The sequence below is a fragment of the Polyodon spathula genome, chromosome 9 (genome assembly GCF_017654505.1).
Source record: "Polyodon spathula isolate WHYD16114869_AA chromosome 9, ASM1765450v1, whole genome shotgun sequence".
Lineage (NCBI taxonomy): Eukaryota > Metazoa > Chordata > Actinopteri > Acipenseriformes > Polyodontidae > Polyodon > Polyodon spathula.
In genome coordinates, this window is record NC_054542.1 from 35,692,082 (window position 1) to 35,980,439 (window position 288,358).

General features: G+C 36.8%; 8 protein-coding genes across 11 annotated transcripts; 5 read left to right on the forward strand and 3 right to left on the reverse strand.

Moving 5' to 3' along the window:
* Positions 1–14,855: 14,855 nt before the first annotated feature.
* ttf2 (transcription termination factor, RNA polymerase II) lies at positions 14,856–29,676 on the forward strand. The gene is made up of 23 exons (XM_041259319.1): positions 14,856–15,014; positions 15,135–15,246; positions 15,967–16,053; positions 16,170–16,236; positions 16,386–17,468; positions 18,179–18,314; positions 18,677–18,874; positions 19,360–19,517; positions 19,823–19,904; positions 20,228–20,347; positions 20,791–20,941; positions 21,098–21,203; positions 21,294–21,484; positions 21,833–21,986; positions 22,095–22,186; positions 22,713–22,795; positions 23,628–23,761; positions 24,885–25,055; positions 27,024–27,082; positions 27,652–27,805; positions 28,044–28,126; positions 28,446–28,520; positions 28,891–29,676. The coding sequence occupies exons 1-23, from the start codon at positions 14,987–14,989 to the stop codon at positions 29,033–29,035; spliced, it is 3,669 nt and encodes a 1,222-aa protein (XP_041115253.1). The 5' UTR covers positions 14,856–14,986; the 3' UTR covers positions 29,036–29,676.
* A 37-nt stretch (positions 29,677–29,713) lies between these two features.
* vtcn1 (V-set domain containing T cell activation inhibitor 1) lies at positions 29,714–36,288 on the forward strand. Its single transcript, XM_041259698.1, has 5 exons — positions 29,714–31,115; positions 33,289–33,356; positions 34,441–34,806; positions 35,338–35,601; positions 35,983–36,288. The coding sequence occupies exons 1-5, from the start codon at positions 31,084–31,086 to the stop codon at positions 36,096–36,098; spliced, it is 846 nt and encodes a 281-aa protein (XP_041115632.1). The 5' UTR covers positions 29,714–31,083; the 3' UTR covers positions 36,099–36,288.
* Positions 36,289–45,318: 9,030 nt separating this feature from the next.
* Positions 45,319–138,843, forward strand: LOC121320736 (mannosyl-oligosaccharide 1,2-alpha-mannosidase IB). Its single transcript, XM_041259322.1, has 14 exons — positions 45,319–46,071; positions 46,730–47,161; positions 64,572–64,827; positions 78,241–78,337; positions 94,500–94,618; positions 100,280–100,360; positions 106,118–106,212; positions 109,234–109,357; positions 113,584–113,677; positions 125,891–126,006; positions 127,442–127,661; positions 128,404–128,576; positions 133,843–133,958; positions 136,539–138,843. The coding sequence occupies exons 2-14, from the start codon at positions 46,851–46,853 to the stop codon at positions 136,669–136,671; spliced, it is 1,935 nt and encodes a 644-aa protein (XP_041115256.1). The 5' UTR covers positions 45,319–46,071; positions 46,730–46,850; the 3' UTR covers positions 136,672–138,843.
* Positions 138,844–159,138: 20,295 nt separating this feature from the next.
* LOC121320738 (terminal nucleotidyltransferase 5C-like) lies at positions 159,139–163,514 on the forward strand. The gene is made up of 2 exons (XM_041259324.1): positions 159,139–159,231; positions 160,717–163,514. Exon 2 carries the CDS (start codon positions 160,742–160,744, stop codon positions 161,897–161,899), a length of 1,158 nt encoding a protein of 385 aa, XP_041115258.1. The 5' UTR covers positions 159,139–159,231; positions 160,717–160,741; the 3' UTR covers positions 161,900–163,514.
* Positions 163,515–190,879: 27,365 nt separating this feature from the next.
* LOC121320740 (ganglioside-induced differentiation-associated protein 2-like) lies at positions 190,880–209,202 on the reverse strand. Of its 4 annotated transcripts, none has more exons than XM_041259327.1 (15): positions 209,103–209,202; positions 208,796–208,871; positions 206,667–206,903; positions 205,495–205,634; positions 204,921–205,074; positions 204,308–204,396; positions 203,449–203,525; positions 202,574–202,733; positions 201,540–201,687; positions 200,932–201,008; positions 199,418–199,494; positions 198,744–198,883; positions 197,001–197,055; positions 196,698–196,841; positions 190,880–193,466 (listed from the first exon to the last, which is right to left on the reverse strand). In XM_041259327.1, the coding sequence occupies exons 3-15, from the start codon at positions 206,843–206,845 to the stop codon at positions 193,419–193,421; spliced, it is 1,488 nt and encodes a 495-aa protein (XP_041115261.1). In that variant the 5' UTR covers positions 206,846–206,903; positions 208,796–208,871; positions 209,103–209,202; the 3' UTR covers positions 190,880–193,418. The 4 variants fall into 4 exon arrangements, with proteins under 4 accessions (XP_041115261.1, XP_041115260.1, XP_041115263.1 ...); XM_041259326.1 differs by lacking the exon at positions 209,103–209,202 and adding an exon at positions 208,959–209,042; XM_041259329.1 differs by lacking the exons at positions 206,667–206,903; positions 209,103–209,202 and adding an exon at positions 208,959–209,042.
* A 45-nt stretch (positions 209,203–209,247) lies between these two features.
* LOC121321084 (WD repeat-containing protein 3-like) lies at positions 209,248–222,035 on the forward strand. The gene is given in 23 exon segments (XM_041259992.1): positions 209,248–209,532; positions 210,902–211,110; positions 211,513–211,722; positions 211,818–211,915; positions 213,340–213,435; positions 213,611–213,841; positions 214,176–214,269; positions 215,862–215,963; positions 216,616–216,701; positions 216,887–217,028; positions 217,139–217,199; positions 217,317–217,361; positions 217,364–217,412; positions 217,656–217,767; positions 217,966–218,100; positions 218,436–218,486; positions 218,585–218,650; positions 218,853–218,945; positions 219,335–219,385; positions 219,817–219,860; positions 220,121–220,249; positions 220,919–221,012; positions 221,880–222,035. Coding segments are annotated over 22 exon segments (2,319 nt in total). The 5' UTR covers positions 209,248–209,532; positions 210,902–210,936.
* Positions 221,524–227,834, reverse strand: LOC121320739 (kelch-like protein 26). Its single transcript, XM_041259325.1, has 6 exons — positions 226,892–227,834; positions 226,253–226,361; positions 224,891–224,997; positions 224,140–224,335; positions 223,388–223,528; positions 221,524–222,828 (listed from the first exon to the last, which is right to left on the reverse strand). The coding sequence occupies exons 1-6, from the start codon at positions 227,813–227,815 to the stop codon at positions 222,509–222,511; spliced, it is 1,797 nt and encodes a 598-aa protein (XP_041115259.1). The 5' UTR covers positions 227,816–227,834; the 3' UTR covers positions 221,524–222,508.
* A 2,011-nt stretch (positions 227,835–229,845) lies between these two features.
* On the reverse strand, positions 229,846–267,761 carry spag17 (sperm associated antigen 17). Its single transcript, XM_041259993.1, has 48 exons — positions 267,425–267,761; positions 266,540–266,680; positions 265,581–265,640; positions 263,523–263,654; positions 260,400–260,574; positions 259,813–260,010; positions 259,172–259,353; positions 257,504–257,662; positions 257,015–257,096; positions 256,653–256,765; positions 256,253–256,390; positions 255,303–255,416; positions 254,882–255,029; positions 253,672–253,869; positions 252,481–252,527; positions 251,782–251,901; positions 250,485–250,639; positions 250,178–250,362; positions 248,157–248,251; positions 247,733–247,990; positions 246,695–246,806; positions 244,848–244,952; positions 244,299–244,409; positions 243,811–244,055; positions 243,509–243,635; positions 242,968–243,146; positions 242,559–242,721; positions 242,038–242,192; positions 241,432–241,573; positions 241,048–241,202; positions 240,398–240,586; positions 239,804–239,934; positions 239,415–239,545; positions 238,984–239,117; positions 238,510–238,692; positions 238,061–238,174; positions 237,717–237,771; positions 237,473–237,578; positions 237,079–237,132; positions 235,287–235,389; positions 234,671–234,782; positions 234,104–234,199; positions 233,564–233,730; positions 233,148–233,344; positions 231,335–231,395; positions 231,035–231,179; positions 230,389–230,526; positions 229,846–230,088 (listed from the first exon to the last, which is right to left on the reverse strand). The coding sequence occupies exons 1-48, from the start codon at positions 267,524–267,526 to the stop codon at positions 230,054–230,056; spliced, it is 6,447 nt and encodes a 2,148-aa protein (XP_041115927.1). The 5' UTR covers positions 267,527–267,761; the 3' UTR covers positions 229,846–230,053.
* Positions 267,762–288,358: the final 20,597 nt, after the last annotated feature.

Sequence of the window (288,358 nt, forward strand, 5' to 3'; positions counted from 1 at the left end):
CTGCGCTTCCAGTCAGAGAACTGTCTTCTGAATCTTTCTGCCAAAATGTCTCTCTATGGCTCACATTAAGACTGCTGACAGACACAAGATGGAGTCATCAAGCAGTGAGAGGATGCCAGGTGCTTCAAAATAATGCACCAGGAAACACCTGCTTGTTACAGGAAATCGAGAACTCTGGCTGGGTCAGTTTTAAAAAAAAAAAAAATGTATATCTTATATTTTATATTTATATCTCATATATCTTTTTTATTCCCTTCCATTTGTGCAATAAGGCATTTGAAAAAGATCATAGAAGCATGATAGTATATTTCTGACAAAATGTTAAGGTGTTAGGTGTTTTACAGTTTTTATGGCATCTTAGCCACATTCCATATTATCAAGGGCCATGCTGAGCATACCAGTTCAGTAACATTGGTAAAGACATTCAGTGTTGTGAATCATCAGGTCACTTATAAGACCCTTACATTTTAATAGATAAGGGAACCTGTACTTAATTGATCAGGTGATCAGGGTACAGTATCCCAATAAATATAGATTGTTAACGAGGACCATCACTTGATCCTGGCTGTGAGATCCACGATGTGCAGACTGTGGAAATCCTGCTGTTGCTGGCAAACCCATTACAAACTATAAATAGTTATGTAGTGTGATATATTTAAAGCTACATTTTACCTATTTGTGACATCAGTTAGCAACACATGTAAAAAGGCTTGGTTGTCTCTGCTGATTCTGACTGGTAGGGTAAAAGTGTAGTAAAATATATGTGATAAGAGGCATACAATTCAGGGACTGAAATATGATATTCAAGTTAGTTATTTAACAGTCAGAACTCATTTTACTAACATTGGCTGTGACACTTAACCATTCTTAACTTTCATATGCATTAACAGTTGACCAGAGGAAATTGCCTTCTACTTACTACTTTAGGCAGAGGTCAGGAAGGAGTGTGGTTAAGCATGTATAACCCACTGCTACTGTTCAACAGGGCTATTTCACTAAAGAATAACATTTATACTACAAGCTTGGGTATACCTAGTGTGGGATATATTTTTGTTATCTCACTTGAGTGGGATAACATGCTTACCGGTACTCGTTTTGAATGTGTCTTTGTCTACATTCCAATCCAGTGCCGTGCTAAAAATTAGAATGCAGCTGCATATTGGTAGTTCAAACAAAACCGCCAACTATACATGTTTTATAACAACTTTAAAATGTATGAAATAATTTCAAATTTCTGTTGCTGTTTTGATTTGGAGAACGAGTTTAGTCAAGAAATGCCAGTTACCGATCTGACTGCGTCTGACTTATTTGAACAGCCTGCAGCCCCTTCATGAAAACCAGTAAAGGTAGGAAACAACAGAGTGGATGTAAATTGACAGACTGATCTTTTTAAAGTTCTGTGTAAAGACGGTTGCAAAGAAGCTATAAACAGGGTTTGAAATTTAATCTAAAAGTGTCGAAGCAAAGTCTGTTAACAAATAAAGATCCAGCAAGTAAAATAAACTCTGAAATAATTGCTTTAATATAAATAATCTACACATTTTTTTGTGATGTATTTTAAATGCTGTATATATTTGTGGTGTAAACAGAATACTGAATGACCGCTCGTGGTGCATGGTTTTTATTCTCTTTAGGAGCATGTCCTTACATAAACCTTTCGCCCCTTTTGGAGCTTGTGATTTACTGGGACATCATCTTGCATGAATAAAAACTATACCACGAATGATCACTCAGTATCCTGTATTTATGCTACAAGCTTGGGTATACTGGTGTGGGATACACTTCAGTGGGATAACATGAATGGCATAACATAAGTTAATTAACTCATGACTTACTGGGACATCCTCTTTTGTCAAATAAACACTGTAACCTATACCATAAACGATGATTCAGTATGCTCTATATACTCACATTTGCCCTTATATAGACAATGGAGAATGAATGAGAATTGAAATTAATTGCTTTTCCATTACCATCTTTTAATACCCCAAGTCTCTCTTGTCTTAAACATGTAAAAGCTATCTGAACTAATCGTTGCACAAGTCTGTAGATGTAACACAAGGAACAAAGACACTTTAGGGTCTCAGGCAGGGAGTGACCAGGACAGTAGTGAGCCACAATTTCAGGACACCCTGGAGGTACCATAGTGGAATGGCATTATGAGGCAACTTGGAACCAGAACCATGCCATTATATAACTGGTCCCATCATATAAAGCAAAGCATTATAAATGGAGAGGACTGTAAATATCTTTGATCATGGTTCAGGGGGCAGTAGCCCTTCTCCCCTTATGTCCCACCAAAACATCAACTAATCTCCCTATTTAAGCCCTGGGTTATGCCCTTATTCTTTGTCTCGCTTTTTCATTTTCCTCTATCCCTCCTCCTCCACTACGCTGCGTCACCTCTACAACCGTCTCCCTCTTGGGGCAAGTGAAGCTCACTTCCTAACTTCAGAGGTCAAGCCACGCTTGCTTCGTCCTCCACCAGGAAGGTTCTCTACAAGTCAGAGGGGACCCCCGGGCAAATCTGTCCTATCACTTTTGTTTTCCTGTTCTCTATCTCTCAGGAGTGGGTTGCTCGTGAGGTGGTTCAGAGATGGCTTAAAATATGGCGGCTCTGTAACTGTATAGGCAATTCACACAGACCAGAATGCCGCATCTGTGCCGGTTCTGAGCAGCCATAACTTCTCTGTGTGAAAGGGGTATAAGTTATTTAAACTCTTCCAGCCTTCAGCAAAATCTCTGTCATGAAACCAAGGCTATGGAAACAATACCATCAGCTGTAAATGAAGATATTATTATGAAACAACCCTAATTTGTTTATGTCACTGTGTCTTTATTTTTGTCAGGATCAGCAGGCAATATTGTTATTTTAATGCCAGAAGGTCTAGTGGGTGGTTGAATCATTGAGTAAATATGAAAATAAATACCGGTCACCTTGTGAATTAAACTTCCTTTAAACTAGCGTGCTTCTTTGTTAGAACAATTTAATAACTTATTTATCCTTTGTCAATTTAATTAAATTTGTGTATTTCATTAAGACTACTAGTACTACGATAATTTACATATAAAAAGCTAATGTTTTCCCCAGGCCAATTAATTACAAAAATGAACATCCTGTATTTTTAATTAACAAGGTTACTTTGAAAGACTCTGTACTTTTGTAAAAATACAGCATTAAAAATATGAGGAACATTTAACAAGCTAAATAAAATTAATGCTGCACTAGAACAATGGTGTTTGTTCATTACAGCATTCTAAAGTGACATTTACGTACAGACAGAAGTACATTATATGGACTCTCATACTGTTTTATGACATAACCTTGGTACACACGGGCCCTGTTTTTAATATTCAGATCTGCAATAAACCTGATGGCAAATCATTCTGTTTCCTTATCTAACCCACAATGTATTTAAATAACCGTAAACTATTGATGAAATGACACTCCCTCTTCCTGATATGTAATGGAACAAGGCATTGAAGGATACACATTTCACCAACATGCTTGTTGGAGTGCAAAGACAGCTTCCAACTGCATTTGCATATTGGGAGAGTCAGTGATCTAAGAAATTAAGATTAAACACTTGAAGTATTCTTAGGAGATTGGGATACTAAATGGATAAGACAACCATTTCTAACATGGCTGATTTGTCAGGTCTCAAGCGTGCTACTATTTGTTTTTTGACAGTTTTGTAGGTTAAAAAATTTATTTATGAGAAAAATAAATGTAATTATTAGAGGCAGTAATGCCTCACAAACTTGAACTAATAATCACAATTGCAAAGCTACCGTCCATTTTCATATATCTTGAATTTTATGTCACGGCAGAGTATTTTTATATGTCTGTTTCCCTAATAATACAAAAGCAAAAAAAAACAAACAAAAAAACCATTCTTTTCATAATCTTTCATTGCCTTTCACATCAAGGTCTCAACTTTCATATTCCTTTCTTCGTAAACCCCTTATCAATGTCTTCTGTGTCAGAGCACATGACGGACTAATCTGCTCAATCACAAACAGGCAAATTGATTAATACTCTCTGATCTGTTTACTTATCAACCAAGTAAAATTAGAAACGACTAGTAAATAACAACTAAACACCAAAGCTCCTTGCAGAGAGTGCAAGACCATGACCAGGATCTTTAACCACACCAGCCTAGGACAGTGAATTTGACATCCTTGACTATTCTGTAACTACACAAACTGAAAGGATTGGAAAGGCTACTCTTACCTCATGAATTACCAGCCTATTGAACTACCCCATCTCTTATATTTTAAAGTTTTTAATTTTAGAAACAGGACCTGAAGATGATGTAAATGTGGGTCCCTTTGCTGTAAATTAGCAGCAGTGGCTGGATTTGTCCCACAGTGGCCCCATGTAAACCTTGATTCTGGGGCTCCTAGTCCCTACTCTTTCCAGTAATGCTAAGCATCATGACTTTCAAACAGAGCAACAACGACACTTGCACTTTACTACAGCAATCGCAACCCCCCCCCCCCCCCCCCCCCAAAAAAAAAAAAACACACTCAGAGACAGTTAGAAATGAACCTTTTGTGCTTTGTTTGCACTAATAGTTGAATAATCCTGTTTTTGGCAAATGTGGTGCACAATCAATATCTGACCTAGTTCAATCAAACATCCCTGTGACATTGTAAAAAGTAAACATATTTTTTAATGAATGGCATATTTAAGCTAGAAAAGCTTCTCTCCCCTGACGCTACTGTGACAGGCACAGTCAAAAGCAGACACTAGTTAATAATACTGAGGTTAGGATACAGGTCCAGCAAATTTCCCTTGTAGATGTAGTCGAGCATTTCAAGAGGCGAGGACGATACATTGTGTATTTATTTTAATTGGTTTCCAGGTTCATTCAAACACGCAGCCCTGCTCGTGTGAGGCACTATCCAGTTGCAATCTTTTGCAGAGGCCTATCATTTTGAACAACAGCTGCATATCATCCATATGCTTCATTATGAGTGACATCTGTTAATTAGACCCAACTGCTGTTCCTCAGTTTGCTGCACACTAGTGATGTTTGGCTCTTCATACATCTGTTCAGAATGAACATTAAATGAGAATGAGGTTGCCCATCTTCCCCTCCGGTAAAGCCAGATGCTATTCCTGTCTCATCCTCAGTAATATTACACCGGCACTTATTAAACACAACGGTAAGACTTTATTGTGATAAGCATCAATAAGTATTTAATCAATATGCAATAAACCGTTTGCTGAAGTTTAGTTACATGTTAATAAACAGCCAATAGTTATGCCATTGTGACAGACTGGGTTACAAAAGACTACATCTCTCAGACTGCCACAGGAGGGAGCCAGGATGAGCATCACCTGGCCAAATCTCTAATAATTGTGGTATTTAAGCCAGGAGAACTGTGTTTGTTCGGGGCAGTCTCTGGTCTGTGTGAAGTGAGGCTTTCATGAAGAAACCTATGTGAAAAAGGTAGAGTGAACGGCTTTTTTTGTGTGTTAGTGTTGTTTGACTGGTAAACGGCTTAGCCATCCAATCAAGGGTGCTGGAACTAGGTGTGTTGGGGGTGTGGCATGGCTTCCATCATGTACAGGGGTTACAGTTTTGCTCACAATGGCTTTCAGCACCCCCACTTTAATAATTGTTCCAGTACCACTGCATCCAGTGGTTAGAAGGGAAAAGAAGAAAAGAGTTTAGTAAGCGCTCCCAAACAGAGTTAGGTTTTGGTTTTGTGATTATGATTTTATTTTTTGTACAATTTAAAAAGTCCTGCACAGTGCTGAAAAATCATATGTCTGGGTCATCATTAAAAGGACAACATGAACCTGAATGAAGTAACATCTTTCACACCATGCATGCCTGTATCTATCATTGGACTGCCATTTGAGCTCATATTTATACGGTGGCAGACAAAAGTATTGGCACCCTTTGTTTATTATACTATAATTGAATGTTTAAGGACAAGCATTTTGTAAACTTTAACCATTTTTTTTTTTAAATAGCAAAAAGTAAAATATGCAATTTCTAGTAATTTAACAAATAATCTTCATAAGATTAAACATATCCTTTTGCATCTATTATGGCTTTCAGATGTATTCTATAATTCTTAACCAATATCTTACATCTTGTTGATGAAACCTGGGCCCATTCTGTCTTGCATATTTCCTTCAGCTCAGACAGATTGGATACACAATGCTTGCCTACAGCTTACAATTCAGATCCAGGACCAAGGAAGATGATACAAGTCTGTCTCACGGTCCTCAAACCACAAACAATATGAAAATATAGGTTGATTTCTCACCCAGTGAGAAAACTAGGTTGCTCCTTTCTTATGAGCTACCAACAGCACAGTTTTCCTTGACAAGACCCAACCTTGTTCTTGGTGGTGGTGTAACTATTTATATTGAAATATAAGGTAAAATGCTCATCAGCCAGATGGTATTGACCAGCTGAAAAGAATAGATTTCTAAACATCATTTAAAATAACCGTCAGTTCCATGGTCTAGTGCTAAAATGCAATCACTCATGAATAGTACATGAGCACTTGTGAAACAGTTAAAAGAGTCTTTATGGGCTTACTGCCTGCAAAGCAACCAAAACTGCAAGATGTGGAAACACAACAAGATAATGGGTGTTTACTACATCAAAAAAGAGGTACTGCAAATCCTAAACTGTAATGAAGAGCTAGATGCTGTTACTGTCATACTAGTGTAGTCCCTTGTGTTTCAGTGTCACCAGATGTTTGCAATACTTTCCCTCTCAATCGCAATTACTTTTGGCTTTTATAGCAGATACGGCCACTGAAAGCTGTACAATAATGATAAAGAATCAGATTTTATATGAAAGTGATTACTTAGCAGTATTTTTTTTTTTATCTCCTGTGGAGAACTTATCATAAACTAAGCAATAAATAATTGTTAGAACTTTTAATCACAGTAAAAATATGTTGCTCCATTTAAAAAAAAAAAAAAAAGTAAAACAAATAACATCTACTTTAAACAATCGCAGTTGGGTGAAGTAGTTATATTAAGTTGAAGGAAGTGTAAAACAACTTTTGTTTTTTACCTGTTCGGTTTTATGACAGATTTACTCTAAAGTAAAAGTAACTCAGAAGGTTAATGTAATCACTCAAAAGTCTGCCGCAGTTGTTACTAGTTTTACTTTCACAAACATTTTGAGGTGTGTTTGTGCCATGCGACTGGACACATTTTAAAATGAGAAAGCTAGTGCATCTTTCACAACCAATAAAACAGCTTTAATGTTCCATACATACAGTTACTAAAACATATCATATATAGTTACATATTTAAAACATAAGTCTTTCACTAATTATAATATAAAGGTGCTGATAGGATAGGATACGTGAAAAGTGATTTGTGGCTGCAAAATACCCATATTGCGGACAAAATCAGTGTTTTGCACAAGCAAGCCCAGTTCAGCGGATGTAAAGTGGGACTTTAGTGGCCACTAAGAATGCGTCATATGTAAAGAATGGTTTTCACCTGCCGTTCTGCACACGCTATCAAATTAGCACTTTGCCATCGTTAATCCATTTAAATGATATTGAAACACATTCATATAAAAAAAATTGGGCAGGATCTGGAATACTAAGCGGGCGCAAACCTTATATTGACATGTAAGGATTTTGTATTCTACTTTGGCATTTGCTGACCCTCCAAAAACTTTGCACCTGCTTTACAAGGTGCAAACCATCATAGAAGTGAGTAATTAAGAGCTGTACGAAACCTTCAGGAGACCTGTCATTGGCCTCAGGGTGGCTGATGTGGTACACTTCCTGATGCAGCGATGCTTGGCTCTTGTTGAGGACAGGTAGGAAAAACTTTGGAGGAGAAGGGCAAGAAGGAGAAGACCCCATATATTCAAACCCAGGGTCACTTTGTTTGGGATGCTGGAGGATGCAGTGGTAAGGCATTATCGTCTCACTCCGCAGGTCATCCTAGACCTAATAGCTGACTTTCATCACTTGGTTGACGGTCCACCTGGTAACAGACAGCACTGCCTTTCTCCACTATAGAGGACCATATTGTCTCTTTGGTAGCATAACTGATGCTAGCTGAGGCTTTTCCAAATAACTCAATTTCATGCTGATTGACCTCAGCCGTAAGGACTCTCAGCTCCTCCTCAGATGTAAAAGCTAACTTTTTTCTGAAACACAGCTGGTTCAGCCTAGCCCCCAACTAGCAGATTTGCAGCTTAGCATGAATAAGAGGTGCTTTTGATGTAACTCCTGTGTTCTGTATTATTGACACAAAGGTTAACAAGGCTTTGGGCTCATAGTTACTTCACTAAAAGAGTGATCTGTGCTAAATAGACACAAAGGAATAGAATCAAATCCACAGTTACAAACAGTATAAGCTTTTCCATTGGATATTTTGTGAATTCATACAGTAGTCAGTAAACACAAGCTGTGAGTAATTGGATGAGTAATTGAATAGTGTTTGTATGTTTTCATTCCATTACTGTCATCCAGTGATTAAAATATATAACTTACATCCACTGGGGGCAGTGTTGCAGGGAGGCACAGTTACAATTTGGTGTACCAGCTGTACTTAGAGAAGACATGTTTGAGAGCTCTAAAGAGGCCAGGGGTGCTTTTATATTTTGAGCTTTAGAAAGTCACCATGGTATGATGACTCAAAAAGAAACAAGGCCATTCTAAGCAACAAGAAGAATATGTCAATTAAGACACCAGTTTCATACATCTACCAAGTTGCTTCTTACAACATATTTTAGAAATGGAAAATGCAGACAAAAATTAATGTTTAACACTCACTGGTCTCTCTTTGTCTGAAATGAGATTTTGAAAATGTATATTAGAGCTCTACATGTACCCTACACTGGTTCTCCAGTCTGACTCAGAGCTCAGCTTCAATGAACTAAGAAATGTAATGACACTGGACAATGACTGGGGTGATGTGTGAACCTCAATTCACAAATCAAAAGTTAGCTGCTCAGCTAGCAGTATTGGTATTTTAATTTAAAGGTCCAATAAGCACTTTCTGTGGTCTCTTACTATATTGCTAATCAGTGCTTTTTTACCTCTCTTTAGCATAACACTGTTCTCACAAGTCGTGTAGTTGGCTGTTGAAACATTATTTTTTGTTCTGGCTGCAACACATTTCATTTCTTGTACTACAGGAAGCGTTACCTGTGCCTTACACTCATGGGCCCACTGCCTGCCTATTACCATGTCTAGAATGATTCATCATTCATTGGGTTTTCACGCAATGAATGCAAAAGGCAACCACTCTTCACACGACTGCAGCAAGGCAAAGAGCACTTGTGAAGTATTGCAAATCATACAATTGAAATTCATTGAGCGTTGTTACTGTCTCCATTTTCAACCTCCGCTCTTAATTAGTAGCTAATTAACTTGTTTAAAATGTTGGCAGAGAGTTTTTAAGGACTTTGGGTAATCAAGTGTTAATTAGTGTCAGACGATGCTCAGCAGAATCTTAAGTGTTGTTGTCATTTTCTTATAGCTATGGGTAATTTATTTTAGAATGCATGGATGACAGTATCAATATTTTACCACAAACTCCACATTGATTTATACACAGTTCTTTTGTCATTACACAGAAAACCTAATATTATTCATTATGAAGAAATATGTTCAAATAATCTACAGTCTTATGGTCTTGACAAATACTGCCTGAAGTAATTGTATCAGCACCTGTATCAATGTAATTGCATTGTGGGTTGAGAGTGGACACAATGAACATACAGAAATAAGGAACTAGCATTATTTATGCTTTATAGTGATGGCATAGGGCAGCAATTAATTCATAGTGTAGGAAGATCCATTGGGGTAACTTAAAAGCATCCTGAGTTCATGAAAACACACTAGAGACATGTTGAAATTTGGAATTAGATTAATGATTTTCATTATCAAAAGCAGTCCCTTTGATACTGTTGCTCATCCCTATCATGATATCACTGCTTTAAAATAAATATAAAGAAAAAAAAAACAACCTAAATGAGCAGGGGCTATATACTAAGCAGTTACACATTGGTATAGTAATTAGGGCCTCAATTACTGTAATAATGCCTTGTGGGCTAGAATAAAATTGCTTGGGGTATGAATTTGGATACTGGCACAGAACAAGTCACTGGAACCCAGTTTTTAAAAATGCCCATAGGGGGCCCTATCTAGTGGGTAATTAACACCACTAAGAGCTCAGCTTTCTAGTTACTCATGTACTTAATTGACCATGTGATATGCACATATGAATGCATTTTAAAATGGAATGATTAATGATCTATTCAGTGACACCTAGACCAATGAATGCCCACCCCCAGTCATTCTGCCTTTCTAAAACCCCTGCGTTTATGAAAGAGCTTGCTCGTAAAATCCGTTGTTCGGCGATTTGAAGATGAGTGTTTATCCAGGGATACCTGTTGTATGTGGAAGCTGAAGCGAAGCTTTCTCTTATTAAGAATGGAACTGTGTATCTCTGGTTTTGTTTACCTGCCATAGCATGGAAGTAGCAAGATCTCAGGCAAAGAAAGCAATTAAAGAACGCCTGCAGCAACAGTTCAAGTCAGATTGTCCTTTGATCGAATAAGTGATTGGGTTACTGCTTAACTTTTACCCCCAAGATACCTGAAAACCAGATAAAACCCCTTAATATTTTAAAACATATCAAAGCATGCTTTTAAATGTATGCTTTAAAGTGCACTATATTTACGATAAGATCCCCAAGGTTAGTTTAGTATAGCAGTCAGCTTTCAAATTTTATTTATTCATTTTATGTTTAACTTACATTCTATCACAGTTCTCTGGACCAGCATACTGTCCAATATGAAAGTGTTCTATGTTTCTATTGTTCTGAATTGCAAATGTTAATGGATTCTACAGTCTTAATATTGTTGAATGCTTAACTTAATCAACTTTCTTATCTCTGGGCTGAAAAAGAACAGAAGCTCTTTGTTAATGATTAGATACTTCAGATGTCCTCATAACCTAAAGATAGAATGGGGTTTAATCAACTTGCATATATGAAATTTATTTTGACAAAATCCCTTTAGGTGTTCTTTAAAAATATGTAAAAACGTTAGCCATGAGTTACCAGGAATTTTGTCTAATAAACTGATGCTAGAGGGGAGAGTAGTTATTCTTATGTGAAAGATGAAAACACTTTTGTTTGACACTATTTTAACCCCATGAAGAAGGAGAATTGTGCACAGAAAGCACTTAGCCAAATGCTTGCTCCACAGGCAAACCAATTTTCAAGTCTTTCATACTGTTCGGACAATTGTCAGACCATGGAGTTCCAGACAAGGTAGTACCTCACAACCAATTAATTTATACAATGAGTGACCAAAAACCAATGATTGGCATTAAGGACAAATAAAACAGATGGCAAAATCTGAATCAAAACCTGTGGTGACAGTTGCTGCATACAAAACGTTGCCTAATATGTTAAGGAACACAGTAATAAACAGAAATCATTTACTCTAATATCAATAAATAATGTATGTCTTAAGACCAACATGATGTACCAGAACCCCAAGTGCCTATATTGATGGGCCTGTGTACAGATACAAATGGTTATTAAATTAATCAAAAAAAGATCTTTAAAACCATTGTGCAAATAAACTTTATGAAACCACTCCAAACTCCAAGCATGCAATATAACAAAGAAAACCTTCCCCAAATGGTCGATGTGTTTGTGTCTGTCCCTCTCAAATCCACATAAAGGGTTCACGTTATAAACATCAAATTAAACTTCCAAAAGGTAAAGGTAAAATAACATCTTACGTATACGGGAATAAAACAAGATTAAACACACACACACACACACACACACACACACACACACACACACACACACACACAGTCAGTCAGTCAGTCAGTCAGTCCCTCACTGCTGCAGAGTTCTCCCGTTCCCAGACGCTCCAGTTCAATGGAAGTCGGCAAATGCCTGTGCACTCATTCCCAGATTGAGAATGAGTATGTGTTTTTAACATCTTCACAAGGGGCTGACACACAAAGTCTGTTACAATATTAGCTCAACAAGCACTTTCGAGACATCTTCATGCACATCCCATGCTAAAGGATATAATAGAGAAATGTGTAACCAGGCTAAATGAGGAATTATCTACATAATTAAATACCAGAGAGTCCTGCCAGATCGGTCCACAGTTATAGTGATGAATATTGTTACAATTAGAGGAAATGTGTTTTTTATTTTAAAAGCTTTGTTGGGGTTCTCCCAGTTGCTCTGGGTCATTATTATTTTTCCCTGCAGCAGACAAGACCAGGTTGTTGTTTATCCCTGTTTTATTAAAGCTATTTTTATACCTTTACCTCCGCCTCCGCTATTTCCTCTGCTGCCTGGTTTCTCTGAACTCTGTTTCCTGAAAGCAATCACAGAAGCTGAGCAGTGGTAAAACACATCACATTGGATTATGTCTCATTTTTTCCAAACGCTATGTTCATCCAATTTAATACAATGAACGGATTTGTCACACTAATGTTGTTATATTGTTGCTGTAACAGGTTTCAAATGAGGGAGCTTGGCTCTGGAAGAAGCTCATATAACTCCTGTGTTGGCCTCACTACACTGGCTTCCAGTGTGTTTTAGAATTGATTTTAAAATCTTACTATTGGCATAGAAAGCACTAAATGGAGAGGCCCTGGATTACCTTGTAACACGGTTACATAAAGTAGGTTTTTGTGTTGGATAAAGAAACAACCCCAACCAAATTAAAGGCAGAAAATAAATAACGCTTGGCCAAGAAAAATGTCACCCCTTTAAAAACTTGTAGTTCTTCTACTTGTAATCCTCTGTTCTATGCTTTGCTGGTTCCAGGTGATTGGTAGCAATGTTGCTATACCTGTTTTTTTTTCTATTTCTTTCCTGATAAAAAGTCTAAAGCCACCTGAGTAGCGAGCTCTCTTCCTGCCCTAAACTTAAAATACAGAATCCTTTGTAGACATGATTGAAGAAAGCATTGATATTTATAACCACATATAGTTGCAGAGTTTAATCATTTTAACTAAACTTCTGTGTTTTTTTTTTTTTTTAACTAAGGATTGCCTTCTGGGCTTTTTGTTATTATTATTTTAAATGGATATTGCTACCATTTTTCTCTTTTGGAATACTTTTTTTTTTGCGAATTATTCATTGGATTTTTTGGACTTCTGCTTTCGGCACTACATGATTTTTGCTGATTGATCTTAGTAATTTCCAACCATATTCCCTTTAATTATATATTTTTTAACTCACTGCAACTGTACTATATGTTGGTAGTTTTGAAAATACTGTATATTCATTGAGTGTTTAAACAGCTTTAAACTGTTTAGTTTTTGTGCATTTCTACAATAAGGGAGAGGCCAAGCTAGAAATAGTTATTGCATTGTGCTGCATTGTTTCGTGGTGTTGTTTGGGTTTTGGGTTAACTGTATTGCATACATCTGTATAGACCACTGTTAGTATGGCTGTATAATGCACTTGATTTATATTGTTATAGTACGACCTCCTTGAATTATTTATGTATGTTCCCATAAAATGAATGCCAAACAGTTATCTGTACATTACTTGATTCAACTGATGGTTTTGCAGATTTATAATCTGTGATATTTGGTTGGTTAATGGCGGGAAAGAAGGCCCTGAAGAGGTGTGGACGATGTCCCTTTAGGTAAAAAATGACCAAGGAAGTTGAAGCCAAAGCCTGCAAAAAGAGATTTCTTTAACCTAGTCTAGTGCCAGGAATCATGTTTGCAAAAACGTGTGTTCCTTCCTTTTAAAGCTACAGATTTTAAACCTTTACTGTGACTGGATGAGCATCTCTCTCTGTTTTTTTGTTTTTTTTTGTAGAACAGCGCCATCTTGAGTTTTGCACAGTTAACTGTACATTTCTTGTTTTTAATTATAACCTGCCTGACACACACTGTAATCTAGTCCTATGATGAGCTCAGCTAAAGTTAAACAAAAATCAAAACTATGTCATTTCCTTTTCTGAAGTAGTCTTTGAAATACAAAAATATTTTTCAAGATGGTTGCTGATCTTTGTTCTTGTAAAGTAAAATAATTGCCACAGCAGTGCTGTTTGTTATTCCAGGTTTTACATTTTTTCATGTTACACTACATGATTATTGTGGTCTTACGGGTTAAGTTGACATACCCAACTCTCTAGGTTTATCTAGACTTAAAAGGGGAAATAAATCATAATTAAAAAGTAGGTACTCACCCTTCACCCAGAAACATCCCAACTCTAAACTGCTCTGTTAGAGTTTTCTTATAGACTATAAACACTGCATGGTATCTCTGTGTTTGTGTTCCAGAATGCAACCCTGTTGCTGCTATAGCAAGGCTCTCTGTTGTTTATTCTGCTGTTTGCTCAATAAGAACCCATATAACCATTCATCTGAGCATGGACACCTGGTACAGGAGAAAACCATTACAGAGTTTTTGAAAAAAGCACATTGGACTGCACTAGTATCAATCACTAGTTTATAAAGCACTCTGAGATGCGTGCATAGGACGAGAAACAATATATGATATTATTATTATTATTATTATTATTATTATTATTATTATTATTATTATTATTATTATAGTTAAAAGTATGAACACATATCTGTGTGGTGTGGGGTAGTCAAATAATGCAATCTTTTATTACTACATATAATTACACCAGGTCTCTCCAACTCATTTATCGTTTAGAATATAATTAATTTACTGCACTTCATGTCCGTGCTGTAAAAGTAACACATCAGATGCTAACTGACTGTAATATGATTGGTCAACCTGCCCCCAAACGGCCGAATGTTCGTGTCAGAGAGAGATCTCTCATTGGCTGTGCGACGGATGACGAACTTGTGTTTGAATTAGGGCCGCGACTGCGCAATTGCCAGCTAGAACATTGAAACACAAGAGCGAGGAAGTTAAAATAAAGAAACAGTGTAGTGAAATAAACACACGGCTACCGAACACAAGTGAACTAGATTTATCAATAGTATTGCGTTATTCATGGAAGAGGTTGTGTGTGATAAACACGGTAAGTACTCTTGACAATCTGTAGGCCTGTATTTGAAATGTTTCCATTGTTAGCCACACAGAAACATTACAATTTCAGTTGTCTTAAAATATATATATTTTGTATTGTTATGATGTCTAGAAAGCATTTGCCTGCTGAAGACTGGTGTTCGAGATGGACCCAACAAAGGGAAGAGTTTTTATCTGTGTGGAGCGCAACGTGGGGATCCCTGTGACTTTACAAGGCGAACTGAGTATGTGTTTTCACGAAGTATTCGCCAGTGCTGTGGCATGCAGATTTCTACTCCTTGCACAACAGTATGGGTAGCTTTGATAAATAGACAGCGACCTGCAAACACGGTTAACTTGTCTAAAGATCGGACTCTATTCCTATTCGATAGTAGTGTTAACTTTGGGTCTACTGTACAGTTGTCATTTTTCACAATGTTCAAAGAATATGTGCTAGGGATGCAACGGTTATGATTTTCCCAAACCAAAAGAACACTGATCTCTGTCTGTCTGTCTGTTTGTCTGTCTCTCTCTCTCTCTCTCTCTCTCTCTCTTTTTTTTTTTTTTTTCCATCGCGGTGCCCTTGGTTCTTGCTATTTGTATCTGTAACCGATATCGCTTTTTTTTCTGAATAACGATGTAGACAGATAAGTGTCTGTGTGTATGTATATGCCTTCTAGTTAACTAGAGCATCCAGAAGCAAGGCGGGTAGACTCGGATGAGCAAATGAATGACATTGCTAGAAGGGTCTTTTTTTTTGGAAATGTCGATTGTTGAACCACCCTTGGCACGGCATTGACAATACTTGCGTCTTTTAAATTACGCTGTAGACCTAATTTAGAATTAATAAAACATGAAATGCAGATGCTAAACTGAACCGATCGTAACCGACGTGCATCCCTAGTAGGTGGTAGATAAAATAATTGTATTTTTTTATTTTTTTTTTATCTCCTGTTTTCTCCCAGCATCCCTCCATCTCACTGCTTGCTTCACGAGGACTCATTGGTGGAACTACAGGCTCTTATGAAACAGGAGGATAGACAACACTACAGGTTCTCTCTCTTTAAATAAAATAAGATATATAAAATAATATATTTGCAATCAAGTTACAAAACAACAATACTAATATTTAGAGTGACAATGAAGACTTTTAAAATGTTGGTTTCAGGTTATTCTTCCGGTGTGTTGAAGGAAAGACTGAAAGAAGAAAGTGGTGTGGGAATATTCCATGGCAGGTATGCACCCCGGTTATTTTTCACACATATGATAACATGCCTGTAGGTTGGGTTTGGCTTAAAATAAGTTGGACACTTGAATCTCTGCTAAACATGTAATGTGAAAATATTTATCTTTATATTAATAACAAACAAATCCTTATTTGTAGCACCCTGAACTGGAAAAAAAAATCCCCACCTCTGACAGAGAATCTGAGTTCCTCAAACCTCGAAAGGAGAGGAACCCGTTCAAAGCCCAGAATGGGAACGGGGAACCCTCAGACTGGAAAGTTCTTCATGAAAATGGAGGTGGTAAAGATGAAGAAAGGAAGGGAGGGGCAGAGAGTGGATGTGAGACTTTCAGCAAAGATCCTACAGCATATACTGATTGGAGGAACAGACAACTGCCAGCAGGCATGAAGGTAAAGAAGAGGTCATCTGAGGAGGTAGAGAACAGTGGTAAAAATCCTAAGGAGGCAATGGACAAGAGTAAAACAGGGGAGGATAATTCACCTGCAGATACAAGTGAAGATAAATGTGAAACAGATCATTTGGAGATCGAAGAAGCTTCCCACCTTGATAACGGACAGTTAAAGGGCACACCAGTCGAAGGGAAGAAACCTGTGAGAATAAGTAAACATTCAGACCTGAAAAAACATGAGAAACCAAACAAAGGGGAAAAATCCGAGTACTCCACAGACACAAAGGAAAGAGAAAGTATTGGTGAAATGCGCTTGAAAGATTCATCAACAAAGGAAAGGCAATCGGATCAGAAAAAAGACCATGCAAGCGAGACTCACAAAAAGGAACAAAAGCAGAAGGAAGCCAGTCGAGAGAACAGCAGTGAATTTTCAGAGCGAACTGGAGTGACCAGAAAAGAATCGCCAAAGACAAAAGAAACTAGCGTTTATCTGGAGAGGAAGAAAGAGACTTCAAATATAGAGCCATTGAAAGGGCAGCCTTCAGCTGATGCAAGAGGAACACACAAGTCATCTGGTGAACATGTGCTGGAGAAAGGAAAGAGAGTTGAGCAGAAGCATGGGGATGTTATTGTTATTGATGATGAGGATGATGTGATGGGTTTTGCACAGGCTAGACAGAAGCAGCCAGTTGCAGTGGCTCCAGTGAAGCCTGCTGTTAGCATGGTGCAAAAAACTATTACATCTTTCCCTGGATTTAATTCTGCATCTCAGGTACAACCTAATTCTATGGCTCTGCATAACCAACTTTCAACTCAACTCAAACAGAAGAAGGTATGTTTGCCATTGAATGTGTATGCTTTTAAAGATGACGTGATCTGGACCTGTATTGCCAGAAACTGAGAAAATCTACAATCAGCCTAATGATTGATTACAAAAAATAGACGTGGGGTAACTGCCAGGGGCCAGTTTCACAAAGCATTTGCAGAAATATATTGACTATCTGTTTCACAAAACAGTATTTAAACACCACCTTACAGTTTTACAGAAATTAACAAAGCTAGTGAATTAAAGATTCATGTTTTCTGTTCTTTCAATTGCTGTGGTTTGTGAAACTGGACGCAAGAACTTAGTTATAAAATAGCACAAGTCCAAAACTGTACAATTGACAAAATAGCAATTTAAGTGGATTTAAAAAAAAAAAAAAAAGTTTAGTTTGGACAATAAGCTTCATAATTTATTTGGAGACATGTACTGTACAATATGTTGATGAAACCTGAATAATTCAAGCGCTTCTCATTAAAATGACATAGTCCATTGAAATTTGAAAATTCTTCGTTCTTATCTCCAAGAAATAATATGTTTGTGTGTGTTGGTGGTAGCAGATGTAAGTCTGGAGGCAAAGTCCTGGTTTATTATATATTACCCTGGATACATGAACACAAGTATCAAAATAATCATGAATCTCAATATGTAGATCACAGGAGGAAACAAACAAGATGCTCATGATTTTTTTACTGTTATTGTTTTTTTTTTTTACGAAGGCCACTATGACAACTGTGAATCTCTCGGCTCTTCCTGATAAAGGCCAAAGGCTTTTAAACCAAGTTAAGGAACTGGAAGATGCACTAGGCTCACTGAATTTAACTCCTGCTTCAGACTGTGATGGGAATCAAGTTGGTAAGACTGCAGCTAGAGTAACTGCTTATGTTTTTTATGCTCTTATAATAATCTAAACTGTGAAAGTATGGGTTGTGTTTGTGATTCCTTAGAGATGTGGACAGCAACATCTTGTACAATTACTAAATAATAACATGTCTGAGTGCACATGATAAATTGCTGTAATGTTTTGTTCATGGGACTTCATTGTACTGCAGCCTCTTGCAGAACCACACATTTGGTCACAAACAAGATGTATTCTTGGTAAACGTTAAACATTACAAAAATGATTTTATATGTATAATTAAGGGGACCTATGTGGTATGTTCTAAAAAATGTGTGCTTATTATTTAATTTTTATTTATTTATTTATTTTTGTTTAGGCACTGGAAACAGTTTGTCAATGCATCAGGTATCCGTTCCAAGCCAGTTTAATCCATTCTGTCGAACCAGTAGTGATCAGAAGGGAATCATCCTATTGGACAAGCCACTGCCCTATCAGGAAGCTCATTCAGGAACTCTGGGGCTGCAGTTTCATGGAGGTCCTTCCTTTAGCCAGGGCTATAGCCAGACATATGGAGGTATGGAGCATTTTTTTGCCTCAGCAGGAATGCAATAAGTGAAGATGTACTTATAAAATGAATGTTGTAGCTAAAATCCCTTGCCTTTAAATTGTTGGACACTTTGAACTTGACCCCTGACTTTATATGGAGGTCATTTTCTGTTATGTGGCTTTTCCATTTCCATGATCACATGTCACGCATTGCATTCAATTTCAGTTCTCTTCTAACTTTTGATTGTTGGTATTATGATCCAGCAGAGACAGGTCCTTTGGGAATGGGTTTGCAATGCGATTTTGACTATTTTGTATGCAGACCACCAGTGACTAAACAGCTTGGGGGGAAAATAACAATAATAAGATTTCAAATTCCTCAATGAATTTTATGACTAATTTTAATTAATTTATTATTATTAGTAGTTTTTTTTTATCTCTGATTGGTCTCTCTGGACATACGCTAAAACATATGACATTATTTCCCTTGTACCTTGTTGCCTCTCCCTTTAGTAAACTCACAATACAGCGCTTTGTATGGAGGTCGTATGACTGACGACAGGCGCCTGGCTGTCCGTAATGCAACTGCTGATGCTATCGACCATCTACATAAATCTCTGGAGTCCTGTCCTACTGCAGAAACAGAAGCTGAGGACCCAAAGGGGCTCAAAGTATGTACATTTGACTCCAGCAGTAACTATTCTTAGCAAGTCGCTTTGCCCTCTGATTTCTAGTTGATAAGGTCTAATTGGCAACATACAGAGGAAGTGTGTTGGTGGGAAATTGCTGTTTGGTGGAAATTATTCATGCAATAATGGAGTTCATGCAACACACAACCGCAGGCAATTGCGGTTGAAAGGACAACTGTAATATAGGACTGTTGTGGCAGGTATTGCCAGTATTTTGTCCTAAGAGTGTACAATTCAAATGTGAAATGTTCTTGTATTTAAGCCACTGTATACTTCTCTTTCCTAAGGTCACCCTGCTGCCTCACCAGAAGCAGGCTTTGGCATGGTTACTTTGGCGGGAGAATCAAAAACCATGTGGAGGAATTCTGGGTAACATTGATTTCAAAAGCTTGTTATTTACAGTGATAGAGCTGAAATGCATAGCATCTAGCTGCAGCATGTTTCTTTAATTCACAGAATGTCAGTGCTACACAGAGGGAGAAAGCTTGTGTGAAAATGTTTGTAGAGAAAGTAAACTGAAAAACCAACATACATTTTTTAAGAAGTTGCATGCACAGAGGGGTAAAGCAAAGTTTAATTGATACAGGTAGGTATTGATAAGGCAGCTTTTAAGTTAGGGAGTAATTGCCTTTACCCGTTGTTGTGAAATGAAGCAAGCACATGTGTGATCCTCTGTGTCCAACCTCCCACAGCGGATGATATGGGTCTGGGGAAAACGCTGACGATGATTGCACTGATTCTGTCTCAGAAAGCCAAAGAAAAGAAGGAGGAAAAGGAAGACAAAAAGCAGGAGGGATGGATTTCAAAAAATGGTAATAACCCTAAAAAAAAAAGTTAATTCCGAATGGTAAACCCTAAAAAAAAGTTCATCAATGTTCCTACCTTTATAGCTTTATTAAAACATTTTATTGGTTTTATTTATGTGCTACCATTGAATATTTCCAATAAAGCGACTGGGATATGGCGACACCTCATGTGTATTATATTCACCCATTTTGAGAACTGATGTCAGTCCAGGTGCATGTACAGTACATGTTACTCTTACATTTTAATATAAAATCCAGACATCGCTTGTGATGAAATTTGGTAAAGACACACTTGCATACAGGTAAATGAGATTATCAGTATATGGAGGCACCCGTCTGGAATTGGATATAGTCAAGGTGATGTGCTGCTTTTTCATGCCGCTGATGGCTGTAAGTTTGCAATCATATCTCTGTTACTGACATACTTGTTTGATTGTTTATTTCTGCAGATTCGTCATGTGTGAACTCACAGGGGACTTTAATTATCTGCCCTGCCTCTCTTATCCACCACTGGAAGAAAGAGATAGAGAGGCATGTCAAAGGCAGTAAACTGAACGTGTATGTGTACCATGGAGCAAACAGAGAGAGGAATGCAAAGGTGTAAGTTTAACCAGAACTGATAAATCAGTCCCTTTGCTCTAAAAAGCAGCACACTACATGTCCTCAGTTTGCTTAACAATTTGCTTTTTTCCTGAAATTCCAGAAGGTAAAAAGAGCTTGTAAATTACATACTTTTTTTTTTTTTTTTTCCTTTAGCCTTGCAGAATACGATGTGGTAATTACAACTTACAGTCTGGTGTCCAAGGCGATTCCAGTGAAGAAGGAGGACGGCGACAAACCAGCTAAAGATGATGACGACCAAGTGAGAAGAGAATGCTTGATTATTGGAATTGCTCAGCTAAAATTTACCGCAAATACAAACCAGGTATATGTTGGACTTTTTTTTTTTCAGGACGTTTCCTTACCTCGTCAACCTCTAGTACAAGTAACCTGGCGCCGAATCATCCTGGATGAAGGTCACAACATCAAAAACCCTCGTGTGCAGACCTCCATGGCTGTGTGTAAACTACGGGCTGGGAAGCGATGGGTTGTGACTGGGACTCCCATTCAGAACAACCTGCTCGACATGTACTCGCTGCTGAAGTAATGGTGATATTATCTATTAATCAGAATCGGTTTTATATTGCCATGTACACAACACTTAGTTTGATAAGTAGTATGGCACATTGTTTTAATCCAGAAAGGAAAGATCAAATTAATATAAAATATATTGTTAGCTTTCTGAATTACAACCAAACCCCTGACTGCTACAGATAATAATAATAAATAATAATAAAAACGTGGCTTTTAAGCCCCAGCTTCTGAAGGAAAAACCATGAAAGAATGCACTTAGACACCTAGGAATCATATTTTGTTTAATTCTATTTTCCAAATTAATTTATAATGGTGGGACCTTGATGAAATTGAAAGTGTTTTACACTTGTCTTTTAGGTTTCTCAGGTGTTCGCCCTTTGACGAATATAAGCTATGGAAGAATCAGGTAGACAATGGCTCAAAGAGGGGAGGAGAAAGACTGAATATTCTCACAAAAACCCTTCTTCTGCGGAGAACCAAAGACCAGCTTGATTCCTCTGGAAAACCTTTGGTATGAGCTGTTTATGTGTGTGTGTGTGTGTGTGTGTGTGTAGGTGAGTGAGAGGATAGGGTGGTCAACAGTACTTTTATGCTTACAACATGATAAACATTTTTCTAGGTCTCTCTGCCTGAACGTTGCTGCCAAACCCATCGCCTGAAACTTTCTGAGGATGAACAGTTGGTCTACGATGTAGTTTTTGCACAGTCCAGGTACTGCACATGTTAAAAGAATGGATTTTTCCTAAATGTAGATTTATTATTTTGTAAATATATAACATAATTATTTGCCAGGTGTATACAGTCTTAAAGAAAGGAACATATTCTGCTACTAACAATTATAACTGCATTGCAATTAAAATATGTAGTTTCTGACCTCAACTGTCCTGCATAAAATTATTTTTCTTTTTTTTTCTGTGGTATATTATACAGTGTGTTGTGCTTTTGTTAAGTTTAATTCAATAGTTGATTGTACGCTTGCTCTCCCTGTGTTCCTCACAAATGTCACATGTTGTCATAAATAATTGTTTAGATAAATAATTATCATTAAAAAAAAAAAAAAAAAAAAAAATCAAATTTCAGTTTCAGAGAAGGTCTTGCAGTGAGTACTACTGCCTCACGAACCAAAATGACTTGCTGGTTTTTAAAAGGCTGATCACAGTGTGTTATTATATGAGGTGAGGGACAGGGCAGTCAAGGTTTTGGGCAGCATCTGATGAATCGTGGTCGTCTCTTGCAGATCAGCACTACAGTCGTATCTGAAGAGACACGAAGGTGGGGAGTCCAAACACAGTGGGCAGGCTGATAACCCCTTTGACAAAGGTCAGAGTTTGATTGTTTACAACTGTGCGGTTTACAGTGTATGAATATACAGGTTTATGTGTCTTTTGGGTAATGTATAGTTATCGGGGGCAGGGATGCAAATAATGTTTTGTTGTAAATTCAGAAATACAGTCTGATCTCAACAACAAGTTTAATTTTTCTTCTGCTTGAACTGATAAGGCTATTTGCACAGTAAAGGCTGATCAAGAGAGAAGTGCATAGATGAAAATCCATATTTCTAAATTCAAGTAATAATGACAAGTTAATTTTAAAAAATACAAATATTAAAACAAAAGCAATTAACAAGCAAACAGCCCATTAGGTGCCGCTTGAATGTGTTACCTTGGAAACATGTTTTATATTCTCTTGTCTGTTTGTGAAGGATGCAACCTGCTCATGGTAATACATTCTGGCTGCCAGGGGAGCCTTGGGTAAAGTATGAGTGGCTCAGTCTGCATGAACATGCTTGACGAGTGGAAAGCACAGTCACAGCTGAAGCATGTTTTTAAATCATTTAGGTTTTAGAACACACAGGTGATATAGTCACTTTTTCAGATTGTTGACTGAATAATTTCTTTTGTTTGTTTATTTCCTATTTGTATGTAGTGCTAAAATGATATTTTTATGTTCATGCTAGCAAAGGTAAAATACATGTATTTCTACTTACAGACTATTACAATACAACATCTAAAATTGTAGTTCAATAAAATTCCATTCCCCAATGCTGCTATGTCTAATTTTTACTAGAGTAGTGGCAAAAGACTTACTTTTAATATTTCTGTGCAGAACCTTATAACTGAGGAACTATATAACACCTTTATGTTTTCTCTAGTGGCACGAGAGTTTGGTGCAAGTCAGTCTGGTTCCCAGTCAAAGCCTCAGCCCCAAGCCTCCAGCACAGTGCACATTCTATCCCTGCTGCTGCGACTGCGGCAGTGCTGCGGACACCTTTCCCTGCTTAAAAAGGTAATGAAACTGGGATTTACTACCAAATATATACAGTGCACTGCCCAGTTAACTTATTAATAGAATTGTATCTAACTGGATGGTGCAATCACACTGGACATTTCCATCAATGCGTTCCAAGTTTACTAACTAAAGCATCACCATTTTCAGTCGGGTATTTACGATTTAAGATTGCGATTCGCTGTTAGGCAGTGTTTTAGCTGATGGACAGTACTATCATGCAAAGTGAGCAATACACGTCTCGCTGCAAGAAACAGTGGCTGACGGCAAAGCACAATGCTCTGGCAAATTCATTAACACAGTCATTCTGCACTCTCTTTTTATTAAAAAGCATGTAAAAGCCACATAAATGGCTTGCTTGTCTCTGTTCACTTGCTTGTTGTAGTTTCATGTGTCGCTTATTTTTCCAGTATGTTCTTTTATTTTCAGCACGAACATGCACCTCAGTGCAGCAGTATTTGTAGCGCTATGCATCCTCTGCCTCATTTGACCCGCTTCTGCTATTTTAGCTTTTTGTATACTTTGAAACATTTGTTTTCTTTTGTATATTCCTAAACTGATTTACGTTTTCTCCCCGTTCCTCATCCACTAAAAATATTATATTTTCATGTAATTATTTCAAGCTAGTAGTTGCCAAGTTACCACGCCCTCCAACATAATCGGGTGATAATGTGTTATTTGATCCTCTGACAGCTAAATGTACCTGCTGTTTCCTAGGATACAGTGTTAGAATCAAAATAAAACATAATTAATCCAAATATTGTGTATTTCCTAAAAAATAGTACCTGGAAAATATTGAATAGTAGACAAAAATCAGGTATAAATCAGTAAAAACTGGCATATAGCTGAAGACCTGTAATTTTTCAGTAAAATTCTGAATAAACTGGAAACGTGGAACACTAATACTGCAGTAACATAATGTAGGGTTGCAGAATTTAAAGCTCCATTGGCAAATTGTTACTAAGGCAAAATTCATCACTTGCAATCTGACAAACAAACAGTGTATTCCCCTCAGCAATTTACCATAACTATTCATGGTTTTTGGTATGTAAGAAAAAGTTGGCCTTTAAGTTATTAGCACAAATGTAACTAGCACGATTTGTTTCATTGTTTTAACCTCTAGACCCTGGATCATACAGAGCTTCAGAATGAAGGCATCACTCTTTCACTGGATGAGCAGCTCAATGCCCTGTCCCTCTCGGAAGTGTCCAGCCCTGACCTGAAATCTACCGTGTCTCTGAATGGGACCATGTTTAAATCTGACCTTTTTGATGACACCAGGGAGAGTACTAAGGTATGGTTGAAAAAAGCTTGTGCCTGCATGTAACGGGGTGAAGTGTTTTGTGTGTGTGGGTCTTCACTGAATAGTCATGTGACAGATACAGAGCATTGTGTGTTGACACCCTGCACAAGCACAGAGATTTAATAACACAGGCTGACGGTAGGGTACCAACAATATGAAGTCTTGTTGTACCCCTTGACAGCAACCTCTCCTTTGATGCCCACATCTCCTCCGTGGTCAAATCTTCCTTCTACCTTCTTCGAAACATCTCCAGAGTCCGTTCCTACCTTTCCCTCCCAGATGCAGTGATACTTTGTCATGCATTTGTCTCCTCTTGACTTGACTACTGCAACTCTCTTATATGGTGGTCTCCCAGCACACATCATAAACCAACTGCATCTAGTTCAGAATGTTGCTGCCAGGATCCTTACCAGATGTAAAAAAAACCTGATCACATCACCCCCCTGTCTTGCCCAGCTGTACTTGCTACCTGTAAAGTTCAGGATTATTTTCAAAACTCGCCTGCTTGCCTACAATGCCCTTCATCACACAGTTCCCGAATACCTCCTCAACCTGCTGACCTGCTGTATGCCTGCCCACAAGCTGAGGTCCTTCAACTGGCCTGCTTGTTATCCCCAAGCAAAAGTGCACCACACTTGGAGAACACTCGTTTAACTTAATGATTCCGACTCTTTATAACTCTCCCAGCTTTGGTGCGTGATGCTCCCACCGTCGCGCGCTTTAAATCAACTTTCAAGACCCATGTGTTCTCTCTTGCTTTCATGCTGTATAAGCCTGATATCTGCTATTGGCTGCTGTGTTGCTGCTACCATTTCATGTATTATGCACTTTCCACTGTACTTAATGTATTGTGCTTTTTTTTTTTTTTTTTTCACTCTATAGCATATATTATGCATTTCTCTGTATTTTAAATTATTATGGATTTTCTTGTTGTTACTGCATTTTGTAAAGCACTTTGTGATGGTGGTCCACTATGAAAGGCGCTATATAAAATAATGATTGATTGAACAATGGTAAACCTAGTGCCAGATTTAATAAAGAAAGCAAAACAAAATAAAATAAAGCTTAAAAAAAAAAAAAAATTGCCACAGAAGGCAAGCACTAGTCTCACTAAATGAAACATCCGGCATCAAGAATCTGCTTCACTACAGCATCCCTCTCTTACTTCATTGGGATCAACATCTCCTAAACTAACCTATTTCTGTTGCTCCTGAAGTCCTGCCCTCCCAGCGTCTCCGGGTCATTGTGACGATCTTGGCTGAGCAGCCTTCACGTGCACCATCTTGCAGTCGAGGGATTTTGTAGTCCTCCTGGATGTAAACAAAGCAAACTTTGAATTGGCGCCCGTCTGTGTAGCTATGGCCTTGCTGTCGCCTTGAACTGTGGCTGAGATGTTTTTTGATTTCTGCGCAGCATCCCCGAGCACACCCTCCCAGCCAATCCGGACCTCCCAGTCAGCTTGGCGCCAGGCAAGCTCGCTGCTCAACTGGTCGCTGAGCACCGTGTCTCCTGTTGCTTGTCCCAGCTAAAGACAGTCATGTACTCTAAGAACCAGCGTCAGGACTCTCCCTGTCGCACCGTATTTCTCAAGAGTAGATTTTTATTGACCAAGCACATCATTTCTTATAAAAAGACAAATCCATGCAACAACAGTACAACACATGTGTTTGAACAACCTTTTACCTGATACAGCCATACCATCTAAGGGTAAGATCTTGGAAAATTAAAGTAAGATTGGGCCTGGTTCGCGGTTGGTCTGATGGATGACGTCTGCACATTTAAAGATCGCATGGCACTTTTGAAAATGACTTGGTGTTCATCTGTTATGGCTAAGTTCCAGTAAAGCCTTGAAGTCACAGGAATGTTTCATTTTGGCTTTTGAGCTTCTTAGATGAATTTGCATTCCTTCTCTTTATTTGGTTTTAATTGGTATTTATTTATTTATGTATTTATTTTTAGATATCTGCAATACTTGCTGAGCTGAAAGCAATTAAAAGTGGTCCAGTTACTCAAAAAAGGTAATCTTGTGCTTTTTAACAAAGAAAGGATGTTACACCGTATTCACTTTATGTTAAACATTCAGTAGATTCTTTATTTTTATTTTTTTATATATACAGCTATGGCCAAAAGTTTTGCGCACGTTGATTATTTATTTATTTATTTATTAGCAGATGCCCTTACCCAGGGTGATTTAAGATATCATTTAAAAATAAAACAAACAAAAAACAACTGTTGAAACGTAATTTAAATCTTTTATTTAACATGTAATCATGTATTTAACATCATGTAATCCAAGAAACTACACAATGATATCAAAAGTCTACTGGAATTCATAATACAGTATTTCATGTTAGATTTTGAAATGTCACATTTTTCCATTTTTGTCAGTTTTTCTTTAAGTATATGGAAAACTGCAAAGTGGTATGTAATTCAATATGTTAATGTAACATTATTCAGCAGGTATAATTTGACTATGAAGCAAAATGTGTTAATTCTATAGGGTGTGTAATAAAGGAGGTTTTTTTCTTTTTTTGTGACTCGTATCACTTTTTGATTGATTGTTACATTGGGTATTTGTTTCTGTTAGTGTGATTGTATCACAATGGACAAGCATGCTCCGTATTGTTGCTGTGCACCTGGACAGAATTGGTTTACGTTGCGCTACAATCGATGGATCTGTCAATCCCAAAAAGAGAATGGATCTTGTAGAGGAATTCAACACCAACCCCAAAGGACCACAGGTAGACACACTGAAAGCTACATAAAGCTGTCCGTTTTGTTCAGCATCCTGGATGAAGAATGCATACTGCACACCCCCCCTGCTTCTATACTGTGGAGATCACATATTAAATAAAATACTATAAAAACAATCATATGCATGTGTGATGTGTCATGAAAAAGTATATGGATATGTATCTAATTCAGTTAAATTAAAGTTATGCAATATAAAATTGATTTGTTGCTTGACTAATTGTTCAGGTTATGCTGGTGTCTCTCTGTGCTGGAGGAGTTGGCATAAACCTGATTGGAGGAAACCACCTCTTCTTATTGGACATGCACTGGTAAGGTCAAATGTCATTTAAAAGAGCTTCATCTTACTTACTTGCTGTGTGTAATTACGTCTAATAAGAGCAGTGCTGCAGAGCTTTGATCCTCATGCCATATGGAGTGAAAGTGCTCAAGGTTATTATGTATTTTGACGGAACATTAACAGTATTTACTGTGCACATGAAAACATATTTAGTTTCGTATATTAAATGTGCTTAGATTAATTTTGGGTGATCCCCTTAAAAATCTTGCTTTACTTTCTAGGTGTAACACCTGTACTTATTGCATGTTCTGCTTGTTTTGACTGAATGTGACCTTCATTTCGAACCACAGGAACCCAGCTCTGGAGGACCAGGCCTGTGACCGTATTTATAGGGTAGGACAGATCAGAAGTGTAACCATACACAGGTGAGAAGACAGTTCCATTAATTCCATTTCCCTCTACTATGCATGCAATGGCCTTTTTCACCTTCGTAGGTTGGTAGTGATGAAGACCAAAAAAATGCAATAAGGAATATTTTTTTTTTTTATTATTATTAGATATTTTAAACACACATGCAGCTGGGACTGTTGGGCCAAAAATAATATCAAATAGTTTTTTTTTTTGTTGTTTTTTTCCCCAAAGAATGTGTTGAGCTGGTTGTCAGCTGCATTCTTAGCTGCTCAAGAGCAGAAGAGGAAACACATTTTGATGTGCACTTTTCTTTTTAAGTGAAAGTGTTTCATTTTTTTTTTTTTTTTTTTTTTCCCCCTTTGGTCGTCTTTTTGTTTAATCTAGGTTTGTGTGTGAGGGGACTGTAGAAGATAAGATCACAGAACTTCAAGACAAGAAAAAAGAACTGGCAAAGAAAGTGCTGTCGGGAACAGGAGACTCCTTCACCAAACTTACATTGGCCGACCTCAAGATCCTTTTTGGTGTCTAGGCATAAAGGACTAAAATCTAAAGTGTAGCCTGTTTGTCTTTTCCCTTTCCACTGAGAAATAAGGGACAGCAATTTGTTTGAGTTCCTCTGAGTTTGGCATAGCTAGTCAGAAGATTATGATGAATGATTTATGTCTCGAAACTTACTTTGTCACACCTAAGCTTATGACCTCCCATGACATCACGCTGCGATGGACCATTTTGGTGTTCGTTCTTCACAGATTGGTATGATCACAAACCACCAATGTCATAACTTCACACACTTCGTGCACTTAAATGTTTTTGGAACGTGATTTTGTTTTTAAAAACGTATTACTGTTTGTAGAAGTTATTTCCTCTATTGTTGAAATGTGTCTACAGTAATGCTTTTTTTTTTTTCAAATGAATAATTGATTTAAATATGAGATACAAAGATATTAAAAAATAATTTACAGCATTACTGGTTTACATTAAACTTGGCAGAAATAAACATTCAGGATTCAGTTTATTTATTTTCTAATTTGATTTCAAACATAATTTATTATTGCAAGTGCAAACCGTGCTGTTTGCATGTGCAGTACATCTATGGCCACCCTATTGAATTACCTCATTTTGTTTCATAAAGTAGAATGAAATCTGCTGAATAATGTTACATTAACATTGAATTATACACTGCTTTGTAGTTTTCCATATACTTTCCATAACCTGACACAAATTGAAAAATGTGACATTTCAAAATCTAACGAACTGCTGTACCACTATTATGGCTTCTGGTAGTGAAGAGTATTGGGAGGAACAGTTTCACGGAATGGCACAAGAAAGTGCTACAAAATGTTAGAGATGCTATTAGTGATGGATCAATTACAAAATGTCTCTGCAAAAGGTTTTTGGGGAAAATAGAAAGTCTGACAAACAATCTGCACAACGACGCTCCATCTTCCTGGGCACCACAGCCAGTCCTCCAGCTGCCACAGTCATTCTTCTCAATCATTTCCACCCGTTCAGCAGGTGCTGCTGCTGGTTCTTGCAGATGCTGTCTACATAGCAAAACATGCTGAACAAATAAAAAAATGGAGACTTGCAGAGAAATGAGAAAAACATTTTTATCTTAAGCAAGTATGAAAAATGAATTCAGTTTGTTCTGGGTGTTTTTATGTTATTGTCCAGTGTTTTGTTTTTTGGGTTTTTTGTAAGTTTTCGAAATAGATGATCCTCCTTGTCATTTTAAGGTCTTTAATCTGGGAAGAGGTATGTGACAAACCCAATTTAGATGTCTAAATTTGGGTTGTTTGGAAATCGTATGGACACTGTTGATATAAAGACATTAACAATGTATTGATTTTAGATATTGAAGTTTTTTTGTTTTTTTTTTTCCTGGCAAAACTTATCTTTGGACACCTCCCTTTGCAAACTAGAAACCCGCAGTTTACATCAAGCATCTAATTACTAAAAAATCAACTGCACCTTACAAAAATCCTCTGGACCTCATGTTGAGGAAATCTCTGATAATAATACAAAAAAAACCCCACACTTTTACACATTAAACAAACTTGCTTTAACAAAACAGAACATTTCATTTAAATTTCAAAGGCAGATAATGTTTATACTTTTGAAATTGCTAAAAGTGGATATATTTACTTGAATTCTGAAAATTACGCCCATTAACTGTCTATCTGAATCATAATGGCCTAAGGCCTCTATGTAGTGTGTAGGTGGAATGGTATGTTCAGGTTTGTGTGACTTCTTATTTGCTTAATGTAGCTACTTTATTGGCTCAGGCCTTTGTATGAAGCACAGTATTTCAAGACTATAGCACTATTGTTCTCATTAAAAGGGCATGTGTTCTTCTGACAGGAGGAGTCAGAAAGAGATCTGACAGACAGATAGATACCTTCAGTCTCAACTTAGTTTCTGAGAGACAGGTGGATCTGCTTCCTCATGCCTGGGATGATTGTACTGGTAAACCACTCCTTATTGGAAACAAAGCTTGCACTATAAAGATAAGAAGAACCAAAAGACCAACGCAAGGGGGGAAAACCAAAAAACAGGAATTCTAATATTTTGTCAGACATGGCTACCATTGGGCAAATCATCTTTGGGAGGTAATTTTATATTTTCAGTCTTTTGATTTGCAATACAAGGTTATACAAACAGGAAGAAAGAAAACCAGCGTGGGTGCTGTAGCTAACATTGGTTTGCTCAGCAAATTAAATACATGTATTGTTGTCTGCCTATACCCAGTGTTCTATTGTTTTGTACTTTTAATGTTTTGCAATTGAAATTCACTAGTAATTGTATTGATGACAGTTTTGTTAGATATTGAGCAAACAATAAAGACGTGTATGAATTATACTATGGGTAAATTGCAACGAATATTCTGAGTTTGTACACATCAAACATACAAAGTTGTAGACTAGTTAGTAAAGTACTTTGCTGGGATCATCCCCAGATGCGGATTAAGTTAGTTCCAATTGCAAAGAACAAACGAGTTGGTTCAGTACGCAGCAGAAGATCAAGACTATCTCCAAACCTCAAGTGCGGTGTGTGTCACAAACACTTTGATTCCAGTTCGTTATTGTTCAAAGGATGTATGTGATTAAGCATCTGCATTTTATAATGCAAAAAGAGTAAATAAACAAGTAAAAATAACAATGCAAAAAACATACATATGTAAAACATGAAGATTCTACATTTTAATTAGCCTTATAGTTTTGTGTGGTATGTACCAAACATATTTATCCGCATCATTTATAAACAAAGACCATTAATCAGAGCAAGAAGTTATCAAAGCTGTAAATGTAATCAGATATGAAATTGAGTCACCCAAGTATATAAAGGTGTAATATTCATTGTATTCTTACCAAAGAAGTCATGGCTGCTGGTCGTGCACAGAATTACTCGACAGAAACTTTATTTTGTCGAGAAATGCCAACAGCAATTGAGTGGTGCATCCGACCATCCTTTGCTCCATGTTCTACAGACTAATTACATCGTTTATGCCCAATTTGCTTGCCTCAGTAGAAATATTGATAATAATGGTTTTAGGGTTTAATTTAGTACTGTATATCAGGCACACTAGGTGGCAGCAGTCATCATCTGGAGTTCGTTGCAATTGGGAAAATTTTTTGCTCTCCAGTGAGTTTCAGTGTTTGGTTTATAGTGGTTAACGCAGAAGGTGTGCACAGTGGACTTGCTCTCCAGTGAGTTTCGATGTTTGGTTTATAGTGGTTAATGCAGAAGGTGTGCACAGTGGACTTGCTCTCAAGTGAGTTTCAGTGTTTTGTTTATAGTGGTTAACGCAGAAGGTGTGTACAGTGGACTTGCTCTCCAGTGAGTTTCAGTGTTTGGTTTAAATGCAGTAAAACCAGAGGCAGTATTATTACAATGGAACAGTTCCAGGGGCCTGTCATACCAGTATCCCCACTTAAACAAATAAACCATCAAACACTGTCATCCACATCCTGGGCTGGTAAGACCAGTTCTGTGTCACATTTACAAGATTGATTGTGCAAAAACACCTTTATTAAACCGTACCATAGTAAAAGCATAGCAAAGTGTAATGCATCATTTTACCATAGGAAAAGCATAGCAAAGTGTAATGCATCATGGTAAAGAAGAGGGAGATTTTGTAAAGCATATTAATAAACATCCAAATCAGGATAAAATATGGTAAAATACTGTGCAAAAAAAATTTTATAAGACCTTTTTATCAGCCGTTTTAGCACCCTATTTGATCTAATTTAATAGGACAGACTCAGGTTGCCTTGTAATGTCCCTTATGTTTTAGAAGTTACTACTTCAACTAATAGGCTACTCCATGCATTTATGTGTAAAAGAGTGTTTCCTGTCTTCTGTTTTAAACTTTTACTCAGTTTCCTTTTATGCCCTCTTGTTCTCCTCCCTGTGCTAAACTTGAAGTAACAGGTTGTATGCTCTTGAATAAAGAATAAGATACATATATTGGCAGTACTGTTGCATTGCAAGTGTCTTACAGTGCTTTTATCCAGGGTCCCAATATATTTTTTAGAGCTTTGATTGTTATATGATTCCAGCCTTTGTGACAACAAACATGATTCCATGCATCATTGTACAGCCATGAAACCCTGCCTGGGTCAATAATATAAGAATAGTTCCACAAATTTCCCTTTAAACACCTTTTTCAAAAATCAAAAAAAGGTTCTGAACTACAGTTTCATTAAAAATGTATAGAAAAGGGAGTTCATCAGAGAGTTCAGCTGAGGATTCACAATTAATTGTTTTTCTCTTTTTCTGTAGCATGATCGCTATCATGTTAGTTCTTTCTGGAATCATTATCCTCATTCTAGCAGCGTCACTTGGAGGAGGTGAGTTTCTTTAAAATGCCCTGACCTTAGAAAGCAAAAAGGTAGAAAGGGAGGGTGGTGTGTGCTTAATCAACTGTGAAAGTATATACAGTATGCAGTGATAGTACAGTGTAACAATTTTTTGTTCTTGGGTAGTAAGTGTTATTTTAATTGCTTATGCCTCAAAAGTATAGAAAATGGCTATTATTCCCCACAAACTTTGCTTTTGTGACCAGGACAGTGATATTTCAAAATATCACTATTTCCAATGGGAAAACGGGCAAATGTGTGTCTTTTCGTTCACATAAAGTCAGAAAAAAACAACATATGAATCCAAATTAACATGTATTTATACTAAAGTAATACAAAAATGACTACAAAAGATTTAGAACTGAGTAGTTTTTCAAGATTTACGATTATACTGTAAATACAGAATAGTGTTTGTTTTCACTTTTTTTAATGACAGATAAAGGGTAATTAATAGTTAGCAACTAAAAAAAAACTGTAGTGTTCAATATAAGTTCTAGCATTAAGAAAATATATTTGATGCTCAAATTCTCAACACTTGTACAGTATAAACAGGAATTACTGGTATGGCAAGAGCTGAGGTAGTTGTCATGCACATGTGCCCAAGATGCATATTTACAGAATGCAAAACCTTTGTTATTTGTAAAAGGCTGTCACTAGCTTGGTGCTGAGGCTTGAAAACATTGGGCTTGTGCCGACTTTGCTAAGCCGTCCTAGTCAGTAGCTTGAATAGAAAGACCTACTCCAGAGGTCACTGTCAGGCATTGGGCATGTACCATGTAAACTCACTGACAAGATAATCCCTGGGTGTTCTATTGAGAAGCACAATGGTTAACAAAAGGCTAGGTTATAAACAGCATCTAGTAGAACCCTAAGTAGGTGGTTCAAATTAAGAACCCATAATGTTTCAAGAAAAAAAAAATCTTAGAGAATTGGGGAAGATCAGAAAATACAGTGCAGTTATGACATTTTCTCCCCTGATTTATGGCATTATTTGATCAACATTAGGACACCCAGGACCCACGTCATTACTATGGCAGCACCATGAGCTACAATTTGTTTCTTTTTTTTATTTCAGGAAACACAAGCTCAATAGTAGAAAGCAGATTCAAGTTTCCAGTAGGAAACTTAGACGGCGATGTTATGCTGGATTGCAAATTCATTGCAGTTGACTCAGGTGGCAAACCAGTTACCACAATAATCGTTACTTGGGAGAAGGAGGGTTCGACAGGAGTTGTTCATAAGTATGCAAGCAACGTCAACCAGCTCCAGGACCAGAATCCAAGCTACAAGGACAGGACCTTTGTCTTCCCTGATCAAATCAACAATGGCAATGCATCATTGCTGCTGAGAAACGTTCAGTGGGGTGACGGGGGGTCTTACACATGCTCTGTTAGTAACTCCAATGGGCAAGGAAAGGTCAATGTGAACCTCAGAGTTGCAGGTGGGGGTCTCACATATCAACTTCCCAATTTAGTTTTCAAATGAGATTTTAAATGAAGTCACAATTAAAGGGTTAATGACTTATAATCATTTTCAGAACCCCTCTTCATCATCTTATACTTTGGCTGTTTTCTTCATGCTAGTTGCACTTGCTGCTGGTAGTGAAGAGAAACTCATTTTTACTGCCACCGCGCTTTCTGTGCAAGGAACTCTTCACACAAGATAATAGAAGAATTCTCAGGAGGGAGTTATGCTGAAAGTAGTTGTACTATATTGAATTGGTTGAGAGCGTTACAAGGATACTTTGACTACCAAGTTTGCCCTGATTGTATAAAATCAAACAAAACATAGCAGCACTTGATTTGAGAATCCTCTGTTACAGGCAGTACAAAAGATCAAATTCTAAATACATTGTAAAATATATAGACATGCTGTATTTGTAATTAGAAGCAGTGTGTTTTGTTTTTGTTACTGTATTTTCATTTTTTAATAATCTTTTTTTTTTTTTTTTTTTTTTTTTTTTTTTTTTAAGCTTATTCAGCTCCACAGTTTACCATAGGGGCTACAGGTCAGGCAGCGACACTAAAGGCTGTGGCCCAGAGGTGGTATCCAAAACCTACTGTTTCTTGGACAGACTTTAAGGGAGCTAATCTCACCGGGGAAACAGAATTCTCTAACAATTCTGCCGGAATATTCAAAGTGACATCTGTTCTGAAGACAGTGAAAGTTGATGACAGCTACGAGTGCATAATTGAGAATGCCTTAGTCAAATCGGTTTCCAAAGCATTAATAACAGGTATTGTACAAGTATCTCTTTCTCCCGCACTTCAATGCACAATTACATGATTCAGACTTGTCTTGTAGGAAACAGAATGGATTTTTGTTTTAGCAAACCATGGTCAATATGCTGACAAGAAGTATTCAGTAAAGTATGTGTTTAGTTTGCACATACAGTAGAGCTTGCAAGCATTTTGAACAATTGTGTACTAAATAGTCACACTATTTTTAATGCAATGCATGCTCAAAAAAATACTGTATTTGGACCAAAATTAAAACTATGCCAGTAATTTCTAGTCATACCTCTATCTAACATACCTACTGGTGATTGCCCCATTATACAGTACTGTGACTGATGATTTTAATCCAGACCTGTCTTTTCTCTTTCATTGTTTTTCAGATTCTGGAGTAACTGAGAAGAATTACTTTAAGATGAACAGCGCAGCCGTGCCCTTGCCTCACTGGCTGATCTTCTCCTTTCACTTTCCTCTTTGGACGTACTGGATACTTTCTTAAAATGAGTTCTTAAAAAGACTGCTGCTTGTACAGAAGACCAGTAAAAACATAAAAGACATGATGATCTGATCAAGCTCTGTTTGATTATTTAATTGAAGTGATAGTTCCAGTGCTCCACAACATTCATGAAATGTGATTCTTATAAAGACCCACAAGGCTACCTGTTGGAAACAAGTGGGAAGAAAAATGAAATGCCTTTAATTTTTTATATATATATATATATATATATATATATATATATATATATATATATATATATATATATATATACACTGAGTGTACAAAACATTAGAGACACCTGCTCTTTCCATGAAATAGACTGATGAGGTGAATCCAGGTGAAAGCTATGATCCCTTATTGATGTAACCTGTTAAATCCACTTCAATCAGTGTAGATGAAGGGGAGACAGGTTAAAGATGAATTTTTAAGCCTTGACATAATTGAGGCATGGATTGTGTATGTGTGCCATTCAGAGGGTAAATGGGCAAGACAAAAGATTTAAGTGCCTTTGAACGGGGTATGGTAGTAGGTGCCAGGCACGCCGGTTTGAGTGTATCAAGAACTGCAAAACTGCTGAGTTTTTCACACTCAACAGTTTCCCGTGTGTATCAAGGATGGTCCACCACCCAAGGACATCCAGCCAATGGCAGGCCAGTAGTCGAAAACAGCTTATTGATGTAAGAGGTCAAAGGAGGCTGACTCGAATTGTGCAGAGCAACAGACAGGCTACAGTTAGTCAACTGACAGTCCAGCACAACATTGGTGCCGAAAGACCCATAAAAGAATGAACTCATCGTACCTCTACACAGATGGGGTATGGCAGCCGACGACCTAACAGAGTTCCACATCTTTCAGCAAAACGCAAGAAACTGCGGTTGCAGTGGGCTAAGGAACGAAAACACTGGACACTGGAGGATTGGAAAAACATTGCCTGGTCTGATGAATCCCGGATCCTGCTGTTTCACTCTGATGGGAGGATTAGGGTAAGGGGAAAACCACAGGAGTAGATGCATCCATCATGCTGCGTGTCAACATTGCAAGCTGGTGGTGGTGGTGTAATGGTGTGGGATGTGTTTTCATGGTACATATTGGGCCCCTTGATAAAAGTGGAGCAACGTTTGAATGCCACAGGATGTCTGAAAATCATTGCCAATCAGGTGCATCCCTTCATGGCAGCAGTGTATCCATCTGCTAATGGATTTTTTCAGTAGGATAATGCCCCATGCCACAAGGCTAGGATTGTCCAGGAATGGTTCCACGAACATGACAGTGAATTCAGCTTAATGCATTTGCCTGCCCAGTCACCAGATCTCAATCCAATTGAGCATCTGTGGGATGAGATGGAACGAGCTATTGGGAGTAAAGATCCACCACCAACCAGCTTGACACAACTATGGGAAGCATTGCAGTCAACATGGGCCAGCATCCCTGTGGAATGCTTTTGACACCTTGTAGAGTCCATGCGCCAATGAATTGAGGCTGTTCTGAGGGCAAAAGGGGGTGCAACTCAATATTAGGAAGATGTTCCTAATGTTTTGTACACTCTCTCTCTCTCTCTCTCTATATATATATATATATATATATTGAATTTAGCATGATATATAAAATACGGAGTAAAGGGTTTGAAGCAAGTGAAAAACGTTGCCCTTTTTTTCTGAATGGAGCAAGTATCAAGAAGTAACTAAATAGCAGTTAGAAAAAGTTGTAAATTCTTAGCTTTATAACTTAACAATACAGTCAATTTTCTAATAGTCCCGGTCCAAATTTAGCAGTCGTTTATTGTAAATGACTTCTTATGATACGAATTCCCTTAGCACGAATTTACTGTTAGTGCAAATTATTGCGATGTCCACCTCGCTAGCCCCATCCCCCAAGAGAAGAACGTTTTGAATAAAACGAATAATTTTATTGTGTGTTGAGATTGTATATTTGTCATAATTGAAATATAATTCACAGTTTTTTTTTCCTGCTTATTATTAGTAGTATTAGTAGTATCGCGGTAGTATAACGCCGATGCTGCGTAGTCCTATTTTAAGGCCCATTTTAATGGGACTACACCAGCTGTCCAAAGACAGCTGGAAAGAAATTCAAATTAGCACCCTTAGGGGTGCTAAAAAGGATGGGCCTTAAACTAATTAAACGAAAACCGGTGTAAAAGAGGACTGTAAATTAAATATTTAGCACAAAAGGGGAGGTGGTACAGAGCACGCCCCCTAGAGTCCACTGGTCGACAAACGATGCCATGTCGCCAGCAGACTCCGCCTGGGCGTGCTCTAAATTAATCCTGGAACGGAGGAGGGCCCTGAACATGGCTCAGCAGTCAAAGAAGATTCCCGCATTTGGAGAATTCGCTGGGGTCAGCAGAGCCGGAGTGTCCTGGAAACCACCTTCCTGATCATGGTATCTCCCCTGTCAGTAGTACTGTTATGTAATGTAAACACTTGTTAAATAAACATTAAATTGATTTAAAATTGAATGTTACTTTTTTCTTATCTTCACTGATTTAGAAAATATATTAATGAATGAATTAAAATTACAAATGGACAATATAGCCTGTTCTCAAAAGTGCTTATCCCTGCTAAAAATTCCAGCAACCGAAATTTGCACAAGCCCGTTTGAGAAGTAATAAGTTCGTCTCTCCCTCCAGTTGATGAGGACACACCAACATTCCTACAGGATTACTTAAGTACGCACATAATGCAAGCAAACTCTTTCTCAACTTTGTGTTAAGTTTCAGCTACGCCCTGCACCTGAAACGCACATAGTGATTGGGCATCAAGTTTCTGTCCAGCAAACTGAAGAGTTCCAAAAAGTTTGTTTTGAAACTAAAGTTACGAAGAAGTGACTATTTTTTCTGTTTTTATTTATCAGTTAAACACAGTTTTGTTATGTAAGTAACCTGGCTGTAGTTAAACAAATCAAGTCATAGTGTGTGTGTGTGTATAAACTACAACTACTAAGGATTGCTAGCTTTTACAAACTGAACGGAGCAAAAGCTTTTCAACATTAATTAACAGTAACTAATTTGATGTGATAAATAAAATAAATATCAATAACTTAAAAAAAAAAAAAAAATGTCACGAAATAAAAATAAGAGGTTATACGACTCCGATGCTCCGATCCTCATTCTCGTGCGAGTGGGAGCGGGGTTAAACCTGGGCGAAATGTTCCGCTTGCAGACATTTTTTACCGCGACGCCAAATTCCTGCCCTGCCTCCACACTTTCTGCGCAGAATGCATTCAACAGCTGGAGCAGTTTTCAATCCAGGGGAAGACAGCGGAAACTCTACCCGAGCAACCGTACGTTCGCGAGCAGACCTCGGTCACTATCCTTTGCCCGGTCTGTGATTCGGAAGTGGATTTGCAAGGGTTAAACACCGACCACCTCGCCGTGAACGAAGTGTTTTTGGAGAGTTTGTTGAGTGATTGTGAGCTAGTGTGTGGTCTGTGCAGCGAGGGGGCTGCCGAGAAACGGTGCGATATCTGCTGTGACAGTCTGTGTGAGTTCTGCTGTCAGGCACACAGGTACCCCGCAGGTACAGACACTTCTTTTAAGACATATAGATTACTTCAGCTTATCAACTTTATGGAAAGTAACTCATTTTTCTGAAGAGGATATTTTATTTTAATGTGATAAATCTTTGAAGATGTTTTTAAATCCTTAGTTTGTGCCCCTTTGCTACTTTGCAGTACTGAATCAATATACATTGTAGTCATATAAAAAAATGCTGTTTATATACAGTATGTCAAATGTCATCAGATATAAATGTTAAACAGCAGTTCCTTACAAAGATTACTAGCATCACCCCTGTGAAATGATTTTGGAGTCTGATAATCTTTACTAATGTTGATATCATTTAATATGCAGAACATTCTTGAAATGCATTCCACATAAGGTTCCCCGATTTGAAGCTTAATAGGATCAATGGGACAACAGGAAAATCCCACTGAAACATCTCCTATCAGGAGCAACTACACTCAATGATGCTGCCTTGCGGTAGGAGTCTGGATTTATAGACAGTATGCCTTGTGCGTATAATTAATTGTGTAGGTGCTCCAGCATTAGCAGCCACTTGATGTCGCTGTTGTGCTATTGAAATGACAGATTACAAACTGGTGGCTGAGCCATTAAAATAAATTGCCTATTGTAGAGAAACTGGAATTGCCATAGGTGCCTTACCTACTTCAGCCCTTAAACACTTCCCTGCAGAGTTTTAATATTACTAATCACACATTCTGTTTTGGTAAGATGCCAGGGGACCATTACTCTGTTCCTGTATTTTTCTGACCTTTTACACCATAGCGGAAGTTAATGAGGATCAAAATAAAGATCTTCAATAATAAAAATAAATAAATAAAAATGACGAGTAAGAGTATTCTGTTGCTTACTAATTCTCACAAAATAGCTGCATTCTGAGACAGTGTTACTGCTTATTAAATGAATACACAAATAAGGATGTTGCTTTTGCAGGTATTGCATGTATTAGAAAACTTGTATTTATTTATATGTCTGTGACATGTGACCAATTAGACCTATTTAAGCTGTGTGACAGTGTGCAACTATTCAGCAATCATTTTGGGGATACAAGGGGCATGACAGTGGTGGCCAGTGCAACCCTCTTGTCCCTTAACAAATCTGCTCTTGCAGAAAGCATGGAAAGCACAAGACATGACAGGCCGTTACCACTGGACAAGACACATGTCATGTGTAGTGCAAATTATTGGCAGACCGCCAATGGTGAAAACTTAATATTAGTCAAATTATCTCATTTGCCTGATCTACAATTTAGTTGCATCACGCTTCAAAGATTTTCAGAAAGCGCCCATCTAATTGCCTGCTCCAAATAGGGGAAGATCATTTCCCAGTTTGTTTTTTAAAGCTTTTAAATCCGTGCTAGTTGATAATAGCCTATATTAGAATGATAAGTGATCCCGCCCTGCTATACGGTTAAGGCACTTCAACAGATGCTCCTTCCTGTAGATGCAACTCATTCCACTCAGCTTTTTGCTGTAGCCCAGGGATATAATTGCAGGTATAACATAATATGCTGCATTTAGTTGAAAATAAATTACATTTTTAAGTAGGTCTGGTTGTAACATATATCAAGCGAAAAGACATTGAAACAGTGTCTATTAAAAACAAGGTACATTTTTCTTGGACTCCCAGATCACAGTGGGCGAGAAAATTGAATTATTTTCCAGTCTCTGGTGTCCTGCCCTACCTTAATAACTTTGGAGATTATTCGGACAGACAAATCTTGGAGGTCAGCTTTATTGAATTCGCTCTGTGCTGAGGCATAGATTGCTGTTTTATTTCACTTTATTTGACTGCACCTTTAAAGGTCATGTCCGTTGTCTGTCTTTGTTGGTTGCCTTTTGATTGCTTGCCCATGTTTTCCCAGCATCATCTTGACTTTTCCCCCCTGCCATGCCACCGTTCTGTATGTCCATGCAGATATGAGTTTCACTGACATCGGCAGGAATTCAGATGGAAACCGCTTCTGTTAAAGGATTATCCGTATATGCTCAAAATGATTTAAGAACCGTTTGTGTGATGTAGTATAGATAACAGCCATGGAATATATAAAAACAGGCTCATCGTTCACAGTAGGTAGTACAGAAGGTGAAATATATGTATTGCTGTTTGTGAAAGTCCATCTATCATCTCTTCTACATGGTATACAAGGAAGGGGGGGGGGTGCTCTTTGAAGCTCCATCCTTCAGTTGAGAAGAAATATGAGGTCCCTGTACCTTACTTTTACGCTGAGGGAACAAGACTTGGAACTTGATTTCAGGAGTCTAGGTTTCATGCCACTGCATGGCACACCAGGAAAGACTAGTTGTTTGATACACCAAAGGCCTCAAACTATTCTCCCAGTCTCTAGAAGCAGATTTAAAATCACTGTTTCTGAAACGGTGTTCCCTCAGCTTTAGGGATCTCATACCAAAAACTCCCCATCACAGAAAAAAATAATCATTTTGTTACAGTAAAATCTTGATTATTCCATCTTAAATGTAATGTCCTGTATTATCGGCTTAGCCATGACCTCTTTAAAAGGAAAAATGTACCTTGTTATTTATCCTTTCTTACTACTCTTAAAGACTTTCTTTAATTGCAGATACTGTATTTATTGCTACATGTGTGCTTGTACAGCATTAGGGTTGTCTTCAAGTTAACTTACATCTCAGCTGGTTTTCTACTATCAATAGTTATAAATCCGTCCAAATCCTATGTTTGCTTTTCAAACATAACTTCTGAAGCAGTACAATAGGGCAATGTTGTACAAACCTTTACTTTATATAATGAAATTATTTTACCAGAGAACCCCATGCATCTGTTGCTTAAACCACAAGCGTTTTTTTCAGTTGGTAAAGCACTTTATTTCCCTTCCTTTGCCTGCTGATCCATGACCAGCTACACTTCAAGGGCCATGAATTCTGCTGAAACAATGTTCACTGTCTGCATCCTTCATACACTCACCCATGTTCTGTCAAGATCCCCTTACATCGAGACAGCTGTGACAGATCAAGAAATTACACTCAACGTGATGCTGTGTATATTGTCAAATGGGGACATATAAAAGTCCCATCAAAAACATAACTAAATAAATCTATGTTATTAAAATTCAATATCCACGAGTTTGAAGGCTGTTCCACACAGAGAAATAAATACGTAGCACTATGATAACGTACATATCACCACCAAGGATATAACCTATATGAAAAAATAAAATATTGCAGTTATGTCAAAGCAATACAAATACATTTAAAATATATAGTAATATATTGTCATCTCTTTCCTAAATATATGCAGTATAGTGCAATATATTTTTAAAATATATTATTATATATTTTATAAAATGTTCAAAATATATTGAAGTGCATGCTTACAAGAATACAAGATATATTTTATAGATGGCAGAATTCTAAAATATATTTTGGATTTCATCAAAATATATTGCAATACATTCTTTAAAAAAGAAAAGGCTGCTTTAGATGCCATGGGGTGCCCACACTGTTTCTGTAACATACAGCTGAGTATGTGAAATGTCCTGACCTGTGTTATACTCTGCAGCTGTATGGGTTGGATGAATTAAACTTGGTTGATTTTACTCTGTTGAATCTGTCATCACCTCTGGGTAGAATGCATGTGTAGCAGTAATGTTACAATATGTTAGAAAATATTATGATATAAATCAAAATATTGTAAATATATATTTTTCAAGTATATGGAAGCATACTTTGAAATAGGTTATGCTACATTTCATACAATATGTTGGGATATATGTATTTTGTGCCCATTTTTTATATTTCAATATATGTTTTCAAATATATATATTTGAAATATATTTTTGAAATATATTTATTGCATTTTTTTTCATATGAGAAGAACCAGTTAGAATAAAGGGAAGAAAAAAAACAACACTTTAGTACCTGTTAAAGTGGACAGCAGTGGGGGAAATATTGTTGTAGTGCATATCTTTATTGCCCTTGTTCTTTGTTAAAAAAAAAACAAAACAAACAAACAAAACAAAACAAAAACGCAGTAAATAAGTTTGTTTTCTTTAGTAAGTTACTTTAGTTTATTCACTTTATGTTCATGAAAAATAGGAATTGCAACCCTTAACTGCAGTACTTCTTACTTTTTTTTGTTTTGTTATTATTTAAAAAAAAAAAAAGGTGTTTATTTCTCAGGTCCTTAAGTTAAAGCAGCCTTTAGGCATTGAGCTTTGTTGAACTACAGGTAAGCATTAACTAAGCTGCAGTGAGTGGAATAACTCCACACCAAGGGGGTGATGTAAGCACAGGCGCAGTGCAGATAATTAAGAGAAATGCAGATTACTCAACACGCACAAATAATGATCCGCAGTTATGATAATGAGGGTCTCCATGAGGGCATCTCCCTATTTATGTTCTGTACTTGTAGAGTAAAGGTATCCGCACACCTGACGCGATGCAACAAGCAAATGTGTCATACGACACACCGCACCAAGACAAAAAATACAAATAAAAAAATGAACACCTGTGGAGCACGGAAATACAATGCAAAACAAATGTCAGAGAAATAGCATCAAAGTCCTCTTGGCGCACGGGGGGGAGGGCGTTTTCTGAGAAGGAGTTGAGAGTCCTTGCGGTTGAGATCACTCAGCGTGAAACAGTTGTTTGGAAAAGCCTCAGCCAACACCAGTTATGCTCGTATCCTTAGAAAATTATATGTATTGGCGTTCCCTTTTCAGCATGACACCCAGAAATTTGCCTACCACTCTGGAAAAGGTGGAGTGGACTATCCCTCCAGACATTCCAACTGTGTTCAGCGGCTAAGCAGTGCAGAGAACACAGCACTTTCACATGTGCAGGGATAGCGGTCCCTAGACTGACCCTGGGGTCTAGCGCATCTCTCAATTCAGCTATGAGGTCAACGATGACCTGCAGAGTGAGACGATAACGATTTAGCACAGCGTCCTCTGGCATCCCAAACGAAGAGACACTGGGATTGAATATGTGGGGTCTTCTTCACCTTGTCCCTTCTCCTACGAACGTGTTACTGTCTCTCCTCGACAACAAGAGCCAAATATCGTAGCATCAGGAAGTGTACCGCAGCAGCCACCCTCAAGGCAATGACAGGTCTCTGCAGGTGTGTGCTTTTATACAGCTCTTAGTTACTAGCTTCTACAATGGTTTGCACCTTGTAGAAAAGCTGTAAAGTTTGTGGAGAGTCAGCAATTGCCTAAGTGCAAGGCAAAATCCTTACATCACATTATGTTTGCGCCTGCGCAGTATCCAGATCTAATCAAATTATTATTTTTTTTTTTTTTTTTTTTTTTGGCAAAGTAAAAAATTGATAGCGGGCGCAAAGCAGGCAATGTGCGTATCAATGTCCAGGCAGAAGCAGCTTGTTACTGGTGCTTCTAGTTTATCTGGATTGAACTGTCGGCTCAAATGTTGATTTGAGCAAATGTTTCTACATCCCTGCTGCAATCTGGCTCACGTTGTGTCTCAATCAACAAAAATATGGCAGAATAAACATAAATGTTGCTTGCGGTATGACCCAGGTACGTGAATTGTGACCCGGGTCCGAGTGCCAGTGTGAAATGGGCTCAAGAGCTACATCACAGTGCACTTTGTAGATTATCCCTTAAACTCTGTGCATCTGTCATTTTGACATACGTGTTGAATTTCGAGATGTTCCCTAACTTTGCTTTCCCGGTTACTGCTGGGATTCCGGAGGACTGAGAAGAGGACTCTGCTGCAGTAGCAACATCTCAGATGGAGAGAGATCGTTTAAATGAAATAAGACTAGACAAAAACACGATCCCTGCATACAACAAACAGAATGTAATACAGGAACCTGTTTGGGCCATCTGTGCAAAACCTAGTAAAAGCCCCTCGAAAATAGCGTTTGAAAAGCAGGCGATGCAGCAGCTCTGAGAACGAAATGGGAGGGGGACTCATTTAATTTACTGTACGTTACACTAGTGGTGAGAATAGATAGAAAAACGCAACAACAACAAGAAGACACGGAAAGATTATTGTTTGTATACAGATATCAGTTTCGTGGCTTAATTATGCACGTTATGCTAATCTGGTCTGTTGCATAATTGATTTAAAATTTAAGTGCAGCGTTAGCCCTGCTGCAACCGTGTCCGAGACTCACACAGGCCGGACGAGGGTACTATATCAGACAGTTATTTTTCGAAGTGCAACGGATTGTTCATTTTATTCTCTTAAATACAGTAAATAATTGTACAACTCTCTCACGAATATTCGTAATGGCAGCAGTGTGAAGAGGATGTGAGCTCTACATGGATTTTATAATATGTTTTTTTTTCCCCCTTTTTTTTTTTTTAAACTAAATGATATTTCTTGGTTTTAACGACGAAGAATAATCTATCTATTTCACCGGAGGGCTGGATGACAACTCGTGCTGTGTGGATGACACATGGTTCGGGATGACAAAAATATGTTTTCCTTGGTATGTAAATTTGTTGTTTTTTCTCCTTTATCGAATGGATTCAGATGTCGAACAGTTACCGATGTTAAACTGTATGCAGAAAGCATACTTAAAAGTGCGGATACAAACATTTCACTTATATGTATACATTTTTTAAAAATAAATATTATTAACGGCATACGCAGTGTTAAAAACATTGTTTTTAAATTAGTTCGTCTTGGATTTGCTAGACTTGAAATGCCATAGCAATTGTTTTGCTATTGTGCTGTATAACAGGCGTACTCCAGTGCTGGATGCTGACATACTGAGGCAACGATCAATCTTTTCTTACACAAAAAAAAAAAAAAAATCATGACTGGACGTTTTTTTTTTTCTTTTAAACCTTGTTGTACCACGGTGACACGCAGCTGAAATATCTAATTTCCATACAATTACATTAGCATCGTTACTCGGTTTTATACAGTAACTGATGTACATTTTAATTAAATCACCTTAACTATGAATGTGTGATGTGCATGGCAATTTGGTACAGACGCCTCCGATTTTCTCGGGTTTAATTTAAAGCTATTTTTTTCGGTTGGCAGATTCTCAAATCATGTTATTAACAGTATTAAGGCGAACTGTATACAAAACATTTTATTACCCTCTTAATTTTTGTGTCTTTTGTTATTTTCTTCAGAAGAGACCGTTGCCCGTCTGCTGAAGAGGACAAGTATTACTAATCATACTCTCTGCAGACAGGAGATAATATATTTTGGAGACATATCACAATAAACCATACAGTTAAAAAAAAAAAAAAAATGACCACTCCTGCTCTGTTGCCAATTTCCGGGAGAAGAATACCGACCCTAAACCCCGGCTTCTCCTCATTCCCTCATCACCGGGCTACCTTGCGACTATCTGAGAAGTTTATATTGCTCCTCATCCTCAGTGCCTTCATCACCCTGTGCTTTGGAGCGTTTTTCTTCCTCCCAGACTCCTCAAAACACAAGCGCTTTGATTTGGGTTTGGAAGATGTCCTAATACCTCACATTGACCCCATCAAGGAGGGAAAACATCCTGGGGGGCATATCATCCATGGGCAAGGAGGACACGACGAACACCGGCACAGGTACGCCTTTATACTGTTATTTTTTTTTTTTTTTTTTGATAACTTGTGTGCATTCATAGAATCATCACTACAAAAATCTGGGTCAATCCATTGTTCTGGTGATTTTCATGGGAATGGCCTTACAGCTAAAATTAGAAGGCTAAGGGTTGGAAGGTAGCCTAGTTTGTAAACCAAAAGGTTGTTGCTAAATTATATAACATACCCCCTATGATATAACCCCTTTGTTGTTGTGACTGACTTTGACTTTCACCAGGGACCTCCTGATTCAAAGACAGGTGCTCTGTCAGGCAGCCAAAAGAGATGGTCTAGTTTTAAGCAGACGCAGTACTGATAATATTCACCACTAGAAGCAGTTTGTCCTTCTAAATGTTGATGGGATGAAATGCAGCACAAACCTTACTCTCCGGCTTAAGAAAGAGCTCAGGTTTTTTTGGCAGATGGAAACCAAGGAGGGGGCTGGTGTAATGCACTGTGCTTCCAGTGGTGTGCATTGGTTTGGTTCCTTCCCACTGACTATTATGACTTGTACACTGTGTGGCTGTGTTCAAACTGCCAATAGAAATTAGTACAGTACAGGCTGAGATAGATAGATATTAGGGCCGTCACTCGATTACAGGTTTTGATTGGTTAATCTACAATTAGTTGATTAATCTGTCTGTATTTTTAGTAAAGGTAACAATCTTATAGCGGCTGTCCTGCATAGTAATGCTTCTAAATCAATAGAATCTTTAAAAAAAAAAAAAAAAAAAAAAAAAAAAAAAAGCCCAATGGGAATTTGGTCTTTTTAAAAGCATTTTTATTATTGTTAATTTTTTTGTTTTGTTTTTTTAGTAAATGTAACATTTTCACAGAGCAACCAGTCACTTGGACCTCTGTCAGTCACATGTAAACATAAGGCTGTGTTTACCATTACAGCTACTTACTTGGCTTCATGTACTTCTCCCTTTTATTGCATCTAGCAAAACCTTTAACTGAAGAGATTAAGTCGTTCTGAATCTTGTTAGCGGTACCTGAAGATACTGTGGCTATTGACAAGGGATTGCTTAAGATGATGTCATAGAAAGTATCAGAGAAAGTTATTCCACATAATTCCCTCTATTTGTGGAACTGGTGCTTCAGTGTGCCTCTGAAAGCCAGTTCTTGCTGCTTGTTGTGATGATGTATTGTATCCCTATGGTTCTGCTTATCCATTTGAAATTTTGTCCAAAAGTTTTGAGTATAACAGTGGCTTGCAGGTGACTTTGGGAACGCTCATGTTTTTGTGCTGACTTCGTTAGATATCCTAGATTGCTGTAGCCAGTGCTGCTCCATATCGCCTTTTCTGTACTGAACAAAAGGCAGTTCCAGCAGTACTGTTTTTTTAATCAACAGCTATCAGTAAGTCTTTTTAGTTTTTTTTTAATTTTGGAAGTGCCGATTGTATCCCATCCCTTCCTGTGGCAGTTGGGGTGTTTGTGCTATACTGTACCTTCTAAGAACATTCTTCTTGAAAATTGATTCTGAACCAAATTGACTACAATGCCTCTGTTGTCTGATTTGTTTATTTTTTTTATTTGTAAAAAAAGTAAATCAAAATATTATTTAGTTCTCAATATAATTCTCAATAGCGTTCTATAATAAGCAGTATCTCGCAAAATTCAGCTGTTGTTACAAAGCTCAGGGCCTAGCATATTTAGTTCCTGCCTCTGCTCACTCATGATTGGACAGCTGCAAAACCATGGTAGATCTTTGACTCTCCCATTGGTTAAACTTACTCAAGCCGCAGCCGTTGCGTCTACTGATGCGCTGGGGAGGCAAAATAAGCTGATCCCTGGAGCTAGCATTACACTTCAGCCAACAACACCAGGCAGAAGGATATCTACATCATCAGATGGAAAAAAACGCAAATGGATGGAGGTGCAAATAGATCACATAAGTTTACTGTAAAGCTGCATCTTAGATGGTGCTTATCTTGGCGAGAGCTGAGTTCAAATCAGCATTAAGTTTTAACATCTACTCTCATGTAATGGAAATTATGACCGTTGGCCAAGGCAGAGAATACCTTCAACTGTTTGTCCCACTTCTGCTCACTTGTGATTGGACTGCTGTGGAGAAATTGCAGATCTTCAATTGGCTGGTTTTATTTTATGTGCAAAAATATAATTCTGCAGGATTAAGTTGTAAAAAAAATTAATCTGCGACCAACCTGTTAATCAGAGCAGCCCTAATTATATTTATTATATATGCATGTGCACTCTAAAATACTCTTGAACACGCATGTAGATGCTTCTACAAAACTCAAGAATCTGTCTCTGTGGTTTTATCTGCTCAATTGTATGAAATTGGTTAAAAGTTTGTAGCTGGTAGTTCAAAGTCCCAAGTCCCATGCAAGGGCTACAGTAGCAATCTTTGGATGAAGCCAAGTATAGGGGCTGTTTTGCATTGGTAGTAATAAGAGATCTTGAATGTGAGCATGAATATCTTTTTCACAGAATGACATACATAGATTTCCTTTAATGTTCCAAAGTTGCAACCAAAATTGCTCCCTTCAAATGGCCTATTAGCAAATTTGACCTCCAAAACAGCCTGAAAGCTTTCCTGGCAGCTCTTAGCCATAGGTGCTGTTCAAAAAATTAAAGGTTAAAGGAGAACCCGCTAGCCAACATCAGTTTCATTCAAGCTCTATTTAAAGATACTTATTCCATATACGTTCCTAGTGTTTAAATTCTTGCCTAATTAAAAAACTATTGTGTATTCTTTATCATTCTCCATTGTTGTTTTGCCCTATGTTTTAGTAACTATATCAGCTGAATATGAAGTGAGGTGGTTGAAAATAAATATTAAGAGGTGTGCAGCTGTGATTTATTTTTCCTTTGAAATCATTTTCATCCGATAACTCATCCATTACACCAGTCGTCAGTTTAAAGGGAAATGCCAAGCTACAGTACACCCTCGCTGTAATGAACATGTTGGGGTCCAAGCCTTTTGCTCGTTATATCGAAGGGTTTGTTATAGCGAAAGGACAATCAAAATGAATGTTAAACTGTTGGAGTAAGTTAATTAGATGAGATTGTGAATAAAAGTAGAATTACATGTACCTGTTGTCTCATGTATGCACTATTTGTATGCACTATTCTGCCTTTGCTTTATTCTATTCGTTAAAGAATTAAAACACAGTACATAAAGCAAAAATTCTGAATGGAAGCTGAACATTTGTTCAAAATCAGTCTGACATGAATCGTTTCAAAGGGCACAAAATCATAATCCAACAAGCAAGAATCCCAAACTGAATTTTTATTCAAAATCAAGTTTGAAAGGTTTGTTGATGTTTTTTCTTCAATCAGTTTTGCTTTGCCGCATGTTGCTGAACAAGCCAATATTCACGACAACCTATAATCACAACACTGTATGCCTGCGTTACTCCTTTTTTTTCAAACAATGAATATAGTTTCCAGCTTTGTTGCAACATAAAATTAATTTTCGTTTGGGAGGCATTGCACAGCACACACTTTTTATTGAGACATCCTGTGCGTACAAACAGCGATGTTGAGTGTGTGCTTATGTTATCTTTTTTTTATTTGGGGTTCATGGGCCAGGTTCGTTATAATGAAGGGCGTTATAGCGAGGGTGTACTGTACTGCTTATTTACCTTCTCTGTTCACTTTGACACCTACACAGTGAGTTTCCCAAGGGAGGTGGGCTTCTCTCCATCCTACAGAGCAATGTTACTTATTGTCCGATGAGAACACTGATCTGTCTGCTGCATGCTTGCTTGCCAAAGATAATTTAGAGATTTTATGCATTTTACCATGAATCGATATATTTAAATGTACTGAGCATGTACTGTAGCCAGCTGAGGTGCTTGTTAGTGTTTTTGCAAAGTTGCCGCTGTCACAGTACCAATCGTAAGTCAGAAACCATTTGATTTTCTGACCATGACATTGACCTCTGACTTAATATGGCTGTCATATTGCAGTTGCAGCTGTGCTGCAGGGATGCAGTACATTTTAAGTAATTCTTAGTGTCTGGTGCACTGCTGCATTCTAGTATTATCTTAATGGTGATCCATTACAGGTGCTTTGTAATAGATCTTAACCATTTCACTGCCACAGCCTCTGGCTGTTTTTCACAATTCAGTTTTACTTCATTTTTACTATGCAATCTGATATGACCTTTCCCTTTAATTATATTCATAAGAACTCAAAGTTCCAGTTTGTCATAGATTTGGTAAAGCATGTATAATCTCATGAACCTCTCCAATGTTATTCCGGTATTTGAATTGTACCTTTGGGATGAGGGGAATTTCTCCTGTATTGTACAATACAGCCACAGTATAGTGTGCCTGAGAGGTGGAGTGTGTGGTTATGTGGTTATTAATAATGGCAGTGTAGCTGGAGGATAGAGTTTGTGGCACACCATTGATGACTGCCATTAGCAAGGATTAAGCTTCATCTTTATGCATAGTACTCTGAAGAGATTGTACAAGTATGTATTATAATGCATTTCTGTAAATTTGGAGAGTAATCTGTTTTCCTGTTAGTCTTCACTGTTTTGTTGGCAGGATTACTGCATAATGTTTCAAGAAAGATGTTCTAGGTTGTTTGTAGGACCTGGGTGAATTGTAGATTGTAAATTAGCAGGGGAACAGAATGGACTTTCAATCTTTTTTGGGAATCACCTCTGATTCCAGAAGATATCAGTCTCATCCCAAGGAAGGCACAGGCATATAGTGGGCTGTATTTGGTTGCTCATTGTCTTGATTAATAAATGCGAAGTGGAACACATTGTATTCCTCTCTCTCGTTTGACAACCTTACAGTCAACATTATAGCCTAGTTCATATTTGTGACAGCTTTGCTTTTATGCATCAATTTAAGACACTGGTAATTCTTAGAGAGAGACCCTTTTTTCTCCAGATTTTATTTTTTCTACAGGGCAGAGGGTAAGAGGGGTTGAAAGGACAGGGATGTTCATTTGCTGCATATATTTTCTGTTAGATTTTAAAATAATGGGATGTAACTGTTTTTCATCTTTATTGGTATCACATTATTGGCTGGAATGAGGTGTGAGCACGACTGAAAAAATGAAACTTGCTTTTCCAAATTAGTAATTCCACAAGTAGATTTTATTTCTTGAACAAAAAAAGGAAAAAAAAAATAAAACAAACACTGTCTACTCAGTCCTGTTAATGATGATGCACCCCCAACTCATGTTTCAACAGTATGATAGTTACTGAAGTCTCTGCCAGATGCACCCTTGGGATACATTCATGAAAAACCTGAATAAAAGAAAAATCTGGTTACTGTCAACAGAAATGATGTTACTTTATGCTGCCCAATTCCCACACAACAGTACTAATAATGCAGTTGCTAAACTTTGATACTGATTAAAGACTGTACAGTGCTTCATTAGTTTCCAGCATTTCTTCTTCAGCCTTGTAATTGTTCCAGTCTGTTTAGCATTGGCGGGGCATACTTCGTAATGAGGTAGTTTTGAATGCTTCATGTTTTCATTGCTGCCCCCGTAATTAATTGTTACAGTATACAGTATCTCTTGGACAAATCCCACTTCTGAATGCTGTCATCATTAAGGAGACATGATGCATTCCTGACTATTATGAGCAGCCCATAAGGGGAGCGTGTATGAGTTTTTCAACCCACTGCCTCTGCACCTTCTACTGCTAATATCTTTTATAAATGCGTCATACCATGCCAACTCAACCAGAAAAGAGACATTTGGTTGCCTGTCCGTCTCAGATTTTCCTAGAAAAATTCACCTGGGTGTTTTCTGACTGAGTTCAGAAATGATAAACATTTTTTTTTTCTAAATCTCCCCTTCGACCTGTGACCTTGCAAAGGTCAACCTAAAGTGAGAAAGGGACCTTGGCCGGAAAAATCACTCGGGGTGCAATTCAGATGCTACCATCATGTGTAGCACCTCGTTCTACTCGTAATGAAGAGGGCTTTTCAGAAAGAAAAAAAAAAACACACTTCTGGCAAATTGCTAGACAAGGGGTAACTGACGAGTTTTATTCTAACTTCAGCCTAACCCTTTACCCTGTATGGGATGTTGGTTCTAAAATGTAAGTATTGCTGTAAGACCCTTAGGTACCAGTCTTCCAAACTCTGTGAAAAACATTTGCTTTCAAGCCCCACCTCTGGCCACATGCATGGGGGACTCCAAAAAACACCCAAAGATATGTTTGGATAGATGCTGATGAGATTTATAAGCGTCAAGCAAAATTATATGGTTTCCGGGGATTTTAGATTTTTGGCAGATTTTTGAAGCTGCATTTGTCACACATTCAAGCAGTGCTTATGGCCACTTTGGTGAGGCTAAAGTGCCACATAGTACTATCCAAACTGGCTATTTCTTCAGCTTTGCATTCTCTGAGGATTTATCTACAGGAAAAAAGTAACAGTCTGTGCTTCCTCTGGCACTAGCTTGGAGCTGAGGGGTGATGAACTTGCATTATGATGACATATTTGAAACTACCAAAACTTTACTTAGCTGGGTTTTAAAAACTAAATTCACATTTTTTCTTAAAACAAACAAAAATATTCCCTGTTTACAACACAGTTTAAATACACCTGTCTCTGTCATCAAAGATCTCCTAAACCAAAGACTTTCAGTTGTGCCTGAAATTGACTGATTGACTAGCATGAGAATGCAGCAAATGGCTTTTTCACAAATGGTTGGTCGGTCAATCAATTATCCCCCATAGGTGTCCACCACAATTTATAAAAATAAAAACAAAAGAAAAAGACAAAAAAAAAAACCTTTACTTTCAGTTTTTGGTTTTTAAAATCCAAAAGTGAAGGGGAATTTTTTTTTTTTTTTAAATAATGTTTATCATTTCTCGGCGTGTCTGAAACCCCCAGGTGAATTTTCCAAGGAAAATCTGAGACAGGCGGGCAACGGCACTGGTTGAGTTGGCGTGGAATGACCCAAACCGTTTTAGCTGGCACGTCACACGTTTAGTGTTGTGGAAACTCGATTCATACTCAGTAACCAAGTGTAATGTGTGGTTCTCTAATTCAAGTTCTATCATGTGGGTGATATAAAAATAAAAAGTTTTTTTTTTTTTTTTTTTTTTTTTTTTTTCTCAATGCGGCTGCTTCAAACTGTATTTAAACCTGTTGCGCTAACAGTGGACCAATATGGCTGCCATATATATTCAGGGTTGTCCCCGGGAATTCTGTATAGCTGGGCGGCAGTACATTGTATTCGGGAGCACTTTTAACAGAAAAACAAAGAATTTGAATAATGTTCTGCATTTTCTTTTTCATTTCTGTTTTTTATTATGGTAAATTACCATGCTTATTTAGGCACTACGATTTGACTGGAAAAATAACGTAGGTTTATCGGTGTTAACAAAAAAAATGATTGAGCGTATTGCTTCATTTAAATAGTTGTCATGTTATTTTCAGGGCATTTTGTTAATGCACGTCTTGTTTTTCGCTATTCTACATATTTTGAATGCAACTGTTCATTTTAACACAACAGTACTCACAAACGTTTGGTCACCATCATAACTGTTGCATGAAACCGCAGTTTAATAATCCAGCACCTCTGCACTTAAGCATTTGGATGTCAGCTGACAACAGCTGATTTCCCATCACGCCTTTCTTCTTAAAGGCGTACAGCCTCTATACATGAACCCCCAATATCTCCCACAAGCACCTGGGTACATAATGTTACAACATCTCAACAAATGATTTTTTTTTTGGTGCATATGTATAGCTATTATGTACTGTAGTCACCTTACTCTACAATAATACCACAAAAAGCGACTGAATGATAATACCTGAAAATAATCTTAATATATATTTTTTTAAATAAAGTAGCTATGCAGTATTAGGCGATGGATTGCGTTTATCGCCGGCTTATTTTGATCCCCTGCATTAATTGTCACTTTTTTTTTTTAACGTTTTAGCCTCCTTGAAGTGCTTAAAACAGAAAACCCGCCCCATCAACTCTGATTGGTTAAATGTTGTGTCAAGACGTGACATAGCTGTTGTGGTTCCAAAATGTATTTTTCACCCAGCAACACGCAACTGATCTAGTCTGCTAGAAGCGCAATCAATTCTTATTGTTAAATGCACAGTAGCATCTACAAGACGGACGGCGGTTGAAAAGGCCTGTGGATAACCCTGATATTGAGGTCATGTGATATTAAGTTACAGATGCTTGGATACAGTGCACTGCGTATTAATCAGCATTAGTCTACATTGCTTTCATGGCGGTGGGATAACGGTACTGGTATGTATATCGACGGGTTAGTTTACAGTACCACCCAAAAAAACTTGCAGTACTGTACACTTCACAATCCCTTTGTAACAGATCTTTAAAATAACACACGTGTTTGTTCCTGGGTAGTAAGTGTTATTTCCTAATTGCTTATGCCTCAAAAGTATAGAAAATGGCTATTGTTCCCCACAAGCTTTGCTTTTGTGACCAGGACAGTGATATTTCAAAATATCACTATTTCCAATGGGAAAACGGGCAAATGTGTGCCTTTTCGTTCGCATAAAGTCAGTAAAAAACAACATATGAATCCAAATTAACAGGTATTTATACTAAAGTAATACAAACATGACTAAAAAGAATTTAGCAGTGAGTAGTTTTTCGAGATTTACGATTATACTGTTTTCTTTGTGTTTGAATTGAAATTAAAAAACAGACTGCTTAAGAAACAGTAAAGTTTTCTTGACTATGAAATGAAAAATGTACTGCAAATTACTGTATTATTAATCAGTCAAAGCAGCTAGTTAACTACAGTATTGGAAGATAAAGGATGCATTGAAAGCCTAACAGAATTAAGACAGGAAGGATCAAATGCATAAATTACAAAATGTAGCTGTCAGTGGCAGAAATAATTGAAATGCAAAACAAATCTGCTAAAAACAGAGTATGCTGTATGTTTCTTTCTAAGAGGGCTGTTGAAATACTGAAATTTTTTTTTTTAATAAAAATTATATTTAAAAAAAGTTGGGAAATGCAGTTTGACACAGCATACCAGACAGTTTATGGAAAGTAGAATAAAGTAAACATGCCTAAAGTAATAATGTTTAAGGAAACTGTGAACAGGGTATGTGTACTGTAATCTTCAAGACAATTTTACTTTTATTGCTTGGTGTTGAACTTCTTTCCCAAAATAGAGCCTGATTTCTTGATTTCTGCTTCCCTATCAGTCGCTCTGTCCTGCTATTCATGCTTGCGTTTCTCTTAAGCCTGATGTATTGTGTGGTCTGTAGTGCTTTTTTAAAATTAATGACTTATGGCCATATTCAGAAATAACATGTGAGTCTGGTTTACTAAATTGCCAGCACAAACCCAGTGCCTTAGGATGAGGATACTGTAGATTTCTGGGGTCATACGATTGTCCTCCAGGTAATGCACACCAAGGTGATGGAGCAGAAACTCTAGTGTGGCAGGAATCCAATGCTAGAAAACTGCCAAAAGCTTGCTTATTAAGCTTGCAGTTATTAAGACACATCAAATGCAAAGTCATGTCATATCCAAAAGCCAAGAACAAGCTATTCAATTCCAACTTAAAAACACAGCCATCCTTCTAATGCTACAGTATTATTCAAAATCTGTTTTGTCTTTGGCATGTGGTAGTTTCTACAAATTAAAAAAAGATTAACAGTATACCACGACTGTATTGATCATAAACTCGAATGCTTGGTTTTGGAATGCCTCTACTGTACAGTATCTCAAAATGAATTTGTGGTATTTGTCAAATTTGAGTACTCCTTATTGCTGCGCATATTGCTTACTCATCAAACAGGACTCGGTGTCCTGCTTTTAGTGTAATAACAGGGCATGCTGACTTCCTGAAATCCTTCATTCAGTTTAAAAACCCTTTCAGGCACCCATGTTTCATTATATGAACTGGGGAAGTATTTGGATTCATTGTGAACATCCCACACAGGGTGGTAGTTGCTATAAATGAAGGAGAGACATTATAAATTCCAGTCAATTGCCTGATTAAAAAATAAACTATTTTTAGTCTAATTTCTGGAGAACCTTTTTACCTGTGAGTTTTAATTGGGTCTTGAGCCATTCATGTTACTTTTTCATGCTACATTCATGAGCTAGTGAGATAACGGTTCTACTCAATGGTTACAGGAGCCGTTTCTTCATTAATTAACACTGTTTGTGAGTCTTTCCCTGTCTTTGCTTTTCATGTTTTCTTTAAAAATTCTGTCTACCACATGCCCCATTGCTAGAAATGAAGACTGAAACCCAAAGTGACGTACATTTTTTTTTTTGACAGTTTGTGCCATTTACTTTTACCCTAGTGTGAGAGTAGTATGCCTAAAATATAGGCTGTTCTGCAGACAATTGCAAGTTGCACATCAATGTCTGTATGTGTTATATGTACTGGCTTTTTTTTTTTTACATGGGGCAGTGCACCAATGTATTGCAATTACTGTATATTGTGTACAGTACACAGGATATAACCCCATGTATTTTGAGCTCTATTTCTATTAGTTTAATTTTGATTGCAGTCTTTATAATGACAATGAAGGCTGTAATGTAGTAATGTCCTGTATGCTGCAGTGTGAGACCTTGTTTCTCTGTATCTCATATTTAGGTCAGAAGTAAGATTAAGACAAGAGGGAAATGTATTTCTTAAAAATAGATGCTGCATTGTTGTATCTTTAAGCCTGTATCTTTTAAAAGTAAATGTAAGGCCTTTTATTTTTAAAGAAAACTTAACTGTAAAATCCCACACACCAGTTAGAAAAGGAAAAGAAACATTATCTCTGTTAAATAACATTGATCTCCGTTTTTGTTTTTCTATTGCATTGCGATTGCATGCTGACTCAATGACATTCCGGTCCATTTTAAACAATTTAGCCCTGTTTCTTAACATGCTTGCTGGGCCAGCACTGGTATATCTCTATGTGTGCAAGAAAGATAAGAATCTCACGCCAGTCCTGCATCTAATCCAGCGTTTCAGATCTACAGTGCCATCAGTTAAGTATATTATTGAAATGATTTGGAGCCAGGTGATTGAGCAATAATTCCTCCCTTAGAGCTGCCTGAATAGCTGCCCATTAGTAAACCCTCAGGCTCATGCTGTTTTAAGTGCAGTCGGTTCACAGCAGATTTACCAGGGGCCTGCTTGCTCAAAAAATATATAAAAAAATATAAAAATAAGGCAAGTTCTTGAACACAGGACTGGATGCAACACAGAAACAATGTGTCTGACATTACTCCAGGGGCATCCTTCCAAATGAACACTCGAGTATTTTTGCTCTCCATATTTTTCTTTTTATTTGAAATAGGAGACTCTGTAGAAGCTGTTTGAGATAGGTAGGTGATGTGCAATAGAGTTGTTGTTTCAGATGATGTGCCCTACTGTACCTCCATGATATGATTTCATAATATAAAGAAACTCTAAAGCAGTGTTAGGTGGAATTCATATCGCCTGATGCCGGGACAACAAGATTTGTGTGAGGGACAACAAGTTTTGATGTAAATAAATAAATACATAAAATATAATATTTTATTTGTATTTATGTATTTATTACTAGATTTGAACAGAAGTGATATTAGTTATTTATTGGACAGGCACAATCCATCAATTTTTGAAACTATTAAAACATGACAAACTTGACAAATATGTTTATGTTGATAGAAATTAAATGTTTATGTATGAGATTACCTGTACAATATTTTATTATATTAAAATAAAACATTGTAAATCCTTATGGCAATGTGTTTATGTATTAATTCATGTATGTATTTATTTTTCAGTGAGAGTAAAGCAGGGAATGAATGTTGACCCCCCCCCCCAAAAAAAAAAAAAAAAAAAAAAAACATCAGTATGAAACCAGGATCACCCTGCTGCAGCAGTGTTCCAGTTAGCTATCATGGGACAAGATGTTAGATTAGAGAAAATAGCTGTAAAAAAGTATATAATATAAATTTGTCTTTGCAGAATTTGATGGAGCCTACTGTAAATATTGTGTGCGTTTTGGTAGAAAAACAGTACAAAATGCAGAGAAACTTGACAGGTTACATAAGTCCTAAAAATCTAGGGTTACAGAACTGAAAGACTATCAAGAAAAATCTGAATTCCACAAAGCAGCAGTAATAGTTGGCACTGATTTTGTATCTGTGATGCAACAAACTAAAACAGAAGTTGAATTCAGCTTATAGAGAAAGTGTGGAAAAAACAGGCACCGACTATTTTTATATTTGAATAACTCCAAGTATTGCTTATTATAGTTGTGCTCTTAGTATGTCACCTACATTTATTAGCAAATGTGTTCCAAACTGCACTGAAAGGAACATTTCCTTAAAGTATATTATACATTTGTTGAGGTGGGGAGGGGTCACAGGGAACCTTTTGTATATCGTGAATTTAGTGAACCAGTCAAGCTACAAGGTTAGATCTGCCCTGCTAATCACCAATTGATTAATTGGTGATTGATAGATTTTTCTAGCATTTTGTCCCTTGGACAGTAAGTTTTTTTTTTTTTTTTTTCCCCCCCACAAATTGCACATCCCTGTGCTAAAATATCACGGTCAAGGGCAACTGACACACGCTTATATTTGATAAATGCACAATGACAGGCCCTGGAGGATAAACAGAGCCTTCTTTTAGTGGCTATTTCTTTTGTTTGCCAGGGGACTGTTAATATGAATACAAATCGGTATACTTTTTTTATTTAGACCTTTCAATTACTGTTCTGTGATTCCTTGACACAGTACCATGCACAGTATCATGATATTCGATACTGTCATGATACCTTGGTCCGTATACCTGTTTTTTTGTTTTTTTGGAAGTACAAAGTGCGTAAGAGGCTAACACACGGTTAACAATGCTACAACATGGGGGAATGCGTGCTGTTTATGTATATATTGTGTTACATTAAGGAATACACACAAACGTTGTGTTCCTTAATTTTAAAAATGCGTTCATTTTACAATTTTATAGTGTTAGATATTTTGAAAATTATCACTTACAAATAATGTAATAAAATCAGTTCAGCGGATACAAAAAACGTATTTCCGATAAAGAACTGCTTCTGATGGTACTAAAAACGCTGCTAACATATGCAAATTAGTTGTGATACTTTTAAATGTAAGCATTATATTTAATGCCACATTTCTAAAATAAACAGGCTACTAATATAGATGCCTTCCTCTTACATGTTATTAGAAAAATAATTCTTTTTAAGCGTATTCAAGCCAAAATAAATTTTATTAGCGAGCAGAAGCCATCGACCCATAATGCTCGTTTTGGTTGTTAAAAATCTTGCATAGAAAGGAAATTGAAAAAATTCTACTGGTAACCACTGGCTACTATAATAAACAGTAAGTGATTTTTATTGCTTTCATGCTGAACCTGTAGCTGTCTACATTGGCGGACTTTTCCAGTGTGGCTCGGAAGCTTTATAGGTCCTGTGCTTTCCTCTGCAGGTTAAGCGTCACATGATCCTGTTTATCAGTAGGGAAACTGATATGCTGGCAATGAAGTCTATTCATTCTGGTCTTTCCACACTCATTCATACAACGAAAAAAACAGGAGTTTCACAGCGAACACATTACGAGGACATAAAGAACGGATTACCACAAAATATAAAAACATTGCTAACATTTTTCACATGATGTAGAGTTTTAATAACACATGTCTGCAAAGTATATTTTTGCAGCTTATAGCAAATGAACTGTAATGACAAAATAAACAAGCATCAGTGAACTCCCTTTTGAGAAGGAACTAGCACATTCCTGTGTTATTTCTTATCTTTGCTGTGCCTTATTTTTGAGTAATACTCCCTGGGGATTCACTTAAACTAAAAGAACTGAAGAAACTACAGTAAAAGAAAAAAAGTAAACTTTGGCAAAGAGATCGGGGTGGTAATCTGAAAGATGTTTCAATAAATGGTGGTGTTTCCTTCCTTGTTTTTCACTGCTTAAAACACTTTCAACGTTTTGGCTGTCTGTTGACATTGAAATTCAAAATAGTTCCACACCAAGCTTCTTTCTCTGGCATTCGCCATGATTGCTGCAGTAATTAAATTTCCCTGGAACTTGCAGGGTAGTTGGTCACTTCAGCTAAGTGGAAATGAGTAAGCTTAGTTCATACTGTTTATAAAACACACAATTACAGAGTTTTTTGTTTTAAAATCAAAAAAAAAAAAAAAAAGAAAAAAAAAAGAACGCTTCCACAGATTCCAGCTTTTAATACAAGGTTGATTAGCCACTGTGTCTATGTAACAAGCTCAGGCCTATCTTGTTAAACTCGTAGTAAAACTAATCTGCCATGTTGTGGAGCATTCTGATAAGTTAATATTTGAGAACAAAGAAAGTAATATTAATCTGAGTCACTGTCGAGCCCTCTTGAGGTACAGTGTGTTAATCGACAAAACACCAAGGATGGAAGGTACCCATTTGAAGACCCGAGAGTTGTACCCTACTCAGCTTAACCCAGACGGTTGTCATGCTTAGGCGCTGGGGAGACCGCACTGTGGTTGATCCCTGGAGCCAGCATCGCAGCCGCTGTGTCCTGATACGCCAGGGAGGCAAAATAAGCTGATCCCTGGAGCCAGCTTTACATTTCAGCCATCAACACCAGGCAGAAGGATATCTACGTCATCAGATGGAAGGAAACGCAAACGGATGGAAACGCAGATGGATCACATTAGTTTACTGTAATGCTACGTCTTAGTTGGTGCCTATCTTGGCTAGAGCCGAGTTTAAATCAGCATGAAGTTTTAACATCTATTCTCATGTAATGGAAATCTTGTGACTTCATTGACATACAATACATGTAATAACAAGACAAATACAGTATTTGTGACCCAAATAGGCATGCTCCTGTTTGAAACCATAGGTAGTGACTGTTATTTGTCAAGCTCTGTTAAAGCTCAAAGTCAGCATGGGAAGGCGCAGTAAAGTAAATGTGGCAAATATTTTGTCTACAAAAAAGGTATCAGACATATAAAGATATGTGACAGAGGATACAAAAAAAAAAGTATTTACTTCCAGACAATGGAAGATATATTACACTCCACAGGCCCTTTTGCTTCTCTGCTTGTGCTGCTCACTTGCTTTACTGTACATGAACTTGATTTTCACGCTTCATGCTAAATTACATACAGCATGCCACTCCTTTCTTTACTCGTTAGACATTAGGCTAATTAGGTTGTATCAATGCTCTAGTACTTCTAGTTTGTCAGTATGCTCATCAATTAGTGAACAATTAGCTATCAAAGACTATGTTGTACCAAACAACTACAGTAGTTACACAGTGTGTGCTGTGCTCTGCTTATTAAGAAATTGATGGTTATAGAGGTGTTAATGATTTTTTTTTTTTTTACCCGCATGTATTTTTTTATAATAGTTTTCTGGTTATACTTCTGTTTCTCTTCTTGAAAACCCTGGCACTCACTTGACGTTTACTGCAAGTTATTATATCCCCTTAGCCAGTCAAACCTTGCTCAGTATACCAGAGGGCTCCATTTCCACTTCATTCATCTTATTGTTTTGTTCTTAAGCAGCTGTGCCACAATACAAAACACAATGCTAGAGAGTTTTTGTCAAAATGCGTACTTTTATTGGTATTTGTGTACAAATCATGACAGTATTGATCAGTTTTAAATGTTTATTTGGTAGTGGAGGCATTGGCACACAATTGTAATCATATGTGATCATCTAAATAAATACTGTACTCCTGCTGCTGACCCAGGTGAGATACATTTTAAATGTATTTGTATAAAATAATACACGAGTCAGACTATATTATCACATCATATTATATGTCTGAGTCTAGTTTGGAGCAGACTGTGCCACTCCAGTTTATTTAAGATAGCTTCAGATCGGAAGCATTATGACAGGAATGCGTACTGTAAAAATATATTTATATTGTATGAACTTGAATACAAGGATATATTGCTTGCGTTCTATTTAAGGGATAATGGCATTGCTGTGGTATTTGACAAGGTAATAATGGACGTCCTGAATCAAAGACTGAGACGAAAAGTTTCATTACTATGGAGGAACACATCACAGCAATATCATTATCCCCATTACTCTGCAACTTTTTAACTGTTACTGAGTTATAACAGAGTGGCGACCTCTACAGAAAACAAGGGTAGAGCAGTTTAGGGCTACTGATTTTCCATTCTGAAGAAAAGCAAATTCTGTTTTTCAGAAATTACCAATTCAGTTTTTTTCCCACTTTTTTTAAAATCAATTTATTGATTATTAAACCTGTCATTTAAACGTAAATATGTTGATATTTAAAATAAGTAAGTTAATAAATATTAACTTAGGTTTTCCCTTTTTTTCTACAAACTTTGCTAATTCTGCTTTGTTTGCAGAATTTAACGAGAGGTGTGTCTCCAGACAGAATGTCTTTATGAAACACACTGTCTGTAGTGTAGTGACTACATTCTTTACACTGTAAAGATAACATAGCATCGCATAGCTAGACAAATTGCTTTGAGCTAGTTTCTTCATCTTCAGATAATATCATTGAATTAAGAAATGGTCATGGTTTAACATGGCTAATTATAGCTTTATTAAATGCAGGTAGAGTGGAAAGAAATAAACTAAACAATAATTAAATGCTCAATTAATTTAGCTTACTTACTTCAGAAAGCCCTGCCTTGAGCAAAGTGCCTTAGGTCAGTATAGAAAAATGCGGTGCTTTGCCATTTTTTGTTGCCGTCTTTATTGCTTTCTTGTTCTCTACATGTTTCAATCGAATGACAGCACCATGTGCAGAATAGTATCCCAGTATCCTCATGTAGATAACAGAACATGTTTTAGGTCTGTCTTTTGCAGAAACATTGAGTTTATTTTCTTTTTGTTGGTGCAGACGCCATGTTGAGTTTCATCAGAGGCACATGAGTGAAATCACATGTTGAATAAACTCAACTTGAATGGATCTAGTGCAAAGAAAACCCCCCCAAAAACGCAGAAAACTAGAGTTGCGAGGAGAAAAAGACAAAACTGCAAAATTCCATTCCCGAAATACCTAATTCCGTTCCCAATGCCTAATTCAGCAATCCTGTCTGTGATTGCTGAAAATCAGTAGCCCTATTTAATATTGTGTGTGTGTGTGTGTGTGTGTGTGTACAAAACTCTCACTTATCCATTTTCTTTGCCCCGTCAATGATCTCTAGAAGAATGCAATGTTAGTGCCTATCACAACTCTCAAGTGGCTTCTACTACTAAAAGAATGTGTACAGGACAGTACGAGGACTTAAACTGGTTTAAATTTGTACTGTATGGTCGTTTGTTTTGTTAGATTTTCAGTGAACTCTGATAATGTCAGCTCGACTTAATGTCATAGTTTATTCTCAACCCCTTTGAAGGGATATTACGTGGTTTGAATGTATGTGTCTGTCTATATGAATATGAGCTAGGATTCTGAGTGACTGCCCCCCTCTCATACTCTACAGGGAGGACGAAGAACATTTGAGGAATAAGATCCGCGCAGATCATGAGCGGGCGCTGGAGGAGGCGAAGGAGAAGCTGAAGAAGTCCCGTGAAGAGCTACGAGTCGAGATCCAGACTGAGAAGAACAAGGTGGCCCAGGACCTTAAGAAAAAAGACAGCAAGCCGCTACCTCCTGTTCCCATGCCCAAGCTGGTGGGCATTCACGATGGGGACCCGGGAGATCCTGACGTCAAGGAGAAACGTGACAAGATCAGAGAGGTAAGACTTGCATACATTCATTATTTACTCCCCTACGCCCGGTACCCATCACATCCCTCTAATTGTGCATTGTATCATACTGTAGGGTCATACAATATTTAGCGATTTTAAATAATTCATGATGGCCCCATCCTAACCTTTTTCAGTCAGCATGGCATCAACCAGCCTTGTTCTCCAAAATATTAATGACATTGTAAAAACAATAATGAAGGTATTAGCTGAAATGTTAGTCTGCTTGACTTCAATTTTTCTATTTTAATGATTTGATATATTACTGTGTTTTTTTTTTCTTATCCATTTATGAACAATGAAAGTATAGTCACAGATTTGGGCAGACTGGGCTGCTTCTTGTTGAGCGCTGAAAGAGATCTTGGGTTTAATTCAGGCTTGCAGTGTGATCAGGTTAACAGTTCAGTAGTGATTTATCAATCCAAATCAATTTTTCTGTGTAACTAAGCAGATGAATGAATAGATTGTAGCTCCTCAGGACAGGAAGCAATGTATGGTTTTGAAGGAAGCACAGTTGTTTTGGGTCAAAATAATGAAAAAATCAGAATTTGAGTTATTTTGATTTCTAGTTTTTTATAATTTTACGACAGACTTTCAACAAATAAAACACATAATTGGAATGGCGTTCTAATCGTTAAAACAAAGCTATGCAAGCTGGCTCTATATTTCAGGAAACAAGTCGCCCCTATTGTGTCCAAAATTGCCATGTTCCCTTAACCTCTGCTTCACTACCTCTTTTTTCATGTCACAAAATAAAATAATTCATTACTCCAATGAAGGTTTCTTTACTTCTGCACTAAGTCTTATATGTATAGTTATTTTCTTATAGGAGTGTTTAAAGTAGGTTTGGTTCAAATCGAATTGTCAGCTTAGCTTTGACTTGTTTAAATGGAAGAGAATAGCTGTAAGGTGCTTATTGTATTGCCTACACAGCCTTCCGTTCTTAATGAGGTTCAGCACTAATAAATGGCTGAACGCTTACTGTTTTACTTTTCTAAAATGTGTTGCATAAACAATAATGAGAAGCAACCATTTATTTTAATACAGTTATTAAACTTAACATTTTAAAACAAAGAAACACTCAACTTGAATATTAATGTGATCTCATGTTAAAAGGTTTAAAAGCCTATTATTAAAATTGGACCATGGGATAAACAAACGGGTAAATTAACCAAGTGGGTAATCAACCAATTCAGCTCAGTCAGGTAAACTAATTGCTTTCAGTACAATTTGTTTGCAGAAGTCTGAGATGCAGGTGGTTGGAACAAAAGACTAGAAACCAGGAGAACCCAAGTTAACAAAAAAAAAAAACATTGACTGACTATTTAGTCCTCCTTTTTACAGAGTAAAGGGAAAGTTAATTTAGTTTCTGTTATGCAGACAAAGTGGACGCTATGCACTATACAACTATAACGTATCTGCTGAATCATCTCTACTTAATAACTAAGAATAAAAAAAGTTCTAAACTCTAAGACTACAGCAAACCTACCATAGCCCTGCATTGTGGCAGGACCCAATTCTGTCAAACAGATTTATTGAAAATTAATTCAAATCAGGTCATTAACTCTGAGAAAGGTGAAAAAAGAAAATGTTGAGGGAAGGACGTACATATGGACTAAGATCATGATTTTGACTCAGGCATGTGGAGGAATGTATGTTAGGGTTAGATGCCTTAAAGGAAGTAGATAGCCATTACTTGTCAGAATTTAGAAGTGTCTGTAAGTGAAACTAATGCCAAGGTGGCCAAAGTTTAAAAATCTCAAATTGAGCTGGTGAACTATTGTGATAAAGCAGAAAGATTATTTCAGTCTCTGAAAATGCAGTACATTGATTCTCTGAAAGAATGCATCCTTCAGCAAAGTAAATGCTGACCCTTCTGCAGTAACTCTGCTTAAGAGTTTGGCACTCTGCTTGAGCCAGCACCCTTTCTCTTGTTCAGAAGTGCATGAAGTGAACGAAGCTTTAGAACATGTTGTGGACAGGTTTGGAGTGCAAAGGGACACATCTCACAAAGCCTTGCGCTACTCTGATAAGTGGTAACCAGCTGACGATAGAGTGGGCAATGGTAAACGGCATGATATGTGAAAGCTACAGAAAAATGGCCAAGTTTCAGTTTTTGCAAAAAAATCATAAGCGTACACATAGACATTGTTCTAAATGTTGCACTCCTCTGTGAACTTGCTCTGTGTATGTGTCTCACAGGTGTAGAGTGTGAAAGAGGGTTTAGTACCCCAAATCTTTGTCAACAGCCACATTGAACAAACTGATGGGGATTGTTTTGCTTTGTTCAGCACTTGAAGTACAACTTCAACAAAGCTGTTGCGCACTGGAACGAAAGAAAACTTAGGAGGGAGCCAGGTTGTTAAAGCCATATAAAAGCAGAACAAATAACAAATAAAATGATGCTTGTCACCCATCTGTGATATTTTAAGTTAAAAGAAGTACAGTAGTTGAACAGAAGTTCAGTTCGTAAGAAATTTAAAATTACAACTGCTGGCAAATTTCTGGGAGTGATTTACTACTGACAGAAAAAAAATATATCTGGAGCACTGCATACAGTTAAGTAAAGAATGCATTAAAAGGCACAAAGACAATATACTCTCTAAAAAAGTGTACTGTATTATACCCAAACCAGAGTCCAAGGTTTAAGAAGTATGCATGTCCAACTCAAATTCATTTTATTTGAATTCATTTAATTTATATATTCATTCATGCATACATTGTCATTATTTGTATAATTTGCATGTATGCTGTAATACTCCATTGTAGATGCTACTAACTCATATTTCAGTAAAGTATTGTACTGCATTCTACAGGATATCCTGTTTAGTGGTATGAACAAAGACCTTTCAGCTGCTGAATTGAGCTCTTTTGTAAATGTAAAATTAATAAATAAATTTAATGGAAAATAGTGTATGCCATAAAATCCAGCTGCACACAATTCGAAGTGGTTCCTTTGCAAGAACTGTAATTTAGGTATTTGAAATACCAGATATTTATTTTTAATTGCAGTTCAAGGAGCAGTTGAAAAAGCCTTGGCAGTTTCGCATTGTACTTCATGCTTCAATTTTGAGGTTTCAAAGACACCACCAGTGTGGTACAGTATGTCAGACTGTGGTGTTGTCGTCGTCGTTATTTCAGCGTCATTGCTTTCAATAAGACAGCTTCTGAGCCATTAGAATAAAAGAGGGCCAATGAAAATGTGACCCAGACTATCTTTGGCAGGAAATCAGCTGATTTAAAATTCCAGCTACTGAAGGGCTGCGGAGTGTGTGTGTTTGAGCCAAGCTGGAGCGCCCAGTCCATCTGCACTGCAGTCAGACACTCCAACCTCTGAGGCTTCTCACGGCCCATTAAAAATTGCAGTGCTATCCAAATATTACTTTTATGACTGCCCTCCTGATGGAGCCGAGTGAGAGGGCCTGCTGTAGCCTTCAGAACAGTTCCAGCATGCTGTGGCATCAGGCCAGAGTGCAGGTACAGCCTGCTCAGCTAGGGATCTGACTGCAATCCTGAAGAATCTGTAGAGAGGTGGCTGGTGAACTGCAGCTCAGATCAGTCCAGACCAATACAGGGTGGGGGTTTAGAGATGACTCTTAATCAAACGGCACTGATATAACCAGTCATGTATAGGTTAACTTATTTGGTAGAGGGTGTTACCAGAGTTTTTTTGTTCCTTCTTTGCTAACTATTCCAGCAAAAATGACTTTTGATACTTCTCAAATGTGCTTGCTTCTGAAGTGAGGTGGGAAAGCATATTGGCATTGCGCTGTTCAGTGAAGCATAAATTTGAAGCATTGTGCTCTGAAGCCTGTGTAACACTGATATGTTCTTTAAGGCTAAATGGAAGTGGGTATAGTTAGATGCTGTCTCCAGAAAAAAAGGCATGGAGGAATTAATATCACAGAAATGTCTCAAATGTCAAATAAACATTGATAATATTGTGAAAAGGAAATAATCCTTCAGTTTTTGTTGTTGAAGACTTAACATGCAAGGTTTCCTTTCTGTAGCTCAATCTGTCCTAATTTTTTATTTTTATTTTGGCAGAACAGATGTAACGTATACAATGCATGATGCATCAGTCTTAAACAGATCCTTCATTTGCACCCTATCACTTTACTGGGCCATTTATTGTTTTCTTTGCTTTCGCAGGACAATAAAACAATGGGAAATGCAGGGTAAAAAATGCACACTGTACCAGTACCTGTAATTTTAGCTTGCATTTTACTTGAGGGTATTATATCATATTCTCTAGGTGACAGCTAAAGGGTGATACTGTTCCTATTGTTGAAATTGCTAGGTTGAAATTGCTCAGGGCAGGAGATGACACATTATTTATATATATTAGTTAAAGAATGTTCCTGACAAGTTTCTAGTTGATGTCAGTAGTAGGCTGTGTATTGTGTAAAACACAACTGTAGTAATCTGTCATCCCTTTATCCTGTGTACAGTATCTGTACAGAAGCCTCATAGAAAATTAGACCAGGATAGATGATGTCAGGCAGAATTTGCAGAGTCTAACTCCTTAGAGGTAGTCTAAGGTTCTTTTAGAAAGACATTGAATGCTCAATCCCTCATTGTTACCTCTCTGCAACAATGTGGAGAGCTCCTCATTTGTGGGCCCTCAGCAGTTAGCTTTTAAAAATGCTTCTAGGTTACTCAGTTGTAGGTGCATCGTTTTTGTATGCAAGGCACCAAAAAGACCATTGATTGAATCACTGTAGCATGGAACTAAAGTGCCCTCCCATCTCACTTGAGGATATAGCAGCTGGTTACACGAAGGGGGAAATATGTGGGATATTCATTGTTCTATTCTCCTGTTCGCTGAACACAGTAACTAATTTCATTCCTCAGAAAAGGGGCTCAACACTTTCACAGGTTTTCAAGTTTCATGGTCTATCGTAATGTTTATGGTAATACGGTAACCCGCAACAATTCACATTTATAAAGCTGCTGCCTATATCATCTACGGAATATGCAACATTAGTGACCAGAGTGGGTTCCATAGAAACATTGTCTGTTTATACTGGTGGCCTTTAAGAAAGCTCTGATTGCATTTTGTCCTGTAGCAGGACATGCTTGTACATTGAATGGATCTTAAACTGAAGTTGAAGCCCTTGCTGATGAGAGGTACAATATAGAAGCATACATTGACTGTGAATGTGTGGTTAAAGACTAGTCACCTCTCTACAGTCACATAAGTACAGTACCTATTTTTATTATTATACATTTTTCTTATTTGGGCAGGCGATATCTACAAACGTAATTGGGTCAGAGTCATGAATATATATATATATATATCTATATATATATATATATATATATCTATATATATATCTAGATATATATATATATATATATATGCACACACACTTTGAAATTTGTAGTTAATACAAAATAAGATGTAACTGATATGCTGTGCATTGTGATTGGTTACATTCCCCAGTATAATAAAGACTTATGGCATGTGAATTAAAAATATCAAACAATTATAAATACTCTATCTTAAAAAGATATTTCAGCACAGTAACAGTTGAAATTAATGGATGGAAAAAAGTCAATGATCAGCTTTACTGAACTGTGCTTTGCCACCTTATGCTTTTGCAGACCTCAGGAAACACATTTAATTGAAGTTCTTACAGCTACTGTACAAATTAGATTATTATTATTTTTTTAACTGTATTTGAACACAAGAGCTTCCTCTGTTTTTTCATTAGCCAGTTATGTTGATTTAACCGAGCTGTTTCATTAAGTTAATTAGCTGGCTGCCCACTTGAGTTTGATGCGTGATCCCCCACTGAAGAGCAGTTTGCTGTGCTGATTCAAGCATTCCTTTCTCAACGCCTTTGCTAAAGTCAGCCGCCGCTGTGTGTTGTTGCTGGTTAAAGAATCCTGAATGGTTTGCCCTTGGGAAATGTGTCCAAGGCAAACAGTCTAGTTTTCTGTGCATAGTAAGGTGTTTTAAGGCAGTCTTGCCATCCTTGCAATGCAACATTTGCAGGAGCCACACTCACTGATGCACTGTATTATGTGGCTGCAGTTTTTTGTATGTAGATGATCATGATTTTTTTGTTGGATAGCAGCCAGGATGGGACACATCCCTTTATATGCTGGAGGCCATTTGGCCACTAGCTTTCAAAACCTGGTGGCCAAGTGAACTTTTATGGTGGCCAACATTTTCAAACGGGGACAAAATGAGGAGACATATGTATATGTTGCACACACGTTGCTTTGCTTGCTTTGTTTTCATGTTTTTTATTATCTTTAAATTGTTGGAGGGGAACGGTATACAATCAGTGTGCCAAAGAACTAAGTTCATATAATTCCAGGGAACTTTATGCATTAAATGCCAGGGAACTATATACATAAAATACCAGGAAATAGAACTATATTAATCAAATGCCAGGGAAGACAACTATATAAAAAATATTCAAGAAAGTAAATGCATTTTTTTATCAGTTACTGGCTAAAATACTAACAGTCTGTTAGCTCCTGATAGCAGCTATTCAATACTGGCACAGGCCCCTTGTTTAGTGTTCTCAATCAGATGTTCATTTTACAGTTTAAAATAAATAAAATATTGTCACACAAGGTTGTGTGCCCCCTTTTTCCGTGGTTGTTAGATTTGGCTTCAAGTTTGGCTTACAGTAATCTCTTCAGAAATGTTTTGAGGAAATGGAAATGGCATTCTAAATCACAGCTATTGGTGGCTGTCTGTTTTAGTTACTGTGCAGAGAGATCCGCTGTACACCCCAGAGATGGCAGAACAACTTTTACCTAATTGCAGTTAATGCAGTTTATGAATCAGTTATAGAGATGTTTGTCTGAGCTGCTAATGCATTGTGACAGTATTACCTGAGGGAAACTTATTTTTGCTGCAGTGATCTAGGAAACAGAATAGATCTTGAAAAAAAAAAAAAAAAAAAAAATTAATCCTCTCCTCCAGAATATGCACAATTTCAGAGAGATTCCAGAGCGGTGAAAATATGTGATGATTTTGCTTTTGTATCCCAAGCAAACTGAAACTGAGACGGTATAGATGATCATGATTCTGTTTAAGCTGGCAAGTACTTTACTGATACCAAGGTTAAGCTTGGTGCTACAGCCCATCTTGAACATTTCCACAAGCTGTGCAGTAGTCCTCACTCCAAGGTGATGGTACAAATAACTAAGTTTACTTTAACAATTTTTTAAGCATAATTAAGAGAATAGCAGCACAGTACCTGTTGAAACGAGGGAGGATAGAAACATAATTAGTGGCACCTGTAGCTTCAGTTATACGAATATGAAGGTTGTAACATCTGCAAATATAATTGTGAAGGATATTATCACTGTTAAATATTTTTTTTCCAAACTTTCAGACCCCTCCGGTGCCGTGTGTGTATATATATATAAAATATATATAATCTCATCTCAAATTGAACTTCTCAGGGTGATTAATTGTCAAATTAACTTGTCCAACAAAAATGAGTTAATGCCCTTGCCAAGTGCAATCTATTTTCTACCGTGACGTGTACACAGAAGCCTGCATTAAGGGTACTGTTATGATGCCAGTGGCCTATGGGACTCTCTCTTTTATTTTTTTTACAGGTTTACTGAAGTATGAGTGTTGTCCTGTGCCTCTCTCCCCATGAAATCCTCACATATCAAGACAGCATCAATGGCATATCTCTTTCAATGAACAAAACTCGTTCAGATAATTTTTTGCCAGCAAATTTTGCTTGCGCGATATGGAAACTGGGGCACATCTGGCCGCATAGACCCCAGTGACGTTGGGCGTGTACCTTTACCTTTTTTAGACCATACAATCACAGTGTAATTTTAAATATATGTATTTAAGTATTTTGCGTGTGATCGCAAGGCTATAAAGTGCAAAGGATGTCACAGTTGGGTATATAAATTAGTCATGTGTGCTTATGGTGTTACTAATGGCGAGTAGAAATATATTTGAAGTTTTGCTTCAAGTGCACCACGTAGATAAAGATGATAGTGTCTATGAGGATGATGGTGAATGTGTAGCTTTACATGATGAGATGGGGAGCTCTGTTGAAAAAGTATCATCAGAAGATTCAGATGGTGCATGAAGCAGCGATGAAACAGCTGAAGAAAGTAATACGAGTAAAGCATTGGAAAAGATGGGACAGTGCGACAAAAGGAGACTCCGCCCACATCACGAGCTGGACAACAGAACGTTATACGGAACTGCCTTGGTGTTGTACGTTCTGCAGGTGCAATCTGCTGGAAAAAGAAAACATTGAGTTTACACTTCAAGCAGCAGCGCAGGATAGCTGTGGTACTGAGAAAATGTCCCATGGGACCAACTGTGAGATACAGTATTGCAGTTTTAAAACAACATCAGGAAAATGTTATGGAAGTACCGATATCACAGTGGCTGTCACAGGCACATACATTAAAAGCCATCTCAAAATATTCCAAGAGGCAATATTCGTTGACACTTTTTCAACTGATTCCTCTTCCAACACGTTCTCGGCAAGCGTCCAGCAAATTATGCAATATCTTAATAATTCTGAAATTGTCATATGAATACTGTTATACAAATAATAAAGTATGCAAACCTAAACAGCCAATATACTGCACCGTATACAGTATATAAAAGTGCAAAATAATAAACTTTTACCTTGAGGCCTTCCTGCCTTCAAAGACTTGGGCTGGTTGAATATAGCATAGTTTGAATCTGCATTTATCAGGGTTGCAATAGTTTGTTTATACATCTCCTGTGACAGTGTTTACTTTTGTTAAACTCCACCCATTGTATCTGATCAATAAGTCATTTTCCAAGTTTTGTAAATCCTTCACAAACCCCTTTAACAGAAATGTTCTGGTAGAGCCTCCTTTCAGATGCTTTTTTAAAATGCAGGTTTAAAAGTCCATTATGGATGCGATCAGATTGTCTGCCTCAGAGAAATGATTCATCTAGATGAGATGGATATGAAACCCAGACTGAACCTGGATTTGATGGATCCCATTTTTTTACGTTAAACTTAATAAACAGGGGTAGTTGATAGCATTAAAAAAACAAATGTAAAAATGTCTTGAAATCATGAAGCTGGTAGGCTGTGTTTTATCTAAACACATACAATTCCCCACATTATTAATCAGTGTTTAGAATTAGCCAGCAGTTAATCTGGTAATAATGTAATTATTCTTTAGATCAATTTGATTTAGTGCTGGGACGAACTAGGTATTTTCATGTTCAGATATGTGTTGAAAAATTAGTATAGGTATTCAAACATTTGTTCATTTGCAAAACGTAATCAAAACCATTATAAACATATCTCAGAAGTAAGAAAAGGTTCTGAAGGCCTTACTTTACCCACTGAAGCAAGTGAAAATTGTCAAATTTACCTTGAATAAACTCTTTAAATACAATAAATGTGGAAAAGTGGAACATTCCACATAACAGTAGTACAATAGTATCACAATATAAAACAAAAACATAAATGTTGATCACTATATATAACATGCTTTAATTTCTAGCAATTATGTAATTTCTGGTGACCGTGGACTGGCATTCTGCCTTTGAATCCATGTCATGCTATGGCCACTCAAATATTTATATAATTTCTCTCCCTGAACTCTTTAAAAGAGTTTGCCACTAATTAAGGGTTGAGTGGAGAATTTCTGCGTACAAAAGTTGCAGGTGAAAACTGTTTTCTTGAGGTTTGTTTTAAATTAAACGCTTGCTATTTAACAGGAAAAACAGGCCATTACATTCATTGCATTAATATACATGCATCACGGCCTCTCACAGTCTCCTGCCAAATTAACACAGGCATGAGACAACAGGGCTATTATTAGTGAGCTGTTGTGTAAGTGCACCTGTCAACAGAGGGAGAACGAAGTGGTACAGGACTTGTTTCTCAGGAGCATTAATAATTGCGAGTTCTGGTGTTTGATTTATGCTCTTTTGTAAATGGTAGTGCAGTCTTTGCATTCTATTTTGGTCTTAAGATGGTGGTGGAGACTTCCTGTCTGTATTTTCCTGAGTACCCCCAAATGATAACTTGCGAAAGACATTCTTTAGTTCAAGCTTTTGAATACATGCATGTCATATTCTTGTTTATACTTGAATCTAGAGAAACACTTGTCCAAGCATTCTTTATCAGCCATTAAGTAGAGTATCTGAATCTTGTTGTGTTTGTGTCAATAAGACGCATTCAACTGGGATAAAACTTCTGGATATACTTTAGCTCCAGCGATTAAAATATCAATCTGATATCTAATGTATGAAGATCTGTCTGTATCTTACAGTGGATTGTTATTGTGATCTAATGTTTCAAGTAAATGAAGTTTCATTTTTAATGTAAGGCCGTGGTGAGATATGAATCTTACCGACATGCTTGTTTTATTTGGCCTAATTTGTGGGAGGATAAAAGCTTATTATGCAAATGTTCTGAAGCCCAGGTTCATATGTAGTTAAATAAAGTTAATAATACCCTGTGGCAAAGTGGTTGGTAAGAGGAACAGGTGTAGCGGTGATGTGGTGCAGGAATGACGAACAGACAGCGGTATTTCAGTGAACAAGGTGCTTTAATTGGTAATCCAGGTCTGGTGACTGTTAAATAATATCCTCGGCTATACACAACAATGTGTAAAGCGCGTGGATAACAAAAACTGGGCACAGTCCCGAACAAAAACACAAGACGCGGACACCAGTCCTGGGTGCGTGCAGACGTGCAGGTGCTCGGTGCAGACGCAGGTTTGTGTGGAGTGCAGTGGTGCTCCGGATAGTGCTGACCCTTTTTCCGACAGCTCCGGAGAAGTGCTTTAACTGTCTACAGTGACAAAACACAGACATTTAACAATACACACACACAACACGCATTTCTCTTTTAATTACTGAGAGTTTCTCTCTCGCTCCTTCTCTCTCCAAACGTTTACCCAAACGAAGGAAGAGATCAGCGTTACCCTGGCCCCTATATGTAATCCCGCATGATATCTAGGTAAATGGTTGCAGCTGCCTTATTACTTGTAGCTGCCCCTCGTTTACCTTTCAAGTCAATACGGTCTTACAACAGAGTCTCGCTTCTTTCCAGGCTGACCCACTTCCCAGTCCCGGAAACGAACTGTCAGGCCAGCCCTTTCAGATACTTCTCCTCTCATTCTTTAGTGCCCTCACAGGTCGGGAGGAAGATTTATCACCAGAACTCACTGTATTTCTGTCACATACCCTCAGTAGCTAAGTCAGGTAGAAGACTTTTAAGTAATGCTCATTTCTTCATATAAAAACAATTCTGATATTGCATACCAGCAATTCAGACTTTTAATTATCTCCAAGAGGTTCCCAATGCCATTGAAACTACAGTACGTTTGAAAAGTCGCCATTTGTAAAATCTGTTCCTGAATCACTTATAAACAACAGCGGTGTTAAAACTAAGGTTTAATTACTGTATTTCCCCCTTCTGACTTAATTTATGGCCAATTATTTACCATTGATTAATTGTGTGCCCAGCAGTTACTTGACATGTAATACAAATGTACAGTATTATACTGTTGCTTGTATTCGCGTTTCCATTTTGTAAATAAGCTGTATTGGACTGTCAGATCAGAAATATTGCACTGCTTTACAACCCCAGTGGGCCAGTGATTTTCTTCTGCTGATTAAATACTTTTATCAACATGTGCCTCGTTTTCTTGCATTATTCAGAGTACTTTCCCTCTGGTTTTGTCTTCATTAATTTCAATACCAGAGAGTGAGTCTTTTTTTTTTTTTTATGATGTCAGAATAAGTAGACCATATTTCATGTGATATGCACTCAAATTACTGTACGTGGCCAATTCTAAACCTTCCACCATTCTTCATACGCTGTACCAAACGATATCATGATTCTCTAGGTTAGGTTTGTTAGTGGGTAGCATATAAAAAAAATGTAGGCCTGCCTTTTTTGTTTTTACAAAGTGAGACTGAGAATGTCTGCACGGACCATGTTTTTGGTATATAGACACCTATTTGTGGTTGCTTATTTCTCTAAATTAAGCATTTATGTGAGCATATTTTTAGAATGCTCACTCTGGATTTCCCAAGTTTTGTCTTTTTTTTTTTTTTTTAACATGTGCGTGAGCCTTTTCTTCTTTATGTAAAAAGTGCATAAAGTGAACAGAGACAGGTTTAGCCCGGAAGTGTTTGAAGGTCAGCTAAACTCAATGGTCAGGTATAAAGACACAGTATGCTGTACATGAATCACAAAACTGTTATGTGCTCTTTGTTAGAGTGAAGATGTGTCACCTTCACTGTGCTGTATGTATGTCTGTTCTATTCTTAGTGCTGGACAGTGAACCTATAGAGATTTCTCTGTGGCTGGGCATACTGAATAAGTAAATGATACCTGGGGGGGGAACCTCCATTCATTTAAAAATAAATGTATTCTGTTTCAAAGGGACCATCATTATTTTTACTTTTACGTAAAAAGTCTGTACCTTGTTAATAATGGTAGACCTGCCCACGCACATGACAATCTGGATTTTACATATCTTTGGGTCAGACAGAACCTTACATAGACCTAAGTGACGTTTTAAAACAACCTTTTGGGATTGTGCTGTTATCTGCACAATCCCTTATCTGACCACCTGCAACAAATTCAATTGTAATTTTTAAATGTCGATCTTGCAGCAGCTAGCCATACAGTACACTACAATGACAATGTCCTGATGCTTACCTGTCAAGCTTCATTGCTCTGGTGCACCTGTGTTGTTCTAAACTCTTGAATAAACTGTTGTGACTTTCTGAACCACACTTTACATAACAGTAAGTCATGCCTGACATGTGAAATAGGCTCTTTGCTCTGATTAACATCTTCACATCCCTGTCTTATCTTTAAAGCCATAATATTGTTTACTTGCCTTTGATCATCCAAGGTTCTGTTATTATTGATGTGCCCTTTAAGCAGTGGAGATTGCAGTTGATCATAATATACTGTGACTGATTTTAAAGGCACTCGCCAGCAGAACTGTCTGCATGTTTATACAGCTACCTAAATTGTGCTTTGTTTGTGGTTGAGGTGTATTGCAGTGAATGAGTGCTACTGCTATTCAAATTAGCAATTTTGTTTCATTAGCCATTTCAACTGGCAGTATTTTCAGTGTGTAGGAACTATTCAGGAAAAAGTTTTAAATACAGATCTAAAATGTTGACATATTGTCCTTTACACTGTACATAACTGTATTCTGTTAAATGGGTTTTATAAATCTTGCATGATAAATGTGTTGGTGACCTCTGACCTAATGTGGCTGCCATATTGTGCTGTATAGAGACAGCACACTTTGAGTCTTAGTTTGAGTCTCTTTTTCACATGTCCATTTTACTTCATGTTTAGAAAACATTCAGTTATGCGTGATAATTTTCTGCACTAGCTATTAGTAGTTACCATTATTTTCATATTGCAGATGATGAAACATGCATGGGACAACTACAGACAGTATGGCTGGGGGCACAATGAGCTGAAACCTCTCGCCAAGAAAGGCCATTCCACCAATATCTTCGGTAGGTTGTTTTGAATACTTTTGTAAAATTGCTATTTTTTGTAGAGGGCAAATCTTAATAGCGGTACATCTTTCTGGAATGTGTCACAGCTGCAGCCTGAGATTATGATTCAGTAATACAAAGGGCATGTACCTTTTGTTTTAATTTTTATATCGGTTGCTATAGTGATGAAGAATGAGAAACATGTTAGCAGTATGCTCAAATGTGACATTATTTTGAGACCATTCTTACAAAGCATTAACATAAGCATATCTGTGGCTGTCTTGCCAAAGTGCATGTCACATTAGTGCAGAGCTTGTTCGGGCACCAGGGATCCCTGGTTTACATACTGTACATGGTAGGCGAAGCAGGCATCTGACGATTCTGCCTCTATAGTCGAGAGTGCTGCTCATGAACTTTACAGTTTTGAACTCGTTGTATAATTCTGGTTCACTGATTTTTAGTATCCAATCTTCCTACATTATTTAGAAGTATAAATACTCTGGTAAACATAAATAAAATAACGTTTTTTGTTTTATTTCCCTTTAAAAAAACAAAAAACAAACAACCATTTCACAAATCATCTCAAGCGATTTGAAACGGGTAAAAATCTTATCAGAACATTAGTTGAAAATACAGCTACATTAGCATGTATGGTAATTGAAGACACACCATGTCCATCATTTATTTTTTTTGCAAGTTTATGTCTCTGCTGAAACTCAACAAGGCGACTGCCAACGAAGAAAAAAACAAAAAAAACAATGTTTCAGTAAGACAGAGCTAAAAGAAATCTGATTATCTATATGAGGATGGTGGGATAGTATTCTTAAAGTTTTTCTGTAATTCGCATGATCATGTATGAGTCAATACGTAAGCAATAAGGCACGACAGCGTGTGGGATATACTCTAATATCCACACGCCCCGAGTGCGTTATAATTCACGAGGCGAAGCCGAGTGGCTTTAACCGCCAGGGCGTGTGGATATTAGATTATATCCTACACCCAAAAGTGACTTATTGCACTTATAAAATGGATCAACCAACATTACAAAAAAATAGCCCCTTCCTTCCATCTCTGCCTACCCTTAGAAAAAATAGTCCCTTAAAACATTAAAAAAAAAAAAAAAATGCATTAATTTAAAAAACAAGAGTCTGATTTGAAAAAAAAAACAAACAAAATAATTGTGGTAATATTTATGACACTTATTTTAACTAGCAACATTATATTTATGTTCAAATGCCATGTTTAATTATTAATATGTTGACAAAAAGTGGGAACAAATGGAATTGGCCATTTTTGAAAAACTGAAATTGGTATTCCCAAGAATGGAACATTAGTATCCCTAAAGATGGTTACAATTGAAGGTAGTGCAGACGCCAGTGTTTAATGCAGTAGTGTAAAGCAATTTTTTGCAGGCCACCAGTTAAGCATGCAGTCTACACTGAGTGAACAAAACATTAAGAACATCTGCTCTTTCTATTAAATAGACTGACGAGGTGAATCCAGGTGAAAGCTATGATCCCTTATTGATGTAACCTGTTAAATCCGCTTCAATCAGTGTAGATGAAGGGGAGACAGGTTAAAGAAGGATTTTTAAGCCTTGACATAATTGAGACAAGGATTGTGTTTGTGTGCCATTCAGAAAGTAAATGGGCAAGACAAAAGATTTAAGTGCCTTTGAACGGGGTATGGTAGTAGGTGCCAGACGCACCGGTTTGAGTGTGTCAAGAACTGCAACGCTGGGTTTTTCACGTTCAAGCAGTTTCCCTTGTGTATCAAGGATGGTCCACCACCCAAAGGACATCCAGCCAATGGCAGGCCAGTAGTCGAAAACGGCTTACTGATGTAAGCGGTCAAAGGAGGCTGACTCGAATTTTGCAGAGCAACATAAGAACATAAGAAAGTTTACAAACGAGAGGAGGCCATTCGGCCCATCTTGCTCGTTTGGTTGTTAGTAGCTTATTGATCCCAAAATCTCATCAAGCAGCTTCTTGAAGGATCCCAGGGTGTCAGCTTCAACAACATTACTGGGGAGTTGATTCCAGACCCTCACAATTCTCTGTGTAAAAAAGTGTCTCCTATTTTCTGTTCTGAATGCCCCTTTTTCTAAACTCCATTTGTGACCCCTGGTCCTTGTTTCTTTTTGCAGGCTGAAAAAGTCCCTTGGGTCGACACTGTCAATACCTTTTAGAATTTTGAATGCTTGAATTAGGTCGCCACGTAGTCTTCTTTGTTCAAGACTGAACAGATTCAATTCTTTTAGCCTGTCTGCATATGACATGCCTTTTAAGCCCGGAATAATTCTGGTCGCTCTTCTTTGCACTCTTTCTAGAGCAGCAATATCTTTTTTTATAGCGAGGTGACCAGAACTGAACACAATATTCAAGATGAGGTCTTACAAGTGCATTGTACAGTTTTAACATTACTTCCCTTGATTTAAATTCAACACTTTTCACAATGTATCCGAGCATCTTGTTAGCCTTTTTTATAGCTTCCCCACATTGCCTAGATGAAGACATTTCTGAGTCAACAAAAACTCCTAGGTCTTTTTCATAGATTCCTTCTCCAATTTCAATATCTCCCATATGATATTTATAATGTACATTTTTATTTCCTGCGTGCAGTACCTTACACTTTTCTCTATTAAATGTCATTTGCCATGTGTCTGCCCAGTTCTGAATCTTGTCTAGATCATTTTGAATGACCTTTGCTGCTGCAACAGTGTTTGCCACTCCTCCTACTTTTGTGTCGTCTGCAAATTTAACAAGTTTGCTTACTATACCAGAATCTAAATCATTAATGTAGATTAGGAATAGCAGAGGACCTAATACTGATCCCTGTGGTACACCGCTGGTTACCACACTCCATTCTGAGGTTTTTCCTCTAATCAGTACTTTCTGTTTTCTACATGTTAACCACTCCCTAATCCATGTACATGTGTTTCCTTGAATCCCAACTGCGTTCAGTTTGAGAATTAATCTTTTGTGCGGGACTTTGTCAAAAGCTTTCTGGAAATCTAAATAAACCATGTCATATGCTTTGCAATTATCCATTATCGATGTTGCATCCTCAAAAAAATCAAGCAAGTTAGTTAGGCACGATCTCCCTTTCCTAAAACCATGTTGACTGTCTCCCAGGACCCTGTTACCATATAGGTAATTTTCCATTTTGGATCTTATTATAGTTTCCATAAGTTTGCATATAATAGAAGTCAGGCTTACTGGTCTGTAGTTACCTGGTTCAGTTTTGTTTCCCTTTTTGTGGATCGGTATTACGTTTGCAATTTTCCAGTCTGTCGGTACCACCCCTGTGTCAAGAGACTGCTGCATGATCTTGGTTAGCGGTTTGTAAATTACTTCTTTCATTTCTTTGAGTACTACTGGGAGGATCTCATCCGGCCCAGGGGATTTGTTTATTTTAAGAGCTCCTAGTCCCTTTAACACTTCTGCCTCAGTTATGCTAAAGTTATTTAAAACTGGACAGGAACTGGATGACATGTGGGGCATGTTGTCAGTATCTTCCTTTGTAAAAACTTGTGAAAAGTAATCATTTAATATATTTGCTATTTTTTTTTCTTCATCTACGATTTTGCCATTTGTATCTCTTAAACATTTAATCTCCTCTTTGAATGTTCTCTTGCTGTTGTAATATTGGAAAAACATTTTGGAATTGGTTTTAGCTCCCTTAGCAATGTTCATTTCTATTTCTCTCTTGGCCTTTCTAACTTCCTTTTTGACTTGCGTTTGCAGTTCTGTGTACTCTTTCTGCGTACTTTCTTTTTGGTCCTTTTTTAATGCTCTGTAAAGTGTCTTTTTTTCGCTGAATATTTTAATTGATCTATTAAACCATTTTGGCAATTTAGTTTTACATTTAGATTTGTCTACTTTAGGGATATAATTGTTTTGTGCCTCTAGTACTACATTTTTGAAGAACAACCATCCTTCTTCTGTGGGTGTTTTCTCTATTTTACTCCAATCTACTTCTGTTAGTCTCTGTTTCATACCTTCATAGTTTGCTTTTCTAAAATTGTAAACCTTAGCTTTAGTCATTTCTTTTGGGGATTTAAAAAACACTTCAAATGAGACCATGTTGTGGTCTGAGTTTGCCAGTGGTTCTCTGACCTCTGTTTTAGTTATTCTATCTTCGTTATTTGAAAAGACTAAATCAAGGCATGCCTCCCCTCTAGTGGGTGCCTTCACAAATTGTGTTAGGAAGCAGTCATTTGTCATTTCCACCATTTCTATTTCATCCTTCGCGCTACCCACCGGGTTTTCCCATTTTATATGGGGGAAGTTGAAATCCCCCATTAGTATGGCTTCTCCTTTGCTACACACATTTCTAATGTCATTGTATAACAGATTATTTTGCTCACCGTCTGAATCTGGCGGTCTATAGCATGCTCCTATTATTATGCCTTTTGAATTTTTGTCCGTTATTCTGACCCATATTGATTCGGTTTTATTTTCTTTGTCCAGGTTTAACACCTGGGCTTCAAGACTGTTTCTTATGTATAGCGCTACCCCTCCTCCTCTTCTGTCCTGCCTGTCTTTCCTATACAGTGTATACCCACAAATATTAAATTCGTCCCCATCACTCTCAGACAACCACGTTTCTGTAACACCTATCACATCATAGTTACCTGTTAGTGCAGTAGCTTCAAGTTCTAGAATTTTGTTTCTGATACTTCTAGCATTTAGATAAATACATTTAATGGTTGTCTTACCTGAGTTGTTGTTCTTGTTTTGATGCGGTCTCCCTTCTGTTTTTTTGTTGATTTCTCCCCCCTTCCTTTCTAGTTTAAATGCTTCCGAACCTGCTCGAGGATCTTTTCTCCGAGTAGACTAGTTCCCTTGTTATTTAAATGCAGTCCATCCCGTCTATACAGATAGTCCTCGTTGTAGAATGTGGTCCAATGATCAAGATAGGTGAAGCCTTCCCGTGTGCACCACGTCTTCAGCCATGCGTTTTGATTAATTATTTCCAGCTGTCCATATGGTCCTTTGCAAGGTGCGGGTAGTATACCAGAAAATACCACAGTTTTGGTTTTCTCTTTTAATTTCCTTCCTAGCTCTCTGAATTTGTTTTGCAGGGATTTTGGTCTGTCTCTTCCAATGTTGTTTGTACCGATGTGGACGACTACTACCGGGTCGTCTCCTGTTCGTTCCAGGAGCCTGTCCACGTTCTCAGTGATGTGCTTGACCGAGGCTCCCGGAAGGCAGCACACTGTTGTAGTAAGGGGGTCCAAACTGCGAATTGAACTTGCTGTGTTTCTCAATATGGAGTCCCCAACAATCATGACCTCCCTTCTTTTTGCTGTCTGGTCACCACTGTCAATAGGGTCCTGGATGTTGTTCCTTTCATTCTCTTGTTGTTGGTTCTGCTCATCAAAATTCTGAAGTGACTCAAATCTGTTGGTTGTTTTGATTTCTGGTGGTTGTGTTTGACGAAGTTTCTTTTTTTCCCTGCTTCTGCCTACCTGAACCCAGCTGTTCTGACCTTCTATCTCCCTGGTGGCTTTCAGTCTGTTAGGGGTGATGCAGACTTCCATGAATTGTGGGTGTGCCAGTTCCTCAAGATCCTGTTGCTGTCTCACTTCTTCCAGCTCCATTTCTAGCATACTTACTAGTTTATGCAAATCCTGGATCGCGCGGCACTTTACGCACACTTGGTTTAGCTCCGCTGGGTTTTCTCGGATTTCCCACATCAAGCAGGTGTCACAGATTACTGGCTTGAAGACCATGTTGAGGTTTTTTTTTTTTTTTTTAAGTTTAGTTTCTTCTGCAGCCGTCAACCTGCTTTCAAACTGCTTCGAAACTGCTCTGTACTTTTCCACGCCTGTACTTCTCCCACTCGCTGTCGCTTCCACTCGCTGTCGCTGGGAAGACTGCCTCGTTTAACTGCGTTGTTCTGCGGTGCTGTTGGCTCCTCCCCTCGCCCGTGTCTCAGAACGGCGCTGAATTTGAATCAGCTGCTCCGAGTTTCAGCTTGTTTGTTATCAGAAAAACACACGCGGCTGTTTGACTTTGAGCTGCTGCTGTGTTTCCCCAATGTCCTCTGTTTTCTGATTAAAGCAATTCAAGATGCAATTTCTCCTTTCTGCTTCGAAACTGCTCTGTACTTCTCCCACTCGCTGTAGCTGGGAAGACTGCCTCGTTTAACTAACTCTGCAGTTAGTCAACTGACAGTCCAGCACAACATTGGTGCTGAAAGACCCATAAAAGAATGCACAACTCATCGTACCTCTACACAAATGAGGTATGGCAGCCGACGACCTAACAGAGTTCCACATCTTTCAGCAAAACGCAAGAAACTACGGTTGCAGTGGGCTAAGGAATGAAAACACTGGACACTGGAGGATTGGAAAAACATTGCCTAGTCTGATGAATCCCGGTTCCTGCTGTTTCACACTGAAGGGAGAACTAGTGTATGGAGAAAACCACAGGAGTACATGCATCCGTCATGCTGAGTGTCAACATTGCAGGCTGGTGGTGGTGGTGTGATGGTGTGGGGTGTGTTTTCATGGCACACATTGGGCCCCTTGATAAAAGTGGAGCAACGTTTGAATGCCACAGCATATCTGAAAATCATTGCCAATCAGGTGCATCCCTTCATGGCAGCAGTGTATCCATCTGCTAATGGATTTTTTCAGCAGGATAATGCCCTATGCCACAAGGCTAGGATTGTCCAGGAATGGTTCCACGAACATGACAGTGAATTCAGCTTACTGTATTTGCCTGCCCAGTCACCAGATCTCAATCCAATTGAGCATCTGTGGGATAAGATGGAACGAGCTATTGAGAGTAGAGATCCACTACCAGCCAACTTGACACAACTGTGGGAAGCATTGCAGTCAACATGGGCCAGTATCCCTGTGGAACACTTTCGACACCTTGTAGAGTCCATGCCCTGACGAATTGAGGCTGTTCTGAGGGAAAAAGGGGGTGCAGCTCAATATTAGGAAGGTGTTCCTAATGTTTTGTTCACTCAATGTATATCTATGATAACAACCGACAGGATCAGATGATGTTTCAAAATCGGAGGCAGAGCCACAATAAATGTCTTGTTTACATTTAAAGTAAATTTAAAAATTGTTGAGATACTTGTGTTGGAATATTGTTTCAAAATAATATAATGCAACAAAAATATATTAAAAAGGGTTAATGCGTGGCTAAAGGCTTCTCAATGATAATTGACCCTTTTTCAGTCAAAATGGCAAGTTTCTAAGTATCTAAAAAGCTTAGAGGGAACGCTGATTGGGACATAACTCTAGACTGCATAAAACAGTAAACAATCATTAGGATTTTTAAAGAGGTTGACAAGGATGGAAAAAATAAAACAGTACCGGGATGTTGAAATAAAGCAGCAAATAAACAAACAGTACTGTAAACAAGAGGTGTGTGTTTCTAGATCTCCCCAGATGAGGATAATCAAAATACATAATAACCTTGCTGTTTTACAGAAAAAAATTACATTACAACAAGGAATGGTCACGTGTCCTCCCCCCAGAACAATTTAAACACCCTTTTCTCATAGAGCCAGTGCTGCCCTGGTCGCTGACAGTGTAACAGCTCTTTCTAATTCCTTTTCCAACACCTTATTTCTCTGCTGAAAACTTGTTAAGATCGCCTTGCTGACTCTATGCTGGTGGATTTATGTTTTAATTTTTACATTTCATAACAGAATGCTTTCACACATTTATTTTAGGATGCAGAACTGTGCTAGTATTGATAAAGACTCTTGTTAGTTGCCAGTCTTCCCGTCCTGTTTTTTCTCAAGGTTAGCAAGACAAAGTCCTAACTTTGAATTAAAGATGATGTACGTGGTTTGTCCGTAATTAAAGAGTGAGGATGTGTTGTCCGTGACATTGTGCTAAAGGCTGTGGTGGTGAGATACTGGTTTGAACCAGCAGATCATGCCATTTTCAAAAGAGCCTACATATGCTTTATTTATTTTTTTGTTGTTGTTGTTGTACTACCCATTTTGTTTTTCTTTTATGTTCTGATGACAGGGAGTAATAACAGTACTCTAAATGTAGACATTATCTGCTCCTAGCACACCGCTGTGACAATGTGACTGTCTCGCTTTACATTTCTGAGGCTATTATCATTAACAGTTCCGAACTGTGAGCCTAAAGATGTTTTCATCTCTACTAACTTTTGAAGCCAATGATTATTATAATTCTTGTTATTATAATACCTACTGAGGAGTAGTTTTCTTCTAAACTTCAGTGTTTTTACAGTCTGATTATACACAGTGGTGTTACAAGACTTGTGTATAACAAGGTTGATGATAAGCCTGCTAATCTGCTTTTTAAAAACAAACTGTACGACCAGTACGATACATGAACACAATAAAACAATCACTACCAAAACAAACTACAAAAGCCTGCAGATTTCAAGTTGTATCTGGAGAAGACCAGAAGAAATTTAATGAACAGCAGAATAATGCAAGAACTTACAAAAACAATAAGTGACATACATTTACAAGAGTTTACCTCAGTCCATGGGAGGTTAGGCAGTTTAGACTGATGGCCCTCAGAAAGCATAGGCTCTTAAGTGCGTGGCCCTAATGCAATAAAGTTTAATAATAATAAAAAAGAAACAGCTTGCAATAAGAACATATTCAGACAACAAACAAGCAAAAACATACAATACTTTGGTGTGAATTGCCCTATCCAACACAAAAATGAAAGCCAAGAGCTTTTAAACATTTTAAGCCAAGGAGACACTAGTCTACATGTTGCTAGAAAACTGCAGAAAGGGAGATTTTTTTTGTAGAAAGTGACCAAAATTTCAAGTTTTGGACAACTTTATCAAAGGAGAGTTGATTTTGTAGAAGCAATGTTACATCATAGGATTAGTCAAGCAATGAAAAGTCATGAGAAAAGTCATGGAAAATGCAACATTATATTGGACTCAGAAGCTAATAATAATAATAATAATAATAATAATAATAATAATAATAATAATAATAATAATGCCCAAATGCCCTACTGCAATCTGGATCATGCTGTGTCTGAAGCAACACAAATATGGCTAAACAGAAACATTCTTTGCGGAACAGAAACTTTCATGCAGGCGTGTCTGTTTGTTGTTGCGTCGGCTCACGAACAGCCGTCAAGCATTTTGTCTCGCTCAACTCAGATCAAAGCGTGTCAGCCCACATCCTGAGATGGGTCACTGGGACCCGGGTAGGCGTGCCAGTGTGAAAAGGGCTGTATGCTGGCTTTGTTTCAGATTTGTCTGTAAATACATACAGCCAACATTCATATATAACAACCTACACACTGTATGATAAATTCACCCCCTTGCAAAGTTTTCAGATTTTGTTTGCACCTAAGCGTACTCCACGATGCTTTCAAATTAGACTTTACACGTAGAATCTACACAAACTGCTCCACATTGATAGTTAAAAACTGCAATATAAATAAGTAAGATTTACAGAGAAAAACAGATTAATAGCAAGGATTGAATGTTAAACATTCAGAAATCTGAGACGGGTCATTCAATAGAAGTCCGGGGTGCTAAAATGCTTCCATTTGTGACCTGTCTGTCTGGCTGTGAGTGCTGCAATATGTTTTCGTGGATTAAGCTGACAGGGCTGCAGGAACATTTGATGAATTTGAAATAGTCTTTTGCAAACAGGGATCTTTTTTGCTTATGACGTATAAAGGCTGCTACCCACCAGACGAAATGCGGCAAGTGAAACTGCAGCAATACGTCAAAATGAATAGAACCTATACTTTTGATAAGTATCCTTCACACAACAGGCGATCCAGGGGCAGCACTGGAGTGGCACTGGAGCGATTTGACGTGCGTTAAGTATGATATTAAGCAATCAGAGAATAGCTTCCATGCACGCGGTCCAGCGGGGTGAAGCAGTATCCGAAATGATGGCGGAAACAATAATTATTGAAAAAATACCCAGAGCTTTATGTCAAAGTAATCACAATTGTAGATACATATTTGAAAGATAATATATGGGAGTGCATTTCGAAGGAACTGGATAAGCTTGGTGTAATTTATTGCCATATGTGTTGAAATGCCGTCCGAGAAGACACTCGTAATTTCCACATCATGTTGACAAATATGTACCAGTCTATATCATAGTTTTGTCAATATGAATTTTGAACAGTATAGATCTTTTCAAACCTGTCGCGTTACCTCTGAGTTGCTTCAGGTGTGTGTGGTCATGTTGCTGCAAAAGTGTCTCTTGCCAATTAAAAGATTGCATCGCGTCTAGTGTGTGGAGACCAACAGTCTTCCCAAACGAAGCAGTCCTGTTCAATATTCATTTGTTTTGTTGAATATTCATTTGTGGTTATAAATGTGCACCCTTTTTTGCAGCACGGGTCCTCAAGTAAATGCAACAAACATGAATTGAACAAACCAGTGAAATCCCTCAAAGATGTACCGCAATATACACATTTTGGTTAAACTGAGTCAGCCAGCTCACTCATTCTTGAACCTGTAGGGGACTTGTTAACGGTGGCTCTGATAGACCAACAAGTATAAATGCTTGTATTCTATTTATTAGTCCTTCAAATGTACTGTAAATATTATAGAATGAAGGATAGGATGCTGAACAAGCTGCTGTTAGCCAGTACTATAGAAAACGTTCTGTGGCAGTGCTCCGAACAGTCCCCTATTCTGTGTCTTCTGCTTTACTTGTTGTTGTTGTTATTAATCAATAAACAGTGGTTCATTGTTGTTTCAAACATTAATTCACTGGGACACTACTTTTGAAATAGTTAACTTGAAATGTAATTATATTAGCAAGTTGACAGCTAGTTCATTTCCTATCGAGCTTACATTAATGAGTCTGCTCTTCTTCACAGTGTATTGAGTTATATTAAATGTCGCCATGAACTAATGAAGGCAAATCCACTGTAGTGATTAGTTTAGATCTATTTATTTCAACTTAAATGCATTCTTTAAGGTTCATCAGGGTATTTCATTAGTTCCATTTTTGCCACACCACCTCTTTTAAAAGTCAAAAATAACAGTGCCTCTGAAGCTGACTGAATTATTTTGTAATCTCTCTCACAGTTCTTATAAGCATTAGGTATATTCAAGTGTTACAGAACAGCCTGGCGGGTTTGCAAGAAGCACATTAGCTGTGTCTGATCGTGGATCACATATCATATATCAGCGTTTACTCTGGACTGACAGGCATCATAGTATATCCAGATCCTGCTCCCTCCTGCAGCAATGCTCGTTTTCTGTAGCCGTACTACGACACTCGCTTCAAATCAGAGCACCGACATTGTTGCAGGAGGGAGCAGGAACTGGACACAGTGCAATGTTTAGAATAAAAATCCTCTTTCTACAATTTGGGAAAGAAAAAAAAAAGAATTCAGATTATTGTACCCATGGTGTGTGAATTAATATATCAGTACAATTGGGATTGTGTTGAAAAAAATATTGTTGTCATTCGGACAATACAAGATAAAGCCTTTCTTGTAAACAGGTTCAGATTAATCTGCATTAATACAGTTTGAGTTAAGAAATGGGCTTATGGGTTTTATGATTTCATAAACGGAATCTTGCATTGTACCACACTAACTGTCCATGTGTGTAGTTCTGCGTCAATACCTCTGAATGTGTTCTGGAACAGTGAGAGATCAGAGGCTCCAGGTGACTTTGATTGGTATCTAAACACCATCCACAGCACAGAATTGTTGTTTGGTGAAAATAGATCCACATCCACTTATTACTGCATACGTTCTTGTCAAGAAGCCATACATTGGATTTTGGTAAAAGTTGCACAGGGGAATATGATAGAAATGTGTCTTTTTACTTTAATGCAGTTGATAGGTCTTTGGGTCAGTGGAGCTTTGTCAACTGTGCATAATGTACGTTGTTTTTTCATAGTGATGGACAGATATGGTTAAGACCCATTTTTTAAAAAAAACCATTTTACGTGGTTCCCCAAACAGCCATCAGATTTATATATATATCTACACTGTAGATTACACAAGTGTGCTTCTGATATGCCATAAATCTGTGTGTTTCAAAGTTTAGAAGAAAGTAATACTGTATAATAAAATAATCTTGTGCATCAGTGTGAACATAAAGCCCATGCTAAATGTGTTCTGCTAAACTGCTTTCCCATTATGGTTGGCTGGATCTCAAAGACCTACAGATTTCTGGATGGATAGCTTATAATAAATCTGTTCAGTTAAGAGCAGACTGAGCAGGAGCCTGATTGCTCACATTTCTGGCACGTCATTGTTTTCATAAAACTAAAATGGCTGACTCATTGGGGCCGGCCTCCTCAAAAGATAGATACAAATACAATTTTTGTAAACTGTATACAATACTGTATAGTTTAACTGATAATAATTTACATAGACACTACAGTTTGTTTTACTATCAGTTTCATTGGTTATTTGCTGTCTTATCTGGGGCAGCAGCTGACAACTGGAACAAAGGCTGGATTTAACAGAAGAACACAGACACGCTTTTAGCATCCTGAGATAGCCAGGTATAAATTCTAGCATAGAAAAGATGCTTCTTTGAGATACAAGTTATGTCTTGAAGCCTCCTGAACTCTGGAACATTGTGGAGATCATGCCTGTTGTGCTTCCATAGGTCAAACTGGCCATTTACTTCACTTCCGTTAAAGCTATCACTATATTATTGTGCATAATGATAATGTTCAGTATACAGGACATGTAGCTTTTTATCAATGGTTCGTGTTTAATTTTTAATTGCTGTTTGGACATCAGTCATTATAAATCATAAAAATAAGTTTCCTTACAGATCTGGACAGACAAAAACATGTGTTATTGCGATCCCACATCACAGAACATTTACTATTTTAACGAAGCACTTTAAATCTGACAACTCTAAAGCATTGCTTGTTCACAGCTCCACGCTTTGGACAGTACTAGCGTAGGAGTCTGTTGTAATGGGCCTCATGTTGTCTCAACCTGGATAGAAACCCCCTGTGACATAGTATTAGCCACAGTATTAGCCACCAAACAGCCGCCACACTCATCTGACAAACTGTGGCACTTTTTGGTGACAGAAAACAAACATTCTGATAAATCCAGATTATTTAGAGATTGTTTATTAAATTACTTGAACCAGTGCATTTGCCAGTGGTTCAAACCATAATCTCACACCCACAGGTCAGTCATTTTAACCCCAGATCAGGTATCCAGACCAGCTAGTTTATATCAGAACGTGAAATGCTGCTTCCCCGTCATCATTTATTCTGTTTCTTTTTTTAAAAAAAATCATAAATAAAATAACCTGACGGAATAGTGCATTCCTCAGTGCTATCTTTTCTGCATGTGTTGCACTGATCGACATGTAGACCCATAGGAACAGCATCTTGTGTCTTTTGAAGGACACAAAGTGACAGTCCAAACTTTTTTTTGTTGCTTGAAAGAAGTACCCATAGGTGAATTACAGAGAAATACTGTATGAATGACCTAAGATCCCTTTATTTGAAATATTTATAATCCTTTTACATCAGTGGGATTTAGTGTTAAGCCGAGACCAAGGGAGCAAATTGAAAAGAAAAGAAAAAAAAAAAACCCTGAAAGTTCTCTGTGTACGTTTATACCCATGCGAAATAGCTTCTTGATTCCATTCCTTATATGATTTAGTTGATTTTTTAAATTAAAAAGCATTCATTTTTGTAAACATTGTATGCACAATAGTTTGAGTTTATGCTGCCATAAAAAAAGACACACAAGCTGTTAAATTATTTAAATGCATGTTCTACATTTCTAGAAAAAAAAAAAATGGCAAAAAGCTGCGAGTGAACTTGGCAGTCTTTCAAGGATTTTTTGGCCATTTGTTTTTTGCTGGCCTTATTTTGGAAGATGCATTTTGTTTTTCAAACTGGAAAGACTGTCGAAATATTTTAATCATTCTTCTCTTTTCAGTTTTGCTTCTATAAAGTTGCAAAAGCAAGCAAAGTGTAACTGGCAGTTTAAATTAAGATCATTTTTTCAGCCTTAGGGAAACGCTAGAATTAATGTTAATAGAGCTAAATAGAACTGGATTTTAGGAAAGGCTATCATATCATTACCATGACCAAAACGAGTCATCTTAAACGATCCCTGTGGGCTCATCATTTGGGTCTGCTTGTAATTTGGTGTATCCCACTATGTTTTCCTCTGGTGACGCTATGTCTGAGTATAGAGAATGCCACGTTTGCATTTGTTTTGTAAACGCATACAGTATATACTATTTGGTAAATATTATTGACCTGTGCTATAAGCAATCGATGTGATTTTGGTGGTAAAGCTTGACTTCTGACTATTCCTGCTGTGATGAGATGATATGGATGTGTACAAGAAGAAAAAGAGGTTGACATGTGTTTTGACATTGTACAGTCAGTAGTGCATGCATTTGCATATCACAGATATCACAGATTTCAAGAATTTCTTTAGTTCCTTTCTTATATTTAATTGTGAGTGTTCTTCAACAGTGTTACCTTATTGTTATGCTTTTACTTGGGGAGCTATGAGTAATGTAGCTGTCGCTTGGGGTTTAGTGAACCTTTCTGCATCACTAACTGCGTGCCTTACTCTACGAATGATGAATGTGTTTATAGAGTAAGGCGTTGGTCTTATATGTTTCAGTGCAGATATGATTTGCAAACGAGCCCTGGACAACGGTGACAAAGCTGGCAATCAAACAGAAATGAAGGCAATGTTATGAACAGGATGTAAATGCAACAAGGTTTTTTTTTTTTTTTCATTCATTTATTTAACCCATTGCCATCCAAGCTATCAATCGTCACCACCTTGAATCAAGCAAAAGTACATTCTGCAAGCACTGTTTTACTGCATACTTCTTAAACCGTGCACTTTAAAGTCATGCCTATAGTAACAGTGTATTTCCACATTGAACTTTCTTTGCAATGCATTTGGTCACAGTCACAAGGTTGCCACAAGCGTTTCTTTAGAATACTTTCAGTTGGCAAATACCTAGAAGCTTAACTTCATGTCTGTTTTTTTCCAGTGCCAGACCTTCAGTTAAATGAATACTCAGGGACTTTCTTGTCCACTGCTGAGAACTCAATAAGTGATATAATACCGTATTTCTTTTACTGTACTGTAATGTATATGTTAGTGACAATTTTTCCTGCGCCCATTCTCTTTAAATGATGGTAGGACATGATTTATGATGATGCTGGTAATTGTTGTAACAATTTATTGCTGAACAATTGTGTGCTGACATGGGTTTGGACAGCAGCCTTTTCAGGCTTCTGCTTCTCAGTGTCAGAAGTAAAGTTCCCTCTGCATGGCGGTTGCTGCCTTGTTTTAAAGTGTTTTCCATCCTTCCTTTGCTCGAGATGAATGATAAAGTTAAATCAAGTGTTGTATGAGAATGAAGTCGCATGACATACTCCCACTCCTCATCAGACAAGAATTTGAAAGATAAACAACACAGCACTTTCCTTTTAGACAAAAGCACATAGGTTTTTGTACGCAGGTCACATCCGCTCTGTGACTGAGCTAAAATGTTAGAAAGTGATTTTGGTTAATGACCTGAAAATCAGGTACAGTACTGTGTTGTTCTTCTGCCACCTCTTGTTCTTCTTCCTTCTCTTGTTCTTCATCATATTCTGCTTGTACTTCCTCTTCTTCCATACTGTGGTTGTTTTTTGTATCTGTAGACACTGGTGGTAAGTATCTACAGTACATTAGAAAACCACTTTCGTTTTAAACTTGGTTCCAACATTTTTACCACAAAATAATAATTCTGAGATTAATGTGCTTGGCAGTCAATGTGTCTGTAATACCTGCTAGATCTACTTTTTCAAGTTACTGATACTGCTCTCTAAAATGGTTGTGCTTGCTAGCCTTAGTTTTCCCATGTGGCACTCTAGATGGAGGCCGACAAGAGAAATGAGATTTTACAAATCGAAAATTGGGTTCCAGTGAGATCAGAGGTTTTGTCAGATTCAGTGTACTATATGTTCTGCCCCATTTGGATAATGAGAGATTGTCAATACTGTACATAATATACAGAGGGTTTATACAGTTGAACCTTCACCACTTCACTTCTACATTGTTAAATCCGCTCTGCACAAAGAGCACATGTTTAACAGAAACCTGGTCTATACTGATTTTACATGCTTGGCTTGCATATGTTCAATATTCTGTAGGTACTGATTTGATTTCTGACTAAGCCTGCCATCCGTGCATACGTTACAGGAAATTCCCAAATGGGAGCAACCATCGTTGATGCTTTGGACAGCCTCTACATAATGGGCCTGCGTGACGAATTCAGAGACGGGCAGGAGTGGATTGAGAAAAACCTTGACTTCAGTGTGGTGAGTATGGGGGGCAAAAAGTGTAGTGGAGACAGACACATGCCTTAAATGGTGCTATTTATACTATTCTAATGTCATCAACAGATCCTCCCTTCTCACTGGAAACATTGCAGGCATACTGTCGGTAGTTAGTTACCTGTTTGTTGTTTTGTGGCAGTCTTTGAAGAACAATGCTTTATAGCAAAACTTATAAAACTGTTACATAGATTTGTATATAACGGATATTTTGGCTTGTGCCATGTAGAGGTCTGTTTAAGTTCTGTCTTATAAATTAATAGTGTTTTTGAAGTTCTAGAACAAGTATAATAAACACTAATTGATTACTTACTTGTTGACATAATTAACAGATCCAGGATTTCCTGCAAAACAGTAATAATTTAGTCTTAGGGGCACAGTGAGTAATGCACACGGAGTGCTTTATATCAACATTTATGCTTTAATACAGAATATTAATGTTTCTGTCACGATAGGATATGTCCTTGGCATGTTAACATTGAAAAGGCTTTTTTTCAAAATGTTAAACAAATAACGTTTTTTTTTTTTAAATTATTTATTTATATTTGTTTTTTAATTTTTAGTTCTGTTGTATCAGCTGTTTAGTATGACAACCATTTCAGAGCGCCTCTGTCTGAATGTATTTTCACAATGTGTTATTGCAATAGCTTCTTCCTATGGGACCCTGTATATTCAGAAAGGGCCAGCTTCCTTAGGACTCCAGGGACTGCTTTTCCCAAGAAAGGCAATTAAAAATGAAACTTGTTTGTCCCAAATATATGCTTCTAGGAACATAGACCTCAGGTAATTGGTCTTCATTGTGTGATTAAGCGGGAGAAGGAAATTATATTTCTAGATTAACAGGCACAATTAAGTGAAATAACTAGGTTTCTGATGAATCCTATAAGCACAGCTAATGAGAAATCTGTATAATGTATGTTACCAGAATGGTGCAGCTTGTGCTGTTGCATAATAATGAATGGTGTCTTCTCTAAGCTGTTTTTACCCTTGTCTAATTGATACTGCTGTTGGTATTTGTATCCGAGTTATCATCAATTGTACACCTCACTTGCACAGCATGCATTTCATTTCCAGCAGGGTACTCTTACCACATGGCTGGAAAGAGAGTGAGTCAGATTATTGCTTTTTTTTTTTTGCCATAATTAAAAGCAGCAGGTATCCAGGCAATGGAAATTCTAACAGGACGTGGTTTTATAAAGTAAAATGTACCTTTAACTAGTATTGGAATAACCAAGTGTAAAACTAAAGATTCTCCAACAGTGTAGAAAATCTGTGTTTTTTCCACAGCAAATTGATTCCTAGGATCGCTGGTCATAATACAGTGCAGTTGTTGTGCAATGTACCACACTTTGGGTGTTTTGAGGCTAGAAGGCACAGTATATATGACACAAACGGCTGTACTGTCTGGAGTGTGTAATTGAGCCTATGGCAGGATTTGGGTATGTGGGTATAGGGTATGTTTCCTGTGAATTACTCAAAGGACAACTCTGTATCAAACTACTGGTTCTGGTCGTCCACAAAAATAAATTTGTCCTGTTTAGCCGTCACCTTTTTGCAGTTGCCATCATCATCAATACACTCAGGAGCATAATAAAACTCCTTGGCACATACTGCTTTCCACTTCGCAAGATTAATAATGTTAAAAGTACATTCAAGGCATTCCCCATAAGGTGAGTTTATATAACTTGTAAACATTTTTCAAAGTGTTAAAAGTTTTTAATTGTTCCTAACAACTCTCCACTGTATCAGTAAACAAACAGTTAGTTTGTTATACTGTATTATTGCTGGCTACTTGCTTTTTCTTTTACATTTACAATGAATAAATTGAAGTTAGGACGCAAAGTAGTATTTCCTTGGGCAAAAGCCATTAAGAGTAATCAATCTTTATCAATCAATCAGTCAGTTTTATTTTTATATAGCGCCTTTTCCTGTAGAACATCTCAGAGCACTGAAGCAGTACAGTAATATAAAGATTGGCTGTTGTGTTTAATCAGTAGGGTGTGTGCAGTCTAGGGTTATTTTATTAAACCTTTTACATGAAGTCTGATCCGCTTTATTGTTGTAGTATTGCAAAAAAAAACCTAACCACACTCTAATGAAGGGCCTCTTATGATGCCTTTTTTATTTTTGTTCGGAGCAACTATGTTAATGGTAAATGAGGTCCTTTTGGAAGCAGTAAAACTGTCTTTAGTCCTATGTTGAAATGTCTTTTGTGCATTTTGTTACAGCGTTTAAGTGTTAATATTCAGCACAGACAACAGGCATCAGTACTTCCCAAATTTGAAATGAAATTTGCTCGTAACGTGAAATGCTGTGAAACATGAAAAATCAGTACCTGTAATGATAACCATAAATTACTCTGCAAGGGAAATCAAGTGTGTCATTTGATAACCTAGAAAGAGAATTGGGAGCTATAGCATAGTATTTCAAAGAATATTTCTTGGCCTAACCAGCAATATTTTAGTATTTCTGTATTATTTTTATTATGCCTTATTTTTTCTGCACAGATAATGCATTTCACGAAGCAGTAATTTGTCCTTAAACTGTGCTAAGTAGACACATCAATCTTTGTGACCTAGTTGAAGTTTATTTCTACATTAACCCTATAGACTACAGGCACTTCTGCAGAAAACATCAACATTGAAGTAAATATAACTTCAAGCAAGAAAAACTAATAATCACATGTTTTAAATAAAGATGATGTTAAGACAGGTCGGTGTGATGGGCTGAGATGTTTTGAAAACAGCATGCATCATGTTTTGAATGGCTGACAAACTCAAAGGCATGATGAAGACCAATGGCACCAAAAGTCTGTAGACCTCGTGGGATAAATATGCTCTATAGCAGGGGTGCCCAGTCATAGTCCTGGAGGGCCATTCCACTACAGTTTTAACAGGTAAAATGATATCATGAAGCACTTGATGGGTTGGGTGGAGGGTTATTTGGTCCAATCAAACAATTTACAACAGGGTTGGAACAAAGACCTTTTGCCTCCCCTCTTCTGCAGTATATTTTTATTGAACCCAAACTGTCCCAAAAAACTTTGTACAGTACATGTAATTGGCATTTATATTTTTTGGAAATCCATTGTGTTTAATATACAGTGCATATTCTTTAGTTAGTTTGTTGTATATTGCTCGCTACTTGATTTTCTCTTTTATATTTACAATAAATAAACAGTTAACAGTTGGGAAGCAAAGAAAGTACGAAGCTGTTAAGAGTAAAGCGATAAAATAGAAATGACTGATGTGCTTAATTCAGATGATTAAACCTCTTGACCATTTGATCAATGAAAAATAAATGATGGGACTTCCAAATTGCTGGAGAATAAATCTGTGCACATTTATTAACTACTACTGTGGGTGAATATTGCTACTTAATTGCATTGTAATTCTATTGTTATCTCCCAAGGGATACATAGCCCTTGGACTGAGGATACAGGAGACCCTTATGTTCTTATTCCAGATCCCAAGCCATGCAACTGTCATCACGTGCAATTAACTTGTCGAATCAAGCAGATGATGCAGTATTAAGAGGCTCTGTATTTCAGTTTTCATTTTTCTTTATTTTATTTTTTCATTTATTAGGGGCTATCCAAAAATGATCATCATTTTGTGAAAGCGTACAAAACTGGGGCGGGAGCCATTGGCTCCTAAGGCAAAAAGTTTGTCTGGATCCCTGAGTATTGTTAGTTAGTGGGGTGAAGGTTAGTAGTAGTATTAATGTTATTTTTAGTATTGAGGACAGTGCTCTTCCAGAGCTCTTAGTTTCTACTTTAATGAGCAGAATTTGCTTTGTCCATCCCCCAGTTGCTGCACCTCAGTTTAAGTATACCCCATTATATAGAGTAACACACAGAGGTCAAACTATAAGAAAACAATACGCTACTCAGCAAACCAGGGGAAGAGTACTTTATTCTGTATAGAGAGAAAAATATTACTTTTAAAATGAATTCACGCCTTCAGCTTAATTTTTACTAGGCAGGGTCCTACACTGAGATATTAAATAATTGGGAACCATTGTGTTATAGTCTAGACTACTGCATGTTTCCAAATAATGTGTTTGTTAATTTAATTTGTGCATTTTATAGTTATTTATTTTGTAGTAAATAAGGCTATAAAAAATAGCCTAAATACACATTGAGAACTATTGAGTTACAATGCGTTGTCCTTCCACAACGCCACACTTACTCAGATCATCGACACAGTTGCCCGGCTTACAACCAAAATAGTGAAGAAACATTGCAACTGTCCATGGTATACCCTTCAACTTTGACTGCTTAAACCTGACTGCAGCAAGTCTGTCAACAAATGGAGGTCGTCTGGACTAACAGTTTACCGAGAGATTTGGACCGATCACCTCAGTAGCTACAGGCGTGCGCTTGCTGCTGCCAGGGTGATATACTTTTCAGAACTCATATCTCTGGGATACAGTTGTCACGGAGTGACCCTGAAACCCGCCTTCCTTTGTACAAGGTGCGAGCACCTTTTTTGAATGAAAGGTATATGCGGCAGAGATAAAAAACCAGTAGAAAAGGTTGACTTGGGCCTGCTTGTTATACCCAAGCAAAAGTGCACCACACTCGGAGAGCGCTCTTTTAGCTTCATGACCCGACTCTGGAACTCTCAGCTTTAGTGTGTGGAGCTTCCACAATCGCTCGCTTCAAACCAACTCTCAAGACCCACTTGTTCTCTCTCGCTTTTATGCTCTCTATGCCTGATATCTGTTATTAGCTGTTGTCTTAATTGCTGTGTCAGGTTTTTCACGCCATCTTATTAGTATAATTCTGCTTGACACACACATCCACAATGTTTAGAATTCACATCCTAATCTTTTATTTAATGTAGTATACCTATATTTAATGTATTTGCATTTTATTGTACAGTTGTATTTAATGTACTATGCCCTGTATTTCACTGTATTTAATGTATTATGCATTGTTCCCCACTATATTGTAAAGTGCTTTGTGTTGGTCCACTATAAAAGGCATTATGTAAAATAAATTGATTGATTGATTGAATTAGACGCTATTGTTTTAAAAATGTACCAATTAATTAGCATCATTACTATCGGGATGTAAACTTTAATATAAATATACATATATCATCACGCTTTGTCATATGGATATGGTTCTTAAAATGAACGGCAACGTAGGATGTACTGGTATGAAGCTGACTAGCACCATTATTAAATCTACATTTAGCTCTTAATGAATCCTGTTTACTCCTTTGATTAACAGCTGCTTTCTTCTTCGCGATAGATCCCCCAAATAGTCGCTACAAGAAAACTTGTATGTGTGTTACATCCTGTCAATCAGACCAGCATCAAAAGAAAGGCAAATCTTAAAAATAGTCATACTGTAGAATTGTAGCACACAGGAAATACGTTATTATATATTTCAGCCACGTTTGCCATTTTGGGTATTAATGTAATAATTAAGTATTTGATAAAAAAAACAAAGGAGAAGTGTGTGCTCAAAATGAAAAAAATGCAAGTTCACAAATAGAAGTTTAACATTAAAATGAAAATGCTGTCACTCTTTTTCCCCTGACAGATTTCTTTCTAAGCCTACAGTAAGCTGAGTTGTAATAACACCAAATAAATGTATTTCTTCAATATGGCTAACAACGGTCTTTCTTTTTACAGAATGTTGAAGTGTCTGTCTTTGAAGTCAATATCCGGTTCATTGGTGGTTTGCTTGCATCGTATTACCTGTCTGGACAGGAGGTAAGAACCGCTGGTTTGATTGTTGTACAGATACGTGAAGATTAAATATGAACGAACCACCTGACAGAAGTGCAGTACTGTATATTGGGATTGTGTGCAATATCTCATCTTTACTACTGTGGAAAGACTAACTCATTCAAGGACTTTGTACGCTGAGATGCAGTCTTGTACAATCTTATTATAATATATTGCATTTTCATGTAGGTATATTTTTGTTTTTAGCACACACATTTCAGTTATTGAGCAGGTAACTTTATGAGATGGCATCTGGCATTACAAGAAGCTCCTTCAGCTATATAAAAAGTGCTTTTGTTTCTCAGTTCCATCATGAAGTAGGGTCTTATTCTTTTTCAACATGGATTATAAACATGGTTTCAGCATATGTGCATACAACAATGAAAATGCTCTGCCTGTATTTTCCTCAGGACCACTGCTGGGTCTATAGAATATACAGTATTTGGGGTTGGTTGGTCATGCACCTGACTAACAATCTGAAATCAGTAACTTCCAAATCCTTGCCATGCCAGTTATTATATTACACATATGAAGAAAGAAAGAGAAGAAATAATCTTTTATAAAAGTAAACTGAGACAAGTCTGGCAGGTTCACAAGAGGCTTGACTCTCTCGAGTGCTGCTGTTTAATGGCAGATTGCCGTACTTGCACAGCTAAGAAGGGATGCATAGCGTGCAATCAAACATGGCCGATGATGGCTACCCAAAGACCCCTAGGGGACTCAAACATCGCTGATGTTGCAGGCTGCAAAGGGGTTAAGGCCTTATTTTCTGTGAACACCAGTCTTCAATCTATTATAAAGAACAGATTATATTTGCTGTTCTTTGTGAAACCATAAGCAAATTTACAACCACCAATTTCTCATCCCAATGTTTGAGTGCTTTACCCTTGCCTTTAGAGACAAGCTTGACACACTTGGCCTCACAGGCTGCCCTTCTTCCTGCTGTAACCTGGGTTGTTTGTCTCTCTCTGTTCCCGTTATTGCACCAACAAAACGGCTTATTATAAAGGTCATTAAATTGTGGCAGTTTTGATCTCTGGTCGAGATTGACAAAGCAGATGGAGTGAAAGATTGAAATGTGGCTTGGCAGATCACCCAGAGGGCTGGAAGTTTCTCCATGAACTCCATGCTAGACAAAAGCATCGGTATGATCTCGCTGAAATGCAGTAACAGGTTTTTGTTCTGTCTATATGAAATTTGTTAAGGATTTTGTTCGAACAAATGCTTTAATCTGTTATATCAGTTATATCAGTTATATCAGTTTAGCTTGACTGGTTTACAGAACATATAGCATAGCACCTAAGTTCAATACATTTGCATATTATGTCCCAGCATGTTACATAATCAGCAAAGAATAATACTGCAAGCTCCTGTCTTCCTAAATGAAATAAATAAAATAAATAAAATAAGTTTCTCTGTGTTGTAATTAAAGAAAATTGTGTTGTGGTGGGTTTCTTACTAGTACAAATTAAATTTAAAAAGTTGCACTGTATAGATTTTCATGATTGCACAGTATAACTGTTTTTGCTTTTTAGATATCAGTTCAATGTATTACACCATTATTCCTGTAGTCATTTAAAATTACGTTTCTGCCTGTTTTAAATGTTTTGTAATTTAAAGCAATGCCATGTCATTTAAAGCTACTCCTTGTCGTCATCAGTTTAATTCGGTCCTGTTAAGCAAACTGCCCTCATAAATACCTTATTCCTTCGAATTTAAGATGCCCTCAGATTTAATATGCAGATTAAATTTCTCACCCTTAATTTGAAGAAAAAATAAAACATCATACAAATATACATTTACACAGAGACAACCTCAATTATGCACATGGAGGCAGTTTGCAGCCGTCTACTATCACGCAGAGCATTACAGTTATGTGCTGCTTCTCATTGCCAGTCGTGATTACTTACACCTGTGTTTCTCCTGTTGTGAACTATGGTATTGTTTGACAAATCAAAAAATATGGGGGTCTGACCAAGCTGGCACTGTTTGTTACAAACGCTGAAATTGTACAAACTTCTCATTGAATTCTTTAGGAAGCTAATGACGCTTCTTTGAAAATGGCTGCCTGTATACCATGGATGATTTGAGATTGGGCAGTAAAGTTTTGGTTCATCTTTTCTCGTCAGTCAGTCACGTTGCTGTTGTGTAGTCGGGTAGTGACATGTTTTGTTGGGAATTTTAATACACACATCACTATACTTTACTCGAATTTAAGACACTGACTATTTGCAATGAAAAAAAAAGATGAATTAAAGTGTCTTAAATTTGAAGGAATGCGGTAAACCTCCAGTAAATTAACCATACAGAACCACACACAGTACTCAACATCTTTAGCCAAAATGCAATTTCAGAATCTCTAGCTGGCTGGGCTCTGCAGGGGGGCACATTGAAGACTTTCCTTTTTAATGTTTAACTAAAATGCAAAGAGGTTTAGAGGAAATTGCGATTCATTCGGGCGTCACAAGTGGCTTGATACAGTTGTATGACATTTCTTTTTTTTAATGAGATAGCCACGCAGACTGCCCTCTTCGTGCACTGCCATGAATTTGAAACAGGAATGTGCTATAGTCCTCCTTTGCAGAGAATTATGGAAATGTAAAAAAGGAAGCAGGGTTATCTTCAGTCCTGACAGAGGAATATTGCATCCACTGCTGATTTTAGTGGAATTGTGCACAAAATGCTTTTTTGTTGCATTTTCCCTGCCAAAGGAAATGTATTAAATATTCACAGAACAAGTAACGGATCGATGTATTGTGTTTACCTTCTATATCTTCGGTTATAAGCAGCTCTTTTGTGTGTTTGTCTCATCTCGTTTTTTATAACTGACATCAACATGAGCCAGGTAATAACAACTTAATTCAAAGGATTGGAATCATTCTAAGATGTGTCACCTTAACTATTGAACAGTGATGTTGACAAACCCCTTGATACCTTCCCCTCTGATCTGCATGTTGGTGCAGGATATAGCCTGAAGCCGCAGGATGCGCTGTCATGCATGATTTATGCAACCATTGAATTCCGGAAAACTAAAGTGAAATAGCTGCATTATAATAAACCATCAAAGGATGATTCTTCTTTTGTTGTGTTTCATTTGTAGTGGAGTGCTATGCAGATTCATTCACAATTCCAGACCAGACCAGGCCATACCACTGCAGCAGCATTGTTTTCACAGACAATACTACTGTAGCAAACCATTTGTTATCACAGGCAGCACTGAAAGAAATGATCCAGCTTTGTATTCCATCTGTAAAGCTGAGCACCCCCTCACCTCTTTTTCCTAGGAGATCTCATTACATTTTCCAAACTCCTACATACAGATATTTCACATTCCCTCCCAAATAAATACCAATCTCGCATATCTGGGACTAATCCTCAAGATGTTTACTTATATTTTACTTTAGTCTTGGAGCAAACCAATAAATTCCTGCGTCCTTGACTTCTGTCACTGTGAACAGCTAGACTGTACAACTAAGCCCTTTTATTGTGGTATTTCTGTCCTGTTATGAGAATTAATAAAAATTAATTACTAATCGTCACGAAAAAAATTGAATGTGAACCCTGTAGTTAATACGGCTGCAAACCTTCAGCACTTGTAATAAAACCCCTTTACCACACACAACAAAGTTGCAGTCATACAGTACATGCTGCCACAACATACAATTGGGATGAGGCTGAGGAAGGCTGGGAGATATTGAGGCTTTATTGCTCAATTTATTGTCACTTTATGCTTATTTACCCCAATATTATTGTTACATTTAACCAGTACGTAGTCAGAGATTTGTGAATCGTGTTGGGTCCCAATTACCCCTACTGACGGGAGAAAACATACTAATGAGGAGAAATGTTGCTTACTGTATTATACTCCTGACTGTAAAACAGAACCCTGAGCTAAAGCTGGATAACATTATATATATATATATATATATATATATATATATATATATATATATATATATATATATATATATATATATATATATATATATATATATATACTGGATAAATGGAATGCTAAAGTTATGTTTAACATTGTTGCAGCAGCTGATTGATTGGGTCTTAATATAAAACCTATTTCTGCAATCTTTCCAGACTGACTAGCCTGCAATAAAGCGAGTGAAGCATGTAGGTTGTGGCCCTGTAATAACAAGTCCCGGGCGATAGAGGAGGATTCTGTTTTTTTTTATTTCCAGTGAAGCACTGTAAACGTATCCTGGCATGCATTTATCAAAGCTAAAATGAATTCAGTGGTCCCCTTGTCTATTTAATGCTTAGATTTATTTTCACCATGGGGCTCTTAGAGATATTAGGCTTACATTCCCATGGTAGTTCTTATTCTTGTCTGGATACTGGGTGGGTGTTAAGGAATATGTGATAACATCATGATGGTAATTTTTTTTTTTTTTACCCTACAGTAGATTAATTTCTGAGAGTGTCAGCTTATACTCTGTTTCTAGCTCAGCAGTCGTGGTCTGTGTGCTAACCTTCTAAATAATGCAACTGCACCTGTGTTCCCACAGCATTAATCTGCTGCTCAGTACATAATCCAGCATATCAACAAACAAAATGTGTTCCTCCTGCGGTGACAACATCACAGTTCAATTATACATTCTGAAGATCATTAATGGTAATTATAGATAATTGAACTACAATGTTCTTCGTCACTGAGAAAGTCCTATACTATATTTTCATATTTGTTGCTTAGACTGTGATATACTTTGATTAATTTATGTTTTTTTTTTTTTTAATTGCTTGTGAGTCTCAATAATCCTATTTCCCACTTATGCATTCAGGTGACCCCATGGATACATTTTGTTATTTCCACATAGTGTATTTAATAATAGGATTTATTTCTGCACTCTGAAATTCGAAATGGAAAATTGTAGCTGGTGCCATTACTGTACTAATTTACATACCTATTTGATTTTTACGTAAGTCTTTGCCTATGGTAACATTTTGATGGGGACATTAGTAAAGGTACATTAGTAGTATCAATTGATTAGAATCGTCACGTTTCTAATCATGCTGTATATTTCACTGTCTCTATTGATTTAACACCATATAAACTGGTTTACACCCAAACTGAGGCCCACTGTTTAATTTCCTCCTGCTTCTTTGAAAAGGGAAACTGTGAAAGGAAACATACTATAGCATTGTGCGGTGAATACAAATGAAACCTGCAAAGCACAGAGCATGTTCTCTTGGTTTGTGATTTGTTCAATATACTTTTTGTTTGCTACTATTTTTTGGTTGTCTCAAATGTGTGTTTCTGTTTTATTAATCAGTATTTTCCTACATTGATAAACTGGGCCTAACTTTCTTGCTCTTGGGAGGTGTGAATAACAGGTCTTCTCATCCAGGTTTCTGGCGCCCCATTGCATTGGTAGCCTCCAGAATGCAATTGTGTTTTGCATGGTCGATTTCATTTTAATCGTAACGCTGCAGTTCTTGTAGCAGCTTTAAAAAAAAAAAACTGGTAAAGATTGTGATTGACTTTAGCATTTTTAGCTAAACAATATGTACAGTTAGCTTACCCAGTTTTAAGTCGGATTTGCCACAGTTCAAATTTTATTCCAGCCACTGTGCTTCCAAATCATTGCTTAAGGCTGAGGATACTTTCTTTTCTTTTTTATCCTGCAGTGAATGACGAGCCATATCAATTTCTAAACTAATAATAAGGTCCCCTTTAGTCTTATTAAACCTGTTTATTCTAAGACTCTGTGTGTGTGTTTTCTCTTTCAGGTTTTCAAGATCAAAGCTGCCCAGCTGGCAGAAAAGCTGTTGCCTGCATTTAACACCCCGACTGGTATACCCTGGGCGATGGTAAATTTAAAAAGGTGAGGATTTCCATCATCGAGTCGATTGTGTGCCCCCGCAGGACTTAATGATATGTGCACTCCAGATACTACATTGTGTGTATGAAACCCATGCAGCTGACAACTTCAAGGGTAAGTTCAGCTGGTGAAACTAATCAATTCTCCATGTTGTGACATAGATAGGAGTCAGCAAGAAAGTTTTTCAACTATATATATATAATTATCATAAGTGCACTTTCTAAGTCTTTTTGTGTTATATACCAACAGACTTGGGATGTGTCTGTGTTTTTTTGGGGGGAGTCTCTTAAAATGTTTTACAGCTGATCAGTGATTTGCTTTTCAGATACCTTCAATTTCTTTTTTTTTTTTTTTTTTTTTTTTTTTTGAGTCTGCTGTCTATATCTGCAAAAATAAATAGATGGGCTTATGTATACTGTGTATGTTTGTTACACTAGCATGCATAAGAAAGCCTTTGCTTTCTGTCTAGTTTTTAAACCATTCAGGTTAGAAGAAAAGCAATATAGCAGAGGGATAAAAGTCAGGCAGGAATATATACAGTAAAGCCCCTTAATACACTTTAGGCCAGATATTAGTGTTTAAAAATCCTTGACCGAATCCCCAGGTACATACTTTCTCCTGCAGTGCAGTATAAAAAATAAGTTATCAATTTAAAATAAACTGCACTTAACCTTTGAAGGTCAGCTTTGTCATTGTCTAAGTTTTCAATGATAAAGGGATTCTTTGGGGTAAGTCTGGCTGATGCAGGTAAGTATGTGAATCAGTGATAGAGGAGGGAGTCCTGGAAGGGGAGGGGTGGGAATAGAGGGTGAAAATCAATATGTAAAATACAGTACTGTACAATAAGCAAACAAACTAAAAAGTAGGCCACCTATATGTAGTGGTTGGGTCATTTGTTGCCTGTTTAATTTCCCACTGATTGACTAGATCTTCGACTCTAAAAATAGCTGCAAACAGTTTAAATTTCAGGTATCATATTCTGTATATGTCAAAAGGTTTTAATGAGCAAAATGTCACCAAGTGCAGTGGTAACCCAAATGTTATCCATTTACTTGTGCGCTGTTTCAGTTGAGTGTGTTTATGCGTCTTGTTCCCAAGGCGGTGGTCGAGTTACACCGACGCGGGGGGCGTTCACAGTAAAGCAAGGAAGATCTAAAGTGGCTCTGAGCCTGGTCTCGAGTAGGCTACATTTATAACAGCTCAGTGTAGGACTGCTCGGTTTACACTACAAGTTGTCCTTAGAGTCTCAACGCTGTTCTAAAAGTGGCAAGTGTAAACGAATTGTGAATGTTGTGAAAGTCACAATTACACAAATCCATTTATTGAGTTAAAATGTAACCAAACATCCCATCCAGTTGTACAGCATTGCTAGAAAACGAATAACATAACGGGTGATACTGCTGTTGCGGGTCTTTTAAATTTATAGAAGGCATATACAGTATTTACTCATTAAATTATGTGAAAGGGGTTTGAATTGAGTAACCAATGACTTAACCCCATTTTAGCATGGCTTTAAAACTGAGGATGTGGCTGAGGAGAGTAGAGGGTTAAAGAATATCGAAGCATCTGTTTCCTTCTGAACTGGTAATAGGTTGTTAATAAAGTATCTTGCCCCCATTAACAGCTCAGGTTTACTGGACCGCCTAATTGTTTTAGAGAAGTTATGTGAGCTGTCTCTGTGGAGGGCAGACTGTAATGTGTTCCAGGCTAGACAAAGAGCGGTGGGCAGGATAATCCACAAGAGGAATAGCTAATTGGTTTTAGTCCCCAAAAAGATTGTTTACTTGATTTAATTGCTCATCCATTATAAAGAAGAAATTTAATGTTTAGGTAAATAAAAAATAAAAAAATCACAAACTGTAACCTTTTATTTAAAGAGTCTATACTGATTTTGAGTGGTTTTGCTACTGACATCCTTGACATATATTCTGAAATGTTTGAAAGCTTGCTGCATGTCAGTTTCACATCTGATTACTTTGATAGAGGGCTGATAATCCAGCCCCTGTATTAACCGGTTTATTATTATTCAAACCAGAATTTTAAGACCAGATTAAATGAAAGCAGACTGGAAGCTCACAGATAAATATTAGATTTGTTATGTTCTGTTCTATGACCTATGATTTATTAGGTAAAGAGACGGGTAAGATAGAAGATGACTGATATTTTACCCAGAGAACATTTCTCGCAACCAAATTAAAGTAAATTGACTACTACTGAAAAGTGTTGGCTTTAATTGCAGTGACCTCAGAGAGCATCTCAGGGACATGTTGTAGGAATCTTGGAGGAAAGGTGATGCTTTTAAATCTGCATTATTAAAGCAAGCCACCTGAATGACTGAGCTAAGCTTTTTGACCCCTCATTCTTAGAGATGAGCCTTCTAACTCCTGTGTTGCATCCTTAAGAGATTGTAAGATATTTCACGAATTAAAAGAAAGAAAAAAAACAACTTTGTCTTTTTCTTTTAATGTCACTTTTGTTAGTGAAGTGTCTGCATGTGATAAAACTGGCAGAATTTGAAAAGAGATGGGGGGGAGATACATGTACTGTACTTTAAAGAAATGAATGGCTTTTAAAAAGTCATGCATAACTATAAAACACTCAACGGTAAAACATGTAGTAATAATAAAGTAATACCAGCTTCAGCAGTATCGCTGTATAACTGTTTTGTAAGACAGTGTTTAAGGTGTTTTGGTAACCATGAAGGTAATTTTCGTTTTGTAGCAATGTCATGCTGCTCTTCAGTAGTGTTTCATTTGTTTTGGCTGTTATATTGTACCTGTTGTGGTGGCTTACATTTCCATGCTCCCAGCACATGTAATGCATTACTTGTATTTTAAAATGAAACGCACTGCTGCAGTAACAGCGAAAGATGAATTTATTCAAGAAATGACCATGGGTCTGCTTGCTACTGCATCCTGCAGATAAAAACATAAATTGGCATTGTATGCAGTACATCTGGAAAGTGTTAAGCTGGTGCTGGTTGCCTGTTTGCAGCTGGAATAACTGTCTCCCTCCTCTTCACAGTGGTGTTGGGCGGAACTGGGGCTGGGCTTCTGCAGGCAGTAGTATCCTGTCTGAGTTTGGCACTCTGCACATGGAGTTTGTTCACATGAGCTATCTAACAGGGAACCCTGCCTACTACAATAAAGTGAGTGAAATATTTACATTTCTAATGCATTTTGCTAAGAAAAAAATGTTTTAATTTCTATTGAAATTATCCAGGACTGTCCCTTTGCTTTTTACTGTTCACTTAACACACATACAAGGCGTAGTATACATCTGTTATTCCAAAGTTTGTACTAAGAAGTTACTCAAAGTCAGTCTAAACCAAAAAAAACCTCCCTTAAAGATTAATACTGTTATTTTCTTAAAAAAAAAAAAAAGAAAAAAACAGCAGTAAGAGTTCTCTGAACTGATTTACACTTGTGCATAACTACTGTCATAGTAACAGATGCTTAAAGGCATAAAATCAATTGCTTCTATCATATTTCTATTTAGCAAAGGTCAAGAAGAAATGAATATCGAAGGCACTCTCTTGAAAATGTTAAAAACATTTATCAACTTCACTAAAAACAATTGTATTTATGTCTTTGATTTACTTAACTTGTTTCTTGCTCCGCGTAGAGTGTAATATGCGCCCTATAGCCTGGAGGTCGTGATTCGTGTCCAGGCTATTCAACTGCCAACTGTCGATGGGAGCTCCCAGGGGACAGCTCACAATTGGCTGAGCACCACCCGGTTTGGGGGGGTTGGTTGGTGGTGGGGGGGTTCGAACTTAGGTGGGCCAGGGTGTCCTTGGCTCACCGCACACCTGCGTCCCCTCTAGTGTAGCCGGGCGCCTGTGCTCTTGCCTGTAAGCAGCCCAGTGCTGCGTTGACCTCCGACGCTATATCTCTGAGGTGGCTGCATGGTGGGCCTGCAGTGTGTAAAAAAAGCGGTCAGCTGATGGCACACACTTCAGGGGACAGTGTGTGTTCGTCTTCGCCCCGCCCGAGTCAGTGAGGGGTGTTAGCGGTGAGCTGATCCTAAAAATAATGTCCAAATTGGGGAGGCAATGATTAAAAAAAAAAAAAAAAAAAAAAAAAAAACAATTGGCGACTACTAAATTTATTAAAGTGTGTGTGTGTGTGTGTAGTGTGTGTGTGTGTGTGTGTGTGTGTGTGTGTGTGTGTGTGTAGTGTGTGTGTGTGTGTGTAGTGGCTCTCAAAAGTATTCATCCCCCTTGGACTTTTCCACATTTTATTGTTACAACATGGAATCAAAATGGATTTAATTAAGAGTCCATAATGTCAAAAGTGAAAAATAAAATCTACAAATTGTTCTACATTAATTACAAATATAAAACAGAAAATAATTGATTGCATAATTATCCACCCCCATTGTTATGACACACCTAAATAAGCTCTGGTGCAACCAGCTGTCTTTAGAAGTCACATAATTAGTTCAGTGGAGTCCACCTGTGTGCAATTAAGGTATTTCACATGATTTCAGGTTAAATACACCTGTCTCTGGGAGGTCCCACAGTTGGTTAGTACATTTCCTAACAAAAACTACATCATGAAGACGAAGGAACGTTCAAAGCAAATCCAGAATAAGGTTTTTCAAAAGCACCAATCAGGTGTAGGATATAAGAACATTTCCAAGGCATTGAATATCCCTGGAACACTGTAAAGTCCATTATTAATGGAGAGAATGTGGCACAACCGTGACTCTGTCTAGAACAGGCTATCCTCAAAAAGTGAATATCCGGGCAAGAAGGGCACTAGTCAGGGAGGCCACCAAGAGGCCTATGGCAACTTTAAAGGAGTTACAGTCTTTCACGGCTGAGCTTGGAGACACTGTGCATACGGCAACAATAGCATACTCTGTATCTTTGACCGGGAAATACCCTCTTACCGTCATCCCTTTCGGTAACAACTTCACAAAAAGTTGAAAAAAAACTTGCATCAAATCTCGGCTAGAGTTTGCCAGAAGGCATGTAGGAGACTCTGAGACCAAGTGGAAGAAGATTATATGGTCTGATGAGACCAAGATGGAGCTTTTTGGCCTCAACGCTAAGTGATATGTTTGGCGCATTGTGTGTGTGTGTGTGTATATATGTATATATATATAAACAAAAATTAATGAAAAAAGAATAATCATATAAGTTATACTCATACTTTTAGAGCTTGTTAATTCATATCAGAAAGTTGCTGTGTGATTAAATATTCTGTGCTTTGTTTCTAATCTCCTCTCATTCCCAGCACACGCCATCACTGTTGGCAAGCAAGGTCAATGAATTCATCTGGCAAATTCAGTGTAAAACTAGGCACTGAAGTCTCAAACCTAAAATTGCCTACTGTCAAATAGGCAAATACATCAGACTGATATGACAGAAGGACTGATTGATAGCAACATAAAAAAAAGAAACGACAGAATAACTTAATACCACTTATTTTACTAAAATGAAAATAATTTATTATTGACGCGGGGAAAAACACATTGACAATATGATGTGCAGCATTAACCTAGAAATCTGTCTTTATTCCATTATGAACCTACACAAAGGGTAAATACATGAATATAATATGTTTTGTGCAAAAGGGAAAAGATAAAAAACACATTGTCTGAAATCTAATGAACTGAAGCACGATCTCGTAAATGCATCACTGTATTACAGACTTAATAAAAGTGCAAATGCAATGAAAGTGAAACAATGTTTCTGTTTATCAAAACAAATAAAAATAATGCAAATTTTATTATTTAAGAACACTGTATATATACAGTTCCAGCAATGTCTAAATCGGATTTGCAGATTTTACCCGAATTGAAGTCAAAGTAGACGGAGGTATATAGTCGGAGGTAATCTAACTTTCATTTCTTATTGGTATAGTGTTATTTCAAGTCTTATATATATATATATATATATATATATATATATATATATATATACTGGTTTGTGCTCCTTATCACATCATTATCACTATCAAAGACCTTTTACGTTGTCCCATTTTTTTGAAAAGCAACAAAGGAGAATAAAAGTATCGTCTGTACAGAAAACACACAGCTTTTTTGGTCACATATTGTAATTTTGTACAAAAGTTGTAAACATGGTAGATGCTACAGAGAAGGTTGCATCAGATTTGAAAGTTGTTTTTAATGCATATGCAGATTTTATTTTTTATTTATTTATTTATTTATTTATTTATTTATTTTTTTTTATGTGGCGCAGGAAGAGGTAGGCAGTGTTGTGTTAAGCTACCCTTATAAAGGTTTACCCCAGTATTTTCGCATGGTATTTTTGCAGTTTCACCATGCTTTTCCCATGGTTATGCATGGCTTTTTTTTGGTTTTCACTATGCTTTTCCCATGGTTATACTATGCTTTTACTGTGGTAAGCTTTTAGAAGTGTAGACAACAAAGTAGTGTTACGGTACAGGAGCACATGGAATATTGCTCCCAGCAGTCACTATTACTGTACAGCTAAGTTCTGAACAGTTGTGAGTTTCCAGCAAACATCTGCCCACTTCACACCATCCTGCCTTTCAAAAAAACAGACAGGGGCTGTGAATTCCAGTGGGGCAACACACATGGTGCGTTTACACTCCGTTTTTAGGGCGGCTTTAGGCTATCTCTGTCATTTTTCTGCAGTGTAAACACACACGGCCAACTTGCAGCTGTCCTAAAAGTGGCCAACTAAAGACGTGGCTCAGCGCCAGCTTAGGTCCGTCCGAGAGGCAGTGTAAACCCGACTAGGACAGTTCATGTACGACATTGTGCTTTGTTCAACACTCCATAACAGTGTAGTAGCTAAACAAAGATGCCTTTTTAGGTTTTTCTCCTGACAAATCATTCATAACTATTAAACAATCAACAGTGCGTAGTTTTTAGAAATACTAAAAGAAACCTTGAACAAATCACATATATTTCGACTAGAACTGTGATCAGGTCATACTGGTGATTTGCCTGTTTATACTAAAAGATACAAATAAATTGTGCCCTACTTTCAGACAACATGCAAAATTTTAAATTGTACAATCAACTTCAGAGGAGTGAACCATATTCCTGTAGGCAATGACTGTGACTAGGAAATGTAATAGGTTAGCTCATTGCCAATCAGTCTCAGAAACAGAGTTTGATTGTGTTTTTTTTTTTTTTTTTTTTTTTTTTTTTTTTTTTTGTGCAATTTAGTGCCGACTGGTCACATACATACAGATCGATCACTGCGGTAACTGGCAGGATTGGAGAAACTGAAATGGAGTCACTACATGATTACTAATGGCTGCTCAATAACAAGAAGAACCTACAGCTGTGTAACATCTTGCACAGCTAATTCTGGTAATACATTGCCAGTTAGCACCCTAATTGATTTTCATTTCTTTTAATACCAATTAGGTCATGCACATTCGAAAACAGCTGCAGAAAATGGACAGGCCAAACGGTCTCTATCCAAATTACCTGAACCCAAGAACAGGGCGCTGGGGGCAACGTAAGTATTTTAATAATCTTTTGAACTGACTCCCTTGTGACAACATGATTGCCAGTTTGAAAAATGAAACAATTCTAGAAGGGCTTTGAAGAATAAGGTTAATGGTCACTAAACTAATATCCAGATATGAAAAATCTCAGCTGATTGTCAGTTTTCCACTTTTACTCAGTCCCCCAGGGCCATTGATGTGACCAGTGCAGATCTGGGGGGGAGGATTTATTTATTTATTTATTTATTTATTTTATTAATCTATTAATGGAATTAGAAATTCGGGATGAAACACTTCTTAACATTAATAGTTGAATGATAATAATAATTATTATATAAAATTATATTATTTTTATTATATTTGTTTTTTTTTACAACAAAAAAACAATAAATGTACTGAAAAAAATATGGTTGTTTCATTTAAGCAGTGGTTTACATTACATGAATTGTTAACCACGGTGCTTGCGGGACGACTGTTCATGGTTATGTAATTGCTATTGGCATTGGTCCGCAAACATATCTGTTAGTACTAAAACAAGTACTGTGCATTAAACAGTTATGGTGCAGTTGTACGGTTCACGCAGAAAATGACAAAAATAATGGAACGAAAGGAAGTTGCTGGTGAAAAATTAAGAATCATATATATTTATTTTCTTGTGCACTTGTGTAATGAGTGACTGGGCGGGGGGGTGTTGGTTGTATAGTTCGATTGCTGACATAGTTGTAGACCCCCCACTCTCCTGGAATAATCCATGCATGTATAGCTCACCTTCAAACCGTGAGCACTTTCTCAGCCTTTATTAGAAATGCTTTTCTGTTAAAAAATATACTGACTGTACACTTGCGTCTTATACAACTGAATAACTGCCAAGGCCACATTCTTTCATTGGTCCGCAAGCGTACCAGTTACGTGAACCCCTGATTATGGTTCGAGGGTACAAGGCACTGGAAATCCATATTCTCTGCAGAAAACATGTAGACAGAATACATACTCGTCGCAGTAACTATAGCCTACTGCCTGCAATTTCTTTGTGACCTGATGTTTGAGACAAACATGGTGATCCAGCGAATTATAAAATACACCCCGTATTTAAACAAGCATCTTTTGACAAACAAGAAACAAACAAGGTTATTTTAAACTTTTTAACAGAACGTTAAGATTTTTTTTTTTTTTTATATATACACTGACCCTTTTTAAGTTGTGTTTTTTTTTTAATTTTTTATTAACTTGCGTGACATAAGCAATTAGCGTTTGTTTTTATTAGCACTATATTTACTTACATTTTTTTTCCGTGGTAACATAAAATTAAGCAGAACATGTCATCTTTGTGCTTAAAATAAACATGGAAATATTAAATGCTTAGTATTGTAAATGAGCCCAAACTAGTGGCTGATTCAAGAGCTCTTGCCTTGTGTGTGCTCGCACTAAAAGTATTGTGTGTGGCTTCAAAAACCCACAAAAAAAGAGTGTGGTGGATTAAATGATTGTTAGATATGGGCTGCTATTGTACCTTACATCAAAACGGAGAAGTCTTCGGTTAGTTTAGTGAGCACTGCAGACACAAAATATTGTTCTATGTTTTACAATTTCAAGCAAATAATAATGCCTTTTTAAAAACTTTGCAAATTACAGTACATTGCTGTAAGATGGTGTGAGCAATCAATGGCAATTATCAGCTACAAAACACTTAACATCACTGACATACTTGTTATTATAGTGTAATGAAGAATTGCATCTTAACTAACATGTACCTGGATACATTCTGTATAAAAGTATAGTCATTCACTCCAACCTGGAAACTGCCTGGAAAAGGTTACTGCCATTCCACAAAAAAAAAGGAAAATAATGATTTTAATGCAGATATTAAATTGTGCTTATAAAATTCAATTAAAAAAAAAAAAAATTATTCTACAAATGCTTTGTGTGTTATTTGGTATGATTGCTATAATGGCTATTACTAGAAATTGACCATTTACCTGTATTAAAAGATATCACTGTGTTAGGTAAACTACTCCATGGTTGGCTGCTGCAGGTTGACCTGGTTTTCCCCGGGGTCTGCAGACGGTTGACCTGGTCCACCCCCCCCCCCCCCCCCCCCCAACCTGTATCACAAGTATGATTACATGGTGTCTCTTCCATTCTCTATTGGTTTAGTTTTCCGTGCTCCCCACATTGTAACAAGCAGGTAGTTGTAGCTGTAGGAGCAAGTGTTTTATCTTGAAACATGCTTGCCATGAGCTGCATTAATTAATAGTTTTAAAGGTTGTAACTTATTTCACAATTATTTTTGGATGGGTTCTATTTGTAATAACTTCCTTTATCTTGCTTAAGCCATTTTTTTGTTTTTCAGCATTGTGCGGACTCATTATATTAACTGTCTAATTCATAACTGCACAAGAATGATGGATCATAAGCATATCACTGCAGTGTACTGGAATGAAAAATCAAACACAAGAGGAATACACATATCCAATTAAGCAACCGCTTCCTAAATCAAAGTGTGTGTGTGTGTGTGTATCTATCTATCTATCTATCTATCTATCTATCTATCTATCTATATATATATATATATATATATATATATATATATATATATATATATATATATATATATATATATATATATATATATATACGTAATATAATTAGACTTGAAATAACACTGTACCGATAAGAAATGAAAGTTAGATTACCTCCGACTATATACCTCCGTCTACTTTGACTTCAATTCGGGTAAAATCTGCAAATCCGATTTAGACATTGCTGGAACTGTATTTATACAGTGTTCTTAAATAATAAAATTAGCATTATTTTTGTTTGTTTTGATAAACAGAAACATTGTTTCACTTTCATTGCATTTGCACTTTTATTAAGTCTGTAATACAGTGATGCATTTACGAGATCGTGCTTCAGTTCATTAGATTTCAGACAATGTGTTTTTTATCTTTTCCCTTTTGCACAAAACATGTTATATTCATGTATTTACCCTTTGTGTAGGTTCATAATGGAATAAAGACAGATTTCTAGGTTAATGCTGCACATCATATTGTCAATGTGTTTTTCCCCGCGTCAATAATAAATTATTTTCATTTTAGTAAAATAAGTGGTATTAAGTTATTCTGTCGTTTCTTTTTTTTGCTATCAATCAGTCCTTCTGTCATATCAGTCTGATGTATTTGCCTATTTGACAGTAGGCCATTTTCGGTTTGAGACTTTAGTGCCTAGTGTTACACTGAATTTGCCAGGTGAATTCATTGACGTTGCTTGCTAACAGTGATGGCGTGTGCTGGGAATGAGAGGAGATTAGAAACAAAGCACAGATTATTTAATCACAAAGTGACTTTCTGACATGAATTAACAAGCTCTAAAAGAGTATAACTTAGATGATTATTCTTTTTTCATTAATTGTTGTTTACAGTAAACTCAATTATGATCATGGCCAATGTTCTGTTGTTTTCAGTATTGTATTCAGGGAGCTCAGCAAAATTAAATTAAGTATTTTTCAGAAATACTGTTTTAGAAATATATTTTTACAATGCTATAATAAACAATACGTTATAAAGTAGTACAGAGAAAGGCTTGTTAAAAGGCAGATCATTACTCCTTGTTTACCATGCTGATGTTATTTATTCCTTATAAAACTTAATGCAAAATTGAAAACAAATCGTGGTCTGAGATGGTTGCAGTTTGTGTGGGGTGGGGGGGTGGACCGGACCGAGCCCAAAGTCACGAGTCCGAGTCACACGAGGTGGAGTCTGAGTCGAGCCGAGTCTTTTGCGGCCGTTATTATAACCTAAATGGGGTAAGAACCAAAGCTTTAAAAAAACACACTTTAACCTTTCATTACAGTAACAGTATCTGAAGTCCCTTTCCTCTAGATGTTTAGTTTTCCATATTGAATTTTAACTTTGACTCTGGTGAAGTCTGTTTAACATACTACTCCCAGATGAAGTTGTGAACTCAATTCACTGCATACAAGGTTTTAGGGATGGAGTAATTCTACATTGTGCTGTCAGGATAAACGGCTGAAAGGGTAGACTGCAGAAGCAAAATGTAAACACAATAGTAATAACAGGACTTGCAAGAAGATTATGCTATTGAGAGATAACAAAATACTGGCTGTTGCCCCTCTTTTAAATTTATTTATTTATTTTTTTTTTGTTGGTATGAATTCTACGATAAACCTAAAGTAGGCCTCTTTACAACATCAGAAGAGCCCTGTGATTCTTATTCTCCCTTATTTTAATTAATCAGCTTATTACTGTTCCAGTCATACATATTGTAATCAGCGGTCCTGGCTGATTAGTTTCTAATCCTGTAGTGTGTGCACTCTTTATTTTATTGGAAGCTGTGGCAAGGTGCAGCCTGTAGACAACTAAGCTCACATCAACGGCTGTTTTGACACTAATGGACTTCATGTTGCTCCTCATTTCTTTTTAATGTGTCTGTCATAGGGATAATGATTAAACAATATTTTAAATGATTAGAGGAAGACAGTCCTTTTTTTAATTGTTCATACTGGAGTGCTGAAAAGGCGCCTATTACCCCTTTCCAAAAAAAATGCAACACCGTTATTTTCTTGTTCTAAGATTCCGTTCAGTGAATAGTTTGTGGAGGTTTGTTTATGTATTTTCAATTGCAGACTGTTAACACAAGCATTTTTGTATTGCATGGGAGTGTTTGTGTGCGACTGAACTATGGAATTTGAAAAAAATAAGTCATAAAATAGTTCTGTAATTTTTTATTGAATTCATCCCTAAAAATTTGTAGTTTAGGAATGTTATTACAGTTTCAAATGTTTGGAGCATGTGGCAAAAATTGGTTGTCACCTATAAATAACCGTCCAGTTTTATCCCACGTAGATCATTTGCAAAGGACAGTGAGCTGTCTTCTTTACTCCATTACACAGCCATAGCTAATGCATTTTTAAGCAGTTGTTGTAATGGTTTGGGACTTTGCCTCTTTTCGTTTTGCAAAATGAAAATGACATAAAAAAGAATGAATTTTAGAGATAGTAATCTCTTATCTGTTGATGCTTTAAAGAAGGAGATTTGACAGGATGAACTGTTTTTCATACGCAAAGTAGCATTATTCCAAAAGGGCCTTTTCAATATGTCTGTAAACAGCAAGGGTTATGGAAATTAAGTTAGATTTATCCCAGCAACAAAACTCAAAAAAAACTTGCCAAGACCTTTCTAATCAGTAATAATTAGCATTACAGACACTCAGTTGAATAGTGTCAGATTCAGAGAGTGCAGTGCTAAAACAAAAAATAGACACTAGCATGGCTTCAAGCATTTTATTGCATAACCCTTTTACCTAATGTATTGTAGCGTGCACAGTGAAGGCAGCAGCCGGACTGGTAGGTGACGTAATCCCACTTCCTAACACCATTGGAGCGATCTCGGTTAACCGAGATTGCTTCAGTATCATTATTATAAGCCTCTAAGTGTAAGGCATCGCAGACTTTGACCCGTTTTCTTTTCATATTGCTTTGAAAGACAAATTGTGTTTTCTTTTTTTCTATAAACTACAAGCTTCTATATACAGCAGTATAATTTTGTCCATGCAGATTAAATAGCCTGAACTTTTTTGGAGCGGTAAACCCTTTTGTTAGCAGCATCAACATCTACGTCAGTTTGTTTGATCATAGGGTGCACTGAAAAACGCGCAATAAAAAACAAGTAACTGTCATTATGGCTTTGTACTGTTGGCTAAACAATGCACAGCAGTGGGGTACTGTATGTTGCCATGCAGTTTATTAAAAAAAATGCAAACTTTTGATAACTATTTATATAAAAATGTGATTTCTGATTACATAGTTATGCCTGCAAATAAACTGTACTATCTATTTTAGGGGCTCATCATTCCATAAATCACTGTAGCATCTCTAGTGCACACAAAAGATTATTATACCACATGGGTTCAGCTACTAGACTAGATGATTTGAAAAGAACTACGAAATGTGAAATTTCCGTTATTATTTTATTTAGTTATTTGTGATGTAGAGTATTTCTTCGAGAGGAAAAAGAATACACACCTGTTTCAAGCAGAATCTGGTCCTTAATGCTTGAGCAAAATGCAGCAAAGCCATTGTAAAATAATAAAAACCAGCATGTGACAGCCTGTGCATACAAGTGTACAACAAGCTTATATAAAGAAGAAAAACAGCAGTGGCTGTGCTCTTTGTGGTCTGTGAAATTGCTTTCATGTTTATGTAAGCCCCTGTTTTTAAGGAGGTGATGCACACTGTGTTTTGCTGTGGTTTGTTTTTTAAATAATAAAGTTGTTTAAAATAATAAAGCTGCAGTATAATAGTTTGCTCCAGGCAGGACAGAAGGGGAGGGAGAGATTCCAAGTCTCGGACTATGGACTTCTGCAAAACATGGTAGATCCATTTTCGTGCTGCTTAAAAAAAAGTGTATGTTAATCTACCTTACTGTGGTTTACTTGCTCTAAATGTACTATACATACGTTTTTATTATAATACCTCCACAACCCAAAATTAGCTGAATCATCCTAGGCTCCTAGCCAAAAGTACTCTGTTAAAGACAGTGTTACATCTGGCTCTGGCTCACCCAAGAAAAAAGGGTTATTGAAATTCAAGATTAGATTTCTGCTGGTGAAAATTGCCAAGGGATATTTAATCAATAGCTATTAGCGCTTACCAAGCACTCCTAGAAAGAAAACCATTTCAATTACAGAGCACATCATTTTCAGATCTATATATACTCTACATCACTTTCACAGCAGTCGCAGCAGCGAAAGTCATAATAATGTCATTACTACTTGGGAGGTCAGCATCTTTCTAGACTGAACAGCCTACATACTGATCAGTCGTAAAATCCCAGGCTAGAGATGGGGCACAGTTCAGTTACTATGAGTGGGAAGCCACAATAACAAGGTCTCAACAGCATGTGAGGAATTCTACTGAAAATTAATTTCAAAAGAAGAATTCTTAACTCTCTGAAAAGCCAGGCGTGGGTGGATAGGTGTGTATGTATGTGAGAGTGATGGTGTGCATTTCAGTGTATACAGTATATTCAAATTGCAGTAAATTGCAATTGATAATCCCAGTGCCTGCTTTACAGATACTAAATATAATATTAAAATTATTCCTGGGTAATCATATGGTATGCACTGTGAACCGGTTCAACTGGACAGTGTTATCATGACCTGAGGCATTCGGAAACAGATATCCCATTGAGTTACAAAAACTAAATGCTATAGATAAGCATGTCTTGGATCTGCACGTGTCATAAAACTAATTGGGGAACTCAATTATTTGAAAATGATGGGAACAAATTAGTTGGTTTTGTGAGAAAGCCAGTTTATGCTTATTACATCCTTTGCTGTCTTGAAAGTGGGCTGACTTGGAAGTACATTAACTTTTCAAAATGCAGTGCTACCCCATTATAACGCGACCTGTTATAGTGTGAAATCGTTTTTAATGCGGTGAGGTCATAGCTGCCAGATCCCCCATAATGCAACGTGTCTTGCAAGTGTTGGGTGAATGTTCCAGATATTCAGTATGAAGCATGGCAGTCAGCAAAAAATGAAACTCTTTAGATATGCAGCCAGGACAAGCTGCTACTACTTCATTCCCCCCCCCCCCCCCCCCCCCCCCCCTTAATCATACAGGGATTTTGCATTGGATTGATCCTGGATCTAGCACCCTTAGACCCTGTGCTGCTCCGTCCACTCAGAATGTGTCCCAGGGAACATTCACCTCCCAGTGGCCTTTGCGAGCTACTGTTTACTATTCCTCACATGACTGCTGTCCCGTAACTCTGCAAGTGATGCATTCCAAGCATTGGACCACCTAAAATCAGTTCCTCACATTAATCTGTTGATTTGTTGTTTTTTTTGTTTATTTTTTTATTTTTTTCATGTTGTGCCATTATAAATAATACTTTTGTGAGGTGATTTTCTTTTATACCCAAGTATGTGAGAATCAAAGCTAGTATCACTGCATTCAATTTTTACTAAATACATGTTTAGTAAGGGTGGGCACTAATATCGATATTTTGATATGATATCATTCGATATCAGTAATACTTTCTATGTCGTGATATCATGGGATTTAAAAAAAAAAAATTAAATCACGCAGAGGCTTGCTTTTTATTGCCAATACTGCTAAAAATACAAATGCAGTATAATCAAGTTTATTTTATATTAATCTCCAACAAACCCTATCCATACCAGCCCTAGTTAGTCGCATAGGCAAACGCCACACACTAAAGTGTTATTTAATACTTTTAGAGGTCGTAAGTCAGCATCTACACGCAGAGCAGCTTTAAGTTCAATTACTTCTGGATTGGCTAGAAAGTCTGTGTGCAGTGAAGTATAGAAATATTTCGGTCTTGAGGTGGTTGATGATGGGATAGTAAAACAGTATAACAAGACCTTGTTTTTCTTCATTGATATTGTGAAGCAAAGCACCACTGAGTTAAAGAAAGTTATTGCTTTTCATATGTAAATATCTGTTAACTGTATATATGTTTGATATTGCAATCCTGTTATTATTTGTCAGTGTTTTAGAAGACTGATATTATCGAAATACCTGCATGATATCGATATACAATTTTTTACTTAAACTGATACAGGTGAGGAAGCAATACCCTAACAACAAATGTATACAATGGTCCATGATTACTGTACAAAGTTCATCCCATCTACAAGCTAGCAGAAAACAACTCAAAGTACTCTTTTGCTTGTTCAAACTTTCACCAACTTATTTTTTTTTTCTGCTTTATAAGTGTATACATTGGTGTGCTCGTAGAAAAAAAAACTAAACTTACATATTGACCTAGGTCTCCTTGTAATCCAGGTTTCTGTGGAACCAAGATGTATTTGTTTGTTGGTTGGCAACAGCTGAGCAGAGCAATAATTGGCTAATGAGTTTTCAGCTAATCCCATTTGTCATTCATATTGTCAACCTAAGTCACAGTACATGCTCCTTAGAGATGGACCTTCAAACCAGAAATTAGATTATACACCGAACTTTAAGAAGCTTGACCTTAATCAATAATTTATTTTGCGTCATATTTAAAAATGTGAGGTAATCACAGCCGCAGGGGTTGCAGTTAAGCAGTCGTCTGCCAATATGGGACGTGCCTTAGCAGCTCTTTCCTTAGCTCAACTGCTAAAGTTAATTTGAATCTTTAATAATAATAAAAAAAAGATCACTCTAGTCCAATGTAGCTGGCTGATGTGGGTGCATCTCGAGGGTACTACAACGTAAAATATTTGAATTGTTCTATAAAGCTGCAGTGCCCCGCAGTCAATTCTGTCTATTTTTTATTGTTTTTGTTTTATATATGTGAAAGACTGTTGTATTGGCTCCAAATCTGTGAAACATTAATCAAATTCCCGGGACAGTGTCTGGAGATTTATCGAGATGTGAATTGTTTTATAATTCCCTTTATTTAGGTGGCAGGTGCCAGATTGACACCATCTGCTCAGACATCATTGCTGAATATTAAAAGTATTATGTAAAAAAAAAAAAAAAAAAAAAAAAAAAAAAAAAAAACCTGTATAAAGAGGAGTTTTATGTATATAACCCAGGAAACACTATTGATATGAATAGAAAGTTTAACTTGAGGTTTTGCATAGAATACAGAATCATTTAAAGCATTTAAAAATACATTTGTTTACAACAGTTATGGACAAAAGTTTTTAGATCTTTTATTTAACATAATGTAATCAAAGGAACTACAAAATAATATTGCAAAAGTCTACCGGAAGCATTAATAGTAGTACAGTATTTCATGCCACATTGTCACATGTTTTATTTTTTGTAAGTTTTTCGTTAAGTACACTGAACAAAAATATAAACGCAACATGCAACAATTTCAAAAATTTTACAGTTACAGTTCATATAAGAACATAAGAAAGTTTACAAACAAGAGGAGGCCATTCGGCCCATCTTGCTCGTTTGGTTGTTAGTAGCTTATTGATCCCAGAATCTCATCAAGCAGCTTCTTGAAGGATCCCAGGGTGTCAGCTTCAACAACATTACTGGGGAGTTGATTCCAGACCCTCACAATTCTCTGTGTAAAAAAGTGCCTCCTATTTTCTGTTCTGAATGCCCCTTTGTCTAATCTCCATTTGTGACCCCTGGTCCTTCAATCAGTCAATTGAAATAAATTCATTAGGCCCTAATCTATGGATTTCACCTGACTGGGAATACAGATATGCATCTGTTGGTCACAGATACCTTTAAAAAAAAAAAAAAAAAAAGGTAGGGGCATGGATCAGGAAACCAGTCAGTATCTGGTGTGACCACCATTTGCCTCATGCAGGACAACACATCTCCTTCGTATAAAGTTGATCAGGCTGTTGATTGTGGTCTGTGGAATGTTGTCCCACTCCTCTTCAATGGCTGTGCGAAGTTGCTGGATATTGGTGGGAACTGGAACACGCTGTCGTACACGTCGATCCAGCGCATCCCAAACATGCTCAATGGATGGCATGTCTGGTGAGTATGTAGGCCATGGAAGAACTGGGACATTTTCATCTTCCAGGAATTGTGACATAGGGCCGTGCATTATCATGCTGAAACATGAGGTGATGGCGGCGAATGAATGGCATGACAATGGGCCTCAGGATCTCGTCACGGTATCTCTGTGCATTCAAATTGCCATCGACAAAATGCAGTTGTATTCGTTGTCCGTAGCGTATGCCTGCCCATACCATAACCCCAACACCACCATGGGGCACTCTGTTCACAATGTTGACATCGGCAAGCTGCTCGCCCAAAAGACGCTATACACGCTTTCTGCCATCTGCCCGGTACAGTTGAAACCAGGATTTATCCGTGAAGAGCACACTTCTCCAGCGTGCCAGTGGCCATCGAAGGTGAGCATTTGCCCACTGAAGTTGGTTACGACGCCGAACTGCAGTCAGGTCAAGACCCTGGTGAGGATGATGAGCACGCAGGTGAGCTTCCCTGAGACGGTTTCCGACAGTTTGTGCAGAAATTCTTCGGTTTTGCAAACCCACAGTTTCATCAGCTGTCCGGGTGGCTGATCTCAGAGGATCCTGCAGGTGAAGAAGCCGGATGTGGAGGTCCTGGGCTGGCGTGGTTACACGTGGTCTGTGGTTGTGAGGCCAGTTGGACGTACTGCGAAATTCTCAAAAACGACTTTGGAGGCAGCTTATGGTAGAGAAATGAACATTCAATTCTCTGGCAACAGCTCTGGTGGACATTGCTGCAGTCAGCATGCCAATTGCATGCTCCCTCAAAACTCGAGACATCTGTGGCATTGTGTTGTGTGACAAAACTGCACATTTTAGAGTGGCCTTTTATTGTCCCCAGCATAAGGTGCACCTGTGTAATGATCATGCTGTTTAATTAGCTTCTTGATATGCCACACCTGTCAGGTGGATGGATTATCTTGGCAAAGGAGAAATGCTCACTAACAGGGATGTAAACAAATACGTGCACAAAATTTGAGAGAAATAAGCTTTTTCTGCATATGGAAAATTTCTGGGATCTTTTATTTCAGCTCATGAAACATGGGACCAACACTACATGTTGTGTTTATATTTTATTTCAGTGTATATGGAAAACTGCAAAGTGGTCTGTAATTCAATATGTTAACGTAACATTATTCAGCAGGTTTCATATGACTTTATGAAGCAAAATGACTTAATTTGGTTAGAATGATGCAAATCTTTTGACCATAGCTGTATATATTGCTAGAGGTCAGTGTCCCCAGTGGCTCTCCCATTAAAGGCACGACCATTTGGACAGCAGTGTGAGTCATGCAAACGTGACTTGAAAAGTGGTTTGAAGGGTCCAAGGTTAATTTAAAGCCACTCCTTTGTTTTTTCTAGCAGGTTAAGCAAGTATTAGCTTGCTAATAACTAGCCCTCTCCCCCAGTGCCTGTATAAATTGAATACTGTGAATAAATCAAAACATTCATAATTAAGTGTGCTGTAATGACACTGCTGTTGTCCAATTCGATTCTCTTGTACAATGAAATTTGTTTTTGGTATTTTATGTTTTTATGGGGTATATATTTATATATATATATATATATATATATATATATATATATGTAATGAACATCGACAGTATTTATGCAGTGAATTTATGTTTATGGGATGATAAAGCTTTTTGAAGCATAAGGCTCCTTGTTATCTTCTGACTGCAGTAAACATTTCAACTGTAGAAATCTACTGCTAGTAATGTGTTTTTAATATGTTACTTTGACAGATCACACATCTGTGGGAGGACTGGGCGACAGCTTCTATGAGTACTTGTTGAAAGCCTGGCTAATGTCTGACAAAACTGATACTGAAGCAAGGCAGATGTACGATGATGCCATTGAGGTAAGCATATATTTCATTCCATTTTAAAATACCTGCAGTAGCTCAAGTGTCCGTTATAATCAATCAAATGCAGTTTTATGTTAATAACTTTTCCTGTGGGGAGGAGGCTATGTTTTTTTTTTTTTTTTTTTTGTTTTTTTTTGTTTTGTTATTTTATATATATATATATATATATATATATATATATATATATATATATATATATATATATATATATATATATATATATATGTGTGTATATATATATATATATATATATATATATATATATATATATATATATATATATATATATATATATATATATATATATATATATATATATATATTATATTATATGTATATATATATATATGTATATACATATATATATATATATATATATATAATATGTGATATACTATATATATACATACATATATACATACATATATATGGAGTATATATATATATATATATATATATATATATGTATATATATATATATATATATATATATATATATATATATATATATATATATATATATATATATATATATATATATATATTATATATATATGTATATATATATATACATATATATATATATATATATATAATATATATATATATCTATATATTAAGCATATATAGCATTATCTAAAATGCTTAACACATTTGTTTCTGTATCATGGAGTTGCCTGTCCCTTAACATTTTACCATGGTATTTTTGCACTGTATAGTTTTACCATAACTTTCCTATGGTTATACTATGCATGGTTTAACCTGGTTTGCCATGTTTAATACGCTTTACCATACCTCATAATTCTTTACAGTGCTTGTGCATTCTTACACTTTGCTATGCTATAGTATAGTAACCTTCTGTAAGGAATAGTAACACATGTTGTACTGTACTGTTAGTTTTGCTCCAACCCAACAAGCTCATTCTCCTTTCTTCAGTGTGTCGGCTCTTAATTAGCCTTGTCCCACGCTGGCGTTTCCATTGTCAAACTGTCAGACATAATCTCAAGATCTTTACCATCTTTTCTGTTGTGACTTTGTCTTTAAGAAAAAGAAACCTATGTTGCATTTAGGATGGCCCTGTGCGGTAAGCCATTATGTAATAATAAAGGTATTCATGTACGTTGTAAAACTAAAAAAAAAATATTTACATTCATGACCAAGAGAAAAGGTATTAAACAGTTGTTTTATATAAAAAACCTATATCTGCTATCACTAGGTAAAATATTTGTTTGTTAAAACAATTACAAAATGGGCACATATCAAGGTGACACGTTTTACATTTCTGGTTGAGCAATTGAGCAGCATCTGACTGATTTTGCAGTGATGGGTCACGTTAAGTAGGCCTTCACTTTGTAAATGTTACATGGCAAGTCAGATTACATTGTTTCAATTGGACATTGAGTTTCAGTTTCTTTAACCCCCCCCCAAGGCGATAGAGAAACACCTGATCAGAAAGTCCAATGGGGGACTGACATTCATTGGGGAGTGGAAGAATGGACACCTGGAGAGGAAGATGGGTCACCTTACGTGTTTCGCTGGTGGGATGTTCGCCCTGGGGGCTGATGGATCAAAGGGGGACAAAGCTGGGCACTACTTGCAGCTGGGGGCGGAGATAGCACACACCTGTCATGAGTCTTACGACAGGACAGGTAACAAATGCTGCTGGAATAGAGATTGTATTGAATAATATAGTATCTGAAAGTAACGAAATAGGAGAGAGAGAGAGAATTATTACTCGAGAAAGCACCTGGTGTGTCAAAAAAGGAGTACAAGTCACACAAAAGTAAATAATAAACAAAATACATTGAAGCATTGGCAACTAGATGAATAAACAGTTGCTTTAGCCATTTGTGTTGCTTCCCACAGCAGTTGTAAAATTCTTGTGTGAAGGATTCTACTATGAGAAGAGAGATGAAACACTGGCCATACTTTCTAATAAAGAAATACAAATTAGGCGATTTTTGCAGTTGGTCTGCTTTCCTTTGCCCAAGGCGTGTGGTTCAGTGGTTAAAGAAAAGGGCTTGTAACCAGGAGGTCCCCGGTTCAAATCCCAGCTCACTCACAGACTCATTGTGTGACCCTAAGCAAGTCACTTAACCTCCTTGTGCTCTGTCTTTTGGGTTGTAAATGACTCTGCAGCTGATGCATAGTTCACACACCCTAGTCTCTGTAAGTCGCCTTGGATGAAGGCAACTGCTAAATTAACAAATTATTATTATTATTATTATTATGTAACAAAGAAATCTAGCATACCTAGAGAATCAAACACAGGTGTCCTGGTCACCCTTCATTATTCCTCCTCCCTACTAACATGCATGTCTTAACTATCAAATTAAGAAGTTCTGTTTTTTACCTAAATAAAAGTGCTGTTTTTCTTTTTTGACATTGTAGTTTTAAAGCTAGGCCCAGAGGCTTTCAAATTTGACAGTGGTTTGGAGGCAGTGGCAGTCCGCCAGAATGAAAAGTATTACATTCTCCGCCCGGAGGTAATCGAGACGTACTGGTACATGTGGAGGTTCACACATGACCCAAAGTACCGCCAGTGGGGCTGGGAAGCAGCACAGGTAAAAACTATTATTCTTTAGTTTTCATTTCTTAACAGTTCAATAACAGTGTCCAGTCAGCCTCAACACTGACCTGTAGCCAATATGTCTGTCTTGAGCCTGAGACCCTCCTGTTTGGGTGACAGACTCAAGTATTGTATTGTGTGCTAATGGATGGCTGTTTTTCTCTTGCATTGAAATAATGTGAATCAGTCATTCATTACTACTGAAGCAATATATACAACAACTGTTTCTGTTCATAAAGTAATTACAGTTACTTATCAGGGACTAAGGGTCATTTTGTATTGTGTTAGTGTGCTGTCTGTTTTAAAACCTCATCCAAGGTAGTACCTTGAGCTGAAGAGTAATTGGTAGAATTAGATTGCAATACTGTCCTATAGAAAGGGTTTTTCTTAAGTCCCCATAGAGGCTTCTCCTTTCTGTTCAGCTCATTAAGTGCTGAATCTCAGTCCGATGCCTAGTAGCTTGACTGTCAAACCCCACGCTTGAAGCATGCTTTCAATTTGTGAGGACATCTCTTTTCCAAACGGCACAAAAAGATAGGAAAAAGCTAGAATGTAAAATACCAAAAACCTTTTCATTTCAACACAAATCCAAAATATTATGAATGCACTGAATAATATCTGCAGCACTTCCATCTAAACTTGCTAAGTAAATATGTATAGTAATTTCCAATTGGTTATACCTACTAGCAACATACTCACTAAAGGCTGTTTTAAATGTCATTTTTACATAAGCATCAGTGTGGTCGCACCAATGCATGGTTTGTGTGCCCTTTCTTCGCCTGTGAAGTGTCTGGGCTGACTAAATGCTGTAATAATAATTATTAAAAACAATAGGGGAATCGACTGAGTTCTTTATCGGCTCAGTGCATTTTTTTCAAGGTATCACACTGACAAATTAATTACGTTACTTATATTTTAGCATTTAAATTCTTAAACTCAGTGAACATATTAAAACTTCAATATAAATCCATACAGATAAGTAAAATAAGGAAATGCATTAATACATTATAAAAACAGTTTGTTCAGTATTATAGGCACTTTTTACAGCGGTTGCCTCTGACAACGGTTCCAGTTAGATTTGTAGATGGACTGAGATTTTTATGATTCAACCTGTGTGGCGTCAAATATTTCTTATTCTTACTGTGATTTGGCTGCAAAGACGACAGGGCTAGCCAGATTAGATAATGTTTGTTGGGTTGTTTTTTCTTGTGTACAGTATCCTAGTAACTGAAGACACTGTATTCTGGGAGATGTAGTTGTTAGTGGAAGCAGACAAGCTCTTCAGCAAAATTACTGTGCATATATTCACACATTTAATTTAAATTAAATTCGTATTTGGGGTTTCTTAATGAGTAAAAACAACAGGTATGCAGCTTATCTGGACCTCTGACCACACCAAATAAGAACTCGAAGCATTCCCAGAACCAAATACAATCTCAAGAGGCATTACGTTCTGTTAATTAAATCAACACATGAATGAGTTTATAATGAAATATGTACATGCATGTAGTGATCGTGTTTAATCACACCCCATGTAGCATTGCACTGATATACCCACAGAAAAAATGGTCGGAAGGCATTATGGATGCAGTCTGTCATTTTCTTACAGGAGAGAGATTAAAGTAGTGTTGACTCCTTTGAGAACCATCCCCTCAGACTCCTGCATGTCGTTGAAATTATTTTTCACATGCAGCCACTGTAAAAGGAAATCCAGCTGAGATTTACTGTCCATAGTTTGTGCACCTAATTGTGTTTGTGTTCATTTTTCTCAACTGCAGATCTAAAAGCATCATAAATGTCTTTTGTGTTTTGATTTATATTTACATAGATCTTACAGCTCAGTGAAAGTAAAATGCGCTGTGCTTTCTTTATCACACACTGTACTGTACTAAGACTCTCTCTAATACCATCTTCCATATTTTTCTAAACATCATAATAAATCTAAATTAGCAATGTGCAACTTTCCTCCATGAATTTGTATGCTTCTGTAAATTTAACACACAACAGTTCAAAGTAATCAAGTTTTGTAGAGTTCAGGTGTCTGCTTTAGAAGATAGTAGGTATTATCCAGTAATATAGTAGTTATTGACAGTTTCAGAATCTGCATACATGAGGAGGAACCTGTTAGTCTGTCTTTATTTAAGTCACACTTATATTAGATGCAACCATAGAATATATGTTAATTCATACCAGGTTTTAAGCCCCAGGTCTTGATAACTTACGTTAACCAACCGCAACACTGCACTTACTGTGTTCACTCAGTTTGTGTCAGTGATCGACATCAATTCATATTTTTGTAGTGGAAATCTCTTGATACAAGCTTAAAATTATACTAAAGATATTTGTACCCGAAATTAAGTGGTCAAAATGGGCGTTTTTGCAAGCACCTCCTCAGATTGGTCCACTTGAGCAGGAATGGCCCTACAGCATGGTTCTCTACATGTCTGACCCAGAGTACTTTCAGATTGATCCAGGTAACACTGTCCACTCCTTTTCCTTCCTTTAAACATCATTCTCAGGATTGCTGGGTTATTGGAGTGCAATACGCCTGCAGTGCTGAAGCAAACTCAAACAGCATCCTAATTAGGTTTTCTCTATGAAGACCTGGCTGACCACCTTGAATTATACACTCAAACAAAGCTGTTATTTTCACCCTATGGTAAGAAAAGTGATTTCATTGCTGAAGCAGTAGTTTATGTGAATTCCCAGGGCTCCCATTCACTGTGATCAGGCCTGGAAGACGGATGATAAAACAGTCATTTCGAAACCATTTAGTGGATATAATAGTGTTTATAGACTGTTAATATTAATAGCACAAAACTCTATAAAGTCTCTTCATGGAGGCTGGCCTGTCAGGCAACACTGGCATTTGACTTTTCTGTTTTTTTGGCTCAACCTTTTTTACCTGTAGTAGACTAGAAGAAAATTGATTTTAAGGAATATCCTGGCTTGCCACTGTTTGTTTTAAATCCAAATAACTTTTTCAGAACCTTTTATTCTAGTATAGCATCTTACAACATTTTTAGAAGTATATACCCAGTTGTACCACAACCTTTTCCAGTATGCAAAACAATTCTTCTGAGCGACTGTGCTGTTTTATAACAGGATAGTCCCTTGATAATAGTGTCTCCATAACAACAGTGTACACTGATGACCTTCTACAACGCTCTTATAAGTTGAAATCTGGTCTTAGAAATACTGTTTGACTTTTTGTAACTGGTATTCAAAATCTGAGTGTTAAATTTTAAATATTACTGACTATGAAATAATTAAATGAAAAAACGAAACTTAACAGGGTTAAAACCTTGCTTATTTAACTAAAAGTAACTTTCCAAAATTAAAACCCTACTGTTAATAATCAAATAGTGTCTTGTAGGAAAAGCTCCCCTTCTCCCAGATAGACTTCAAGAGGACGGAAGTGACACTCTTGCAAAGAGCTGAACAAGGAGCAGGGTTAATGACCATCTACTCCAGCGGTCAAAGTACAGCGGGCAAGCTTTGAACATTGCAGCGCTGTTCGCTGCCCATAGGCAGCTATGCCTTTCTCGTGCCTGAGCCGCCAATAGGGACAAAATAATCTTTGCTTGATGCCCCAGTTACGCCAGGGGACAAGTTCAGATCAGCTGTAGATGCTGCAGCGTTCTCACCAGGCACAGGAATCTTCGAAGGAGCTGGCTCGCCTTCTTCCTAAACAGAGGACCCCAGTTCATTAGCCTGCAGCTGTGGATGTTTCTCGGATGAGCTCGTTGCAACCATCGAGAATGCTAAGGCCGCTTCTACACGTTCTCGGTATGGGTTTATATGGAGAGTTTTGCAGTCTTGGTGTCTCGTGGGCTGGACTCATCACTTGTCCCATGCAGCCATACTGCAATACAGGACCTTTTTAAATAAGGTTATGCTCCGTAATAACCCTGCTTTCCGCCATAAAAGCATATCTGCTTTTCATGTCAACCAGTCAGTGACGTTGGAGGCTTTTCATCCACCAGCTTTCCAATCTAAGGAAGCTCCACACGCTCTGCTCAGTTTGGGCGTTGGCATACTATGTTGACCTGACTCGGGGTTGGCGTCAAACAGAGCAGCTCTTTATCTGACACTCTGGATTTCCTATGATCTAGCCAACCTGCCCCCACCAGTGAAGGTCACTGGTCATTCCGCAAGAGGCCTCCTAACCCCTTGGGCATTATTCCAGGGTGCCTCTGTCTCTCGTATGTGCAATGCTGCAGTATGGACAACCCCCTCTTGATTTTAGGACCAGAATGCTATGGGCAGCCACTCAGTCTACCCTTTATAACACATATACGATAGTGTGGGATTACCCTACACTTTATCTCTAGTTTCCATACACCTAGATGTCATAGAATCCATAAACCCTATTTTTTTTATTCCAAAGTGCCAAGTGCAGATATTCACTGTACCCTTCACAGGACACACACTAAGGTGCGGGTTCTCTCCACACTTTCATGGGTCCACAGAAGAGTCCTACACTTGCAACAGCTTGGGTATAACATTTCTATTTCAGGGAACCAGCTGTTTAGCATTTATTTTCAGGTAGATGAGTAGTACATTTTTATCTCGGCTTGACAAAATGTTACAGTAGATTGCCTAGATTCATTCTTTCCTAAGATTTCAGTACCTGTCAATGCGTGCTTGCAGAAACTAAATTGGATTTCCTTTAGATCTAGACATGCAGAAAATTGGCTTAAGATCTTTAAAATGTGCTAAAGGGAATCATGTTTTGTATTGCTTTTAGGGTGAAATAATCAGCCTCTTCTATGCTGTGGTTTTTAAGGATGAAATCAGTCTGTTGTCTCTCTCTATGAGGTTTTCTTAAATGATGTGTTTTGCAAGCCTGCTAATTTTTTATGGCATGTGTGACTCTGATTTCATTGGGACTTTTAAATTTAAACCAACCTTAATTGGTATACTGCAGATGAAGGAATGAAAAATGCGAGATTGGGTACATATTGGGCTTTTAAGCAGTTAGGTATAGGATTAGCTTGTTATAGAAAAACGACTCGGCTATTATAATGTTAGCAAAAGTCTTTCAGAAGATGGTGCTGTCAAAGTGGATGCTACCAATTATCAGAATACATAGTCACTTCATATTTTTTGTGAAACAGTAATGATGAGGATGTGGGATTGTTATAAAAAAAATGGTTAAAAATTGTTTACAATTCCAATTGGATGAATCCTCTTTGAATACCTACAACTGTAAGTCAGACGCAGTCTACTGACCAGTCTGATGCGTCTTTCTGTCTTAGGCCATTGAAAAGTACTGCAGAGTCAGTGGCGGATTCTCCGGTGTGAAGGATGTGTATTCTTCATCTCCAACTTTTGACGACGTGCAGCAAAGCTTCTTCCTGGCAGAAACACTGAAGTAAGTCTTTCACTTTTAGTCTTTTTATTCATCTTTGTTCACAGATGGTAACCAGGTACAGGGATGGGAATAGGACTCCCATGTAGAACAGTTTGATCCATTCCTGGTTTTACTACGAATTTAATAAGACACTCCTGAGCTGGTTACCTATACACTGTGGCTAATTAAGTTCGTAGTAGAACCTGGAATGGGTGAAACTGCTATGCAATACGAGTCATGTTTCTATTCCTGAGACTGATCAAATCAGTCTCCTAAGGTCACTATATCCCAATGCACTTGCCTACTCAGTCCATATTAAGATTATTACTCACATTTTAATGTTGTTGATGCAAGATGCTTGCGTCAAGACTTACAAAAGTGCTGACTGGTCTGAAATGTAACAGTCTGCCTGTGCAGTACCCCATGAAAGGCCATCTTGGCCAAAGAGGATGAGATGAAGGATGTTTTGGTAGAATTCCCCAACCTGTTTTTTTTGTTTCCTTTTATTCTCCCTTTGTTACTAATAAGGCTGTCAGCAGTCAGACACCATTAGCATACTTGACACTAACTTTGGCTCAGCAGATCTGTCAGCTGCAATCTGCCACAGTTCATTTCAGTATGGCTGACTAATTGTAAATTAGGGTACCAGTTCCAGTGGTTTCAGAATGCAACTCGCATAATAAGAGAGTATAAAAGAGGTTGAAGCTAGTTAAATACATACATAAATAAAACTTACCATTCACACAGCATTTTGCCATGAACTGTCTAGTGCAACATTCCAGTTTAGAAAAAAAGGAGCACTCTGCGAATCCTATATTTTAAACTATATACATGGAATTTGGTTTATTCTCCATACAATTGTCTTGATCTGGAGTGAAAAAAAACCTGAAACGATTTCAAAAGGCCACAGCTCCCGTTTTTCCTTAAACTGTGTTCTTGTTCCCTCAAGAAAGCTGAAAAACACGTTTCTACACCCCTTGCTCTTCTGTGGTGTACACTATCATTGGAGTTTAACTGAGGTGTTTTTGTGTTTGTACTCTCACTAAGAGATTATGTTTTTTTTATATTGGTTTAGTAAGTTTTAGAAATGTTTTTGTCTATGTTGACTAGTATAAAAGCCACCAGCCATTCACTTAAACACTGCAGCACTGTCAGCTGAGGAGGAATGCACTTAGCTATTTCCATTGCATCTTGTTATTAATAATGTACCTAGAGCAATCGGCATTAGGCTACATAAGTAGGTATTATATGAAAATTGTTAAGTCTATTGGCATGTGTTTTTATATGAACAGTATTTCAGTGTATTTAAAAATCCACAAGTGTGGTTGTGGTCAATAAAATAAATATAATCAAATGAAAATAGAATGCCTGCTAGACAAAGCTAAAGGGTCATTAATCGCATACATGAGTGCAAAAATATCCCTATTGATAGTGTACTCTGTAGAAGATAATGGAAAACACAGATTTTGACATGTACTGTGTTCGTCAGAAAGTGCAGAATAAAACTGGTATGTTAGAGCAGTAGAGCCCCCTGCTGGTTTGTTCTAAAAAAAAAAAAAAAAAAATCTGAATTATTTTGAAATGTGTTTCTTAACAAGACCTAAGTTGCCTTCAGAGCTGAGTCCATAATTTAGATGTCTGTCATATTTAGGGCCCTTTTTCCAGAGTTGAGTTTTCAAGAACTAAGAAAATACCTTAATAAATCTGCCCATTATTCCATTAAGTGACAAAGCACACAATCAATAGTTTTCAATGAAGAATCCAAGTCTGCTCAAAACAAAAATGTTACTTTTAAAATAGTAGCTCTCAATCAGAACTTTGTTCCAGTCCTAAATTAGTTGATTGATCCTTAGCCTGTTCAATTGACTAATTTAGGACCTGGTTAGAAAAAACATCTGGGCTGGACTCGATCTCCAGGGTTGGGAGCTCCTATTGTAAAATGAGGGGATCTGTTTGTTTTAAGGTAAGATTGAAAACAAAGGGTTTAATATATTCTCTACACCCCTGGAATTGTAGTTGGTTTTATATCTCCTGTACAGTTATGTTTTATCTGAGATACTGGTATACTGTAACATCAACCTCATTTGTTTCTTGTTTGGCAGAACCAGGGGTTTAAAAGAGAAAATATATATGTGTTTTTTTGTTGTTTTTTTTTTAAAACATAATCCTGGGGACTCCAACCCTGGTCCTGGAGAGCTACAGGGTTTTAATTTCAACCAAGCTCTCAATTGCTTAATTGCATCAATTATTGGTTTAATTATTCAAGATTAACATGTGTTCCAGATCTTTAGCCATTGATGACGTAAAGACACATGGAAAACCTGAAGGATAGGGGCTCTCAAGGAGCAGGGTTGGAGACCCCTGACCTAATCTGTCCTTAATGTTTCAAAATACTGTAGTAATAAATATGTCTGAAATGACTGGGTGGAAATACAGTAGATTTAAATGTATACACTTAACTAATCATATCTTTGTTTAAACTTCTTTTAACCATTTTTGCAGGTTAAACTACCTTAAACTATAAAGGTAACTTCTGCTGCAGGTGTTGACTCTGTGTGTTGGAACTCATTCAGTACTCCTTCTCTTGCATTCTGATTTCAGGTATCTGTATCTGCTGTTCTCCAGTGATGACTTTTTACCTCTGGACAGCTGGGTCTTCAACACAGAAGCTCACCCCCTGCCTGTGTTGCACCTGGCAAACACAACTCTTTCAGGCAACCGTGTGGCTCGATAGGATCTGAAACAGGCTGCCTCTTGTGCTATTGGACCACACCAGGCCTTCAGACTCAAAATTCAATCAAATAAAATAGAAAAACTATGAAATCCTGTAGAGAGATTTGTGCGTGTGGACTGGCTGCTGCAGGGAATTGAGCATTCTCATTTCCTTCTTGCTCTAAAAGTGTTTGCGCTGGAGGTCAAAGCAAGTGAATTTAAAAGATTCCATTTTTGTTTTTTAACCTGACCAAAATGTAAGGATTACAGTATGTTGTGGACATTGAGAAAGAAGATAGACTCATTCCCTCTTCAAATGTGAGCAAGGATACGTCATTCGTTGCAATGTTTAGGATGCTAACCAGCAAACACATTTTCTGAGTGGCCTGGCATGGAAATTCGTTGACTAAAACCTTTTTTAGAGACACTTTGGAGAGAGCCAGGATTTTTGTCTTCTGTAGTAAATGAAAAACATCATAACTCAAGATCCCGAATTATCATAGTAGCAGCTTAATGTTTGTGTACATTGCCCTTTTTCACTTGGTATTTTTTACTGAAAGACAAGAAGTCCAGCTCTGTTTAAACAAGCTTGTCAGCAGTCATGTCGCTTCTCGTTCAGTACATAATGATGCTCCTGTAAACCTTGTAATGTATGCATTTGTTATCTTTCTTTATCCCTGGAAACAAAATGGAAAATGAAAAAGAAAAACAAAGCCCCTTTCAGCCTTTGTTTGAGCCTTTGTTAGGTGATTTTGAGGGTGAAACCTGTGTTTGGATGCAAATGGTAAATTAATGTACTACTCTGTTTTGCACTCCCTCCTTTGAGTGATGAAGTATGTAGAATTCTGATTTTCAGCACCTTCATGTGCATATTGTAGCACCTAATGATGCCCATGTTGGCGATGTAAACTGTACCGCAGTGCATCTTGAACAAACACAATAGCTAATAGTCTCCCTTTATTATGAAGGATTTTAACAGAACTAAAGTGTCATTTGTTAAAAATTTAGCTCAGCATAGCTCTGTTCTTAATGTGAAAATTGCACTATTTAAAGTGGAATTTTATTCTAGGTGTGCCCAAGCATGGCATACTGGGTTGCACAACCGGTACGTTTTTATTAGAGGGGGTGATCTTTTATTTGTCCGTTGTAATTTTAAATGTGTATGTAATGAAAAAATAAAGAGCCGTATAAGAGATGCTGTGCTTTTTTCCAGTGTGAAAGCATTTTTTTTAACCATAAAATTTGAAATCTAGAATAACAGAAAAAAACAGTCCTTCTCCAGAGTTCATTTACTATTCTTATTTCATGTTAATTGTATAGGAATGAACAACCCAGAAAGTTGCGGTTAATAGTGAAGTTAAATGGAGAATGCAGAAGGGGTTCTCGTCTCCCACTAGTGCATACTGTAGATTCCCAGCGTGAAAAATGCACAAAGAGATTTGATGTGCAAAAAAAAGTTCCTGTGATGATTCAGTATACACCCTTATCATAACAATAATGAAAGAAACTTTGCATGCTCATAACTCTCCATTTAACTAGGAAATAATGGATTTAGTTTCACATGTTTCCAACCATCATTAATAGAATAAGAATTGTGCAAATAAAGTCACTACAATGGCCAAAAAAAAACAGCTTTCAGAAAACAAGTTCAATAATTTATACTGTATACATTTGCTAAGAAAATATGCAGAAACACAAGCCTTTCAAAAAGCTCCTTAAATGGTATAAAAGCAGAGATTTGGCACTCTTAGCCATATTGTATGCATGTGTTTATTATTTTAAATAGGACTTCATATACAATGTTCCTGTGTGTATCTCCTTTGAGCTACTGCACACTTTTTTGTTTTGCAAATTTTAATGTTTTTGTTTGTTTGTTTTACCATTATACCTTGTATTATTTGTTTGAATGTGTTTCTGTTTGTAAACTTTGCAGTAATTAGAATCAAATGCACAATGTACTAAGTTGCATGATTACCTGTATGTCAGTCGATACAGTACAAAGATGCTTACCATTTATAGACTATTTTAGCAAGCTTGCAGGAAATAATTATTAAAAGACTTTGACTTGAATATAAAGCCTTGGTATCTAGCTTGATGTATAAATAACTGCAGTCAGCACTCGGGCATCCGTTACCCAGATACACGTCAGTTACATTTTACCACCCTTGTATAAAGAATACAATCAATCCCTATATATATATATATATATATATATATATATATATATATATATATATATATATATATATATATTAAATGCACTTTACCCGTCACACGTGATTTCCGACACTGTCACCAATTCTCTGATACAAAGCCCATCTTTTCAATGCTACAATGTACTTCTCAGCCCACTTTTTTTATCGCATGCTAAATCAGTTTCTTTATTATGCATTTACACAGCGCTTCCTCCAATTACCATGACAAAAATGCAACAAAAACAAAGCGAACGAGGCAAGCTATGATAATGTAAAAAAGTTGGTCATTAAACAGTTTGATACTGTCATGCATTTTTTGCTTTAGTAGCTTTTGTGCATTTTCATTTGCAAGTGAACTGTGACATTAGGGCCTCGTCGAGCACCATATTCTGCAATTTTGAATACTGACTTTGGATACTGTTTTAATTCTGGAAACTGGTGTTTTTATTTTTTTATCTTTTGCTAAATTGCATTGCATTTTACGTTTTGTGCAGTTCTGTGCATGGGTAACATTTTTATTTCAATTTGCTGTTGGGTCATTAATGGGGAATTTGAAATACTGCTACAATACGTACCAGATTTTAAAGTATTGTAGCTCTGAGTTTCAGGATATAATGAGACAGACAGCAGTTGCAGTTCAAAGCAGTAGGAAACAGCTGTATTTATTTATTTATTTTTAGCTTTTAGTGAACAATAACTCGTTCCTCTTCTCAACTCTCTCAATTCTCCTGTCATCAGGTCCCGCTTCTCTCTTTCAGACTGTCATCTTAACACACACCACCAAGTCTATCCTCGTTCCTCACTCATTGGTCCAACACTGTCTATCTCTGTCTGTCCCTATCTCTGACTGATCGTGTCAGACCTGCTCCCGCCCCCTTCAGTGATGCACTCACACACAGGCAGTCTCTCAGCTGTCGGTCACAAAAGCACCAAAACACAGGGAACGCTAACAGATCTGAACAAGAATGACAAAGTTTACAAACACACATTATTTACAGAATACTCATCCCCTTCCCCAGTCCATAATCAAGTCCATTTCGACATTGTCTTGCAAATCATCTGCCCCCTGCTACAGTATGTACTGCATTACAGTCCATGTGTCGTTTCTTTTGGCAAGTGATATTTATGAATCATCGTTCTGAATTAAAATACTACTTCTGTTGAAAATATAGTACTGTACCAACAAAACCAACTACAGTACATCTAAGTGGAAGCCTACTTATTTTAAAACACAGTCCTTTCAGCTATGTATTTAACATTTTTCCCTGAAAAAATGGACAAGGTTTGGAAAGGACCGAAATGATATAATCAGATATGGGTCACACTTGTTTAACCATCTCTGAAGTCAACATTTTGCAGGGGCGGGTATGTGAGTGCTGACTATAAAGACACAGGCTGGCAGTAATAGTTGGAGTTACATGAACACAGACACTGGAACTGGGAGCCTTCTACCTTTCACAGTTCAATTAGTGTGCTCACTTGACAGATGATATGCATCATTTTTGATGGCATGATGAATTCAAAGTCTGGGTTGTTTTCTATGAGAAATCACAGCTTCTGCTTTGAGCCTGACGGCTCAGTGCTCCTGCTGCTGGTTGCACTGTCTTTGTAATTATAAAATAATTGTACAGATGTTACAAAAATAAAAATATATATATATATAATAATAAAAAGTTAAGCTGGACCCTTACAAGGCTGTGGTGACTTTGTGGACCAATTACACTAATTCTGTGTTTCATTGAGATTTTAAACCAATAAAAGATTTTTTTCCAGAATAGCCAAGGTTGCTTGCCTTTTCTTGCATACAAACCCTTTGTTTCTGCTGGTGAAAAAAAAAAATTAATAATTTGTTTGTTGGGAATGGTAAATGTATTTAAAGTATAGGTTTTTCAGCAGTAAGTTTCCTTGAGGTGCTACTCATTAATTCATTTTCCTGCCTGATGGATTAAAGGTATGAGGTTTCTCACATCAGTTTTCATATATCATGATTTTCTGCTCGTGAGTATGATTACAGGCAAGATATATTAATTGGGATGTTTGCAATATAAAACGCTTGAATCTCCTTGCTTGCAGTTAGTCACTTTATTAATCAGTTCTGATTGTGAAGTTATGATCGCTCCAATGTTTTTCATTGCTAGAGTGCTCTGAACAATGAAACTAACAAGATCAGTACCTGCCACCAAACAAGAGAAAACATACTGTACTGTCTCTGCTGGAATTCCAATGTGTGTGTTCTTTAAAAAATATAGCATAAAAAATAACAAACTAAAACAGCCAATCATGTATATGCAAAGTATATAGACAGATGGCACTAGCAGCTGCTTTCTGAGACTCACGTCAATGTACTGTCCTGTTTGAGGCTGCTGCTTCTTCACTGCTCTTTGGACTCAGTTTCCAACTCTGTAACTTTACAAAGGTCTTTTCCCACCAGCCTTTGACCTTCATTATGTTTGGATAAATTATGGCTAGTTTTAAGTCGGTTCAGCATTTTGATGATTTCAACATTTCCAGTAAAAGAACCAAATACGTTTCCAACTCTTGTAGTTAGAGACAGAAGAGGGCAGCATTGTGTGAAACCACAGCCATGGAAAAGCATGCTTGTAACTACAACACAGCAGTGACTTTTAAGGAGTTTAAGGTTGAAATTTAAGGTGTTTCAAATTGCTTTTTTTTTTTTGTCGTTTTATGACGTTTGCTGTTACTTTGAGTGTTTGTGTGTATTTAAAATAAGTCTTTAATAAATGTGCTCAACTATAGTTGCTGTGGTGTTTGCCCATATTTCCATTAAGTATGCTTCACTGTACAGTTGCTGTGCTGTTTACACCTGTTTCCAACCTATCTGTATCTCTTCAGAATGAACTATTGGAAGCTTAGACTGTTTTTCGGGGGAGGGATTATTGAATGATTGCTAACTCGCTCTCTCTCTCTCTCTCTCATTATTGAATAATTGCCCATTAGATCATTCCTATGGAATCCTCAGGTAAACTCATCCCAGTTGTATTTCTACCCTCCACCAGTTCCCCAGCTTCCACCTTAATGCAGGCAGTCCCCTTCACATGGGGGGTTGACGTAGCTTCTGATCCTGGCATTGTCAGATCAGCTCCTCTTTGAAGCGGGTGGCTTATTATTCTCCCCTTAACAGGTGAGACCACTGGCGAAATAATCCCTAATCATCTCTCAACATACCCATACAAGCAGTCATGATCACTACTCTCACCATACCCATACAAGCAGTCATGATCACCACTCTCACCATACCAATACGAGCAGTCATGATCACCACTCTCACCATACCCATACAAGCAGTCATGATCGCCACTCTCACCACACCCATACAAGCAGTCATGATCGCCACTCTCACCACACCCATACAAGCAGTCATGATCACCACTCTCACCACACCCATACAAGCAGTCATGATCACCCTCACCATACCCATACAAGCAGTCATGATCACTCTCACCACACCCATACAAGCAGTCATGATCACTCTCACCATACCCATACAAGCAGTCATGATCACTCTCACCATACCCATACAAGCAGTCATGATCACTCTCACCATACCCATACAAGCAGTCATGATCACCACTCTCACCACACCCATACAAGCAGTCATGATCACCACTCTCACCATACCCATACAAGCAGTCATGATCACCACTCTCACCATACCCATACAAGCAGTCATGATCACCACTCTCACCATACCCATACAAGCAGTCATGATCACCACTCTCACCATACCCATACAAGCAGTCATGATCACCACTCTCACCACACCCATACAAGCAGTCATGATCACTCTCACCATACCCATACAAGCAGTCATGATCACTCTCACCATACCCATACAAGCAGTCATGATCACCACTCTCACCATACCCATACAAGCAGTCATGATCACCACTCTCACCATACCCATACAAGCAGTCATGATCACCACTCTCACCACACCCATACAAGCAGTCATGATCGCCACTCTCACCACACCCATACAAGCAGTCATGATCGCCACTCTCACCACACCCATACAAGCAGTCATGATCACTCTCACCATACCCATACAAGCAGTCATGATCACCACTCTCACCATACCCATACAAGCAGTCATGATCACCACTCTCACCATACCCATACAAGCAGTCATGATCACCACTCTCACCACACCCATACAAGCAGTCATGATCACCACTCTCACCATACCCATACAAGCAGTCATGATCACCACTCACCATACCCATACAAGCAGTCATGATCACCACTCTCACCATACCCATACAAGCAGTCATGATCACCACTCTCACCATACCCATACAAGCAGTCATGATCACCACTCTCACCACACCCATACAAGCAGTCATGATCACCACTCTCACCACACCCATACAAGCAGTCATGATCGCCACTCTCACCACACCCATACAAGCAGTCATGATCGCCACTCTCACCACACCCATACAAGCAGTCATGATCACCACTCTCACCACACCCATACAAGCAGTCATGATCACCACTCTCACCACACCCATACAAGCAGTCATGATCACCACTCTCACCACACCCATACAAGCAGTCATGATCACCACTCTCACCATACCCATACAAGCAGTCATGATCACCACTCTCACCATACCCATACAAGCAGTCATGATCACCACTCTCACCATACCCATACAAGCAGTCATGATCACCACTCTCACCATACCCATACAAGCAGTCATGATCACCACTCTCACCATACCCATACAAGCAGTCATGATCACCACTCTCAGCACACCCATACAAGCAGTCATGATCGCCACTCTCACCACACCCATACAAGCAGTCATGATCACCACTCTCACCATACCCATACAAGCAGTCATGATCACCACTCTCACCATACCCATACAAGCAGTCATGATCACTCTCACCATACCCATACAAGCAGTCATGATCACTCTCACCATACCCATACAAGCAGTCATGATCACTCTCACCACACCCATACAAGCAGTCATGATCACCACTCTCACCATACCCATACAAGCAGTCATGATCACTCTCACCATACCCATACAAGCAGTCATGATCACTCTCACCATACCCATACAAGCAGTCATGATCACTCTCACCACACCCATACAAGTAGCTTTGAAGCAATTTTATTTTCACAGCTGGATAAAAAAAAAAAGATAGTATGCATTCTATATAAGTTTATTCCAAAATACATTTTAACAACGGTACTTTGTTTAAAATGAAAATGTTGTGCAGCCAGTACCAGCGTAGTAGTGGTTGTAATATCACTGTGACATGCAGTAGCTCTGGTGCTGTGTGAAGTGTACCAGATTAATATCTTTAATGTTCACCTCGCTATATGGAGTGATCAATTTTTTGCACGTTCCAAACAGCTGTGCACCATATTCAGGAAGATGTAGGATAAGTACATGGACTAACCAAACAATGAGTTCTCAAAGTGTGAGATATCACGGGAGCACTGTACTGTACGTGCAGTTCAGAGGAGCCTGTCAGGCATAGCTTTCACTGAGGTGTTCTTCAGCCTGATGGGAGACACCAAGAGCTTACCTTGCTTGTACAGGTCAAACTGGTACAGCATTCTGGTATACAATCATAGTATGGCTAATGGCTCATGTTTTTTCTCCAAATAAAAAACACTCTACAAATCAGTCCTGTATTAAATTCTAACCCTTGAACAGAGAAAAATTTAACTAAATATATTGCGTTTTTTTTTTTTTTTTTTTTTTTTTTTAAGCTGGCTTTGTTGTACATCACTGGCTCCACCTTCACTTCAGCCAACCGGGAATGGCATGTCATTAATTATTTGTCCTTAGTAATTAGGAACTGTGAGAATAATGAAATGCGCAATTAAAGATAAACTGAGCAGCATTATTTAATTGAGACAATGTAAAACCTTGGAGAACCAATTATTTCACCACTTTTCCTTGCAGCTTCCTGGGGTGACAACACACACCAATAGTTTGTGTTCATTTTTGTCTTCATGCTATGGAGCCTGCATAAGATGCTTACACTTTACCAACAGTGTTGCCTACTTTACAAATACACTGTGTGAGGTGGGGTTCAATGTACCTCATTGCAGCTGCTCTCTAGTATTGATCCGTATCGTTAATAGGTGAGGGAGTGAATTGAATTTAGGATTTAGTAAGTGGAAACCAAACCACCTTTCCCAAATATCCCTTCTTTTTTAATGTCCATGTCATAAAAACTTAATTACTGGATGTTCACAGGTCACCTTTATGTGTGTTTGAAGTTTACTTAGGAAATAAAAATAAAAAAGCTGCATTGCTCTATCGCTAAACACATCTTCCTCTTTGACGTGCTCCTCATTGATAAACAACTCAATCAGCTGACAGAAGTCCGGAGACAGACACAACCTATTTTTCAAAGAAGTGAGAGTGAAGTTGTTCTGGAATGCAATTTAAATGCTTAAAGTAAATTCTACCGACAGGTTCACATTCACTGTAGACATTTACCGTATCCACTTCTTCCAGCAGTGGTTTGTTCTCCAGCTAATAAATCTCACCAACACTTCCACTGTAATGCATTTAAACGTTTGTAATCAAAGCCATTAGCAATTGAATTGAAGTGGATACAGGGACTAGAATATTTAAATACACCTTGTACCAACAGTCAATTTCACTTCTAAATCATACATGCTCTGCATCAGCTGTAAACACACATTTCTCAGTCTAGTTCATGCTATTGTAACAGTTGGAACTGAGTTGGGGAACTTTGTTTGGGCATGATTCCCAAACTTAAAAATGCCTATTTATAGAAGTCCATAAGTAGATGATCTCCTAATGTTTAAATTGTATTTACAAAATGAAGTAGCAATGCATAACCATGTAAAGCATAACCATGATCAGAATTTTAAATGTATAAAAACAATGTGTGACAGGTGTCATTTTCTATGTCCTCCTAATTCAGTCAATTTTTCTGTTGCCTGTTTTGCGAATCAATGCATGTTTGCATTCAAATATGTTTCTAAACACATTGCTGTTCTCAGTACACGACCTACAGGCACTGTATGTACATGTCATGTAGATGTGGCATATAAACAGATGGACAGTTTTCCCCTTAAATCCCCAGATTCTGCTACCCTTAATAGCTTCTGCTGAGAATGTCTTAACCAAGTCCCATTATAATTGAATACATTTCTGTAGAAAACTTTGCACATTCACATGTAATGTATGGGCATCTCTTTCTGATTTGACCAAATGGGCAGTGAGTGTGAAACCTTGATTCCCTGCCTCTGTGAATGTCCCGAAGCTCTGCCAACAGGGGAAAAGAATACGAAGGTGGAACTGAACTGTGAGCAGAAGGGCTGTACTTCTAAGAGGAATGTACAGTAGAAAATAGCTATAAAATGAATGTGGAAGCATTGTAGTTTGCATTGAGTTCAGTAGTATCACAGGAGCTATGTTGAACAGAGAAGAAAAAACTGATTGGTTAACAATTAACAAGCTGATAGCCAGTTCATTTCAACTATAGAAGCATTTTTGTTTCTAATTCAGCTAATTTTCTAATTTATTTAATGAAAGGATTTTTCCAATTCAATTTAACTGCTGGAAATGGTACATTGTTGTAAGAGAATTACAATGTGTCTTACTGGTCATTTACCTATTAATTCAACAAAGGAAAATTTGAAGATTATGTAGAAAGGACTTCCACAACTCAAAAAACAAGAGAATGGAAATTAAATTAAATACAAGACAGACAAATGAAATATTTTCAGTACAGTACTACCCACAAAAGTTTGCCATGGTATTTTTGATTTTTCCCATGATTATACTGAGCAGGCTTCTTTAAATAGCCCACAGCCCACCAACGAGATTACAACATTGGAACACAATTTCCCACCCCTGGTCCCCCATCCCTTCTTTTAGTCAAGGTAAATCCCTTGAATCCCTTGACATGAGGTCATCGCCAGTGCAGAGCTGCACCAATGTTGGTCTGTGGTGGCCTGTCAGTGGCAACCATTGCAGACTTCCACGCGCAATTGCAAACAGCCACCCTGCATCGCCCTCGTGCACGTAGGAGCTTAATGCCCTGCAGGGTGCTTGTTGCTGTTTGCAAGACAGAACCACAAGGGCGCTTCCCCAGCATCTTGGATGTGTAATCCCAATTTCTTGACAGCAATTACAGCCACTTAAATGTTGCTTATTTTAATAACCTTGATTTATATTAAATAAAATAAAACAGTACCACACATACACAATTTAGAGCCCTGCTGCATTTAATGCTAGGGGAATGCTAGGAATCAAATAATCCCAACAATTCAAATAGTTGTCACAAAACCCTATATTAAAATTCAATTCTATATATTGATTTCCTCTGATTTATATTTCTATGCTGATTTTATTTCCCAATCTTTTAAGTTCCTCTAGGTCAGTGTGTATCTACAGCAGCTTAACTACAACAAAGTGTTTTTTTTTTTTTTTTACTGTACTTCAGAGGATCAACTCTTCAGGTTTACAGCCAGTTTCCCTTAATAATTCATATGTAAGATGGCAGCTATTCCAGACTTCAGAAACTGCAGGTTTGTAGAGTGACCAGATGTCAGTTATTGATTTGTTTATTGGAAACCTTGATATTATGTGCTTTGCTCAATGGAAAATGTTACGTTGTCGTGGGAAGTTCAATTACATTTAACAGGAGTGCATGCACTGATATCAGCCTGTAAATGCTACGCTGACTTCATACACAACTAAGCATGGGTATTAGACATAATGTCAACAGGTGTGTCTTTCCAAATGGGGGAAGACTTTACATAAGTGTATCCAGATCATGATACTTCTGCAACAAGTCTTGTTACTGAATGAAATCAACGGCTATTGGAGGAACAGAAAACCAGCAGCACTGTTGCTGGAGGGAACATGATCTGGATACACTATAAAACTCTAAGTCAAATCCACTGTCTTGCTGAAAGCTGATGGATGTATTTGGTTTTAACAGTCAGGTGACAGACTAGGAATATATGTTGCTTATAGTTAACAAGGTAGCCATTAAGGGGAATTATTCTTTCAGTCCTCCGAGCATCTTAAGACTTTTTTCACTTTATTGAATTGCAGTATAGTGTGTCCAACTCCCACGAGAGGCTTTATGGCACTGATGGTTTTCAAGGCAGGTCAATAACATCTACACTGCTGTGTTAAATCACCTTGATAAACTGTCAGGCAGGTTTCATAATAAGACTTTTCTTGTCAAGATCTCACACAGCCAGAGGATATAAAATCAACCAATCAGATTCTTCATTAATGTTTGACATCATTTACATCAATCTGCAACAAATGGCTCGATGTCATTATACTTGTTTCTGCTTATTTATTTTAGTGTCTTTCATCCATATCTTCAATAATAATGACCGAAAACTCCAGAAATGACATGAGAGTTGTTTTCTTCCAGATGTGGTTATTATAATGTTAATATCATGTACACAAAACTTGAACTCCTGCTTTATTCATGTTTAAAGATGTTCTCAGTTATTTCTTAATAACTTTATTTTTTATGTTTCAAGAAGTGTTAACCAGTCATCTTATTAGCTCTAATTAGTTTGAGCAACATTATCACTGTCCTGCTTTCTTTAAACGGTGAAGGTTCTACAGTACATAGTGCTGGTGTTTAAATCATTAATGGAAGAGGACTCTGACTAAATATCTCTTGTTGTTTATCTTTATCAATAATGATGACAAGATATTTTAATATTTAAACTACGACAGTCCCCACTTTTTTAAATCGATTGAAAATAAAAATAAAAAACCCTGTGTTTAAATTCTTTTGTTGCTTTGATGTTTTTTTATACCATAATTTGGGATATGCGGGTATTTAAAAATACTCCTGCATTGTGGTTTCAAATGACTTCATGTTATGTAGTTTTAAACTCACTTTAATGGTGCTGCAGACTTTCAGACTCTCAACCCCTCTTAAATGTTAATTGTCATCTGATCAATCATATCATCAAATCAGTGAAATGTTCTAGATCCAAGATAAAAGGACACATAGTAAGAAGAAAACACAGTTTAGGATTCCAGATTCTTCATGTTAATTTTCATGTTACCAAATTTAAAATCCCCTGTAACAAACAGTTTGATCATAATATCATCAGTTTACATGTTCATACTGTAGTAAAGAACAGTAGACATTTTAGGGAGATCGTGCCTAACTAACTTGCTTGATTTTTTTGAGGATGCAACATCGATAATGGATAATTGCAAAGCATATGACATGGTTTATTTAGATTTCCAGAAAGCTTTTGACAAAGTCCCGCACAAAAGATTAATTCTCAAACTGAACGCAGTTGGGATTCAAGGAAACACATGTACATGGATTAGGGAGTGGTTAACATGTAGAAAACAGAAAGTACTGATTAGAGGAAAAACCTCAGAATGGAGTGTGGTAACCAGCGGTGTACCACAGGGATCAGTATTAGGTCCTCTGCTATTCCTAATCTACATTAATGATTTAGATTCTGGTATAGTAAGCAAACTTGTTAAATTTGCAGACGACACAAAAGTAGGAGGAGTGGCAAACACTGTTGCAGCAGCAAAGGTCATTCAAAATGATCTAGACAAGATTCAGAACTGGGCAGATACATGGCAAATGACATTTAATAGAGAAAAGTGTAAGGTACTGCACGCAGGAAATAAAAATGTACATTATAAATATCATATGGGAGATATTGAAATTGGAGAAGGAATCTATGAAAAAGACCTAGGAGTTTTTGTTGACTCAGAAATGTCTTCATCTAGGCAATGTGGGGAAGCTATAAAAAAGGCTAACAAGATACTCGGATACATTGTGAAAAGTGTTGAATTTAAATCAAGGGAAGTAATGTTAAAACTGTACAATGCACTTGTAAGACCTCATCTTGAATATTGTGTTCAGTTCTGGTCACCTCGCTATAAAAAAGATATTGCTGCTCTAGAAAGAGTGCAAAGAAGAGCGAACAGAATTATTCCGGGCTTAAAAGTCATGTCATATGCAGACAGGCTAAAAGAATTGAATCTGTTCAGTCTTGAACAAAGAAGACTACGTGGCGACCTAATTCAAGCATTCAAAATTCTAAAAGGTATTGACAGTGTCGACCCAAGGGACTTTTTCAGCCTGAAAAAAGAAACAAGGACCAGGGGTCACAAATGGAGTTTAGAAAAAGGGGCATTCAGAACAGAAAATAGGAGACACTTTTTTACACAGAGAATTGTGAGGGTCTGGAATCAACTCCCCAGTAATGTTGTTGAAGCTGACACCCTGGGATCCTTCAAGAAGCTGCTTGATGAGATTTTGGGATCAATAAGCTACTAACAACCAAACTAGCAAGATGGGCCGAATGGCCTCCTCTCGTTTGTAAACTTTCTTATGTTCTTATGTTCTTATGTTCTTATTTGCCAAATGGGAGCAGCAGGTTTTAAATCCTGTACCTACAGCAAATGTTTAGATAGGACGCTGCCAGCTAAATGTAATTAGCCCTAGTGTATCTAGATTACCATTTTAACTTCAGGCAAGAATCTTGTCTGAGAAGTTTCTTGTTGCTTCCTTCTGTTAGGGTAATTCAGGATTTGAAAATATTTGAAACACAACACTAGCGATAAACCGCTTCATCCTGGCAGGTGAAAAAATCTTACTGCTACAAAATCATTGGAGTGAGTAAAAGCTACCTGAAAATGTCAGATACCAGCTATGTGCAACTTTTCTTTAATAGTGTCTTTTAAATATCAGAATAAGGGCACCCGAGTGGCGCATCTGATAAAGGAAATCCGAGTGGAGTGCAGGATGCGCCCTATAGCCTGGAGGTCACCTGTCCGAGTCCAGGCTATTCCACTGCCGACCATAGACGGGAGCTCCCAGGGGGCGCTGCACAATTGGCCTAGCACCACCCCGGGATGGGGGGTGCTTATGTCGGCCAGGGTGTCCTCGGATCACCACGCACCAGAGACCCTGTAGTCTGGTCAGGTGCCTGCGGGCTTGCCTGTAAGCTGTCCAGAGATGTGTTGTCCTCTGATGGTGTAGCTCTGAGGTGACTCCACAGTGAGACTGCAGTATGAAAAAAAGTAGTTGGCTGACGGCAAACGTGTCGGAGTACAACGTGTGTTTGTCTTCGCCCTTCCCAAGTCAGTGCGGGGGTGGTAGCTATGAGTTGAGCCTAAAAATAACTGGATATGCCAATTTTTTTAATTACTTAAAAAAAAAAAAGAAAAATAGCTGAATATTTTCAACAGAGGGAAAGCAGGACAAATGATAATATTGACAGTGCTAATAAGAGGTCATGAAATTGATTTTTTTACAGTATCTGTTTATTGTTAATAGACAACTGACCACAAAAGAAAAAAAGAGACATTTGTATAATTAGATGACAAAGATCTAGCCTGCAAACACAAGGTCAGTAACCTGTCTGACCTGTGATGCCTTGACTTAAATCTACCACAAACAGATTAGACCTTTGCTGTCATTTCCTTAAAAGCTGCTTTTAAGCTGCAAAATAAAAGACAGTGTGACCGTGCATCAGATATGGAGTGTTCTGCAGCACTGTAAACTGTAACTACAAACATATTCTGGTTTCTTACTGGTTTAAATAACCCAGCACTATACTATTCATGCCCCATGCATAATTATACAGCTATTTCATTCCTATTTAGTAAGCAGTTCAATTATACAGCCCTGTTAGGGTGAGGTAAATTACTTCAGAAAAAAGGAGTTCCCAGAAGGTCATGACTCAGCAGGAATACCCACAAATAGGCCAATAAAGGATCAAGTCCTTTGTGACAGAAATACAATGATTTTTGGTTGTAAATCTCCCTCCTGACCTGTGAGGGCGCTAAGCAGCGAGAACTGAGTTCTGTGGGGAGGGCTTGCCTGACAGTTCTTTCCCAGGGTTGGAAAGTTGTCCAGTATGGAAGAAGGCGTTGACCCGGATGGGAAACCACATGGCAGCTGCAGATTGGAGAGGCGGCTGCACTCGTTTACCAAGGGGTCATGCGTGACAGCATAAAAGGGAACAAAAGAATTATAATCTGTTCCTTCGCATTGGTTTAAAGAGAGAATCGAGCAGGACTGAGAGCTAACAAGTGAAAAACAAAAACAAAGCAAAATAACAAGTATCGTGAGTGTTGTGTGTTTATTTGTCTGTGTAACAATCGTCTTATTATGTACACTAGATGCTAACATGTTTCCAGAGCTGTCGCCAAGGGCCAGCACTAAAGTGGGAACATCACTGCACCATTGTCACTTAAAACTAAACTGTATCACTCAACAAGAGCACTACTGCACTCACCCAGGACCGGTGACAGTGTACGTATTGTTGTGATGCAGATACGTCTGGTTTTCATTATTGTTTGGGTATGTAAAACCTAATATTGTTTTTGTTACAATTGTGCACTGGTCACCAGATCTGTGCTTACAAAAGTAAAATAACCTTTTCCAAACCGGATTACACCCTCTGTTTGTTTAATTCCTGCACTGCAACACCTCTGCACCTGTATCTACTCAGCTACCTTGTCACATCCTTATATAAAGTATTAGTACATATGCTACCTGCGTGACCAAGATCTGGAAACTCAGCACATTCATCATGTACTGGAGACTCCTCATAGGATTTGAAATCATGGACTTTAGATTACGCTGAGTGCGCTCATTCGAACCCCTTAACCCCCCCCACATTACCCCCCCCCCCCCCCCCCCCCCCCCCCAACAAATACTCATCTGTATGGAAAGAATTGTTGCATTTGTGGGAAACTGTCAACTGTAGACAATATGTAGAATAAAACATACTGTATTCATTTTCATAACGGGGAAAAACTAACTCTGGATGTTTTTAGTCATTTATTTTAGTCATGACTTTTGACCAAACTGAAAGCAGAAGTTTTCAAAACACATTTCTGAAAGGGTTCAGCTAAATGAGAAGTGACTTTATGGTACCATGCCTTAAATTTGTTGAAGTGCCCCCTGTTTAAATAGCTGGATGATGAAAAAAGTCAAAGCCACTTTAAATGCTTTTGTAAAGGTGAATATTCCAGGGATAAGACTATTGAAGTGTGCGTGGAACAGCCAATCTAGATTGATGTAAGGAAATTATATAGAAATGCATTATGGTAGGGGGCTGATAAAAGTGGTAAAAGTGTGCTTTGGGGCTTAATCAAAGCTGTATTTAAAAAAAAAAAAACAACATAAAAATAGACCTACTTGACTGATAGAAAAATGTAAAGCATTCATTATGCTGCAGGAAATACAGTGAGAAAGTTATACAAAAGTTTTTTTTTTTTTGTTCACACTTCTGAATGACTGCTGTACAAGGAGCTTATATATAAAAATGTACAGTATACTGCATTTCCATCTACCTCTCTTTCTCAGAGTGGATGGATAACTATATTCACATTTTGTTTTTATCATCAGGACACAGAAAATAATGTAGAGCAAACAATAGCGTTGTTGAAATCCTGGTTAAAAGCAATAAATAAATATAATTCTGCGTAATGGTCTGCGTTGTAATGAAACTCAGTATTACTATTATTAAGTTATTGAGTATATTCTATTCTGGGGTGTCTGTCTGTCTGTTCATTTATCTGTATGCTAGACTAATATTTTTTCATATATCTGGAGAATCGCTTATCAAATTATATATGTCATGGCCATCATTTTTTTCACCGTACTGATGGCTCTAATTTAGACTTTAGAGCCCTAGTCGGGGATTGTTTTCTGTGCTGCACTTTCCTGTTTAAATGTTTATCAGGGAGAAACGTACAAGCAAGCTTATTTTGTTTCATCATTTGTAATCAATATAGTAAAGAAAGAAAGAAGTCTACAGTGGTTAAAGTCTTGTGTAAATATCAGCTCTTTTAAACACATGTTAGCATGAATGCTTATCTAGTCAGTCAAACTGATATGAAGCTGCCAAATCTGTTCTTCAGGGTTCTTTTGGGGTGCTTTTTATGCTACTTGCATTTGAATTTTGCCGTACGCTGCTCAAATCAAAATATGGAGTCTCATGCAGAGGGACATCATATAAGAGCAAGCATAATAAAACAATTGGTTTTGACTGGTCTGTAAAAAAATTAATTTCAAAGGGATTCATTTGGCATATCCCTTGTAAAATTAAATAATGAAGGAATAGCTTTCCATGGCATTCAGCAATTGAACAATGTTGTTGTTAGTCAGTCATGGGACAATAATGTTTATATATATATATATATATATATATATATAGATAGAGAGAGAGATATAGAGAGAGAGAGAGAGAGAGAGAGAGAGAGAGAGAGAGAGAGAGAGAGAGAGAGAGAGAGAGAGAGAGAGAGAGAGTAAGAACTGAGAGAGGATGACTAAACACACAAACATCTGCTGTCTCATTTGTTTCAACCAGCGTCTGTTTCCTATCAGCTTTTCCTTTGGTTGGATGTGTGTTCTTAAGCCATATTCAATAAAAACTACCCTTTGTTTGTCTGCTACCAATGCGGTTGTTGCTTGTTTTAGTTTCAGTGGTTGTTTTTGATAAAGCAGGGTTCACCTGGATGACAGATGCAAGTACACAATACGCATATCAATGCCCCGGAAGCAGCATTGCTTACATAAACGAAAAAGAAGGTAACCACAAAGAAACTTCCAGGTCCTCGATTGAAGATTCCTAGGGTTATTGGTTTCCCAATCCGGACCTGCCCACATTCCTTCTATTCATAAAACACGTGCAACTACTTAATAACTGAATTCTCTACTTTCAGGAATGTTTTGATTTCCCCTGATCAGCGAAAATTTTCTAGACCTGCCCGGGACTGCCCCGGGTTCTGGCTATCAATTCCATGCAGCAACCCACCTCAGGATGTAGTTCAACATGCTTTTACCTGGGTCGAGCGAGACAAAAGCATGATTATGCACTTGTAAGCATAGGAAGTAACAAACAGCCATGGCTGCATGAAGGTTTCACTTCCGCAAGGAGCTTGTGCGCCATTTTGTTCACGGGGTGCTGATTGAGACACACCATGAGCCACATTGCTGCATGGATGTTGTGGAGTGATTAAGAAACATTTGGGCCGACGATTCAATCCAGAGAAGCTTGGATGGAAGCATCCATAACAAGCACGTTTTCCAAACAATTTGGGAGAGGTTGGCTGAAGCTGAATTTCACAGGATGTCAATCTAGTGCAGAGAGATTAAAAACAGATGTAAGCGTGGTCATGTGAACACTGCTGCTGCTGGGGCATTGCTTACGAGCATTGTGTGCTTGCATCTGTCACCCTAGGTCGACCCTGCTACTTCAAAAAGCAGTGTGAAATCACTTAGCTGACCCACATACCACTGGATCGAGACACAAGTAGAGCATGCCAGTGTGAACGGGGCTTAAGAACATTTTTCTTTTTATTCAAGTGATTTCTTTTAAACAATATCAGAAAATTAATATTGAAAAAGGTGTTTGTCTGAAAAACTGTCTGGCTTAATGATTTAACCCTAATGTAAACTGTGTTAGGATCATATGCTTTGCTTGTGCTGCATCCATATAACTTCTCTAAGACTCCCCAGTGATCACAACACTTTAAATATATTTTTGACTATCCTGATGGTATTTAGTTTGTTATAACTAATCGGGGCAGCTTTAAACAGTCATTTGAGGTTTTTCATGTGACGTTATCCCAGCATGACGCAGCCATACTGGCGGTGTAAAGGGGAGCATTTATGGGTGATGATCACCTCCTTCATCAGAGGTGGTCAAAACAACAATGGTGGCTGATACAAAACCGCTATCTTTTGCACCAAAATGTATCGTATTTGCAACCACAGAGCACAATTCTCACCTTCAGTCACAGGAACTAGAAAGATATAATGTTAAGTGCCAGATACGTGGAATTTGTGACCCCTATTGTTCACCTCAGGTGAGCAAGTACACTTTTGACGTGCTTTGCTGTGTAAACAACATTCTAGTTTATTTTTTTAAGTTTAAGAAAACACTTGCCTGTTAACAATTAAGAAAATATACATTTTCAATAGTTTGTCTAAAAAATGCAGTACTAATATAAATTATATAGTATGTTGTTTGTATGTAAATATTTAAGATCTTTCACAATTAAAATAATGTATATGATATTTTAGGTATCATACCTTGTATGGGGATTTAAAAAAAAAAAAAAAAAAGTTCTGTGAAGTGTCAGTAACTTGAATCTGTAGAATTTTTGTTCCTGTAAAATCAACTTCAGCTAATGGTTAAACTAAGAGACTATGCGGTGCAAAAATGAGCACAGAATTAACAGTATGGTTGATAATGATTTCTGTTATGTTTTCAAGTAGCCTAAAATCACATGTAGATAAATACAGTTGTCATTATTGTGCATTTAAATGTGTTATACACTGATGGTTCCATGATTTATTGTAAATATTTCTGTAAAAAATTAAACGTGTTACACTTGCTAATGGGTTCATATGACTGCAACCCCTCAATAATTAATTTTGAGGTAATCTATTTTATCCGATATTACAGCTTTCATAGGAAGGTTGATAAGAATGCCTTCAAACTGTTTTTTTTTTTTTTTTTTTTTTTTCATTTTGTTTCAAAATATAACACAGTATAATTTAATTTTGGGTTGACAGAAAATACTGTTCCATTAACTGGGAAGTTCTCCTCTCCCACTGATAGAAACTATGTGTTCCCTACAGGCTATGAGGTGTAACTGGAATAAACCAAAAAAAAAAAAAAGCAGCACCAGTTTCAACGAAAAAAGAATAAACTGCTTTATCCCTTGAGAGTTCACCATATATAGTCTTTAGCTTCTGCAGTGCTGGGTTCCCTAACATAGCATGCTGGTTATGTGTCATCTTTGAGGGTAGGAGATTTCATAATGACTCACTAGCTTCTAGAGTGGTTTCTGCAAAGGCAAGGTTCTTAGTTCGCTCTGAATTGATCACAGATACCGACAAAAAAAAAAAAGAGAACCCAGCAGTACAGGAAAACTGCAGCCAGCAAAACAATAATTAAATGTCTGAAGAATCGAAGCACTTCCTTTTCTCTAAATGATAGAAGCATGCAGCATTGAAATTTGTTCAGAAAAATCAGCAAGTCAAAAGGTAAGTGAAGTGTTTGACCCTGATATTGGAAATGCAAGCACATGGTTGGGTATGTTCATTTTGAGAATAAAACCCATTTTATTGCAAGAGCCTATCGAGATTAAAGTTTTTAATTATTAAATAAAAGGTGAAGAGTAGAACTGTAGTTTGCTGTGACCAGTTTAAACCTACAGTATGCATTCAAAGATGTAATTCACAGTGAGTCAGGAGGGTTCTTATTTATAATTCCCTCCTTCTCACTCACTAGGGAATTGTTCACCTCACTTTTGTCTATTATCCACTTCATGGATTAATTGTGCTGTATTTTAGAAACTATGATTCCACATTTCTTGGGAATTTGAGTATATTAGTTATACAGCTCATTTACTATTTAATTCATGAGCACCAGTATCTGTTAAAACATACTAAGAAACAATACAACACATTAAAGCTTAAATACATACTGTATAAACGGTGTGCTTTAATCAGTATCTTATTATTATTATTGTTATTGTTGTTGTTATTATTATTATTATTATTATTATTAATAATAATAATATAATAATAATAATAATAATAATAATAATAATAATAATAATAATAATAAGTTTATTTCTTTCTTAGCAGACACCCTTACCCAGGGTGACTTACAGTTGTATACAAAAAATGCATATCAAGAATTATAATACCATTACGAGCAAGATACAAAATACAATGACTTCACTCCTAATAGTAATGCTGCAGCACATGGTAAATGCTAATGTTGAGGACAATAATATGTTTAGGACATGTATGTAACATAGTTTATTTTTAAGTTTTATCTGAATTGCACCAGCTCTCTGCACACCTTGGCTGTGAGAGCTATACAATATTGTGGAGACTGATGGCAGTGAAATGACTTTGAGAGCAATCCTCCTTTCTATTAATGGCTCAGGATGTGAGGATGCAAATATCAAAACAAACACTACATCTAAGACAGGAGGCAGCAGTAGTAACAGAGGAGATTTTAATAGAATAAAAGTCAACACCACAGAATGTTTTATGGAATTCCAGACATATTAGTGGTACATAACAATAATAATTCAGTGTGTACTGCAATGTATTCTATATATTTGTTTTCTCTCTGTTGTAGACTATAATGGTTGGATTTTTTTCCCACAGCTTATTAGTTGAAACAGTAATGGTTGCAAATTTATATAAGAATCATCATAATTTGCTAAGTAAATGCCAGCAAATGACACATTAAGTGGATGTACCCTTGACAATGCATATACCTATTGCTTTGCTCAAATGTACTGTAATTTGACCAAATTGTATGCAGTTGTTTTGTGTTTGGCCCACACTTTTGTGTGTATGGGATGTCACTTATTTGACTAATTATTGATTTACTATTCCTGGTATGTTCCTGGTACGTCTCCATGTTGTATGCCAGTTTCAGTCACAATGGACAAGACATCAGATCTGTTCTTGTACTTTGTATTGATAGATAGGTGCTTGGTTGGCAGACCTAGAGCTTCAAATTACTATTTCACTGTTTCAATAGAAGCTTGCAAATCTTATAACTTGTAAATCACTTGTAGGAATGATTTGAAAATTCGTAAACTTTCAAATGTGGGGGATGATACAATGAGCAATTGAAGAGTGTTATGACAAAGCACAAAAGACACCAGCTAGGAGCTCTATATTGACACAATAAAGGTGCAAAATAATTTATAAAAGATAATTTGCAAATGTCCCGTTTATTTTTCCTTACCAGTACGATTTTCAACCATTAAAAAAAATAATAATAATAATAATAATAATAATAATAATATAGCCAAACGCTGATAAATATATCTGAAAAATCGCTCCCTCTACTCTCTGATATATGTCTCGTGGCATTGTATTTGAACTTTGCGATAGCTTCCTGCTACCTGGCAACTCAGGAACCTCTACTACCAATCAGGGGCTTGAATGATGACTAAGCAGCGGAGCGATATCCAATACTAGTCTAGATATCCAATACTTGTCCAGTAGTTCTATTTATCCTAATATTACTGCAGTAAGTCTCCTTTTCTGCTGTCATATAACGCCTGGTATAAAGAAGAACCACATATATTGAATAAATAGAAATATATCTTTTTTTTCTTTTTCAGAGAAGTAAGGGAAAAAAAAAATAGTTCCTATCGGTGGAAGGCATCTGCTATGGCATTCCTCAGTGAGTCATTAGGTGTATAAATAGTTTCTCACCGGCTCAGAACACATCAGTTGCATTTCTTGCTGGGAAATGTGGATGCAAACGTGTGCATAATCCGTTTTTGTTTTATCTTTGACAGTTGAATGCATTAAGAAGAAAAGTCTCTGTATTACCAGTAGGTATATTTATGTTTATATTTATATTTTATATATAAGGTTTCATGCGCTTGCTGGTTTCTTATTCTTGTAAACACTGTGTGTTTTTGTTATTTATTTATTTTTTTGTTAATACTGTAAGTGTTTTTAACAAAGTTAGGACAAAAGTAAACAAGCGCGTGCTTCTAATTGTTACGTGCTTCCCCATTCCGCGTGCTTTACTAAGTTGAAGTTTAAACTGTGAAACTACTTAATACTTCAGCTTAAATTCTCATAATCTGTAAGAATAAAAATGCATCGAGGTCTTTTTAAAGTTTTTTTTTGTCTTAATTATTTATATGGATGTGTACCTCTACTGTATGCTTTACAGACTTTATTAAAATTAGACCACTTTATATGAGTTTTTAATGGTCTTAAGTTAATTTCTTAAAAACGTCATGATGCAAGTGGTGCTTCAGCACACGTTTTGTTACGTATGCTTAAACTAGTTTTCTGAATATCTTGGAATTGTTTTGCCGATATGCAGCGGCATGCATAAGGGACGGGGGACAAGCAGGGGCACTGGCACCTGCAATAATCCTCTCCAAAATATAGCTTTCTGCTTCTCAATGTATTGCGTTTGCACTTTCTGTCACTGACACACACAAACTGAACGTATTTCCTCATGACATGCAGTTACGGACGCGGGTGTATTCGGTTTGCACAATTTCCCCCATAACTTGCTGTTAAGGACTCGAGCGCGTGTCCACTTAATGTTTGAGTCCAGCTGCAGTAGTACAATTAGTGTGAAAACCCGCACGTTTCACTTGCTAAACTAAAACCTGAAAACTGTTATTATAGCCTACTAAAGGGGGAGCACTTGTGAAGCTGAATCAATAATTTCAGCACAGAGTTCTTGAAATGCAGTACGATTTAATTTTACACCACATTGAGCCTATTTTTAACGCTTGGGAATCGGACAATGCAATGTCTTTGCCAGAACTCGTGAAGGTCTGTAAAGAACACGACCCGGGACTTTGTATCCTAATGTATTTGATCTATTGGTGCTTTTGGCCATGCTACCTGTTACAGCTGCAACTGCAGAAAGGTGTGTGTGTGTGTTTTGTGTTATTTTATTTGAACACTAATACATGTTATAATGTATCAGCTGTCTAAACGTTTGTGTATATGATAGTACCAATTATTTATTCTTAAACTTTCGCTGTGAAATTCACGATCCAGTAATTTTAATGTGCATATTAAACTGAATCTTAAATGGTCATGTTTTACTTGGAAGAACTTGAATTACTATGAAACAGAGGACCTTATTGCCCTACTTGCACTTTGAAATGCTTGGCTCCAGGTATTCACCTCCTGTACACTGTCAATTTGTGTTGTCATAGTTCACTCTCCACATGGCCCTTGCCCTTTCAGATCATCGTAACCTTATTTGTACTACATGTTTATGTTGTTTGTAACTTTTCTTTTTCTACCCAATATCCTAACTATTTTTATTTTCCCCATAGATTTGAAAACCTACAAGACACTAAAATGGCAGAAATTGCAGCCCTCGAATGCAGGTCCCGGAGTGTGCTGAGCTGGGAACAAGTAAACCGCTTAAATGAGGTCCTGACCGAGGCTGTCCCTGTTCATGGACGTGGCAACTTCCCTACTCTAGAGATAAGACTAAAGGACATTGTCCAGATAGTCAGAAACCGCTTGGGCGAGAAAGGAATTGAAGTCAGAGATATCTGTTTAAATGGGTCCACTGCCAGTCATGTTTTGGTGGAAGACAATGGCTGGTGTTACAAGGACCTAGATCTAATCTTTAGGGTGGATCTCCCAAGTGAGACTGAATTCAAGATTATCAAAGATGTCGTTTTGAGTGCACTATTAGATTTCCTGCCAGAAGGGGTGAACAAGAACAAAATTACGTCCATGACTCTCAAAGAGGCGTATGTTCAAAAACTAGTGAAAGTTTCCACAGAACTGGACCGCTGGAGCTTAATTTCCCTGTCGAACAACAATGGCAGAAACGTGGAGTTGAAATTTGTCGACTCAATCAGACGGCAGTTTGAATTTAGTGTTGACTCCTTTCAAATAATCCTGGACTCCTTGCTCTTTTATTATGACTGCTCCGAGAACCCCATGTCAAAGCATTTCCATCCAACTGTAATTGGGGAGAGTGTGTACGGAGATTTTGAGGTGGCGTTGGACCATCTGAAGAACAAACTTATAGCCACCAAGAACCCAGAGGAGATCCGTGGTGGTGGGCTGCTGAAATACTGCAATCTTCTGGTCAGGGACTTCAAGCCGACAGATGAGGAGGAATTCAAAAGCCTGGAGCGCTACATGTGTTCCCGGTTTTTCATAGACTTTCCTGACATTGTGGAGCAACAGAGGAAGCTGGAATCCTACCTGCAGAGCCATTTTATTGGTGAGGAAAAAAGCAAGTACGATTACCTCCTGATCCTGCGCCGGGTTGTCAATGAGAGCACAGTGTGCCTTATGGGACATGAGAGGAGGCAGACTCTAAACTTGATCTCTCTCATTGCCTTCCGGGTTCTAGCTGAGCAGAACGCCATACCCGATGCATCCAGTGTCACCTGTTACTACCAGCCAGCCCCCTATGTCAGAGACTTGAATTTCAGTAATTATTACATAGCCTCCTGCAACCAGTCTTATCCAACTTGGCTGCCATGCAGTTGAGCATGAGAAAAGGCACTTCATGGGGGGGGGGATAAAAGGGTCCAAGAATTGAAGGTATTGGTATCTCTCCACTCTGATGAAAGTAATAAATCATAAAGTGGATAATAATTTCAACATTTAGAAATTGATGGCTTGTTTTTTGTTTTGGTTTCTTTTGAGTTGCTGTTTCATTTTTCTTGGGCCCCTACAGACATTTAAGTACATTTTGAACTCTTTACTCTGTGGGGGATTACCTGTATAAAATGAGCTTTACCTAGTTTGTGTTGCAGATGTACTCTACAAATTCAGAATACTTGTTTGAGGGGCTTTATAGTTTATAGCCATAAATCCTGTTTTTGAATTGGAAAAATATAAATGATAAAGATTAATTGGAGAGGGGGGATCCAAAAAAAGTTTAAAAGTTGTTGAATATTAAGGCCTGCGTTTTTATTAATTGCTAGCCAAACAACACCAAAAAAATTATAAAAGTGGGGTTTTAAAAAAAAAAAAAAAAAGTTGGTGAATGTTGCACACACAGCTTTTGCACTAACTTTTGAACAAATGCATTGTATGTGTGGGTGAAATTATGTAATTAAAATTAAGTACAGTGGGTAACAGGTGAAGTGTTGGGCCTAGAAGACCCTTTAGACATTGGTGCTTTGTTTAAATTGTATAATCATTTTCTTTTGTATACATGGATAGTGCTGCAGACAAGTTTAATGATTCATAAATTCTACTTGCCCTTGTAAAACTGGGTTATTCTCTGCTATTTCCTTTTACTGGCAATCAACCCATGCCTCCACCTTACTCTGCTCCCTCTTGAAGGGTTGTTATAAAAGTAACTACTGTGCAGATGTGCAAATTCATATTTGGAACAATGTAGTTTGTAATACCACCTCCCAGATTTATTAGAATAATACCATCTAGTACTTGTTTAGCTTCCTTTTCTAATTCTGTTTAAAGTTTGTACATTACTATTGATAGTTAAGGAATGATAACATTTTACTGAACAAAAAAAAATATAAAAATATCACAAGTACGCTTGATGCATCCTTTTAGTTCTAGATGGCATTGTGGGCTTTACTTTAAGTTCCTGGATTTTTATTAAGCCAGTTAGCCTGTGTGAAAAATTCTGTTTGTCAGATTCGTAGAAGCGGCAGTCAGTGAGTATGAACCTTTGTTTTGTTTTTATATAAACTACCATGCCCTGTTGCAGGATAACAGGATTTGGAATCCCATTGAAAGTGAAAGGCAGAGGAGTATAACTTTACAGTATATCCATCAGATTTGTTCAGTACTCTTCTGAACAGGGCAATTCGGGTATAGTATGCCAGACCATATGCTTTTTTGAAGTTTTGGTTAGGCCTGGGAATCTACTCCAGAAATGTGCCTGACTGTGAATCATTCTTTCAGAAGGTCCTGGGACCCCCTTGTGTCAGTTGGTTTTCATTCCAACTGAGCTCTCCATTACTTAACTAGACTCTTAACTGAACTGATAATTAAATCTTTTGTAATTGTTGCCAACTCTTAAACGGTTGCCGAGTTCAAATTACTTAATGTTGTAGCTAACTTGAACTCTGCAACTGTTTAAGAGCTGAAAACAATTAAAAAGGGCTAATTAGACAATTTATCAGTTCAGTTAAGGGTCTAGTTTAAGTAATGGAGAGCTCAGTTAGAATGAAAACCAGCAGACACGTGGTCCCGGGGACCAGGGTTGGGAACCACTGCTTTTAAAGGACTTTTTTTTTTTTTTGGACCTTGCTGTGAGCCTTTACACTAGCTGCAGCAGTCATTTAAAGTAACAGCAAGCTATAATTGGCACTGGAAGGTTAAATGTGTGGTCACTTCGCATATCACTTATGTACATACAGAGCTCTTTGTCGTGGGTAAGGCTGTCCTGATTCATTCAGTGTTTTATACTTAAATGAAAGCCCAGGTTTAAAATTAAATACATTAATAAAAATAATTAACCAGTCCATTTTTAGACCTGGAAATAAATTAGTGTCTCCTTGTGATGTTTTTAGCAGCTAAATATTTCAACTATAAGAGCGTTTTGCCTTGCTGAAATTTGATTCAAGAGTTTATAACGACAATAAGCGAAGTTGCCAAGTACTTTCCCAAAATAACCTGGCCTTAGTGGATCAAACTGGCCTGACCTTCGACTCTTGCCGCAGTCCAAGAATCCCAGCGACTATTACTTTCACACCAACGTGTACCAAAACAAAAAAGATCTATTCAGAAAACTGCCGTTTTATTTGTGGCATCTTGTAATTCTTTAGCAGTTTCAATTGTGGTTCAAGCATGCAGAAACAGTGTAGTGTGAGTGGTGTGTTATCAGGTTAAACATGGGGGTGTTGACCTCCCCTCCTGGAGAGCTATAGTATACTTCGTGACCGGGTCACTGTAGACTTCTGTGAAAGAAAACTGGCATGTACCTGGGTCAGAGCATAATGGACTTTACCCAGGTAGCTGTAGATTAGGAACCTGTAATATATGCAAGGTTGGTCTTTCGTATTGTTACATTTTCAATGAAGTTGTAATATTCTGAATCCAAAAATAATTCAAGTGCCTAAATGTTTACTTAAGTCATAGATTAAAAAAAAAAAAATAGTAATAATAACCCGATGTATCAATGAAAATATGTTTAGGTTTTGATATGTGTTAATATATTTTTGTTAAATTGTGAATCCTCTGTAATAGACTAGCGTAATACTAGGTTCACTTTTGATATTTAAAGTGTTGCTCAATTCTTGTTTATTCACTTTGCTACTATGAGCTCCCAACAAGTGTATTTAATTTTTTTCAAAATTGTTTTTGTACAGAGGGATCACATTTAAATGCTATTCAGGGTTATCTGAAATCTGTAGGTGTTTTGGTTGCAGTGCAATTCATATTGGCTGGAGAATCCACTGTTTCACCTTATCCATGTGCTAACAGCCTATCACAGCGTATATATATATATAATATATATATATATATATATATATATATATATATATATATATATATATATATATATATATATATATATATATATATATATATATATATATATATATTATATGTGTACATTTTAAATCAAGTTTTAATGAACAGCTGACTTGTAAAATAGAAATGCTCCATCCTGGAAATATTTAGACAACTGCTTGCCAGTTAGCACATTTTGGATTCTGTGTTGTGGACTTGCATTCTCCTCAAAAGTGTCTTTAGTTTGCTGGTAATGTAAAACCATCAAATAAGCATATCCTGGGTGTCGCAGGTAGTAGTTTTGCATTTCTAGGTGCATCTGTTCCCAGAGTAATCATGTCCCTTGTAAATGCTACACATGTACCACAAAACAGTCCTACAGTTCAGGTCTAATTGGTTACAAAATAAAGCTGTTTGACTTTATAAACGGTAACTGGGATGGAGCGCCTTTTGGTTTCAGCACTTTATATTTCTTTATGATTTATAATCGTATGCCCTATTTGTATGTTTTGTTATTGTGTGTGAAGTTCTTGCTCCCTAAACTTAGGATATTTAAAGGACAAAACCTATTGCATTTTGTAAATTTGTACCTTGAAATATAGTGCTCGTCACATTCATGATTAAAAACTCACACTCCATGGGGAAACCTGTATTTGATTGATTATTAAAAGTACTTGTTAAGTTACTGTTTAGTTAATATATTCAGCCTGTCATTCTGGTTTCAAGAGTCCTGGCAGAGTAATGTGACTTTTACAGTAAACACAATGGTTGTCTTTTTTTCCCAGAATGGCCTATCGCTAAACTACTTCAGCTTTTTATAACCAAGAATGAGACAAGCCCAATGACTACCACTGTACTGTATACTAAATGTAATAGCTTTGTTTTTTTTCTCTGGTGGGGGCAAGGAGGAATAAAAAAAAACTACATCTGAACTTAACATGACAGTTTGCTTAGGTCTTTTAGGTTTACTCTTTCACCATTTTTTTGTGTTTTGTTTGTTTTTTTTTTCTTAAATGGCATGCATGCTGATTTATTGTTCTATCGGACTGTTTATAAAAAAAAAAAAGTAAATAAATAAATAAACCCCTTAACTTCTGATGCACTGTCATCTTTCATGATCTACCACAGTTTATGTATTGGTACACTACAGAAGATGTTGATTTGAAAATTGAAACATTTCGGTAAGATTGCCCTATGGTCCCTTGATTTGTCTTCTGTCTCCAAAAGAAAAAAAGTGAATCATGATTCAAGTTCTGTGGAGCTTGGTACTGTTTATTGTGGTTTAAAATATTGAAATATTGGGAAGCAGATGATAAAGGGCATAGATTTGAGCCCCATGAATGGAGAAAAACAGAGTAGATATTCCTACGACATGCACTAAAAAGGTTTGATACAGTAGTTTTTGACCGAAGGTGACAGTCAAATACTGTATCAAGCCTTTTGCCCAAAATGGTATGTAGCTAAAGTAAAGCAAAATCCAAATTGGCTTCTATCCCCCAAATATAAAAACATCCCTACAATGAGATGTGAAAGGTCAAGCTGCAAACCTGACCCTACTAAATAATTTACAAACTATGAAGGGAAATTCTACCAGTACCTGAGAAGATGGATTCTGAATCATAGCTCCTATTGGCTGGAAAGAAGCCACCAATGAAAACCAGTAAATCTGAAACTCCCAAAGTATGTGTAGATTGTAGTACAGTATAGGCTGCCTTTAATTACATTTTGGCTTCACTGCCTGTGGATTTGGGTTCTTGATTCACTTTTTTTTTTTTTTTTTTTTTTTTTGTTGTTGTTGAAAGATGAAGAGCTTGTATAGGTTTTCTGACACATTAACAGCTATATCGATGTCGCCCTTCTCTAAATATGAATGGGGGTTGGATATTAGGTGAAATGTGTGACAAATCCTTGTGGTTTATGTTTAACATCCTCTTTCCCTTCAACCCCAGCACTGGTGTTGGATTATATCAGTGATACAGCAGGGGAGTTTCCCCAGCTGCGAGGGTGGGACGGAAAAGATAGTAAGTAGTTTTGTTTTTTTGTTAAATAAGTGCGTGTTTTTCCACAAGCCTACAACACATTACATATGTAGTCACATTTTTACTGTGAAGGGGAAAACAATTCATAAGTTTCCCCAGAAAACAAATGCACCATATTCAAACTCTTGAGTAAGGGAGATGATTTATCTGAAACACTCTCAAGATGACCGGTATTCACTTCGAATGTAACAGAAGCTGATAAGATTACAGTTTCACTTGTAGAGTGACAAACCTTTTCCCACTGAAAAAAATCCTACAAAAAAATGCATTGCATTTAAATAGAGCAGACTTAGATGCATTAATTTGCCATGTATAATCAGTATGTATGTTATTCAACAAACAGGCTAAAAGAGAAGTAATTTGCAGATATGGATAACTTACAATCTCACTGAAGGGTTTATAAACTAGATCCTACATAGTCTTAACATTGTGACAAAAAATAATTTCATATGTATGAAAACTGACAGGTTAGAATGAAAAGGACCAGCCACACAAATATATGATACCTACAAAAAGGGCCAAATTATCTGCAAAAAAAAAAAAAAAAATGTGATGTAAAATTGAGGTGGGTGATATGGCATGTTTTAAAACCTGTGCAGACTTGTGGTGCCCCCTGGACCCATGCCAATCTGCCACTGGTTATTTTCAGTCTCCATACTAATTAACTGTAGGTTGGGGCAGATTGGGCACAGATGCTTCCAGGGCTAAATGTGTTTATATATTGCAATACATGTTGTACACATTAACACGTAAGCTCCCTTAAAGGCACTGCCATTACCCTAACAGCTGTAGTCTTTTTTTTTCTATTCAGAGAATGTATTCACTGTGCAACTGACAAGCTCTTTTTATATTTGTTCAGTACAACTATACAGGGCCAATCCCTAGTCTGACGGCAGTGCCTGAATGCTGGATAGAGCTCAAACAATGATGCAATGGAAGAAAACAAAATGTAGGAGTCAATAGAAAGCAGTGTGTGTATCTATCTATCATAATTCAAAAACAATATAGTCATGTGCAGCTGAAAGCAGACCATGGTGTAAATAAATCCCACACTCATGACCTGTATGTGAACTATAGGGTGACAGTGAAAGATTTCTGGAATGCTGGTGTGAATGAATGACAGATGCAGACCTTAATAAAAAGGGAAACGCAGCACAAAAAAAAAACAATCCCTTACAAAGGGGTAGGCTAATTTCATGTATTTAACCTCACCTCTGCTAGGAATTTCATGACATTATAACTTGGTCTAAATTCGGAGCAAAAGCTTTTTAAAAATGGTAAAATTAAAAAAAAAATAGATCAATCTACTCACAAAAAAGCCTTAAATGTAAAAGCAACAATGGGTTGTAGGAAGATATGCAAATAAAGCATTACAAGAGCCAATCAAATCGCGTGAAAGTTGCCTAACTGCTTCTACAGTCACAGCGTTTTAAAAGTCAAAATACAGTAGCTGCATACACGGTTCGCCATATATATATATATATATATATATATATATATATATATATATATATATATATATATATACACACACACACACACACAAACCAACATCAACCATATTTGACTTTATATAGCCTTCTCTTTATATTGAACAAAATCTAATTGATGCAATTTAGATTAGAAAATGGAAACACTGTAGAACACATGCTAATTTGTTTATTTTGTGAGGATTATAAATGTTCTTTTTCTCCTTATTTGCATATATATAAATTTTTTTAATAATAAAAACCTATTGTAGGGTGCTTGGTTTCTATGTATTCTTCTTTCAGTTGATCCTGCAGTATAGAGGAAGCTAACCTTTCAGGAACTAAGCTGTTAAAGATTGAGGTTTAGAGGTATTGATGAAGGAGACAGAAGTCGGGTGAGGGGAGTGTTTTTCTAATAACAGTGTTAGGGATCTTAATGCATATGAAAAGTCTATGTGCAGAGAGGATTGCATTTGACAGACGCACACCTTACCAACAGTAGAACAGTTTTTATGTATATGATACATCCAACCCAAAGCAAAGGCAGGTATCGCACACAATGTTAACGTTATTATACTTTATAAAATAGTCCAGCTCTGCTTGCAATACCAGACAAAAATAGAAATGTTATGACATGCTCAGCTTCTTCCAAACTGTTTACAGGCTGAGTAGTTTATAGAGTAATGTTTCTACTTGTATATGTATGTTATGACACTGTCTTTTACATATCCATTTCAAATGTTTTGAGAAAGACAGTATGTCTTTCTATCTGTTTTGGCATCCTTGACAGTCTCATTACTTACCGGGGCTTAATACATATAGAAGCAAAGGATCAATGCCTGCAAGATACTGTATTTTTGGAGCACAGTTTGTGTGGAAAAAATCTAAAAGATCAATATACCAGGTAACGAGCTTAAACTGTAAGCTGAAGCTCCATGTGTCAAAGTATTTATATAGTGCTGAATAAGAGCAAAAACCTGTTTCTATTAAAACCAGTGTCAGATATTTCATTTTGACTAGTCTTATTACTTTAATAATAATATAAAGTCATATAATGCTTGTCTAAAGCTCAGCCCTTTCCTGTGTTGCTGTTCTTTCAAAGTAAAGTTGACTGTGTGGCTTACAGTAAATACTGGCCCTATTGAAAAAAGGCATATATTTATAATGTGCAGAAGCAAGTTCATACTTTGACAGGTTGTACCTGGAGACAGTTACGCACAAAAACTACCACAGAATCTCTCTCTCTCTCTCTCTCTCTCTCTCTCTCTCTCTCTCTCTCTCTCTCTCTCTCTCTCTCTCTCTCTCTCTCTCTATCTATATATATATATATATATATATATATATATATATATATATATATATACACACACACACACACACACGGTATATATATATCCATATATATATATATATATATATATATATATAATCTCGCAAAACTAAAAGTAGGTCATGGAGGTCACTCTCATACAGGTAAACTGTAGATTGTGGGAAACTTATGACCTTTGATCCCCAGATCAAGGCGACAGCTTACCAGGTCAACCTTTATTTTCTACCATGCTGAAGATAGTGGTAGAAGTGGTAGACCATTTGTCCAGTGAGTGAGTTAGGAGCACACCCACAGAGACTAAAGGTTATGTATTCTATAAAACAGCTTTGTTCTGTAGAGTTGGAGGAAAGTACAACTGAGTTATGAGAAGTTCAACAGCTTAAACAAATTGTCTGTTCTGACCAGGAAATGGGCTAATTCAAGCTGTGCAAACAAACAAGCGCTAGAAACTAAAGTGGTTATAATTATCTTGAAAAATTGCTATTTATAAGAACTCAAAGTCCCGAGAAACAGGTGAAGACAGAAAAGTTGCAGATGTTTTGGAGGCTTGTAGTGTTGTCTGAAATTCAAATGTTCTGAGAAGCAGAGCTCTCCGCAGCATTGAGACATGTGATTCTTTATTCTGTTTAATATGCTCTGCTGATTTTCAGAAACAAAGGCAAACTAGGGGGAACTAGGGGCATATTTTTATTTGTTTGATGGTCTGTTCCCTTTCTTTCTTTTTCTTTCTTTGCTGCATTTCCACCAGATACTACTAGCACCCCTGTTCAAATTAATTATTTGTTTAGAGTGCTGAAAGTAATTTGAATAGTAAAAATTCCTTGTATAGTATTTGTTTTATTATTTTCATACTTGTATTTCATCAAAAATACATAATAAGCATTTGAGTAAAACATTTGACCGATTATATCGGGTAAACTGTCTGAATGAGCTTTGAATATTTACCTTGTAAAGACCCGTACTCAAAACAATAGTGGAAACGCTTGTGTTCTGATATAAGACATGATTTAGAGTAGGGTCCTTGCAAAAATACTGCATGCCAGTTGGCCACACTGTTTGGTGGTATTGTGCGATAAGTTCTTATTTGCAACTTTTGAACAATACCTTTTAGTATTAACTCATTAAAGTACCTTTTCTGATTTTGGTGAGATCACAATATTTGCTTCCCAAACTAGGGTAAAGTATTCAAGCCTGCGGAAATGAACAGTGCTGTATTTATTAATTTTTGCAGCAATTACAAAGGTATTCTAATAGAGACTGTGTTTTCCAACAGGGTTTCCTTGAGAATTGAACTCTTTCAGCACTAGGCAATAATACAGAAAGATAACTAAAATAGTAATTACATGGATTTCATTTAGTATTAGCAAGTAACATTTTTTGGCTAGCTCTAGCATTAACCAATTCCTCACAGTAATAATCTGCATATGTGGGTATACTCAAGAGTTCTTTCTCTACAGGTGCATTTAGAAAGTCTGATTGACAGGCACCGCAGAGCAGGGAAATACAATGCAGGTGCTTTTTAAATTAATTAATTTTTAGTCTGTGTTCAGTAGGGGATTACCTTCAGACTTCACTGATTTTACTATCAGGACTATTCCTAAAATAAGAACTCAATACAATAAATGATTTAGCTATATCAGTCCATGCTTTCTAGATTGTTGTTAACAATCTTTTTAAACCTTCATATTGTTAAACTGTTACATCTTTGAATACCCAGTACTGTAAGCCTGTACTGCATATGTGTCATGCATCTCACAGTATTTTAATCTATATGGGTAGGTCTGTAATCTGTCTGTGTAAATTGTTTTGTAACCTTCCCCATTTGTCCCTGGATGGCACTGAACATGTACTGAATGTTCCCTCCTGTCCAGTGCTTAAATCATTGAGCTGCTTGGGCCCCTTGTGGAAGTTCCCTATTCACATTCATTCAGAAACCTGTGCTGTTTTCACTCTTCATGAAGACAGCTGCAATTCTGACTCAGTCTAATACACCCCAATCCCCCTTTTGAAACTAATTTGGCAGTTTCACTGCAAAATGACTAGTCTGTAGAGAAAAATGAATTAACTGTATAATTGAAAACCCCCTTTCTCATGTTGGAACAGACACCCACTAGATGAATATAGGATATTTTATTTGTTATTAATTTATTTATTTATTGAATTTGCATAGCACTTTTTACACAAAAGCATCGCAAAGCACTGTACAGTACATAGCAGAAAAAAAATGAACAAACCACAATAACTTATTTAAATAACTGTATACACAATACAAAAGCAGCAATTTTGAAGTTACATTAAAACCAACTAATATAAGAAAGCCATTTTATAGAGTTTTTAGTCTTGACTTTAAAACTGTAACGGTCTCAACTTCCCTGACAAATGAAGGCAGAGCATACAAGAAAAAGCCCTATCTCCTGCGTTGCTTTTTGTTGACCCTAGGAATAATCAGCAGCCCCGCAGCTTGTGATCTCCGAGTGCACTTTGGAAGATATGGGCAGTAACAAAACAGGGGTAATATATTCACTTTTTCTGGTTTAGTCAGAATCCTAGTGCCGGTATTCTGAACCAGCTGCAAGCAGGATACCACACGTTTTCGGACACCAGGAAAAAGTGCATTACAATAATCAATTCTAGATGAAACAAAGGCATGCATTAGTCTCTTGGCATCACATACAGAAATAATTTGTCTATGTTTGGCTGTATTTCTCAAATGGTAAAAATATACTTTAGTCTCAAATGAGAGATCAGGATCAAAGAAAAAAACACAAAAGTTTAAGTTTTGATGAGATACTGCAAGGGTCAAGCTCATATAATCCCACATTTCCTTTTAGTTGGTTCTGTGAGCCCACTAGCATACCCTCTGTTTTATCTGAATTAAACATGAGAAAATCCAATGTTTGATACCTGTAAGGCGAGTAGCTAATAACACCCAGGCAGAAGAAATTCCTGGCTTTATGGACAAATACAGCTGGGTATCATCAGCATAGCCATGGAAGTTCACTTCGTGTCTGCTGATAATGTCACCTAACGGTAGCATCTATAATGAAAACAGCAAGGGACCCAGAATGGAGCCCGGTGGAACATTACAGACAACTTCCTATTAATGCCAATTTTACCTCCTCAATAGAGACAAACTGAAACTTACCAGAAAGATAAGATTTAATGGGTATTTAGTCTCTGTAACTAAAAAAAAAAGTAAATAAAAACAAATCTTGTATGTGGCTTTACTGATTTCCTGTTGTCTAAATTATAATGTGAATCAAGAAAACAATCGCCATAGCCAAGGAGAGGCAGTACAGCAACAGCTAATGATATTGCAAACATCTACCAGAAACCATAACACAAGTACAGTATTTCATGTTAGATTTAAAAATGTCACACGTTTCAATTTGTCAGTTTTTTGTTAAGTATATGGAAAGCTACAAATGTAATTCAATATGTCAATATTATTATTCAGCAGGTTTCATTCGACTTTAAGAAGCAAAATGTATTCATTCTATTGGGTGATGTGAAAATGAACGTAGAAGTTGGGCACAATGAGGGCAGTCTCTGCCGAAACATGGTCATTGGCATCTCTGTGAAATGAGTCTGACATTTCAAAAGAGCCTTCAAATAAATGATTTCAATCTGTTCCCAACTCCAACCAAGCTGTGGATGGTGGGGCAATTATGATTCTCACTGCCACATTGCAGGACTATTACTTTCTGTGCTTGAAAAAATAAATAAAAATCACTGGAACTTGATGAAGGTTTTGTGAATAAGACCCTTATTAATTCTGTAATAATCTAATATAAACACATGTTGTGTTTTTTAAAGAACCTGGATACTGCTCTACATTGGAAGCAACTGTGACATTTCTGCATGAATCAATTGTAAAAATACAGCGGTTAAATACTGAAGATATTATTACGACAATAAACGTACATAAAATACACCCTGGCCTATAAAAATCCTCCTTGGATTCCCAAAATATTTTGTTGGCAAAATGCCATGATTTATCCATCACTACAAACATTCGAATCAGGAGACAAAAACATCTGTCTAATAATTGAATGTTTCTTTTTAGCTCTTTAATTGTTTTTATTTTGAGCCCACACAAATACATTTGGAATCATACACATGAACAAAACTATTTACAGAGAAAACAGAGCTTGCACAAAATTCATAAATAAATAAATAATAAAAGAGGAAATGATATAAACCAGTCAGCCAGGGCAGCAGAGACTGAACTCCAAGCATCTGACCTCGCTGGACCAACCTCAATCATCCTGGCTGTGGTCCACTTAAAATGAACAATCTCTCTAAATATACAGAGCCAAGAGTGGGCCAGAATTCTATCTGGTGTTATTCAGAGCTGCAAAATTGACTTTTGACATTTGTTAAGCCAGTGAGTAGAGTTCTACACAGTCAAAGAAAGATTAACCAGGGAGGGGCCACACATATTTTTTATTATTTTGCTCTACAGCCCCTAGTGGCTGTAATGGTAACTAAATAGGTCATTTCTATCAAATAAAATGAGAGAGAAAAAAAAGAATCCACACTTTCTGTGTTTAATATCGAATATGAGGCTTGCTTGCTAGTTACATTATTTTTTTGCTTTTTTAGACACCAATTAAAGCATAATTATACAAAATGTGTCACCCTGTATATAATTGAATTCAAGGTCGCTTTAGCACTTATTTTTCTTTTGCAATGTCATTTTTTATACCAGGTTTGTCCAGATAAATGTAGAAATCTGTGAAGTGTGACATACCGCCTAGATTTCATCCCCAGCTAGGGACGTATCACTTTGTTATTTCCATAGGAATAAACAATAAGTTGTCGAGTTTATTAGATTTTTTTTTTTTTAATTTGCAATTATCAGTCATACCATTATTCAGCAGTTGTTCATTAGGTGTGATGAAAAATTAATGTTCTCCCATTCTTTTGTTTACTGTCTGAATATCATTTCTTCTCGTTGCCAGGCTACAGGTTACACCTTTTATTTTTAAGAACATAAGAACATAAGAAAGTTTACAAACGAGAGGAGGCCATTCAGCCCATCTTGCTCGTTTGGTTGTTAGTAGCTTATTGATCCCAGAATCTCATCAAGCAGCTTCTTGAAGGATCCCAGGGTGTCAGCTTCAACAACATTACTGGGAAGTTGATTCCAGACCCTCACAATTCTCTGTGTAAAAAAGTGCCTCCTATTTTCTGTTCTGAATGCCCCTTTGTCTAATCTCCATTTGTGACCCCCTGGTCCTTGTTTCTTTTTTCAGGCTGAAAAAGTCCCTTGGGTCGACACTGTCAATACCTTTTAGAATTTTGAATGCTTGAATTAGGTCACCACGTAGTCTTCTTTGTTCAAGACTGAACAGATTCAATTCTTTTAGCCTGTCTTTTAAGCCCGGAATAATTCTGGTCGCTCTTCTTTGCACTCTTTCTAGAGCAGCAATATCTTTTTTATAGCGAGGTGACCAGAACTGCACACAATATTCAAGATGAGGTCTTACTAGTGCATTGTACAGTTTTAACATTACTTCCCTTGATTTAAATTCAACACTTTTCACAATGTATCCAAGCATCTTGTTAACCTTTATAGCTTCCCCACATTGTCTAGATGAAGACATTTCTGAGTCAACAAAAACTCCTAGGTCTTTTTCATAGATTCCTTCTCCAATTTCAGTATCTCCCATATGATATTTATAATGTACATTTTTATTTCCTGCATGCAGTACCTTACACTTTTCTCTATTAAATGTCATTTGCCATGTGTCTGCCCAGTTCTGAATCTTGTCTAGATCATTTTGAATGACCTTTGCTGCTACAACAGTGTTTGGCACTCCTCCTACTTTTGTGTTGTCTGCAAATTTAACAAGTTTGCTTACTATACCAGAATCTAAATCATTAATGTAGATTAGGAATAGCAGAGGACCTAATACTGATCCCTGTGGTACACCGCTGGTTACCACACTCCATTCTGAGGTTTCTCCTCTAATCAGTACTTTCTATTTTCTACATGTTAACCACTCTTTGGCTTCGAGTTGTTGTTTTATTTTAATATTTCATTACGTCGTCTTGGTCCTGCCTATATAACATTGTTATAAATTGCAGATCTTCTAATTCCAGTCACATACTGTGGTCTCTGGATTGTGTTTTTCTGGTGGTGAGACTCTCTACCCTGGGAGTATGTGCTTTTTAAAACTATATGCCAAAACTCTGAAACGCCAAAACATATTGGCTACTCACAATTAGCTGAAGATGTATTTCTACAGTTTATTTTATTTAGTTTTATTTATTTTTGTTGTCATTTGGGCTTTGCAATAGTTTGGGCTGGTGTTTTTATAACAACAGTCTTGTATTTTATATGAATGTGCAGTATTTTGAGATTTCTCGACACAAAAAGCACAGCATTCTGTGTTGGAGGTTTTGAAGGCTGTTCATAGATGGAGGACTTGATGTGTGTGACACAGACAGAAGAACGGTCAATACCTCAATAAGGACTAAATTGTGAAAGATCTAGTGCTGACTGCTCTCATCATGAAGCTCTCTGCCTCGGTGCCCATAGCTGATATGGCAGAGTCCTCCTTCACAGCAACCATTATATATATATATATAGTACTGTGCAAAAGTTTTAGGCAGGTGTGAAAAAATGCTGTAAAATAAGAATGCTTTCAAAAATAGACATGTTAATAGTTTTTATTTATCAATTAACAAAATGCAAAGTGAGTGAACAGAAGAAAAATCTACATCAAATCAATATTTGGTGTGACCACCCTTTGCCTTCAAAACAGCATCAATTCTTCTAGGTACACTTGCATACAGTTTTTGAAGGAACTCACAGGTAGGCTGGCCCAAACATCTTGGAGAACCAACCACAGTTCTTCTGTGGATTTAGGCAGACTCAATTGCTTCTGTCTCTTCATGTAATCCCAGACAGACTCGATGATGTTGAGATCAGGGCTCTGTGGGGGCCATACTTCTCAGCATTGAGGAGACCATTAATTCTGACCAAACCCCCAACTCCATTTGCAGAAATGCAGCCCCAAACTTGCAAGGAACCTCCACCATGCTTCACTGTTGCCTGCAGACACTCATTCGTTTATCGCTCTCCAGCCCTTCGGTGAAAAAACTGCCTTCTGCTACAGCCAAATATTTCAAATTTTTACTAATCAGTCCATAGCACCTGCTGCCATTTTTCTGCACCCCAGTTCCTATGTTTTCGTGCATAGTTGAGTCGCTTGGCCTTGTTTCCACATTGGAGGTATGGCTTTTTGGCCACAAGTCTTCCATGAAGGCCACTTCTGAACAGACTTCTCCAGACAGTAGATGGGTCTACCAGGGTCCCACTATTTTCTGCCAATTCTGAGCTGATGGCATTGCTGGACATCTTCCGATTGCAAAGAGATGTAAGCATGATGTGTCTTTCATCTGCTGCAATAAGTTTCCTTAGCCGACCACTGTGTCTACGGTCCTCAACGTTGCCCGTTTTTTTGTGCTTCTTCAAAAGAGATTGGAAAGCACATCTGGAAACCCATCTGCCTTGAAATTTCTGCCTGGGAGAGACCTTGCTGATGCAGTATAACTACCTTGTGTCTTGTTGCTGTACTCAGTCTTGCCATGGTGTATGACTTTTGACAGTAAACTATCTTCAGCAACCTCACCTTGTTAGCTGAGTTTGGCTGTTCCTCACCCAGTTTTATTCCTCCTACACAGCTGTTTCTGTTTCAGTTAATGATTGTGTTTCAACCTAAATATTGAATTGATGATCATTAGCACCTGTTTGGTATAATTGTTTAATCATACACCTGACTATATGCCTACAAAATCCCTGACTTTGTGCAAGTGTACCTAGAAGAATTGATGCTGTTTTGAAGGCAAAGGGTGGTCACACCAAATATGGATTTGATTTAGATTTTGTTAATTGATAAATATTAACTATTAACATGTCTATTTTTGTTCTTACTTTTTTTGCACAGTAGAGTAGAGAGAGAGAGAGAGAGAGAGAGAGAGAGAGAGAGAGAGAGAGAGAGAGAGAGGCAGGCACAGACAGTCCTTAGTTCTGACCCATTACATACTCTCTTGCAAAACATGCAGATAGAGACTGATTTACTCCACACTGACTCAGGGTTTAACTTCTCAATAAGAAAGAAATGCAGTTTCCTAATTACTGAGATCACACTGTGAATGCACGTTGCAGGAATCATTTTAGCAGATGTATTTGAGCTTATCTAGACACTTGGCAGAAAAAAAAAAAAAAAAACCTAAAAGGGAAGTTAGCGTCTTCACATCTACTAGAGTTCACTAGGAATTTGACAGGGTAATTTGCAGTTTCTACACAGAAGGCCTACTCTTCAGACTTCAATTATTCCCTGTTGGCAAAGCACATGCATGAGTGGAGAGAGACATGCGTCACACTTCGGAGGTTACTGAGAGAGCCTCTATGTCAGAGAGAGAGAACGAGAGAGAGCAAAAGATTCTTTTTATGAAAGTATCACAAACTTGGAGTATATGAAAGACATTTGTATGCCACATTTGCATAGTGTTACTGCAGTTTGAATTTAAAGCTGTGGTGTGAATGTACTTGTGTTATAATATTAGGTATAATAATTAATCTTATTTTTTTTAAAACCTGAAAAAAAAGCCTATATAACAAAATAAATACTATATTGTAAAATAGAAAGCATACTAGAATACAGTATATATAGCGAATAGAGGACATATAGTGGTCTTTCATTTGATATCACTGTTAACTCCATCAGTTATGAAAGGCCTATGTTAAATTGAGAATTGCTTATCAAATTGTCATTAAACTTGGTCATTCCTATTTCTATGCTATTTTGTACCACTGATATAGGTCAAAGTCATCAGCTTTTAAATCATACTGTTGGCTCCAATTTAGCATTACTAAATGTGTATCAATTCAAGTGAATTCAAAATTTCAGACCCTGAGCAAAACATCAGAATTTGAGAAGGCAGGGTTGGTTTGTTTTTATCCCACTAATCTACATTCAACACAACACATGGAGCTTTGGGGGAAAAGTTTGAAATCAATCATTAATGAACAGGATCCACTTCCTTAGAAAAGGTAATAGTGTGCAAACAAATCTGTTTGGGGTCCAGAATAAAGAGGGGATTATGGTAAAAGTAAAATGTATGTTTTGTTTTGGCTGTTTCTGAACTTTATGTGAGGCTTCATTGGATTCAGCTGTAAATAGTGAGTCATACAGGCATTACTCCACTGTGAACAATGCAAGACTGATTGCAGGCCAAGCATAATACCCTGCAGAACTGAGAACTGTGTTAGGGCTGATAACAATTTCCACAACATGTTGTGAGCAAGAAGGTGGTCATGCACAGATCCTGCCTTGGCGTATTATATTATTCCTCAAATCTATTTGCAATGTAGATCTCACTTTGCAGTATGCCATGTATTAAATGATCTGTTTGCTAAAGCAGATCATTCCTCCAACCTGCACATAGTGAATGGAAGTACACTACATGTATGGCATTATTTAAATTTGCTATAATAACCCCTTTGAGGATTCATTATACATTATTCATAAAGTCTCTACATATGCTATAACAAATGTTGTAAACAATCATACCATTTTCTAACACTTGAGACAGCCCATACATACTGCATTACCTGCTGCAAGATCTCTGTACTATCAATCTTTATTTTATATAGAGCATTTCATAGTGGACCACCATCACAAAACACTTTACAAGACACAGTAAAAAAAAAAAATGCATAATGCATTAAATACAGTGAAAAACAACGTGTAATACATTAAATACAAGATTAGGATGCGAATTCTAAAACATTGTGGATTAGTTTGTCATATAGAATCAAAAGATATTGCAGTGAAAGATCAGAAGTAGCAGATACAACAGATATCAGGCTTAAAGCACATGGATAACGACCTTTCTACGGACGTCAGGACTGCCCAGTCCCTGACCACCTTCCGGCACTTCAAGACACACCTCTTCAGACAACACCTGCGAAACTCAACTCTTCCTTTCTGGACAATAGAGCTCTCTGACTTTAATGCACTTATCTGCTCCCTATTTTACTGTATTTAATCCTGCACTGAACCCAATCTGTAGTATTTTGTATTTCACTTGCACTCCTATCTAACCCTGATGTAACTATCAACACTTATCTGCTCTTGAACTGGCCTGGTATCAAATTGCACTGTGTTTTGTGTTTGCTCTTATTGGGACTGAAGTCACTGTATTTTGTATCTTGCTGTTAATTGTACCGTAATTCTGTATATAGTATTTTATTTTGTATACAACTAAGTCGTCATGGGAAAGGGCGTCTGCAAAATAAATACATAAATAAATAAAATAATCAACAACAACAATAATAATAGTAAGCAAGAGAGAAGAAGTAGGTCTTGAGAGTGAAACCAAGAGAAACAGATCAAATGTGAAAACATCATCACTGGCTGACATGCATAACAAGTATAATGTAAATATTGAAAGAAACACAAAAAAAAAAAACAAATGCATCCTGTATTAATATAGTTCCAGGTCACAAAACAGGCTTTGCTTTAACCTTTAACTCCATTTTTTTCGGTGGCTGACTCAAACAATGTGTACCAATATTTAATTACACAAAAACATTCACGTCAATATTTGTCCATTCCCACTACATCATATTACTTGGTTTCAGTACCTTGGCTCCTAGCTTCATGTCAGAGTTCTCTAAGGCTGGAGCAATTGGCTTTAATACAATTATTGTTGCAAGAACAAGTTAACAATTGTTCAATTGTGGTGGGTACCTTTTCTAGACCTTTTCTAGTAAGTGTTTACTAATGCCAATTGCTGTGGAGGTGATGGCTATATTTACTTTCATCTAAAATGGACCATATACAGTATAGCATCCATGTGACAATCCAGTCTATTAAAAACACAGAAGTCTAGATACCTCAAATCATCAGTATTTCAGAAAAAGAAATACAATTCAGTGAAGTTAACAAACCAGAATTAGAACCCTCATGAGCGATCTCAGCCAATCATGTTAGACGGGTCAATATTCAAGAGCTAGACACCCTCTAAAAGCTACTGGGACTTACCCTACATTTACTTATATATTTTTTTATGTCTTCAGTCACAAAACTGCTTGTTCCATTTCTAATAGAATTAATACCCCCCACTGAGGCCGTTACCTTCTCTTTTGGTTAAGTGCCCATGCCTTGGGACACCAATGGTCACCACAGTCAGTTATCTTGCAGGTAATCAGGCATTACACTTAAATAAACAACCCAGTCAATTAATAAAAAGGGGTTTATAGGTAATATTAAGTTGATTCTTATTAGTTGAGTTTTAGAATTAAAACAGGTTTATTTTCGTAAAATATTTTATGAAGCCATGCGAGTCATTGAATATTCTACTGTAGGTATATTATAACCCCACACTATTCCAAATCTTGGCAAAACCCACAAGCTTAGGATAATTTACAAGATTTTCCAACAATAACACTGCTTATCTCAGAGACATGGAAATTAAAAGAACATATCAACGTACAATTTAAAATCGTCTGGGAACAGGACCATCAGTGTCATTGGCAATCAGCTCAGTATAATTCTTACATAACATTATTTGGGCATTAACAGAGACAGTAAACAGGCAAACCCCTTTTCCACTGGGTCACTGCAACCTTCGCTGTTGCTCTTATCACATGGAGTAGAATTAATTGCTTCATATTGTTTGTTCATGTTATGTAAGACCTTTGCCTTTAACTTATTAAAAATGACTTTTTATAAGACAAATTCACTTAACACGAAAGTTAGTTTGCAATGTATAATTTTTAAAAGTTCATTTACAACTCTATTTTCAATAAAATGCACAGTACTTTTACATTTCTAATACTTTTCATTCTGTAATTAAAATTTGCAAATAACACTGTAACTTCAATAAAAAAAACTGACAAGTATGCACTTGGCTTCGACACACTTTTTTTTTTTGCTGGCTCCTTGAAATTCATATTAGCGTGAATCAACTGTACATATATATTTTTTGTTTGCCTCAAGAGTCCAAAAAGTCACTGGGTCAATTGCAACGAACTTGCAGAGTTAGTATGCAGCTGCGTACCAGCTAGTACAGTACTATCTCGGGATCATCCCCAGTTGCGGACTAGCTGATCCCCAGCTTCAGTATGGTACTAAGGATTCTGGTTTGTTTTGGTGTGCTTCCAAACAGGAACTGAAGAGAGCGGGGGCTCAAAATCTGAGCAACTGGTACAAATTATGTTTTAAAAGTGTGGTTTTCCGTAAACTTTTTTTTTTAAATCAAAATGAGACCCCCCCCCCACAAGCACTGACAAACTTGGCCAGCGTTGGGAAACGCCCAGGGGTCTGCTTAACTCGGGGAAAGCGGACCCCGCAAAGAAACCCCGTCACAGCGGAGCCGAGTCCCTCGGTGATGGTGGTCGGGAGCACCACCGTGGACAAAAATTGCCACGTTATGGTCTTTGTGGAAGGAATGACCTGCACCACTTGGGTGGATACAGGTTCAACAGTAACCGTCGTGCAGTCAGACGTCTTGAAAAGGCGTCAAGGGAGACAGTGGCTGATGGAGGGAACCACTGCCTGGGCCCCTTACTGTGACGGGGGAGCTTGTGCCGATGGAGGGAAAAGGAACAGTGATGATCCACATTGGGGGGCAGTTGCTAAAGCACCATGTTTTGCTTGCCCCAGTCCAGGACTCTTGCATTCTAGGACTGGATTTCCTCTGTCGCATCGGGGCCCATGTGGACTTACGGGCGGGGGTGTTGCGTCTTTCTAGAGGTCCAGCCCTTAACCTGGCTGGACCTAGAAGATTGGGTCGGACCAATGAAGTGCTTATTAAAAGCTTAATTGACCCAATTAATCAATTTAGTGTACAGTTAGAACAAAAACCAGGAGGGACAGCGGCCCTCCAGAACCAGGGTTGAGTAGCCCTGCTCTAGAGGGCAGCAGCTGTTATTTTTGGGTTCTTTGCAATTGAGACATTTTTTAGTACGCAGCTGGGGACTAACTTCAGCCGCCAAGTTCGTTGAATTGGTATTTAACTTGCGTACTAGTTTAGTACAGAGCTGCGTACTAACCACGGGATCATCCCCAGTTAGAATGCTGCTTTCAGTTCGCTGCAATTGACCCACTGTGTCTAGCCAAAGTTATGATATAACATTTTATGGAAAGTATGGTCAACTGTATGAAATTCACAAATACTAGTTTCACCCATTTAGAAAACAAAATTGAATCACATGGAGCACCTCGTACTACAACCTCATTCGTTCTGTAGACTTCAAAAGATGGTTCCAATACATCTGACGAATCAGCATCTGGGTTTATTTGTGCCTAAACACACCTGGTGTAAAACAAAAACACTGTGGTAATAACATTAGTCCAAATCCAGCTCAAGGCATCTGCATGTCAGAGCAAGTCAGCTGAGGACACCATGTTGCAAATAAAGAATACATACAGTACAGTAATAACCTGTTGAATGGTAATGGTTAAATTCAAACATGAGACCAATGCTTAAACCATGTTACCTTGACTTTTTTTTTTTTAAACATTTTATTAAGATCAGCTGAATATGTATAAAATGAGCAGTTCAGCCTCAGAGAGAAAAATTAATAATAATAAATAAAAACACAACAACATGTTGGGCAGACCCTTTGCGACTCAGCAACACAGCAGTGTTGATTCCTGGGGATACAGCTGAGCTGTCATGGATTTGTTGTCACCAGACTCCCACACCTGCTGGATTTGAGACGTGTTATGTCTGCAGTCTTTTGCTCATAGACTCACCTAGGAAATATTTAGAATGAAACAGCTGGAATCATCAGAGCTGAAAGAGAATTGCGGAAGGTCTCAAGTCCAAGAATTTAAAAAGACCTGCAGGGAGGAGGGAGCTGTCTCTGGTATGAGTGTTACTGTGTGGATTAACCTAGAATGATTAGCTCAATACAACAATTAGTCAGTTTAATACTAATACTTCATTACACAGCATCATGAAATACAAAAAGGTACTATTCTTTCTCCATTACACAACATGATGCAACTGTACTGTGCAAAATAAAATGAACTCATCAAAACAGCTGTCAACTCAACAAGCAGCTCAGATTATCTTTTGGGTTGTCTTTGGTGATCTCAATCCTAACTTACACAAAGTGCCACATGGGGGTTAAAATCAGATAAATCAGGAGGCCAGGGAAGCTCAGTGATAATGCTCATGCCTTCATGTCGTGGTATGCGACTTTAAAGCATGCATTTAAAATAAAAATGTTGGATAATGGTTGGAATAACAAATGCAGAAGACAGGAGATTGCAAGTTTAAAGTGCCTTTTTCTGCACATTTATTATAGTTAAACAAACAAAACACAAAGATGTACCCGAGAAACAGCTATCTCAGTGCAAGGATCAAGAGCACAACCTGCACAGAAGAAAATATCTGGCTCCTCTTTTATACCATGTGGCCAGAGTTAATTGACAATCAGTTACCACCTGGCCACATACTGCACATTTTTGCAGGGATGGGATTTAACCTCATCGCTGCCAAACTTAAAATTCAAAAACATAAAACTTGAATTATATATATATATATATATAAAAAAATCTCGAGCAATACTGAATAATACACATGGTAGTTCACTTTAAAAAATGACCAGTAACTAAAAAAGTGCTGTACTATATATAAAGAAGATTCTGTAGTTGTAATGTCATAAAAATATCCTAATCCTACAGTCCTGGCAAAAGTTTGACTACTTGCTCACTAAATATCTTGGCAACTCAAATAGGTTTCGAACAAAAATAAAGCAGTCTGTTCAGCTACTGTAGAAGTGAGCAGTGGTACAAAATGATACTTATTTACTTGGATCCCTGGTTTACTAAATACTACTGTAATTATAACTGAATAGATGGAGAACAGACAGAAGTAATAGCAGACTCAGTTTACTTCAAAAATGTGTTTGTGCAATAGTAATTGACAAGACAGGTATCACATTAAATTTTATGCCAGTCTTCTTGTCGAACAGGGTAGAATTATTTATGATCGATATTGCGGAAATACATTTTAGGCCTGCTGTATTAAGATCAGCCACTGTTTAGTTAATTCCAAATAGTATCTAGTCTTGCTGATCAACTTCTTACATCTTATTAGTGTCTCCTGAGCCTCCACACACAAAAAAAAAAAACTGATATGTTTTGACAGAAATGATCTTGGGTTTACTTCAGAAGAAAAATCAAAATGTGTAATGCACAAAATTAAAAAAAAAAAAAACAAACAAAAAAAGAAAGCCAACATGTCATTTGGAGAAATCTCAAATGAGGATGTCTCGTCTTAAATTTAATCCAGATTTATTGCACTACACCAAGCTGGTTGGAATGTATTACTTTTACAAGGGCCGCAATTAAAAGTTTACTGTGATATACCAAACAAGCAACATGTTGAGAATTTAATGTAATGTTAATTCTGACCTTGAAAAAAGTAGAATAGAATACACAAACCAAGGAATACTTTTCAAATCACACTCACTAGTTATTTGAATTCTAAGCCCAATGAGGACAAGATCCTGGGACAAACCATACAACCATTCTATACTTTAATTCAATACGCTCCCAAAGCTGTGCCTCGTTCTCCTAACCCTGTTCACAACAGTGCTAAAGTGTACACAGTTTTACTAATTTGAAAATAAAGCGTAATTGCTCAAATACAGGCCAAGACTCCCAGCTAGTATTCTGATAACTGATTAAAGTGAAAAAGGGTATAAATTAGTTTGAAAACATGCACAGGCCTGCCATATTTGGATGTCAAATGGTCTCCTATGAATAAAACTCTGAGGGATCTATGTTCATAATTATTCTTTTGAATGTAATTTGAATACTTCCAGCACAGACAGAATAAATGCATATCTCCAATGATGAAAGTGTTCTAAACTCTTAATAGGTCTTTCCTCCATGCGATTAGCTTTGAATGTCACAAATGCCTTTGGGTCTTCATGTATTTTATTAAGTTTGTCCATGAGCCTTAAAACATCAAGATAATGAAATGTTAATAATGAGACTATGTATGAGCAGAGGAAATATGCATGATCATTTAGTTAGGCTTCCTCCTGCTATATTTAAGTATTTGGTGCGACAATTCCTGCGACTTTCAATGAGAAACACTGAAAAAGATCAACTAAATTAGACAATATTAAACCAACCAACCAACCAACATGTCCTGTAGCCTTTACCTGGCTCTCAGTCTCCTGTGAGCCCATGTATAAATACAAATGAATAGGCCTCATTCTACCTCCTTACCTCCAGATCAATGTACTGCTCAGCATATTAAATTCACTGGGTTTATTTGGCAGTAAATGCAGTGTCACTGGGCTACTGTGTAGCACACACTGGATAATTGGAGATTATTGGGGAAAGAATGATCAATATTAGAAGGTTAGTAGTCAAACATTCTAAGTTTACTTAATTATCAAAATGTACGACCCTTAAAAGTCTGAAATGTACAAGACCAAAAAAAAAAAAATAATAATAATAATCTGAAATACATTTTTTTTTCCCCCCTATTTTGTGCTTGGAATTCTTGTGCTGTGATGTTGCTTGATTAATTAAAGGTAGCACACACTAGCAGGGAGGTAATCAACTAGACTAGCCTATTAATCTTTGCTACAAGGAGTAACATTGACAGGAAGTATTTATTTATTTTAAAACACATCCTGCCCCTGGGGTACAACACTCGCCTTAAAAAGGGTCAGTTTATTTTTGTAGCAGTAGACTTCTCTCAAGAGAAGAGCTAGTTATATTTACAGTATCACTGTAATCCTCAAAAGGCCTCAACACTGATGTCAGACCTTGAAATGCACAAGGATCTAAAATCAATTTTTCAATTTTTCCTGACGTAATCATAAATCACTTTGCCATTTGTATATCACTGTCAAATATTTGTTTGGCAATGCAGTGTTTGCTTTAGTATGGGAATAATCCACAAATGTGTTTTTAATTAGATATTTGTTTTGTTTGATGTATTTTATATACAGAATGGGAGGCATAAAATAATTTTATAAACAGTTAATAGTAATAATACATATAGTATTACAGGCTTCAGTCCCTGGGGCCACACATGTAGTCATGAGACTCCTCTAATCAAAAACAGAAAGTTCCCAGTTCAGAGACTTTTCAGTACTAGAATAAAATCTCACCTCTGTTTATATGTCCATCCACAGAGCCACAATGTGTAGGTTGGTGAGGTTTCGTCCTCTGGGTTTAGCTGCTTCTGTTGCTGGTCCTCAGCAGACCCTCCTTTTAATACAGCAAAAAACTGCAACTGCGTTAAAACTTCCACGGCAACTTAACGCCACACGAATGAACAATGAGCCTCATCAACCCTTTATAGTACTTGGCTTTCTGTGGAACTTGATTTACAAGAGTCTTTTACAAGACTACACATTCATTTTTAAAAGACAACATGGACCTATCTGTAGATTGAACCACCACTTACTGTGTGCATGTTTCTTATCCTTAATAAAAATTAAACACCTCAAATGGATTAAATGCCCATCAAGCCACCAGCTGGTATAAACACCAAACACCATTTCCTTTATGTTTTGGAACATTTCTGTCACATGCATTGCCTTTAAATGCTCCGAGCACTGGATAGACTATTTTACAGACTGATAAACTCCAAGATTAGTTCTCAGGCAAAATCAATTATAAACCTGGTGCTCTCCTAATCGAAAACTGCCTTAGCCAGAATATCAACAGGTAAATAGCATGGCAATTTCTCCTGCTGCATCTTCATCTTTGTGATTTTTTGTTTAGGATAGATATTATGGGTAGAATGATCAAGTATAGCTTCTCTTCATTCCACCATACTGAAAAAAACTTGATTTACCTATGCAAGTACAGACCAACCCATATACAGTACCTACTTGTTCGATACTGGTAATACGTGAATTAATTACTTATAACCCTTCACTGAAAAAATAAAGGTTTTGCAAAATGCAAAGCCTGAATACATGCAGAACTCACTTTTGTACTCTGCTGATCAAATGGTGAATCATTGAATGTACTGTCTTTTGAGTCATCAGTTCAAAAGATCCATCTTGCTCCGACAGAGAGCTCTGAAAAGCTTTGCTTGTAGTACCTGCATTAGTCTTTTTTCTTACAGTTTATATCAGAATCCACATAGTAAAAACTGTGGGCCAGATTCTCAAAGCATTTCACTCCAAATGGGGACAAAAATTAATAAACAACTTCTAAAGGGATACTTCATATTCTCAATTTTGTTCACATTTATTGCGTATCCTAATTTGTGTTCTGTATGGTTTTGTTTGTTTCTACTGATATCTTTATTTCCTATTACTGCTAGCTATGCCATCAAAAATTACTTCTGAAACAACACTCCAAGGTTGATTGTGGGAAAGTGAGGTGGGGCAGCATATTAGCATTGCCACACTGGAATCAATAGTTGAAGCACTGTGCATTGAATCCTGCAGAACACCAATATGCTTCCCCACCTCACATGTCCACATGCAGCTTTAGTAGTTTCTGTAAGTTTGTGAGCATAGCAAATAATGTTCTAAGCAGAAACAAGAGAATCATACAGAATACATATTATTAAACATTATGTATTCTGTATGATACACTGTTTAACAAGTATTAACTGTGTTTTTCTTGTCCAAACTAAATACCAATAAATAAATAAAATAAATGGTGCTAATGATAAATGTATGTAGCTTACAACAGGAAAAAAAAACCCAGAAGATTAAAAATTGAATAACGAAATGTCAAGCATGAGGTACAACAGCAGAGGCAATTTTTTTTTTCCCCCCCATTTTGATTAATAAGGTCAATTTTATATACAGTAGATAGCAAATATGAAAACATTATGCATGTAGAAAATGTCATTCATGAGACTAACTACAGTTCCATTGTCCATCATGGTCCCCTGATTTCTATCACGCATGCTTGAATTTACTAACTTGCTTATGCAGGAATGGACTACCATTCCACATGTCACTTATTAGAACCTTGGGAGATGAATGGCATGATGAATGCCAGCTGGCATCATAGCCAATGGTGGTGGATACATCACTATAGCTTAATATCCAGGCAGTGCAGGGTAACAACAAAACAATGTCCTTTGTTATCCAGCACTATGGTGCATCTCTTTTCATTGATCTGACTTTGGCACTCCTGCAGGTTGAAAATGACCACAATGTGGCAAAAGTAGCCAGGGTTCTTTACGTTTTGACTTAGCATCTCAGTTGACTCAAATATAATTAATTGTACGGCAGAATGAAAAATAGTTTTTGCTTTCTGACTAGACATAATAAGCAAACCAGTGGAGCAGCATCATGATCTCAGGCCTTGGGGACAACAACGTTAGTCCTTGAAGAGCACAGAAGCAGGACTTCTCCTTTGACAAGTAGTCAATGCTGTGAAACCAGATCTGGTGTAATGTGCTGGCTAGATTTGGCAAGTGTCAGCTTTTGAAATGACAAGTTATAAAATACAGTTGGACCTTAAATGATTTCTGAGGACCCCTGGAGTTAAAATTATCCAACAATGATTCATGCAAGCAGCAAGCTGAAAAAATGTCACATTCTCATGATAGTCACACAGCCCATCCATGCAAAAAAGCAGAAACAATTAAGCAAAGTTCCTTCATGCACTTAACCCCCAATATTAGTCAATATTGGGCTGATTTTCAAGGCTTGTTAAGTGGATTTTGCTGTAGTCTACCATATGTTCCTCGCCAGACTGCATTGCATAACATGCAAATAAAACCCTTGACTGTTACGGTATATATAGTTGATTGAACATAAGTTTGAAAAACAGGCCTATGCTTTTAAAGAAATATGTAGGAAAGCCTAATTGATACGTCACCGTGAACAGATATAATTATATGGCAAACTGGGCTATATTTTCCACCATACATGTTTTATATAATGATGCTATAAATCACACTAAACATGATGTTTGCTTCATATTTTCATTTTACTCTAATGTTACACATATTTGCAACCCAGTGTTCAGTTCTTGACAGGTAGAAAAATAGAAGTACAGCTGCTCCCACGGACATTCAAAAATCATACGCTACAAAAGGCAATTATTTTGTTCACTTAGCAAAAATATTCGCAATACAGGAAAAAACAAACCTGTAAATGTGCGATTAATACACAATATTCATTGTGTAAAAGACTAGTATAATTCTATTTGATTTGGAATATGTATTTAAACACAAATAAAACAAGACTAATATTTTCACAAGGATTGTGTGTGTCCTGCAACTGTTTAATCTTCAGATTGATGGCTTGACTCATGTTGCTTCGTGGCATGTATTTTTAGAGATTTGCAAGTTTCTTCTTCCATAAAGAAATTAATCATGAGTAAAAAGACAAAGTCTAGTGCTGGTTTGGAAGAGGAGGAGACAACTTCGACCTTATTGCAGATCTACTAAACCTATTTCCACTATCTTGGTCTATAAAAGACCTGCCTAAATATCATGTGGTCAGGGTGAAGGAATCATTGGAATCACCAATCAAGCGTCCATGAATCCAAATGGGATCATGGCTCAAAATGTTTTTCTAACTTTTTGATCAGTACACTATAAGGGAATAATCAATCACACAGCACAATCCCCCCAAAGTATCTCTAAATAGTTGTTCAAATAGAACGACGCTAAATGATAGATTGATATATTATTTTGCCATCCCTTGAATTGCAATTAACTAGATGTTACTGGATAGCACATTACTGTTCACACTCATACAAAATGAGGCAAGACTGTGTATTCACCCAGATCTTCCTGTTTAACCGGTTTTCATCAATATATTGAGGGAGTTCTATACAACATCAAAAGGCAATTCATACTTGTAGGGACTTTAATCTTGGAGTTTAACACATCCTTTTATACACAAGACACATTTCCACTTTAACCATAAACAAGTCACAACTTGTTAACCTTTAGGTTGAATGGTCAGCGCCATTCGATTACTGTAAGTGACACTAAACAAATGTTTGATATCTGTATTATAAAATGAATGATTTTTTTCTTTTTAGACACAAAGTGACCAGCTACAACACAATTTCTATCCATATTTAGATTACTCAGAGCTTTCCAACATTCATTACAAATGTAATAACATTGTTGGAAGCGGGATATTAGTACATAAAAATGGTGGGTTTCACATGCTTGAGACACATCAGAATATTCTGTGCAATGAATTTTCCACATTTATTTAGATTTTCATTGTTGCAGTTATTTTGAAAAATCATTTTACCTCATTTTGTAGACAGCTAATGATCCAGGCCAGCATGCAGGCATGCAGGCAAGCAGGCAACAAAAACTAGCAGCTCTGGGAAAAAACCTTAATAGAATAGTACAGGTCATGGCTCTTCTCTTTCCAAGATTTCTTTAAAGAAAATAGACATACAATACATTGAGTCTTAACCTATTTTCACTTTAAATAATACTGTCATTTTTCATATCCTTATCCCAGGGGGGACAAAAAAAAAAAAAAAAAAAAAAAAAAACACATTACATAACTTTGCAATGTAAATACTGTTTGGGCACTTGGAAAATATTTTAATGAATTACCTTTCATCAAACTCCCCCATTTCTAGATTGGCAAGACTTCAGGCAAAATACATTGGTCATTTTCCAGCTAGACATCTGTAAATGCAATGCGTTTCTCTTAGCGTGATCACTGTTCAGGCCCCACACTAGCCATCTTTTAAGACAGCTGGGTAAACTGCAGCATTTCACACAAGAACAGTTAAACAGTACTATTAAAATAAACGTAAAAAATAAAGGCTAACGATATTTGTGCTCAGTAATTAGGGTAAATTCCTCATCTCACCCCTTGGCCAACGCAGAGAACTATATGAAGAAATACCATATCAAAAATGTGTTCCTCTTATTTTTACAGCTGAATGACAAAAAAAAAAAAATAATAAATAAATAAAAAAATCCCAGCAACAACAATTTGACAACCTAATTCTTTTGAAAGTGGATTTCACTTGTTTAAAATAGTCAATTACTGCATCATGTCATTCCACAAGCCGCATTTCGACTTAAAAAAAAAAACAAAAAAAACTTGGTTTGTAGTCCATGTCTATTTTTGAAATCACAGTCAGAGTACTTTGCTATTTTTACTGTTGATAAAATAAAGGATGCACTCATTGTCCAAAAAAAAAAAAAAAACATATACTGTGTCCTAATTTACATACTTCTAAACCAGCACACCAGGCTAATAATTGACCTGCTCTGCCAATGGTTATCTAGAACTTTAAACACTCAATCGGAAGATTATACTGAAAACTGTTGTCAAATTTTTTTGTTTTTTTTTCTTTTTAAACTACATTTTCTCCATAATATGAATGTCGCCAACCCACTTACTTTAGGTTTGAAGCTCAATGGACAAGCAATAGTCTCTTTTCACCCATTAAACAAAAGCATCGGATGTTGCCAAGCTACTGAATCCTGGTGGTGAGGCCCAGTCTAGCAAGTTACTGGCCAGTAACTGCCTGGCCATAACGGAATTTAATCTTGAACCTGCCGACATGCAAAAGCCAATACAACCCACGCTGTAGGCCCCCAGCCATCTCCAACATGTCATGACTGGGATTGGAACCAGAAAGCTTTCCATGACATACCCTGCACTCCAGGGACCAGAAGTTTCTTTTCAGTAGCCTATGCCTATAGCTACTGATGTAGCGGTTTTGCCATCTGAACAAATGAGCACACAGATTGTATTTACAGACATTAACACTAGATTGATACCTACAATAAGAATTGTCATTTAGCAAATGCTTTTATCTAAAGCAACTTAGAGACTATGGGGGGGGGGGGGGGGTGAACTATGCATCATCAACAACTGCTGCTGCAGTCACTTATAATACAAGATGCTTCCAGTTCAGAACAGTCATTCAGGAGATATGTATGTGTCCAGCTCTTTTGAGAATAGTGACATTTAATCAATTTAAATAAGAGCATGAGTCCACAGATGTAAGAAACATAGGTGGGGTGGTTTAGGCACAATGGATGATTTGTTGGCTGGCTAAGTTTTCAAGTACTATACATCTAAAATAAATCTCTTGGACACAAAAGAAACTCCACAATATCCCCAGGACAAAACTGCCAAATAATGATGGTGTTTGCAAGTGGCCTTAATGCTGGGTTCAATGGCTATAGTGTAAGAATTTAAAAATAAAAAAGTCACTGGTCCCATCACCTCATCCACATTTTAGTTCGAGCAGTCTCTGCAGATATCTAATTGAGAACTCTGACATTTTTCACTTCGAAGAGGAACTCAAATAACCCATGGCATTGCCACTGACACAAGGGTCATTTACTAACTCAAGGGTCTTAAACTAAATAGAGTGCACTCTCCTTTAAAGGCTGAAGACAGGCCTTTGACAGGCTGAATCTTTTAAGCTTTAACTAGCATCACTCCCTGTACAATTCCCCATTTTACAGAATACAGATCATTTCTTTTTTTTTTTTTTTTTTTTTTTTTTTTTTTCTCAAAATTAAGAATTAGTGGTTTATCCCTGAACTGATACACATATATTTATTGTTTGTGAAATGTATGGCTCAAGGTGAAATAAAGCTCATTTTGATTGTTTCTCTGCTTGAAATTACTTTGTACAAAGAGAGGGAAAAAAAAGTTATCCGTTCATAGTTAGAGAGCATGCACAGTTCAGATGTCCAGCTGACAGCATGTTTGTGTCTGTGAAACAAAAGAGCTTTGGTGTTCTTCAAAGGTCAAGCAATGACGAGTAGTAAGGATGGTAAGGCCCGTTTACCTGAAACAGAATACAAAACAGCTTGGATTAGCAGAAGAAACCATATACAATGAAACAATGATATTTAATGAAATTATAATTTTTTTTATTTCCTCGGATCATCTCTAACTCCATCACTGACAAGTCTGAAGCAGCTTCCAGTTCACACAAGGCTAATACTATCAGCATCAAACCGACTCTTTTTATGGCTTCAAAACACTACCATCACCTGGTTTGTTGACCTGAATCACATGGCCTCCTAACACATACGCAAGCATATTAAATGGATTCCAGGACCTACAGTATACAAAAGTCATGCCTGAAACATAAAAATGGTTAATGAAATTTGATTGATTTTTTTTTTTTTTTTTTTTTTTTTTTTTTAGTTCTTATACTGCACTAAACAACCAATATTTATGATGTGATTATTAAGTTGCAATTCTAACATCCTGATATTAATTGAATGTGTAGTTAAGTATGACAAATATGATACAATATTGTCATGTTTACCAAAAGCCAGGAGTGGCTAGCAGCTTCTGGATGTTTGGGTATGTAGCACAACCAGTTTCCTGAATGCTAGTGCTTTAACCAGTTGTGGGTATAGTCTAATATTCTACAACATCTGCTGTTTGTGAACCTCCGGATAGGACACACATTGCACATCATACAGTTTTTCAAATGCCATCAACTATGCAAGTGGTTGCAGGTTCCTTCCTAGGTACTGTTCCAAGTTAAACCTTTGAAGTATGTTTACAAAATGACCCTTATGTTCCAGCTGCTTGTTCTAACTGGGCTCCCAAGTGGCGGATCCGATAAAGGTCCGCCGCATGGTGTGCAGGATGCGCCCTATAGCCTGGACGTCACTAGATGAAGTCCGACCGACCGTGGATGAGAGGCGGTAGCACACAATTAAGAACATAAGAAAGTTTACAAACGAGAGGAAGCCATTCGGCCCATATTGCTCGTTTGGTTGTTAGTAGCTTATTGATCCCAGAATCTCATCAAGCAGCTTCTTGAAGGATCCCAGGGTGTCAGCTTCAACAACATTACTGGGGAGTTGATTCCAGACCCTCACAATTCTCTGCATAAAAAAGTGCCTCCTATTTTCTGTTCTGAATGCCCCTTTGTCTAATCTCCATTTGTGACCCCTGGTCCTGGTTTCTTTTTTCAGGTCAAAAAAGTCCCTTGGGTCGACATTGTCAATACCTTTTAGAATTTTGAATGCTTGAATTAGGTCGCCGCGTAGTCTTCTTTGTTCAAGACTGAACAGATTCAATTCTTTTAGCCTGTCTGCATATGACATGCCTTTTAAGCCTGGAAAAGGTTGCTCTTCTTTGCACTCTTTCTAGAGCAGCAATATCTTTTTTTACAGCGAGGTGACCAGAACTGCACACAATATTCAAGATGAGGTCTTACTAGTGCATTGTACAGTTTTAACATTACTTCCCTTGATTTAAATTCAACACTTTTCACAATGTATCCGAGCATCTTGTTAGCCTTTTTTATAGCTTCCCCACATTGTCTAGACAAAGACATTTCTGAGTCAACAAAAACTCCTAGGCCTTTTTCATAGATTCTTTCTCCAACTTCAGTATCTCCCATATGATATTTATAATGTACATTTTTATTTCCTGCGTGGAGTACCTTACACTTTTCTCTATTAAATGTCATTTGCCATGTGTCTGCCCAGTTCTGAATCTTGTCTAGATCATTTTGAATGACCTTTGCTGCTGCAACAGTGTTTGGCACTCCTCCTACTTTTGTGTCATCTCCAAATTTAACAAGTTTGCTTACTATACCAGAATCTAAATCATTAATGTAGATTAGGAATAGCAGAGGACCTAATACTGATCCCTGTGGTACACCACTGGTTACCACACTCCATTCTGAGGTTTTTCCTCTAATCAGTACTTTCTGTTTTCTACATGTTAACCACTCCCTAATCCATGTACATGTGTTTCCTTGAATTCCAACTGCGTTCAGTTTGAGAATTAATCTTTTGTGCGGGACTTTGTCAAAAGCTTTCTGGAAATCTAAATAAACCATGTCATATGCTTTGCAATTATCCATTATCGATGTTGCATCCTCAAAAAAATCAAGCAAGTTAGTTAGACACGATCTCCCTTTCCTAAAAGCATGCTGACTGTCTCCCAGGACCCTGTTACCATATAGGTAATTTTCCATTTTGGATCTTATTATAGTTTCCATAAGTTTGCATATAATAGAAGTCAGGCTTACTGGTCTGTAGTTATCTGGTTCAGTTTTGTTTCCCTTTTTGTGGATCGGTATTACGTTTGCAATTTTCCAGTCTGTCGGTACCACCCCTGTGTCAACAGACTGCTGCATGATCTTGGTTAGCGGTTTGTAAATAACTTCTTTCATTTCTTTGAGTACTATTGGGAGGATCTCATCCGGACCAGGGGATTTGTTTATTTTAAGAGCTCCTAGTCCCTTTAACACTTCTGCCTCGCGCCGCCCAGGCTGTGGAGGGCTTAGGGTCGGCCAGGGTGTCCTCGGTTCACCGCATACCAACGACCCTTGTAGTCGGGCTGGGCGCCTGCAGGCTTGCCTGTAAGCTGCCCAGAGCTGCGTTGTCCTCCGACACTGTAGCTCCGAGGTGGCTCCATGGTGGGTCTGCAGTGTGAAAAGAAACGGTCTCCCGAGTCAGTGCGGGGGTGGTAGCAGTGAGCCGAGTCTAAAAATAATCGGCTCTTCTAAAATTGGGAGAAAATGATAAACAATTGGCGACTATTAAAAAAAAAAAAACGAAAAAAAACACACGTTTACACAGAAACACTACTAAAAAAAACAATACCATTGAAATCAGTTCTTAAAGTGGAGGTTGGGGCTGTGCAAATTATCTCCCTACACTTCCTCCAGCCAGCCCCTAAAATAGCTCTGAATACATGTTTTCCATTGGCTCATCGATTTCAATAATTCCAATTGACTTATCCTCCTCCAAAAAAAACAAAAAACACAACCTTCAAAATGTGATTATTGAAACATGTACTATAAACAGATTTGAAATAATTACTGTTCATATTGAGGAAACGTTTTTGTAGAATTATACCCACCACATTTGTTTTTGTACAATATCCACTGTGTACAGTAAAAGTCATGATGCTAGAATCTATAGGCTAACTATCTGACAGAAAAAAAAGTGACTGAGTTTGTCTCCTCTAACTGGATCTGGAAAGGGGATTAAAAAAAGTAAAAAATACTTATTTGTTATTAACACACAAAGAAACCTACCCGTTCGTCGTACTCCAGCACAAAACGGGGCATGTCGATTTGCTCTGGTAATATGCATGTAAAGAGCTGCTGGAGGTTCTCCACGTGATGAACTTTGTCCTTTAACCCAGAGACATTAAAGGTGGTGAAAAACCATGTTGACACCTGTTCCAAAGAAAGATGCATTGCTAAACAAGCTTGTGACTGCAGCTCCAAGTCTGGATACTCTTAATGAAACTGTTTGTGTTTAGACAGCAAACACTGGTAAGGTCACTGCTTTCATGTTTCATTTAAACATTACAGGAAGACATGTTGGAACGTTACCTTGGAACGGAATGTGGGGTGCACAAAGTAAAAAGCTTGCAGGTTCTTTTTATACCTGTGATAAAACAAACACATAAAAGTGTGTAATTGAAGCAATGGTTTAGGAGACTTGAGTTTGAAAGGGCAGTGTTTTCCAGATCACAGTTTGATTAATACTCTAAAAATTAGCAAAAATATCTTAAAATCTACACACCCTATCAGGTGGTTTCCCAATTGAAAGGGACCAACATAGTGGTCTTGAGCACATGTAATAATAATGGTAATTATACTACAGTGATTTTAGAAACCTGGAACAGAGCTGAATAACCATAAGCAAATTTAAATATATAGCACTTAAAAAAATAAAAACCAATAATCCGTCGCATACCCGCTCTAACCATTTATCTGCCATGATCAAGCTGTTTAGCAACATTAGTTATTATTGAACAGAGAAGACAGTTCAGATATTGTAGATCCTACCAGAGTTTTCGTAAAGTGTGTTGTACGAGCCTGTGCGCTAACATTGCTGGTAATGTCATGTGTGCTGTTCAGTGTGTTGATATGTAAATAAATCCTGTTCGACTGCAGGGTGTATCAACTTCAACCTCTGTCTCGCTCTCCTGCTTCTCATTCAGTAGCGAATGCACACATCCACACGGCTACTCTGTCACAAGCATGAATACCCTGTTTCTAAACAAGGGATTTAAGGGAGCTCCCTAATAAAATCTGAATCTCATAACAAATGTGTTAATATAGTAATTGTTACAGCTGTGTGAAATTTAAAACAAGATTCATTTATCCGCCTTTTTACATATCCGCCCTTACTCTGGTGGTCCTGCCGCAATCAGATACGCCACGGATTATTGTACATTTATAAAGTGAACAGAAAAAGACAAATCCAATTAAATACATTTAAATCCCACTGGTTCCAGCCAGATAGATCACCAGACCAATGGGTTGTAAGTAACTTATTGATTAACTAGTTTCTACAACATCAACATGTGAGTGCTATCTGATGTTTAACAACATACTTTGCATGTTGCATTAACACAACAGTGACAGAAAATCAGATTTTCCCCACTTAAAATTCATCGTAAGAAATACATTACATATGTATTTAGCAACACTTGATTGGTCCAGTGCATCACCAGGTTCTGGCCAGGTGATCTTTTTGGAACCACATAGTAGGTACAGTTTACTTCTAGTGGTTCAAGTATGCCAAGTACAACCTCTGGACCAGACTCATGGGATAAGCATGCAAGATTCATTTTGGACATCCATATTTGAGGAGCTGCGGAATACATCACAGGTGAAGTGCGGAAGAATCCCCCCCCCCCCACTCTCATTTCTTAATAGCCAATTCGTTTTTTTGTTGTTTTCTCCTCAATTTAGTAGTGTCTTCCGAAGCGTGTGCCATTAGCCGCCCACATTTTTACACACTGCAGACTCACCATGTAGCCATCCAGAGCTACAGCATAGGAGGACAACGCGGCTCTGGGCAGCTTACAGGCAGGCCTGCAGGTGCCGGGCCAGACCACAGGGGTCGCTGGTGCATGGTGAGCCGAAGACACCCTGGCCAACCTAACCCTACTACCTCCCCCCGGGCAGCGCTCGGCCAATTGTGTGCCGCCCGCTGGGATCTCTCATCCTCTGTCAGCAAAGGAACAGCTTGGACTCGAACAGGCGACGTCCAGTCTATAGGGCGTTCCTGCACGCCACGCGAGTGCTTTTACAGCTGGGTTCAACAAACTCGTATTCACTTACTTGCCGTCTACAATGTCATAAAGCTTCTTTAGGAAATCAGAGTCCAGGTGATTGTGTTCACCAGTCAGCGTATGGAAATACACCAGGACATACTCCTTCACGGCTATGTGATCCATGACATGGATAAAATACAGCAGGGCCTGGCAGAAAAGCACATTGTTTAACATGGGGAACACACCTTCGATTTTCAGATTTGAAAGATTTCTTGTTCACAAACGTAAATAACCATTCTTTCCTGTTGGTTTTTCCAAAGATACCCTGTACCTTTTCACCGCACTGTTATTGTATGTGAATTAACTGGTTTATTCATTTTATTGAAAAAGAAAAAGAAAAAAAAGCTGCACACTGTTTTTCATTCAGAAATCATTTAAGCCAAACCTTAAACTATGTGAAATGTTAACAGGAATAAAAATGGTCTCATCTATAAAAAGATCCACACACAGATTCAGGATCATTAATAATGTTTGGAGACTTATATAGAGAAGAAACACACATCCAATACCAAGCCCCTCTTCTCCCTTCCTCTTTGTTAACAATAAAATCAGTACTACTGCATTGCAGAGGTAGCAATTCCACCATAAACTATTCATCTATATTTTTTAAAAAGGTGAATACCTTTATTGTTATTACAAAGAATGTGATTAGTATTTATAATAAATGTCATAAACTATTACCTTTTCAATGTCTATTTGTGCTACAGGAATGTTTCTTCCAACTAAAACCATAACCGTTCGACCACAGATATCCACACCTAGGAAAGAAAGATAACATACATAAATGAATCAACTTGTTCTACACTATAAAATAACCTTTCCCAGCACAAAAAGAAACCCAGCACTTTTTTAAATTCTTATTTTGTTTGTTAAATTTTTAGTGTCAGATTTAGCTTAGTTTTTATTCCCAATTTTCAGACTATCCAATCATGTTCTGTCTCTGCAGAAGAGGTGAGGAGGGTCATGTGCTGGACTTGTAATACCTTCTCTGCATGTTGCCCCAAATCATCAGCACCAGCAGTCCGCACTACTAGCAGAAGGTCAGCCAGTCTTTACCTACCAATCCCCAGACTGAGGGTGCAGGCACAAACCATTAAATCCACATTTCAACTAAGCAGTTAAAAGTGCAGTGTCCATACTCTTGTTTTACAGTCCATTAATGATGTTGTTATCAAACAAGCTCATGTTGAAAATATTAGCATTATAGGCACTTCTTGTAAAATGTTACCAGTATACAAAAACACCAAAAATGTTGTTTAGAGTGACAGAGCAGCCAGAAAGCTTAAAACAAGAGGGAGGAAGCTTGTATGCCTCCAGCTAAAATGGTCTTGGGTAATGTAAACAGACTGGTATGCCGATAATGTCTGGTTTCTGATGAAGCAAAACTATGGAAGAATGTTCACTCAATCATATGTTATAGTAATATTGTACATGATTTTGGGACACTGCAGCTTTAAACATCTATCCGCTGGAACATACATTATTTAAGAAGTCACTGGACCAACTAACAGATACATTTAGACTGCTTAAAAGACAATGGTATCAATTTAAAAGCAAGATAAAAGATTCGGGGTCATTGGTATTGTCCTTAACCTAACCCCACCATACCAAGCTGAATCCAGCCCCTACTGTCTCATGTTGGCCCAGTTTGTGCTTTAGGAGTGGTTTAAAAATAAATAAATAGGGCAAGCTACTAGAACAGCGACAGCACTCACTGCAGTCGGATGATAAAATACAATTTACAGTGTTGCCAGAGTGATAAACAACTTTACCGCAACCACCTGTCAATTGGTATTTGGAAATGAGAAAGTGTACGTCAGAGTGACAGTCCTTTGCTACATCTCTCCCAGTCACACTATATCTTTTCACACCGTCAAAGTCAGTGCTGGTTAGGGAACTGAAAGACTTCAGCCACAACAATTTAGCAGAACAATCATGCCCCCTACTGGAAACTCACAGTAACTGAACTTTAAAATGCAGCCCAGGAAGCAAATATGCTCTGTATTTAAACTTACTTGTAGAAACTAACCACCCTGAATGCAATCATACCTCTACTGTTTGCATAAGAGGGATGTAATGGTTTAACACCGCACGGTAGCAACAGTGGCACTTGCAATGAAATAATTCAAGCCAAGGTTTAGAAAGCTTGCCCAACACAATGCCCCCACCGTCCTGAAACAAAAAGAAACTCTCACCTGTTTGATATAATGCCTTTAAAGCTGCAATGTCTGACAAGTCCTCTGCTCTTGCTCTACATAGCCAACGGTTATAGCTGTGAAAAAAAAACAAAAAAAAAAACAGAATAAACACATTTAACTGGTACCCTCAGAAATCACACCAGATCAGTGTTCCACCACCTACTGTCTTGAAACTGAACTCCTTTAAAAAGTGACTGTAGTGAACAATAATTTCATAAATCATTTTGCACTTCCATTAGCAATAAATGGCTGAAATGTGCAGTTTTCATATAAAATGCATGTTACAGCAAAATCTATCATATCTTAAAATATGATATCAGATACTTGGGTTAAAGAAAGTTCTCATGTCTGTGCAGAAAATATGTTACACTTGAACTTCCTATGTCATTTAATCTCAAAGGTGTCTTCTGGGTCCAAACAGATTACTGGTTGAAAGCATGTCAGGCAATAGGGATCTCCTTCCCTTACTCACTAGGTGAAATGACTAAAAAAGGGCACCGATATCTGACTGGAGATGTAGTTAAAACTTGCTTTGACTAAATGAAAGTGCACAACATGGCTACAATCACTTAAAGGTGTTTAAACATGTTTAAACAGAGACTCACTTTCTCTGGTGTTGTTTATGCTGCGCTGCCTCTGACATCTGCCCCTGCAGAATTAGCTTCCGTTGCTTATCAACATCTCCTTCCATCCGGGCAAAAGCGTGGGAGCCCACAAAGGACAAGTCCTTTTCCAAATCATCCTCTTCTGAATCTTTCAAAGAAAAAAAAAAAAAAAAACTAAAAAAAGACAAGCAACTAACTGAAAGAAGTTGTACTTTTTTTGTTTTGCCAAATACATTTTGCAGAGACAATGTTGTGGCCCCAGTGTTGTGGAACTATTGGCCATATTCCAGAATAGACAGGTTCCAGATTGTAGAGGACATCATACACCATTCATTTCAATGGGAATTTGGTCAGGACACAATCATGCTGAATTATACAGAATGCTAGCATGCAGAAGGGTTGGATTAGTCAGGTTTTGCTGTATTTTGCATGAACACGATTGAAATGACTTCAGTACAATTGTGATTTTTTTTGGATGTCTTGGTTGGTTCTGATCTATAGTACTGTGTAAATAAATAGGTTTAGCATGTACCCAACCCACTGTTTACTTAAATATTTTAAAATGTTGAGTGCTTTCACTTGGTGAAGTTGGGATGAGAATATAAAGAAACGCTAGATACATTGTTTAGCTAGTTTCATGAGGCTGACTGCTAAACCCATTCAAAAGTGATTCTGCACGCTTTCATTTCTTTTCACACGCTTGTTGTGTGGGAATACTACAAATTCAGGTTACCAATAACATCTTTAAAGAAGCATGCACACCATAATGTAATGCTTACATAATGCAAAGAATAGTTGATGGCAACACATGATCCCCTATTTTATATTTTTGGTTTATGAATAAAATAGTAAATGTAGTCTTAACAAAAAGAAAAAAAAAAAGTTTGGGTACTGAAGATGTGCCTGCAAAAATATACATAAAAATATAGCTTCACACAAAAATAAATCCCATATGAAAATCCCAGACAGAAATAGAACTCGCCACCCTTCTCAAAGAAATGAGGCAACCAATCGCCCATGGTAATAGCGCTCACCTTCATGAAAGCCTGGTTTTTCTGAGATGCGGATTTGCCTCTCTGGTACGACTGGTTCTCCTTCAGAATTGCCAATATCTGCAGGGATAAGAGGGAGACTCCTGTGCTCTTCTTCTACAGATCTCGGGAAGTACAGTGGCAACAGCTTCTTATATACAGGCTGAACAACACACAGAAAGATGGAAAGGAGATCACCAAAAAGCACACAAAAGGGTAACATTTGGATTAAATGTTTACCACAAGTAAAGGGCATAGCTGTCACTTTGTTTTCAACTGACAAACGGCTGGAAACATAGTTCCATTTTAAAAACTTAGATCTCACCAGAAAGAAAAGCAATAATCTTTAAAAACAACATTCTTCTGAAACCCCTGCCTTCCCAGACGCATAAGCAATTTATCAGAAATTCCTTAGAATTCTATTCCCAAGGGCATGATTTTTGTTAAGCAGTCTTCACAACATTCAAAAATGTGGACCACATTGAAAGCCGTGAATGCACGGACTGATGCTCTTTTATTGAACTGGTCGTGGAAGGTTTGTATATAGTTTGCAAATCTCCTTTATCCTAACATCAAAACAGCATAACTCATCCTGTTAGTTTTATGTTCAAATTCTTGGTCTCTCTTTCTGAGATGTGCAATGGATTTGCTTTTTGGACTTCTCTTCCTTACACAGGACCTTTTAGTCAAAGACAATCGACCCTGCCAACATACTTGTGTAGCAATGAGGGCGGTCATATTGATGCTTTCAGGGATAGCAAAACAGCCTCAATTCAGGATACCCTGTGAGAAGTAGCACCAATATGATTGGCTGTAAGTCTAACACATGAGCCAAGAAAAATACTGTACTCTGATTGGTCTATAAAGTCTGCCCTTACCTCCTCTAGGTCTGTCACAGCAAACACTACAGTCTCAATTGTTTCTCCATGGTTCTCCAGAAACCTACGGACTGTTCCTGTGGAAATTGACACATTAGACTTTATAGAGTGGATAAACTTTATATATAAGCCAATAGTTAATTTCCAAGTTAAGCCAGTAAAAGCTAATAAATAACAATGTTTTAAAAGGAGTTTCTGTCTTGCGTTTATTATTTACCTTGTTATCAATTCCCACTTCCCCCAGACCTAGGCTGGGACCAAATCAAAACTTTGTCAACCCGCTATTAAACTGTATTTAACAGAGTTTTCTTTTTTTTGTAAGCATCTTATTCCTTCTACTCATAAAAAGAAAAAAAACTGTTAAATACAGTTTTGTTAAGTGTGATTAGCAGGTTGTCAAAGTTTTGATTTGGTCCCAGCCCCAATTGTTAGGGGTTAATGTGTTTATTATGATGATGACTGTAGTTATTTTAGAAGAGTGTTTAGTATAAAACAATCACTTTGTAAGACTTCTAATGAAGTCTTTAAGACTGAAAGTACCAAACCCTGTTAAGTGTTTACATGTGTACTAAAATAAGAATGACGGTAAAAACACAACAGTATGAATTCAGAGTATTTCTCATGCACTCTTTGCATATGAAATCCTAAAAACGAGATAAAAAGCTGCTACTAACATACAGTATATGTTTATCAGTATTCTTTGCCATTTACATTGTGAGATCTATACTCAGAGACGTTAGAAGTGCAGTTGCTGCTAATAGGTTCCAATGGGGACAAGGCTTATAATATGGGTTATGACCCGTTTTAATACCAATTATCATCTGCACAGAAACAGAATGTGTCAATAATACACACTTACTGAGTGCTATGTGTGTGGCATCCTCCATTGGGTACCCTCTCTTGGGCAAGTTAATACCACAAAACCCCACAGACACCAGAGCCTGCTCCCTAGGAAAATGGCAAAACAGTTACAGATGGAAACAACCACATTACAGTTTGCTTTTTTGGTTTCACCAGAGATACAGCCCAGGGCTTGACAATCTGAAGTTTCAAGGTGTGCTGCCGGGCTCATCTCAATCAAGGCACCATTCTGTATCAACTGGCCTGTACACACTTATAGTTAAAGTAGCCACTTGGGGTACTGCACAATGCAAAACCCAACATAATAGTAGGAGGGGACATTCAGTTCACTTTGAGGGCCAGACTAAAGAACCTGGCTGAAGCCACTGCTATTGCCTCCCACTTTCTTTTTTTGTTTTATATAACAGCAGTTTAGTTTCCATGCCTATCCAATCATTGATCTCCCTACCACCAAGTTCATTTCTTTATTGATCCAATAAAACCAGTCAATCTAAAAATCACATTCACTCCATGCACTTGCTAAGGACTGAACCATAACCAGGGTCTATTCTAGCTTTAGAACCTAATATAGTATAACACATCACTGGATGATGCAAGATCTTCTTTCTTACTTGGCTAGCTGCATGACATTCCGGTAGCAGCTGTAGAGTGAGCTCTCGGCTGCAGTCCTGTATCTGGCTTTGTATTTGGGCCCTACTGTGTGAACTATGAATCGGGCAGCCAGGTTAAACCCTTTGGTCATCTTAACTTCCCCCGTTCGACAGCCTACAGGAAAAAAAAAAAAAAAAAAAAGGAAACTGTTTAGATAGTTTTTTCTGAAATTGAGCTTTAGCTTTTCTAAAGTGTCACAGCTGGAAAAAAAATGTACATTAAGGTTCTAAGAAATGCTATCCAATATACAAATGATCTGCAGACCACAGTAGTATGTTCATCAAACGATGGTACTCCTCATTGAACAATATCATATCACCCCCCCCCCCCCCTTGGGCCAATATTAAACATCGTCAAAATTTCCGATTAGGATCCCTGCACATTTTGTGCAAAACACCATTGTTTTACATTCTATTAAATAAAAGGGGTCTTCTTATTGAGACTCATTTTAAAAAAAAGGTTTTTGTAACAGTATTTCATATTATAAACATGTCTAAACCCATCTCCTCTCCATTAACAAGCTTTGTAGCTTACTTTTCAGTTTGAGAAGCTCTTCTTTAAGCTCAGGCCCAGCGTGCAAGTGAATGCTGTCAGAAATGGGGTTCTTATCAATCAGAGCTTCATTGCTTGTGTTGACTATGGCAGTGCAATTCAGGAGGGCTACATTCCCGTTGCTGAAAAGACAATGAATATCAAGAGCATGTAAATGATTAAATAAATAAAAATGTACTGATGAATATAACATCCTGAGATCCAGATACTCAGTACAAGTATTTTTTGACCGGCTACACACCAGTGGCAGATTACACAACTAACAAGTGTGTCCATGCCACACATCAGGAACCCGCCTTGCCACAAATAAACACAAAACAATTCTGCGTGTGCAATTTGTGCAATTACACGTAAGCGTGATTTATAGCCCTTGACCAGGTTTTTTTTCATAACAGTATAGTTCTTCTAACAAAAATGTGCAATGAGCCAGACGGACTCCATATACCCCTACATTATTATTTAATTAATAAGTTATGCTAAAGAATGTCATTGACGTGTTCATACACTTCACTTGCGTGTAGTTACGAAGCAAGCATTACATACACAAGACTTGAATATTATAGACTGCTTAATTCTCCCAGATTGTATCAAACAAACGCCTAATTAGTTGCCTCGTCCCGCATTCCATACAGCTGGTAACATGGCCTAATTTAAAAATGTTTTTTTTTTTTTAAGGCAACTACTGAACAAGTAGTAAAGTGCACAGCATTCTGTGACAGAATGCGTGGGGGAAAGTTGTGGGAAAGATGATGATAAAAGCAGTCTAAAATACTACCTACAACAGACATGTACATATTTACTTTTCCAAATCCAAATATTCCATTCAGAAACACAATTATGCAAATGTTGCACTGAAACAAGTGAAGCAAATCTGGTCAAAACAAGTATGCTGAAATCAGATACAGGGATGGAAAGAAGATTTAGTGCATTTCAGTTTCACCCATTCCAGGTTTTACTACGAGCTTGATTTGCCATAGTGTATAGGTAACAAGCTCAGGTGCGTCTTATTAAACTCATAGCAAAACCAGAAAACAACTATGCAATGGCAGTCTTACTTCTATCTCCGGAACGGGACACTAAACAGACTAAGTCTTCTAGCTTAAAAGCACGAATACACCAGGGGAAAAGTGTTTGCCCTCCCTCTATAAACTTACAACAGAACCACTTTCTTATTGATGTGTTCCCTGAATGGGAATGGAGAGCCAGTGTCCCTGTCCTTATAGAGCTGCTGGCTTGTTTTGCTGGAGTCCGGCTCATCCCCCTGCTGAGGCTGGTCCCAGCTGGGTAATGTCTGAACATCGATGAACTGTGAGCGTGCTCCCAGAGGATCCATGAGGAGACAAGCACAGGGAATCCTCCTCCGATTCTTATGGGTCTGCAGCTTTAGGAGTCTTGTGGGCAAACACAAGAACACAATACTAACAACAAAATATGTAACTGGAAATAAGACATTATATCAAAATGTGTGACTATGTGTGTATTTTCAATAGATTATTTTTTACAATATTGAATATGCACAGTCAGGCAAATGGTTCACAAGCTATAGCCTTTATTAGTGTAACAAATTTGAAATTATGCATAAGTAGATGGCCATGTTCATTTTCAAACATCCGGTACTACACGTGGTTAAAGATATCTGTTTGCAGGCCAAGCTTTTAGATATAGGTGCACTTCCTTTGTCAAGACACCTATAGTCCCTTTAACACCTTTAATTGAAAAAAAGTAACAGACTTCCTCAGAACAAGGCATCAAAACTAAAATGTTAATGTGTATTTAGGGGTCAGCAAACTCTGGCCCTTCCAATTCCTTCCATTGCAGGACTTTGTTCTAACTGGAGCCTTAATTATTGAATTGAAAAAAGGGTCAATTAAATAGTTTAGGATCTGGTTGGAACAAAGTCTTGCAATGGAAGGAATTGGAAGTGCCAAAGGTTGTTGACCCCTGGTAGATGATTCTGAAAAGCAGCCTATATTAGAACACAAATCAGAATCATATGATTTTAATACTGTGAAGAACTTATTTATTGATTTCCATACCAAGTTCATCACAACAGGATGTGCTATCTAAATATGTAAGGCTTGCCTTCCACTACCAATCTAAAAATCAGCTGATACTAATGGTGCTGCAGTATCTTAACCAGGCAATCTAAACACCACAAGACTTTATTTAACTTGTCTTACTGGAATTAGATTAGATAATGTCTGAGCTTGGAGTTATGTGCCCTATATTATGAAAACCCAACTGGTACCCCCCTGTTGATCAACAATAACAGTGCTCTTCCAGGCAAATGAAACTGAACATGCTCCTTATTTTCCAACAAATGAACAAGTTAAAAAAATATAATTAATTAAGAAATAAATAAATAAATAAAATAAATAAATAAAAATGATTTTTAACGTTTCTGAAATGTTTAAGGAATCTGCATTTGGACCTTATTGGAAAACATGGGAGACCAATATTTATTTTTAAAGAGAAATGGTTAATTTATGAACCATACAGAGTCATTAACTTTTTAAAAATCAGACATACTCCATGTTGCCAGGAATATGAAGCCTTTTATTTACACATACACGTTGTTGTATTCACATTTGTGTATCTATATTAACTTTTTTTATTATTATTTTGCACCTTTTGGTACACAGCAAATACTTTTTGCTCAACCCAACAGTGATTTCAGGATGAAAACAGTTGGCAAACATAGCACACATGCCAATTTATGTATTATAGTTGAACAAGTAACAGTATATTTGATTAAGGGGTTAAATCACGTCGGGCTGCTACTTTCTCTGTGGATATTTATAGAGGGGCAGATCCTAAACAACATACATTAAAAATAAATAAATAAATAAATAAATAATGCTCAACCCAACACTGAATTCAGGGTCAAAACAGCTGGTGAATGCCTTAAATACAGAGCCAATCATTCAATTCGGAGCAGATCAAAATCTGAATAGCGGTGAATAAGAAGCAGGCGAATATAAAGCCAACTTCAGCCGCGTACATTTTGGTTAATGATGAAGTTCACCCTGCAGTCACATACTGTATTTTTCAATTAAATTGCGAAATGTTATGAGTTGGTGGATTAACTGGGAGCATTTTTAAATACCGACGGTATGCGGTCTGTATGATTTTGGAAATTAGCCAAAATGTACACTGTACTCCGCATAAAGTTTTCGTTTTACAAATTAATTCAAACAGTAATGTAACAACAGGTGCCTGTTTGGAAAGATTAGTTTTACACAACACACGTCGGAAAATAAACACGCGTTAACATTACACTTACCTTGTTACTAAAGTGTGCTTCTTTGTTGCTATGGATTCCTCTCAACGAGTTTCAGGTCTTCATGCCCCTCTCCCCCCTAAAGACACACACATTTCTTAAATATTACATCAAGTGGAAAAACGGCATTTTCAACTGCGCTGCACTTAAACTGCCCTGCAATTACCTGATGTGTTCATGGTCAGCTGATATACAAGAAGCAGTATCTTCAGCACTTCCTGGTATGCAGTAATTTAGGGTTCATCAGGATTCTTCACACTGGATCGAAGACAACGAAATAACGTGCAATAACATCAGAAATGTTACGTACCTTAGACGTGAGACATGGTTTATGTTACTTTCATCGTCTCGATTCAGTCCACCGACAATATCGAGCTTCTCATCAATCATTTTCTTTAGAGTACATTATTTATTTATTTTTAATAATTATTTTTCCTTTAGTTCTTGATGTTTTATTTTTATTTTTTTTACTTTTGGTTTTATTTTTAATTGTAATTTTTCGTCAACCCCTAAAACTCCTCAACCCGAGGTAGCAGACCCAAGTAGTAGATGATCAAATATAATTTGGTTAACAGGGATGAAAAAAAAAATATATATATAAAACAAATTGTATTTTTATTTTTGTTATTAGTTGTTAAATGAGCTGGATAGGATTACGATATACATTGATCCTTAGTGATGTCTGAGCGCGTCCACGTCTTATGAACGCGTAGACGGAAGTGTAGTGTTGTGGCTTTGAGGTAAGTGTTTATAAATTTAAATTGTGAACATTTCCCGTGAAATTGTTGCACTTTATACAGTTGTTTGTGTACATTTTTCAGATGTAAATATAATGCGTCTTTGAAACAAAAATCTCTAATTACGTTATAGCACACAATCAGATTCAGTTCAACAGGACAGTGGGCATACTTGTTGAACACGTGGGTCAGTCTCTGGAGTCGTGCAGTGATTAAAAACACAGGATCGTGTAGGATTCGTACGATAAAACATCATTGTGAAGTAAACAGCATATTTTATTGCACGCACCTATTCACCTGTTGTAAAGCTGCTATGAAAGGTCGCTAGTCTCCATTCTAGAGCAAAAAGACTGCGGCATTTAACATATCCAACACAGTATGCAATGTAACACATCTTATTAAACTGTTGCTAACAAAACTTTAATGAAAAACATTAATGAATTGTGTAGGATCACATCGTTGTCTTAATACACGCTGCAATTAAAAACAGTCCTATGTGATGATTTTGATCCCTCTGGTATGTGAATTACAGCGCATTGAATATAATGTACAGTATATTTTACTTCAGTTTCAAACTAAAATGTTTGAAATTGCCTACATTTTATGGACCTATATGGTTGTATTTTTTCTGTATTTTTTGATAATGCTGTTTTCATTGCATCAAATGTGACCAACAGATATAAGTTGTTTGCTATATGGATTTAAAATATATCTTTAAAACATTTAGACATAAGTATAAAACTGGACACCATTTTGTAATGGAAACATGTACACTTTTTACGCTCCTAGTCTAAAGGTTTGGAAGATTCCTGCCTCCACTGTTTTAGACCCTCCCTCTTGAACTAGAGTAACTGCTCTGTAACTGTAACATTCAGTCTTTTACTAATGAACTAGTTTCACAGACCAGGCTAGCGCATTTAGTAAATTCAAGAGCTAATTTGGGTCTGTGAAACCAACCTACCCACATTTCCTCCACTACAGTTGAAACAAAGTCAAATTCAGGGTTATTTGTCCACAGCTGCCTGGATTAAAAACAAATTTGATTAAATCCGGTTTTGTATTAGTTAGAGTTGAAATGTTCAAAAAAATCCCAATTTGTTTTCCAGCTTTTGACCTAACTTTTCTCCTAGCAGAAACAAGGAAAAGTGTATTTTATCCAATTAGGAATGGCAGCCTTTAGAATGATTGTGAGGTTTCCTATCCTTCGCCCAATGGGCTCATTTGACAGCATGCTTGTTGTCTGAATTAATATTGAACTCACGTTGTGCACAGCATCAGCAAGATAAATAGCATGACACAATTATGGTTTTGCAGTATTTAATAATCTGAGTTCCGTTTTATTTATTTATTTATTTATTTATTTTCCAAACAGCTTTGTACCTAAGCTTTATGTTACATTAATCCATCATGGGACTGACAAAGCAGTATTTGCGATACGCTGCCAGCGCAGTTTTTGGTGTGATCGGCAGTCAGAAAGCCAACATTGCCTATGTAATCCTAAAAGGAGGAGAGAGGGGGCGGTATGTGGCAGTTGCAGCCTGCGAACATGTCTTTGTATGGGATGTACGTAAAGGAGAGAAGGTAAGTTGGGCTCTAAAGAACAAACCAAACTGTCAAGTCAATCTAGGAATGGCACATGTAATATTATAATATAGACTGTTAGTATCATATTTTTGTGAAGTATAATTATTTATAATGGATATGTTGGAATGATATCAAAGAAGGCCACGTCAAAGGGCGTTTCATCTAATGCCTTCGCTGTTGTGATGAACATGCTGCTGAAAACATCAGCTGAAGCATTTCTCTACCTGACTTAGTTTCTTTTAAGTTTTTCTTCAGAATTTATTTTTTGATTTATCTGAAGTACCAAATGGATGAATCACAAAATGTGAAAACAAGATAGTATACTAGGGCAGCTTTAAAAAACGTCAGAAGGCAGATGGAACACTTCAGTGTGATGGCTGTGTTTGCCTGTTCTTTCAGGTTCTAATTCTCCAAGGTAATAAGCAGGAGGTGACTTACTTGTGCCCTTCCCCGGATGGTATTCACATGGCTGTGGGTTATGAGGATGGATCGATCCTCATTTTCAGCCTCCTCAATGGGGAGAGCAACGTCGCCTTCAATGGACATAAGGCAGAAGTCACTGTCATCAAATACGATCATCTCGGGGCGTGACTGGTGTCAGGATCAAAGGTAAGGTTACTTGTTTTATGGATTTAACATCAGTTGTGAGCAAAGGTTCAGTTATGTATCTGTTGTGATTGCTCTCTTGTGATGTCTGTCAACAGGGAACTGACACTGTATTGGAGGTATTCAGTGTACTGTCAGATAGTGAGATTAACAGAATAATGGAGAGGAAACTGAAGAAGGCAAAGAAAAAGGCAAAGTAAGATGTTCATAAAACCTAAAAGTGTGCACCACATGGGTTAAAGAAGACTAAAGTAAATTGCATTCATATTTCACTACTTCACACACAGTAACTTAATTGTGGTTCTGTGCAGCTAACTTATTGTCAGAACAGTTGGATTGGACAGTATTCATTTAGTCTGGTAAGTTATCCACAGTTGTGATTGCCGTTAAACACAAGTGTATTATTTTAATGCAGTTATTATCTTATTGACAACTTACAGTTGGGACGAGTTGGTTACTTGCTGATTAAATCCATTTTTCAGTTAAACTGCTATTAGTCATCTGGATAAGCATGGTGGCATGGAAATCATTATATTGAGAGTCCAAGTGTCACTTTCCCAGAAATGACTACCTTTTAAATAGGAAATAGTTTTATCTTGGAATGGGAGTAGTTTATAGAATAAAACAAAAATATTCATTTTACCCAAACACGTACCTGTAAATAGTAAAACCAGAGAAAACTGATAATTTTGCAGTGGTCTCTTAATTCTTAATATATCCATGTAGCGGCTCTTTGATAGACATAACACTACTTCACCAGAGTTAATACCAAGTTTGATAATTAAGTGGTGTGTGTTTTGATACAGGGTAAAGAGGTGGGGGAACCAGAAGAAAAGAAAACAAAAGGACTGCTGGGACACTCTGAGGAACCCGAGGGGACAATGTATTTGATAATCTCATAGTTATGAAAAGCTCCATTTTGATTTGTCTGATTTAGTTAATTTGGGGAGTCCCAATGGTGTCTCTGATACACCCTTAAAGATCATCCCCCCCCCTTTATTTCCTTCTCCCAGGACGACTGCTGTGAACTTCTGGTTTAGCCTCCCCAGAGGGGAATCACTGACATGCGACCCAGAGGAGGTAAATGTTGTACAAAATGTGATCGACACGCCCCAGGCTTTGTTCATCATTACCCTCACAAAATACAAATAAATAGTACTTTTAACTTAACTTTAACACAACGAAGCATTTTGAACCAAAAGCTAAGTTAAATGTTGTCTTGGCTTATTTTTTTTTCTTTTTTATACACTGGTAAAAGGCTTTGGACTTTCACGAATATTGAGCTGTCGCAGAACAACTGGGTCCAGTCCTATGACAAAGGAAGAAACAAATGACTACTCTTTTCCTCAAGTTTCTCTCCCCAAAATGTCTCCTTCATGTACCATATATGTACCATAAGGTCACCACTTCTATAGACTGCTTACAAGCCCACACATATACATACATCACGACTGACCTAAGACTGAATTGTGTTCTGTGTGTGTGTGTGTGTGTGTGTGTGTGTGTGTGTGTGTGTGTGTATACACAAGTGTATATATATATATATATATATATATATATATATATATATATATATATATATATATATATATATATATATATATATAATATGTTTTTTAGACAGGCTGGAGGAGATGAAGAGGAAGCGGTGGTGGACAGGTCTCTTCAGGATGAGATCCAGAGAATTTCCAGCATCAAGGCTTCTGCCAAGATCAGGTCAGTGTAAAATCAGATGTGGGGAATTCCAGACTTCTTTTTAAGCCTCTTCCTCTTAATGTTTGAACTAAAAACAAACCACAAGGGTTTGTTTGTTGCATGCAGAATTGCAAATGCAGGCATTGTTAACAGTATGTTTTATTATTGTAATATTTGGCTGTGCCTGCTATTCTAGGTCGTTTGACTGTTTCCTGTCCCCGAATGGAGATCTTAAGGTGGCGTTACTGCTTCAGAACAACACAGTAGAAGTATTCATCCTGAAAACAGCCGGCAAGACTTCTGAATGCACCAAGACTGCACGCCTAACTATCGGTGGACACCGCACTGATGTCCGCACCTTGGCCTTCAGCTCAGATAACATTGCTGTGCTTTCTGCCTCGGCGGAGACCGTCAAAGTCTGGAACAGGTTTGTCCGCGTGGCACTTTGTTTTTAATCTCTGCTAGGATCTTCCTGTCAGCGGCAGGATCTGAACACAAGGGAGGTTGTTCAAGAGGGTGTCTGTTAGCTGTTCTGTGGTTAAATTTGTACAATAGTAACACGGGGCAAAGTAAAGTCTTACTTCACATGTTGTGTACACTGGGTAATTGATTTATTTAAAAAAAAAATCTGCATATTAATAGTAAGAATTTAAAATAATATATATATATATATAGATATATATATATATATATATATATATATATATATATATATATTTAATATAATTTTTTTATATGTGTTTTTTTTTTTTTTTTTTTAGATCAACCTTGCAAGTTATCTGAACGATGGCTTGTGAATATGCGCTCTGCTCGCTTTTTGTTCCTGGAGACAGACAGATCATAATAGGAACTAAGGTAATGGCATATTAAGATATTAGATTTTATAACACGGCTTGGAAAAATAATCACCTCTGATTCATTAAACAGCATCACATGACCGTGCATATATATAGCGTATACCATGGCTTGCATACTAATGAGCTGCTTCACAAATCACTATGCACCGCTACATTCTAAATTCCATGACATACTGTCATTTTATTTATTAGTTACAAAACCACAGCCAAAAATGAGTGGCATTTCACCTATTTCCTGTAGTATATTTGGGGCTAAAACTCCATGTAACTGGTACAACACCAGCTTTCTGAGTGAAGACAGCAGACCCTCTGATAATAAATAAAATAAATGCACCAGCAAGAGTAGACATAACAGTAGATGTGGAACAGCTAAATGAAATAGAAGAAAACAAAGTTTGAAAAAAAACACTAAAACAAAAAAAAACTACCGCATGGGCTGGTTAAAAATATAGACATTCATTTTATGGAAAAAAGTCCAAAAAATCTCAACCTCATTAAGGGAATTTTATGCCAGTGCAAGAAGTTCAACTGAGGACCAGTATTCAGTCTCCAGTTTTATAACGCTGAGCTGGACTAAATAGATGTTTTACAGTAGAAGTTTTAACATCTCTGCTGACATCGAGTTTAAAACCAACAATAACGTATTCCTGTCAGTCATGAAAACCCCCCCACCCCCCCCGAATTACCGGCCTAGATCTGAAGCATCTGCGGGAAACTGAGGTACTGTCCCCTAACACCGCGGTCGGATTGGTGCATAAAGTCTGGTTCAGTAGTCAGCTTAATCTTGCACGACTTGGATGTGAGGATGTCTGATAACTAACAAAAACATCTGCCTAGATCTAAAATGATGAAAACACACTGGAATATGTGTGCCTCGCATATAACGAGGACACAAACTCACCTCAAAATCCAGCTTCAGTGCAGCTGCTCCTGCCTTCCTGAGCGTCATTTGAAACTCCTCCTGTCATCAGCTTGTGATTACCCCTCTAGTTTTTAGATGTCACTTTCAATGCAGAAATGCACAATAAATGTACATCTGCAATTTATTTTTAATAAGTGAACACATGAAATTAAATTACATTTGGGGCTATATTACACTGTGGATGTATACATAGTAAGAGTTTCTGGTTTTGTCTTAAAATAATTAAAACGCATTTTAATTTCTCACAAATGACAGGTAGCCGTGTTTATAAGCGGTATAAACCACTTCGGGCCATGCGGTTCCAATATATATATATATATATATATATATACACACACATATATATATATATATATACCACTTCTGGGGCTGACGCCTCGGTCCTTATCGCCACCCCAGGCGTGGTATATATCATGGGAACTGCATTTCGTGGTTTTATACCTTGCATAAATGTCAATGCCTTTTGATGAATTTCTTCAGTGTTTGTGTGTATGGATGAAGACATTTTTAAAGTAGTTTCTTCAAAGTGCAGTGTATTCTTGTCTTTTTTTTTTTTTTTGACATTTCCTTTATTATACAAAGTCAATCCAAGAACGTACCTGTGATTTGATGTCCCCTTTGCATCGCTTCTCTTTTTTTTTTTTTTTTTTTTTTTTTTCACCCTACAGAGTGGAAAGCTGCAGATTTTCGAGTTGTCCTCTGGAATTCTGTTGGAAACTGTAGATGCCCATGAAGGAGCACTGTGGTCAATTTCTCTTTCTCCAGACCAGGTATGTTTTTCTTTTTGTTTCCCTCACATTGTCTTTTCACAGTTTTGTAGAAAATACCAACTCTGTTCCAGATATACTGCTGCTATGTAGTTGGTTCCAGGGTTAGACTTTCCTATGATTGCTTGCATTAGATTAGCAGAAAGTCACTTGGGTGTGGAGTTCATAAGAATGTAGTCTATTGAGCAGCCTGTGACATAAATAAAACATTGGACCAAGAATGTACCTAAATAAATGTTCATTTTTATATAGTGTGTTAACCACTAGCAACTTTGTCCAATATTTTCCACTTTCAATGAAGTAAGAAAATGCACCTTCATTTATCTTTTAAATAGTTTAATGGGGTATAGGACGCAAGTAAAAGGAAAATATGAAACTGGTTTAATTGCAGAAAGTGTGAGCATAACAAATTAAATAAGTGATGCCTTTTCATTATAACACAATGAAAATAGGGCACAATGTTCTTGTATTGGGTTAAGCTTGTTTCTTAATTTTGAACAAACAAGAAGCATAAAAGACACAAATACTTAGAAATGTAGTTCTAAACATATTGTAAGTAAGTTGGTACACAGTAATACAATAGGTGAACTTGGGACGCATTAACTATCCAATCAAAGCTTGCAAATCATTTTTTAAAATTAATTACTTTTTTTAGAGAGGGATTGTATCCGGAGGAGCAGACAAGATGGTCAAATTCTGGGAGTTTGAACTTGTTAAGGATGAAAACGCTGTCCAAAACAGGTGAGAAAGCAAGAATATTTACTGGGGAAAGTGATTATGAGGTTATATTTTAATTTAGGCAAACATTATCAACAATAGGATTTTTGAGAGATTTATTTTGTTGCATGGACCAAAGATGTCATTGTTCGATGATAGTATCTGGATGTTATCCACATGACTGCTGACTCACCTGTGCTTTTTCTTAGCAAAAGACTGACTGTGAATCATAAGCGCACCCTGCAGCTGGACGAGGACGTCCTGTGTGTTCGCTACAGCCCTAATCAGAGACTGCTGGCTGTGTCCCTGCTGGACTGCACTGTCAAGCTATTTTATACCGACACACTTAAGGTAGGGGCTTCCTTAAATAAATAATGTGTAAAATATACATTTGTATATTTCTGTATCCAGTTAAGAGCATTTAAAAAACAAACAAAAAAAAGAGTCTGCTTCTCTTTCAGTTTTTCCTTTCTCTCTATGGACACAAACTGCCAGTGCTGTGCTTGGATATATCCCACGTGAGTGTTAAGATTTTATTGTAATAAGTAGAAGGGCAGTGGTTTTTTTTTTTTTTGGTCTGGTGCCTGCTTGTGGAAATACTTCCCTGTAGTAAATGTTTTTGCATTCCTTTGTCTCCAGGACAGTGTATTGATACCGGTTCAGCAGACAGAAATGTGAAGATTTGGGTCTGGATTTTGGAGACTGCCACAAGTCACTTTTTGCTCATGATGACAGGTAAGGCCATATGATTAAAGTCAAAATTATAATATTTTTCAGCCTAAAACGGGGGGTTATTCTAGCAAATTCTACAAGTTAATGGCAGACTAACTGGATAATCCTTTTCTTGATGTGCTTATATCTAAATGATCATAACATGTTCATATTTGTAACTCTGCTGCTTTTTAAAATAAATGTTGATGCCTGTAGAAAATTTGATATTATTTTATAAATTGACTCGGCATCCTTATTATCTTTCAGTGTCATGTTCCTGCAGTTTGTGCAGAAAACGCATCTATTTTTCACTGCTGGAAAAGACAAGAAAATAAAACAGTGGGACGCAGACAAGTTTGAGCACATCCAGACTCTAGAGGTAAGAAGAGGGAAAGCATGTACATTTGGCTCATTCAGTACAAGAACATCCTGTTTTCATTCTGTAAAACACAGAATGAAGCTAAGCATCTATTAAGCCACATGCTGGAGTAAAAAGGGAGTGACCCAGTTGTTAAAAAGGTATTTAACATTATTGGGATTATAGGTTAAATATATCCTCCTGTGGTCTTGTGTTTAGGGTCACCATCGAGAAGTGTGGTGCCTGGCTGTGAGTCCCAGTGGAGATCACATTGTGTCGTCATCACATGATAAATCGCTCCGGCTGTGGGAGAGAACAAGAGAACCAATCATTCTAGAAGAGGAAAAGGAAATGGTAAAATGGCATTTAAGGATGACATCACGTTTTGCTGTTGTAAATTCATTATATTTTTGCTGTTGACATTACATCCTGTGACACAGAGAATAGTATTCCAACCTTTTAACCTCTCCCTTCCCCTTCACTGTTAACAGGACGAATAAAACAAACTACAAACTATGTGGCTACTGACCTGAAAATAGTACCTGCTTCAAGGCTCTACTGCTTGATTTCAGTGAAACTATGAGTATTTGTTAGGACGTGATCTGAATGTGCAGTAAGTCGGGGAAATACTGACGTGTAATATGTTCTTTGTTAACAATTTGATTTATTTTCTTTTTTAATGTAACTAGCAAAGAGAGGCAGAATTTGAAGAAAGTGTGGGCAAAGGGGATGAACCAGTGGTAAGAGTTTGTTTCTGATTAAAAAGTACTGAGTATTTTTGTAAGCATACGCATCTATAGAAATTCTACATACTTCTGATACGTGTTTGTTGCTTTAGGTTCCTGGGGAAACCACAGGGGAGGCCGGCCTGGCTGGGAAGAAGACAATTGAAACCATTAAAGCTGTAAGTAAATTTAAAGGGCTAGAACAATGTCTATTCTGTCATAGATTGTTAGCCACACTACATATATGGCCTATTGAGACTGGCAATGGCAACATGTTTCATTCTTAATTGAAGCCACAATTAATGCACTTTTGATTTATGTATTAATATATCCATTTGTATAAGTCTTTAGAATTTGTGACATGCATCATTGTTTGTGCAGGCTGAACGAATTATGGAGGCCGTGGAATTATACAGGGAGGAAAGCAAGAAGTTGGAAGATCACAAAATTTCTTGTGAAATAGCAGGGAAACAGGTAAAATAAAGGGTAGCTACGTTACTTTATTAGATCTATTTTAAGCCTTTTTATACTTGGTTATTAAAAAGATAAATTATTCTGTACAATCCTTTTTTAATGAAGAAATCTTCAAGTGAAAAGAAAAAAAAAAAAACTGTTACCTGTCATGCACTTTCATATAATATGTAGGTCTCATGCAGAGTTTTGAAAGAAGCAAGTTACAGCAAACATGTATTTTCATTTTTAAAATCACACCTGGTACATTGCTAGGTTTCGGAGCCTGGACTTATCCCTAATGTCAAGTTTAAATCTCAACTGAAGCTCAGTTTTGGACTGTAGAATTCAAGCAGTATTATAATACCGCTACGTGGGTAAGTAAAGTTACATCTTTATTTTCTTTTTAACAGTTACCTCCTCCTACAATGAGTACAATCCTGATTGCCTTTGGAAACATCTCTGTAAGTAAATGCTATATTACAATAGCGTCATTATATGTTATTCCTAAGTGGGAATTTTATAAATGTTTATTGGTGCACTTTGCATTTGAAAGTTATGAATTTCAATACTTTGTAACCACTATCTTGAGAACCTTTAACCCTTTGTGATGAAACTTTTAGGTTTAGGTTTTGAGACTATTGGAATCTGGGTATATAAAGAGGCTTGTATCTGTCAGTCTTGATGATTATATGTACATACAGTACGTATCTCATATATATGTTTTTAAATATATCTAGAGAACCACATACAGTATTCAGTTGTGATTTATTCATGTATCAGAATTTGGGGATATATGGAGATGCCTGTATGTACACAGTGGATGTAGGCAAAAGTCTGTTTCTAAAGTGGGAATTTCTAGTATTGCCATTTCTTTTTGCCTTTCTATTTTCAGCCCTCTTGATATGTACTGGCTGTTATCAGAAAAGTAAAATCCAGGTAGGTTGAGTATACAGACCTTACAACAGTCATTTATTGTAGTACATTCAGCCCTTGACCCAAGTAACACAGCCTTTTTAATATAATCTGCCTGTTTCATGCAGTAACAATTTCAAACTGAAATGGCTTGTATAATACCCACCCTGCACTCAACCCTGTTTATTGGCATGTCTCTTGACAGTACGTTTAGTTCCTGATTTCACACAGCTACAGTGCACTTGCAATATAGTGACTGTCTTTGTGTTCGTTTATGTTCCCAGTGAATTAGAAGAGTCTCTACTAGTCTTGCCTTTCTCTTACATTCCTGACCTCCTCACTCTCTTCAATGAATACATCCAGAATGGGCTGGAAGTTGAGCTGATCTGTCGGTGCCTCTTTTTCCTACTCAGGTACAACTTAATGTTTCTTACTATCTTCAAGGTAAAAGACAACTGGTCTAGCGAGGGGGTGGGGGAGCTAGGAGCTGGGAAGTATCAGGCCATGTATTCTATAACCTGTCATTGAAATTCTGAATCTGTGTGAGCAAGATCTTATCTACCAAGATAAACCTGGTTCTTGTACATATTTATCAGGTGATGTATAAAGTCACTTGTCCATTGTGGTGAATACCATTTCCTCTGGTGTAATAGTATTTCCACAACAGAATTGCAATGAGGGTGGAGGCAGCAAAATACTAGGACTAATCCTTTTGTGTAATGGAGGGTGATGGAGCTCCAGCCTGTAAGTTTAGTTGCATTAACTGCTCAGCATAGGCACACAGTACATTTCCTAAATAGGTCTTACATAGGATAACATTTAAAACACCCAAATGCAGTAGTTTAATGGGTGCGCACCAAACTTATGGGTGGCATCTTACAATTATGTTAGAAAACTGAACACAGGGAAGAGTGACTTACAAATCACCTTTTATATCTGATTTAGAAAAACAGTGACAGTGCCAGTTGAACAATCTGGGTTATCCTTCCATCTCTTCTATTAAAGTACATCTTCAAACCTGTTCAGTTTAAGATATCTATATCCAGACACTGTACCTAATGTTTACTTTCATATTTTCTCAGGATCCATTTTGGACAGATCACCAGCAATCAAATGCTGTTGACAGTGATGGACAGTCTCAGGACAAATACAATTTCTAGAGTAAAGAAAATTAGGGCGAGTACCTGTTTTGAAATTCAAACATATTGCTAGTATGTGTTGCATTAAGATTTACTACATTAGCTTTCTTCTTTCTGTTGCTCTAAAATTTTGCATTCAGGTCTTGTAATTCTTAGCACTTTGTTGTTTTACCTCAAACTCTACTCGTTATTTCTAATTTGTAGTCCTTGTGACAGGCTGGCCTTGTGGTGACTTGCAGGAACAAAAACAAAATACTGCAGTATAAAGGTGCTGAGTCACCGTTTTATTTTCTTTAAACAACAAAAATACAGTTTTAACAAACAGAAAACACTTGCTCAGAGTGAAAATAAAACAGTTAAACAAAGTCATGAACACTAAACAATACCTCAGTCAGGCTGGGCAATCGCCTTCACTGATCCTATAGTATCTTTTTTTAGTTTTGTTCACTGCTCCGAACACTCGGTTTCTATCGGTCTCGCTCAGCCATTGAAAGGTTTTCTCATTTTTTTCTGGAGAAAAAACGACTAGTGACCTGTACTTGATGTCTTTTTGATGATGTCGGACCTGGTCCGACATAGGACCACAAAGGGTTAATACCACCGTCATTCAAATAAATAAATATCTCTTAAGTTTTGTATGTTGTTCCTGAAAGAAACACACTTAAAACTGTTTTGCACAGGGAGAGTTGTGTGTGTCTGTTTTTTTTTTTTTTTTAAATGATTTGTTATGTGGTATTAAGATCCAATAGTTTTTAGATTAATTGAATACACCCCAGTATCTCATGAGGCTGTTCCAGTGCAAATGTTAGTACCGGTAAATGCAGTACGAGTAGATTGAAGTATTTTAGGGTTCAGCAGTGTTATTTCCAGCTGCTGTTTGACTTCCCTGTGTTTCTTCTTCCAGGATGTTCTTGGATTCAATATGGCAGGCCTGCAGTTTTTACAGCGTGAGATTGAAAGTAAAGAAGACGTGACCTTCTTTGCTGATGCCACAGACCGGTTTGAGGACAAGAAAAGGAAAAGAAAGAAAAGGGAGAGAGCCATTCTTGCAATTGCCTAAAGTTTTTTTTTTTTTTTTTTTTTTTTTTTAATGACAACTACATGTTTTTTTTTTCTAAGTTTGTTATTTTGTTGTTTTTTCAGTGTTCATAAAGAAATGTATTAACAAAAATATACTGTGACATCATAAGCACACCTGTCTGGGGAAAAAAAAAAAAACAATCTGCAGTAAACAAGCTGGTTATATAGTCTTGCTGTAAAAACATTTGCATTAAACATAAAACTTTCAATGTGGAATATGAAATTATGATTTCACATACTGTAACTGCAAACATCTTTGTATAGTTTTAGTTTTGAAAACATACACTTGAGTCAAACCTTGCAATAGTAAGATGTGTGCTATCTCTAAGCATCAAGGCCATGTTTAAGAAAAAGCAGTTGTGAGGAAAGGGTTTGTGCTTAAATTCAATAAAAGGAAAAGGGTAAACTGTAAAACAAACAAAAAAAAGGTATTTTAAAGTATGCAGTACATCATTATTTACTGTGGGAGTGGGGGAGGGTAAGTGTTCCACTTGAAAGTCCCACAAGTGGTCTTGGCAGTTCAGGACCGGCACTCCAAGTGTCTGTTTCACAGCTGTACACATGAACAGTGCTCAGAAACCGTTCCTCTTCCCAAGAGAAACCCCCCATGATGTAGATCTTGTTGCCAAGGGCTGCAGCTCCGTGCTGGCTGTGTCCTACAGGCAGAGGAGACAGTTCTGTCCACTGGTCAGAGAGAGGGCAGTAACACTCGGTCACTCTGACATCTGAATAGGATCGCTGCTGACCATCTGCGCTGGTGAGCAGTACACCGCCTGGGGGAATGGCATTAAAGGGATGTTGAATCAAAATGTTTCATTCATATTTTTATAAAATCATGTTAAAAGGGAGGAGGGGAATGAACTACAGTGACACAGCTAAAGAGGGTTGCTCCCAATGACACTGCTTAATGTTTTAGATTGCTGTAACACAACTAGATAAATAGAACTCTCCCCTGTAATGAGACAATTGACTTGGCAGCAAATGAGAAGTGAGAAGCTTGCAGAGCTAAGTCATAGTTTACATTTGCAAACTGGGGTCTGTTCAATTGAGCTAAATGTTGGCAGCTCTAAATATCACCATCCTATATATCCTTAAATAGCACCCTCTCTGGTATTTAACATTCGTACAGACAGAAACGCATTTAAGAGACACATGCACCTTTAGATGTTTTATTTTCATTACCTTAGTTCTCAAATCTGAAATCTCACTTGCGGTATTTAGATATGCCACTGATTAGCTCATTTGAATGGAACCCATTGTGTTTTTTCAACTTGCTTAAGTGCCGAGTGTCTATTGCCTGTGCCCGAGTGCAACTATGTTTCCTCCACTCACCCATAACGTAGATCTTGTCCCCAACTGAGGTCATGTTGTGGAAGCCGCGGGGGTGCCGGAGAGGGGACAGGGTCATCCACTCGTCCAGCTCCGGGGTGTACCTGAACACAGACCTTGAAAATACCTCCCCTGAAGAGCCTCCTGCAATGACAAATGAGTGAACATATATAAATGTCGTCGACAGAACTCCATATAATGTGCAGCAAAGGACTGACAAGTTATTCTAGAAATATACAAGGGGGAGAGAGATTTAAGAAAAAAGTTCTAATTTAATATTTTTCTCTGTTGAAAACACATCAGAGTAAACATGCATTTGTTTAATATGACAGCAAGGGACTGGCTTCAGATACATCTGCAGTGGCAGTGTTTTGTCCTGTTTCCCTAGCTCTTCCTGATAGACATTCCATAGCACCATGGAATGAGTACCAAAATTAATACTAGATGGAAGTAGCTGAATCTGCAAACTCCTCTTATTGTTGGCCACAAAACACTGAAAAACAGTAACATATATACTCCCATTAGATTAATGTGTTACATGTAAGGGTGTAAGGTCTTAAATTTAAAAATAAGCTGGGAATAGCTTTTCTGTAATGGGAGTTGTTATAAGTCGCACAGAAAAATCAAATACCCAGTTACCATGATGTCTGCAACATTTATTTAGAAAGAAAATTGAGAAATTCCATTGTGAATAATGTCTTAAAAGGAAAAATATTATTGTGAAGGACTACTGTGATTTATTTAATTGTTCTTACCACAAACATACAGCTTATTTTGATGGACCGTCCCAGCATGGCTAGACAGTGGAGATGGTAAAGCTTTAATATACCGCCACTTGTCTTCAGTAGGGCTGTAACACTCTGCTGAGAAAAGGATGCCCCCCTCCCCTCTACCCCCCACGGCGTAGATTTTACCCCCCATGGCACTGCATTGGAAACGACGTCTGCAAACCTGAAAATGTAAAAAAGGCAAAAATACATTAGTTTAAAGTATCCACCAAGAATCTGAAATTAAGATGCCAATTATGGCCATTGTAAAAAGTTATTATCTCAGTACTATGTTATGTAGTCCCCAAAATGGGTGTAGCAAAGCAATGTGAGCAGGATAACAATTTCTTGCATGTGACTAAGAAAAATAATTCAAGAACATTTATAACATGCAGTTAGAAAAAAGTAGTCTGTTTGTGTGCAACACAGTATTGTAGCCCAATTGCCTCAGCATATCTCGCTGATTTAAAAAGAAGTGCCGTTAATGCCTGAATTGTGGGTTTGGGTGCTGCTAAATCCTTGTAAAGTATGTTATCAGGAAGCTATGTGGTCCAGTGGCTAAAGAAAAGGGCCTGTAACCAGGAGATCCCCAGTTTAAATCCCGGCTCACTCACTGTGTGACCCTGTGCAAGTCACTTAATCTCTGTGTGCTCTGACTTTTGGGCGACACACCTTAGTCTCTGTAAGTTGCCTGCTAAATAAATAAAATAATAATAATTAAAGCCCTTTATCTGCTCACATTCATATTTGCAAGACGTGTCCATCTGTCAAAGCGGGGGTCGTATCGCAGCACTGAAGCTATGGCCTCCTCATTACGGTTGCTGCTGAACCATGAATTCTGCCCCCCTAAGAAAAAATAAATAAACTTATATAATTCTTACTCAACTTATATAATTCTCTAACCATTATTAATTAATATATATATATATATATATATATATATATATATATATATATATATATTATTATTATTATTATTATTATTATTATTATTATTATTATTATTATTTTTACAAATGCATGTTATTTAGTTTGATAAATAGGTGTGACTCTTGTTGGAAACATCTTCCACAAGGATTAACAAAGTTTACCTGACAGAATAACTGTCCAAAAAGCCTGCTCTGGTTCAGTAAACAGTAATTGATGGTGATAAACTGGACATTGATTATTTCCACATGTAAAATTGGGTTGAAATAAACCAATGTTAAATACCAATATTTTCATAAATTTTAAAAATACAAATCTTCATTTCCTCTGTTCCAAAGAAGAACAATAAAAGATCTGATTGGTTTTATAGGGTCAATAAACTAGAGAAAGCAGGAAATTGACTCCTGTTTGATAATGTACATTAGAAGCCTGTTAACAAGAAAATTAATTTATTATATATATATATATATAGTATATATATATATATATATATATATATATATATATATATATATATATTAGCTCAAAGAGCCAGCTGCCCAATGTTTCAATATGTTGTACATATCTTTCTCAAGGGAGCCTGTGTTTGAATCAAAACATTGGAGGTATTTATAGGTGTTTGACGGCATGACAACTACTTGTTATTGTTTATATTCAAATCCATGATTTATTCTTACATGATGTAATGGTGTTCTATATGTGACATCACTTTTACTTATATCTTTAAATCTATATTAATTCTAATTAACATTATTTTATATAAACTTATATTTATATTATCATGCAATGCTGGCTCTGAGGATCAGCCTTGATATGGTCTCCCCAGCACATCAGCATGCACAACTTTTGAATTAATTTTGTTTTTAATTATTTTTAACTTATATATATTATATATATATAACATATATATATATATATATATATATATATATATATATATATATATATATGAATGAGAGAGAGAGAGAGAGAGAGAGAGAGAGAGAGAGAGAGAGAGAGAGAGAGAGAGAGTGAGCCAACAGAGCTTTAAATCATGAATAAATTTATTTGAAATCTGTTCCGATTGATAATTTTTATAACGGGTACAAGGTTTAAACATGTTTAAGCCAACAGCAGTCTATATAAAACCAATACAAAACGTTATTAAAGAGAAAGTTTTCATCATGGTTCATACCTATGACATACAGGTAATCGTTTAACACCACAGTACAGTGGTTGTAGGTCTCCTCAGCATTTGTGATGGTTTTCCAGGAAGGTTTACAGTCCATACCGCTTGTCAAAATCTCAAAGGAAAAAGGAATGGAACATTTTTCCTTAGTGTGTATTATCATATATATATATATATATATATATATATTATATATATATACATATATATATATATATATATATAATATATATATAGTAATTACTATAAATATTTTATGTGGGCTAAACTTAATAATAACAAAGTAGTCTTCATCCCTGGAAAAAGATTTCTTTTGTTGGTAATTCTAAATTTAAACTAGACATTTAATAAGGCAACAAGGTACTACCAACATTCAGCATTTCTCACGTTTGTTATTAATATTCTGGTGTAGTGGCACCTTACCTAAATATAATACTAGCAACTGTGAGCAGTTAATAATACAATCCCACCCAAATATTAAAAAATTATAATACGACTACAAGCTCTATTTACATTTTTCAGTGTTCTCGTATTATCTACTGTATGACATTTCATTTATTGGATTTAAAATGAAGACCATTGTTGGTTAGAATTCCCATTTGCAAGTGCTTTGACTCGTCATTAAAAGCAGTATAGAGCGAGTACCGTTATTTCTCTGCACGCCTGGCTTCCAGTGGTTTTCCCACAGGTTGTCAGCACTCCTTTCTGTGTCGACCGTATCTTAAACCACTTTTTAAAAGGATTGTCGTCTTTAAACTGAAGACCAGCTTCGGACAACATCTTAAGGTACCCTTCGCCTTGTGGCACAGACTTCAGAAGACTGACAGCGTCTTTCAAGTTTTCATTCTCAAATTCAAATTTTGGAGGAAAGATCAAACCCAACCGGATGTGTTTAATAAGGCACTCCAGGTGAGGTAGCCTCCTGTCCAAATCGTACTTTAACCACTTAATTGCTAACTCTAGAAGGTCTCTTTCATTGACACTTGGACTAACATCGTCTCTTTCCAAAACAGCAAAAATAGAATCAGCATCCAACTGTAACAAACACCGCTCATTTATCTCCAGGACAACGCCCAGGTTTGTAGAAATAAACGAGAAACAGTCAGTTTTCAAAGAAACCAAATCGTATTTCTCAGCAAGGGACAGGATGTCAAGGAAATTATCTACATTCAGCGATTTCTTCAGAAAATCTACACAGCATTCTGTCAGGTACGGTATCTGCAGATGAGTTGACGTGAGCAGCACGTCTTCGACGCTTTCAAAATCTGCACACAGTTGAGAGGTGTAAATAAAATCCAATGCACTTTTTAGACCTACGGCAGAAATCCCCTTTAACTCCACTGAGTTTTGGTCCCTCTCCCTCATGTCTGTTGTAAACATTATCCTGAAATACCAGCTTGCAGCGGCCAAGAGAGACTTGTGCGCCGAAAACGTATAATTTTCTGCAGTAAGTTGGATGTCACAGAGGCACTCTGATTCCCATAGTTCCTGTAATCCTCTCTGTAAAACTGCAGGGAATTCTTGGTTGTAGTATGGACAAACTTCCCTCATTCCCATGTGAGAAGCCATGTTTCCAGCCTGTAGTCAACAAACATGAGGGCGGGGTTTCACCAAAGTGAGGAAGCGTTTAAAGGCTTGCGCCGAAATGCGCAATGGGTAGCTCAGTTTTGCTTACTGCGCCATACATTCTAAACGAGACCATTTACAACATTTTTGGTTTTAAAGTAGAATGTAACACATAATAATAATTAACTTAATATATTATATATTATATTATTATATATATCTATATATATATATATATATATATATATATATATATATATAGATACTTTTACTATCCATTGATTACATCTGCCAGCAAAGGAATCACATGACTTTAACACCACTAGCCTACAGTCTATTTTTCATACAGTACTTCATGTACAGCACAACACACAGTTGTTTTGTTAACACCAAACAAGTGTCCTGCTGTCTGATAATCGGCATTCGTTATTAATTTCCAAAGGGCTATGCAACCTGTTTTTCAACTGTAATACACATGCGGAAGTTGGTTATCTTCCTCTGCAGTGCTGGACTAAGGGCATGACAAATATATTGAAATGTTTCTTTACACATCCTGAAATTTTCTATCCCTTCAGCATGACAGAAAATCCCATTGACTACACAGTCCCACCAGTCAGAGGATATTGGATTGCTCCAAATTGAAACAATCACTTCCTTTTAGCAAGGTGTAATATAGCCTGCTGTAACAAAAAAAAAAAAAAAAATTAAATTAAAAAAAAAAAAAAACTATAAAATAAACACTATCATGCGATTGTTGGCATAAAATATAGCAGTTAAATGTGTTTGGCCAGAGGAGACATAAATAAAACATTATTATAAACAGCTAACAATTATAAAAATTTATTTTAAAATATTTAAATGTAGCAATATACAAAACGCTTTGCATGTTAAAATGTTACATTTATATTGATTTGAAGTGTACATGTTAATTAAATGCACCATATAAATTAAATATATTATTATTATTATTATTATTATTATTATTATATTATATTATTAATAATAATAATAATAATAATAATAATAATAATAATAATAAAAAAAACCGTGTCCTTTTAGGTCACCATTTTACAAAATGCTTTTGTTTAAAGCTCTTTGTTTATGGTCAGAATTGAAACACTCGAGCTTATATATATATATATATTATATATATATATATATAATATATATATATATATAATATATATATGGACGTTAAACCAAACAATCGGATAATTGGACTTTTCAGAGGCAGGGATTGGAGATTTTTAAAAAACATAAAATAGAAATGATGATTTTACTGTATTTATCAGGATTATACATTTACAAATTGAGTATGCTTTCTTTTTTTTTCCCTTGGAAAGATAAGAGGACTGCAGAGTGCCTTCAACTGTAACAATGTAGTAGCAGCACATTTAAAATTGTTAATACTGAGAAGTCAGCATTGTTCACAATGATAGATGTCCCATTCTTTTACACTGATACAACACTTTTACCTGAGGCATTTGATGTATTACTGTGTTATGTTTAGCAGTCCGAAGTCTTCATTTTTAAAATGGATCAGACAAACAGAAAAATAAAACAAAGCAGTTGTAAACTTCCCACACGAGCATTACGCTGTGGAATGAAATCATCCTCGCTAATGGTTGATGAAGAATCAGATTTACTTTCCATCTGTCTTCTTTTAGAGGGTTTGTTCAACTGGGCCTTAAGAAGGCTGTTTAAAACCATATGCAGTGTCATAATGAAGATACCAAAGAATGTTATTTCAATTTTTAAGCTTCCACTGCCCGGACTGCTTTGTTCTAAACGCAATTTTACCACCAGATTCTTTAAAATGAAACAGGATACGATCGCACAATCCTCCAGTGACCTTTTGAGGGTAGCCACCTTTGAGGAAAAAACACTGAAACACGAAACATGAAATAACCAATTTAGTTAATTAATAACTGGGAAAAGTAATAGAAACCGTTTTAGGAAACTATGACAGCTACGAAATAAAAGTAATTCTTGAAGATGATATGCAACAAAATAAGAGAGCCTGGCATCACTGTCAAAAATTTAAGATTTTATTTAAAAGCACTATACTTCAGAAGCATTACATTCAACACAATGGGCATTACTTGCTATTAGAGTGAGGATTTTAAAACCATGTTAGCTTCACCACTTAGCCTGATTGGCTGAGACCATCTAATGGGTTCAAATTTATTAACAATACATAGATACCAGGTAGCAATAATTAGTGTTTATGGAACTTGGACTTCAGGAAGTCTGTGTTATGAAAGTGTTACCAGAATCTGTAAGAAAAAGAAAGAAAAAGAAACAGTCACTACGAATGTACTCATTTTGAAAGGATTCTATTATATACACGGAAAAAAAATATATACCACATTTAAGAACTTGTTTTTAGAAATGTATAATAAGCTTTTATGTATTGGAGAAGAATAATCCACAATAAAGGTCATTCTTACAGGTATGGTGCACTATTATATGACACCATTATTTACAAATTCTTTAGTGTATTTTTTTTATTATACTGGCTGTACAGTACATATGGCAGTACACTTGATCTCCTAAGGCGAGCACACTGCCCTCACCTGCTGTTGCTTGTCTATGAGGCCGTATAATTCCAAGTCTGGAGGAAGGGTTGCTTGAAACAAGGTGGACTCCGGCTGCTGCCTGTCCTTGGGGATACTCTTTTGGTCTGCTCTCATACACATTTTCAGTTAGAACTGGTGAGCTTTTAGTTAAGGTGGGTGTCCTTTGTAAAAAAAATATTATAAACCAAATAAACAACATAACTAATGTGTAAAAAGACTTAGAGTAAGGAGTGGGGTTCTGAAAAATACAGCGTTACACATCCCCACATGTTGTTTTTCCTGCAGTGATTTAGAGGGCAGCTCTCAAACCCCAGTGCATTTGAGTGGACATTTTGAAAAGAGCTTTCAAACAGATTTTAAAGTTCTAAATGTAAAAAGCTGTTGTAACACTGAAATGAAAAATTACAGGTATATTATTTAAACAGTTATATATATATATATATATATATATATATATATATATATATATATATATATATATATATATATATATATATATATATATATATATATATATAAACAATGGTCAATACCTGGAGAACTGACTAAATATAATGGATACCAGGAAAGGAGAGGAATTATTTCTTAATACAACTTATTATCATAACACTTTGGACCACCTTAATTACATAGTAAAGGATATTTGCAGTAACGGGTAGAAAGAAGATCTCTGGCTCAGTTTGAATCTGTATGTGATGATCAATATATCCTACCCCTTCAGGATTCTCCAACCCAATCGCCATGGCATACAGCTCTATTTGCAGGTCTGTCTTCATTCCTGCAGCCACCTGGAGGAGAGCACCAATGGCAGAACTCAGATGTAATAACAATACTTGGGTCATTATTATTATTATTATTATTATTATTATTATTATTATTATTATTATTATTATTATTATTATTTAGCATTTTTAGGGTAAAACAAACACTTATGTAAACTTACAGGTCCTGGGGTATACAGAACTCTAAGTCCTGTGCTAGGAGGTGGTTGGTTAACTTTAAACCTACAGTACAGGGGAAAAGAAAAGATGCTTGGATCATCACACCACTGATCACAAACTAAAATCTACTGAAAAGTAATTTTCAAATGGCCTAAGTATATACAGTGGTTTGTAGAAGTATTCACCCCCCTGCAAAGTTTTCACATTTTGTTGGCACCTGAGCATCAAAGTGGTTTAACTTGTAGATAATTTCCCTCAGATATATAAAGACTTTCAAGCTGCAACTCACATAGTGATCCAACAAAGAACTATGAAGACCAAGGAGCTTTCAAAAGTCTGGGACAAAGTAGAAGGGTACAAGAAAATTTCAAAAGGCGCTGATTACACTATGTAACACAATTTTTGTTCCTGGGTAGTAAGTGTTATTTCCTAATTGCTTATGCCTCAAAAGTATAGAAAATGGCTATTATTCCCCACAAACTTTGCTTTTGTGACCAGGACAGTAGTGATACTTCAAAATATCACTATTTCCAATGGGAAAACGGGCAAATGTGTGTCTTTTTGTTCACATAAAGTCAGAAAAAAACAACATATGAATCCAAATTAACATGTATTTATACTAAAGTAATACAAAAATGACTACAAAAGATTTAGAAGTGAGTAGTTTTTCGAGATTTACGATTATACTGTAAATTTACATTAACAATTAACAACATTTTTGTATTACTTTAGTATAAATACATGTTAATTTGGAAGAAGTGGAAGATGCATCATACCACCCAGACACGACCCAGATCAGGTCGCCTCCCAAACTGAGCAGCCAGGCAAGCAGGAAACTAGTTTGGGATGTCACTCTGAAGCCAACAATGAACATGAGAGATATGCAAAGTTCTGTGTCTGAGATGGGATCGGTGTTCACACATCAACAATAAGCCAGTTCCTACATGGACGGGTGACAAGAAAGACACCAGACATGTGGAAAAAAGTTTTCTGGTCAGACGAGACAAAAATGTAACTTTTCGGTCTAAATTCCAAGCGTTACGTCTGGCGCAAGCCCCACACTGCACATCACCCAGTCAACACCATCGCAACTGTCAAGCATGGTGGTGGCAGCATCATGCTAAGGGGATGCTTCTGTTCAGCAAGGACTGGAAAGCTTGAAAGTATACAGGGGAGAATGGATGGTGCAAAGTACAGGTGAATCATTGAGGAAAACCTGTTGGGAGTCAGCCAAGACTCTGAAACTGGGGATGAAATTCACATTTCAGCAGGACAATGACCCAAAGCACAAAGCCAAAGCCACACTGGAGTTGCTGAACAAGAAGAGAATTCATGTTTTTGAGTGGCCCAGTCAAAGTCCTGACTTGAATCCAATCAAAAATTTATGTAGAGACTTGAAGATTGCAGTCCATTGGCGATCCCCAACAAACTTATCAGAAATGGAGCAATTTTCCCATGAAGAATGGGCAAAAATGTCACCATCCTACTGTGCAAAGCTAGTAAAGACCTATCCAAAAATACTCATCACAGTAATTGCTGCAAAAGGTGCTTCTACCAAGTACTGACTTAAGGTCCTAGATACTGACATTTTACCTTCTCCAGATAACAGTATTCAATTTAACCACTACAGCTTTGAATAAAAAAAAAGTTAGTTTTAAAAACTGTGCATACATTATTCGTAATTCAAAGAAATGTGACATTATTGGCAGGGGGGTGAATGCTTCTGCAAACCACTGTATATTTGACCTCCTGATTTAAAGTACTAAAACCACCGCAACAGAGCTCTATGCCACCCACCAACACACTGAAACCCACCTGCAAGAATCTATTCCAACGTTCCTTAGAGAAACAGTAAAGGAATAGGTATACCCTTCCTTCAGCACTCCAAATGCCACTTCTTCTGGGAAGAGCTCAAATCCACGGGCAGGACCCTGCATTATACCGCTCGCCACAGGGCCTGCCACAGATACAGTTTTCACCTTCCTCCTGACTGGATCTTCAACTTCAAAGAACTAAGCAGGAACCACAGGAGAAGTAACAAAATGGATTATACCATATTACCGGGACTGTTACTTACAGTACACTATTATTTATAAGTGGATTATCTCTTCTTAAACTGCCATGATACATACGAGAAACAACTGTAAAAACACTGTGTCATACAATTTCACAGTGCTGCTGAAAGAAAAAAAAAAAGACAGGATAAATAACCTTAGTGGTGATGGCTATACCTTTTGGTTCAGCAGACCTCCAGGTTTGGAGCTGAGAATTGCAGACGGGAGTTTCACTTTCTCCTTTCTTGACTGCCCGGCAGCATCCACCTTCAAACTATGGGAAGGGTTGACATCATCTCCCTCAGAATGCATGCCCTCCAGCCTGGAGCTCATTGGATCAAGCTCTAGAAAAGGTTAATAACAAGCTTGCTGATATTGAGACAGAGTAAGATACCCCACTCTTTACCAAAGCTAACAGTAGTCATCTTTATAAAAAGTTCTAAGTTTAAACCTGTTTTGCTCTCCTCCTTTTCTCCCCCACCTTTCAGTTTATTCTAGATTGGATTTCACCAACTGGGGATGAGACCATGTCCCAATTTATGCCTCAACTGGCAAGTCTGTATGAATCAGATTGTAATCACTACATTATTTTCCCACACCAGTTTATCCATTCAAAATCACATAATATGAATAAAACAATCTGTAATGATGTACATTCTATCATGATCAGAAATGTGTTTTACCTCACAAAGGTTAGGTGAACTATGACTAGCTTACTTGATCTAGATGCCCTATTGGGATACTCTGCTGCAGATTGTGTTGAATTGTCTCTCCCTCCTGCATGACTTGGGGTTGGGTTAAAGGGTCTCTTTGCTATAAGCACAAAAAAAAAAAATGGATTGAAGAAACATTACTTCCATAACACAATCCAATAATAAAAAAAAGAAAGGACACCAGCACAGTTTATAGCTTACAATGAACTGCATTTATCGGGATTAAAAACTACTCAGGATCTTTCTGCCAATCTTCTCTATTTCATGTCACATCACAGAGAAAACCTAGTCATAACAACAATCACGCCACTCAAGTTCAGTTCAAAATCGGAACCATTTGTGTAGCTAGCTATCTATACACCAGCAATGACATAAGTTCAATTAATAGTATGATCCTTTTTTTACATGTGCTGCCTGCAAAAAAGATTACCAATCAAACAGTGAAATATGTAGTACCAGTAATAATTGTATAGGATAAACGTTGGGGTGAAAAATCTGTAAATGTAAATCTAGTAAAATGACTTCATGACAATAAACACAAATATAAAGTCTTACATAATATAAGCCATACCCTTGTTCACGTCTGGCTCAGCTGTAGACACTTTACTGAGTGAATCTGAGAATGTCTTGCTTTTCTTTGTGAACGGTGGAAGTTGCTTGGTTAGAAATTCCATATCTGGGACCTGTCAGGAAAAGCACACGCAAGTTATATTAAATACAGAATCAGAATCATTTACAAAACTTTACCATGAAAAAACGACCCTAAAGGTCAGGAATAATGAACACTTTAGAGTTACAGTAACATGTCCAGGCAAGACTGCAGGGGTACTGCAATGTGAGGTATCAAGAATCAGGTTCAATTAGGATTTGGATTATTAGTATGACCAGGTACAGTTTTGTTACATAGAATTATTGAGTTGCAGTATATTAATTAATTTTTAAATGACTAACTCCTTCCCCAATAACTTTGGGATTAGATACATTCATAAATTATCTGCCAAACAGGCTGCATTAAAATAAATAAATAAATAATAATTTAATCAAATAAGTGGACAAATTATACACTTACTTTAACTAAAATAAAGCATACTTGTCTTTTGTCAATGCAAAAATGTAAATGTGATAAGTACCTCGCTCTCTGTCATTAACTGTAACCAGCAGGGTGCACTGCTTCCAACATGTCTTACCTGTGTAAGCAGGAATGCCTCACCCAGTTCAGATTCAAAATATGGTGGGATTGTTCTGTTCTTCAATGCCACTCTGCATTTCATTTCTTCAAGCTTCTCCTGTCTAAATTGTAATGGGAAGACTTTAAAGTTTCTGCTGCCTTTATAATTTCAAACTCTAAATTTCTTCCAGGACATGGTGAAAGTTCTCAAATTACTGATGGCACAATAAGCATAATTCTTATTGACATTCTAAGGGGGTGATGTAAGTATAGGCACAATGAAAATAATTGCGGATGCAAAATTCCAATTGCATTGCGGCCAGATAATTATTTTGCACTGTGCCCTAAGCTTAAGAAATGGAGATTACTCAACATGCACAAATAATGATCCGTAATTATGATAATGAGGATCTCAATGAGAGCATTAGTCTATTTAGCAGCCACCCTTGCAGAGTTAGAGAGAAATAGTCGCTGTATGACATTTATGGAGCACAAAAATACAACACAAAGCAAATATGTCAGAGGAAGGGCATCAAAGTCCTCTTGGCGCACGGGGGAAAAAAAAGAGAAGAAAAGTTTTCTGAGAAGGAGCAGAGAGTCCTTATGGCTGAGGTCACTCAGCATGAAACAGAGTTGTATTGGCCTGCCATTTTCAGCATGACAACCACAAATTTGCCTAGCACTCTGGAAAAGGTGGATTGGGCTATCCCACCAGATATTCCAACTGTGGTCTGAAAGGAACCAGAGGCTAAGTAGTGCAGAGAGCACAGCACTTTCACATGTGCAGGGATAGCGGTCCCTAGACTGACACAGGGGTCTATTGCATTTCATTTCTTCAGAGAATTGTGAGGGTCTGGAATCAACTCCCCAGTAATGTTGTTGAAGCTGACACCCTGGGATCCTTCAAGAAGCTGCTTGATGAGATTTTGGGATCAATAAGCTACTAACAACCAAACGAGCAAGATGGGCCGAATGGCCTCCTCTCGTTTGTAAACTTTCTTATGTTCTTATGTTCTTATGTTCTTATTTCATCTCTCAATTCAGCTATTAGGTCGAGGATGACCTGGGAGTGAGACGATAATGCTTTAGCACCGCATCCTCCTGCATTCTAAACAAAGTGACCCTGGGATTGAATATGCAGGGTCTTCCTCCTCTTGCCATTCTCTTCTGAATGTGTTCCTGCCTCTCTTCAACAAGAGCCAAGTGTCACAGCTTCAGGAAGTGTACCATGGCAGCCATCCTGAAGCCAATGACAGGTCTCTGCAGGTTTGTGTGTGTTTATATAACTCTTAGTCTTAGTTACTCGCTTCTACAATGGTTTGCGCTTTGTAAGAAGAGCTGTAAAGTTTTTGGTGGGTCAGCAATTGCGTAAGTGCAAGACAAAATCTTTACATCACATTATAATGTTTGCGTCCACTTAGTATCCAGATGTTCTTCATTTTAATGCATTTCAATATAATTTTAAGGGATTAATAATGGCAAAGTGCAGAACGCCAGAAGAACGCTGCAATTTTAGCGGCCAGTAAAATCAGACTTTATGGCTGCTAAAGGCGATTTACAGCAGCATTATGGGGGTTTTGCACCTGCAAATTACTTTGCATGTATCATTACATCACCCCTAAATGTGTAAACAAAATAAAATAAATACAGTTCCTTGTTAAACGTACTCTAGCTACAAGTTGTTTGTTATTTGTGTTCCCCAAACTGTCCACTTAATGAAATATTTGCACATAAAGCAGTATATCAATCATAATTGTCATAACATGGCTAGCTTTAGGCGTATTTAACTGTTTTTCTTCATTTTGCATTACCTGCACTGTTCTAATCTGCCTGCCCAGTTAGATTCTTGTTTTACTTCCTCCCAGCTGCATGTAAAGAAATAGAAAAAATAAATAAATAATTGCATTAGCAATTTCTGAAATGCATTTGTAGAAAGTCATTAATTTACAAGGTGCTTTTTGAAAATGAATCTACTGGATTATATATAACCTACATTGAAAGCACCCTAAATGTGAAGTAGATAACCATGGAGCAAAGAAAATCATGATCAGTTATGCCTACTATGTTGTTTCACGGTGTTAAAGTAAATCTGCCAGCAGTAGCATCTGAGATAATATCTGATGAGATGGATATTATTTTATTATTTCATATAACACAAAGGACATTATGTTATTATGTTGAATAGTAATATTTAAAACAAAATACCTGTTTCTTTCCCAGATTCCTTTTGCGCACTCAGGCCGAGTTTGTTTTTCCAGTGGTGTGGTGGATGGAATGACAATTGCTTGCTCGTAGAGTGAAGCTATGTCAACTACAACACAACAAGGAATAAAAAAAGGATTTGTTCCTTATATGTATTGGTACAGTTAGTATTGGTATAGTTATACATATTTACAAACAATATTTCACACATTTCTTTGTAGTTGCCAAAATTAACAAATGGTCTCACCATTGCTCTTTCTGTCATCCCCAAGTCCTACCGGTTCATTGGAATCTGGGAGAGACTATAAGCACAAAAAAATAACTTAAATAAGTGTGACGAGACACTGAGTTTGAATTTTGAACAGGGAAGCCTGTATAGGCTATAGGTTTAGCTTGAATTTCCTTAGTAATAAAATTAGACAAACACTTTGACAAACAAACAACTGCTATTGTAATAATTGCTATTACAACTGCTATTACTATGCCATTAGTACTGACACCAGAAGGTTTGATCACCATAACACTAAATTATTGTGGTAATGCAAGATTGGAATACAAATATTACACTTATATTTTTAGTTATTCGCTCACCAAAACAAGCTTGAGCAGGTCAGTGGCATGGACTCTTTCCTCTTCTGTTCTAGGATCTTTAACCATCATTTCATCATACTTGTAACCTTTTCTTAGTATGTGGTCAATGTAGTCCTTAAAAACAAAAACAAAACAAAACCTAAGTGAATAATGAGAAGCTTTGCTAAGGCAGGAAACTCTAAATGCATCTACAAATATGATCACTGTTTGATTGACAGGAAGTTGACATGGGACTAAGGTCACGCCCACATTAAGTCATCCTTCAATCAGTTGCAGCTATCAAATTTAAACCTACCTCTCTTTGCAGTCTGTGCCATGCGTTGAGTCTACAGCCTACAGTTAATCTTTTTTAGTCTTGGGATCATTCTCGCCACTATACTGTATAATTCAAGTAATGAACAGACTAATTGAATGAATAGTACTTTTTTTTTTTTTTTTTTAAACTATACCTTAAGGGACTGTTCCATCTTTCTCCGCAACAAGTTGCTCACAGGTGTATACTGGATAAGCTGACGGGTCTCAAGCACTTTAGGACACTTTAATACAGGGACAGTATGAACAGATTCTGGCCTTTCTTGTATATTAAGACCCTTTCCAATGCATGTGCCAAATGGAGGCCCAGGGGTCTTCTTCTGGAATGGTTAAATTCCCATTAATAAAATGAGTCATTACAAAAGAAGATTACTTACAGTTTTTGCTTTTACTGACCCTATCATAAGGAAAACTTATATCTAGTAGTATACAATATTAATAAAATGGGCTATTTTCAGAGATATGCATTATTAGATTGATATTTGCTTGAAAACATTCCAATTTTGTGAGAATTCCCCAGGTTAAAATGTATATCATGTACACAATAGGCCTGCATAGAATAGTTTTTTAAAGGCTTTATAATAATCTAGTAAGACCATTGAACAGCTTACCTCAGTTGATGGAAAGTGGTCCCATTCCCTAGACTTAAGATTTGGAGGAATGATGTTATCTATTTCCTTTTTTATTAACCAGCGGGACCAGATATCTTCAGTGCATGGACGGAGAACAGTAATTCCATGAACACCTGAGAAGAAAAAAAAGACAATACTACAGAAATATGTAGCATTTAATCTTGGTCAAAATTAATCAAGGTGTATTTTGACAATTAGGGTTATTACAATTGTAATAAATAACATCTGAAAGTAAATATTTTCTTTTGAAAGCATTACCTTGAAGTTAAAGGGTGTGGCTTTAACTGCAGAAGTCAAAAGCAAAGCGTATCCGTACAAAGGGAACCAGTTAAGAGGAAGATTTCGTTGAATTGTTTGTTTATTTACATTTTCTTTTAGTACCGCTGAAGACAGACACAAAGCTCCTTTACCTTGGAAATCCGGCACTGGCTCCTTGAGCACTGCTATAGCTGGATCACTGTAGCATTGTGACAGGTAGTCTTCCACATCTCTGGATCGCAACAGTTCAGTACCAGAACCATCAGCATGGACAATGAAAAACCTGGAAAATAATATGCTTGACTGTAGGACTGAACTACTGGCTGGTGAAACGTTATATGTTATATGAAAGAACAATTCCAGAGCATTCTTTCAACTATCGCTAACAATCTCTGTTTACAGTTGTAAAAAAGAAGTAACACCAACACAAATATAATACCAGAATCATGTACATTAAATCAGAGTATGTGCTGTAAATAACAGGTACTTTATATTTTAAAAGGATAAACCAGTCTCCAGATCTCTATTCACTATGCCATACCTTGGTGCATGTTCTTTATAAGTCTCAGGCTTATACTTTAAAGTATGTTCTTGTAGCGAGTCTTCCACCTCCTCTTCTGCACCAGCTTCAGTGTTGGAGATAACTGTTGATGTTTTTCCATCCACCATTACCTACAATTGAACACCGTGTAAACAGTAGTAATAAACTATATGGTACTACTGCACAGAGCAAAGATGGGTGCATACTGGGGTGGACAGAAATACAGTAACATTTCCCAGCATTTTTTTAATTTTACATATCTGTATTCAACCCAAATTATCATTTGTTTCATTGCCTAATATGAATTAATTGAGAGACAGATATTATTATTATATATATATATATATATAATATATATATATATATATATATATATATATATATATATTATATATATATATATATAAATAAAAATTGTGTATCCATATCAATATACATTGCCTCTATTCCAAGACATTGACAGGAAGTGATCAATAGAATTGTTTTCTTTATGATACACACAAGACTTTCACCAGCATACACTTACCTAGATTTAGTTAAGTTACCATCTGTATGATACACAATGACCCTAACCCCAAAATAGCCCTTCTTTACCTGGAAAAGATTGCCTTCTGGATCCATAACCTCACAAATAACCTCTGTGGTGTGACGCATAGTGTAAATGCAAGGTTGTAGTTCCAAATTTGTACCACTAAGGGTCATGGTTCTATCATTTGGTTTACAGTTGTACACAGCACTGCCATCACTATCAATGCAAAGACACCCAGAGCTTGGTGGACAGACCTAGAGCCAAAGGTATGTATTTAATATACATGGCATTTCAAACAGTTTAAACTTAAAACTTGAAACACAGAGCAAAGTTATTTTACAAGTCAAAATGGAAAATATTATTCAATAGCCAAACTATAATCATTCAATCATCATTCAACAGTAACTAAATTGCCTACAGTAAAAATGAAAAAATGGGTTTAATACATTTTATACTTTTAAGTTTGCTTTGCTTTGTTCTCACCATTTAATGAATGTTTTTGGTTTTTGGATTGTGTATTTATGTAGTGAATAATTAATGGAACAGGAAATATAAAACTAAAAATGTATACTCTTTCTTTCATACTCTCTTACATTGTGTTTCAATAATTAATGTACCACATTATACTTAACTTATAGCAGACATTGTTAAGTATATTTACAAGAGGGATTTGAAATAAAGTGAATGATGCACATGCTCATTCATAGACCCTCACCTGATAGGTTCCTTGGGGGTTAGCAATGATTGTTGATCCATCTCCAAAAAGAGTAGTGCAGGTACCATCCTTACTGTTCATTATGACGGTGGCAAATCCCAAACACTCGATCTGAACAAATTTCACTTTTTTTGAGACTGTGCGTGGATCCTCCCCTGAATGAAACAAAGACGTTGCTGAAGTGGTGGTGTTTGTCCTTATGGGCATTTTGTCTTTCTTTCATCTTCAATGATCCATCTGTCAAGTATGGGGTTAAAACATTCTACATAGGGGAATGGGTACAGAGGTCTGTTGTCTATTTCAAATCATGAGACAGAGCAGGACAGGTATACTGTTTGGGAGTTTTTATAATGTAGTTCCTTCACAAAGGTTCTTTTCCCTTACCTGTCTCATCATGGTCCATGGAGCCTGGGATTTCAACATCCTGGTTAAAGGTAGTGATTCTAGTCCCATCAGCATGCTCCACAGCAATATAGTCATCATTTCCTATCACAGTCAGTACTTTATCTTCTCGGGTTATCATAATCTAGTAAACAACACAATATTCTAATAATAATTTTCTGTTTTGTCTTGCTTTGAACTTTATTCAAGTATGATATTCATCAACATGTAATTAGTGTTCTACACAAAGTTACTCAACACTTTCAAGCAGAGTTAATTGAATGATAAGAAACACTACATACACTATAATAAAATATGGAAAAAAATATTATGATCCCCAGATAAAAATGAAGGAACTGGGATTTTTAATTGTAAGGTGTCAAATTATGTTAAGCTCAAAGAACATGAAGCCACTTTGTGGCGTTGGACTCGGCTTCAGGAGACTAGGTTTCAGGCCACTGCATGGCACATTAGGGGAGACTTGGGGTTTGATACAGCAAGTCACTGTTCCTGAATACGTGGCTTTGTGTTCCCTTCGCTTAGCTACAACTATTTAAGATGTAGCTGAAATCACAAATATCAAATCTGGCTGCACAGATTGCTACTTACCACTTCATTGACTGGGTCTGTGGCCTTGTAAACAAGAGCATGTTTGATTTGAATATTTTCCTCTCCTTTGGTTGCCACCCTCAGGCCAGATGGTGTGGTGGTAACCCAGGTTCCAGCTGGAGATTCAGAAAGGCCCCGCCCTAAATCTTTGACATCTGAGACATTGGATCAACCAACTCTGTCTTAATCGCAACAACACTGTTTTTGTGGACAAGCTTTCCTAAAGAAAAATAGTTTTATATCACCCCCTTTTTTTTTTGGTTCTCAAATAAAAAAATAAAAGGCATAGCGCTTCTGCCAGGTGAGCTTGATTATATGAAACGATTATACGACTAGAATCATTTTCACATTTTCTTTTTCTTGTGTTTTAGCTAAGTGTAAAGATCTTTAATATCAAACAGGATGAGGATAAGTGCTTAGGAACACATTTTTTTTTAAATTTAGAAATTACGACTGGCTTGCTAGGTGACCATAAACCTGTTTACTTGCTTACCCTACAAACAGAACTTTGACACCTTTACCTTTTTTGTCTGTGGGCTCGTTTGTCTCAGGTTTATGCTCTTTAGTGTTAGGAACACTGTCTTGTGGCTTGGGTTCTGGGCATGGTGGTTGAGGAGCTGGGGGAGGCTTGAGAATGGGCCCCGAATCTGGGCTTTTACTCACGGTACCATCAGCAAAAAGAACCTGCAGAATACAGAACAATTTAAATCAAACTTTCAACTGTCTTTTCTATTTTCTATGGACCACAGGGTAAAGAACCAATGTAACAGTCGGTTCTGTTTCTTCATTTTATCAAGAGTATATCGGTTAGCTCTATTTTGTAAAGCAATAAAGGGCCAACGGCAGTCTTTCAACAGCCTGTTGTTTGTACTATACATACATTTAGCAATCTTATGCAAAGACAATCCTCAAAAGCTGGGGCAGTTTTACCTGTGTGGATCCATCCTTCATGTACTTGATAACAGTTCCTTGGCTTGTAATGACTCTGGACACCTCATTCTTCAGAGAAATACTCTTCTTCTCAGACTCACAGGGACTAATGTGCTGCACTGGATACCTCTGCCTTACTAGGATTTTGTGAGAGCATTGCAGGACCTCACTCTTCAGACCTAGTCCGAGTGATCAAAACAAATGTACACAGTACTGTACAGTGTTGACACTGGGACAGGGACATGAATGCAAAACATGTTCTATAGCATACAGTATTTTACCTCATTCTTTAACTATTTGTATTCATCCAATTTGTATTGCCGTAGAAAAAATGCCATTGCATACCATTGCCTGTTTTTCCAAGGCATTCCTATTTCTTCTGTGACGCATTTAAATTAAATATTATTCTCTAAAATGCCAGATTTTTCAGTACATAAATGTATGACAGTGAAAGCCAGAGATGCTGTAAATACATCTTTTGACTGTAATATTGGCTGTAAAGCTCAATGCTACTTGTGCCAAAGGGATGCATTGGACTGACCTACTGATTGTTCACTGAAGTAGTTCACTAATAGTCCATTGGGACAGGACACATTTAGGGACTGGAAATCAGGGAGTTCTCGGACAGGTTCTGCATTGACTTCTGTGAGAGATGGCTCAATCTCCACCTAAAAAGTAAATAAAAAATAAATAAAAAATAAATAATCTAACCCAGATTTATATATATATATATATATATATATATATATATATATATATATATATATATATATATATATATATATATATATATATAACTATTAATTAACTGGACAATATTGTTGAAATTAAGATTAAGCTAACCTTTGGTTCTTCATTCCTTGGAGTCTCGGCTGTTGTAGGGGGTGATGAAGTGGTTCCCCTACCCTGAGGAGATTTCAGCCTAGGGGACTTGGCCCTTGGGGATTTGGCCCTGGGGGACTTAGCCTTAGGGGATTTAGCTCGCTTCACTGGGGTAGCAGCAGAGGCATTAGTAGTAGGTGGTACAGGAGAAGTGGTGCAGGCAGAGGGAATGTTTAACATGGAAACCAGGTTGGGGTCTTCGTTATCTATACCAAAATGAAGAAAGATTCACAGTCACAGTTGGAGAATCACTCATTTAAATAAATGACTAACAATAAAGCATAAACCTTTAGTTCAAACAGTCAGTTAATCCTAAACAAACAAAAACAGGATGTGCTTGGAAACCAGGTGCAAGCTTGCCTCTTAGTGGATTTGCCCATTTGTATTTACTGAATGCTTTCTGTCGAAATTGCAGTTTATACAAGTCTTTCTACTATGAGTCAGTTTACCTTTCCCTTCTCCAGAAGGTCCATAGTTGCTGAAAGACAGATGTATTCCACTAGCCAAAACAGCTGAAAAGGAACCAAACTTGCTCACACGTTTCATCTGTTTCTTCATTTCTGTAGGGAATACAACAAAAAACAACTTCTTATATTCATATTGACAATAGCTACTACAGTAACTAATTTTCACTTTGAAAATGACATTTTCAAAGTGATCCAAACCAATGTCATTTGTAGAGACAGATGTGAAATTGTCTAGCATTTGCATGGTATTTTCTTATGTGAACTTTAAAAATAAATAAAAGTGTAATAAAAAAAGAAAAGTATTTTTTTCTAAGCTAACATAGAATCTCATACCTGCAGTAGATTCACATAATTTTAAATAACTATCAGGCTTAATGGCGCAATATAGAAGAAAGCAGAAATCTTTACTAGTTTCGAGTATCCATCAAAAAGAGTATCTGTTGCAGCAAAAACAAACTTTCTCTCTCACACGTTCGTGCATACACACACACACACACACACACACACATACACACACTGAATTGTATCAACCTTCTTCATCTTTGTCCTTATCCTCCAAGCCCTTCCTAGGATCAGTGATGTGGATGAAAAAGCAGTGTCTGTCTTTCATCACGCTCACCTCAACCAATGACAAACCTATAACACAGGAAGCATAACAGGAATTGGCACTGTAACTATAATTTATCATGAATAGTATACTTTTCTACAGAACTTTATAAAATAAAAAATGATAAATGAAAAACACTTATTTGATTTCATAAATCTCCTAAAGTGTGACACAGTTTGCAAATAACAGGTAATTGTTTTATTACAAAAAATGGATGTTGTACCCTACATAGCAAACCTTTACAGTTTGCTTTTACATGATTTGAATATTACACAAAGTACAATTTTATTTTACTTTTAATCCTGGTAAGCTACTCAACGGCTATATTTACAATAGAAAAATATTACTACTACGCAGTTGATGTATCTTTGCAATTCGATAACATTTTCAGTTTACCTGAATTTTTAGAAGGTTTTACAACAAACTTGTCTGTGGTCTGAGGTGGGGGTCATTGTTGAGGTGGGCTATGTTAATATGGTAGTTATATGAAAGCTTAAATTAAAATTAATTAGGGACATACGGTACAGTAAAATAAATATAAAATAAATGTAGTGTTAACCATATAGCAAAGCAAAATAGCACAGCACAGCTTTTAACAGGTCTGACCATTCTGTACAGCTGCAGTGTTTGGAGGCTATAGCCTACTCCATGGTACATAGTTCAAATCCTATCTCAGAGCAAGAGAACCCGCAATGGGTTCATGAAGGTGATTTTTTGTTTTATTACTGTACCAAATGTGTGCATGTATAACACTCATCCTTACAACCCTAAACCCTTCCATTGTTGGGAACATTACTGTACTATCCCACAGTTCATGCTTTTTGCAAAGAATATAAAGGTAAGACATTACAACATTTTAAAAACGTATAAATGAGGGCTTTATTTCTCGCAGATTACATTTCAAGGTGCTGGTTGTTTCCTGTTCATAAGTGTGAAAGAGTTCCACGAAATAAAGCAGCAATTTAATATCCTGCAATATATTACAGGTATATTTATAATATCCTAGAGATAACAGTAGATCAGCACATAAACTGCCTTTACAGATTTTACAAAAAAAAAAAAAAAAAATAGAAAAAAAGTCTGTTTAATGTAAGCCTGTTCCTTCTCAAGTCTGGGAACAGTGTATTTGAAATAAATGTTATAAAATAAAACAAAAACTGTCAAGTACCACAAAACATTTAGAAAAATGTCACAGTTATATGAAGAATTCTTCTTGTTGTCCCTATCTTATGACATTGTGAATGGTACAGCACGCGATTTAATAACCCAAAACGTTCAACTTCATAAAAAATACATTCAAAGTGTGACTAAATAGTTATGTATTGCAAGATAAAGTACCATACTGGATTTATGAAAGCCGTTGTAAATACAGCCACTATTGACAGAGCTATTGTGTCTGAAGAATTAAACGGAAATCTTTATTTTTCATAGATTACTTCTTTGGAAAACCTTTTAATTTCAGGACACTAAAACATGAATACACTGCATGTTCTTTTGTTACAAGGCAAGTGTTTCCCAATTGTGGTCCTCAAGATCGATTCTACTGCAGATATTTTTATTATAATATTATAATATTAGTTGAACTGGTTAAAGGTCGATTACCTAAATTCCTTGTTTGGAACAAAGTCCTAAGGACCAGAGTTGGGAACCACTGCACAAGGACAACCAATTATATCATATACCAGATTCAGATCACACTTTTTAAGTTTGTTTGGTATAACCCTATATTATTAATACAATAAACAAACAAGCCTTTTTTTTTTTTCTTTACCTTGGACGTAATTTATACTTTCCACTTTAATCTGTCCACCATCTGATGGAAACAGGGATTGGATCTTCCCAGAAACTTGAATCAGAGTGTTACCCATATTGTAGCCAGTAAACTGAAATAAAAATACACAATTACAAAAACACCTTAGTTATTTGAACAGTTAAACCTTTTTTTAAAAATATATGATTTGTCTAGTTGGAACGGCTTTATAGTCTGCATCATTAACAACAACCTAATTCTTCACAATTGACTCCACGTACTAGGGGTGTGTCAACACTGGTATCTTTTGAGTAATTCCTTTAAAGAAAGTTTAAGTTGATAGACACTAATTAAATGGAATAAAATAAGTCAATTACTCAACACAAAACAAAACATTCTAATATAGAACCTGGTGTTATCAAACTAACTGAAAGCATGCTATTATTTAGGTTACATTTATTTTATCATTTTGATATGAAATCATTTTTATTTCACTTTGCTTGTTTTCTTATAAATGCATCATCTCTTTAGTAAATTATGGGAATGCAGTCCTGGGCAATGACTAAACTCGACAAAGAAAATACATTTCCCAGTTTGCACAGCGGTAGCTCCTGAGTTAGGTCTAAAAGAAAAAAAGGCCACATGTATGTGACGAATCACTTGCATTTGCTCATTAATCTGCCAGACATATTTTCACTGTCAGTTTACAGCACCGGTAAGGAAGTAAAAAGTTTGCACCATGGTTAAAAGGGGAATGTGCTTCTTTTAAATCACTTGATGCGGAAGTTAATTGTCATTGATTGGTGCTCACTTCTAAACGTGAGGAAAAGAAAGCTTTCAAGTTCTGAAATTAGCACATTAGTTAATAGGTTTATTTAGTTTCATTTAATCTCTGTAGATAAATCATTCTTAAAGGGAATTACTCTGAAAATACTAAGTATCGCCACATCCCTACTACTCACCTTTGCATGCAGTCTTAAAAAAGAAAAGTCATATATATGATGCAAGTGGGCAGCCTTACCCCCTCCAGGCCACAATCCAGCAATATGCTTTACTTACAGGCGGCAGTTTTTCAGGTGGCACAGAATCGATATTATCAGGAACCGGAGTGACATTGGGCTCTGGGGTTTTAAGTGGCTCTTCTTTGCTTTTACCCCTCGGGGATTTCTTTTGAGAAGATAGGGTTATTTTGCTGTCAGTGGATTCCGACCTATCCTTGCTTCCTCTTTTCCCCTTCTTGTCAGATTTCACCACGTCTTTCTTTAATAGTTTTGCAGCTTCTTCCTCTTTCAGTCGGTTCTGCTCTTCTTTCCATGCCTGTTACAGTAAATATAAGTAACAGGTAACACTGCTTATAAAATAATTAAAGTACTCACAGGTTTTCACTTACAGCACAAGAAAGGACTTGTCAGACCTTCCATACCAACAACTAAGGAAAGCCCCTTAATGGTAATAACTGTATTACCACATTGTCTAGACTAACCTTAAGGGATCCCTCACGCATAATAGGGCCCTGTACTGGTTGGGGTTCCTGAACACTTTCTGCTTTGCTGGCTGGTCTGGAAGTGCCTTTTTCACCTGGAGAAAAAAAGGTATGATAAATAAAATATTTAAAATGTCAGATCCCTGTTTGGTGATGTGGAGAATACTCTAAGAATTGTTGCATATACCATACTATACCCAAAAGCAGTGTACCCGAGTTTTAGAATAACAATCCACATAACTTAAGTGAGTGTAGTTAACAAAGCAGCAAACAAAAATATACTTTCTCTGCCATGCACACTTAGTCATTATAAAGGTCTGAAATGTACAAACACATATTTTCATTTTAGAGCATGATATCCCTGAACAAACAGCCAGACATATATACAACATACAGCACACTGTAACTCGAACATTATGCTTTTAGGTAGGTAGCCCTGTTGTCCTTTATTAAGAGGTAGACTGCAGTCTGACGCTTGCTTACTTCGAACTTTTTATTTCTTGGACAGAAAACCCATAAAGAAAAAGTAAACTCTTATCTGTGCCTGAGAACGTGGATAGCCGATAGAGTAAGGACATGTCTATCCGGGTCGGGCGGGGGGTTCAGAATAGAACCGGAAAAAACTGGTCTATGTTAAATCCTGTAGCACAGCTTGACAATGACTTTTCCTGATTTACTGAATACAAAGGCAACAGATCAAACAAACAAGGAATACCATACGAAGTTGAAAAAGGTAATATATAGAAGGGTGCTCAAACTTTTTTTCACTAAAGGTAGCTCCACAATAGTCCATGAAAATATATAGTAAAAAAACAAACATGTCTGTACATTGTTGTGTTCTCAAATATGTTACAGTTTACTCCACGCAAAATCATCAGTTTCCTTGTTTTTTTTTTTTTGATAGGGTGGGTTTTGACTTGCTTCATTAAAGAAAATGCCATTTTCTCAAGAGCAGAGAAAACGCCAATGTGTTGGCATACAAGTAAGTTTAGGTATTACAGTTATATTTGGTAGATGTCTGTAACCTATAGAATTCTGTACCTTTGATGATTCCACGCTAACACAGCGGCATTTTTTCGAAGACCGCTGCGCACAAATGTTTGATTTTTCTGAACATTATTTATATGTAATACAATGAAAATGTGTTTTAAAAGAAAAGAACCATTGTATAAGGTTACTTTAATAAAGGGTTTTGTGCATTGAGCAACACAGGAGGCTGAACATACTGTATATACAGAAAATCAGTGCGCAACAGAATTAGTTTTGTCTTGTTTACAATATTTGTTGCAAGCTGCAGCAGAACTCAATGACAGCGCTTGAGAACAAAACAGGGTTCGGGTACAGAAAGATCGCGCATTCATGTCCTGCGATCTTTTAAAAACTGTCACTGCACAAGCATGGAATAATGTGGGGATACAGAATTCTATTGTGGAAATCTGCTTAACACCTGTCAGAACAATTTGATTTTGAGATAAATGCCTCGGTTCGAATGTCAGTAAGTGAAGTTTTTCCAGTCAAATCTGTATATGTAAAAAAACAAAAAAACCAAAAACAAAAACAAAAACAAAAACAAAAAACACACACACAGTACAGTTTTGGGGCCCCCCTTGAGTGCTTGGCCCTAGGCACATGCCTAGTTTGCCTATGCGTTAATCCAGCCCTGGTCCCCACCCTGCTACTGGCTTATTTCCTGTCTACAACCAATCAGCTGCTGCATGCATAAGAATGGACAAAATGTCTTATTCTTGGAAGTTACAAAATGTACCAATATGTAAAAAATAGGCTGAATAATACATGTTTATAATGAACAGGCAGCAGAGACTGTATTTTACAGTAACGGTACCTGGCTTTTGGAACGTTTAGAAGAATCTTTGGAAGTTCAGCTACAATATACTGCAGTGTAGTCTAAGAAGTTATCAGTTTAACTTTATGATCATGTTCTAGATGTAGTAAACTATCCGCTCAATATGCATTCAATACAACGTGGGGGAAAAGCAAACAAACACATGAATTTGTCTTACTGGCAGCCTTTTTTGGAGGTGGAGTTTTCTTGCTTTTTGATGAGGTTGGTTTAGATTTTAATAAGGCATCTTGGGATGTCTTTGATTTTTTCTCACTTTCCATCTTTTTTAGGTCTGCTTGCCATTTGATCTCCTCCTCTTTTATCCAATCAGAAATTGAGTCTGCAACATGTTCTAAATAGTTTCTACAGGGAATAAAAACTTCATATTTAACAACATTGTTCATACGGCATGTCAAGCAAGTTTAAACAAAAATGGTGCGTTTTTGTTATACCTACAAAATACTGATATCACTCTGGATTTTTACCTGAACCGAATATCAGAGTGAAGAGCCATATCCCATTGTTCTTGACTCTGTTGCTGGTGATTCATGGGATTGTGGAAGACCAAGAAAAGTGAGTTATCCTGTGTGCGTTCGAACATATCAGTGCATTGATACATCTGGGAAGCATTCTGTAGAATCTAAAAATGTCATAATACAATTAAACACTGTAGTATAGTGCACTGGAAGACTGATGAACTTTATATAATTATCCTAATAGCTACTATTTGTAAGATGATATTTATTTATATATTAATTAGAATTTATGGGAGTTGAACAACTGTTGAAATAGTGCACTTGCAATTCTTTTCATTGTTAACATCCTGACAACTTTTCATACTTATACCGTCGGTGCCTCGGGAGCTGTAAAAATATCCTGAATAAGCGGTTGCGGTTGTCCCATTTGAGAGGTTGTGAACATCTATCACCTGTGATGTTGACACACCAACTTTCTTTGACACAGCAGCCTGAGAAGCCACTGGAGAGGCAACTCCTTCAAGAGTTCAAAATGGTTTACACAATTTATGCAAGTCACAGCTAATCACGTACTCACTGCACTGCACTATGCAAACCTGCCTTACTCTGACAAGCGGTCTCCGTTCATCACTTGAAATTACTGTATGCCAATTAAACAAAGTGACATCACAATTAAACAACATGAATAGCACTGGGAAGAACCACCTCCCAGAGTTCTGTACCATTTTAACAGAACTTCCAATTATCAGTATCCCAATTAGGAAGCAACAACTGTACCTTCAAAGTCTGTTTCAAAGCTTTTTTTTTTTTTTTAATTTTTTTAAATGGCCGCTCTAGAGCACTGATAGCGTAAGGATTGTTTCCCACATTGTCAAACAGGTAACACAGCAATTATGATCCATGATGTGGTATGGAAAAGAAAAGCCAGAGCACTTGTTATGTTTTTGACTCCATGCAGTGGTTTAGAGGACAGGTCTCAAACCCCAGTGCCGTTCTGAGGCCATTTTGAAAATAGCTTTGAAACCGACTTAAAAGTTGTAAGTGTAAAAAGTTGTCAGGACGTTAATAATCAAAAGAAAAAATTCCAGGTACATTATTGAAACAGTTGTAGCAACACGTGCAGACATATAATGCTATATTTTACAAAACCCAGCTACACTTTAAAGAGCAAGAACACCTGTTTAAATATAACAATGTATCTGTATACCCCTACAAACTTAGCAATGTGCTCTGTGTCTGTTTTACTGATTATGTCATGTGAACAGTAAGTAATATGTAAAGTCAATGAGTAATAACATCTTGTTACCTGAATAAATATGTTTTGATCATAGTGCTCAGCAAAGTACCAGTCTCTCAAAGATCGAACTTGGGTTTTCTGTATTTCCTCAATATCAACCTGGAAGGACTGACATTTTTCTTCCCATTCCTAGTAACAATAAAATACATTATTGAAACAAATAGTATGTCCGCCAACTATCATAAAAAATGCTACCCTGTGGCCAGTGTACTTCAAATATACATACAAACACATCTGCGATTACTGATAAATTCAAATTACCCTACAATTCTTGTAAGAAGTCCATAGGCAAAAGTACAGTAGAGTACTGAATACCTCTCTACCTGACATTACTAATGTGCAATGAATGCAATTGTTCATATTATCTTTTGAAGGATAAACTGTCAAAAAAGCATACGACATATGAAAAAATGCCACTTATTTACAATATTGTTTTTTCTTAAAATATGATCATATACTTCCATTTCTAATGACAAAAATGTGATTATATCTCTGCATGATTTGTGGGTTCCAGACTGAGGCCAACTCATACACAATGGAAGGGTAGAATTTCACTTAGGAAAGAACTTGGCCTGTCGAAATATGAAGTAATCCAAAAATGACTAGTAATCCTGACCTTGTAAGAACTAAACAAAATATATGCTACCAGTGTTTATCTCATAATGTAAGTAAAAAATGTAAAGAATTTTATGGTAAGCACCAATGTACCTTAATCAAAGTAGCCTCTGATCCTTTCTCGCTGTTATCAAAGTACACTTTGAAATAAAATAAATATGCAATAGTTAATTTATGAAAAACTATGTTTTTTTTTTTGTTTTTTTACAGTTAAAACAGGGGTTAAATGTGCTGAAAAGCCAAGAATGGAGGGCTAAGGTAAGTTAGAATGTAAGACACTCTTCACTGCTTCACAAATTAAACACACTATCGGAACCAACTTTCACTTACGTTAACACAATTCATGTAAAATGTGATCTACAGTATATGCAAATACTAAAATTTGTGCTTTTGAGATTTAAAGGCAGTGTCAGAACTGAGAAACAATATCAGCACGTTTTTTTTTACTTGGTGCAGGCCGCTTCTAAAGACCTGCTATTTTTTTTTTTTTTATCATATTGTGACTTTATCACATTTTGACCATATCTGATATTGCCTAGTTCTAGCCCCTCACCTTAAAATGAGCCTTGTTGTATTTATTTGTTAGGAAACTGTATTTCAATGTTCTTTTAACATACTTTTGCAAGTTCTGGTAAATTGTATTATGGTTGTAATGTGGGACATGAAAACAACCAAAATATTTTCACTTTTTACATACTGAAAATAGATACATGCAAAAATCTAAACAGTGTCCAGATCATACCAGAGCTCTGTGACGACGAATGCCGCTTTCGACCCTCTCTATGTGAACTATACAGACTAATTTGTACGGATTAATCCCAGCATAACTTTCCAATTAAAATAAATACATACTAAGCCATTTCTTACAAACACTGGCCCTACTTTGAAATGTGAAAAGAAAGGCTTTTCTGAAAAGAACAAAACAAAAAAAAACAAAAACAAAAAAAAATAAAACAATTGTAACTGTATAACATCAGCAAAATGTAACTTTATTCTGTTTTTATTCCTCTCTGAAAGAAAAGTCATAGTGGCATTTGTGCTAAAGGGTGTAATGGAAATAACTTAAACCCAAACTGACAGCCATAAAAAAATTATATATAATAAACATTCACGGTTTCTGATATATTTAAGAAATATTTGTTTGGAATGCTAAGTATTTCAATGGCTTGCAAATTTGTGTCTTTTACAAGCCCCCTGAACAATTCATTTAAAAACAAATGTAGATTGTTGACAAAGTGCCAGAGGCCTGGCTCAACACTGACATGTTAAATAGATAATCTTTACCTTTGTTTTTCTTTACTTCATTTATATTTTTCATCTTCTTGGCGAATCCGACAGGATCGTCCCACAGTATGCACCTTGAGTCATCAAACTTAGATCCTGCCTTCATCAGTTCACCATCCTCACCAACTTCAGTAAGCGTCATGCTCTCAAACACAAACTGGTTAAAGACTCTTTCCAACTCTGACCAGCTAACAGACTCTGATAATAAACAAACAAACATTTATAAAGTAATTGTAGTCATTTCACAGTGGAATGATATGGACATGAGTCACTAAATAGTTAAATGTCTGTTCTAACATATACTGTACATTATTAAATCTACTTTATAATTCTTAATTATAACTGTGAAACTGGTAAATATGTTGTAAAACAGAACTGTGTCTAAATACAGGCCCAGTTTAAATCTGTAATTTGTCCTTTACAAAACTTATGATGGCGAATATCTAAAAGTACATGTCAGTCTCTTCAGTATAGATTTTTTTCTATCTGCCATGGTTTGATTTGTTGCTCAGTGATATTCCTCCACTTAGTTGATACAGTCACCACTTAAGACAACAGTTGAAAAACTGAGGGCTGTACTGTATATAGCAATATGTGCAAGGACAAAAGCATTTTAATGACATACGACTAGCAAGAAGACAATCAGTTGCAACTTGAAGCAGGTGAAGTACTGTTCAGAGCAGGTCCATGTTAGTTTTATACTGTTGAAACTGTTTTATTCCTTTCAGAAAACTTGCCTCTGCCCTTGCACCTGCTGCTAAATGGGGCCCTGAGTGTAGTTTTAGAAAAAAAAAAAAAATGCAGAAGGTTTACACGTCATAACAGTGATCTATGTTGATTATTAATCTGTTTGTTTTTTGGATACCAATATAATTCTGTTTCAATAATTTGACCGCAAAATTAGAACTTGTTTTTAAGCAAGCAAAAGTCAACTATGGAGCACTCTCTTAATAGCGATATAGTTTGGAGCCATAATTACAAGACTGTGCTATTTGTGTTCCGCCTTATAATGGAAATGAAAATACTGGTGGAATGACATTAAGAGGCCATGACCACACCGCATTATAATGCAACAACACTGTAGTAATGTTACAGAACTGTTAATGTTTTCTTAGTAAATCTCACCCATTTATCGTGTACAGCTTTACATAAAAATATATGGCTTAAACCAACCTTCCCCAACCCCAAGTATATGTGTGCCCTCTCATACCATCTGTGCAGAAATGAATTAGCTCTTGAATTCTGGCCAATCGTTTCTTGTTTTCTGTTGAAGGCTGTGGTACAGTGAGGAATTTTGCCACTGGCAGTAGTCTAAGCATCTGTGGTTCAGCTTTTATTGGATCAAAACCATCCTGGAACTATAATGACAAAATTAAAAGCTTTTAAAATCCAAACTGACAGCCATATGAATGTATTTTTTTCTTTTTCTTAATGGTTTAAAAATGCTTGCTTGGAGCACTTTTAAGTCTTTGTATGATTTAAAAGATTAGGCGACAGCTCATTCTACTGACAAATTTTTCAAATTAAAAACAAACAAAACAAAGTTCATAAAAAAGTCTATACTCAGGTAACACTGGATTATTGTAAACACAAAAAAATATAAAAAATTGTAATAATTTAAAATAACTTACCTGAGCAAGTTGATGTAATCTCAGAGATATTTCATCGTGACAGCTCAGGAGCAGTGGGTATTTTGGTTCTTTTTTAGGATTCTGTTTTTGAATATCAAAATCTTCTTGTAATTTCTGTGAAATTTATAAAAAAACAAAACAAAACAAACAAAAAAAGGTGGTCAAATGTTGGCACAACCAACATGCTTGGTTGTATTCTTTTCCTCACTTTCCCTCTTGTATTATGGGCACAGGTCATGTTGGCTGTGCATTTGAAACAGGAATGATGCCTTGAATGAGGCGAGGGGTCCTACAGGCATAGTCCCGAACATCCCAAGAATGTTTTGCTAAATATAAAGGACTTATGGAAAATAATCTGAACTACACACATCCACTTTTGAATGGTCTTTTTGTGTTGATTATGGGTAAGCCTGCATTTTTTTTTACAGTTATCATGGATTTCATGCATTCCGTGAAATTTACCCCACTGCCGTGTAATATGTAGTTCCCCGTGAAAAATTCCCATTTCTGAAAGAATAGTGTAAATATACATGTTTTTTTTTTTTAATCACTTCAAAATTAAAACAGCAAACTTTTGGGTTATTGACACACTACCTGTTACACTGCATTTAGGAACCTGGGAGCCGGTTTAGCTGGCTTCCAATATGATTGAACTCACTGCACAGAGCGGCACAATTTCTCTAAAACATTGTCAATGAAAAAGACACCAGCTGAATCAAAGATCGGAAATATTTCTGCTAAAGGTCACTCTGTCCAGTACAAGAAGGGGTCATTTCATGGGCATTTTATTATTTTTACATAATTCACTGATGGTAAAAATAGAATGTCTTTAAAAGGTGGATATTTAAAAAAAATAGCATTTACTATGTTTCAGCTAAACATTTATGCTTTTTTTTTTTTTTTTTTTACTGTGAAAAATACAGCCCTAATTATTGAGACTTTAAATTTACCTTCCTTTCCTCCTCTGTGATTGCGAGATTCAGCATATCTGACATCATATAATTCGCAATTCTCTGGTCCAATCCATCAGCACGTGGTTTTGAGATTCCTTCACTCAGTGGAGGTTTATCTTCTTCTGTTGCAATAACCTAAACAAGGAGTACAAGAATAATGTCCTTATTTAACCACTTTATAGAATATAACACTGCTAATAATGCACACCCTGTGTATAATGCACGACTCTTGTGTCCTATCCTTTCAGTACACTATAAAGAATCCTTTTACTAGGGTATATTGCACACTTCACTATAGCACACAATCTTTATATACAGTACACAAACACTCTTTCAGTATTTGTAAAAGGGTCTTTACACATGTGTATGTATTAAGCATCATAAACCTAATACCAACCTGTTCCAGCATGCAGTGAAGAATTAAAGGGACAGACACACACTCAGGAGGAATAAGGCTTAAGAAGTCGTTGTAACACCTCATATCGACGTCAGTAGTTAGGATACAAGTCTCTATTATAGAACAGAAAACAAGCAAGAATTAAATAGCACTGGCTTTAAATAAAGCTGAAATAAATATAATAAAATGCAGTGGGATTTAAAAAGACATGTGGACTATTTGTTAGCAGCACTGCAATATGTTAGCAGTGATACAATACATTATCTAGATGGTAATAAATCAAGTATTATTTCATATTTAAATAGCTGTGGCTAGCCAATCCGATTACAGAGTAAGGTAATGTCATAATAGTCAGGAGTTACCTTGTACTGGTGGCTGAATATCTTCAGCAATTGCTTTCTTTTTTCCAGTTGGTGTGGGTGCTGCTGAGATGACAGACTGAACCTAGGGACAAACAAGAACGCCTGAAGTATTGCTATCATTCATATAAAGATACTTTTTACTTTGTTACGAGTGGTCCTGTTGCTCTAATATTTAGTTATTGTCATTTTAAACAAAGTCTTTGATCTTGCTTGGAGAACCTTAACTGCTCGGCACTGAATAGACCTCATTCCATCCAAATCATGGGGCATGTACCTTTTTAACTCTACTGGCTTCACTAACTTGTAAAGCCTGACAAGAATGATGACAAACATCATACATAAGTATCAATTATGACAATATCAATTGACACTCGTGGTTTGTATACTCTAAAAGCTGAGAGAGAGAGAGAGAGAGAGAGAGAGAGAGAGAGAGAGAGAGAGAGAGAGAGAGAGAGAGAGAGAGAGAGAGAGAGAGAGAGAGAGAGATACCTCAGCACTGGGGAGCTGTCTTTGCTGACCCCCTTTAGATACTTCCGGAATATTGACTAGTTTCATATTTTTGAGATAGTTCTGATGTTGCCTTCTCCAGTCAAGGGAATCATAAATCAGACATGCAACATCTTCGAACATCGTGGTTCCAAAACAAAGCTGGATAAAAACATAAAAATAAAAAAAAAATAATCTTGTTTGCAAACAATCAGCACCACATAGACATATCCCCGAACACTATCTATAGATCTCCACAGTCGACTACTATTACTAATGTGTGTTGTGTGTTTATATGGGTGTTAGGGAGGTATACTTTCTGGAGTGCTGTCTTTGGGTTGAACATTTTACAAAATATTTTATATTTGCAGAACCCAGGTGTAGCCCTATTTTGGACAAATAAAAGATGGTATTGACTCCATGTCTAATTTTCTACCACTCACCAAAATAAGTTTTATTTTATCATTACATAATGGTAACAGAGTCCCATTGAAAACAATAATATATACTCAAAACACTGCCATGTATTAAATCCTAGTTAAATATTAGTATAAGAGGAAATGTTTCACATTTAAAATCGTTTTTTTTCCTTTTGCCTACTGTAGGCCTACTTGGAGGATTCACTTTGCACAAAGCATAGAGACTGTTTGATGCAAATCCTCCCAGAAACAAGCCTTGCAACATAAATCTTATTTTTTTAATAATGGAAACAGATCTATAAGCCTTGCAAACACCAAGTACACCCTTCCTTGCTAAAAATCAGTATTGCTGCTAATGTTCACAAAATAGTTGTTTTAGTTGGAACCTAAAAAAGAAATGTGTGTAAATGCAGCTCAGATTTATTAACTTTGAGCTCAAAGCAGGAGAACAGTATCCCTATTGGGAATACACCTTAAACTACACCTAGCTAAAAAAACTAATTCCAGTAAATCTTATATAATATGTATTACAATCACTTTATAGATCTCACACTTTATGAACGAGGCACATACTATGTTAAAGTAAACATGTATTTGATTTTTAATGACATGTTTTCCATTGTACTTGTAAACAGTAATATTGGTGAACATATCTTGCACTCTTTTCCATGTTCCTCTTCCAGTTGAAGGAACACATCTGCCACGAGCGAGATGCTACTGGGAGCTTGAGTAGTTGTAGGAAAAACTATTCTGAAAGTATCGTTTATTTAAAAACGGAAACGTTCTAAATGTCTGAACTTTATGTTCTTTAAAAGATCAAAACTCCTAAAAATGTGACATCACATTTGAGTACCAATCACTGCTTTTCCTGCAACTGACATGTTTTCAAAGGTGACTTAATTCCTCCATGAGACTCTAGGAAGTTCACTGGAAGTATAGCATTGAAATATCTGCAATGAGCGTGCAATACATATTTTTCTCCAACAGCTTCAAATAATCATTTCATTTATTTATTTATTTTTTTACCCATAAGGAATATATGATATCAATGAAATTATATCAATATATATATATTAGGAAAGATTTGCTGGAATTATTTTGTTAGCACCATATACTTTAAGATTGCAAGTCATATACAGTTCTAATACGTATAAGAATGTGACAGGCATATGCTCACAGATGCTATGTGTTCAACTGATCATCAACTAAACTTTTTTTATTTGTAGTTTACACTGACGAAGGATTTACTAACCATCATTGCATTGTTGTTCCACTCCTGGGGTAAGATAGACTCCTTCACCACATAATGGAGACGGGCAGTATCAGCAAGCTGAGAGTCAAACTTGTTATTTTTTAACACGGGCTCCAGATACTTCCAAAACATCTTTAGGGATTTAGCTTCCTTTTCCTTGTGCAGCTTCTGGGCTTCAATAACTGTACATGGACATAAAGATGCAGTCCATTATATATATATATATATATATATATATATATATATATATATATATATATATATATATATATATATATATATATATATATATATATATATATATATATATATATATATAGATATATAGATAGATAGATATATATAGATATATCGATATATATATATTTATATATCATATATATATATAAACATCACTTTTTAAAAGTATATTATAAAGAAGATACACATAAGAAAGGCATGCATCACTGGAATCTTTATGTAGTAAATTTATAAGTTAGAATTTATAGTCTGTGAATCTGTGAAGAAAAACCTGCTGTTACTCTACATGCAGGACCTATCTTTAAGGGAAATCTATTCTGCACCAACTGGAACCTTGGTTTTTTGTTGAGAGTTAGTTGAGAGCACATACAGTAAATCAGTAGGCAGTATAATCCACTTACCCTCTGGCACAAGTTTAGAATCTGCTTGAAGAATATTCATACTCTCCTCATGTGTCAATAGAGACTCGTAGCTTTCCGAGGTTATTTTAATGACATTCGACACATAAACCCCCAGCTCAGCCAACATGACCAGGAGTTGAGGGTGGTGGAAACCCACAACAAGAATGTAGTGGTGGGGACCGTCATCTGGCTCGTCATCTTAATGCAAAAAAAACATATTTTTTAAGTTAAGAAAGATGGCAAACACTGTCTATAAAGTTTACAGATACCATAGTGAATTGTTTCCCATTTTAGAGAATTTTAGTGATAATACATAGCCTGTATACACTGTAGCACATATGACCTTGGGATACATCCCTATATGATAGCAACCACCCCTCAAATACACATAGTATACTATACTATTACTTGTGTATACCACATACCTTGCAAGTAAAACCGTACATAACACTTGGAAAATTTGTAAGATTAAATGAGTTATATTTTGAAAATGACCATGAAGACCACCTGTCTATAAGCAGGTTATTCTATTCTGAACATCCAGAACACAGAATGGAAGCCCTCCTCAGTACTAAAATGACATTTACCTATACATTTAGTGGTGTCTTCTTCCTCTCCTCTTAGTTTGAGTTTGGTGTCCTTCTTCACTCCAGCTGGCTCAGGACCTTTCTTCCCTTTTTCCCCTTTCCCAGATGATTTAGTTTGAGACTTATCCTTCAGTGAAGGGGCTGCAGTCTTTCCCTTGGCCAGCTGTTCTGCAACCTATCACACACAAAATTGTATTGTAATTATGAACAATTCCCTTTAAACTATACACTTTTTACAAGATACCAATCAAGTATAAGATCAAGTACCCCCACAATTACCAGTAACTTGAAATTTAGTGTTGATTTAATGTCTTGCATTCCAAACAACCAATCATGAACTATGAATACCATTAAAGAAGCGCCTGATTATCGTCATTAGAAATACTCCACTGTTAATTTTTGTATCGCTGTGTCATCCATGTAAATCTGGAAATGTTATTAATAGTGCAGTTTACACTGGAAGCTAGGAACTGATGATTTGTCTCATGATTTCTCTGGTAAACCATTCTGTTTTGGAATCCAAATGTATTTACAAGAAAATTGTCCAAACCTTCTTTATAAATTATTTACCACAACTAAAGTAAAACATATTTTTTCTTCACAGTTGGATTTCATTCCTTTACCCAAGAGGAAGATGAATTGCCAAAAGTCACAAGGTGGGTCAGTGTCTGAGCTGTCATTCAAACATAGAATCTTTTGACTCTTAGTCTTTTTCTCCAACCACAAGACCACCCTGCCTCACATTTGACTGAAATTGATTATTTAAACTGCAGCCAGTGTAGATAATTCAGCTAGTGTGCAGTTCTGAATAACACCTTACTAGAAGCCAGAGCATAAGCATGTTAAACAGATTTAAAATATTTCCACATGGAAGTCACTTACAAATATGTAATATGGACCACAGTTCACAAAGCTATATGTTACTGATAACTACTTTTAATTTATGACTATGTTGGAACTCAAGTTTCACAGAGTGACAAAGATATGGACAGGTACACAGGCATACCCATAAAAAATACAATAGGATTGTCCAAAACACTAGTTTCCTATAATATACTACAGGAAATCCAATAGGAAACCACAGTGTTACATATTTTCTATATGTGTACACACACAGTCAAATAACACATATATATATATATATATATATATATATATATATATATATATATATATATATATATATATATATATATATACACACACACACACACACACACACACACATATATATACATATATGTGATATATATATCTATATATATATATATATATATATATCTATCTATATATATCATATGTCTATTTACATATGTGTGTGTGGTGTGTGTATATATATATATATATATATAAAGAAAAGGTTATAAAAAAACCATGTTTTACAAAAGGTTTAAAATTGTATATAAAAAGTCTTTTTCAGAAAGAAGCCCAAATTTTTCTGTTTAATTGTCACAATTTGAACAGATAGTTCTTAAACTTGCTAATATGTTTTGTAGTATAAGTAAACATGCAGTATTCGCCATGCAGTATTCTGCCTTTGCTTTTCATTTCATTTTTTTTTTTTTTTTTTTTTTAGTAATAATTGATAAAAAAAATCTATTATATCAGAATGTTTCGGACTAGAAAAAAACTTGTGTACACACTGCTTTTTTCATCCAGCTGAAGAAGGACTTGTAGTTGATTTTTAAAAATAAATTACTCACATTTCTGTGTACCTAGACTACCTTTTTTCTTTATGAAAAAAAAGGTTTTGCTTTTAATGATGAGAAAAGTATAGTATTGTCTACAAGGTGCTATAAATTTTAATATGATAATGCAGAACATCTAGAAAATGCTGGATTGTAGGTGAATATTCTTAGAGAATATAAAAGAGTTAGGCATAGGATGATTCCTGTCATTACCAATAAGTCAATATGGGAAAAAGTAAAGAGCTATCTGAAGACCTTAGGCAGAACAATATTTATTGTCATAAAGATGGAGAAGGATACAAGAAGATTTCCAAGCATTTGAGTATCTCAATTTCAACAATTGTTTCTATTATCAAGAAGTACAAGACTCATGGTACTGTCACAATGCTCCCTTGGTCTGGAAGAAAGAAGGTTCTTTCACCAAGAACAAGTAGAAGAGCTGTGAGGAAGGTTAATAACAATCCGAGATTGACTGCCAAAGATGTTCAAAGCGAATTGACCCTAGGTCGAGTATTGCATGGAGAAGGTCTCAATAGTTGCAGACCAAGAAAAAAGCCACTCTTAGGAAAATGTCACAAGGACAATCGCTTAAAGTTTCCAAAATGGCATTTGAATAATGGATATAAGTTCTGGTCACAGGTTTTGTGGAGTGATGAAACAAAAATCAAGCTATTTGGGCACGCTGATTGTTGTTACGTTTGGAGAAAGTCTAGTGAGGCGTACAAAGAAAAGAACACCATACCTACTGTCAAGCATGAAGCTGGTAATGTCTTTTTATGGGGCTGTTTTTCCTCTAATGGCACAGGAAATGTAGTTCCAATAAAATGGATTCCATAGCATACCAAAAGATACTGGACAATCATCTGAAACCCTCCGCTACAAAACTTAGATTAAAGAGCAACTGGACTTTCAACACGACAACAATCCAAAGTCCACATCAAAATCTACTTCAGAATGAATGGTTAAAGAAGAATAAAATCAAGGTTCTGGAATGGCTAGTCTGGATCTAAATCTAATTGAGAATCTTTGGTATGAGTTGAAGAAGGCTGTGCAAAAGAGAAGTGCTCAGAATTTGAATGAACAGGAACAATTTTGTGTTGAAGAAAATCACTAAAGAATCGTGCCAAAAGCTCATTGACAAATATCTTAATCAGTTCAAAAGAGGTTATTATTGCTAAAGGTGCCTCAACTACCTATTAATTTCATTTTCCTTATGACGGTATGAACACTTTTGATTTATAATTTTTTGAGTTTTGCTAAATAAAATGCTGAAATAAATCATTGTAGACATCTACTTCTTGTAACTTTTTCCCTCATCCACAAAATCAAAACTTTATTCCAAAAATTATAAATTTCCATTGGGGTATGTAAACTTTTGACTACATATAACAGTGGTCAGTACTATGTAGTCAGTTGCAATACAGTGAGTCCTTACTTTATTTTCAGCTACTCTTCTTTGCAGGTCATACTGTTTTATTGCCAACAACAAAAATTTCAGTAGTTTTCCAACAAGGATGAGGGGCAGCTCTTCTCCTGCATCGAGAAGTAGTTTTGCAACCTCTGTCACCTTTTAAAAAAAAATACACACACATACACACACAATAAACATCATGGCCATTACTGCACAGTTATTTTTCAATTTTTTTATTAATTCAGACCCAATCATTTTAACACTATAAATTCAATATTAGATCAAAAGCATGATAATTCAAACCCATTAATAAAAAACATAAAAATAACCACTTAAAAGTTGGCAATAATGCTTTGTACCCCAAAAGTGACTGACTTGGCTAATCCAGCACATTGTACGGTTGTATATTTGAAGTATGATTTATTTTTTTAATTTTTTTTTGTGGCATTGGATATGTCCTTGAAACCAATCATAAACTCCCTGCTTGTTTTCACAGCATGGGCAGTGCAATGAGAACAAGAACTTCAGTGTTTACTTCAAAGCACAGTCTTCCCCTTTAATGCAAAGTTTTCATTTTAGTACACATGTATAAAATAAAGGCAGTCCATGAAATATGCAGCTGTCCACATGTGAATATCTGACTTTTTTATTACTGTGTTTTATAGCTTGTTGGCACTGAATTTCCCTCCTACTCACTGACACCTGGGACCTTTTCCTTAGAGAGCAGTAACTCACCCATTACTGTGAAAATGAATTATAAAGTTATTTCATTCTTCAAGTCTCTTGCATTGAACACATTTTCAGTGTCTTGGAACAAGTCCCTCACACTCTGTGAGTTCTCTGGGAGTCATTTCTTTGTAATATTTTCACAACCAAGAATGGAATATTTACAACAAAGTAGTGGTACAAAGTAGGTGTCAACAAAATGTTTTTGACATGTCTTTTTTTCTATTGAAGAACCTATATTAGTTTAATTTCAGGAAAATATCAAAGCTTTACTGGGGCAAACATAAACATATTTCTTTACCTTCCCTAATGTATGTTTTTTGCAGTAAGCACACACACTCACTTGTAGTGAAAGATTATGAGAAAAACATGTTTTTTGTTTGTTTTTTTCAAGTTGGATTTTCTCTTATGATATGTGAACTTAATAAAAATGAGCTGTTTGCATACTTCCATGGAAAAAAAGTATGTACTTGTCCCTGTTGATTCCAGCAGTCCTATGTAAATGCCTTTGTTAATTGCAGTCTGAAAAAAAGTAATATAATAAAATAGGATCTATAAATGACATTTGGCATAAAAACTTTGAAAATTCTACCTGCAGTCTATTATTTCTGTGTGATTGTCCCCTTTGTAAGTGAGCTATTCCCACATGTGGTGGTTTAAGAGGTGTGTTTAAGGGAACATTGCATATTACAAGCAGGTGAATGCAGTGTAAAATGAAATGGTAATGTAGCCAAGACCCTGTTTTTCAATGCATTGAGTCAATGTTTATTTGTATTTCTCCATTGTTGTAATATCTTAAATTTTTTATGATGTTTCAGTTGTTGCCACATTCATTTAAGTTGCTAGCCTATGGTACTGGGTTTAAAGTGACTTTAAAAGTATATATAAAAATATAATATAAAATACAATCAAAAGTTAAATTTAAATCTAACACAAGAGTTACAACTAATACAACTATCCTCTGAATTGCAGTACTTGCTATGTTCTGTCTTTACGTTCCCAGAGTGCATTACAACCTCCTCAAACATGTCAAGATTACACCAGATCACTCGTGAATTCAAGTGGTTGTTGAAGAGCACCTGGAGTGATGATGGTGTTCGGGAAACACTGCAGTTTGCAAACGTTGCACTTAGGATGATTTGACAATGCTGGTCAGGTTATCAAGGAGACTGATACTTCCCAGAAACAAGAAACAAAAGAGCAAGAGCTTTTGAATTCCTATTTTTCTTACAAATCATTAAAAAATTTAAAACAGCTTGATTGATTTGTGTTATTATTACTTCTGTTATTTATAGCAGTTTATGTTTGGTGAGCAATGTTTCTTTCAACCTGCACATTAAAATAAACAGAACTTACCTCATAATACAATGGTGAATCCTTAGATTTCTTCACCTTTGGGTTTCCTAGTTCATTGACCTGAAAATTATTAAATTAATACATTCAACATTTTAAAGTTAGCAATCTAGATTTATCCAGCGGAGATGTTAGATTGAAAGCAGTATAGCGTCAAGGTTTGGCCTCTGATTATGACTTAAAGACATAGAGAAAAACTTTGAACACAGCTAGAACTCTGGTAAAGATGCAGCAAGGCAATTCATACAAAAAGTTATTAAAGCAGAGGTGAGAACATTTTTAAAAAAGCCTGAGACCTGAAAATTTAATTGGAACTAAGTATTTGTAGCAAAACAAAATTAGAACTTTGAGTCAATGTACTTTGAACCAAAAGAGAGAAGTTTATGCATGACTAGATTATATTAAAATAATTGTAAACCATAGCAAAAGAACAGCGTCACAGTATCCTGCATGAGATTCCACTGAATTGCTTGCCTCAGCTAGTGGCATCAGCGTTGGTCTGATATAAAGTGATCATAAATTGGACAGGTGGATCAAAATAAATACCATGGTATCGTACTGTAAGTAATCATGTATGTGTGATCAATCTTTGTATACAAACCTGAGGAGTCAATTGCAACCAGACTACATGTCCATTTTTTGCTCACTACTTTTTTTTTGCTTGAGTCAGACTTTTAAAACACAGTGTATCTATATTTGTAATCCACACTCCATTTCACTGACTTATTTGTTTACATACTTCATAAGGGCAACGTTTATTGTCTAAGAAAAACACAGCTTCACATGAGTTCACATCTATAAAGTACAATATATTGGGGTTTATCTTAATGATCTACACAGTAGTGAACGTAAATGTTTTGATCCAGATGGGAGTTGTCCCCTGGGTGATTTATCGACCCAACATTACTACATACAATAATAAACAGTGGAAACAATGACATTAGCACATTAGGAAATAATACCTTTTTCAGCATTTCATCCCATGACACCACACTAAACAGCTTCCGCAAAGGTTGTTGCACAGGTGGCAGGAGCGCCTTAATATATATTTCATCTTCCAAATTCTCACCAACAACAAAAGAAACATTGACCTTCCAACAGTCCTGCATTAAAGAAAACAAACATGTATGATTTCTCCTCTCCTCTATCTTCTGATGTGTTAATTTACAGTAAGTAAAATATTTATTGTATGTTTCATATTTCTGCAATATGTTACATAATCACCATGTGTTGCAAAAAAGATAACCACAAGATGGCGGTGTTACACCACAGAAATAACTGCTCCAAGTAATTTGATGATTAACAGTAAGTACTGTAGTAAAAGTGGTATTTAAGCTAATCAGTGAGATATATCAGTGGTACTCACTTGTCACTGTTTCATACCAATTGTACCAACAACTTAGATTTAATTAAGCAATTAAATACCTGTATGGAAAAGGTTCTGGACTGCTCAAATAAAATAATTAAGGACACTGGAACCATTTAAAACAGATTGAAATGTTTCATCCACAAGTGAGCAGCACTGGCTAGATGTACTGCAATTCTAGATCGTGTGCACCTATGTAATTTATTTTAATTATACTATTATACTGTTTTAAGTATCAGACTATTTTTGAATGTATGTATTATGTGTGTTTGTTTTTTTTTTGCATTTTGCTAGTCCGTGCTGTCCTTCTGAAATCACTTCACCTCTTAATCAAAGGTGCACTATTTGAAGATCAATGTATATTGATCAAGAGGACCTCTTCCACCTTTTGTATTAACACGATGTAGCAAATAAAAAAACAACTGGATATACGTTGTTTTAATTAATCACATAAATAAATAAATAAATAAACAAAGCTCACCTCTTCAAACTGTGCTCCAATGAGCCCAGACTCCCACCCTTGTTTCCCACCTGCTACCGCAGCGCCTACTGATGAAGTTGGACTTTTAGCTTTTTTAGGCATTTTCACCGACTAAAATGTTTTGTTTTTCAACTACACTTTACGGCTATGTACAGCTATCCATGCATTTCAACTGTAAAACAAAAATAAAATAAAAATACCGTAATATTTTCTATTTTTCAAATCCTACCGGAACGTCGAGTTTTCCTAAGACAATTGTTTTAGTAAATAAATTAACTTAAGAAGCAAATACTTTCGCAATGGTTTAACAACTACGCGCAATTACTGCCAAGCAACATATTAGTTTAATGTGACAATACAAACTTGAAAGTTAGATAAATAAACAAGTCCTCTGGGTTATTCAAGCCTTTCTCAGGTTATGTGTACAGCTTGATAGACGCTCTCTAGTTGCCTTAGCAACAGCTGCATGCCAACGAGAAGGTAGAGAAGACAGAAGGGAACACACATCCAAAGCGAAACATGGGGACACCTGCTGGAATCTAAATATAATACAGTTTGCTGTTGTCACTACAGACATAGAGAATAATAATAATAGCCTTAAATTGATCAGCTCCAGGCTTTATTTGCAGTTTATATATATATATATATATATATATATATATATATATATATATATATATATATATATATATATATATATATATATATATATATATATATATATATATAAGTATATATTTTTCATACCGGTCCGTAATTAAAGGAATGCAACTGAGCTATTGCAATCTCAAATGTTCATTTTAATTTAGTTTGCTTCCAGTGGTGTAATAGATCTTGAGCATGTATGCTCTATGTTCTATCTGAGCTTGCAAAAAAATTGCCCCGTGTTATCAGGCGCTATTCAATTCAATCACACTTCCAGATACAGGAGGACACGCAGGGACATGCCATGATGTTACCATGTTATTATCAATAATGACTAAAAGTGCTAATATTCAAGACATCCTTCGTCTAAAACTAATATCTACTGAGCCCCCAGAAAGTGTGCTAAAATGTTCCCTTAGAAACAAAAGAAATAATGCAGGTATAATACGCTGCATTGTTTGAATGTAGTAGAAATCCATTTGCAAGTCTTGATTGACTGGCAAGTCTACTTTTATGAATACAGGAGCAATTAAATATATAAATAAATAAACAAGTGTCAGTAAATGACATCACTCTCTACCCTGTGAATTCAAAATTACAGCTTTCAGTATTATGCAAAAGTTGACGATTATGGCAACAGTATGTACAGAAAGTATATGGTAAGAATTAGCAATGACGTGATTAATGACAATTAGATTGACAGTTAATTTCTATATATGCCAAAATGTAAGTGAGTCATGCATAGGGATGGGTGTACATACAGTCATACTCTCCCATATATACCCAGAATCTGATATTTTCAATAACTTCTGCCAAATAATGTTAATATCAAGTGTCATGACAATTGGATAAGCGGTTCTCCTAACAGATGAAAGTGTGACATACAGACAAACGGCTTAAATTTGTTACGACCACCTCCAGTACAGTATACTCCTTGCCAGGCATTTCATTTCCAGTGGGGGATAATACATAAATGAAATAGTCAAACAAAGCTCTAAATTATTATTTTGTTCCAGTGCCTTTCACCTTATGATTGAACCTCTCTGCAGTGGAACACCGTTCCTTGTGGGATTTAAAACAGTCCTTGCCAAAAGAACGTTTAATGTAGAAAATGTTTAATTTGCTGTGAAATTAAATATCATCGCTGAGGGCTAGGGGTATGACATCATTTCTAATACCTGCTGTTTAGACTCTCTCTAGCTTGTCCAGGTGGGAGTTTATTCTATGTGTTCCATTTCCTACGATTTTTATTTTTATTTTAATGGTTTTACACGAGGTACATGTGATCAATATTTAAAGCTTCTTCGGAGACAGACTATTGTGTACATCACAAGTGCAATTCGGAATCCCATACATTGCAATATTTATAGTTTAAATGATGTGACTTTCAGATTCAATCCATAGGATGAAAACTATAGAATTATTATTAACTATAGCGGAGATGCAGTAATTTGATACAAACAGCAGATAAGAATTAAAACTAAAACTGCTCTAAATGTTAAATTGTAGAGACAACATTCAGTTTAATAATACAATTCAGAGTAGCAGACAGAAAGATAAAAAAAAAGACTAAAAAGAGCGCCGTAATTGCACACTAAATCGCCAAATGTTACAGAACGCTAACGTTTCTTGATGGCAAGCTGTTCAAGTATTTACAGTTAGAGGTTACCTGTACCCTATTGATTCTGATGGGAGATCAACGTTTATGAAATAGTAATCATTCACAAGTTGCTTTTTAAAAAATAGATTTTGCACTTATCTGCAATGGGGGACAATCTAAATCACCTGCTTCAATGTATTTCTATTTGTGGTATTTGCCCTTTTTATTTTATAGGTTCTTTTAGCATTGTTCCCACCTCTCACACATACTAAATACATCTTAAACTCAAACTGTGGACTGCATTTTTGATGATACCATTATGCAACCCACATCTAAACGTAAATCCAATAATAAATTATTGTTCAATATCAGTCTTGGTCACATTCATATTACAAATTATATTAATATTTATGCTAGGTATTTTAAAAGAAAGCCAAGGCAAAAATCACCTTGTCTTCAAGATTTCTTTGTTTAGATTCTCTTCTAACTAGGTTTTCAAATAAAACATCACTTGCCAAAAGAAAGACGTGCAGCCTCTGAAATTTTCTACACCATAAAGTTCTGCATAAGGTCCCATAAAGCTTGAAAATGTGAAGCTTCACTTCAGCTGTGAGGTGTTGCCATTACTGTAATGCTGCCTTCAGCTGTTGTCTGTTATGTATCAATCTTCCATCTCTGTTATAAATCTACAACGGTCAGATTTCAGCTTTAAGAGCTTTTTGCCTAAACCCGGTTTCTCATATAATTAGCAATTACATGTAGGAGCGAACATTACCAAATCTCCTATTCATATAAACAAATATTTAATACCTTCTTCAAACAGGTTATTGATTCAGGGAGCAGTTTTGAATTTTCTGTTTATTATGACAGCAGCTCATTGAAGGGACTTCTCCTAACTGACCTGCTGAGAAAGAGGTCAAGAAAAAGTTTAGTTCAGGCCTCTTTTTTCTCCTTTTTTCCTCCTCATCCAGCCTAAATTAAATTAATCGTAACCTGTAAATGTTAAAAAGACCTGGAAAACAATTGAAAATGGGCTTTCACAATTTTTTGGCTGTTCATGAATTCTGGGACCTAGTCACAAAACTTTAACACATAACTTAATACAATATGTATGATTGAACATGTCCCTTCTCATAAGACACTCTTATACTATAAGAGTTAGGGCCAACTGTGCACATTAACTTAATCCTCATAAGGTAACCTGGGGTCCATTTGGACTCCACATTGCTTTAGTATCAGTTACTATGTGGATCTAGTTACTTGATTTTTGTTTCCTTTTAGGTAGTTGTCAGGCATGCATCTGTTTCGCTGTGCAGAGGATAATTCTAGTCCAGGTAGACATTGAATTTGCCCAGTTGTTTTAGGTTTGGGGTCCATATGGACCTCAAGGGTAGTGTAGGTGTAGAGCTTTCCAATTATGTATTGTAGGTCCTGAACAGATGCTCCTAAGAGAAACTATAGCAAACCAAAACTAAGGCTTGAGTAGGCTCCTAAGTTTCATTCATGCCGGTATGCATACTTTCTATCACCCCCTCATTCAGTTCTCCAGTGCTGTGACATGCAACAAATTGGTAGGTGTGTTCAAGTGCCTGTAACTCAAAAACGGAAAGAGCTCGGAACACAGTCACAGTAAATGAATGAGGAGGCTTGGGGCTTTCCAGTGATATCTCATGTACCCATGACATGTTCCTAGAATAAATCACAGCGTCCACAATACAGTGGTGCCTTCACTTGCTAAGAGACTGCTGTTCACATGGGCGTCTTATCCATTTTGCATAGCATAAACAACACATTATACCAAACTATGGCTAGAAGTAAAGGAAAAGCAAAATAAAGTGTTCATATACACATTTCATTCATTAATTTACTCCAGTTGTTAGTTATATGTTGTTTTATTGCTGGTGTCTGGTTGGATCCCAGGTTCCCGGGAAAGTCCGTTTTCCGACGTGTCCTTATGCAAGTTAATGCACTGTGTTTTAATAAAATGGCATAATCCATAGTTATTGTCATTATCTGTGTCTTTTTTTCAACAGGTTGTCTATCGTGCACGGAGGGACACTTCTGGCTGAGAATTGCTTTGTAATATTTGTAACATATTGTGATAAATTAAAATAATATTTGATATTCATGATGCTTGCAATAATTTACATTGTTTCATGAATTTAAATGTAATATAATTATGATATAACTAACCTTCACTGAAATAATCAAAACATTTTCTATATAAAATATGTGTTTAAACTTATTGACCTTTAAATCAATCTTTTTTTTTTTTTGTTTGTTTTAAATAGTGGATCTGATTTTATTTTGCCATTCACATTGACAATATGGTATATATGGACAATATTGACAAAAATATCAGGAGTCTTATGCTTTTAAATACATTAAAATTGATTAAAATCTTTATATTTAGTCTAGCGAGCAAAAGAAACATTTTGCTTTGGCTAACACTTTCTAGTCAGGTGACTTCTAATTGTGTTCTGCAGAGAAGCTAGACTTCTGGTATTTTTTCTAATACTTGTCTTCCGAGCTATTCAAACAGTCAAGCCTGGCTTTGCTTGCGAAACATTCTTAAAAGTATCTACAAATGGTCTTTGACAAGGATTAAGGTGATTAACTGTGAAACTAAAAACATCCTGGCTTTGAAAACAACAAATGGTTTAAACAAGCTTCTAACACGTGTTTTTAAAAAGTATGCATTCTTATGTCATCATTGAGTGTTTTGACATTAATATAAAAAACTACACATTTTCACAAATTAATACAGAGAAAAGAGTATGAACAAATTGGTAGCAAAAATACAATTGCACCAAGTGACAATCTCTCAGTCAATTAAACTGTGAAGCCAGTCGGGGAATATACTGTATATAAACCCACCTCCATGTTTAGAGATTTTAATGTTGGTTTCCCGCTTTGTTTGCCCAAATGTGTCTCTTATGGAATTCATATGGATAAAACAAATCAAATCATTTGATTTCCCTTTTTTTAATTGGGTTTTACTTGCATTTGCTTTTGTTTTTAATTTTAACGTATAAGGCATGAGATCAGGCTCATTTCATTTTGGATATGAAAGTTGTTTTTCGTATTGCCTAACCATGCTTTTGAAGGCTGTCCCAGATTTTTAGGGTGTGTATCAAAACCCCAGAGGGGAAATTACAAGAAAGTGTTGTGCTCTTGTATATTTGGCAAAGTCATTTGTGAAGAAAATAAGAACATGAATATAAACAGATTTTAAATAGGATGTAATCATGTTCAGACTCACCAGTAGGGATACATAAAATCTTACATTTGTTTTCAAAGTACTGTTATGTGATATATTGCTATTATGAATACAGTTACACAGTTGTAATATAATCCTTTCATCACTGTTGCAGAAAATTTGAAATTATAAAATTTAATTCCTACTTAGTTTTAAATATACAGTTCAGACAAATATTAAGTTATATTAACTGTGACAAAGCATGCAGCTTTTTAAATTCAATGACAGTTAATTAAAGTCTCCAAGGCAATTTGAAATTAGAAAGGAAACCTCTACAATGTTTAAAAAAGTCTATTGTGATTGTCTTTCCACCGATGTTTGTACTTTCTTAAATCATATGTAATAAATGTTTCATTGGCTGTCAGCATAATAACCAATAACAAATATGGAAGACTCCCGACCTGTGAAGGCGCTGGAATGGATGGCCAGACAATTCATTCCCAGGGTTAGGAGGAAGCTGGCCATCTAGAAAGGGGGCGGATCTATGGTACACTAAATCATCGACCCAGGAGGGAAACAATGTGGCAACCGTGGATTCGAGGAGCGGTTGCAATCATTAACCAAGGGGTCATGACTGATAGTATATAAGGGGACGTAGCGAGGTGATCTGTTCCTTTGATTTGGTTAACATGGAACAGGAAGGAAAACCTATCGTGAGTGTTTTGTTTCTTTTGTCATGTCTTCTTACACTTGCTTGTTGTTATTAGACGGCTAAAACGATCTGAAGCTGCCACTACAGGCGAGCACAAAACCCGGATAACACTGCACTTGTTTCACAAGTTTCACTTGTTTGAATTTGCACCACGACCACTACAGCACTCAGTTTGGACTGGGGACCGTGCTTGTATATTGTGTGTATTAAATACCGTGTTTATTGTTTCGGGACTGAACCCCTGGGTTAAACTATGTAGTACACAGCCTTTTGTATAATCATTAACTATTATTTATCGTTGTCAAGTGGCTTTTTGATTATAAATAAAACACCATTGCTCCTGGATTATTGTTGTCTGTCTTTTATTGATCACCGCATCACTCCAATTACATTCGTTTTTGTAATTATATTGTAATTACACACATACTTGTGTTGTTACTTGGAAAATGTTTTAATGTAATTAACATTATATTTTAAGTTGAATGAAAAATGTATATCACAAAGAGATCCCTATAAACTGGTTATTACATTTATCAAAATTAACAGTTCATTTATAAATGTGCTACTTTTTAAAACCTCTGTTTGATTCTCTCTCTCTCTCTGTCTCTCTCACTCTCACTCTCCCTTTATATATATATATATATATATATATATATATATATATATAGCCAATATATATACACACATATATATATATATATGCACAACACACACATCATTTTAAATGCATTTTCACAGTGTGAGATACATCTATCATCACATCTGCAAACCTTAATTATTACAAATCAATTGTGATATATCTGGAGAGAACACTATATGTAACCTTAATTATTGGAATTGAACAAAAAGTAAGCTGCTTCATATTAGTTTTTAATTGAATTAAGGAGTATAACCCCCAGCCCACGGATGAATAATACAGTTGAAGCCGTCTATTCTTTTATCGGTTTCAGCTTGCATTCCAATGGGCTGGGATCACTGGGCCTTGTGTCTTTCACATTGGCTATGCGATCTCACTCATGTGCTTAACTTAAAAAAAATCATTACGTGTTTCCAGCCCTCCTAACCTAAGACATACTCTCCCTTACAGTTCTCTGATTAGCACCTTCATACATTACAAAACCCATTTAATAGATAATCCTTTCAACACTTATGTAAGTATTGTGTTAATATATTCTGCATTATTTTTAAACTTAATGTAATATTTTATACTGGCATCGAAATGCATTGAAAATTACCTGAAACATGTTTCCAAGTTTCAGAATAAAATGCTGTGACTGCAGGAACTGAACAAAATGTGTTTAATTTACACAACTAGCTGTTAGTATCAGGAAGTTGTAAGGAAACAGGATGATTTTCAATAGCATTAGCAGTCTATAACAACAAAGCATACACTGAATTTCCACTGACCATTTTAGCATTCTGGTCCTCCTATAAATGCATTCCATTACTGGAGGGAGAAGAGGGGGGAAAGAAGAAGAGGAGGGAGAGAAGAGGAAGGAGGCAGAAGTGGAGGAAGGAATAATAGAATCAGGAAAGGTGGGAAGAGGTCAATTAGAAGAAGAGGGTGAGATAGGAATGAAAGAAGGATGGGAGAGGTGGGAAAGAGGAATTGTGGAGGGAGGAGTAGAGGGAGAAAAAGGAAGGAGGGATGGGAATGGAGGGAGGTTGAGGAAGTGGAAGCAGAAAAGGGAGAAACAGGAAAGGAGGGATAAGTAAATGAATATGTGGGAATGGAATAAGAAAAGAAGAAAGAGGTGAATGCCAGTCCACCATGTGTTGATGTGGTAAACTTACTTTCTAATCACCCTGTATATTTACTTACTTTAGCATGTTTCAATTAAATCGATTTACTCATCTTAACTTATTGTGTAGTTCAAAGTTATAAAATGACTTCTGTTTTTGTTTTTTTAAATCCACTCTTTGACCTGGATTATATTTATTCATTTGTTTATTTAGCAGATGCATTATCCAAGGCGACTTACAGAGACAAGGCTGTGTGAACTACGTATCAGCTGCAGAGTCACTTACAATAATGTCTCACTCGAAAGACAGAGCAAAAGGAGGTTAAGTGACTTGCTCAAAGTCACACAGTGAGGGAGCTGATATTTGAACCAGGGACCTTGTGGTTACAAGCTCTTGTCTTTAAGCACAAGACCACACAGCCTCCTCAGTTGAATATACAGACTTCTTGTTGTTAATTACTCTTCCACTGTAAATCGTATGTGCATGTCCATTTTTGAATTTCTCTAAATATATGAATTAAATATCCTGACGCCGTTTGATAGCCAGAATTGCAAAAATGATAAAGTTTTACCTAGAACAGCCACTCGGGTCAATATGACCCATGCATTACATTTTTTTTTTTAATATAACGTAAGATATTCTATTATTTTTGTAAATGCAGCAAACAAGACACACTCCGTCCCCCTAGCACACTTTTTTTAAATTTCTTTTATTTCAAGCCTTTGTTTGTAGACTGACTATGACACAAAGATTGCTATGATAGTGGATTTGTCAAGACGTCAACTCAGTGAAAGCCTAGTTGCTTATTTTTCAATGTATCTGGGAGACAACAATCCTTTGTTTTGTTCCACAAATGCAACTGTAATATTTAATCTTGAAAGTAGTCATTTTGAGTGGAATATGACAAGCTGCACTCAGATGCATACAGCAAACTGAAATGACAGGTAGTATAATAACTTATGTGTCTAATCTGAAACGTATTTTATATATTCTTTTTTTTACATTACTTTTAGAAAAAAAAACATTTCGGTTTTACAAGTTTGTATGTACCAGTTTACAGGTGTTTACACAATAGTATTCAATGGAACTGCGTCTGTGTTTACAACACAGCTCCTGGATGCAGGCACAGTCAGCTGGCAGACACTTACACTTCTCCATAGAGTACAATGCAGCCATCATACCGGAAGTAGCGTTATATTTTATTTTTATGCAGTAATGAACAATGATTTCGGTTTTATAGGTGTGTACATATACCCATTTACACCTGTACACGGGTATATGTACATACCCATTTCTTTTGAAATGTGTATTTTATTATATTTTTTCTCTGTTTGTAGTTGTGCTGTATATGTGCTCATTATAAAAATAAAGCATTTTATGTTTAATTTTACATTTAAATACGGTGTTTCTGCGATGCAAATGTTAGGTATGATGTTCATGAATACAACTTTTCAGTTGTATCCCATCGTATGTCTTTCATTTTCATAACAAAGCAGTTTAAAAATGTATGGGCCAAAGTTAGCCGCGTGGCGGTTCTAGTGTTAACTAATTTTGCTTTACAAAGTCGAATGAAACCTTTTGAATAATGCTATGTTAGCATATTAAATTACCTATGATACCGCGTTATAGTTTTCCATATACTTAACTAAAATTGAAAAATTAAAAAATGTATTTCTTACATTTCTTACATGGCACATAATCTCCCTATATTTAGGTGTGTTGTTTTTCAAACAGATTTTTTTTTGCTTCCATAAAACAAAATGATGACAAATTTCATTCAGTTTTCAGAGTTGTTTTCTTTTTTTAAAATAAACATTTGAAATGTTTCTTCGTTTTTCATCTCGGATATAATCTGAGTGGTACCAGTGATATAATGCAACCCATCAAAATTAGGAGAATTATTCTGTAAGTATTAAACTGTGGGGAGATGCAGGGTGTACATGTGCAATTCAGGAAGGTGACAGGGAGACCTGCATTTGAGTCTGGGAATTATGTTGTAATAGTATGAATGACAGAGCTGTGGAGTCCCTAAATACTCACTTTTAATCCACCAAATTTCCAGTTCATTCTCTCTCTCTCTCTCTCTCTCTCTCTCTCTCTCTCTCTCTATATATATATATATATATATATATATATATATATATATATATATATATATATATATATATATATTCTTTTCTATCCTGCAGGACTATTAATAAACCTACAAGAAACCTACAGCACTCCTGTATGCTCTATAGTAGTGTTCTTCACTAATTTTCAAAGGGGGGCCACTTTTGACCAACAAGACATCAGTGTGAGGGCCGCCACACCGCCTTTTTCACATTGTGTATTGTCGTGGGCCGCACGTCATGGGCCTCACTGAAATCCACCAGAGGATGCCAGTGACCAGTGAGCCTTGCAATGAAGAATGCTGCTCTACAGGATTCGTACACAAAAATTACAGGATTTCTGCAGGACGTTTTTTATAAGGAACCAAGTCCACTGCTACTGTGAATCAAGTTTCCTTCAGTACATTTTATTCAATTGCTAAGTGTAATCTGTAGCAGCATTATCCCCACCAACACTATGAGTCCGATACAAGTAATCAAGGACATACTTGCTTGGCTTCTGAGCTAACCAGATCAGAATCCCTGGTAGGGTTTAATGCACCTCACAGGCGTCCAGGGTTGTCCTTAGATGGGTGTCCTGTATGTCAGCAGTGTGTGCCAACAGCTTGCATTGCTTTAATTCCTCTTCCTCCTCCTCCTCATCCTCATCATCATCAAGTTTTGTTTTGTTTTTTTTACATATCATCACTATGACCATGCTTTCAATAGGCCAGCAGGCATATTGATATTCTGAGATCATTTCCCCAGATTTCAGCATGTCATAAACCTGAGCATGCTGGCCCTGTCTGCAGGTCTGTATCCAATCTCCTTGGCTGACATTTTGGGATGAAGATAGTAGGGACATACTCCATAGGGTATTTTTAAATGGCATCACTGATAGGGCAGCTATAATTGAAGACCCATGCTCTCGTGTATCTGATAGAGTTCCCAGTGGTAATCTCTTTTCACACTTGTGAGCCTCGCTAGGATCTACAGTACTGTCATGTACTGTCACTCACCGATCAGTCCTTAATTAACAGCAATAAGAATTTCTGTTAGATGTTTTACACTGAGAACACATCCTCACCCAAAAAGTAATTTACTATACTTTGTTATTGTTCATAAATGGTGCTCTGTTTTAATGTTAAACTAGTTATCTGGTAACACTTTACATTGTGTCTCTAATTACTGTGTATTTACATAGTAGTTACTTAGTAAATACATATGTACTTACACATAATTACAATGTTATTATGCATAGTTACAATGTACTTAATGTGCACTTTTTTGTTGCACAAAATAGCCCTAAACCTAACCCTAACCCTAACCCTTTTTCTGATGCAATTGTGTATTTGCATACATTGTGCAAAAATATGTGCACATTAAGTACATTCTAGTACTAAGTACTAAGTAACTACTACGTAAATACAGCAATTACACAATGTAAAGTGTTACCAGTTATCTTAACTAATGTATTTTTTTTTTTAGTTTAGATTAATTTTGTATAGCATTTTCTTGGTCAGTCATCTCATTATCCTGGTGAATTTTTAAAACTCAGTTTAAAGCTGCCCTGCTACCTCAATAGGTAATTATTATTATTACTATTATTTATTTCTTAGCAGGCACCCTTACCAAGGGTGATTTACAGTTGTATACAAGAAATACATATCATGAATTACAGTACAATTAAGAGCAAGATACAAAATACAATGACTTCAGTCCTAATAAGAGCAAACACAAAACACAGTGCAATTTGATATTGGGGCAGTTCAAGGGCAGATAACAGTGTTGATAGTTACATTAGGGTTAAATATGAGTGCAAGTGAAATACAAAATACTACAGATTGTGTTAAGTGCAGGATTAAATACAGTAAAATAGGGAGCAGATCTGGAGGTAGCTGGGTGTAGTCTGGTCTAGGCATCGGTAGTCGAGTACAAGAGTCTTGAACTGGATGCGAGCGGTGATCGGGAGCCAGTGGAGTGAGCGGAGCAGTGGAGTAGCATGGGAGAAGTGAGGCAGAGAGAACACCAGGTGAGCAGTAGAGTTCTGGATTAGCTGGAGCGGACAGGTGGCAGGCACAGGGAGAGCGGCTAGGAGGGAGTTGCAGTAGTCTAGGCGGGAGAGTACTAGGGGCTGGACGAGGAGTTGCGTGGAGTACTTGGTGAGGAAGGATCGGATCTTGAATTTCCTCCTAGCACCTGATGAGTTAATAAGACTGGCATCAGTGTTAGACACATATTTACCTCTCCACAACACAGCTTGCTCTTTAGTTGAATGATAGGTCGTTTGAAGTGTGAAGTTCGCATCCAGGTTTTTTTTTCCCATGTCATTCAATGACTTGTGACGCTAAGCTATTTCAAACAGAGATATGTCTACTCTTTATATGCTGCTGGCTGACCAGAGTGCATCTATTAACCTGTCTTATTATGCTTTATAAATGACCCTTTTCCATCATCTAAACTGCCTGATACATGCATAACACACCGTTTGCTTGTGCATAAGAACAGGAAAAAATGTGGGGAAAAGTACACAAAATATGTATGCTGTTGTTTTGACTAAAACATAATTAATAATAACAACAACAACAACACCAATAATAATAATAATAATAATATTAATAATAAGTTATAGGGTTGAGCATAAATCTTGTGGTATAACAGCGTGTCCTCGCTTACATTTTTGGTCCCTATGTAACTGCAATACATTGAATTAGTGCCAATGTAATTACATACATGAAAAGTAAAATATCCTATCAAGACTAAAAAAACAACTAGTTATATTGGAAGTGCCTGATCCTGGACAGGTCAACAGTCACTGCTTGTAATTTCCGAAAGGGGATACTGCAGCAGCCTTGCTTCAAGCTCTCTTGAGCCGTAGTGAAAGATAAATTAAAATGTGTGAAATCAAAACCGAGTTCCCAGCAGGGCTGGGAGGTTTTCATTGCGACAACCTTTTATTGCCCTTCACCATTACTACTCCTCTTTACAAAACTGAGAACATTGAAGGGTGGGGGTGCCGATGGTTTGGGTGTCTGTGTCTAAGAAAGAAAACTTAAAAAATGCTGACAAGATTAATATGCAGCTGATGGGAAGGTTTTCACGATGGGGTGACAACAAATAAACACAATTCAAAAATTTCTGAGCACGGGGGGAGAAAGCATGGTGGGGGTGGAAGCTATCATTCCCCAAATTCCAGCAGGAATATCGGATGGAGCAGAGGGTCCCACACCACCGAGGTCCAGTAAGGTTATACCTTTCTGGTGGAAAAGGCAATATAAAAAAATTTGTTTTACAGTTTGCTCAACAGCTGGGAGCTTTACAGTATGCTCAACAGCTGGGATGTTAGAAATCTGAAGATAGCCCATAGATAATTATAAGAATGGAGTTCCTGACATAAACCTTATGTTTACATGTTGGTATTTCTACAAGATTTACAAGATACAGTAAAAAACAATGCATAATACATTAAATACAGTGAAAAACAAAGCATAATACATTAAATACAAGGCTAGGATGTGAAAATTCAAAAACATTGTGGATGTCATATAGAATCATAAGATACTGCAGTGAAAGATCAGAAGTAGCAAAGACACAACAGCTAATTAACAGATATCAGGCTTAAAGAGCATGGAAAGCAAGATAGAAACACTATACTGACCAAATATAAAAACAATCTTTAGAAACAACTTTAAAATGGTTTTAATTCCCTGGTTTAGGGGTATTTAAATTAGCACATCAATAAAATAATTAGCAATGTTAAGAAAATGCCTTGAAATTTAAGACAATGGATTTGAACCATAATATCAGTCTGCACTGTCTCTGCAATAAGATTACTGCATTCAGAGAACAACTTAGCCCATTATACTTTTGAATGGTTATTATACTTTTAAAATGTATATAGTCTTGATAAACAGTTCTGAAACCAACCCCACAACCTCAGAGGACAAGACCCCCTTTTAAAACAATCTGCATTCTTTTTTTTGGCTTATGTTTATAACGTATAAGTTCATGTAATTGTGACTGCTGTTGGAAATACAGGTTCCAGTCTTTGAAACAAGTCATGTGCACATTGGAAGACATCCTTTCAATCTGTCCCAATATGTATTACAGTTGTGTTCTCATCCTTGAGTTCAAAATGATTTTAAGCTAAAGGCCAGGCTTGAAATTCTATAGATAGTGTGCTATAGATGGTGGATTGTTTGATTAAAGACATACCTTTGGTCTCTGCGACAGAATGATTCTTGGTGAACCTGTGAGGGTGCTGTCTAAAGGGAGCAGAATGCCTTGGACTAGATGGCCAGACAATTCATTCCCATGATTAGATGGAAGTAGTCGTCTAGTTCTCTAAAATCTAGTACACTAAATCATGAGCCGGAAGGCAGTCGCAGATTGGAGGAGTGGTTGTGCTTACTAATCTAATGACTGACAGTGTATAAGGGGATGTAGCGAGGTGATCTGTTCCTTTGTTATGGTTAACGCTAAACCGGAAAGAGACCCGTATTGTAATCGTGAGTTTTTAGTTTGTTTCGTCGTGTCTAAAAACTGTTTGTTTGTTGTTATTACATGGCGAACACGATCCGGAGCTGTAGCTAAAGGCCAGCACTAAACCCGAACAACACTGCATCTTGTTCACGAATAACTGTATTTACACCACGAGCACTATATCACTCACTGTGGACTTGTGTTTGTGTTTTGTGATATGTGTGGGTGTTTAAGATCGGAACCCGTGGATTAAAAGACGCCGCTGTATTGCCTGTTGTCATTGTTATTTACTGGCTTTGTGTCATCAGACCAATTGGAATACAAATAAAATATCATTGTACCTGGGTTGTCATTATCTGCCTGTTTATTGATCACTGCTGCATTCCTGCACCTGCACACATTAACCACTTTGCCACAGTCTCATTATAATGTTCAGAAAGAATTAATGCAAGTTGCTGTTGTATCTAATATAGTGGTTTGGTTTCCCTTTTGTAAAAGGAGTGGTTCTACCATTATTAAATCAGTTAGAACACATGTGACACATTTAAAAACAAAATATTAAAATCAGTAATGCCACCTGCCCAAACAACAACAAAATAAAAGCTTTATAAAATTTCAGATGGTGTCAGTAGAAGAGGCTGAAATGGACTGAAATTGCAAATAAAATGAGTGAAGGGAGGGCCATAGGTGGAGCAAACAACGCAAAACTTGGACAGACTATCGCAACTTGACCCATAGAAAAATGTCTCTGTCTATATACAAAGCAAGAATTCGAGCAGCAATGCTTTTGAAAGGTCAGTGAAGAAAATGGCTGTGATCTACATGTTGTATTTATAGGTAGGCAGACGTTGTGGAATATGACAGGTAATACGATCATGTAGTGTAAGCTGCTTTAGAGAAACACTACGTATATTTGCATATTCTGCTCCTAAAGTCCTGAATTTACCTGATACAACATTATATTGATATATACTTTTTGAACATTCTTTTACTTTTAGGATATTTAATACATCTAAGCAGCCAAAAATATCAGACAATACATTATGTACCCTTTTTGCAAGATGCTGCTTACAATAAACATTGATCCATTTGAAACTTTTCTTAATACATTGGTTGGTTTTGAAGTACTGGTAACAGAAACCTTCCATGGTACTACTGACATTGGAGATCTGGGATTTATGCAGCTTTTCTGACAAATGGACAGTCATGCTTATGCCTGCACTCAATACAGTAGTTTCAAACACACTGTGCAGCATTGTACCAGCACTTTGAGGTACAATTTAATACTTAATGCAGATTACAATTTAGAGAACTTCTGGAGGGCATTTGCCAAGGTGAGGTATGTCTTTGCCACTCAAGTTCTGACTTGGAGATGACTGTGTTATGTGCTGATTCCAAGGTCAAAGACACATGCTCTTGGATCAGGGCACAGGGAGGATGGTAATAGCGCTGTTGACAGACACGTTTCACCAACTGTGACTCTAGAGTTTATATTTAACCCTTAACCCTCAACGATGGGGATTCGTTTCATAAAAAAAAATAAAATAAAATAAAATAAAATAAGTAAAGGTATTTTTAAAAAGTGTTGTAAATAGAAGTATAATTCAAATTTGAAATTAACTTGCACAATAATAAATTAGACCCCAGCTCTGTGCTTTTACTAATATTATGCCAGATGGTGGGCCGCAGTGAACAAATGCAACTTTATAATTTCTATTAAAATATGCTTTTACAAGTAAATAACATCATAATACTTACACAGTACCCTTTCATGTTTTGTAATCTGGTGCAGACCAAATCTTGAAATACTGAGGACAGTGAATTTGTGAAGGACCTTCTAAAGTAAAGTGCAGTATACCACAACAAGGCCCATGAATGCATTCATGAATTATCACATTGTAAAATAACAAAGGAGCATTACATAATCTAAAGGAAAACATCATTATAAGTTTCAGAAACATGACTATTAAATGCTGTACACCAGAGCCTACAACTTATGTTAACTTAACATGCTCATTGAGTAGTGTACTGCTCAATAGAGGTACAGCGGGCACTGCAATATAGCACAATAATATCTGACAATTACAGCCTTCATTACATTAGTGGCCTCATTTGAAAAGTAACACCCACACTGAGTATGTAATAATGATGTAATTAACTAATTATTACCATTATTTTGGCTCAGGCAACTTGAAGGTAAAATGCTGTAAGTTAGTTTCAAGATAAAACCCTGTTAGCCCAAAGGGCATTCAGTATTGGATAATGACTGCTTTACTCCAAACCTTTTGGACTGAAAGGATCCATTAGCAATTTATCACATTTTACTGAAAGTGCACATTAAGGTTCTTAAATTATTTTATATGAGCAATCAAAAGTGATGCTTCCCTAGTGAGGTTGCTATTAATATTTTGGGTTCTGTATTGAGCAATAGGAAAGAAAAAAAAAAATCTTTGAAAACACTAGTCTTTTAAGAAGCCCCAGTATGAAAGGTTGACTGTATTGCTTATTTTCAATCTGCCAGAAGTACCTGGGGTCTTTTTCAGCCAGCAGCTGGGGAAATATGAGTCACATGAGAGCTTTTTCCTCAAAACAGCTGGGAAAACAACAGATTCTTCGGCTCTGGTTTACCAAGGCATGGGCCAAAGCTCCTTTGCTATTTTATATGACCCAGCTAATGAGTGGAATATGAAACAATAATATAAAGTTTTTTTTTTTTTTTAAATACAGTATATATATTATATATATATATAACTATATATATATAATGATATTATATATTATGTGTTTTCCCTATATATGCGGGGGCTATCGCTTGTGGATATAGCCATATATTTTGAGATATATAAGCGTGCTATATAGAGAGAGGTGTGGACTGTTGCTTGTATTTGGGTCACATATTACACAGACAGCTGGGGACACCACACAAAACACAACAGACTTCTCGGCTGGGTTACCACACAGTGGCTTGCAAAAGTATTAAGCCAAGACCTGACACAGCTTTTCTCTCTCTCATATTACTGAATTACAAATGGTACATTGAAATTTTGTTCTGTTTGATATTTTATTTTAAAACACTTAAACTCAAAATCAATTATTGTAAGGTGACATTGATTTTACGTTGGGAAATATTTAAAAAAAAAAAAAAAAAAAAAAAAAATATCTTGCTTGCATAAGTATTCAACCCCTGTGCTGTGGAAGCTCCCAGTTTGCACCGATGAAAGAAATTGCCCTAACGAGGACACAATTACCTTACCATTGGCCTCCACCTGCGAACCATTAAAGTTGCTGTCACATTTTCCGGATAAAAACCCCACTGTTGAAGGATCATTGGTAAGGCTGTGAATCTGAAGGAAAATGAAGACCAAAGAGCATTCTACAGAAGTTAGAGATGAAGTAATACAAATGCATAGATTAGGGAAAGGGTACAAAATAATATCCAAGTGTTTGGATATCCCAGTGAGCACAGTTGGATCAATAATCAGGAAGTGGAAGCTGCATCATACCACCCAGGCACTGCCAAGAAAAGGCCGTCCCTCAAAACTCAGCACTCAAACAAGAGGGAGACTTGTGAGAGAAGCCACAGAGAGGCCAACAATCACTTTGAAGGATCTACAGAGTTCAGTGGCTGGGAGTGGAGTAATGATGCACCAGTCATCCATATCAAGAGCTCCGCATAACACTGGCCTGTATGGGAGGGTGGCAAGAAAGAAGCCGGTACTCAAAAAGTAGCATCTGAAAGCACGTCTGGAGTTTGCCAGAAAGCATGAGAGTGACCCAGCTGCAATGTGGGAAAAGATTTTGTGGTCAGATGAGACCAAGATAGAGCTTTTTAACCAAAACTCAAAGCGCTATGTGTGGTGCAAACCTACACTGCCCATGCCTCAAGACTCACCATCCCCACAGTGAAGTATGGTGCAAAATACAGGAAAATACTGCAAGAGAATCTGCTTCAGTTCGTTAAAAAAACTGAAGCTTGGGAGGAAATTCACCTTTCAGCAGGACAATGATCCCAAACACAAGGCCAAAGCAACATTAGAATGGCTCAAGAACAAAAAGGTGAATGTCCTACAGTGGCCGTCAAAGTCTTGATCTCAATCCCATTGAGAATCTGTGGCACTATTTGAAAATTGCGGTCCACAAGCATCGTCCAACCAACCTGAACAACCTGGAGCAAATCTGCCAAGAAGAATGGGCCAAAATCACTCCGACACTGTGTGCAAAGCTGGTACATACGTACCCCAAAAGACTTAAAGCTGTAAAAAGTGGCTCTACAAAATATTAATGTGTGGGGGTTGAATACTTATGAAAGCAAGATATTTCAGTTTTTTATTTTTCTTAAAAATATTTCCCAACATAAAACCAATGTCACCTTACAATAATTGATTTTGAGTTTAAGTGTTTTAAAATAAAATATCGAACAGAAGGAAATTTCAATGTACCATTTGTAATTCAGTAATATGAGAGAATTAGTCAGGGGTCTGAATACTTTTGCAAGCCACTGTGTGTGTATGTATATATATATATATATATATATATATATATATATATATATATATATATATATATATATAATATTATATTTAAAACGTTTAGATTATTGTTTCATAGCCAAATACTATTGTGTTTTCCAGTTAGAACAAAACTGATTTGAACTGTTTTTCTTGTTCAATTGTCACAAAACTTGCTCAGGACCTTTTTAGACAGAAACCATCAGGTGTACCAGAATCTACAATTCTATCTATCTATCTATCTATCTATCTATCTATCTATCTATCTATCTATCTATCTATCTATCTATCTATCTATCTATCAAACCGCTTATCCAATCATAATACAACTTGAAATGGACACTCTTTAGCACAAGTAGACTGTCAGAGTGTGAATATACGGAGGTACTTTGTTTGTCACTCACAATGTTCACCGTATATTTTTCTATGCACATACAGTACATTGGATACGTGTGATAGTGATTCACTTTACTATGTTTTCATTCACCCTCTGTTACGATTGTTTAGTTCTACTGTTCTGCAGGTAATTTTTCACCCAAGCATCACCCAACCCATTAAGCATAGATAAACCCAGTATTCATGTCATGCTGACAAGTCCAATTAAAACCTAGCACTAAACAAATAGCAAGAACAGCACACATTTAGATTAACTGGACAAACAAACACAACAATGCTGCAAACAAACACAACAATGCTGTAAACAAACAGAACAACGCTGTAAACAAACACAACAACACTGTAAAGTAGGTCATAAAATATTCTAGCCTAGATTACACCCCTCAATAACACCCCTTATGACAGCTGTTATCTAACAGACCCCATAGCAAATATGAATAAAGAATTTCACAGTTATCAACTGTAGTAAATATATATTAAATGTTTAAAATGTTTTACCAAAATGGACCCACAAACCCTACAAGACATTATAGTACATTATAGTAACCTTAATCCGATATCTGTCCACCTTGTGAGTCAGTTTATACGATAGGTGAACTTTTCTTCAGTAAGTGCTTTTGATTGTAACCTAATCATTTAATACCAGAACGCCCCTTACTCCAAGCCCATCCAAGTCTGTTAAAAATGGCTAACTGATTCACAAACTGAATTTAGACCTTTCTGCTCAAGCCAAAACTGTCTGGTTCAACCCTCTCTCCAGCCAGGTTTCCAATAACGTAACTTTAGATTACATTAATATCACATTAAAACTGTCATGTCTAAATGTGCTACTTGATGCTTTTATTTGCACTGGCAAACATTGTCCACACCAGATGCAAAAAAGGGCCATACATAATTCTTCTTCTTCTTCTTCTTCTTCTTCTTCTTCTTCTTCTTCTTCTTCTTCTTCTTCTTCTTCTATTGTAACCAATGCAATTAGACATTAAGATGAAAGAATGTATATTATCGGTAATATCATGATTTCTGGGCCTGGTAGCTCTGCAACTGCCTTAGCATCCACTCTACTGATTTCCCATCACATTTAGTTAAATATGCTGTGGCCAAAAGTGTTGCATCACCCAACAGGATTTATGAATTTTGCTTCACAAAGTCGAATGAATAATGTTACGTTAACATATTTAAGTACAAACCGCTTTGTAGTTTTCTAGAAAAAGTTTTTCTAGAAAAACTGACAAAAATTGAAAAATCTAGCATGAAATACTGTACTACTACTATTATGGCTTCCAGTAGACTTTTGCACATACTATATATATATATATATATATATATATATATATATATATATATATATATATATATATATATGTGTGTGTGTGTGTGTGTGTGTGTGTGTGTGTGTGTGTGTCTGTATATTATATGCAGCATTATTTATTCATTTTTATTATAATTTAGTTTAACATCTCCTAGCAGTTGTCACTATTTGGCAGAGAAGTCCCATGACAGAGAGGAGAAAAAAACATGACAAGACTGGCAATAAATCAATTAAAAAAAAATGCACA

What these genes read in the sequence shown, in the direction of transcription:
- ttf2 (XM_041259319.1), top strand. Translation starts at nt 14,987, where the DNA reads ATGGAAGAGGTTGTGTGTGATAAACACG. An exon ending in GAGGATAGACAACACTACAG is followed by an intron (nt 16,054 to 16,169) that starts GTTCTCTCTCTT and finishes TGTTGGTTTCAG; the next exon opens with GTTATTCTTCCGGTGTGTTG. An exon ending in AGAGAGAGGAATGCAAAGGT is followed by an intron (nt 20,942 to 21,097) that starts GTAAGTTTAACC and finishes TTTTTCCTTTAG; the next exon opens with CCTTGCAGAATACGATGTGG.
- vtcn1 (XM_041259698.1), top strand. Translation starts at nt 31,084, where the DNA reads ATGGCTACCATTGGGCAAATCATCTTTGGGAG. An exon ending in TGTGAACCTCAGAGTTGCAG is followed by an intron (nt 34,807 to 35,337) that starts GTGGGGGTCTCA and finishes TTTTTTTTTAAG; the next exon opens with CTTATTCAGCTCCACAGTTT. An exon ending in TTCCAAAGCATTAATAACAG is followed by an intron (nt 35,602 to 35,982) that starts GTATTGTACAAG and finishes ATTGTTTTTCAG; the next exon opens with ATTCTGGAGTAACTGAGAAG.
- LOC121320736 (XM_041259322.1), top strand. Translation starts at nt 46,851, where the DNA reads ATGACCACTCCTGCTCTGTTGCCAATTTCCGGGAGAAGAATACCGACC. An exon ending in TGAGTCTTACGACAGGACAG is followed by an intron (nt 127,662 to 128,403) that starts GTAACAAATGCT and finishes TTGACATTGTAG; the next exon opens with TTTTAAAGCTAGGCCCAGAG. An exon ending in TTCCTGGCAGAAACACTGAA is followed by an intron (nt 133,959 to 136,538) that starts GTAAGTCTTTCA and finishes TTCTGATTTCAG; the next exon opens with GTATCTGTATCTGCTGTTCT.
- LOC121320738 (XM_041259324.1), top strand. Translation starts at nt 160,742, where the DNA reads ATGGCAGAAATTGCAGCCCTCGAATGCAGGTCCCGGAGTGTGCTGAGC.
- LOC121320740 (XM_041259327.1), bottom strand. Translation starts at nt 206,845, where the DNA reads ATGGATCCTCTGGGAGCACGCTCACAGTTCATCGATGTTCAGACATTA. An exon ending in AGAGCTTCTCAAACTGAAAA is followed by an intron (nt 205,075 to 205,494) that starts GTAAGCTACAAA and finishes TTTTTCCTGTAG; the next exon opens with GCTGTCGAACGGGGGAAGTT. An exon ending in AATGTCATGCAGCTAGCCAA is followed by an intron (nt 204,397 to 204,920) that starts GTAAGAAAGAAG and finishes CCATTTTCCTAG; the next exon opens with GGAGCAGGCTCTGGTGTCTG.
- LOC121320739 (XM_041259325.1), bottom strand. Translation starts at nt 227,815, where the DNA reads ATGGCTTCTCACATGGGAATGAGGGAAGTTTGTCCATACTACAACCAA. An exon ending in CGATTACCTGTATGTCATAG is followed by an intron (nt 224,998 to 226,252) that starts GTATGAACCATG and finishes ATTTTTTCTTAG; the next exon opens with GGGGGCAGAATTCATGGTTC. An exon ending in AAATAAGCTGTATGTTTGTG is followed by an intron (nt 223,529 to 224,139) that starts GTAAGAACAATT and finishes TTGTCATTGCAG; the next exon opens with GAGGCTCTTCAGGGGAGGTA.
- spag17 (XM_041259993.1), bottom strand. Translation starts at nt 267,526, where the DNA reads ATGCCTAAAAAAGCTAAAAGTCCAACTTCATCAGTAGGCGCTGCGGTA. An exon ending in TATTCAGCCACCAGTACAAG is followed by an intron (nt 256,766 to 257,014) that starts GTAACTCCTGAC and finishes GTTCTATAATAG; the next exon opens with AGACTTGTATCCTAACTACT. An exon ending in AAGTATAAATTACGTCCAAG is followed by an intron (nt 244,953 to 246,694) that starts GTAAAGAAAAAA and finishes CCTGTGTTATAG; the next exon opens with GTTTGTCATTGGTTGAGGTG.